Raw genomic sequence first — 275,825 nt, 5'->3', positions numbered from 1 at the left:
CGGAAATTCTACTTCCCATCACTCCCTGGATTCCTGTCTCACCAGCTTCTGCAGGCCATGTCCATGCTGTGCCGCTGCTGCCAGTGCAGAGCTTCCTGAGCTGGCTTTGAGCTAGCTTCAGAAATAGAAGCGGTACTGTCGAGTCAGCACAGCACTGCACCGCACCGAGCCAGGGCACAGCAACTCCTTCATGCACCTACCTGCTGCTCACAGGGGATGAGTGATTCCACCCAGTGCAACGCAATGACATATCAGCTTACTTGGCGCTAATTCTGGAGCCGCTGACGTATGCAGAAGGCACACAGCTCCTGCTGGTATGAAACGTTGTGGTTCTCTTGAAATCAGCGCTAAGGTCACTAAATGGCATGATGTTCACCTGCCCCAAACCCCTGCACGGGCCACAGTGCCTAGGAGCTTCACCTTGTGATTATGTTGTGGTTACATTCTAGCCTGCCTCCCAGCAAGGCTTCCCTTGAACCCTGCTCCAGATTGAGCAAAGACGACTGGGCTCACTTGGAGAAGTGAACTGCAAGCAGATGACTGAAAAGTAGGGAGGAAGTTACTCAGAGGACCGGATGATTTGAGGCGTATGTTTTGTGGAGGAAAGGAGCAGGAACCTCCAGATGAGTCCTAGATCCCCTCTGTGCTGGAGATCCAAAGCACTGGAGTCAGCTCGTCTTTTCTTTGGTCAGGAGGTTGCATAGAAATAAGTTGTTGTTAACGCTTGAACAATAGGAAGAAGATGCTTCACTTCTCTGATTCCTGAGCTTGAATCCTTCACTTGAGGAAAGAATAGGATATTTTCGCTTGACAGCCTAACCTGAGGCTATTTTTTTTCCAAAGGAGATGCTTCCCAGCAATCTCCCAGTTGAGAATGGGCAAGCTAAGGAGATGAAGGAGGAAGTTCTGCATTTGAATACCACTTGTAGCACTTCTAATGATGTGGCCTGGAAATCCACTAGCTCAGCTGGGTTGGGACTGATCTCTGCACTACCCTGCATGTCGTCCTGTTTCTATTATCCCCAGCATGGCTGCACAGAATACTGAGGCTGTATGTGATATGCCCTGTATTATCTGAAGCAGCTGGATCAAGAAAACATGAGAAATCTGTGGGAAATTCTTCCCCGACATAAATCAATCGAAGTTAGTGGAAAAAAGCTGGTGTATGGAGACATTTCCAGAGTGTAGAGGCATTTATGTAATTTTTTGCAACAGATGCTACACACATAACTAGAGGCAGATTCTTCTGCCTGATCTTGGATTTGGACAGTTATTTCTGTCTTGTTTTGCTTAGAAAATAGCAGTAAGACAGCAAGAAGATGATTCTAATAGAATGGACATTTCTAGCGAAGAAATTTAAGTCCAGCATTTGCAATTTGCTAATGTATGACCAGGTTTTTAAGGCCAGTATGAAATGACAGACTGCAGTTAAGGAGGGATTTCTGTGCAAAACATATTCCCCACTACACTTGGAGAAAGATGTGGAGCTGAAAGTGTTGCCAGGTCTGAATGTTTCCTGTAACTTTAAAAAGCTGCAGTCTTTCCAAAGGGTGGTCAAGACGTGCAGTGATGAGCCTTGTATGTATGGGTGGGTATATTGTTCTGGTTCCTGTCTACAGGTAACTTCAGTCAATCACAGACTGTTTATGTGCAGGAAGGTCACAATATTGATTAAAAATATATGCTAGGCTCAGTGTAGTTTTCTGCACCTGCATCAAAACAGTTTCCCAAAGACAGCTATACTTCCACCAAGGATTAGCAAAGCCTCAACTTGGCCACTTAAAATTATTATTTTCAGCATCTTACTTTTGGACACTTGAGACTAAACCTCTCTCAATACCTCCGGTTTATTATCTCTGTGAAGTTCAGCTTACCACAGAGACATCCACAGGAATCTCATAGCTCAGGATAAATGGTATAAATTACATTGAGATCCACCATGACATTCATTTGTCAGGAACACAGCAGTCACAGAGGGTTGGACTTAGTCTTTCTTTCATAAAAGAGAAAGCCAAAGATAGCCATGCTAAATCAGCAGTATATTAAAACTTTTGACAGTGGTAAGTGGAACTTCAGGGGACAAGAGATGGAAGCAGACCTCTTTCCTCCAGCCTCGCTAACCCTTTCCTCTTGTCCAAGTGATCTGATCTCACAAGCATGGGATTGCAGGACTCCGCTGGTTTGACTGGAAATGGGTTATTTTTCTTCATGCAGTTAGAAACCTTTCTTTTTTATGACTAGCACAGTTGTTGTTTGAATTTAGTTTGAGAACAAGAAAATAACACCCCAGGACAGAGTTAATGTTTTTAATTGCTCTGGTCTGAGAACGAAGGATGTTGTGAGCGCTGTGCCCACGGGTGTGAGGAGGGCATAGACAGGACAGACATTTACTGACATCCAGACTGATCAATAAGAGTATTCCATCCCATTAGCATCATGCTTTATATTTAAGGAGAGTCAGGATCTTCCAGTTTCTTCTTCACTTTCTTCGCTCTCTTTTTTGGAGCCAGGGGAGTTCTGTTCGGGAGTTTATTTAGTTCGGCTTTTTGCCATCCTGCCATTTTGCAGAGGCCTCTGGGCCTTTCTGCCTTTTTTCCTCTTTTCTCTCTCTGGGATCAGCTGTTGGGACCAGGTGCTGTTTCCTGGGACTGGCTGCTCGGTGTGGACAGAGTTCATAAGGAATTGCATTGAGTATCTTTTATTTTATATTCTATTTATATTTTATATATATATTTACCAGTAGTGTATCAGTATTTTGTTATTTTATTAAACCGTGTTTATCTCAATCCAAGTTTCTCCTTTTCAATTCTCTCCCCTATTTGGGGGGCGGGGTGGGATTGAGCAAGTGGCTGTTGTGGTTATATTGCTAGCTCGGGTTAAACTACAACAAGGACTTTTTCCTGGAGGACTTGTCTCCACAGCTAAACCAAGTAGTGCAGAAGTTGCTGTGGCTCCTTCCTTCTCTCTGACTCGCTTTCCTTGGCAAAACCCCATTCCTGCTCCCCTCTACTCCTGTGACCTACTGACATGACAGCTCCGTTCTCATACATTGCTTGGAAAGTACCACCAGCTGGGATATAGGACTCTCTACCTTCTTTTGCAGTGGTGGAGCAGAGAAGACATGAGAGAGAGAGAGAGATGGCATCCCGTTTCAGAAGATAGGATGTTGAGATGAAAGACAAGAGGGGCTGAGAAGAGCACGCAGTGAGGCACGGTGTACAGAGCAGGACACTGGGACTGTGTTGTCTGTACAACATGATGCCGCATTAATGTTAGCAGCTAATGGCTGCAAGCAGGACATGGTTGTTCTGTGCACCTGTTTCCCAGGAGCATGGAGTGCAGCCTTGTGGAATCTGGTTAAGCAGTGGGAATAGATATGGGAAAGAAAGCTTTTCCTTTTAGGTTCACCACCATCAAATTGGCCAAGAGCATTCAGTGATACATCTTGTTCTGAAAAGGCCAAACTTTTCAAGCTAAACTGGGAAAAATTCATTCGTTTCAATGCCATTTTGCCTCAAGGTTTGAAGCACCTTCTGTGAAATAAACTGACAGGTTATCTTGATTTGCACACATTCATTTCCTCAACCATATCAAGAAATCCCTTTTGGAAAGCTCTAATCCTTTGGTTAGATAGCTATAATAGCATATAAACAAACAAGCAAACGGAAATACGGGAGATTAAAAATGTGATCTGATCACCACATGCAAATATGTGTACGGGGAAAAGTGCAGGTGGTAAAGAACTTTTTTACTCAGTGGAAAAGGTGTAACACCCACCAAGCTCCAGCCAGTCAAATTCAAACTCTAAATCAGGCACATATTTTCAACAGTGAGCATGACTAAGTGCTGGAACAAACTACTGTAGGAAGTCATGATTCCCATGCCTTGTTTCCTTCAGCTAAAGACTAGCTGCCTTCTTAGAAAAAGTGCTCTACTGGAGCCTGGGTTGTCTCACCACAGAGAATGAGTACTGTACCACTACTGAAATGAAGAACAGGATACACATGAAATTTGAAACACCCTTTCTTCATACCTACTCTCTTCTCCCAGGATCGATCTCAAACACCTTAATGAATTGTACAGCAGTGATGAACCTAATCTGTAGGCGATTAAAGGAACTTACGGCCTGCCAGGTTTAGACTTTTACCCTGCACTACTCTTGATTTTTCCAGTGAAAGGCAGGTAGCTATATTGGGGAAAGGAGACAAAACTGAAAAATAATACAAAACTCAAAATTTCCTCAAGGCCACAAAACATCTGAATGAGGACATAATCTCTGGACGTTGTACCATGCTTTGCCTTATCTCATTTCTGTGTGTTTCCTTTCAAAGGGGGCTGAAAAAATCCTCAGCAACCTCTAAAATCTGAAATGGAGGACAGGATTTGTTGTCTCCATTACTGTGGCATGTATCTAGTTATCCAAATAAAATGTTTTTCCATGAAAGAGGGCTTTCCTAGCAAAGGATCTATGTTGTGACTCAGATCACACTGAAATTATTTTCTCTATATTGGGCTGGCAGCCAGAAATTTGGGAGGTCTGGAAATAACCCATATTATTCAGATAACATCTGTGCTGCATTTACCTCTAATACAATCAACTCCTGTGCCACTAACTTTCAGAAAAAAAGACATAATTTATATTCAATAGAAGAGAATCATGATCCAGATGAAAAATATTTAGCATTTGAGGAGTTTCCCACAATGGGATTTTTCCTTAGACTTATTGTACTGGGTGTATGCTGCAAGGTTTGGTAGAGGAGTAGCGGACCTGCCGTAGACACAGCTGAGCCCATCAGGAAAACTGGTGGTGCCTCTGTGAAAACACATTTAAGAAAAGGCTGAAAACACCACAGAGGGAACAAAAAGAGTGAGAAACAGCAGAGGAAACACCAAAGCCAGAAGAGGAGCGGGGAGGGGGTGTTGCATGGTGCCAGATCAGATATGTCACTGCAGCCCGTGAAGGACCCACGTGGAGCAGAGGAAAGGTGTGAGGAGGGAGAGCTGGCAGAGAGGAACTGCTTTGTATTGTAACCCCACATCCCACCCCCCCAGCCCACCCGCCCCAGGCTTCTGGGGAGCGTAGAGGAGCTGGGAATGAAGTTGAACATAGAAAAGAAGAGAGGAAATTGTTTTATTGTTCATCTTCTTGTTTCCCAATAGCCAAATCACTAATGAAATGCTTATTTTAATTGGCAATAAATTAATTTTTCCCCAAGTAATGTCTGTTTTGCCCATGAGGGTAATTAATAAGCAGTGTCCTTGTTTTTATCTTGACCCGTGAGTTTTCTCATTCCTATTCTTCCTATTTTCTCCCTCTCTGCTTCTGAGGGTGTGGGTGGGAAGTGAGCAGCTGGGTGGGCATTTGGTTGTTAGCCAAGTCAAGTCCATCCCAGTTGTGTTAGGCATAAAATATAATTGATTTAATTAAGATGTGCAGAATCCAAAAGAATCTCTAGGATAACTCCAGAAAAGTCAGCTTATTCATTAAGCCTTGATTTTTCCTTAGAGTCTCAGTGTTTTGGAATTTCCTGACTTCATGGTGCTGTTCTTGCCACATTCTGAGGAAGGCAGGAGACCTGACCTGGTGGGGCAGGATAGGCCAAAGGTAAATATCTCTCCTTCAGTTTTTCTATTGGCTCATTCTGTCACCTTCACTTTTTATAAACTAATTGTAAAAACTGCTTCTGTCACAGAGAAGCTTGACTCCCAAAGCTACATATATGCATACAGCACGTATGTTATTATAGAGATGCATGTATTGGAAAGCTTGTAAGCAGACTTGCTAACCTAAACAGTTCATTGTTTCTGATACTAAGATATGACTAGGAATCAGCCTGGCTTGCTGCACCAGAACAGGCAAGGCCTCTACAGCACAGGGAAATACCAGCCTACAGTTGTTAGCGATGAACGACTAAGAAGAGCATGGGGTGGGTATGGCATTTATATGATGTGGAAAACAGAGCCTTGCCAGCCCTGAAGATGGAAAAATCATTTCTCAACTTGCTGGCCACAAATCATATGACCACAAAAGAAATGCATTTGCTTGGGTGGTTTTGCCCTGTAACAACCATGGCTAAAGTATGAGATCTCAGAACCACGTGATTCCAGAAGCTGGGGAAGAAGAACTCTAAATTTCACTTAATTTTGGAATTCGGCAATACTGAGAACACTTCAGGTGAAGAAAATAACATCATGATAAAATTCCGGTAGTTACAATAAATTTGGCTTTTTGTGTTTTGATCGAGTCAGAATATCCTAACTAGATATTGGTGAATACAAGTGATGACATTTGAAATTCGCATCTCTCCAGTGCTTGGCAAGCTTTTCTGAACGGCGATAAGAAAGAGGCAGTGAGTCAGAAGCTCAGAAATTGTTATTTGGGGACTAGCGATGACATGTTGCCTCACACTGCTCTGTGCTTTCTTTAGAAACTGCTGTAGCTGCTCTTTGGGCTGAAAATGCTGAAAGTAGAATGAAACAGCACAAAAATCCAGGAAATACTGCAACTTGAATTTTGATGAGGCAAAAGGGTGTTATTGAGCATAGTGTTTCAAGCTCCCCACTTTGGGGTGGCTTGCTGAACCTAGTGCCCTTTGATTATGATGGTAACTTACAACTTGAGCTCTGTAAAGAGCAACTGTTTGCCCTGATATGCTATAAATATCACCAGCTGCTTACTAATGAGTTTGGCGCTGTTGTCAGTGAGTGTGCAGTGGGAGTACGACAGCTATTTTTCTCCCCAAATCACTTGGTCAATACATTGTTGTGATCCAAATAACCGTCTAAACTGAGTAGACCCTCAGATTAAGTCTTCTGTGATTAAATATTCTGCTTGCTTTCAAGGTAGGTTTGGATACATATATTGTTTATGTCATTATCTAGACCAGCTGAAGTTTCCCAGCTTTTCTTTGTCAAGACTTGGTTCAGTCAGGCCATCTAGAAGATAGCACGACTATATATGAAATGGCATACACAATTAATGTCTTGAAATCGCAGAGGCTTTTTGGCACATATTAATGTTTGATTTTTGTGAGAATCAGTGATCTGAATCTGAGTTCAGAAGGATCAGAACAAACAGAAAAGGCAATGGAGAATACTTTGTATCACGGAGTTCAGCCCAGGGTCTGCACCATACAGATACTTCAAATCTTTTCACTGGTACTGTCTTGGTGAGTAAAAATAATGATCTGAGAACTCGAATCATGTGACCATCTTAAAAATAACTGTCCCTCAGACAGCTGAAGTAACTAAGATTTCTTGCATTGCTATCCACATCCAGCATGAGCTTACTCAATAGGGTTGGCCATCTGTACCATCTGTGAGAATAATTCTTCTGCAAAGTTACCAGATGCCTTTCTCCCTGGTTGAGTTTCTCTGCTGATAAACATGTTCTGAGGTCCTGTTTCACCAGAAATACTGAAAGACCAGAAACTATTTTAGAAGGAGCATTTTGTCTATGTTGCATGGTTCTCCCTTTGTACTTATTTACATTCCACACTGTTTTTCAGCTATTCTAGCAGTAGGATCTAAGAGATGGGTGTCGCATTTCTCCTAGAGAAGAAAACTGTCCCTTTTTCTCCGTTCTGTTCCACGGGTTTGGCTGAAATGTGTTTCAATCTCTTTCCCAGCCGTTTCAAAATGTGGTGTCTGGTAGTCATTGTTTTTCTCATCGTCCAGTGCATAAGACTAGGCAGTTGGGATAATGTGCATTTGACTTGTGGGTGACTTCAATAGATTAAAAAAAGCCACTTTAGTTGCCCTTTCATCTCCACCTTGTGGTCAAACCAGACAACGCTGCCGTCTTTCAGAAACACATTTTTAGATGGAATGAAATACTTCATTCAACCAAAAGCAAAAGATTTTATTTTTTCGAAGGAGTGGGATTAGGGGGTGGGGAGAGATGTTAAAGTATTTTTGGATTTCTTCTTTCTATGAAACTTCAGGAGACAAAAAATCATACTGTATGACTTTTAACTAATGCAATTGCTTGAATAGGTATGGCATGATCGGTCATCATTATATGTAGGTTTGTTTTAAAATATTTAAATTGAAAAGTTTTATTAGAATTTTTTTATCCATCCTGACATTCATCTGCATTTAGACTTTTGTGAAGATTCATCTTTGTCTAAGAAAAGTAAGTTCATTCTTCTGTACATTTGAGAATAAGAAACATAAGAAAAAAACAATTTAATGAGATTTTCTCACTTAATCTAAATATTTAAGAATTTAAGTATCATAAGAATTGCTGCTTGAGCCCCATGGCGTAAAACCTGAAATAAGTAGAACTGAGTTTGCTATCGGGAACATTGCCCCAGATGTACCTGATAGCTGTGATTTAACTCATTGTTTTCAAACACGGGATTGAGTTTGTCGTTGCCTTTCAATGCAGTGAATAAGAACGGGCCAGTTCTACAGAATACAGACACGGTTTTTATTGTGATGTGGTACATCTAAGAAGGAGTTTCATAATTAAATGTTTTTCCTGGTGGAATGGCCTAACTGCCTGCAAAAGCTGAGACTCACTGGTTTAGAGGATTGTTTGTGCTTGTGCTGTCTCATAACATGTTGCGTTTTGATGACACTCTCAGGAAACACGTGAAATGAATTAACTCTATTTGATGTAATGCAAGATAACATCCTGATGTATAGATGTTAAGCAAAATACTTAATAGGAAACAGTTCATACGCGTGATTGGAAATATCACATGCAGTAAAAATAAACGAGGGCCAGCCAGCCTACTGATGGAAAGACAGATAACAATAAGTGAAGATTAGGCAGGCACCTCTTATTTTTGCACAGTTACACTAGCTGCATTGTGGACGTTTGCAATCTTATCCTGAGGATTTATCACTGGGCAGTCCCCCATCATTGAGATAGTCCCAGCTAGGAGATCCTTTTGCACTCTTGGTCGAACTAGAACTTGTAGATCTTGAATTCCTTTTGCATACGGATGAGTAGAGCTCTCTCCAGGCTGATCCTAGGAATGAACAAACCAAAGCAAGAAACAATTCTGGTTGTGAAGAAAAGCTTGGATGCTGACAAAGCCTATATGAAGCCTTAACATCATGTTCAGTTTAAGCTCAGCCCTCTGGACCAAGGCTGTTTTGCTCAATGGTAGCTATGAGTGACACACAGTCTACTTTGCAACCCTACAAGGAGCAACCCATTTCGTGGCTGCTGCACTGATGCAGGACTCACAATAGCAAGTCTCTCCCCTGTTTCTGTGGCTATATTTATAGTACAGTCCTCAAGAGTGACTGTGCTCTGTGTAACTCTAGATGCAGCAGCAAAGGCACCAGCAACTAAACCCCATTTCTGAGTAGACTTACAAAGCTCATCCCTGGGCAGCTAGTTTGCCCTTTGTAGGGGTTAGGTTCCTACTGTCAGGTGCTTTAAAAAGCCTTAATGGCCCTGACTGGCCTCACCTGGGGCTCCACTCAAACTCTATGCCCACAGGCCCAGGAACTCCAGGTGTGGATCCTTGCTTTCTACTTGAGCTGCCTTCTAGGAGTGCTGATCTCTGCCTCTTCCTCAGCCTTGCTCTGGACTGATTTCAAAGCTTGACTCCAGGCGTATCTTGTGGCTGCGAAGATGCCTGATGGTTGCTGGCCTGTGTCTGGCCCTGGTTACCTTCACCAGACCTGACCTTGACTTGTGGATTGACTTACCAGCATGATCTTGGACCAGCCTTGTCACCACGAGCTTGTCTAATGATCTGGATTGGGCTACTGTCCCCTGAACTGCCCCCCAGGAAGAGGAAGCCTTCTAACCCTGCTTTTCTCTGATGGAAAAATAGTGAGGTAGTAACTTCAGTCATACCCCTGACAGTCACTGCACCTGACACATGGATATTCTCTAGCCCCAGACTGCTGCCGTTCTGTCTGTGGCCAGTGTGGAGTTTCTACCTTGTACTAGATGAAAGATCAATAAGGTAGAGCCTTCGCTTTAGTTCAGCTTAAGTCCTAGACTGGCATAGGTGGGGGAGGATGATACTTTTTTACTTATTAGAATGTTATTAGCTATGTAAACGTCATCCTGAATTATGCTGGCAAGAATACTCAATTTATTACTAACTCCTTGTTATTGCATGTTCCTGTAGTAGAAGTTCTCCCCTTTTACTCTGTCATAAATAGGAACTAACTTTGACTCCAGTAGTTTTGTTAGGTTTTCAATCTCATTACTGAGAGAAATCTGGATGAAGGCATGTCTGCAGACCCTGATAGATGCCTCATAGCCTTATGTCTGTCTTGCTAAGATGGGCATTATAAGCATTTTTTTTTAATGGTGCTAAAATCTTTGCTGATGATGGGATAAGATACACTGATCTCAGCTGCTTTCTTATGTCACGATTTCCTTAGCGTATCTTCTTAATTCAGAATAAAAGAGTATCCAAATCACTGATAATAATAATAGGAGAAAAAAATTACATCAACTCCTAGAATCACATGTCTGAATGAGACATTAAAGCTCCCATACAATGGTTCTGTGAGCAAAAATCATCAATGAGTGGTGACACTATCTATTTTCCTTTAAATATCATGTTCAGAAAAACCTGTAATATTTTCAGCACTGAGCAGAAGACACATTAAAAAGGGGTGCAGTTCCTAGAAATAATTTTTAAGCACTTACAAAAAACCTGTGTGTACACTTCGGCTCCTCAGTGATATTTATTTGGTATTTAGTTTTCATAGGTTTGTTTAGTTCATAAAATAGGTTGTAAGATTTGTAAGTTTGCCACTTAGTCCTCAGAAGTGTTTTCTCCTCTGTAAAGTTTGTTGTCCTAATGCCAGCATGAGGATGGTTAAATTCCAGAGGACCTGTGTCTCTGGGCAGTTCTTTCTGTCATATTCAGTAATGCTGGAGCATGTTTATCTTTGGAAGAGATTGTGACTCTACTGAAACATTGGGTTAATGCAGCGCTGGCCAGTTGGGATAGACATCTAGCCCATATGCCATTTCAGGAAGCAATGTAACCCCTCCTCACCTGGACTTTCCCATACTTCATTTGAACTCCTGGAGTTCTGACCTGGTCTCTGCAATCTCTGTGTCTGGCTGAGACCATGACGAAGTTAGAAAGGAACAGCCTGGACACAGAGCCCTGGCTCTGGTGTGTAACAGTGCCGTATTCCAAAGAAGGATCTGAGCTACCCGTTGCACTTGTGGTCGCCTCACATGAGGCACAAGCAGTTTTTACCTTCAGTATTCAAGTCTGTTCTTATCTCTGTATCGGGTGGGTCTTCCATACAGTCCGGCTTGTGCCAGATTCCTGTTGTGCCAGTACCTCTTCAGCAGCCAGAGCCATTGTGCTCTCCTCACTTCTGTGCCATTACTCCCCATTATTCTGCTGCATTGGGTCCCTGAAGCTGGAGAGCTTCCACCCCCTGACTTTCTGCAGAGCTGGGCTTCCTGTACCTTTTTTGCCTTGCCTCTCCTCATGGGGCTGATTTGTGGCTGATAAACCCGACAGCAGAGCTCAAATGGAGTAGGAGTCTCTTCTTGTCTGTGTTTCATATCAAGAGTTTTCTTATTTTGAGCTAGTGGAAGAAACCTATTCTTCCTGTAGCACTGAAAATGCTAAAATTCTATGGTCCCTTCCCAACCCTTTCACAAAGTGATAACAATAAGTATCTTTTTACATCCATGTCGTTGATGCTCTTTCCAGTGAAGAGATGCTCAGGCATTAGCAGGAGTGGAGTTCTGAGTCCATGTCCAAAGAGGCCTCTCCCAGGTACTTGGAATGAGGCAGAGATGATGGATGCCTGACACATTCTTCTGAGGCTTGGGAACCGGTACTAATCCCATTCTAGTGCATACTGTCTAACTCTGGAAAATTTAGCATAATCGGAAGCAAAACCAGGGAGCCTGAGGGAGTTTTGAGCATGCATCAGGACTGTTGGTTCATTAGATCCTTGCCTAAGTGAGAAGTTGTGCTGGAAAGAACCCTGTATTTTTTAAGTTGCTAAAAGACCTGGCAATTGCTCCCAGACCTCACAGGATATCATATGCTTCTGTCCTTTGATCTCCATCTCTAAAATACTGATGAAACCACCTGCTTAACTTAGTGGTAGAGTGTGACTTGCTTAGATACAAGATTAAAAAGAACTTCTGACCTATAAAGGCCTCGATCAGCAGAAAGATTGTCTCTCTGAGGGCATCCTCCACATTAAGATGATGTGGATGGGCTTCTGTGTAACCCTCTGGGACAAATTGGCAAGTGATAATGAATTAGAGGAGTAATAATGCATTGGAGTCTGTAGCCAGACCTTTGCTATTTCCTAGGTAAAGCTGTGTTCACTCTTGAGGCTTCTTGACTGAACCTTTTTCGTAGGGGAAAACTGAAGGCAATTTCTGGACCTCTGGGGAAAAGTCTGCTATTTATTTCTCTCATGGTTTGTCTAGACAGCATCTAACCAATTTGGAGAAAACTGTAAATAGTGAACAGAACAAATATAAAACAAGGCTACTGGCAGAAATCAGATATAGCTGGTACTCAGAGAAAGTTGCTGAAGTGAAGTATTTCTCTGATAGGATCAGAAATCTTGAGGAGACCCACAGTCTCTTGAGTCAGGACACTGAAGAATGATATTCACAAAATCTACCGACATACCCTTTGCCCAGGATAATCTCGGCCAGTAACTTCTCAGAGAGGCCTAAGTAGGTCTTGAAGTATTAGCTTCTCTTGTGACCAGGGAATGGCTCCTCTTGTGCCCGGGCAATGCCAGGTGTGCATCCTCTGTGTGCCTGCATCTGGACTCACAGGCTTTCTGCTGCTGCTGTAAAAAAGGATTTATAATAACTAAGCACCTTTCTGCTGCAGCAGGACCACTTTCACTGTGTGAATTTCATCTTCATGTCACGTTAAAATAGTCAGGCCGGTGTAGCTTTCTGCTACTGAATTCTTTGTGGCTTTCAGTCATGCAGTTACATTACCACAAAGAACTAATAGCAACCCCGATTTAGTCCTGTGAAGTGCTTATCGTGCTGCTTCTCAGTGCAAAAGGAAAATGTTTTCTTTGCTCTGATGGCTGATTTACACACCACACTTCGTATGGTTTAGACTGCTTAGAAACTGTACTGCCTACACAGGCCCACACACAAACCTGTATGCAGGTGGTATCTCTTAGTAGGTTTAACTTTTCTCCAAAATCCTTCATAAAACATGGATGTGGCTGTGCAGAACCCTCTTTTAACAAAATATTGGCTGTATTGGGCGGAAGTTTGGCTCATGCCCGTATCCTCCAGCGATACTACTGACAAGAGAGTGGCTATGAGGGAAAAATCATGAGAAATGTTGGGGGACAGGGAATATCAAGACCTTCAAAATCAGACCATAACAGGTTTGCCTCTGCCTCTTGCTGTATCTGTTCATCTACGTGATCATTCTCCTGCTCATATAAGAAGAGCTTGGTATGTCAGGGCATGTGACTATGCTGAGCAAAAATAACAAAACGAAGAGGCTTTTATCCAACGTGGCCATATTGTGGCTTCTGTGGAAATTCCCAACACTGGTTGCAACTTCATGTGTCTCAGTAGATACAGGACAGAGTAAAAGTGGAATGAAACCTATGCCTAAGCATCTCCTCCTCCCCAAAGAATAGTTTGATTTCTCTGTGTCCCAGAAGAGGGGAGGGGCTCACTCACTGCCAGATTCAAGGCCTCCCAAGCAGCGAGGGACATACTAAATACTCAAAAAAATGGAGCCTGTTCTACTTTGGACACAGCTAATTCCAGTACTGAACCAGTGCAGTGTTCTTCCCCATCAATGGCAAGCTCTGTGCCAACAGGCTAGAGTCCAGGGCGGCTGGAAGCAATTGCCACTGGTAATAACGTTGACACAGCTAGAGCCAAAAACCAGAAAGGCTGGTGCATGACCTTCTGCTTCAGTCATTTGCTCTGCTGGTTTTGACCCATTTTCTGAGAAAAGTGTCTCTACGGGGACTACTCCTGTAAATGGAACCCAAGGATCCTGGTGCCACAGACCCCCAGGATAACTACTGACCCACACAGGGCAGCCGAAAGTTAGACTTTGTTTTCCCAGTGCTTCATCCTTGTGATCTTTCTGGTGCACAGTCGTATCTTTGCAGGTAACATGCCATACAAAGAAACAGAGTTTTCAGGCAAGTTTCTAAAGTAGAGCCCTTTCTACTACACAGCATGGGACATAGAGACTAAAGTGAGAATACTTGTTTGTCGCTCTTCCTCAGTTTCTTTGCTGATCTTCAGCAGCATTTGGGATTTGGATTGATGGTCATGGTTATAGGTTTCTTCTTTGGATCATTTCCCTTTGGCTGGAATTTTCCTCTGAACACTGAAGGCTCATTGTGTTTTTCTGTCATAGCAAACCTAGCAATCCTAAATCCTTCTGCCTTAGGAAACACAAGTGTTCTCTGTCCAGCTATACAAAGGGCTGTGTCATTCTCACTCCATTTCCCTTTTCTGAAACAGCAGGCTTAGCCCTTTGTTTTTATTTTGTTTCTACTTATAGGCTTAGAATTGGTTTGAACTTGAATTTATACAGATACCTTCCTGTCTTTAGAAGTCCTGTTTCAACATGATATATTTGCTCTTGCAAAGACTCTCAGGGTCTGGGTCTGCACTCACATTTCTGCTTATGAATTTTTATAGCAACACTGGACTATACCTGTGCTTTCATTCTCTGGAACTCTTGCATATTCCTTTGGGAAAAAAGACTCAGTGAACAGTGTGGTGCATGTATGAATTGTACATTTGCAAAGTCTTGTCCCTTGATTATTTTTGGCCAGGTCTTCACGGGACTTAGCATAGCACTAACAGAAAGGCAAACACTGCCAAACATTAACCACCTGATTGAAGATACGTCACTGCTACAGCTTTTCACATGGAAGATTGTCCACACTTCCTGGTATGAGTAAAATGTTCTGGAATTATTGATCTAAGCTAAAACTTAAAGGAAAAAAAAAATTCAATGTAAGTCTGAGGCAGACATCTACCACAGATCATTCCAGTTCAAATTCATAACATTTGGCAATATTATACATTCTAGAAACCAGACTCATAATGGGGACTGTCGCGCACTCTTAAGAGCTGACTGTATCATTCTCACCTACAAGCACCCACACACACTTCCGCACGGTACTTGCATAAAGCCTAATTGTGAAAAAACACAGTAGAGTTTGGTCAAAGTAAAAGGCTTTTCCTCCTACTCATGTTTCAGGGGATTCCTTTCTAGATTAAAGGATTTTGTCTCTCTTTTTTTATCTAATCTTTTTCCCAGGTGACAAGTTCCATTTAGCAGAAGGTCCTGAAGTCACTCGTATGGCTTCCATTAGTCCTACTGCATGAAGAAAAGGGTCTATGGATGAGGGTGCCACACTCTCTGTAGTATAACCTAAGATCAGCCTCGTTCCAGATTTCCCGTTTGTTGTTGAGCAGGCACCTGCATGTAGTTTTCTACCTGTAATCACATGCCTATTTAAAGTGCTATTGTGTGAGTAAACATACTGGAGATTAAGAGGTGCTTACCTAATAAGGTATTGCTAGCTTGAGATAGGTAGAATGACAGTCACTGGGGATCGCACATGCTGAGAAGGTGTGGGCGGATTTTTTCATAATCCTCTGATGGGCAGATACACTGAGTAAAAAATAAAGAACCTGCAGTCACAGATTTACTGTCTTGAAAGTAAGCATGTGTGGCAGAGGAAGACTTGAAACTTACTGATCTTGGTTTGTTTTGGTAATGGAAAGTTAGAACTAATGGCTGGTTTTCTCACAAGAAGATCCACCTACTTCTTGCTCTCTTTGTATCATTAGTATAAACGTATTACATCAAGATGATATAAAAAGGCCAAGAAAATCACCTGCTAAAGGCACATTATTAAAGGATTGAAAATGAAGAAGTCAGAAGAACTAAGGAAAGGCCCAAACATTGCATAGCATATGTGCATTATTTTACAGTCTGTAATTAGTCACAATGTGACAGTGTACACAGACCACAGGGAAAGACTATCCAGAAAGCATTAATGAGGGTCTTCATTATTTTGCCCCGCTGTGGCTGGGAGTTTGCTGGAATGGCCTGCAGCTGAGGCAAACTGGGTCTGTAGGAGAAAAGAAACTGCAGGGGAAACAGCTTTGCTAGAAGTATTGGTGATAGCTTAACAGGGTTGGTTTTCACCTGCTTGACACACAGTGTGCTGAAAGTCAGAGCAGTGTCTTCTGCTGGTCTGGGTTCTGCTCTCTTTCTTCCTCCAAGGGAGTTTAAGAACAGATAATCTGCAAATTGTGGTGAAGCTCCAGTTTGTCTGTGATGCCATGGTGTCCAGAGTGTGATGCTAAGCCTCATTGTCCCTGAGAGAAGTGAAACCTCTGGCCGGGTATGTAGAAAGGAGTTGTTAAAAAAAAAAAACAAAAAAAAAAAACCCAAACAAAAAACACAAAAAACCAAACAAAAACACAAAACAAACAAACAAACAAAACAAACACCAAAACAAACAAAAAACCCAAAACAAAACAAAACAAAACCAACAAAAACAAAACAAAAAACCACAACACTCTTTCTTTTTCTCTCATGTTCAGGCTGGATACCCACAACTGCACAGGAAGGTTACTGCTTCAATCTAAGCCTGACAGGCACGTGCATAGAATGACCAGTGCAACTTTTCTGTGGCACTTGTAAGATTTTGGCCCAGCCTAGCAGTGGCACCTGGCTGTGGCATGTTGCTTGGACTCAAAGTCGAAGGAAATGCAAGGACGCTTGTTGGGGAGGTGTGTCCTGGGAATGTGTGTGCAAACTCAGCTGATTCAAATCAGCTGGGTGCCTTCCCCTGTGATAGGTTTGTTTTACCGTGGAAACTCACTCACCAGTGTGAATGTGAGCTGGGTCCATGTGGTTTGCTGTGTCTAGACTTCTTGTGGCTTTCAATAATACAGCTTGCTTATCGTGAAGTAATAACAGCAACCATAAAAGAGCTATTTGAAACGAAGTCCTTTCTCATGCGCACGAGTTACTTGCATATCACCCCTGCTCTGTAGGATTAAAATGATATGACTCAATTGACTGTATAAAAATGTTCTTACACAGAAATCCACACTTTTAGTCTAAAGTTGTATGAGTTTAACAAGATATTTTCTGGTGATACGTACAGGAATCTTATGCGGAGACCAACAGATTTATGGGATACAGAACTTTTTTATCCCCTGATGACTGCTTTCAGCTCAACCTACCTCAGAAACTGAGCCACTTGTAGACAAACTTTCTGCTGGTGTGAATAAATATGTTCACCCCAATGGAAGGCTGACTTGTTAGAAAAACTTTGGTTCAGAAATCTTGAAGGTCCATTTACGAATAAAAAAGTGCCTTTCTTCTCCAGCCTTCCAGGGAACAAAAGTTTGCACCCCACTAGCTTCCGTCATAGCTGGGCACTAGTTTATTTCCTTAGATCTGTTGAAAAACTCTAATCTGAAAACTAGTTATTTTGACAAATAAATAACCTATAGAAACCACTCAAGAAGAAACACTAGATGTTAAAGGATCCTGTCCTCTGCATGAAAAGTATACTGCCCATTAATGGCTGGAAGGCATAGACAAACAAATTCAAACAAGAAAGCAGGTACACATCTATTTTTCTCTTTAATTCTACAGTAAGGCTAAAGCTAGTTCTAGCATTAGTGTTTTCCAACAGTCCTGCTAGTGAAGACTGAAGAGGATGGTTTTGGTCTCTTCTGTCATGAGGAATAATATCTACTATCCCTACTCCAGGAGGATCTGTGGCAAAATCCATAATATTCTTTCAGGAAAATGTTTTCTAAAAGACACACTAACAAAGAATTGTAGTTAAAATACATTTAATTAGGGGAAATTTACTGGCTTTCTAGAATATGAGCCATTGTTTCATTTATTTCTGCAAACAAAGGTGACGTAAAACCTGGTTCATGTTTGAAGAAAAAAAAAAATCTGTTTAAAATGAACTTCCAGATTCTAGATTTACATGGCAATGTCAGTTGCCTCAAGTCTCAGAGACTGTGCTGTTCTTCAGATCCGTATTGGGATTTACTATAAACATAGAGCACTAATTCACCCAGGACTTCTTTCACCAGCATAATGCCAAATGCTCCATTAATACGTTTTACTGCTACACCATGAGCAGATGTGCAGAAGACTTAAGCATCTAGGTGAATGTTGGAGGAGAACTGCTCTTCTCTTCACCTCCAGCCTTTGCTCTGATTCAAATGTGGACTGAAAATGCTATTTCTCGTACATTCCCATGGCGATACACTTATTGATATGCCTCCAGATATTTTTTATCTGGTTATTTATATCTTGGTGTGTGAGACTACATAGACTTGCTAATGTTCTTTCTGATGTGTTTGTTGTGTGTAAAACCCACGTAACAGTTCTGAAATGTACTATCTGCCCTTTAATCTCCATCCTATGTGTCAAGCAAGTAATAACACCCTTCAGGGTGGAATGAGAGTTTTAACTGAGCCAAAACAGCACTTGATTGATTGTGGGGATTTTGTGTGCATTTTTTATTGTCGTTAGACTAGGAAGCCTTAAAGGTTTCTAGATGTTGGATCTGAATGTTTAATTCTAAGGCTTTTTTGGCTGAAGGGAATTAAGGCATTCAGAAATTCAACATCCATCATAAATATATTCCCAGCTCTGCCTTTGGCACAGGATTCTTGTCTGGTCTCCTCTGCAGTGCATTTCCAGTGTGTCACTGTTTAAGGCTGGGCCGGCAACTGACAGGTAACAGATGCTCTCTATTAACCCCTACCCCGTCCTCCCCACCCCCCAGAAGAAACTTAACTGAAAGGAAAAATCACTAAAAGAGAGTTACTCCTGTTTTAACCAAAACGAGGACATAGCTATAATCCTGAATGGGTTCGAAGTAGGTGAATATCTGGTGCCCTGAGTTTTTGTGCAAGGATGGAGCATTGTAACAGGCATATAAGCATCACTGTGGAAACCACAGTGCATGCAGCTTCGTTTTAGCCAGTCTTCTCAAAACACAGGAGCAATCCAGCTCCTAAATATGTGTGGTTTGGTGGTGGATTCTTTTGTTTCATTGTTGTTTGGAAATCGTGGCGACAAGTAGCGTGTGAAGTGCTTCAAGGAAAAGGATGAGATATTTTTCTGGATCTTTGTGGTTAGCTGCCCCAGAAGGTGAAGGGGAATTACGGCAGAAGGCATACAACTAGTTGCCATGAGAAGCAGTGGTGATTGGCATCCTCAGCTAGTCAAAGGTAAAACATAGCTTGTTTGCAGTGAACCAGAAAAGTGCTATGGAGATAAGCCGTAAAGGCCATTCTTACATGTGTTCCTTTTCCTAAATACTCTGTTCAGTGTTTTTGGGGAGCTGTTCTCACTCTGAAAACATGGAATGCTACTGTGCATCCTGTTAGTTGCCCTCTTAATAAAATATCAGATGGAATTTCTTCTTCTCCTTTGCCAGTTAAGCATAATGTTTAGATTCAGACTTCTCTGCATGCACAATGTAAGGTGCTCATATCAGTAGTATCCAGAGCTCCTATGCTGTGTCAAACTTGACAAGAAAAAGAAACCTGTCTGTTTTCTTGGTCTGCTGTTGCTGGCTTTTCTGCTTCTTTTTTATAGCTCTGGCCTGGGTGGGCTTGCTAACCTTGTCCCCACTGAGCCTTTTGGAGGCTGAACAGCCACATCACTCTCAGCCTCTCATTATATGATAGATGCTCCGGTCGCTAAATGATCTATCTCCCTCCAGTAAGTCCAAATCTTGCTTGTACTGGGGAGCCCAACACTGGACACAGCACTGCAGATGTGGCCTCACCAGGGCTGAGTAAAGAGGAAGGATCACCTCCCTTGACCTTTTGGCAACGTTCTTCCTAATGCAGCCCAGGGTGCTGTTGGCCTTTTTTGTCCTGTGGGTGCATTGCTGGCTCATGGTCAGCTTGGTGTCCACCAGGATCCCAAGGTCCTCTGTAGAGCCGCTTTCCAGCTGGTGGGCTGCCAGGCTGTACTGATGTCTGCGGTTATTTCTTCCCAGATGCAGAACTCTGCACTTTCCCTTGTTGAACTTCATGAGATTCCCCTCACCCCAATTCTTCAGCCTGTCCAGGTCCCCCTGAATGACAGTACAATTCTTGAGTGTATCAGCCACTCCTCCCCGTTTTGTGTTGCCTGAACATTTGCTGAGGCTGTGCTCTGTCCCAGTGTTGAGGCCATTAATGAAGAGGCAACAACCATTGGGACACACAGCTAGGGACTTGTCTCTAACTGGCCTTTGACTACTGATCACTGCCCTCTGGGACCGGTTGTTCAGGCAGTTTTAAATCAATGTCACTGTGCATTCATGTAGCACATGCTTTTTCAGCTTGTCTATAAGAATGTTGTAGGAGATCAAGCCAGAAGTCTTGCAGTCAAGGTACACAACATCCACTGCTCTCCCTGCTGCATGGAGCAGGTCTAGTCATAGCCTTGATTATACGGTCACTGCTGAAGCCCGTGCTATTGCCAGTGGACGTGCTGCAGTGACAGCATGAAACACCAAAAAAAGCTCATGGAAATAAACTAAGCTAAACTTCTGGAGTTCACAGTTGCCCTCACTTAAAATATGTTCTTTGTCCTCACCAGAAAATGCTTTTGCTCTCTGGATGATGTCCATCCCTGGCATGCCTTGTTGAAGGCATTGCCTTGATGGCTGTGCCTTGGCCTGTGTCTCAAAGGACAGAGGTCCCAGGCAGCCACTTGGATCTGCAGTCTGCTCCAAAACAACCTCCTGTCCTCAGTCTTACATGTCAGTGAGAAGCACAGTTTGATGCACATTCCTCTGAGTAGGTTCAGTTATGAGCTTTTCATTAAAAGATTTTTCTTTAATATGTTTTGAATTAAAATCTTTTTTTGAGGAAAATCTTTCGATGAGTGCCTGGACATGGAAAATATCAAGTTACATCAAACACCAAAAAGCCCCACAAAAGCAACCGGCACTTGTTGATGTGTAGCTGGAAACCTCTAGTTTGGGGTTTGTCATTTTCCTAACAAGGGCTGAACATTTTTCTAAGCTGCTCCCTGCCACTTCTCTCCCACACACCTTCTCCCCGGAAAACAAGCCCCCACAACGTTCAGGTCTTTTTCCCTCTCTTTCCATCCAGGAGTGGACCAAGAAAGGTCATTCTGATGCTTTCTCTGCTGTAAGTTTGCTGTGCGACCTCATTATAAGGAAATTTGGCGAGCAACCACTCGCTTGGTGTGGTTTTTCTGAAAGATTTCCAGTTCTTGGGGAACATGGGCTAATGCAATTATATTGTAACTCCTGCAGCGAATTTTCTTCCTTCATTTTTCCATCCAACCGCTGATGAGCTCCCTGATCCTGATGAGAGCGTGCCTACCCAGCCACGGGTGTGACAAAGCTAAGCGGCAATTGGTGTGTTGCCCTGATCTGCAGCTGTGACAGCTACATGCTCCTCAAGGGCGGTCTGCCTTTGGCCATTGCTGCAACGGCAGGCAGCACGAAGGCTAGTGCAATCCTTCCAACAAAACTTTTGCCAACACCACTTGTTTTTACTGCTCAGGTGGCTGTCTTGCTCAGCTGAGGAGGAGTAGGACCTTGTTGCTGTGCTCTCAGGAGCCAGCACTGCTGTGTGCTGTGCCAGTTCACCCTGGCCTGCCTGTTCCTGAACGATTAGTGCCTGGGAGCTGGAGATTCCTCTCTGCAGCACCAAGCTTCCTGCGCTGTCAGTCTGGGAGAGAGTGTGGAAACAGATACAGTGACTATGCCTTCCTTTTGTCATTTCTCACACAGCTGGGTGAAGATAAGCTCTGCATTCAATGTTAGTGAACTGGAGGAAACATGTTCTACCTCCAGTATGGACTGGGTGTTAGCACTGTCCAGGCATGACCCCAGCTACTCCCCAAAAAGCCAAATAACCCAAGACCTTTTCTTTAAAGGCCAATGCCTGAGCACGTCCCAGGACAGAAAAATAAGAACATGGGCTCTAAACCTTCTTTTGCAGAAGGTTGCTGTGTCAGCATAGGGGAAACCGTGAACAGCAGGGTTAAGTAGAAATGGCTGCTACAAGAATACAAGAAGAACCCTTAAAATTGAGTATCTCTGTCCTTCCTTGTAGTCTACTCCCTGATTTCTCTCTCACTGTAAAGGAATATTGCCTGTAGCTGGAACACAACTCCATTCTCACACTGGACCACCACCAGCACTTAAGGGAAAACCAACCAGGCACTGCTGTTCGAGCGCATCCTCACCTCCCCTGTCCCTTTCCATCACTGTGGTTCCCCCTGACTTATGGCAGTCTTATGGTAAATAAGACCACAAAGTTGACTCATTCTTGCCTGCTGAGTTCCCTGTCTCCTGTGCCAATGTTAGTGACAGGGACGTTGCAGAGGTGGGAATAAGCTGCCAGAAGTGGGGTGGGTAGGGGTGAATTTGAGGCCAGTTTCTTATGGTGCAAAATGCCCAAGGAGCAACATGATTTTGTTACATATGAATCCTGCCAATATAACAAACTATAGATCAAAGAGAAGACTGGGATTTCTCTTGCTTTCCTCTCTAGCTCTGGCTGCCACAGTACCTTTTCCCTTTTGAACCACCCACTTGCCTTAAAGCGAGGATTTTTGTCAGCCACTCCAAAAACACCTGGAAGGGGAGGCTTATTTTTGCCACTGCTCTGCCAATCTGGGCACTTCAGTACACGTTACTTCTTCACAGATATTGGTGTACACAGAAGCATAAAAGATGCAAACTCTTCATAAGGGTTTCTGAAGTAATCCAGTCTTATTCTACCCAGAGCAGGTGGATTTAGGGAAACAAATATGTGACACTTTCTGCATCTTTGTCCATGTGTTTATACACATGAAATGGGAATTCATTGTGAGAAACACATTCTCCTGTATGTTTTCTCTTGCTGTTTCCACTTGTACGAATCATAGCACGTTGAAGAAAAATGGGGTATTCAACAGGTTGGTGTGATAGCTTGTCAGTGGGATGACATAGGCTTTTGTGTCCTTGTACCAAGCTTCTGAAATACTCTGTGAAGTGAGAGCATCTTTTGGTGGTCTCACAGTGTTCACATCCGCCATACTCCAACAGGGATATGAAGAGACTTGTGCTAGGGACTTGTAACGCTGAAACAGTGGTAACGTGGAAGAGGCAGAGCTGGTGATGCTGGAGCGGTCTCTCTGAGATCATTCTGCAAGTGAACAGGATGTGAGAGGGGTTTTATGTAATCCTTGGGGCCAGGCTCACCAAGTGACAAATAATAAGTCTGTGGTCAGCTTGTGGTCTCTCTGTTGTGCATGTATGCTGGGGAAGGACTGAAACTTAGAAGTGTCAGTTCTTATTTAGGGGTGAAGGTGGGGAGAAAAGTTAGTGCAGCGTCTGAATTTGTTAGAAATTTTCACCCTACCAGGAGCTGGTTATTTTCTTTCTTTGAGAAGGAGAACAATAAGTTTTAAACTGGCATATTAAAAAAAAAAAAAAAAAAAAATCCTGTAAAAACACAAGCAGTCTTTTCCTGCTGTGATGTTTAACCCTGGCCAGCAACTGAGCCCCCTCAGCCACACACTGGCTCCCCCCGGTGGGCTGGGGGAGACAATTGGAAGAGTAAAAGTGAGAAAACTCATGGGTTGAGATAAAGACAGTTTAATAGGCAAAGCAAAAGCTGTACACATAAGCTACTCTGAAGAAAATTAACTCTAACCCAGCCAAAACCAGCACATTCTCCACCACTTATTCCCTATCATATACACCATGCTAAGGTCACACACCATCCAAAACATCCTCATTAACCACCACCCCGCTTCCTATCCTTTGATACATGCACACAGATAGAATTCCCTTAGTTTGTTGACCACCCCCTGTAGAATGTCCATGAACACCCATAAAATGTTCAGAGTCCATTTAGTCCATGACTTTGGGCTCTATCTGGTGGTCACTCAGAACAGAGATGTGATGTGTTGCCTGGAGGTACTGGGCACTAAAGCCAGCTCAGGTTGGGTCACGGCTGTGTTTCCTTGGCTTCTTGTGAGGCTTGTCCTCCATTGGTTTGGGCACTTTCTGCTGTAGTAATTCCTACAACATGCAACTCAAATAATGGGTTAGACAATATTAAAGGTTTATGCATTACAGTCTCCACTGCTGATCTCTTTGGACCAGACCATGGCATTTAACAGTGTGATGAACTCCTTCCCATTACCTTGTTCCAGCTTGGACTTATCCATGGACTGCAGTCCCTTAGGGGAGTACCTGCTCCAAGTGGAGCCTTATCTATGAGCCCCAGTCTCTTCAGGGGTTTACCTGTTGCAGCATAGACTTATCCACCGTCACAGTCACTGCTCCAGCATAGACTTATCCTTGGGCCGCAATCCCTTAGAAGTATACCTGCTGTGGCATGGATATAACCATGGCCACAGATGCTTTGAGATGTACCTGCTCTGGCACAGACTTACGCACAGTCATAAACGCTTCAGAGTGTCCTGCTCCCATGTGGATTCATCCACAGGTCACAGTCCCTTCAACGCAAGTTCACACCGGAGTTCCAGCCTGTCCAGTACAGCAGCAAAGAAACAGCAGCGATGTCCTTGTCACCTGCCAGCCCAGGTGCATCACCATTGCTGTTAACAAACCGTTCCCAGGAACAGCAGAGTAAGATGATAAGCAGCACCGCAAGCAGCAAAAGCCACCACTGATGAGCACTAGACTAATATACAGTAAGGCTAGCAAGCACAGAAGCCTGCTGATTAGTACCTAAACAGCTCTAACAGCCATAAATTCCACCTGGTACATTCCAACCAAATCTGCCATGATCATATGGTGAGCACACCAGTAAGAGGAGGGGTGTCCAGTGAGAGAATGGAAGAAATGTTCTTAGTCGCTCAGGTAGTTGCCCAAGATACTGGGATGAAACTGTAACTGTAGAAATCTGGGGTTGCTTTATCCTCCCTCCTGCAGAAGGATTTGTGATGGCTTTGAGAGTAAATAGACCAAGAAGCAGGGGCAAGGCAGGTTACAGAACCCTATGGACTCCAGTATGTGAGTCTGGTCTCTTTTAGCCCTGATGGAGGATAGAGAGATTCTGAGCCATTTGATTGGAAACCACAACAAAGGACGTGAGATATTTTTCTTTCTGACTGGAGACCTGACCTGTCTGAAGAAAAAGAAAAGAAACATAGTAAGTAGAGCTCAAAAACAACACGTCCTGAATACATCTGACACGGATAGGCTGTTGGTAACCTAGGGCACGTCTTTGTTGATATCTCTGAAATTTAGACTTGGCCTGCAGTTTGTGAAAACAGGGAAGGAAGATGAGTCTTCTCTGTGTACTCGCTTTGTCTGTAATATACCTAGTAAGAGCCAAGCAGAGTTGCAGCTTTGTGGATGGTCTTAACATAAAATGAGACCGCTGGTGGAGAAGCTGTGTTGTTTGCATGTAGGTTTGCACGTGCAGGTGCTCAAGGCTTGCTTAGCTGCTACAGAGATAAGATTTAGCTGAGCACGACTTGCATGCATCACTCGACGTGCACCGTGGAACTCAGTTACCAGGATAGCTACAAATACCAACTAAAGTCAGTGTGGTTTTCTGCTTGCTGGCCTTTTGATAAAGCAGTTAGGTTAGCACAAAGAATGAGCAGTAATTTTGTTAACGTCTGAATTGTTTATTCCTCTAGCTCTTGTCTCCGAGTTCATTCGTGGTGTTCATCAGCTCTGTAGAGTTCAGACTCTGTTGTGACCAAACAGCCAGACGACAACAGATCAAGGGAATGGGGCTGTGTCTGTGAACACAAAAGGAGCAGTTTTGTGGCACTTTGCCAGCAGAATCGGTGTCTGCATCCTGCACATCTCATTCTGCAGAAATCGCCCAAGGCAGTGATTTTTCACGCATTTATCAGCCACACTAGGAAAGGGTGAGGGGCAACAAGGTCGTGGTAGAGAAGCCACACAAGGGAGGGAGTGTGGTGATATGGCATTTCCTTTTCTGTATAAAGCTAGATAACTATATGTTAATGTGCAGAGACTGAAAAGCCTGATTTTATTACTGAAGTTTAGGTGAGGTTTTGGCTCTGGCTCAGTAGCTGGTTCAGAAGTGAAATGAGGCTCACAAAGCTTGACATGTGGTCAGTCATGGGTAGAAGCACTGAATGAACAACAAGATCAGAATAATGTTCTGGCTTCATGGAAGCCATGGAGTTTCCTGTTCTCTACCCTCTCCTCCTCCCCACACTTGCAATGCTGGCAAAGTCAGCCTTAGGCAGGTGTTCTTTTGGCCTGGGGATCTGGGCAATTGCCCTATCCTGCAACAAAGCTAATAAATCTGGCTGAGATTCATTGATACCCTCCAAACAGCTAAGGTTTGTGCACACTTGCGCCCCCCGCCCCCCGCCCCCACCCAAGAGCCCCCAACGCTCAGAGGAGTTTAGTACTTTTGCTTCCGCGTTTTATCTTCTCTGTAACATACTGATGCCCCAATTCTAAGCCCAGCTTGTTGGCTGAGAGTTAGATACCTTTGTAACTGATACCTAAAAAATTAAATAAATGCTTGAATAGCTAATAGAAAGAAAAAGAAAATTAAAAAAAAATTTAAAAGGCTTAGTCTGGGATTGGATGGGTTGTGAAGAATATAGAAAGGCCTAACTGATAGCTCTTTAAGCTGGGCATGTGAAATGCACAAACACAGGGCAGCATGCCCAGCAAAGGTGCTCCTGCACTACCTTGCAGTACCTTCCCACTTCTGCCCTTATGCTAGCTGACAGCTCACATCTCATCATTAACATCCCCTTGCAGAGATTTAGCAGACTGAATGACTGTAGCAAGTGGAAAAGGTCTCCAGATGTGTTACAGTTTGAAATAGAGTCTTCTGTGCAGTAACAATGATGAGATGTGGATTCCTGCTGGTCATGGAGGAGTGAGGTGGGTCTGAAATTAGTGTGGTCTCTTGGAAATTTTGGGTGCATAGTATATTCAACTCTAGCCATGTCTATTCAGAATAGAAGGTAAGCAATGGCAAGGAGGCACAGCTATGTTTAGAGGCTTAGTGGTTGCAGTATGTCACTGGAAGATTAAACTCAAGGGTTTCTTTGTGATAGGACCAGTAAGATGTGTTTAAAGAAATTAATATTAGACAGCTGTGCTCTGTGGGCTGCAGCTGTCTTGATTATGCAAAGAGGTAAATGAGTGTGAGGCTTAGATCTCAGGACTGTAATAATTTCTATGCTTCATGTAGCAAGAACTGCCCAAGCTCAAACATTTTCTCTCTCCCTTTTTTGTAGCTGTTGGTGAAACACTTCAGAATTCTTCTAGTGAAAATTAGAGTTGCTCAGATTCCACCTCAGTCATGTGAGATCATCCTGGGAAGGCTGCTACTCATTAGTATGCAAGAAAATTTATTCCGATTTATTTTATCCTATAAGACGTTACTTAAACATTAGGATACAATGTATTTTAAATGCAGTGACCTCGTTTAATGCAACATTAATTATTTTCCTATTGTATGCATGTTAGATTTGGTTTTATAAAAAAATATTGACACTTGCATGAGTGATAATGGCATCTATAGTTGCACTAGAGAGATGATGGAAGGCAGAGCAGACAAGGATCAGGTGGGGTCTGCCCTGCAAGCCATGTTTCTGCACAGTTACACCGGCTGCATTGCAGATGTTTGCTTCTTTACCCTCAACGCTTTGGTAGTGGTGAGTCCCTGCTGCATGTCACATTGCTGACCAAGGCGAAGTAGGAGGTCGTCTTAGTTCCTCTACTCAGGTGCTGAGTTGGAAATAGGCCCAGAGAGCTTTGCAGGTGGAAGATGCTTTGGCTTGTACTGGTTTCTCATTGTCCTAGGAAACAAGACACCAATATTGTAAGTGTGAGGATGAGGCTGTTTTGGGAAGGCCATTTTGGGCTCTAGGAATGTAAGAACAGAATTCTTACCCTTTATTTTGTGGAGAGACAAAAGAACATAAGGCTTTGTGTCTGTAACTTGACATGAGCATGACCAGAGCTGGCCATGCTCCAGCCAGCACCAAACACAGAGCTGCCAAGAGCCCTGGCAAAGCGGTGGAGCTCAAGTGACTTGAACACAGTCGTCAGTTCTGCCTCTGTGGTGTTGGTACTTGAACTCTGGGCAGCAATTTCACCTTGTGACAGAGAGGCTAGCTCAGATAGAGTCATCAGCCAAGCTGTGAGACTGCTGCCAGAACTCCTGAGCAGTTACAACAGCAGACCTGCATGTCTACATTTGGTCCTGCCATCCCTGGCTTCCTTTGAGTAGCACAAAAAGGACCAAAAGTCTGGCTCCCAAGTCAGAAAGACACTTGGCTACCTCTTTAATCTTCATAGCCTAGCAATCTTTGTTCAGACCCCTCAATCAAGTGGAAAAACGGACCATTCCCTTTGTATTTTTGCTTGTGAAAAAGGTATGGCAGCAGGAAGAAGGTCCCTAACCCACATGTATGGACTCCCTCCCCCTCTGCCCCAGCTGTGGTCTTACAGATCTCAGACAAACCTCCATGAACGTGTGCTGAACTGGCGTATTTGTGATGGCCTGAGGTGACTGCCCATGGCATGAAACAGTACCAGAAGCACTTTTAACCTTCCCCAGGACTGGCCAAGGGGGTTTGTGTGTATCATGTCACATACATACCTGCTATCACAGAAGGCGTAGAGATGAAAAACAGCAAGCAGGAAGAGGAGGCTCAGGACACTGGCAAGGCTGATGACACAGTGAAGAACCCATGTACTATTTTCTAAAGAGAAACAGTTGCTCTTTTAAGTACATCGCACAGACTGCTTGTTTACCCTGAGCGTCTGTAAGGATGGCGTCTTCTAGACAATGTTCTCTTTGTGCTGTACTTCGGAGGATGAACTAAGGTATCTGGAATATAGCACCAGGCACAGAACTGGGAATAAACAATGACCCGCCTGCCCTGGATGGAAGAGCTGTGTCTTTTGCGGTATGGGCACTAATTAGATCCTCCTCCTCCCCAAGGAGGCATAACGGTACCAGTGGGTTACAATACATAGATCTGGGTGACAACACCATTGACATCTTTGTGTGCCATGAACTTCCATTTAGCCCTATCTGTGGAAGGGAAAACCACTACATCCACCTCCTTTCCTAGAACTTTACAGTTCTGACAACACTTTTGTTTATCCTTCCCCCTCCTGACAAACTTCTCACAGGAAACTTTAGCTCACCTGCATGGTTCCTCCTGCAATCCTGCCATTGCCACTGATGTTCTTCTTAGTGCATGAACAGAGGGCTAAGCAGGGTTTTGAAGGCCAAATGCACAAAGGGAAGCTTACTTGAGGGATGACAGGCTATGGACTTGCTCTGGTTCCCAGCCGGGTGGGACACAATGCAGATCGTATTAGTCACATTGGTTCCGTGTGCTGTGAACGTGCTGACAACAGTCACTGTCCCGTCGTCGTGGACTTCTTCCCTGGGGCTGGAGTTGCTCTCTAGGTCCCACGAGATCTGAGCAGGCGGCTTCCCTGCCTCTGCCTCGCACACGGGGTTCCCGTGGTCATCACAGTGCAGGGTCAGCCTGGGGGGGACTGCAAAGTGTCAGGAAGGGGAGATACATGGAGTTAGTTTGCCACAGATGGGATAGAAGGTTCTTGTTCTCCACTCAGAACGAACACAGGGAAAAGAGGAGGGCAAAGTGGGAGGTGCCATCCCATTACAGCGACATGGGCCAAAGTCACAAGAGACAAAGATCGTGCATCGTTTTTACTTTTGGACAATTCTGCCCTATTTGGGTATATGTCCAGGTCCAGACACGGTCCTTTGGAGAACTGTAAAATGAGGAAAGCGTCCCTTACCCAGCACGGTCAGGTGGTACGTCCTGTGGAAATTCCCTTCTGTTGCTACTACTTCGCAGGTGTAATTTCCCTCATGGACTATTCCCACTTGCCGTATCTCAAGGGCAGGATCCTGATCTGGTCTGAATTTCCAGTTCACGCTGTCGCTGCAGTTTGTTCTGTCTGTCTTGTTCTGATCAGCCCTGTATCCTAACGTGCAGGAGCCTCCAGTCTTGGGACTTATTTTCCATGTTACCAGGGTTGTATTTAATTTTAGAGAGCAGACGAGCACAGAGCTGTTACCTACTGTCGCTGACACTCTGTTGTTCCCTGAAGGCAAGAAAGAGAGAGAAGGACATGTGAGAAAGTGCCCAGGGATGTCACTCATAGCCTTGGAGTTGTGGTCTGTGCTTCACTGAGAGAAGTGACACACTGTGCACTGTGCACTGTGACACACCAGGGTAAAGCGCCATCTGTGTCAGCCCAAGAGCTGTGTCTCTTCTTAGGTGAGAATAAGTATCCAAATTCACGGCTATGTTCACATATACTGGTCCTTGTTTTCACTGCCTCCCTCTGTAAGGTCCTCTCCCTCAGGCAGTGGATAAATAACATGACTGGGAAGCAGAGTCTGAATGAGCTGCATAACCCATCTGTATGGGGAGATCCCTTGGGCTGCTTTTCCCTCAATGTCACCACCCAGTACAGCAGAAAAATGAATGTTTGAAGACATTCACCCCAATTTTGTGCTGGATATAAGGAGCCCTCCTAATCGGGTCAAGCACAGTTGGCAAATTATGCCCTGCCACTCCAAATCTCACAGGAACCAATTTCCATTATTATAGTGGTGACAAATTAAATAGTAGAGGACCATGACATTTAACTGGAAAGAAAACATGTTCCTGTTTGCTGTTAGATGCAGAGATCCCTGATAGTCTCAAGGTCACTGCCTTGTGACCTGCCTTACCTGTCCTAACAAAAACAAACAAGAAAAACAAAGAAGAATTTGCATCATTGATGTAGGGTAGGGAGGGGAAGGGCTATAGCTCCATTTTCAGATCCCACATTTTTCAAATTAGCTTTTCTAAGTATTTCACTGAGTTTGGAAATGGGAAAGAACCTTTCTGTTAAGTCTTATTAAAACTTTCATCTGAACCTGGTTTCGTAAAATCCCAGTATACTTCATTTGTCAGGACAACTCACTGATATCTAAGAGTAAAGCTTGATAGGGTGCTCAGACTGATCAGAAAACTCCAATCAAATGTTTTTAATAAATCTGTTAATTATAATGAAAAATATTATACTGCAAGAAAATCATTACCAGTTTTCATCAAATCATTGAAAAGCCAAGTTCGGCATCTTATTGGTTGACAACTGAGAAGATCTATCTGCAGCTAGAAATGTTTTGATTTGCAGGTTATTGATTTTTCTATCAAAAAAGTCCCTTCGGCAATTTGTGAAGACCCCTTCCCCTGGATTTTTTCTTTCCCAAAGAACTGAGTAAACATAACTCTGATACATTGCCATTTCCTCCTCTGCCCTGAGCAGAGAGTTGGTACCAAAGTACCATCAGAAGTACCTGTAACTCCTGAGACCATGGCGATGCTGAGCAGAACAATGGTGTGCATTGCCTTCCTAACAGCTTTCACAGCAGCTCTTGCATTTGTGGGTGACGTCAGTTTCTTGCACTATCCAGCTTGCTGTGTCATTCCCTGGCAGGGATCCTCAGCAGCCAGGCACTGCTCATCCCGTGCTCCTCAGGGCCCCGCAGTGCAGCTATGAAGAGATGGTTCTTCTTCCTAGCACAAAGCTTCCTGTACTGAGAATTGGTGAACAAAGAGGAAATGGTATTGGTATTTGTTTTCTGACCATTAGCCTTCTGTATAGTGTCACTGTGGGAAGACAAACTCTATAGGAGAACTTGCACAAAGTCTAGGCAGTGTGATCTTTCATGTCTGGTTCTGATCTTGCAGTGAGAATTTTATTACTGGGAACTGGGGGAAGGATATTCTTAGCTTACCACTTAAAGGACACTCAACATATTCAAAAAAAAAATCTCTTAAATTCCTCTTCTTCCCCACTGTATCCTTCCCCACAAACCTAACAGCCTGAGACCTTTTCTCTAAAAGGCACTGGCAATCACTTCTCCCCTGCAGGGAGGGAAGGTGAGTGGGTACATTGTACATCTATACCACAGCTCGTTTTCTCTGATAAAAGTACATCTACAGACAGGCCGAGATTGCCTATTTTTGCACCACTGTTTTGTTTGGTTTTGAACTGTTCTGGTACTGTACACATGCACAAGTGAACACTGAAGGTCGTTTCAGTGGTGAGCTGTGGGGTTTTGTTTAGAGCCAGAAGAGTCCCTTAGTTTTTACAAGTTCCTTAAAGGTGTTTCCCCAAGCTGCTACTGCCCATCTTCCAACATGATGAAGACTGCTGTCTTACATCAGCAAAGACAGCTTCCCTAGGTACAAGATGAACTTCCCTGGAAATTAACACGCTGAATTTAATTTTGTCAGAAAAATGTTAGCCTCTCCAAACTTTGAAGCCACCAAGCTGAAATGAGTTGGTGACTATTTGGCTGTCTGAAGAACAGAACTCTCCCCCCACAACTTCTGTCACAGTGGACTCGTGTATTTCCATGTTTGTGCTAAAATGTGCCTGGAAGGGCTTCAGTTCTGTGGTCAAATAGATGCAAGACATCCATGAACAGAGGGAATCACTGGCACGCAGGCAACCACGTCTCCCCTTCCACGCCCAAATAGTGGGTGCCATTTAACTGAGAAGGGGCATAGCACCCATTAGTGACTCAAAAGAAAAGCTGGGTAAGTTCAAAAAGAAAGTTGGGCAACCTGCGTTCATAGTTCTTGTATTCAGAAAAGCCAACGGCAACAATACAATGAAATCTTGATCTCTGCTGGCTGTTTTTGCTGCAGTTATACTTTCAGAAAGTCACTTTGTCAAACAGTTTCAGACAGCTACCTGCACCTTGATCAACGCAACTTCTGCCTGAATGCTGTGTGGTTTGGTGGTTAAGTGCAAAAACGATTTCTCATGTTTAGAGGCAGGTCCAAAATGCAAAGATCACATTTAGACCACTGCAGTGCAAGACATACCAGTTTCAGACGTAAAATCTGTGGGTGATGTGGCTCAGCACTAAATGGCAGAGGCAGCAAAAAAATAATGGTCCAAACCATGAAAATCAGAAGCTTCCAGGGTCCTAATCACTCGGGGTTTAATTGGGAGCAATGCGCCCAGGCAACTGGAAGGACCTAGGGTCATTTTGGAAACTAAGATGGGAAAACTCCTGACAAATGGGAAGGGAAAATTCCCTACAGCACGTGATGCAACCTAGTCCAGTTATCTTTGGGGTGAGGCCTAATGTTTTTGGGTTTGGGGGTTTTTTTGCTAAAGATTCTGCTTGCTATCTGACAGCGAGGATGACGTCTGAAAATCATGTTTGTATTTCTTTAGTTAGCCTTTTGGTTTTTGAGTGTTTGGATTACAGTCTGGCCACAGCACAGCAACTTACTGCATGACTGTGAAGGACGGAAAGGTTGTATACGGGCAATTTGGCAAGGGGAGGGTTGATGGGCATTTTTTATTTTTGGCAGCCCAAACTCTCAGTCTTGACACTAGAGGTGGAGCCAGACAGCACGGTAACACTGAGGCAAGAGCACAGCTGTTGTGCCCCCGGCAGCTGATGCAACGACCAAGCTGTTGGATGTGGTCACTCTCCATCCACCTCTGGCACAGCCCTGGGGCTTCTTTTAAGTGTCCCTCAGTGTGAGATTGTTTACTGCTCAGCTCAGAAGATTTCTGTGTTTTGCCACCCTGTTTTACTTGAAGCCATGGAGTACCACGAACAACTGCATGATGTCCTGTTTCCTCTGTGTCATTTCTCATTTGCTACCTTACTTTTTCTAGCCATTCTCCTGTCTCTGGCCATCTGTCCTGGGAGTAACGTGCTGGAGAACTTGTGCCTGGTAAAGGTAACTGCCGTAAGGTAATTTCAAGCAGGCAAGTCTGCTGCCAGCAGCAGTGAGCTGCGTGGGATGCTGAGGCAAAGACACCTAAGTGCACTTGTTCTGTTTTGCCTGTTGCTGGCATAGAAATGTGGAAATCTGCCTACTGGAGTGGTTATAAGCATCATCACTGGCTAGTGTGGATTTTCTGCTACTACATACACCACAGGTTTCAATTAAATTAGGTTGCTGCATTGCGCCCCCCCCCCCCCCCCCCAAAAAAAACCCAACAAACCCACAAAAAACAACCAACCAACCATGCAGTGTTCCTGAAGTAATTCTTGAAATGTTTTTTCCTGTTGTTTTGTTTTATTTTTCTCTCTGTATTTACCTATGCTTATTTGCACCACTCGGAGTGACAGGAGAGAGGCCTGCTCTGTAGGTTTCAAACTCCTTTGGAACCAAATAAACGTCATTTGTAAATGTATTCGGGAGAACTCTTCAAAGTATGCACCTAGCAGCCAGTGATTGTCATTTGTCTTGAGCTATGCACATTAGAGCTCTGTCTTGCTGTGAAACAAAACAGATTTTAAGAGAACTTAATTTAAAGGACTAAGGTAGAATACATGTTTTTTTCCCCAGGTTTAGCCTTTAGCCTGACTCTCACCAGTAGCTGCTTTCACTGATCATAAATTTGACAAGAAGCTTGTGCATTTCAGTAGAATCTTGTCTTATTACAAAATATTTGAAGGTATCTCTGAGAAACATGTAGGTTGCTGGCTGGCCTTTTCTTATCATAGAATCATAGAACAGTGAGCATCTTCAATTAGATCAGGTTGCTCAGGGCCCCGTCCAGCCTGGCCTGGAATGTCTCCAGGGATGGGGCATCTCCCACCTCTCTGGGCAACCTGGGCCAGTGTTTCACCACCCTCATTGTAAAAAATTTCTTCCTCATGTCTAGCCTGAATTTCCTCTCCTTTAGTTTAAAACCATTACCCCTTGTCCTATCGCAACAGGCTCTGCTAAAAAGTCTGTCCTCATCTTTCTCATAGGCTCTTTTTAAGTACCGAAAGGCCACAATAAGGTCTCCCTGGAGCCTTCTCCAGGCTGAACAACCCCAACTCTCTCAGCCTGTTCTCATAGGAGAGATGTTCCAGCCCTCTGATCATTTTTGTGACCTTCCTCTGGACTGAGGGGAGATATAAGTTCCCTCCCTATAGCTTTGTAACTGGGCTGAACACAAGGGAAGTATGGTATAACCTGTGCTATCTTCTAATGGTCCTTCTTGATCTTAAATATATTCCTTGTAATAATTAAACTGTCCAGACTTACTGAGTTTTAAACAGGGGACTGTGACTGCAGAAGATAAATGGGTCCTAGTCTCACAGGAATGGCAACTCTTCCCCAGGATGCTCAGGCCTGCCGGCATGTAAGGTCCAACATCAAGCAGCTCTTGGAAAACCGACTATTACAGCGGAGAGACCGAGTGTGCTGAAGGACGTTGTCGCTTTGCCCTGTTTTGTGGCCACACTTCAGCCTGCAGAGCTCTTCACAGCTCACCGATGTTCCAGGCTTTGGTTTGAGTCTGTAAAGAACACAAGATGAGCAAGAACAACAAATAAGACGAGGCTTGGTGTGAGAACGGCAGGATGCGCGGCTCCGGCTAAAGGGCCTTGGCACAGGTTATAAAGAAGTATGTTTTTCATCAGTGTAAGGAGTGATAGCCCAGGCCAGTGAGAATGATGTCTCGGGCCAAAAAACTGCCCTCCTATGTGTGATATGTGACTATCGGGCCTGGGCGTGTGAATGAGTGGGTCTGAACGCCGCGCACAAGACATGCATGGGAATGCGGCTGAAAACAGTCAGGAGCGTGGTGTGTTTGGAATAACATCTTTTGAAAAAAACATCCTGTCCGGGCCCATACCTGTAAACCTATAAATGGAGAGCTGTTAATGAAGAGGGCCTCAGCCTGGCTCTGCTCTCGCTGCTAACAAGAACTCCGTGCCCGTGTGTCTCTGCCTGCGTCCGTACGAATCGCTCCTCATCGCCGCAGCTCGCAGACACCCGCTGCCCTCCCGGGGTCCGACGGAGACGAACGGCTTCCACGCAGCAGCGGACCTTGACGGCACCCAGCTCCGCCCCGCGTCCGCCGCCTTCCGGGGCCGGGCCGGGGCTGCCGTGCCGCCGGGATGCTGCTGCCGCGGGCGGGGGGCGCGGCGGGACGGTCCCCGCCGCCGCTGGCCGCGCTGTCGCAGGTGCTGCGTCTGGAGCGGAACCGCCGCACCGGCATCGTGTTCCCGCTGCAGAAGCTGGAGCGCTACCTGGCTCCCGGCACCGACACGGCGCGGTTCCGCCTCTTCCAGCCGGGCTTGGGCGCCTTGCAGCGCGCCGAGGCGCTCTTCAGGTCCCGCCGCGGCCACGCCATCGACTACGTGAGCTCCGCCGTCCGCATGGACCATGCCCCGCCGCCCGCCCTGCCCGAGGTCAGGTCGGCCCGGCCCCCGCGCCTCCCCGCGCCCGCCCGCTCCGTGCCCTCCCGCGGGGGGCCGTGCGGGGACAGCGGCTTCCACCGGCCTGAGCCTCCGCAGATGAGCGGGGGTGCTTGTGCAGCTCGGGGGGCGGCGGTGCCTGAGCCGCTGCACACTGCGCGATGCATGTATTGTTGTTGGCGGTTTCTGTTTGGTTTGGTTTTTTTGAATCTTGTATTTGTTGTTGCTCCGCGCGTTGTACAGCTCGGCAATTTGGTGCGTCCGGGACAGCAGCACACGACTGTCGCCGTCGTTGGCGCCGAAGGCTGACAAATGGCCAGGACTGACTGCAGCAGGAGGGGGCACCCCCTGCCCAAACACGTTGGATGAGGGGAGGTGGACAGGTGTAGAAATGCTAAATACTCTGCCTGCCTCTCCTGTTGCAGGTGTGCTTCATCGGCCGAAGCAATGTGGGGAAATCGTCTTTAATCCGGGCCTTGTTTTCACTGTCCCCAGAAGTGGAGGTCAGAGTGTCAAAAACTCCAGTAAGTGACATTTTTAACTTCCCTCCCCCTTGGTCAGAAGCTGTTGCCAGCCCAGAGGACGGGACTGAGAAGGGCGGGAGGAAACAAGCTCTCGGGCAATTTGAAGCGCAGGAGAGCGTGCCAGCCATGGTGGCCACCAGCTCACAGTTCGCGCAGGCCTTGCTCTAGCGAAGGACAAGGTGGAAAGAGCCCAACTTAGCTCTTCAGCCAGGGCTGCCACATCTGCCGGATAGAAGAGCCATACGAGCTGAGCAGATGTTGCTCTAAAACCCTTTGGCAAGAACCAAGCACAGAGACCCAATTTTAGTCTGTTTTAAGGACAGAGCCATGTAGCATTTCTACAAGAGTAGGAAACTAGGCAACTTAAAGCAACAGTAGCATTGTTGCATCCTTCTCATGGTGGGGAAGGGTATGGTGCAGAAATGTTTTGTGGGGCATCTCCTAGTCCATGGCTTAAAGCAACTTTTTAAAACCACTTCCTTCATCTTATTTAAATCCTCTTCCCAGGGCCACACCAAGAAGATGAATTTCTTCAAAGTAGGGAAGTACTTTACTCTGGTGGATATGCCAGGCTACGGCTACCGCGCCCCGCGAGACTTTGTGGAGATGGTGGAGGCCTATCTGCAGGAACGGCGCAAGTAAGAGACTCAACTGTACCTCCACAGTCGTGAAAGCCAGATGCCTATAAACAGTGTCATGTAATGAGGTGAAACAGTGCAGGAGAGGTAGCTGCTTCCAGTGGTGGTATTGATTGGTTCTGACATCATTTCCCTGCGAACCTCTGTGGTGTTGCTCAAGTTGTGCCAGGGGAGGTTTAGATTGGATATTAGGAACAAATTCTTCCCGGAAGGGGTTGTCAGGCATTGGAACAGGCTGCCCAGGGAAGTGGTGGAGTCACCATCCCTGGAGGTGTTTAAACGGCATTTAGATGAGGTTCTTAGGGACATGGTTTAGTGCTAGAGTTAGGTTAGGTTATGGTTGGACTTGATGATCCTGAGGGTCTGTTCCAACTGAAATGATTCTATGATTCATTCATGGTTAGATCAAAATAGCAGAAAAGACTGAGGTGCTGCTCCATGCTGGCCCTCAGTTCCCCCGCATGGCTTTTCTTGGCTCTTCCTATCCCCAGATCCTGTGTTACTTTTTCTTAAGAATTTGGAAGTAGCAAAGCAGGCATGAAATAATGGTGGTGATTACTGTTGCTTGTGTTTCTGGCAGCTTGAAGAGGACTTTTCTATTAGTTGATGGTGTAGTAGGACTCCAGAAAACAGATCATATTGCCATAGAGATGCTGGAAGAGTTTGGGATTCCTTACGTGGTAGGTAATGCTTTGTTTTTGTGTTGGTTATAAGCTACAGATTATCTATAAAGGTGTATACACTCTACCTGAGCTTATGCAAGCTGTCCTAAGTAGTAACCCCTGCCTCAGCCTTTAATGTTAATAAAAGAGGCCTAAAGTGTGTTGAGGAGCGAGTGGGATTTAAGGGATTTTTTGCTTGATTAGTAACTGGACATTTTTTTTTTCAGTGCTCAGCTTGAGGAGCTCAAAAATCTCCACTCCTTATGCAGGCTATAGAAGTGTTTTGGTGAACCGTATTATACCATTTTTCCCCTGGATATGACCTAGAGCTTTCAGCATGCCTTGCAAGATGGTCCAGGACTCTTACAGGTGTTCCAGGCTAGCAGCAAAATAACCTTCTTATCCTCTTTTCATCCTCCCTTTCTGTATCCATGCAGATGGTGTTAACAAAAATTGACCGAACTTCCAGGAGACTGTTGTTAAAGAAGGTACTGGAGATCCAGGAGTTTATAAAGGAGAAAACTCAGGGATGCTTTCCTCAGCTATTCCTGGTCAGGTAAAGCTCTTCTCCATTGCTGCCTTTCCCTTTCAGGTGATGATTTCAATAGGGCAAACCATCTGAAATGGGTCTGTCTGCTCTAGAGGTGGCACCTCTCTGTGCCCCGAGCATGAAGGGTGGGCTTCCTTCTTCCCCCTCCTCTGCCAGTGAGTGGAGTTCAGTCTTCAAGGCTGCTCATCCTTTGGCCTTTCTCCGAGTGGGGCAGCAGTCCCTGTGCTGCATGCGAGCGGCTTTGCCATTCTCTTCGGAGCTGCGTTAAAAGTAGGAAGATACCATTGTTGGGTTACATAGCTGAAGTGCTTACTCCTACCAAGGTTGTACTGCACTGTGGGAAATGTAATTTAATACAGCCAGTGGCTGAGTTTGTTTGTATTACTCCAAGACAGAGCAGCATTTGGCACTGAACATCCATGCCTTTGTTTCCACAGTTCTCTGGAGTTTTCGGGGGTTCACTTGCTAAGGTGCTTTGTAGCCCATGTTACTGGAAACCTGCCTATGGTAGAGGCCAGCTGAAAAGACTGGCTCCTGATCTGCTTGGCTCATCCAGAATGAAAGGTACCAAAACCAGAGGTCTGGATTTTTCTTGTAAATAACCTGAGGTACTAGAATTTATTTTTGAATAAACTTGTATAAATTTTCTGATAAATAAATATTTGTAAGGCTAAGCTTTTTGTTCTTTCTGTTTAATTCATCAGTTCAGGAAGTTTGCACTAGAAGTGAAAAAAATTGTTCTATAAATCCTATATGATTGTGCTAAGGAGAAAAAGGCAAAGAGAACCTCCAAAGAGAAGCTAAGTTTTAATACAGCTTTTCCTCTCCCTTCAGCTAAATGTTCAAAAAGCTAGAGCCTAAGCTTTGCTGATACTACTCTAGTAATCTCATTAATAAAAAGGCGTTTAGTTTAGAAAAGAAAAACTATAGCCATAGCATTAGGCAAACTGTACTTGCCCAGTTGAATTGAATGACACCCAGAGGTTTACCTCTCTCAGCTTATGTAGTGGGGGCCAAAAAGTAGCACCTGTGCAACCTGCCTGCTCTAAGGGCATCTAGAGTGGAAATAGCCAAAACCTTGCCTGTGAAAGTGTGTTCAGGACTTCTTGTATCTTGTACTTTTCTTGTATCTTGTACTTTTTTGTACTTGTATCTTGTACTTTTCTAACTCCTCTGCATGGTGTGTTCAATGGGTGCAGTGTGACAGCACACCTCATTTGCCTACACTGAGTTGTCCCTGTTCCAGGTGGATGAACAAAAGAACACGTCTTTAATGGGGTCTACTTTTTCATCACTGTTGGCTTGAAACAGAGCGGAACGAAAGACTGACACACCTAGGGGAACTCTCTCCTGCACTTTATCATCAGTCAGTGCCACTTCTACCTTCTGCTTTAAATCCAATGTGGAGTTCTGCAGCTGCGCTCGGATGAATTGCCAGAGATGAGACACACTGTCCGTTACCTGCATCTGTTCTACCCTGGCAGCTGAAGCATAAGCTGATGTCCTGTACTTGTTTGAGACACTGCAGCAGCTGGCAGAACTGTGTCGCACAGCAGCTAAGAGCACCTGAAGTTGGCTTTGTTACAAGGCACAGAATTGGAAAAAATTCATTCACAAGATTTATGCAAGACAATAAATCTACCACTTGCACAGACCTACCTAATTAAACCAGTATTTTCCTTGAAAAACATTGAGAATGATGGAGAACATATGCTAATAAGTAGTAAGGGGGGTGAGGGGTAGGGAATAAATCTGAGTACTGCTCTTGCTAATGCTGTTCCCCAAGAAGTTATTCTCCGCTGATTCTTGTGTGATAAATGCAGTACTGCTGGACTGCTGTCCTCACCCCCAATGCAAGTGCAGAACGTGGTGACTTGGGATGGCACCAGCCCTGAGTTCCCTCAGGGAAGGCTGTTTAGACTCAGACACCGAAAAGTGCTGTACTCCTTTTGAATTCATTCCTGGGAATCCTTCAGTGCTTCATCAAGACTCTCTCTGACTCTGCTCTCCAGCATGTTATTGTTTCTCCAGTGTCTGGACCTCAGCTGTACCTCTTCTTCCTCTTCAGCTTCCTAGAGAAAAACCTTGGATGAAATTTAACTTGGCAAGGCAATTATTATGCTGGAAGAGTGAGCCTCCTACTGGAGACATAATGGATTTTTCTTTATAAAGAAAAAGTTTCTTTAAGACAAGATTTTTTCTTAAGGCAAAACCTGACAAAGGCACAAGAAACTTGTATTTCTCAAGCATCAGCAAAACTAGTTTAACCACTTACAACAATTTATGAAGGATGCAAGCTATTGTATAATTCAGAAATATTATTTAACAGGGCAAAACAAATGCACTCAGATCAAGGACCGCATAGATTCAGTAGGACTTCAGAACCACAGCTGCCTTTGTGCTCAAACATGATAAAAAACATTGTACTGATTAATTTAGAGATTCTTCTTCCAAAAAAATAGGAGTTGGAAACCTGGTGCTCAGGCCACAATTACAAGAGACATTTCACAAATTCTAGAAACTGATGATGGACCTTCTTTAAGGTCCCTGCCACACCAAACCATTCTATGAACAAATAAAATAAGGAACAATACTGTTCTCTTCCAAACCTTGGGAGAGAGTTGGCAGGTAGATCTGTAAATAAGCTAAACACAATGACAGTTTACACACTGTCGGAAGGTGCTGCTGACAGCTTTGGCCCATAGCAGCCAGGGTTCAGGTGGCCAAAGTATTTACAGCATTTGGGATAAAGGAATAGTTTTGGACAATTTTTAAAGACCATTCTAATAGAAAAACATTTATTTTATTCCCTCCTTAGTGGGTCCCCAATATGACTTCCAATGCGTAACTAAGATATTTGTTCTAAACCTAGTACTCTAAAGGCGTAGTTCTCAGAACTTCACCAACAATATTAAGAGTACAGTAAGCAACTTTAATGCAATAAAAATAAGCAGAAACTTGTTTTTACGGTATAAAACATTTTAATATTAAAGTTTAAGACATTAAGAAACAACAACAGGTGTCCAAGCTGATGAGGATAAATCTTGCCCCAGCCTTAGATGTTAAATTACAAAGGAGCACAGTTCTCCTTGCAGCTCCAGGTGGGAACCGATGCACAAATACAAGTTAAATGGCACAGTGCATAGGCCCTTCTTTTATAACCTAGCTGAAAAGAGCATTACTTAAGCAACTGTGTCCATTTCCTTAGTTTGCCCCTCCTCTGATTTTTTTTTTTTTTGACCTAGTTTAGCCTAACAGCATGAAAAGTACCTCACAAAAAGATGCCAAAAGAACAATCCGGAGAACTGTGGGTTCAGCGAGCTCTGCCTCTGTCCCCGGGAAGATCATGGGGTGAGTTATGCTGGAGCATATTTCTGGGCATGTGAAGGAGAAGAAAGGATGTTGAGACAGCATGAATTTGCAAAGGGTAAATCATACCTGACCAACTCGACTGCTTTCTGTGATAAAATGACCAGATATTTATATGAGGGGAGAAAAGGGGATGCCATATACACCAAATTTAGCTAGTCTTTTCACACTGTCTCCTGCAATATTCTTGTATCCAAATTAGGACATTACAGTCTGGATAGGTGTACAACTAGATTAGTAAAAACTGGTTGGACAATTGGGTTCAGAGAGTAGAAGTGCGAGGGTCATACTCTACCTCCACATAAGTTACAGGTGGAACACTGCAAGGGTCTATCCTGGGATGTGTCCAGTTTAACATCTTTACGAGTGAACTGGAGGAGGTGCATTCTTACCAAATGTGCATATGGCACCAAACTGGGGGGAAGAGTTGACACACTTGAGGGCTGGGCTGCCATTTAGAGGGACTTGGGAGAGCTGGTGGAAAGGGCTGACAGCAACCTTATGAAATTCAACAAGGGCAAGTGCAAGTCTCACTCAAGGGAAGGAAGGGCCCCTGGCAACCACACAGGCCAGGGACTGACTGGGAGAAGACCGCCTTTCTGACCTCATGGCTGAGCCTCTTTCAAGCAAAGGGATGGACCAGACACCTCCCAAGGTCCCTTCCTGAACTGAAAATGTAATAAGTGTCATATACAGATTTGGGGAGGGTCACCAAATCTATCTCAGATATTTTCGTGCCACAGCTTCAATCTGGAAGAATTACAACTTTTGTTTGTTTGTTTTTAATTAAAAGAGGAATTACAAGAAGGATGCTCATAGCATCCCTGCTTCCCCAGGAACCAGATTTTACAGGCTTAAGCATGCCCATCTTTGCATCACAGGCAAAGCTATTTGCTTTATGGTTAGTTATACAGTCACTATTGATAGTGATTGAATCAAGGAAAATAATCCATACTCCAGCTTCTCCTTGCAGTCCCCAGACAGCCCGTTTCTGGGCCAAGGCAAGTGCCTGTACAACCCAACATCAAGCTGGGTGGGCTGGGTCAACCTCCCCACCGCTCCAGTGAGGAGCAGCTGAGGGAACTGGGGCTGTTTAGCCTGGAGAAAAGGAGGCTGAGGTGAGACCTTATCGCTGTCTGCAACTACCTGGAAGGAGGTTGGAGCATGGAGGGTGTTGGTCTCTTCTCCCAAGTAGCAAGTGACAGGATGAGACGAAATGGCCTCAAGTTGCACCAGGGGAGGTTTATGTTGGATATTAGGAAAAAATTCTTCATGGAAAGGGTTGTCAGGCACTGGAACAGGCTGCCCAGGGAAGTGGTTGAGTCACCATCTCTGGAGGTGTTTAAAAGGCGTTTAGATGAGGTTCTTAGGGACATGGTTTAGTGCTAGAGTTAGGTATCTTCCAACCAAGTTGGTTCTATGATTCTATGATCCTGCACTGACATGGGCTGGGGGGCAGAAGCAGCAGCACCGCCAGGCACCTGAGAACTCTCCTGTCCTACCCCCATGTTTCTTTAAACACATCACAGAATCATGGAATGTCCTGAGTTGGAAGGGACCCACAAGGATCATAAAGTTCAATTCCTGCCTCTGCATAAGACAAACCCAAAATTCACACCATGTGTCTGAGGGTGTAGTCCAATCACTTGAATATTGTCAAGGTTGGGGCTGTGACTGCCTCCCTGGGGAGCCTGTTCCAGTGCTCCACCACCCTCTGGGTGAAGAACCTTTTCCTAACGTCCTACCTAAACCTCCCCACCATGTCTCAGGCCAGGAGAGCAAGGGCTTGACTACACTGGGAAGTGGTTACACAGCTAGTTACTGCAGGCAGAAAACTGAAACAAAAAACAAGGTCTACACCTATAGAGGAGAATTAGATTTCACAGTTTCTTCCCCCGAAGAAAACAACATCAGAGCAGCTGAAAAGGATGCCGGCCTTGTGACAACTGCAGCCAACTCTGTGCTCCAGCGGCCCCGCTCACACCAACGCCGGCCGCCCCCTGCCCAGATGAGCCCGCAGCACCTTCTCGCTGGTAGAGCAGCCGCTTCCTCAGAAGAAACCCACGCGCCCCGGGTTCCACTCCCTGGAAACAGGTCTCCAGAGCGCGAGCCTCAACCGTCCCTGGGGGTCCTGGTGGACAGCAGGATGACCATGAGCCAGCACTGTGCCCTTGTGGCCAGGAAGGCCAATGGCATCCTGGGGTGTATTAGAAGGGGGGTGGTTAGCAGGTCGAGAGAGGTTCTCCTTCCCCTCTACTCTGCCCTGGTGAGACCACATCTGGAATATTGTGTCCTGTTCTGGGCCCCTCAGTTCAAGAAGGACAGGGAACTGCTGGAGAGAGTCCAGCGCAGGGCCACAAAGATGATTAAGGGAGTGGAGCATCTCCCTTATGAGGAGAGGCTGAGGGAGCTGGGTCTCTTTGGCTTAGAGGAGACTGAGGGGTGACCTCATTAATGTTTATAAATATGTAAAGGGTGAGTGTCACAAGGATGGAGCCAGGCTCTTCTCGGTGACAACCAATGATAGGACAAGGGGCAATGGGTACAAACTGGAACACAGGACGTTCCATTTAAGTATGAGAAGAAACTTCTTCTCAGTGAGGGTGACAGAGCACTGGAACAGGCTGCCCAGGGAGGTTGTGGATTCTCCTTCTCTGCAGACATTTGAAACCCGCCTGGACGCCTTCCTGTGTAACCTCATCCGGGTGTTCCTGCTCCGGCAGGGGGATTGCACTGGATGATCTTTCGAGGTCCCTTCCAACCCCCACCATTCTGTGACTCTGCCCCAGCCGCCGCCGGGCGGGCCGCAGGACGCCGAAGGCCGCTGGGCCGCTGGCGGAGCGGAGGAGCGGGACTGGAACGCCCCGCCCCAGCGCCCGCGCCCCGCCCCGCAGCATGGCGGCCTTCCGCTGGGGAAGCGGAAGCCCTTCCGCCCCGCCCGGAAGCGCCCGGCGGTGCCTGGCAGCCATGGCTGACGAGGAGGAGGATGCGCCGGTGAGCGGCGGGAGCGGGTCGCGCTTCCCGCTGGCCGGGACCCTTCGGCCCACATCTCAGCCGCGGTGGGGGGAGTCGAGGGAGGGCAGCGGGAAGGGAAGGGACGGGACGGGACGGGGTCCCCGGGGGCTGACGGCGGCCTCTGCTCTGCTGTGCCCGTCTAGTTTGAAGAGGACGCGGAAGATGCCGGCGGGGGCCTGGACGGCGGGCAGGGCAAGAGGAAGAGGCTGTTCTCCAAAGAACGTGAGTCGAGCTGCGGCAGCGACCCCTGCCCAGCGCTGACGGGTCACTCGCTGCAGGGCTCACCGTGGCTTAAAGGACCATGTCCTTCCCCCAAACACAGCTGAAGCTCTGAGGAGGCAGCTATGGAGTTGCAAAACCTAATTTTTCTTAGCACGACAGCAGCTTTCATTCTGTGCCCTAGCTGAAAGTGCAGAAAGCTGCCCCGTAGACCCCCCCCCCAAAAAAAAAATATTGCCAATGCATGTTCTGAACCCAGCTGTGCCAAAAGTCAGTCACGCTGCCAGTGTTCAGTACTTGGTGGGCTAAATGCGTATGTAAAGAGTCTGTAATCAGACGTGCTTTCTGTATGTACAGCACTAGGCTTTTGTTGGCTTCTGTCCACCTGCCTGTTTCCTGTATGTTTGCTCAAGAATTGTCCTGCCCAACAGACAAGAGTGCCATCCTGGTGCACGAATGTGCAGGCTGGCAAGCTCTAATGAGATGTGTGGATGGAAGAAGCCTCACGCTGAGTGTTTCCTTCTGCAGTAAGATGCATGATGTATGGATTCGGGGATGACCAGAACCCTTACACAGAATCAGTGGACATTCTTGAGGACCTGGTAATAGAGTTTATCACAGAAATGGTAAGTCAGTTCTAGACAGCATGGTCAAAACATCCTCACTAAGACTTTAGTCTTCTGAAGGTTAATACCTCTGACTCAAATGCTGCATTGTCCCAGGCCCAAAACTCTGATGCTAGTAAGAAAAAGCTAAACTTAGACTTTGCTCTTCCAAGATTAAGGCAAAATTCACACATCTGGCTCCATATGGATTTAGAACTGTGTCCTAAGTAGCAGTTAGATTAGTATTGTAGGAGGGGAAACACACTTCCAACTTTGGGGCTCACTGTGGCATCCCTGTATGTGCAGCTGACAGCAGACAAGGCTCGGCTTTGAAAGTCTGTCAGGTTTTTTTGTACTCCCAGTACCTCTACATGGATGGGAACATAGCTCTGCACTACAAAACAAATCCAAGCTTCCAGGGCCTGGAGCCATACCTCTTCCAGATATCCAGATACTGTTTGAAAGTTTATTTTGGTTTTTGAAAAAAGTTACTCCTAGTGTTTGTGGATCCCCTTTCTTTTGAAAGGTTGGCCTTGCCTTCCCTCATCAAAATGCCCTAAACTGTCCTGTGATGTGGGTATCTCACATTGCTTCCAAGTTCTGCCTGATGCTGTTCAAGCACTCTGCAGGTTGGGTGCCCTACACATAATCTGGCTTTAGTTTTGATTCTATTGCTGTTATGCATATATAGTGGTATGTGCTGAGTTAAGTGACAGGCAGCTGGGGACAGCACAGCAACAGTAAGTCCACAGTTTACTGGGAAGTTCTGTTGGGACTAGGATGATGGTACCCAGATCCTGCTATTTTTTACTTTTTAAAATGACAGGAAATAAGTGGAACTGAGAGCTCAAAATAAATTAAGGGGCAAAGGAACCCTGCTGACTTTCCTCTTTTCCTCCAACAGACACACAAAGCGATGTCAATTGGTCGGCAGGGTCGTGTACAGGTTGAAGACATTGTCTTCCTAATACGCAAGGACCCCCGGAAGTTTGCCAGAGTTAAAGACCTCCTAACTATGAACGAAGAACTGAAACGAGCCAGAAAGGCCTTTGATGAAGCAAACTATGGATCTTGATTCTGTGCACAAGCTGCACTAAGGCATTACTTGGGCACCTGCTGCCCAAAAGGAACACTGTGTTGTTTGAAGGGGTTATTCAGGATGTCTGCCCACACTCCCAGCCCTTTCTGAGAAGCTTTCAAGCAGCTGAATATTATCCGATTGTATGTGGTACACCTTGGTATTTTTATGCCATTGCATGAAATGAGGAAAGAGCTCTAAAGATTCTTGTAATGGCAGGCAGTCTGAAGTAGGACTGTGTTGGATCAGATATCTGAAGGGCTAATGATCAGTGATTCTCTACAACTATTTCAGTTATTGTTGGGTATTCCTGTGACAGGAAACCTAGAAAATGGATCTTGGTTAACTGGACAAAGTCTTCAAACCCAAACTACTAGAGAACTTCTGCTCTTTGCTCTGTATGTGCTCTTTGAATAAAACAGTCAAGTTTGTGCCCACTACTCATGACTAAATTTACACTGATAAATTCACACAAGGTGCCTGATACAGGGGTTTTAGCACTTAATTGGCTGGCTCTTCTGTTTTCTAGCAATATTAAGCCTAGGAAATGGAAGTTAGGCTGTAAGTGCAAGTACATCTGGAATAGGCTTTCTTTACCTCTGTTAGGCAGATGCTGTTCTACAACAAAGCAGGTTACTGTTCTTCATTCTGAGACAATTTTTTTTCCAGTATTTCCTGGTGATCCTGATCTTGAGACTTAGTTACAAGCAAGAGCCTGGCAGAAAGCACTAACCACGTTGCTTGTTCTAACATTATTTCATTAATATGTATTGGAGTAGCTGTGCCTTACGTTGCCCAGCAAGCAGAAATTGCACTTATTTTAAAAAGGTTTCAGGACAGCGAACAGCATATTCTCCAGTCAGAAGTTCACTGTTGCAGGCCACAGCTGTGCTTTCCTCTAGTTCTGGAGCAGCTCAGAGGCAGAAGGTTCAATAAACTCCTCCTTTTAGTACAAGGATAACAAATACTGAACAGCGATAATACTGCAAGTCGAGGCTGCCTCCTATACAAGCAGCACAGAATGAAGAGTGTAAGACTGTTTCCTTGGAAAATAAGTGGCAAGTGTTTTGTCCTAAGCAGCAGTAAGCCATCACCTGCAGCATTTCACTGTGGATGGTAATGGTTTGCACTGTGAATTTGACAGCAGCACTTAGTATGTGGTGTGGCAAAAGAGAAGGGACACTGAGTAAGGGTAACTCAAAGTCACTGTTCCTGGACAACACTAGGTGGAAAGGATGAAAACCATTCAGCTGTTCAGAATACCCCTCCATAAAAAAGCTGTTTTATAAAAATACAATAAAATAATTGCTACATTCTTAGCAGAATTTAGGGTGTGAGTTACCAAGAGACAATTAGGGTTCTCAGGGTTTTACTTAGGAAAAAAGAAAATTTGGAATGACCTGACCCCTTTCCTCCGTACAGTCCAGGATCAAACCCCCATTGCTGCAAAAATTGAATCAATATCCATGTTCTCAGTATCTTCTTTCCACACAGAGCCAGGGTTTCCTTCCAGCAGCACCCGCTTAGGGGTTCCCACTGTGCTTAGTTTGACAGAGGCTGTATCAGCACTGGAGCGTCCTTTCCAACTCAGAGGCCCATCCTGGCAAGCTGCAAGGATCAGTGAAGCACTGTTCTCACAGACCCCAGAAAGCTCAGAAGGTTTTTGCCGAACAGTCTTCAGAGTTCTCTTCAAGCATGTGGATGATTTGATCCTCCTTTGACAGAACCGTGCACCGAAGTACTGCTTTGGCCAGCGTGCATTTTGTGACCCGTACAGGAGGTATTTACAGACAGATGTTTTGACACAGCACAATTTTTTCTTCAAGCTTAAGGGGAGGAAAGTGCGCAAAACATAACTTTATCAGCTGCTACAGTGTTATTCATTTGGGGTTCAGAAAGATTTGGTTATTAGCCTTCTCTACCATTTTCCTTGTCATACCAAGGAGATACAACAGCAACTTGCACATTATTAGCCAAGGCATTCTGAAGAAAGATAAACACCCCTTGCATCATATAATTGTTACCATTAAACATGTACATGATTTAAGTTGCATTTTCATCCTCCCTCTTAAGTATCTGTGCATTTGTTAGCCTTTTAAATCCTTTCACAAATGACTGAAGCTAAACAGAATGTTCATGTCAGAGCATCCAGTAACCCGAACTAATGATCCCGTTTGAATTTTAAAATAATGGGTTAGACAACTGCGTTTCTCTACACTAGCAAAATACATAATATTAAAATGTAAAGTGTCAGATCCAGAAACACCCCCAGCCATGCAAAATTACCTGCAACCTTGAGCCTCCACGTGGTGCAGCCGGTTGCTTTTCAGCAACTTGTTACGCAGGAAATAAGCTTCTGACTTGAATTTATTGCCTCTGCACCATAGAATTGCTTTTCTGAGTGCTTCTGACAGTTCCCCAAATGATGTAGCCGTCTGGACAATCTGCACAAGAGATCCAGTATGCTGCAATCTTGCCATACGAGAGGAAAGTGATGCTGATTTTGCTGTAAAAGGTGTTGATGCAATGCTTATACCCTGAAACAAAGAATAACAGAAGTAGTCTTTTAAAAACACGACATGTCTGATCCTCTCTGCTGAAAGGGAGCAGAATACTGAGTTTTTTGTGAGAATTTTCCTTATTTCCTAGGGAGAAAGTAGAAGACCAGTCTTGTTTTGTGAAATACAAAAAGAGGTAGTGGATAATTAGAATTTGTATTCATGTCTACTGCTGACTTGGTCTCTGGTCACGTCACCTGATATACCAACAAATGCTCAAATTTGTAACCAGAAATTAGCAGTGATTTTCAGTGCAAAGCCTCCACACTAACTTGGGTTGTTAGACAAGCAAAAACAAGGCAGGGAAATGGGACATTTTCAATTAGGGATATCATGGTTTCAGTGTTAGGGTCTTTAAAGTAAAAAAATAAAATAAAATTGTAAAAACGTGCCATACAAACCTCTTGTGTTAGAGGTCTGGATGGTCTAAGTAAGCTCTTCACATCAAAGTCCAGGTGCTTTCCTACAAAAAGAGAGAGGAGAGGTCCCATTATGAAGTAAAGACAGTTTTAAGTCTTTCCACAGAGACGCCACAGTGCTTTGCCCTGCTGAGCTCTCAGATCTCCTGCCGTCTCAGCAGGCTCATACCTGTACTCAGCATTTCCAGGCAGACTTAAGGGGACTTCACTCAACTCACATGGCAGCTGGCAAGGGATGAAGAGGGTGCAGAGATTTTACAGAGGGCTGCAAGGGAGAACTTAATGGACAAAAGCTTCACGCAAACACCTGGATGCTGGCAGTCACTGGCCATAGCGCTGACTGCAGAGGAAGTCTCAGACACAGCCCAGAACCAGCACGCACAGCATACTTGCATCCTGTACATACAACTTTATCTGCTCTTGTGCAGACTGCAGACAGTGCTCTTAGCTTCCTTCACTATCCTGGGGCCACATCTACGCAAAAGCAGGAAAATAGAAATAACTATTTACAGGACCTGTATACTGCATTCATTACTGGCTTCTCTCCAGGCTGTATCATGTTTAAAAAAAATTTAAAAATAAATAAAAAAACCCTCTTGATACTGACATTGTCTACAGCTTTATAAAGGCAAGGGTACATGCAGAATTCTCCTCCTCTTCGAAGGACAGGAGAGGGGAATTTGTACTAGAACTGCACTCTGTGGGTAGCAGAAGTGCTCGACTCTGTTGGACAGAGGTTACAGTCAGTCTCTAAGATGTCAGAAACCAGTAGCACTGTGGCACAAGGCTTTACCTCTGCTGGCTCTGGTCACCAGAACTGGCTCTCCGATATCTGCAGGGCACGGGATGGTACAGTTTTTCACAGCACTCGTGCAGGTTGCAAAATTTCTCTTTGTCCCAACCTCAGACACTGTCTCTGGCACTGTTGGGAAGAGCTTCTTCAGCCAGCCAGTAGGTTTTTTTGTTGTCAGCATTTTAGCCTTTTGCTTCTTCACCTCAGAAGAAATGTTAACTCCAAGGAAGTTACTGATATCAGAAGGGAAGGTAAACCCCTTGATATAAGGCATCTGTTGGGTCTCAGATACCAGATGAAGTGATGTGGACAACACACCATACAAGGACATGAGGCTCTGCAACACACATCTGTACTGAATCCTGAAGAAAGAAGACAGAAAGGTATAGAGTCTTCTTCTAGCAAAGCCTTGTGCTCACAGAACAAATACCTTCAGCTCAAGCTGAGGAGCTGATGGATAAGATTCCAAGCTGCCCCTTCCCTATTCCACCTCAAAACAAGCTTATCTTTTTACAGTCCATCACCATGTTGTCCTTAATATTAATCTGAGCTTCAAGGAACTGTTCAAGATCAGAGCACAGGAGCAATTCAGTGAGTGAATCCCTGACCAGGAGCACCTCGGCTTCCTTAGAGCTTTGTGGAGTGCCACGCCTGGTTGCCAGGTCACATCAAATCATTTGACAACAGGTGTTCACCCAAAAGCAACCTGTACCAACTCAGGACAGTAGTGCTAGCACCAATGTTGGACAGTCACCTGCTCTATGTTTACTGGGGAGACAGATTTCTTGTGCCCAAGCATGTTTTACTGAGTTATTCTACACAATCCTGCTACTCCTTCAGCTACAGACAGCAGTTACTTTCTCAGCATTGCTCCGCAGTACTGAGAGAGGCCAGAACAATGATTTCCCCGGAAAACTCAGCGATATTATAGAACAACTTTATCCCAGCCTTTCTATTTCAGCATGAGGCAAGACTTACTGCTTCCTGCAAAGAGTAACATGTTACTGTTTGTGGCAGGCTGGCATTAACTCTGTGATTTTACTAGTGCTACATAAAGTTTGCTATGAATAAAGCCTTCCAAAACAGCACGTAAGAAGTCTCTTTCCACTTATACAACCCTTCAGGTGCTAGAATCAAGTCCAAAAAGATGGAAGGACCCCCCTTCCTCCTTCTCCTCCTAAATGAATAAAGCTCACTCAGCAGCAAGGCCTCATGACAAGCCCTTTTTCCTGACAGGCACATCAAACAGACAACAAATGAGACAGACTTTTGAATACACAAACCAGAGCCGGCTCAACAACCCTGAAGCCACAGTGTTCAAAAGTATGAATTCTTCCGAGCAGAGATGTTGAACGGACAAGCTGAAGATTACACCAGTTAAGGATGAAAAATAAACAGCATGTAATGAGACTTAAACACACCAACTAGAGGCAATTCACAAGGGAATATTCTGGATAATTTGGGAAATGAGTATCCAAACTTTGGGCTGCTCAAGGCTGGAACAGCAGTCAGCCAACAGCCTGAGGTTCCTACATAATAACTTGAAAATAAGATGTTTGGCTATCAAAGGAACTCCAAGTTGCACATATCAATTGCACAGTTGAGCCCATCAACAATACAGGGCCTACAGCAGTCCTAGTTTTGGTCTCATGAGGTACTGCTGGTGAACTGTTAAGAATGCTTTCATGGTGAAAAAAGGATACAGAAAAGCTTTACAGCAACAGTCCAGTAGACGCAGTATGAGCTTGCAACCTCCCAACACCTTCAGAGCCACTGTTTCCAGCATAGGCTGGCTGGGAACTGAGCACTCTGCAGGGGCTTGGGGTGTATTTTTCCTGTGTTGATACAAGGAAGAGGAGATGGTTATGATCTAGCATTCCCACCCTTTAGCTACACAGACTGAGTTAATGGATAGTATAATGTATGGGATCACGACACTTACTTGGGAATCAATCCTGCCAGAGTTTCAATGCAGCCCACCAAGTTCATTTTCCATAGGCGCTTCAAGCACTGTTCTACCTAGAAAAAAGAAAACTCCTTTGACTGGTATCTTGAGAGACAGAAGTGCCTTGGTCTAAGAACTGTCACTATATTAAGTGACACTTTCCCCTTGTCAGTTTAACAGCACAAATTGCAAGTTTGCGTGATGGAATGTTCTGGTACGTTCCTATATCTGCACTACGGTGAAGAAGATCCATTTATCGCACTACTGTGAACATGGAATTAAGCGAAGGGCTGGAGTAGGCCATTGCTAATTGGTGCTGCCTGGTTTCTCCTGCAGTATACAATGGCTTTTGGTATTGGCTTTCAAGAATGAAAGTGCGTAAACAAATCAAGAAGGTAAGAATGATTCCTGGTCTATTTCAAAACAGTTATTTGAAGATATTGACAATCCCTTTACTGGAAAACTGGTAAGGAGTTCATTTTTCATCGTAAAGTAAAAAATGCCTAATAGAGCAGCATAGGCTTTTCCTTTCCCCTTCCCATTATAGCAATTAATTGAAAATCAAATCCCTGTATTACTCATATATTCACAGGTATGTAATTGTACCTGTTTCAGGTCTCAGTGTGAGTATAGGAGACCGAGCATTGGTTCCACAGGGCTGGAAGGCAGAAATTGCACTGACTGCACAGGGCCAGGAAACCCACTGCACTAAACTGCAAGGATGCTTAGAGACGACAAAACTTGCTCCTGCTCCAAAATACTTTTTGCATGATGCCCCGGGCATCAAGCGCTGCTCCCAAGGCCTCTCAGGGACCCGTGACTGGGGCCGGGGTGCAGCCCCCAGCTGCCGGGTACCTGCCGCCCCGCCGGGGCTGCTCCTCACCTGCTGCAGGGCCAGGTAGGGCCGGTGCCGGAGCAGCCTGCTGTGGTACACGTAGAGCACGGCCCGCAGGACGCGTCCCTCGGCGGCCAGGCCCCTCTCCGACAGCCGCTTGCCGGCGATCTCGCAGCGCCGCCGCAGCGCCGGCAGCCACCTCCCTGCGGGCGGGGGGACAGCACCGCCTCAGCGCCCGCCGCCGCCCCCCAAACCCGCGCCCCTCACAGCCCCGCCGCCCGCGGCCGGCCAGCACCGACGGACGCCGCGCACGGCGCCCGGGAGCGGCCTCAAACGCCTCCCAGCGCTCCCCGGGCCCGCGCCGCTCCCAGCCCGGCCCGGCGCCCGCGGCGGGGACCTGCAGGGTGTTGGGCCGCCAGGGCCACCGTCGCGCTGCTGGCGGGCCACGGCACGTCCAGCCGGTTCCACGCCGCCTCGGGCGCCGCCATCTTCCCCGCTGTGCGGGCGGGGCTGCGCAGGGCAGGAGCGGGGCTGAATGCAGGCGGGACCATGTTGGCGGGTGAAGGGGGGGTGGCGTGGACCGGACCAAATCACCCCGGCGGGGCGGGGGCTGGCCGCTGTCGGGCTGGCTGCCGGCGGCCTCAGTGCCTGGGGTACCTTCGCCGCTCCCCGCACAGCTGAGCCCGGGCGCTGCGGGGTGTCTGGCACCTCAGAGCCCCGGGAGGGAACCGCCCGGGCTCTCCCAGCCACCCGTGGCCGTGGGGAGCTTCGGGCCTCCCGCCTGGCGGGGCCGAGCCCCGGGCACAGCCCGGCCCCGCGGGCGTGGGGCGGCCTGGGGAGAGGCTGTTAAATTAATATATACTGTGATGAAGTTACAAAAGACGTACCCATCATTACCTAACTGACATGATAGATGCTTTCTAACCACCTGCAAGAGGAGGGGATATTTTTCAAGTTTTAGATCCTTCTGCATGACAAGAGGGAGGCAGAAGATTAAGTAATACATTGTTAAGAAGCAGAGTGTTTAGTGTATGTTTAACTAATATTTAATAGATGTCATGTAGGTAAGAAACTAATCAATTATAACTAACTTCATCAATTATTTCTTAGTATTGGTGTATGTTAAAAATATTAAAAAATTGTAATCAGTATGTAATAATTGTGTGAATATAAGCAACGCAAGAGCATCCAGTCGTAGGGGCACTTATGGAGGATGATCCCCAGAGCTGCCCAGCCCTGTCGATAAAGAATGCCACTTAACAGTATAATTGACTCTGCTGTTAAGTTTATTTCTCCGTTTCAGTCCAGGAACCACAGCCCAGCCATGAGCCCCAGCCATTCAGTTCCAAAATGTCACGAGTGAGCAGGGAAATAAATATTGATTATGAGTGTCTTTCACGCTTTTTAAACCTCGCGGTTCTTCTGCCTCGGGAGTCTGGGCTGTTCAGAGCCAGCGCAGCAGCAGCTGAAGTCCCCTGCGATGCACTGCAGAGGCACCGTGGCAGCAAAGAAGTTCTCCAGGGGATGATCCCCGTCACAAGCCAAGTGCCTGTCCCGTCCCTTCACACACACACACAGCCCAAAGTGCAAAAAAAGCTGGGTAACTTGCTTCACACCAGCAGATATTCATATCAGCATTTTGAGCATGGGGCTGCTGTCCTCGCCCTGGGGGCCTGCCTGGTCCCTGCAGTTGTTGCTCCTGGCCCTGGCTGTTGGGATTGGCTCTGTCAGAGCCAAAGGGTCAAGGCCGAGCAGGAGTGGGGCCTGTGGTGTGTGCAGGTGCCCTGTGGAGTTGATTGCTGTAACGTATTAGTGCTGCCAGAATGGTTCCGCATCAAACGGATTAGATTTTTGTGGTCTTCCGTGAGTTCTTCTCCCCCGAACATATGACATTATTTCCTAGCCCCTTCTCCGTCTGCCTGAAGCTGAATGTACTCTTTTCTTACCTGCCAACATTGGTATTCCCATTAATCTATTTGTTAGAAACAACAGAGTTAAATTGAGCATGAATTTTGTACAGCCTTATCTCTTTAGATTTGCTTTTGTTGTATACTTCATGCTTTCTTTCAAGGAGTCTCATACAAATCCAGGTTAAAGTGGTGGTGTCCCTTTAAAAAGATAGAACAAAATTGGCATTAAGATCGCACCTGTAAGGAAGAGAGGGGTGAGAGCAAAGCAGGAGGCAGAACTGATAAAAGGCTGCTGTGAGCCCTTGCCTCTCCTGGGAAGGGGGGTGTTAAGCTTCCTAGGCTAAGAGTGGAGATGAGAGATAAAGGTGAAAATGGAGTTTTCACAGTGTGAGCAGAGGATCACAAAGGTCTCTCTAGCCGAGATCCTGAGGTGTTTTGAACATCCTATAAGCGAGGAGCAAGCCTGGGCTATCTGCTTTCAGTGCTGCTGTAAAATGGAGCAGTTGGCTCAGGGGCTGTGCCCACCGCTCCATTCTGTATTCATAAAAGGTCCTGGAAGCATCTTTATCCATGCTGACGGTGCTGCTTCCTTCAAGGTGTACCACAAGTCTGGTAAGAGCATAGGTAGCTGTGGATACAAAGGACTGTTCTTATAACAGGCTGTAATGTGGGGAATTTTTTTTCCTGCCTTTCTTCCCCCTCCCCGTCCCCCCATAAGCTGTCACAAGGCTGTTCTGCTGCCTATACTTCAATTTAAAGGGCTATAGATGAGCAGTAATACGGAGGTGCAGCCTACTAATTTTTCTAATAGTGCTCTAGTGAGTCATTGGGTTCTAGAGAATAGCTGGAATGAAAGTTTGTTACCACTTGTGTTATTTGAACTAAATAGTCTGGGGTTTTGTTATGCGTTTTGCTCTGTTCATCTTCTAATGTATGGTTCCTTTGTTATGGTAACTCTTAGGACAGATCTATGATTGACGGTTTCCCTTTTTTGTGTAGCCAGCAAGTGGCAACAAGCTTTGTCTTATGCACCGCTTAGTTGCACTGCTGCAGAGGTCAATGGTAAACTAACTCTTCAGGGACAAGAGTGGGTAATAAAGAATGAAGACAAAGATCCAGTGCCTTCCTTGTGGTTAGACCTCTATTAGCAAGCAAAAAGTGCACCCACCAGCAGTTAGTTTGGGGCTAATGCTCATAATAAGTGTATCCTGTGTTGCTTTCCAGTAGCTGCTAAATATAGGCCTACTTTCCCCAGGTGAGACTGACCTTAGTTAGAGGGGTTTATTTATGTATTACCAAGAATTCTTCCTGTTTCTCTCTCTTGACAGGGGTTCTAAAAGTTGTTTATCAATGTCTGTGAGTTATCTTTCTGCTTCTCCCATCTTTTTTCCCTTCCAGATGTTGGCAGCATTCAGCAGTCAGAGGACAAGGTAAGCCTGTGTCTTCACCTTTGTATGTGTGCAGATATAGTTCTTCTGTCATAGAAGGCCAGCTCAGGAGATGCAGATGTCTTTAGAAACTATTAATAATCGTATCAAGGTGCTTAAATTTGCTCTTCGCTGTGAGAGTGACTCTGTCCCTTGCAATCTGGAAAATGAAGCAAAATGGTAGGACTGAACTCAAGTAAGACAATGGGACTGGGAAACAATGTGCACAGATGCTGATTACTGTGGAATAGCCCACAGTCTTTTTGTCTTAATAACAGCTATAACAACAGAGGTACTAGATAAGGCTGCTTAAAAAAAGAAGTCTTAGCTTATTTAGGGAGTATTTAAGGCTACCCCATGAGCATCTAGCTGCCTTTTAGACCCTTCTCATCCTGAGAGATGTGCTCAGCCCTGAAGGACAGTAGAGGGTACATGTATGGCTGGGAAGTGACAGCTGTGAAGTTCTCCACAGTGCTTTGTGCTGCACTGCTTCTGTGGTCTCTGTCTGCAGCTGCTGGAGTACTTGGGAGTGGTGATCTATGAAGCCCTGGACTGGGGACTCGACAGCCAAGCAGAGCGAGAGCTGAGTGATCCTTTGGAGAAACTGCTGTGCCTCATGTTGAAACTGGATGATGAAGCAATGAAACCAGCAGTCACCCTGCAGGATGTTATCAAGGTTTCCTTTTTCACACTTAATAAATATAGCAGCTTTAGAGGAGCTGGTGGAGTAATGCATTAATCAAGGGGCAAGACCATTTCTGGGAAAATGCTGGGTAGTTTGTTGGAGGACACAGAGGGAGCACATGGCTTTCCCATCAGAGGGAAAAGGCAAAACCATTGCAGGTGCACACAAGTGCCTATGGAAAAGAATTCAGAAGATTGAACATGGCTCTCACACAGCTGTGTCTATGAAGTCCTTCTGCACATAGTCTCTAAATTCAATACCTAGAAGACTATGGATATTGAAAAAACTAATTTGTGCATAGTATAGAGCTGGTATTTGAATGTCTCAACTCAAATATTTTCTTCTCAACCATAATTTAAAGATGTAAGAAACTTCCTATTCCTTGGTCTGATCAGGGCAGGGGAAAAAACAGGACAAGAGATTTGACCTACGGGGGGAGGGGGGGCAGGGAGGAGGGAGTTGTGCTTTGTCTGCACTGGAGGCTTCCACTTCCAGGTACTTATTTCAAAGCATATCTTATGGAGAACAAGATGTATGAATTATACATAAGATTGCTCCTGCTTCTCTGTTCCTCTGCATCTACAATAGGGGAAAAAAGAAAAAAAAATACAAAGGACCTGTGAGGAAGATGGTTTTTAACCATGAATTAAGAAAACTGAATCTTGCTTTATTCCATCCTATCGTGTGCTTTTCATTTTGAGATTTCTTTTAAATAGCTGCATTTCTTTCAGGCCTGTGAGGAGCACCTGTGCAGGCCTTCTGAGGCTACCAGCCATTATAAAAGAACCTGTAGCAGCCTGTTTACTGAATATATGGAACTTCAGAAGCTTATGACCATCATCCAGACCTCCAAAGAGGTACATTTGGGATTGCCTCTTACTTGCTATTCCCTCTAATTTCACATGCTCATATAGTTCTAAACTAACCTTCCCATTGCACTAGAAATGGAGTACCTAGCTGAGGATCTATTTTTCACTATGTGAAAGGCTGCTGTCTTTATTTACTGTAGCTTTTGAAAGTTTGGGTGATTGGGACTTCTGGGCTTTTCAGATTAACATTGGTAATTTATACTGGATATATAGGAAATCACTGAGCAGTGCACGGTAATAAACTCATGTGCTTGCTTCTCAGAGGCTAAGAAAAATGAGTGTGGAAGATTTGGTGGAAAATCCCCTTCAGAAGAAGGAAAAACACTGGGTAAGAGATTGCATTCCTTCATTATGGGAGGCGGGTTTGTCTACCTTGTCTCTTTGAGGCTTTCCATTGACTCTTCTATAAAAAGTAGAGTTTGAACACACACAAAAAATTCTTAGGTTGTTCATGAGCTTAAGTAGTTAAATATTTCTCTGCAAAGGAAGATGGGGAGTGAACTTGAAGTTAAACTATTTCATGTGTTAAGCTCATGTGGACTTTTATTCTACATGAAGGGTGTCTCTGCAGTCCAACTTAAACCACTTCTAAAAATGAAGTTGGAGGCAGTCTTTGGAACAAGTGTCCACAAGTAGTTACTCAGGCTGTTTCTTCCTGCAAATGAGCCCCAAACTCCAGCTCTTGGCAGGAATCAACACCTGCCAAAAGCAAATAATTTCTTTCTTGTAGCTGGACTGAAAACTCTTCTGTTGGTGGTAGTAATGGAGTGGCCTAGTTCACTCTTATTATGTGGGGTCTGTGCTGTTTCAGGGCTGAAGGGGACTGAAGGCCCATAGTTCTATCCATCTTTCTGGTTGTGCAGCTCCAGCAGCTCAAACAAAGGGATGAAGGAGGGTGAGGCTGGAGATGTAGCTCCTGCCTTTTGCTCGCTCCCTTACTTGTCCTTCCTTAGATCTTAGAATGTGTGTTTGGGGCAGAGAAAGCAACTTATTATGTTCTTTTCAAGGCCCTACACAGTCAGGGCTCAGTCAGAAACAAATAGCTCCTCTGGCTGGAGCTCTGCCCAGCATAAACAAAAGCACTGTAGTCTGGAGTCTGTGGAGACAAACAGCAAGCCCCAAGAGACTTGTGGACTCACTCCCTTTGTCTAAATAGCACTTGCTTTGAAGCGTGCTCAAACTATCCGTATGAAAATGTTTGTGAAATGTGTGTTTGGGCATATTCTCAATTTTGTGATCTATTAAAATAAACTGGCAAGCTATCTCAAACCACAAACTCATCAACTGCTATAGCTCTTTTCTGCAGGGAATACATGAATAAATACATGGGCTTTGCTATGTGGCCTGAGGGCCAGTGTATTTGGCCTCTGCTCCTTCAGCAGACATGAATTCCAAAAGCAAGATGTCTGTTGCAAACCCTCTGCCTCTAGTTTCCAAGTCTCTAAGCACCAGCTAATTGCATCGCTCTGACAAACTCTTGAGTTTAAAATAACCAGGATGCCAACTTTACTGGGATCCCACAGATTAGAGATGATGCCTTTAGTGGTGCCAAGCAGCTGATGCTCCCTATGGCCCACACTTTTTCATGTTGACTGCTACAAAACAGGCCTTCTGAAACATAGACCACAGCCTGATAGCTTCCAGGGTTGTACAGTTTCATCAGAGCTTATCCATACATGTCATGACACCATCTTCACCCTGAAATCTAAGGAGTGAGACCTCTTATGAGCACAGCTGTCTTACCACCCATCTGTTGAACTGAATGCAATGGGCTTGGAGTGTTGTGGCATCTTGTCATATTGCTCAGGTGTGGGAAGTCATTACATTACATGGGATGGCTCAGATAGAATCATTGCAGTGATCCAGTCAGTTGGGAAAGAAAAGCATGAGTAATAATGATGTCATCTACATCTGAAAAATGTTTTGGGTGTACAAGTTGCTCTGAAATGACCAACTGAAGGCAATTCTCATCCCAAAATTAATGTGGCAGTGTTACAGTACAGAAGTCTCTCTTCATCATACCTTTCAGTCAAGTTCTGTCACCATGTGAAATACAACTCTAGAAAGTGCAAATGGCTCATGATAAGCTATTTCAAAGGTCTCTATTACTGATCAGTTTTCCTGGAGACTTTTGTGTGTTCTCCTACACAATAATAAATATAACCTAGGAAATATGGCTAGTATGTGGTTGCTCTCTGACAGTTCTAGTTTTCTGGAGTTGAGGCGTGAATGTACCAAAGCCAGGCAAAAACAATCCAACAAAAAAAAAAATCCATATCCTTGAAGGTAGCAATCAGTCAGAGCTTGCATAAGACCCTTCTGATATTATACCAAGATATCTGAAAGGATAAGTTGAGGGGAGATGCTTCCTACTATAAGTGGAAAAGGAAGAGGAGTCTAAGTCAGAAGCTTTGTTCTGAGGCAGTTTTCTAAAATGTTTTGCTTCCCTTTTTCTGTTTATAATACAATCACTTGCTCTTACTCAGTTTGCCATTGGAATCCAGATAAGCTGTTGACTTAGCACTTCCATTACAATGTTGTCTAAACATGCTATTGAGTTGATTTTTTTTTTTTTGGCCTGTCTTTAACTTTTGTTGGGTTATACTGCATGCCTGAGGATCCTCAGATATTAATACAGGAAGAGGATGAGCAGATGTCAGAGTTATCAGCTTGTGTCTCCAGGCTGAAACTAACATATGCTGCTGTGAAGGTTAAAGTAAGAGATCCCTTTCCCTTTGTCTTCCTGTTTTGTTTGGGAGCCCTTCAACCCTTGGTTTCTGAAAGTTCAGAGGATTTTAATGGCAAGAGTTGGGATTTAATTCCCAGTGTTTCCTGAGGCCCAGTAATATGAAAAAAGTCTGGCACCTGGAGCAATTGCAGTAAGTAGGCGTTCAAGAAAATGGGTCTAGCTCCCTGGCAGCAGGAGCTGTGTTTTGCTGGAGTAAGTTCATAAAGTTAATGACAAAATCGAGGAATGAGCCTGGTGAGCCAGCACCCAGATCCCTCGTTATAAGTTAATGTCTGCATAGAGCAGCGGTTCTCTGCTCTGGTACTGTGCCCTAATCCAGAAGTGAGTTGAAGGGGGTGTCAAGGACACACTTCTGTGTTTCTGAATGACTTCAGTCGCTAAGTGTGCCATATTGCACAGAGGGAGGGAATGCCGTTCTGTGTATTCCAGCCAGCTGTTGACTTGGCCATCCCTGGTTTCTCTGAGGCATCCCTGTGGCCCAACATCATCCGTGAACTGCAGAACGGTGTGAGGCTGCGTAAGGCCACTGAGCGACCACAGTGTCACGTGCCTCCAAATGAACGTATACGCTCTCCCTATGAATTACTTTTGGATGACATTCAGCACAAGAGGTACACCCTTCGGAAGGTGAGTGACTAGAGTCAACAGACAGCTTTGAAACCAACTGTTCTACTTCATTTCTAAGCAGTATTTGTTGAGACCTACTCTCCAAAAGCCTGTCTTTCTCAAAGGTACGTCCAAGTCCAGAAGTGTCTGGGTCTCTCTCTCAGCTGCAGTTCAACATTAGATCACCCTGTTTGTCCACCCAAGTGCTTAATTTCCAGTAACTTTTTAATTCAGGAGTGACCACACTTTCATGAAGCTGGATGGCAAGTTTTTCCCCCTCAAGTGGTCAGCTACTACCTCCCCTGGAGCAATCATGCTGCCTTGCACACAACAGTTTAATGAAATAGACCCTGCTTATGCTTTGCACCTTGGACACTTGTGTCCTTTCATGCTCCTTGAGCTGAGCTGTGCCTGGCATATCTTACTAATTTCCTTGCCTTCCTGGATGTCGTGGGGTGTGTGCAAGTCCAAAAACACTTTAGAGTCCTTTGCTCAGCCTCTGTGCAGTGTACCTGAGCTACTGCAGGAGTTTAATCAAGGTTAAAAAAAAAAGCTGAGCCCCTTCCAGGGGCAGCTCCTGTGCTGACTCAGGTGGTAGGGGCTTCCAACAATGTGGATGGTCAGTAAAGATGACCAGATACAAAAATGTCTGGGGTGTCTCTAAAGGCTTGTGATGCTGTTCACTTGCTGCAGCTTGAGCTGGGAATGATGAGCAGAGCTAAAGCACTGGCATAAGGCTTTGTGGCATTGGTGTGTTTTGCAAACAGACATCTTGGCAGAAGATGAGAAAGAACTCTACTTGTAAGAAAGAGCAATATTTTTAAAAGTGAAAACTTTGCTTACCACCCTAGACATCAGGGTTTTGGTGTTTTGTTTTGTTTTTTCCTTGTTGGTGCTACTAGAGAGCAGGGAGTTGAAAAGCCCCAGCTAAGCTGTGCACCTCTATAAAACCCCAGCTCCTGGTTTTCTTCACTGGCTCCATCCTTCAGACAAGGCTATGACATTTCTCTGGAGATGATACCTTGATTGATTTCTAAATGAACAGTAGTGGAAAGGAGACAATACATCATAACTACTTGTGTTCCTTGCAACATAGTGTTATCAATGCACTGTGCAATACAGAACTGTAACTCAAGGTGGCAGGATGAACTGGATCTTGATTTTATTATTTTTATTTTTTTTTCCTGCGGTTGACAAGAAGCAAAAACGTGTTTGAAGAGTAGGAATCAGAAGAAAGCATGAAGTGCTGCTGCTCAGGTCTTCGTGAAGGCTCTTAAACGAGGATTTCCCCATCTGCAAAGCTATTTTAAAGCTTCTCTAGCAAACAGTGGTCTAATTTGCAAATGAATGAAAGCAGAGAGAGTGTGGCAAGCTGTAGTGTTGTTCTACCTGCAATCCCACATGTTCTGAAGTTGTACACACAGGGAAAGTAAAGGGCATAGTTGTAAGAAACGATCATCTTGCCAATATAATAGGTTCAGGCAGGATATCTCAGCAAAGCATATTTTATTAACGATTTTGCAAAAACAGGTGTTCTACCTAATGGTAGACACACGGAACAGGGCAAAAAGCCACTGCTTATATCCCCCCCGAAACCCAGCTGCAAATTTCCTTCCCTGTTCCCCATTGGTTGGGTACTGCAGGGTTTACAGACTACCCATTGCTTCCCAGATGCCCTGCCTCAGTTTACCTATCTCACTAATCCAATTCTAACAACTCCCTCCTCTTGTCTCTTTCTATTTAAGGTATGGTTTCCTGGTTCTCTGGCTAACCTTCCCCCTAGCTTAACTTCTAACCACAGGAATTGGTTTGCTTTCTGAGATTAGTGCAAAGAGATTTTACATTCAAGATCTGATAGCTGGATGTCTCTCAGTATTTATCAGGTTTCAGATTTACAGTTGCTTAAACAACATTCCTCCTTCAATGGCTCCTTACATAGCCTTGAAGTAAGAACAAGTGAACAAGACAGCTAAAGATGTGTGTACAATTTGTTTTTCTTTTTTTGGTCGGTTCTCTTCTATGCAGCAAGCGCAGGACTTGATGAGGGAGACAGTCTTCCTCACATGCATACCTGCCCTGCAATTCTTTCTTGCTACTGTTCCTGGTTTATGTAGGGCTGTAAACCAGTCTCTTGGACTCTAGCTTATGCATACAGCTGCCTGCTGCTACAGTTCTTCTTACAGTCTTGTTAACCCATTAAATTCCTCTCCTCCCTGGAGCTGCATTCTCACTGATGAAAGTGATGTGACCATGGTGCTTGTTAGGATCACTCCTCACATTAAAGTCTGGGTACAATGTTTTCCAGTGGCCTCTCAGAAGAGTTCAGGAGCTTCTGGGGCTAGAAGGCTGTACGCTTCTTGTGCAAGCCCCAAAGGGCTGTGCAGTGCTTCTGATTACCTCCAGTTTGCCACAGGCAAATTTATCTCTACCGAAAACTCACATAAGTAAACTTCATCATTGTATACCTCCCACATTAGTTTTGTTATGCCTTCCCCACCTCCCCCATTCACAAATCCTGATTTGAGTCAACTCACTGTGCCATTAAATGGGAGGGTGTACCAGTAGCAGGGATAGAACTATTGCTTAAGCGTCATTTCCGCTATTTCAGGTGGTCATCAAGCACAAACACAAGACCCCCAAAGCTGATGTAGCTGCTCCCAAGCCTCATCTAAAACCTGTAAGTGACCTGGTGCTGCATCTAATGGTAGCAAAACAAGATGATTCTGGAGTTAACAGGATGCTTTCTAGGAATATAGACCTAATGTCTTAGATACTGGTCTGGATTTGGGAGGGGGATTATATTAACTATACATAACTTTTCAGCAGACCCTCCTCCCAAAACATGGGGTTAGGAACATGGAAGTTGACATCTGCATAGGAGAAAGATGGTCAGTCTCCCTACTTCCTCCACTGTTTCTTCCATTTGGAACATTTTGTGGTCCTGAAAGTGCTCCTGGAGTTCTCAGTTTCAAAGTTGAGAGTTGCTGTAGTATTCTACTGTGTATTATCTAAAGGTTCTCTCATGTGCAAGGCACAGTGGCCTCTTGAGTGAGAGGCACTTGTAAAACAGTGCCATTGCTGAATGAGTCGTTCTGTCACCAGTGGTCTCCTTGCTCTGTCCACCAGCTCTTTCTGGTACTGTGCTTTGCCTGCAGGCGATGGGGAAGAAGCTGAAAGAGTGTGTGCTGTGGGATTCCCGCTGGTGTGAACATCTCATATCAGAAATAAAACAACCACAGAAGTTTCTGTCACCAGCAGCAAGGGAAGAGGGGGACAGGACCAAAGGTACCTGCTACAAAGCAACCTATCAAGCATGCAAGTGAAGTCAGCCTTGACTAAAAATAATACATGGCCTTTGAAATGAAGCATGCTTATCTTCTCCTTAGCATGTACGATGTAAAGGAGGTAGGAATGCAAATTTTGTATTGATAGAGGTGGTATGGCATAAGAATAGTTCTTTCTAGAAAATCTACCTGTGGCTTATTCACAGTCAAAAGATGTTTCAACCTACCCTTTTTTAAAGGATGTTCAAATTTATCTGTCCATTAAGTGAGAGAACAGAATTTTGACCATCACCTAAAATGAAAAGATTATGAAACTACCAGGATAAAGTCTAGCCAAATCTCAATATCTGATGTGTGGGTATCAAATGTGTCATTTTCTTGTCACAGCACAATATCTAATCTTGTCTGTGCGTATGGGGTTCTTGTTCTCCCTTTCCCCTGCAGAAATGCTTGTGACACCAAATATTACCTTGAAATCTTCAAGTGATAGTTTCTTAACTCTTCAAGATGCCAGTACCAAGTTTAAAATTATCAACACTACAACACAGCAGCTCAGACCAGGACTTCAGGTATGGCTTTAAATGAAAAGACTCTGGAGAGGCACAAGAATTGTAGGCATTGGATCTGCACACACACATCCTGGAACATCAGGTGCAAGTCCTAGTGTTGTCAATTTTGTCTGTCAGAAGTAAATGAATGTGGTACTGTTGGGTTCACAGTTCTTTCCTCTACAGAAGCTCACACCATATTTAAACACATATTTTGTGGCATGGCTGCAGTCTATAGAACCAAGGTCTGCTCTTGTCTCTTAACATATAGATCCTGCAGAAGTTTGAATATGCACAGAAGTTTGGCCAATATGGTCCAGAACTATTGCCATTCTTATCTCACAGTGAGGCATTTGATACTACATGTATTGATGTATTTGCATTTCACGTGGTATGTGAGCTTGTGGAAGGAAAACTTAATGTATTTTTTTCAGGAAGCAACTTTACTGGTGACTTCCCACTCTTCTGCCTGTGGAACAATTTTGGGAACACCATTCTTCAATAAGCCATGATACATGGTCTTTGGGTTCTTTAACTCCCAGCTTGATCATGAAAAGCTTGACTGCTTGGTGCTGGGATTCAGTCTGAGCATATTCAGACATTCTGTGGAACAGACCTTAAGCCCTAACACATTGTGTCTAGCGCAGATGCACTGGCATACAAACTGGAATCTGTTTACAGAAAACATTTCTCTCTGAAATGAAGTTGCTTAACTGAGGAAAATGGATAGGAATTAATAAAAGCAGAAAAATCTTAGCTATATTTACACAAATTTGTGCTACTTGTAGGAATGTTCAGCATTTGAGAACCCTGTGGCTGATGTATTACTGCTAAACTAGAAGGACCTTCGTATAGAGACTAATATGATCAAATTTGTTTTCTGCTTTTCTGGAGAAGCTAAAAAACAAGCTGTTGAGATATAGCATTGGGTTGGAGTTGGATTAGTGAGGCACAGTCTCTTGAACTGTTCTCCAGTGTTACTACGTGTGAGCTGGAGCCAGGAAAATGGTTCCAAGGTACTCAGAGCTGTATAGTGAAGATTTTGTGAAGTTGGTTCCTGAACAGATTAAACTTTGGGACTAGTATCTGCATTGAACTTAGGTGAGAGAGAGGACGGATGAATTTGAAATTTCACTAGCTTGGCTGGAGCTTTGTGCTCGTGGAGGGAATTAACTTGCTATTACCTTTTGGAATATAAAGTTGCTAAACATACCACATCGATTTCTCTCTCCACTCCACTTTTGGCTGAGCCTTGAACATTTCTCATCAGTCCTGGGTATCCTGGGGTCTGATTAGCAGCAGCACTTTTAAGGAAGTGGGTTTGGTGTCTCTTGTATGCAGTTTAAGAATATCCTGCCCTCTGGTCTATAGGAAACCACTCCCAAGCTGCCTTCCAGCACCTGGCTTGCCTCAACCAGGTCATCAGTAGTATCCTGCAACAGCACAGGTCAGTACTTCTACCTGTACATCTAAACCAGGGGGACAAAGTACAATCCGTCACCTGCTGGGTTCCTAAAGCATTAGGTTGGGTTCACTGTATGCTTTCTCTCTGATCACCTGAGGACACTTTACAGGAGAAGCTCCAACACTGAGTAATGAGTCTGGGGAGCTGCCCTTAGAAAACCATTCCTCTGCAGTTGACTGAAGCTCGTATAGCTCCTGCAGGTTCAAAACAATGATGGCATGTCCCCAGAGGCCAAACTGGAATTCACAGTAAAAGCTAAATGAGTGTTTTGAACGTTGAAGTACAAAGTGCACCACTTGATTTTATTAAACTAAATAGTGCTCATGAAGCCTCATCACTGCCTACTGACAAGCATAATTACTGTAACTTCTGCTTTTTTGTGATCTGAGCTGATGGGGGATGAAGGGGAGAGATGTAAGCCTTGCTACCTTCAGAAGACAGTGAAGTGCTCTTGAGCATTCAGCTTTTGGGGTGAATACTGGAGATCTGCCATTTGGTTTTCTGCACCCTAAAACTCTCTCTTCCTATCCAGGTCTTGCTGCAAATTGCATGTGTCCTCCCATGAGTGCACCCACACTAGGAGACATTAAACTGAATGGTTTCCTGAACGTTGGCCAACATCAACTGCCTCCTTACAGAGGAAGGTCCAAATCTTTAGAGAGAGGCCTTCAAAGCAAGGAACTTGTAAGTCTGGCATGTCACCTAGCAAGCTTAGTCTGATACTTCTGGTAATGACCAGAGCTTGCACCTTGGTCCTTGTGCAAGCAGAAAGCATGTTCTGTGGTTTTTAGTTAGGCCATATTGTGTACTGATCTGAAGTTGGGATATTATTGGCTCCTTGGAGACAGCTTAAGAGAAGACTGTATGCTGTAGTGTCCTTATGGAGGCTTTCCAGTTTGAATGATATGAAATAAAGTTGTTCTTCTTACAAGGAGGAAAGAATACCTCTGCATTAGTTGAAAGTGTCTGTCAAGGCCTCCTCAGGCAGATTGTAGTTGGTGGTGGGACTGTCCTGCTTTCTCCATTTCCCCTCACTCTTTCTAGATTTTGGTACATTCACAAATATGCTTTAAGCTGTGGTAGAGGAAACAACTGATTGACAAGACATAGTACAGCATCAGTGACTCTTAAATGTATACAGTACTGAAGTCATCAGACTCTGAATGACGGTTGTGGGAGCAATGCTGGGGTTTGTGCGCTTCTGTGCAACTTTCTGAATCGTAGCTTGCACTGTTCTACCCTGATAAGCTGTGCTGTGCCCATGCCTCCTCCTTTCCTTCTGCATCCCTCCCTGCCCCACACCCCTGGCAAGTCTCTGAACTGACCATGACTGTGTGACCTCCTTGTTCAGCAGTGTGGTGGGGAATGCAGGTGGGTTGGGCTCACCACCTGGGGATAAAAGCACTATTGTCTCTCCTGGTCAGCCACCAGACCACAGCTGCCATTTGTGTGGGGCCAGTGGGTCGTGGGAAAGAGAAGGGAAGAGAGCGTTGCGCTGTGGAAAGGGATTCTGTACCTAGGAGGGGCCAGGATGCCATCTGTGCTGTGGTATGTACCAAAGGGTAAAACTCTCCAGGGACTGGCTCTGGAGATGGTATTAACTACTGACCAAGGCACCTGCTTCCCTCAGTCACCACAGTGACCTGAGGTGTCAGGAAGGTGCTTGAAAACTATAGTAACCACTAAAAGCCCTGTAGTAGTTTCTTTGCTAGTATTGTCAAAGAGTCACCCGATATTCCCCATCACTGGCAGAACTGAGCTTTGGGGACAAATTATTCTAAGCCTTTTGCAACCCAGTTTTGAGGATGACCTCCCCAAATATCTGCTTCCTTCAGCTTTTTCTGATGCTTAGCTTCTGTCTTTGGATAGGACTGTCCCTTTCCTACCAAGTGTCCATCACCAACCATTGCTGAGCTGATTGGAACCAGGTATGCAATGATGATGCTGGAAGGGCAAGGCTTCTTCCAAGGAGGTAGTGATGGCACTATTCTGAGAGCAAAGGTATGTTTCCTCTCCTTGCCTTTGTGCTGTCCTTGCCTTTTCAAAAGCTGGCTGGCTTCATGGCCCTCAGTGCTGAACTGTGGAGGTGCTCTCTGCCTCAACTTATCCTGTTCACGCAGCTGATCTGAGTTTGGCCTTAGGCTGTAAAAATCTTTTAATACTTGTGTGGTGATGGTTTCTAGCCAAACTTAAGCTGTGTAAGTTGCCTAGAAAGTAACCCAGCCTTTGCATGATACTTCTTGTCTGTTATTTCCATGCTAGGAGAGCCGCCATTACTGTTGATCAGCTCTGAAATCACAAAGTAATTAATTGGGGTTTGGTGCTGCTAAACAGTGAAGCAAAGTCTCTTAACTTGGACTCCCACACCTGAGTTATGCTGACTTAAATCACCTTGCTGAGTGGATGCAAAGGTCAGGGAGACGAGGGGGACAGGGAATGACCTGTAGCACAGGACTGTTGGCTGTCCGCTCTGTTTGTCTGCTGGCTTATTTGCCGCATGTCCTTTAGAGGGGCTGTTGCAACAAGCCCCTCTAGAGCAGACATTGTGAGTACAAGCCCATTGCAGCACAGATGTGAGGAAGCCTGTGCTACTTGGCTTGGGAGGGTCAGATTCTTGCCCTCATTTATTTAGCAGAATAGACAAAGCAAAGGGTTCTACTGGCAGAGCTATGCTACTTCCACAATCTGTCTGATGTTCCTGAGACTAAAGCCTTGTCGTCTTCTCACCTTTCTTACCAACCCTGCTTTAACTTGCCTGCACTCTGCCTATTCTAAAATGGCTCTATTACCCTCTTTGTGTTCTCGCTGCTGAAGTTTTTTTAGCTTGCTCAAGCTCTACTTCTCAAGATAATATCACTTCTGACTGCCAGCTGTGCATGAATGTGTTCCTTTTTATAAAGTTCAAGCGACTCATCAGCTTCCATATGACTCATTTTTTGCTTCAGGATTGGATTCAAATTTGCCCTGACTTAATCTCTTTGGGATTGCTGCAGTCTACCTCAAAGAATGTCTCTCTCTCTCCCTTAACTAGCTACTGTTACACTCTTGCACAATACAGCTATTGTTTGCTCAAGAGCCTTTTTTTAAACTCCTGTTGTCTGGCAGCTGCCCCAAACCTCTGCATCATAAAAACACTGGCCTACAAGTAAGACTTTTTTTTGCCTTTTTAGCTTTTAATTCCTGTGTCTTTGCTATCCTTTATTGGACCTCTGTTATTGTATGTGGATCTAAAGCCTTTAGAAGCTTGGTTTATATGCTTACTCTTTAGCAGGCAGTGGATACTGTTGGTACAAAGATATTTCCCATTGGCATTCACAAGTAACTTTCTTTTCCGCAGATCTGTTTCAGCTGCCGTAGGCAGATGTTTCTTAAGTGGCCTTACAGCTGTTACCTCTGCAGCAGGTGAGCTGGTACAAAAAGGCTGAATAAGGAGGGAGAAAAGAATGAAAGAACAGTGCTGAAAATACTCAGTATTCAAACAGTTGTAGTACTGGGTAGAAACAGGTTGTTGAGACCTTCAGTTTTGCCTTACTGCAGAAGCCAGGCTGAAGTGTCTACAGCTGCAGAGGATATGGAAATCTTGCCTCTGAAGTGGTATCTCAATTTTAACTCTTAGCGTTAAGTTTGCAATAACCACGTTTACTGTGCAAGTATTAGATTCCATTTCTCTCAGAGACAGCTCTGCATTTTGCTCTAGAGGTTGGATTTAACTTCAGTCAAGGGCCTAAGCAGGTTCTGGGAGAGGTTTTTCACCAGAATCTTCTCTTAAGGACTGAAAAAGTGAACTCCAAACCCTGTGACCAGGAAAGGAGTTGGACCTACTTGTATCCACTTATTTGTCAGAGGGTTTCTGTTCATGGGAGTGGAAAAGAGGAACTTTAGACTCATTAAGGCTCACTTAAATCTATTTGAAGCAGTGGTGAAGCACTGAATTGATTACAAGCAACAAGTAAACAGCCACTGAGAATGGAGTAATTGTCTGGTGTTAGTGCTGGGTGAAAGGTAATGGACATTTGCACATAAAGCGTTCAAGCTATGGATGCTGACACATTTCGGATGATTTAAACTAGGATAAATAGGAGGACTGGCAAACTGAATAGGGGAGTTCTAAGCTTGCTCACTTGGGTATCAAGTGATTATGCCACGATCACAAATTAAGACTGACTTAGGAAAGTCATCGTGAACTGCAGCATTGGTATCTGCTGAGCTCTACTCAAATGGTAATCCTGGGAACTTTTTTCTCTTAGTGTTGTCTGCCGTGACTGCTGCATCAAGGCAAGTCTAATCTTTACAACAGCGTATCAGGTTTTATTTTCCCTGCACCTCACCTAGTCATAGGAAGCTTTCCTTCATCCCACTAATAAATCTACCCTCTAGCTTGTTTCTGAGAAAACAGAAGAGGGAATATTATAAGGTGCAAAAGCAGACAGAGTGCCACAAACATCTCTTGTCATGCTTGGCTAAAACAACTCTGGCTACTCTTTCCTTCATCCTGCGTAAAGTGGTTGGGATTACTCTGTGCTCTATTTATACAACGGTCAGGAGGTTCACTGCATTAATGTCCATCTTCTAAGTGCACCAATAAATCAGTTGCATGCCATGCAAATTTTCCAGCTAGGAAGGAGAATTTGTTTCCCTGAGAACTCAGGTGACTTGTGTTGTGATTCTAGATGTCCATGCCCTTCAGAATGTGTGTACATCTCCCACTTCATTTCTTAAAACTTTTGAGACTCTCCAGAGAGGAGGACCCAGCTACTCAGCAGCAGAAGAGCTCAGAGCTGCTGCATGAAATCGAGCACTGGGAGTGTTTGGGGTAAGCTGGGACAGGGATGTTCTGTTTTTTACCTTGAAAGATGTTACCAGTTACTTGTATATGCAAGTGTGCGAATATGCAGATAACAGTATGTAGTAGTATGCTGGTCAGCTGAATGTTATGCTGAATGAGTGGTTTAGCCACTGGTCTAACTGTTCTACAGTTCTCTGGAAGTATTGTGCATTTTAGATGAACAAAAGGGAGGACATGTAGGTGCTCTGAAATACATTTTGCCTTTTAGCTATAAGGTTTCCAACATATTTTCAGAAGTGTCCATATTAGTCCAGATAGAGAAGGTTCCTTATGACAGCTCCATTTATATGATAATTTCCAGACCCCATTATATTATGTCCCCCACAGCTGGGGGTCTGTCACTACAACCCTAATAGCCCCTTTATACCTAGAAATAAAATATGCTACTGGTTTGGGGTATAACTGACCGAAGAGTAATGCCACAAATGGTTTCTCAGTCCCTCCACACATGCACACAGACACCTTTTCCTTCTTGTGTCCAGAAAGGGAACTATTTCAAAAGGAGCTTTTGACAGTGCTAGGTGGAGAAGACAGACTTTGTGGGTATAAGTGCAATATTTAGGACTGGAAGCATATGTTATCTGTTCTTTCCAAATCAGTTACATATTCTACTGGGGGAACAGACGTATTTTCTTCCTGAAATCATTATTTAATGTAGCCAAAATGAAGTCACAGCAGTTTCTGGTTCAAAGACTTATACTTCAGCTGCCAAAATTCAGGGATGGTGTTCACTACTGAAGATAACTGTGTGGGACAGTGGTTTGGTCTGGCTCATAGTGCAAGTAATGCAGAAGAGGTTTGCATGCATTTTGGCTGTACTTCAGGACAGCAAAAATCCATCCTACAGCATATGCTATGAGGATGCAGCCATCACCTTGGGTCAGCCACAGATATCCATTAGCCCTTTAGCTGTCATACTATCAACAGAGAGAAGGTGTCAGTGAATTAAGCTGTTCGGCTGCTTAGTAGCCTTCCAAAGCAGAGCTAACTGCTCTGTTGAACTCATGCATTTAATTAAATCACTTAGCAGTGTTGGATCATGTGTGGGGGAAGTGTGGAAGACCACCATACTCTCTAACAGAAACCCGTGTCAGCTTTCCTGTTTTGTTTTGTTTTTCTTTCCTGTGCCACTCCAGTGTGCCTGTTATTTTGGAACCCCATTGCCTAGCACAGCCTCTGTGCTGTTACACAGGGACCATGGCAGACTGGCTGACTGCAGACGTCTGTACGCGATGTGAGCAGTACCTGTTGAACATGGCTTCCAGTCAACAGCAGAGCATCCCTCTCAGGAGAATTTCCTGGCCTTAAACAAAACTGGAATGACTACCATACATTTCTCCTGTCGCTTGTTTTGTACCTGAAGTAAATGAAACAGCTTTATGCACCGACTGACATAAAGGCCTGAATAAAAGACTTCCCTGCTGGTTAGTCTGAGCAGGAAGCACAGTTAGTATTTATGTATTGTGAAGTATTATAAAGCGTTGTGGTTTTTAGAACTGTTTTAATTCTTTTATGTGTCCTCAGGGAAATAAATGTTGACGCACTATCATGCCTCTAGCATTTCCTCCTTCGCACCTGCAGTTGTCATTGTTCTGTGGCACTGTTTGCATTCATTGCTGAGCAGACTTTGCCCTATGTAATCAGTACAGGGAAACTTTCAACCTAAAACCTCTATTCCTGAGAGGTTTAAAGACTGGAGCTCTCAGTTCTGTGATCACATTACCATGTGTTTTGCAAGCACTTACTCCTTCCTGATAACTCACCAAAAAGCACTTAAACTCAGGGCTCTGAATCATGTAGCACTGTAGTGACAGCTGTCAGGAAGCCTGCTCAGGCTGCTTGCTTAGGACTAGCGCTTGGTTTGGGTTTTGTCTGTGTATGATCTGTGCTTTACCACCAGAGTTCTCTGGTGCTTGTCACTGAAGTACCGGGTCTGTCTCAATGCCATTGTCACCTGAGGGGTGGATGGTTGTTCCAGAGAGATTATTGCTCTTTCTATTGGCCTTAAGCTTTGGCCTAAGCTAAAATGGACTATTACAACATATGGTGTTTTAGAAAAATAAAGAATGTTTTGACAAATGCTTTGTGTGGTTAAAACCAGAAATGGGATATTTGATAGCACGTCTGTTTCTCCCCAGAAACAGAATGGAATGACTGTATAGAAGTGGTGTGGGTGCTCTGATGGAGTTCTCCTTGCTGTGTTTTGCAGGGCCTGGATAGACAGTGGTGAAAGATACAATGGTCTTGTAGTTGGAATGAGGCATGATGAAGAAAATAAAGTCTGGGAAGGGCCAGTTCTTCTAGATAGTGGAGAAGGGAAGAAAGGCATGTTTAAGCTGAGCCCAAGGTCTGCATCCAAACTGCCAGGAGGGTCAATACCTCCAGGTGACTTGTGCTGGCCTAACTCTACTTCCTCTAAACTACGTATCTGCAAGCTGATGCCTACCTGCAGGTTTGGGCAAGCTCTGCAACTCAATGAATGTGGGGAAGCTGGAGCTTTTGCTTCCTTTTGGAGCAAGTTCAAGTGTTCCTCTTCCTTCAGTCAATTAGGAGGGGTGCAGCCTGCCTGCCTGGGTCCTCTCCTGCATGTGCTAATCACTGGTGCTGCTGGAAGGCACATCCATATCGGGCAGGTGGGATCCTTGCAGGCTGCAGGGAATAGCAGGCAAGCCACAGCTGCGCTTGCTGGAAAGATGGGTGCAGCATGGGGCCAGGAGCATGAGGTGCTCTTGGATGCTTGTTGAGTGAGGTAGTTTAGATAGAGCTAGAAATGAGCTGAGATCAGCCTGTTTTGATTAATGTGCAAGCCCAAAATTCTTCTCAGGGACTGGGTACGGTGGTACGGAGAGAAGACATCTATATGACACCCAAGTAGACTTCAGTTTAGCTAGAGAGCAAAGGCGGTTCTAGGTTCCATCTCTTGAACATCTGCTGTGGTGCCACATGGGCTCTTTTTACTGGCTTCCCCTTTTCCTACCCTGTGACCAGGAGCAGGGTGACTACAAGATAAACAGGAAAAGAGACGGGAGAGGGAGTGCTAAGGGACACCCTGACCTTCCCTGCCTGTCCCTTATTTAGTGAGCTGTCAGGAAGGCCCATGTTCCCATCACTCCTCTCTTCTATACTAGTTGCATTGGTCCCTGAGTGAGCTAGTAAAACCTCTGTCCCCTGTACAGGAGTGACATCTGATCTTTCTTCAACTCTCATGTGCAACCATTGCTCCTGACCATGGGAAGTCATGACAACTTGGGTGGGGGCAGGCTTACTAGAGATGTACATCTGTTTAAATACAGTCAAAACAGCCTGGTCATCTCCTTTCCCTGACTAAGGAGAGTGCTTCAGAGGAAGCAGAGACTAGGGCTTACCTGGGAGCTGTGGAGTGCAAGGTGGGTCAGGCACAGGCAGCCTGAAGCCAGGGTGCAGAGGAGACTCCCATATGGAAAAGATCTGGGGCCAAATCTTAAATGCACCAAGAACAGCACTTCCCAGGGATTTGGAAGTGACTGTGCAAAACCTGTTCAGTTTGGAGCCCCTGAAAGGTAATGGCTTGGAGGAAAGCCTTCCCTCTGCAAGCGCATGGCAGGATTTGATCTGTTTTCTAGTCCTTTGCTGGTCCCTCATATCATATGGACCAGAGCCTTTCCTGCTCAGAGTCAACTGATTCTAGTTATTAGTGCTGTGTTTGGGTGAAACTTGCCTTTGGATGTGGGGACCTTTTGGTATTCTCCCACCACTGCAGAAAGTGGTCTGTCTGGCTTTGGCATTGGGTCCCAGCACACAGCCCCTAGTAGCTTAAAGCAGCAGTCTTTAGGTCTATGACATTAGCGAATCATGCCTGAAAAATGGAATAATAATCTAATTATTACTATTGGTAATGGTAGGATACTTTTTTTTTTTTTTTTTTACTATAGTTGTGCATTGAATATAACCACCTAGTGGTGGTTCAGGCCAGGCTACCAAAGCGTGGCAGGTGTCATTTTGTCTCCATACGGACTCTATCTGGGTGCCTCTATACCCAAAGGGATGGCTCTAATGAGCAGGAGAGCCTGGATAAGGGCCCTGGGAGTGGAGAAGGGAGACCTGTCTACACAAGCTTACTTCCATTTTGTTTCCCATTCGGGTGAGTTCTGTGTCCACTTACGTATGAAGCCAGTGAGGGGGAGGGAGGGACTGCCTTAGGACACCTTTTATTTCACCACGGGCCCTCTGAGCCTCCAAGAACGGCTGGCTCACCCCAGCCAGGCGCCCGGGTACGGAGCCGACAGCACTGCCCCGGGGAGGCAGCCTGAGGCGGGAGCCCCGCCCGCCCTCTCGCCCGGGCCAACGGCTCTAACGGCTACCAACGGCTCCCGCACGCTCTGGGCGCGCCACCCCTATGGCAGCCAACCGCCGTCTCGCCCGCGGCGCTCCGGCAGGGGGCAGCCACGGGCCGCGCTGCCGGGGCCGACCCGCGGGGGCCAGGTGCCGGGCGGGCGCAGGTGGAGCTGCCCGGTTACCCGCCACGCACCCTCCGCCTGCCTGGCGGCGCTGAGTTACAGGCCTCGTTATTGCCCGGGCCCCATCCTTAGCTACGTCTAGGAAATAAAACATATTGTTACTGCCTTAATTTATTTTTATTTTTCGGCTGTTCTGTGGTGCTCCCCTGGCCCTGGGAAGGCCTCAGTGGGCATTTCTGACCCAGCCGGCTGGTGCTGGGCCAGGGCCACCACAGTGGGCAGGTGAGGGGCGGTCGGGGTGAAGGGAAAAGTGGGGGGTCCATGGGCCAAAAGCGGCTGGGACAGAGACACAGCGAAACAAAAAGGAGGTGTTAGGTGGAGGCGAGAAGCAGGAGAGGCCTGGCTGCAGAACTGTCATGTGGTTATTGAAGTTGTTTGGTGTTTGATGCTTGAAGCGCTGGCACAAGCTCCTGTCGAAAGCAGGTACGGGTACTGTGATAGGACAAGGGATAAAGGTCTTAAATTAAAAGAGAGGAGATTCAGGCTGGGCGTGAGGAAGGAATTTTTGACAATGAGGGTGGTGAAACCCTGGCACAGGTTGCACAGAGAGGTGGTGGATGCCCCGTCCCTGGAGACATTCCAGGCCAGGCTGGACGGGGCTCTGAGCAACCTGATCTAGTTGAAGATGTCCCTGCTCATTGCAGGGGGGTTGGACTAGATGATCTTTGAAGATCCCTTCCAACCTAAATTATTCTATGATTCTATGAATAATCTTACCCAGGGCACCACTCCCAGCAACTTCTTGTTCAAGTGAAAGGTGGTTTTGAGCGGAGTTTCACCCTACATCCGATTCAGTGCAGCTTTTTTTCTTCTTTTGTTACTAAAGATGATAATAAGGACGTCATATTTTACACATTAAATAAAACTGTAGATGTAGTGTTGGGCAGGATTAGATTTTGAAACTTTGTGGGCAAATTGGGGAAATGGTCTGGAAAGAATTGGAGGCAGTTGAATATGGATAAGTGGAAGGTCGGACACTGGAGCAGCAATATGAACTCACCAAGTACAGAGGAGGGAGGGATAGGTGAAGTAGCAGTTCTTCAGAAAAAGGATCAAAAGCTGAATGCAAGTCAGATATGTCATAGTGTTGAGGTGATGGAAAGTAAGTGAGAGGAGATGTGTGGTAATTGGATCCAGCCCAGCGGAGAGCAGGGCAAACCAGCGGAAGTTGAGAAACCATTACCTATCGGGGAAGCCTGAAAGAACTGAAATTCTCTAACCCAAAGGAGGAGAGAACTGAAGTCTTTAAGCACATAAAAGGACATAATCTTTGCTCCTTGTCGGTGATGGAGAAGAGGAAAAAAAGAAGGCTTAAGTCACAGCAGGAAAGACTCAATTTAGATGTTAGGAAAAACTTTCTAATGACAGGGATAATAAAGAATAGACTGCCTGGGGAGTGGAGAGCTTTAAGATCAAGTTAAGCAACATCTGTCAGAGATGTCCAAGGTTTAGGTGATCCTGCCTTGGGTTAGCAGGATGGACTGGTCTGACCTTTCAAGGTCCCTTTCAGCCCTAATTTTTCAGTGGTTCTGCAGGCCAACATTAATCTTCTTAATGGTATTTAAACAGTCAGCAGCTTCTCTTAAGTAACTGCTAGCAAGTCTCTTCTCTTGCCTGCGGTTTAAAATTAACTTAATTTCCTTGCATCACTTTCACCCTCCAGCTCCCAAGTCCTGCATAGCCAACCAGCAGCTGAATTCCTTGACTGTTTGTCAGTACCTTCCTTGCAGTTCTGTAGCTATCCACAATGGAAAAGAAAGGATAGACATGCTGAATATCAGTGGCTGTGTCGCCAGTGTGAGGGTTGCCTCCTTTTCTGCTCCCCTTCTTGTGACAGCCAGATCTCATCTGTGGTTATTTCATCCTGTGCTCTCCAGGGATCTGCCTTTCCACGTTGCCTGCAGCTTTCTGGGGGAGCTTATGCCCTGCCTCTGGCAAAGGCTGGCCACTTTCTGAAAGGAGTTGTGTTGGACCATGTACCATGTGTCTTTGCCATTGGTTTGTCACAGGTCAAGCCTTGACTGTCCATGCCCAGATGCTGCCCAGCCTGTGTGGCATTTGTGTGTAATGATGTTAGTGTGTATAAGAACAGGTGTTGTAATTAATGTATTGTCCGTAAGTGATCTCTGCTCAAACGGCGCAAATTCCAGAAATCAGGAGTCTGTGCTGTGAAGTTGACCCTTGGTCTGGGAGCGCATCCTTCCACCCCTTGAACTACTCATGAAGGTCAATTAAATTTTTTGTCTGCCAGCAACAGAATAAGAGGAGGAGAAAAAGCCAGGCTGTGATGAGCGCTGTCTGCAATCCTTGTCTAGTGTCCTCAGAAAACAAGAGAGCCGATGAGCATGTCCTGAGGGAAAGGTGTCCACAAACTTCTTGGTTATTTGCATAAAACAGAATATACAGCATTCCATTTGCTAGGGAAGACTGCCCCTAGTAAGAAAGTGAACAACTGCCTGTAAGTCCTCACCTTTGGAAAATAACTCCCTGCCAGGTGCTGAGCTGCATCTATGGCCAGTGAGTGCTGACACTGCTCAGCGTGGCTCTGAAAACTGGGTGGGTAATGGCACCAAGAGTATCACTGACCTAGTGTCACAGCTAGGAGATCAGTGATAGAGGATATATCCATAAATAAAAGCAAGTTACCCAAAGTCAGGAAAACCTGAGGGTTCCAAACTTACATTGCACCCTCCTTAGTTCTTTACCTAAAAAGGTATTTCTATAGCTGGGAAAAATCATCCCTAATGAGAAGAGGAACCAAAGTATCTTATCTGCCCACAGAGAAGCAGTTGTGATTTCTCACATTGATCTCCAGTGGTTTTAACTAGCCAAGATAATTGTAGGCCACATACACACGCCCTCACGTTCTCTTCTGTTAACAGAGCAAGGTCTGTCCTATCTCTGTGTGACTGGTGAGTACCGAGAACATTATTCTATACAGGAGAATAACGTACAAAGAAATGAAGCAGCCACTGCAGCAGCAGGTTGGAATGCAGGGTCTTTCGCTTTTGCCCTGAGCTGCTTCTTCCAGACTCTGCTGCCAGCTCTGAGACGAGGGGATTGTTATTTACATGCATAATAAAACAACACCTGAATCCAGTTGGGGTCCTACCTTTGAGCAACGTTAACACTCTTGTGACTTCATTTACAGCTATTTCACTTTGCCCCTCCTGATGCTGGGAATGAGAGTTTCAGGTGTGCTCCTCTTTAAAAAAAGCCACTATGAAATATGCATGTGTTACAGCTGTTTGTGGTTTTCTGGAGCCTATATCCCAAACTATATAATAGCCACTTTGTGCAGAAATTGTACAAAGGCACAGTTCCACTCCAGTGAAAATGTGTTCATCAGAACCATGACAGTATGAATCCAATTCGTTAAATAAGACCTCAGGTTTTTTAAGGGAATGTTATGAATAATACAAGTACAGCAAGTTTGTAAGGTAAGGGTGAAGCAAGCTTACTCTTTAATTGCTGTGACTTCAGAGAGGGTTTTTTTTGGGAGTGCTATGAAAATCATAAGCTTTCTTAAAAATTTTTTAACACAGTTCCATCTCACAGCATTTTGGGGGTAGGATGAGATTAGCCACCCAAATGTAAGATTATTTGAATGAAGCAATTTATATAAAATGCAGCAGGATATTTCAAGATAAGAGGAAATCAGGACCTTTTTTGGTTTTTGCCCAGATACCACCACCTGGGGAACTCAGGTCCAGCTACCCTTGAGCACCCTGCATTTTGGGCATTACAAACTCAAAGATTTCCCATCTGAGCAGTGTTGCCAGCTGCAGCGAGCTTGATCTCTGCTTAGCTGTGGAGCTGGAGCCAGGCTGTGTGCTAACACAGCATGGCTGCAGGCCTTTTTGGTGTTTTTACTCTGTGGAGTTTTTATGAGACCATATCTGTCAAACGTATGTGTGAAGATAAATCAAACAAGCACAGCCACAGCTATTAAATAAATGTGAAATCTGAGTGGCTTCCACCAGCCCCTCCGTCCCTGCCCCCCAGCTGCCGTGTCTGCTGAGTGTTTTACAGAAACAGGACGGTGAAGGATGGCTGGTTATGAGAAAGGGAATGCAGGGGGAGGCAGCTCCTAGGGAAGGGGTTGATTTCCTCACAGGGGGAAGCAAAGAACTACAAGTTGGGTTTGGGCCTGGGTATGCTGAAGTATTTGGCGTCTAGAAAGAGCCTGTTTTGGATATTGGTGGCTTTTGAAGAAGGAGAGACTCAACAAATTCCATCAGGGATACGGTCTGACTACTGTCACGGTATCCAAAAGGCAATGAAGGTGGGTACTCAGCAGAGGAGGCAAGAGGCATCCATGGAGAAATGTAATGAGCTGGTCAGTAAGAGACCATGTTTGGAGCTGATGCTGTGTGAGCACCATGAAGTTGCCGCACCGTGAATACCAAAGCATGAGAAGGGCATCAAGCTTTTATATTCCTCACAGTCCATCTTCTCCTGGGGACTAAAATAACCCTGACCCGATCTCTACTTAATTTTTTCCCCCATTCCCTAAAGTGTTCTTCCCCCAAGAGAAAGGTGGTCCTTCCAAGGTCAGGGCTGAGGTTACTGACAGGTCAGAGAGGGCAAGGTCAGGCTTGAAACCTTGTCTATACCAAAGCTGTCCCACATAGGCAGAGGGCCTTGCAGTTTCCAAAGCCATCAATCTCCTCCCCACTTTCACCAACTATTCACCTCTCCTAGTTTTAAGTGGAAGAAAATACAGCCAACCTCTCCAAGTCCTTGTGTCGCGCCTCTGGGAGCTGCATTCTTGCTCTTGAGTGGTTGGTCAGGCACCAAAACAGAATAGCCAACATATCACTCCCAGAGTCTTTATTTGGGGATTAAAGTTGGATCAATGTATCTGAAGGCTACTGTAACCAGGAAATGGTTCTTCTGATTTCTGGCAATGGGGACGCTGCTGCCACTGAGAAGACATTTGTCATTTCCCCCTGGCTGCACAAGGGTTTTTTTTACCCCGCACTTATTTACCCCAGCACATGAGGAGAGCATCCTTGCAGAGGAGACAAGGGCCCGACAGGAGCTGAGGCTAGCAAATTGCACGGTCACAAAGCATACAGTGCTGGTGCCAAAGGTGAAGCACAGGGGACAGTGCTATGCCATGCATCTGGACATAGGCTGCAAGGCGGGAATTGAGACAAGGATTATTTGACCCAGCTCCTATGTTCTGTGAAATCATAGCACCTCCATTGATTTTTAATGCCGGATTGACACCAGAAGAGGATTTGACCCACAGAGACACAGTGTGCTGCACATAGAGTGTCATGGTCCTTCTGTGTATATCACCAATGTTCAGCTGAATGAAAATAAATACTCAGAGATGGTTTTTGCCAGTAAAAATATACAAGGAAAGAGAAGGCTAATGTGCTAGCAAGTGCATTTCTCCTGAGTTGCTAATGAAATGCAAAATGATTATTACTAATAATTAGCAATGCACATGAGACTACCATTGAACAAATGATCTGTGAACACCCAAAAGGCCAGGAAAACACTTAGTATCAATCTTTTTTTTGAAAGTAAATAGATTAGATTAGATTCTGTGGGCTCATAGGGCCAGGTTACTTACTTGATGTGCTGGCACTGTTACTTTCAATCTAAATCAGCCAGTTTACACAAGCTGAAAATCTTATGGTAAGTTTTCTGTTGATTGTGAGAGTTAATATTAAATATTTAAGGGCCTGGCTTTACATTCAGTCTTGGACTTGGATTTTTTCTAGAGTGTGCTGTAGATCCTGGTGCATAGCATATATGTGCAGTTCCAAGTGATTCAGTTGCCACTTACCAGCTGAAATGCTGAGTCTATACCATCCTGTCAGTGGGGAATGATTTTATTCTCATCCAAATAACAGCATAATTCAGAGGTCCTGAAGCGCTTGGTTGTCAGGGCAGTGCATAGGGCACAATTTGAATTTAGGATGGGAACACGGAGGAAAAAGTGGTCATGACTGATGGAAGTGATGTGCCTGCAACTTAGTTGTGCATATAAACACCTAACAAGCCTTACTCTGCCATCCAGGGGTAATATGTAAGCTTATAACATGTTTTACTCCTAAAACTGTGCTTCTCCATAGTGCGATTCCATTTACAAATGCAGGTTTTCATGGAACAGAAGTAACACAATGGTAACTTCCAGTTCTCTAGTCTTCAGTTTATCATCCTACCTATCTCTCCTGTGGTCACCAGTGATCTTCTGTTTACATTGCTGCTCTGTAACCAGGGTAAGAACCTTGTTAAGATCAGGCAAGGGATGCAGATTGGCTTTGATATCTACTGTACTGCCTCTTACAAGAAAACCCCCGCGCACTGGGATCTGTAACATGTCCTAAGGCACAGGCAATGTGGGCAGCTGCCTTGAGTGCCAGACTTGTAGTCTTTTTGCTGAGGCCAGAGGAGACAGGTGCTGGTTGCTGCTGGGGAAGCCTGGAGGCAAACCACTGGTTTCTCACCTCCTGGAGGCATATCCCTTCAATCCTGTCATGACCAGCAGAGCTGGCTGCAGGGAGATTCCTTTAGCAGCAGCAATAGCTGTTTCCCCACCCCATCCCACTCATGGCACTGGGAGCAGCAAGCTCTGCCTCCAGGGTTTTCAGTGCTCTCCCGTCTGGCCCTACATCCTTTGCTTCACCTCCCCAGGACAAGGTTAGGCTGGACTGGCTCCTCCTGCTCTTCAGGTGTGCAGCAGCAGCTGGGGAATTGCCAAAAGATCAGTGACACCTACTGCAGATAAGGGACGACAAGGGAAGTAAGTGGAAACAGGCCCTGTGCAGAGGGGAAAGCGAGTTTCAAGGGTCAGATTGAGGAAGAGGGAGGGAGAAACATCCTAGAACTCCTCACTGGCTGTCCCACTGAATCCTCATAACAAGGTTCTCCACTTACAGTGGACCCTTCCCGGCCCTCTTCCTAAGTCAACCTGCCCCAGAAGAGGTGCTGACTACCACCAAATATCTGTTCCCCCATCAGATCCCTGGGACAGGATACCTCTATCATTCCTGACAGCTATCCAACCTGTTCTTGAAGCTCTCCACTTAGAGAAGCTTCATGCCAGGGCACTTTATGCATTGCTTCCATCTATTTGCCCTGATTTTTTTTGTAACATCAAGTTTGAATCTTTCTTACTGCAGTTTAAGCCTGTTATTGTTTCTTAACCTCTCCATTTTGGGCAAGTAGAGCTGGCCAGTGCCTTTCTTCCCTTGCTTCAGTCTTTCATGAACTTAAAAGCTTGTCGTGCTTATCCTTGGTCTTCTTTTCTTAAGGCTAATCGTTACCAAGTTGTACTGGTTTGGTGAAATGGAGGTAATTCTCCATGCCGTTAGAATCTTTTCTGCCTTGTAGCTAGCATGGTCTTTTGTTTTGGATTTACTATGAGAATAGTGAGATAATGCTGTGTCTTCTCTGGGATAGAGTTCATGTTTTTCTTTCAGTAGCGAGCTGGTTTGAGTTAGTATGAAGAGAAAGTAAGAACTTACTGATATTTTGGCTGTTGTCAAGGAAACCAAGGACTTCTTCAGCTGTCCAGCTGCAGGTGAAAATTGGTATGAGGGGGGCACAGACAGGACAGGACCTAGATTGACAGCCAGGTTGATCAATGAAATATTCCGTACCATTAGCGTCATGCTCGGTATAAAGCTGAAGCCTCCTTTTCTGGCTGGTTCATTCGGGTTTTCTGGCTATTTGTGTTAGTTCCGTTGTGGCTCAGTTTGGTGTTAGTTCAGCCTTTTGACATTCTGCCATTTTGCAGTTGGCCCTTGGGCCTTTCTGCCTTTTGCCTTTTTTTGCTCTCTTTCGCTGGGATCAGCTGTTCAGGACCAGGGTGCACTCATGTCTGGGAATGGCGGTTCGGCGTGACTGAAGTTTCATGTGGGATTGCACTGAGTATCATTTATTTTATTTTATATATATTATTATTAGTAGTATATTGTTATTATTTTGTTGCCTTATTAGACTGTTTTTATCTGAACCCATGAGTTTCTCCCTTCCCTTTTGGTTTCCTCCCCTATCCTACTCAGGGTGTGGGGGTAGTGCGCGAGTGGCTATCAGGATCTTAGTTGCCAGCTGGGGTTAAACCACAACTCAAGTCTTTCAGATTTTCCTCCCAGATCATGTTCTCTAGACCCCTGATTATTCTTCTTGTTTTCTTCTGGACTGTGTCTAATTAGCCCGCATCTTTTTTTGGCTTTTCCAAGAGTATGGCACTGATGACAAACAGTTCAGTTTTTAATCTGCGCTAAACCTCAGCTCCAGCAGTTCCATATCCATATTTGTGCAGTCAGTTATTCCTCAGTGTGGAGTCTTGCATGGATTCCTACTGTGTCCTTTCTTTTTTTTTCCCCTGTTTCTTTAATTTGTCAGGCTGTTGTTTTTTCAGTTGGGTTTTTTCTTTTGTTTTTTGTTTTTTGTTTTTTTTTTAATTCTAATCCTGTCTTCGATGTAATTGCAGATCCTTTCAGCTTTGGGCATCCTGCACATTTAATCATCTTCCTTCCAGTTCACAGTCCACGTCAGTAATGGACTGGAGTCAGAGACAGAAAGAAACCTGTACATCTCTGTTCAGTGGGTTTCTGTCTGTGGAGAGTCAAGTTCACAACCTTCTGGGTACCAACAAGGAATGTCTGCTCTGCAGTAGATAGACCACACATTCCTTGCTGGTTTATGAGAATTTCATGCAAGACAGTGTCAAAGGACTTACTCAAGTCAAGATACTGACATCTGCTTCTCCTTACTGGCCTGCAAGCTCTGTCTGCTTGTTTTAAAAGGAAATTAGATGGGTTTGTCAAGACTGGACTATGAAGCTAATATTGGTTGTCACTCATTCCATCATGTTCCTGTTCCTTACAAATAGCTTTTTTTCATTATTCATTCCAGAATTTTTACTGTGATTGAAATTAAATTCATTTGTCTTTAATCTCCCAGCTCCTTTTTTTCCAAAGACTTTCTGAATTTTACTTTCCTTGCTTTTGCTATACTTGTATACTAATTCTTAGTAATCCAGCCTAGATTTCACTCCCTATGCATAACCTCTTTATGCTCAAGGTCAACAGCAGCAGTCTAGTCAAGCTGTTCTTTTCTTGTACTCCTTTTGTTTCTCTGCAGTGGTGTAGAGCTTGCTAGGGCGAACTGTGTCCTGCTGCCTGCCTATTCCAGCACCTAGCTGGGAGCAAAAAAATTCCCCATTACCACCAAAGCCTGGGCTGTGGTTGAAACCTGGTAGTTGCTTCCTGGCTTGATGGTTTGCAGGAGCCTTGTCATGAAGATGAGGCCTACCTCTGGTGACCTGCAGGCCACCCTATGCTGTTGATGCTTGTGTTTTCTCCCTGAGCTATATTAGCTTTAGCATTCCACCTGGCAGATGTCCTGGGCCACCCACCTCAGCATTGGTGCTACATTCTTTCTCTTTTTTTGGCCTCGTCAGAAATGATTGGCGTGGATGAGACAGCCACATCTTCAGCAATGCCCAGTGACTATCCATTCCAGCTGCTCTGCAGGAGGGGGAAGGGATACTGTGCACCTCTGGCAAACTAGAGCCCCCCACCCCAATTACTTTTCTTAGCCTTTGAAGTCAAGGTTAGGTCTGCATTACCATACTGGCAGTGAAGTCCTAATTCAAGCCATCTTTAGATAGTGTTTGCTCAGGTGTAGTATCTTGGAAGTGAAATAATCGCTTCTCCTTCCCCAGAAAAAATAGTCATTGTTTGCCACATTTAATGAAGTTTTCTCCTGTATTCACACAGCCTACCACATCCAGATCTGAAGTTAGTTTTATAGTTTCCTCTCAGCCTTCTCCTTTGATCCTAAAGTAGCTGTCACCTCAGTACCTACAGCCCTTCCTTTCTCACCTTGGCCAGCATAAAATGTTTGTGTGTTAATGGCTTTCTCCCTGGGGGCTGCTGACTCTCTTTACTAGGCAGCTGGATGCTAGATGAAATCATTCTGTCACATATATATGTTTCCCCGCCCGTGTTTTATGTTCCATCCCGACTTCATTCATAGGAAGTGATTCTGTTTTAGCTCATTTTGTTTTGGAAAGTGAATCCGTTGCCAGGGGAAGGCGAGAGATTTCCAGAGAATGGGTCCAAATTCAGTGCAGGAAGGTGCTGCACAGATTTTGCCACACACAGCCTGCAGCTGCTGCTCCTCGTTCCTGCGCTGCAAGAGGCTGTTCCCTCCTTAGAGCCTCCTCAACACAGCATACTCAAACCAATGTGTCTTAAGTTGTGTGGAGTCTCTGCTTTCATCAGCCATGTCTGTGACTCGCTCTCTCCACCTTATCTGACTCCTGTCAGCCAATTTGCCCCGTACCTGAACTAGAACTGGGGCTTGGACCCTCAGGTCTGCGCACTGGGGTAAAACCTGCTTTAATAAACAGAGCTCTATTACAGCAACCAAAGCAGAGCAGGAACAAGCCTTCGGGTTACAGTGAAGAAAGCTTAAAATAGCCAAAAAAAAAAGGCAGCTTGACATAAATACACAACAAAATAACCCTGTGCTACAATGCTACAAGATGTAAGTACAATTATGAGTAGTACCATTTTTAGACTGTTTGTTGGGATAAGGTTCTGCAACGAAAGTTATTAATAAAATGCGTCACCATGAGTGTCACTTCAATAGCATGACTCAGAAACCTCAATCTAACAACAGCTTGTCTGCTGTAGAGCCTAGTTTAGATGCTGCATTCTGCCATGCCACAGCAGGCTAGATTCAAAATCCTCAATTAGTATAATTAATCCAAAGTATAAAGTAGACTGCATGTTTTCTCTGGTGTGCCGTCAGTCAATGCTCTTTAGCTCTGGTACAAGCACGAAACAACAGGATCCATCTCTTGGGCATGGTATATGAAGTGGGCTAATGCGGGAGAGTGCTATTTGAGGAGGCTCTGGAAAAGCAAATCTAGAGGAGTGGAGTGATGGTATGTGGAGTGAAGTCCCAGAGAAGAGATGTGTGCAGCTACATACTAGGACCCCAACACACTCCCCCTCTGCTCCTCAGAGGTAAAATCTTAAGCCGCTGTAATCAGCGACAGATGCCGGCTGCTAAACCAGAGCTCTGCTCCATCTCAAGAGAGGGAAGTCAAGAAGAAGGCACAAAAGATGTGTGTTAGAATGGAATGTGATGAACTAGTGCAGATTACACTCTCCAAAATGAACAAATGTTGTTCTTTCATGTTTGCTATAGACTAACTTTTAATAAAAATGTACCCACATATGTAAAGAAGGTGTAGAGAAAAGGTCTGTGATCTTTTTATTTTTTTCATTTTTTTTCTTCTTGGTGTATTACTATGTCAGTGAACTTATTAAATCTTACTTCTATAGATAATTTTCAAATTCATGCTTATGTTACAACACAAAAGAATGAAGGGAAAAATACCTCTATCTGAAACATGGCTGGCAGAGGATGAACAAAAAGTCTGCTTTGGAAATGAGCACTGTCTCTCCCTCTCTCATACATATGCACACATACCCTTGCTGGGCAGCTCACTGCTAATCAGGGTTATTAAGAAGAGTTAAGGCCAAATCTGGAACAAGGGAAAACTCTGTCAGTGGAAACAGCCCAGCAGATGCACATTTATTACATTCACTGCAGCAGCGAAGAAAAACAAAACCAAACCATTTCTTGGTGCCTGTGTCTGATTTGCCTGCGATGACCTCTCTTTCCTTCAAGCCAAGTCTTTTCTTTCTGCAGATCTCCATGTATGGTTGGCATTCCACAATTAGGGAGGCATCAATAAATCAGTGACAGGCAAGCAAGGACTTCAGCCTTCACTAGATCTTGCACTGTTAAAAGTTCAGCTCCAAGTGCTCCCTCTTCATTCCAAGCGGCAGTCAGGGTGCTTAGGGTTTGTGAACAGGAACAGCATGGGATCAATGCTGGCCAGACTCTGAAGCTGGAGTCAGAGGGGGTGGAGATGCAGATAATACTGGGTTGAACCGAGCACTGTTAGATATTGGACCATGCAGCGAGCCAAGAACTTGGGTGGTAGCTATTGTTGTGAATCACGATCAAGAAATGTTGTTATTACATAGTGCTTTACAATGGTTGAAGCCTGGTGCAAACAGTGGGGATCCAGCTTTGCAGAACATAAAGACCAAAGAAAGGCTCATGGGGCAAAGGGACAGAAATGCCTGTATGAAGAGGGTCCACAGTGGCAGAGAGGATACTGTATGAAGGATCAGTGGCAGGGTTCAGTTTGCATAGGGGGCTTCTGTGGTATTCACAGTATACCTGTCACAGAATACCTAAGGTGGGACAGAACCTTGTTAGGGCTCCAACCTTGGCCCCCACTCAGAGCACGGCTATTTTCAAACTTAGGTCATGCTGTCCAAGACTCTGTGCAGTTGAGTTTTGAAAATCTCCAAGGATGAGGATTTCATAATCTATCTGTGAAACCTGTTCTAATGCTGCAACATCCTCTCGGACAAGTTGGGTTTTTTATATTTTGCTCCAATGAGCATTTCTCTTGTTGCAACCTGTTCCCATTGTTTCTTGTCCTCTCACTGGCCTCCTTCAGGTGCAGTCTGGCTCTGTCTTCTCTTTAACCTCCTTTAGATAACTGAAGACTGCATGTAGATTCCCCCTTAGCTTTCTCTGCGCCAGGTTAAACAGGTCCCTTTCTCTCAACTTCTCCTGATACGCCCTCTGTAGCCCCCACATCTCTTAGTGGGAAGTAATTTTCCTCTACCCTGTCTATTTAGACAGTAAGGTCTTTAGGGTGGGTATTGTTATTTAGTACATGCATGGCAATTTGAAACCTCCTGGATCTCTCTGCTGGGGTCTCACAAGTCAACTGCACATAAATAAATAATAGAGCACAAATGAACTTTGGAAAACCACTGAGAATTTGGGGTTTGCAGAGGGGCCTTGGGGAGGCGACAACTGAGAGTGGGGAGGCAAGGGTGATGGATGATCACTTCATGGAAAACTTTCCCCTCAGGATAACTCCATTCCCTTGCCTTCCTGGAAGTCAGAGAGGGGCTGTAAGTAAAGCTGCAGGCTCACTCGGGGAGCAGGACAGGGAAGGAGTACACCATTGAGGGCTTGTTATGGTCTCATAAATGCCCTCATCTTCTGAAGCAAGATTCATTATACCTGAGCCATCCTTGACAGATGTTTCTCCAGCTTCCATTTAAATTGTGCCTGTGAAGGAGAGTCTGCAATATCCCTCATCAGCTCCAAACCCTCCCTATTACTGCTCTGTTGGCCTAAATCTTTGCTGCAAACCAATTCCAGTTTTTCTTGTGCTCCTCCCTTGGACCCTCTAGTCTTTAGGACAAGCCCTTATGTACTGGAAGGCTGTTATATTCCCTCTTGGTTTTTTATTCTCCAGACTAAACAAACCCAATTCTTTCAATCTGCCCTCATAGATTATGTTTTCTAAAGCTTTTATCGGGCTTGCTCTTGCACCTCGGAGCACTCTCCAGTTTGTTTACTCAGTTTGGAGAGTGCTGTGCCCAGCATCTCCAGCTGAGGCGTCCCCAGGGCCAACTGCAGCACAGTCATTTTCTCCCATGCCTGGCCTATGAATCTCTCATTAATGCATCCCATCAAGAGACTTGTCTGTTTTGAAACAGCATGACAGTGTTGACTAGGTTTTTGTCTGCAATCCCGGGAGCCTTTCCTGCAGCAGTGCTCTTTATCCAATTAGTCCCTATTTTGCATTTGAGTTCCAACACCTCGCTGTGGTATTTTGCAGTCATTCTTGTGTGATTTCCATCCTGCTGATTTCAGACCAATTCTCCAATTTATCTAGATTGTTTTGAAATCTGCTGCTGCCTTCCCTTCCACACAGACCCCATGGCTGCAACTCCTCCCAGCTCAGTGGTGCACATGAATGTTAGCCTGATTTCTCTGCAATATCCCTGATGCTGTGGCCCTTATTATCTCTACTCCTGCGGTCAAGCAAGCTGTTGAACTGAGTGGAACCTGCAGCAGAACCCTGTGGGCAGCAAATGCAGTTGCTAACCTTTTGGGACGGTGTTGCAGTGAGTTGCACACCTGCTTGCAGCATGTTTTCACCCACTGCAGGTTCCTGGTTGTTTATGAGGCAGTTTTCCAGCACACCGGAGGGCACTGGGCATTGCTGGGCTGCAGTCACTCCTGCTAGTCTTTCGGGAGCAGCACTGCTAAGTGCTAGGCAAAGGATTGGCCAAAAAAAAGGTGCCTTGTGGTCCATGGCTGTGAGGAACTGAACTGTGAAAAATACCCGGAGGGAACGTTTAGGCAGAAGTATGCACTGAAGGGTCAGGCGACTTCCCTTTCTATAGCTCCATAAATACCCTGGCCAGCTTGGCAGAAGGGGGTTTCTGGAGGTGCATCTTCAGGTCGTGGAGGCTCGTGCAAGCCCCGATTTGACCGCACGAGCCCTTTGCTGACCCCAGGGCCCCAGAAAGCACCAGCTCATGCCCTGGGTCGGGGGCTTGCCTGGGAGCTGAGCCCAGAGCGGGACCTGCCAGCGCCGTGGGGGCTCCCCCGTGCTTCCCTCGGTGTCTGGCTGTCTCCAGGCCCCGGCCGCCAGGCTGGGATGTGGGTTAGCAGATTTTTTCCACACTGTTTCTCCGGGATCCCTGACAGAGCCCATCAGAGTTGCCTTTTATCAGCGCTGCACGCCTTAGTGAGCCTGTCATGACTCACATACAATGTGCTCTGTGCCGGATTAATCCGGGCAGCTTTATTGCTCGGGACATGGGCAATGGGCAGGGTGGGGGGCATGTGGACAGATGCAGGGCTAGCGGGGGACTGGGAGATGGGCAGACATGAAGATCCTGAAGTACTGAGGAGGCAGACTTCATTTTGGGATGATCTGAAAGGACAAAGAGAGAATAAGCCTAAGGGCACAAAAAAGGAAGGAGACCAACAGGTGCGCACACTGCCTTCCAGCTGCAGATACTTGTTGCTCTGACTTTTTAATCGGACCCATGCCAGGGAGTGACATAGTGGTTTTCAGCCCCATCAGTGTTTTTGTTTGCACTGCTGCATCCCTCACTTCGCACCATCCCCCTTCCCAGGGGTGCCAGGGTTTGTGTCTGAAGGAGCCAGAGGCAGGAGGCAGCCCTTGCCACACGATCATCTCCTGCCACCTCCTGAGTGTCTGCAGCTCCTGGCACACCCTGTGTTATTTCTGCCACCAAATCATCTGCTCAGCCAACAGTAACCTACGCCCTGCTTGCAGGATCACATAGTAGTAAGCAAGTTTTGCAAGATTTCCTGCAGCTCTGCTGTTCCAGAGACCATCAGTCTCTGGGTCATCGGTCCAGCTGGGATCATGCCTATATGTTGCTGCAGGTACATGAGAGTGCAGTTTGATGTTCACTCCTGTTACATAGCTCCATCCAAACCAAAGAGAGAGAGAGACACACATATTTGCAAATTCAGGTGCAACAGCATTCTTCAGAGGTGCTAATACTTTTGATTTAGGTATGATGTTTCTTTGATACATAAATACACGAGTTGAAGGAGATCGCTCGAGGGGCTTGCGAGTCTGACACAGGTATATTTGAAGCCTTGGTCCATGAGGGAGGACAGTGTTTATAGCTCATCTTTTATCCTTTCTGGAATGCAATTTCAAAGTAATTGCAGTTCTTAAAAATGTATTGGTTATGAAATGGTTGTCTTAAGAAAGGGCTGCCATGACAGTCCTCCCTGAAATGTGGGGCAAGCTTGAGGAAAGCTGCTCATTTTCATCCCAGATTTACCTGCATGCCATGCAAATTTGGAATTTCTTTCTGCTTATTTGTGAAAATTATTTTTCCCTTAAATAAAGAACTGTGAAGCTGAGCTGAGAGAGTTATTTATACTAACTAAAGGTAGAAAATGTCCACTAACTTATGTTTCCTGCACAGGTTATTTCTATGAGTCCATCATCGTGGGCATTTAGCGTGTCTCCTAAATACCACGTCCAGACCTTGGCGATTCAAGAGGAGTGAAGTCATATTTGTGTCTTCCAAACTCTGTTTGGAGCAAGCATCTCCAAGACATGAGCTGCAACCTGACTAGTGCCTTTTGGTGATGGCCAGAACAGCTCGGCTGGGCAGGGAGAAGGGAGCCTGACCTACTTCCTCAGTGCTGATGCACCTTGTAGGGCAGCATTATGGGCACTGCTGCTGCCTTCACTGCTGGCATCTGCCTGGCGGGAACACCAAAAGGGGCCGGGCAGTTACACCTTGCAGTGCCAAACAGGGCACTCAGGCTGCTTTGGGAGTCTTCTTCAGGAGCATCATATGGAGCTATCAGTCCAGCTCCTGGTTAAATGGTCTGGTTACTTTTTATTTAAAGAGGTATGCATTTGTTCCAAGGGCCCAGATCTGCACTGACAGCTTGGTTTATGGTTCAGAAGTATGCAGAATGAACATCAAACATTACCATGCCTTTTTGAACAAAGACCTGTGTTCCACATCCTATTCAATATTTAAAACAAACAAACAAAACTCCCCACCAAAACAAACAAAAACCAACCAACCAACCAACCAAAAACCAACAACCAACCAAACAAAACACCAAGAAAATACAGGAAAGTTTATGTATTTCCTGCCAGATATTCAGTCATAGCTGAAACAGTAAGGTGTGTAATATATCACCACTTTGGTTGATTATTCCATCTTCAGACACCAAGTAATGAGGTTTTTCATTCATCTCCATTAAATGCAGAATGGAGAACCTGAACCGGTTCATTGCTCCAAAAGCCATTCTTCTGTTCTGCTTTGGCAACTTTTTCATTTCACTTTTCTCAGGTGCAAGGCCCCGATTTAGCAAGGTGTTTAAACACCTCTTTAAGCTTAAACATATGATTAAGCTTACTCCTACCCAGCAGCATCTCTAAGCATGCTCTTAATTGTGCACTCCAGTCGCAGTGAAGTAAAGCCAGCAATTAAGCAGGTGCTTTGCTGAAGCAGACCCTAAATGGCTACTTAAGTCCTTTGTAAGCAGGAGTATAAATCCTTCTCCTGAGAGGGATGGGAGTGGGGATGGATACGTGTTATTATCATCCTCCTCTTTAAAGCTTGACTTGGTCTTGCAGACTGCCCGCGTCCTTCCTCGTTCTGGTGGCCAGCTGGTAAGCGGCTGTCACCTCTCTGAGTGCTGTGACCATGTACGAAAAAATCAGATTTACAGCAACACTGATGAGATCATCATCCTTTTTACGGAAATGCAAGCTGGTGGCAGGGGAAGGGTCGTTGGGGGCTGGCTTGTGTTAACCCAGGCAGGGGGAGGACAGTTGGGCCACATCATTTTAAACCTGCTGGGGCTGGCAGGGAGCAGCGAGGGAGGGAAAGTTTTGCCCCGGTTTTGTTTCCCACTGCACCAGCATCTTCCTGCAGGGGCCGCGAAGCCCTTCTGCGGTTGCTGTGCCGCGTGGAAAACGAACACTGTCTCTGTTTAATTTTAATGCAGCCCATTAACTAAGCTGCCTCGCTGCACTTTGTCCATCTGGGTCGCCCCGTACGCACCAGAGTTTCCCTTTTATATTATTCCCCATCGATTCAGGAGGCCCTTTTGACTTGCCCGCCCCCCCTCTTCTCTCCCCAGCCCATCAATATTATGTTGCTCAGCCCTGGAGCACAAGCCATGGTCCTTCCCCACCTCCCGCTGCCCACACGGAGAGGCACCAACTTGTGCAAAGATAAGTTTCACGCATGTTCCACCCCCCAAAAAACAGCCCTTGCTGACATAACATAGGGAATAAGCACGATGGAGGGAGGGACCACAACTATAACAGTGCACACTTGTTAACCAGGAAAAGAAAAAAGGGGGGTAGGGAGGAGGAGGAGGAGATGAAGGAGGAGGATAGACATAGCAACAGCAGGGGCTTGAGCAGGAAGGGGGCTGGGGGTTAGGGAGACAGCCAGACAAGTAGGGTCCCTCCACTGAGGCCATCAATTATAGAGCCCAGGGCCTGGTTGTCGCTGTTGTTGACAGTGTGGATCGTTGGGGTTTTCTTTTTTTTCCTTCTTCCCTTTTTTTTTTTTTTTTTTTGTGGGATCTGGGCTGCAGCTCAGCCGAGGAGGGCTGGGGGTGGGGAAGGAGGGGTGAATACAGGATTTTGCCCAATCCACTGATTCTCAATGGAGGCTCCAGGCAACACTCGAGGAGCTGCAAGGCAGCACAAGCTCGAAGAAAGGGACCCTCAAGGGCTATGGTGGGGAGGTGGGCAGTGACAGACATCCCTCCCTGCCAGGTGAGCCAGCATCTGGCCACTCTCTCCCCTCATCCCAATCCCACTGCCAGGTCAAACATTGGGGATGCTGTGGAGATTTTGGCCCCTGAACTTAGGCCAGGCACTTGCATAGTGCTTTAAGACTGAAGTGGGTAAATAAATAGTGTGCAGAGCAGACCTTTGGCTGGGGGGATGCTGGTCTATACCAACTGGGGCTGTAAGTGTGAGGCTAAACATATACATACATATATATGTATATATAGATACACACACAAAGATATAAACACATTCCTGCATGGAAAATGGGCTGTAAGGCCAGTGGCAGCGGTGGCTGCGACTCTCCAGCCCGGCGCTGCGCAGTTCCTGCCCCAAGCCTGCTGTCCCTGGCTAGGTGGTATCATCTCTTCCAGGAAAACATCTGGTCCTGATTTCAGGCCTGCTGGTGTTCAAGCCACCTCTGTCCTTCTAAGTAATGTGCCCTATGGATTAATTACTTTCACAGTTGAAAATGTGCACCTTAATTTTCAGTCTGAATTTGTCCGGCCTCAGCTGCTCACAGCTGGTTCTCATAAATGCCCTTTTCTACCAGATTAAAGAGCCCTTTGATATCGGGAATCTCTCTCTCCCTTGAAGTGCTTGTAGATCAAATCACTCCTCAGAAGAAACCAGGGAAGGAGATCGTGCCTTTTTAAATTGCACACCATAGGGTAGGTTATCCAGATTTCAAACCCCCATCCCGCTGAAACCTTTCCAGATTAAGCTGTGTGGCATTAAATAACCTGTGGTATCCACACCAGTTCTCCCATCCCTCAGCTGCCTGTCAGCCCAGGATGCTTCACGCCTTCTAGATGGCAGACACGGCCACGCATGGACCACTGGAGGATCAGAGACTTTGGGGGAGACCTGACAGCAGTGTTTGGCCATGAAGGGGCTGTCCAAGCGTAAAAGGACCAATAAAATGAAAATTGCTGCTGGTTTTGCTGCTGGTTTTGCTGATGATGAAGTCATGGCACGCTGAGCGGGTCAGAGCAATTGAGGCCAATCACTAGTGTGAGGGTAGGAGGGAGATTTCAAACTGGCCAGGATGTTTAGTACCAGCAGTCATGAAGAAACAGATGAATGTCTTATGTCAAAGCCACAATAGTTTCTAAGAAAAATACGGGATTGTTCATTTGCAACATTTCTTCGTATTTTAACTTTTCATGGTAGTACAGCACAAAAGGGAGAAATGTTTTTAATGACGCCTTGAGTCCAGGAAATGTGAAAATACCTTCCTGCCCAATCTTGCGGTAAACAGACGTCTGTGTCAGAGAAAGGACCCTGCAGAAGTTCACCTTGTCTGAAGTGGAAAGGAGAGCCATGTTGTATGCCCATGCTATTACATTTTATAGCTCTTTTTTGTTTGTTTGTGAGTTCTGCAGCCCAGTATAGCTCTGTGTTTATTAAGCCAAATACTCATGGGCAATGACATGTGGGTCCCACCCAGATTTCAAACATTTCTTTACTTCTGGTGTTCACATATGTGGTCTGGGCTTGTCCTCCTGTTCCCCAGTCTGATTCTCTTTTCCATGATTTTGGTGTAAATACAGGCAACTCCATCTAGTTATAAGGAGTTTGGCTGGTGAAGCTGTTGAATTACAGCTGTCTGGCAGCTGGCTGGAGATATCAGGTGTGACCAACAGAAAGATGGTATTTAAGGGTTGATGGTATCTGCATTTTTGCTTTTGTTTCTCAGCTTCTGCCAGTACTAAGGTACTTTTATGTCTTTCTGCTGCCACAGGCATCTCTGCTTGCTTACTGGAGTACCACAGTCTGTAACATGCATAGCCTAAATGCTGAGGCATTGCTACTCTACCATGTTTACCACCAGCTGGGGCTATAAACAGCTGAGATTACAAGCAGTTGGGTATAACTAGGCCTGGTTACAGGAGCTGGGGAACGTGAAAACTGCAGTTGACTAACTAATTTGCAAAAGGTCACCCAGGGCATCGGTGGCAGGGCAGGACCTGAACCCTGCTCTGTTAACTCTCCCTCCTCATCACTGAACCATCTCCCAGGTAACACCACTCTTCAGGTGCTTCAGATCAGGGAAAAGAGCTGTCTGGACAGCCTTTCCCACTAAACTGCATTTCTGAATGTTTTAATGCGGAGTTACAAGTCTTAATGTGAGGGCAAGGCAGGCCTTTATTTCCCACCTCTGAGCCCGGGAAGTAAATCCACAGGGTGTCCCAGGAGGGAGCACCACAACAGCCTAGTCCAACCCCTTGTAAATGCAGACGATAAAACTTTTATCAAAAGCTGGATCAAAATTCACCTTTCAGAAAGACTTAATATCTTTACAGACTCAATGCAGCCTCCAATTCTGTGTCTACCCAATGCAAACTAAAGGAAGTTGTAAAAGCTTCTTTAACTGCTCCAAGCAGAACAAGTGAGGTGCTCCATCCCGCTGGCATGCCAACTGGTACAATATTTCCTCTAGGCCTGTATCTCCTTCAGCAAAACCAGGGAGAGCACCTGGCTCCTTGGACATCAAATGTCTTTCTTCCTGTGTGGTGCTCAGTGCTAATGGGAATGCAAAGGAGAAGAAAGATCTTCTTTCTTGCCTCAAATCTTCCTACCCGCCACCCCATTCCCAGGGGTCCCGGGTGATACGATACATGTGTTTTCCTTTCATCCCTGCCTGAGAAACTCAAGTTTCTGCATTAGCATGCAAGATGGAAGAAAGTCAGCAGTTCCGTGGGGCTACTTTGGGAGGATTTCATCCCGGAGATCACATTTACATTTTCTTGCCTGTTTCCCCAACATTGTCTGCAGCAGGAAACCCCTGTCAGTTTGTTACCCACTCCTTTCTCGAGGTGGTGAGCTGGACCTCTTGACCCTGTCAGTGATGCACTTAGACATGGTGACGAGCATCTCTCACCAGAGGCTGTTTTCAGCAGCTCAGGTACAAGGTGCTTTATGGGGCGGGCAGTGAAGGAAGTGTGGAGAGGGGAGGTGGCTTCTTGTCTCACCCGATGAAGAGATGTTAATTAAAGTGGCTATTTAGACTTTCTCACGTCCTGACATTCTTTGTCAACTTTTCTACAGCCCAATGAGAACGTACATGACCCAACTGGCCTCCCAGCAAGTGCTGTGTGAGATCTGTTCTCCTCGTTGGCCACTCTTCACCATCCCCCCTTCATCATCATCTCCTGCCCCCCTCCTGCCTTGGTGCTGCTAATGTATTTCCATTATTTATGAGACATCCCTTGGAGTTTCCAATTCAGCCTTTCTCATTCTCTCTTGCTTTTTGCCTGGCATGTAGAGGTCCATGGCCCAGAAGTCAATACAGTTCAACACTCAGGCACCAAACGCAGAAGATCCATTTCAATTTTCCCTTTCTGGCAAGGTTTGTTTTCAGAGAAGTTTTACAAGAGCAAAATGTGATCATCATACATGGTTGTATGAACAAAACAAAAGTGAAAATTTCTGGATTAATAGCCGTGGAAACAAGCAACTTCGCAGGTTAGCTGAGAAATGTGTGATGTACTGGCAGCAGTAACACGGACCAGAATCCTGTCTAAAAGGGGGAAAGGAGAGTTCATATTTTCAGGCATAATGTTATCTTTTCTTTTGATGGTCTACCAATGAGGCAGCCAGGTGGTGCTCATCATGATCTCAGCTTTTTTCTGCCTTGCTGTGCACAAGGAAATAATGAGAGACATGATCAATACATTTTGCATTTGCCATCATCTGAAAAATCCTTGATTGTCACCCATCCTGTGCTCAGGATCCAGAGCATTTTGTTCTTAAGGGTTCTCCTTATGTGAAGAACACTTTCTGCTGCAGGCCAAGTAGATTTGAATTCACTGCAGTGAGTTCACTCATTTCAATACTGCTCTATAGGGAAATGGTGAATATATTATTCCTTTTTACAAGGCTTGCATTTGCTCTCTGAGAGAGGAGGCCCAGAGGAATGCTTCCTCACCAGACATCAGCCAGACCTTAGCTGTATGACCTTACAGCTCGCAGACAGCAGTTTTTCTAGCACATCCAAAATAAACCTATCCTTTATCCAGATGCAGGAACTGCACGGAGGCTGTTTCATTTAGAAGCCATTCCTTGGACGGCCTATTCCTCTAGTGGCCTGGGAAGGCTGTCAGCCTCTCTTGTGAACTATTTACCACCACTCCCCCTTGTAATACTGAGTCTTTTTGCTGTCTTGCTTGCTTTCCAGCACACACAGTGTGAAAATAACAACAGAAATCCAATTTAAGGTGCACACAACTCCCCCAGCATCCTCCACCAGCGTTCACAAATGTCCATGGGTTTTTCCATTCTGAGTGAAGGTTTCTAATTCCCACTGCAACAGTCGAAAGCTTCTTGTCTATATCTGATTCTGAATTAGGCAGAGGCCCATGTTTCCATGTGGATGCCAAGCTGTGGGTGGGAGCGGAGGGGAGGATTTTTTTCCTAGGGACTTGAAATCTCTTCTTACACTGTTTCTGAAAGATTTCATCTCTCCAGGAAGCAGAGGTCTCTCGAGATGAGCTGTTTGTGCAAGACTCAGCCGTGTGGGCTTGAGCTAGAGGCTTCAGATGGAGGCAAACTGAAAGACTGCTCTTTTTCTGGGTTGGGTCCAGCCATGATCCAAACTTCAGCGGAGGATTTTGGTCCAAGAAATTTAATCTGAACTGCTCTTATCTTCAAGTATTTCAGATGAAAGGATCATTTGGGGCCAAGCAGGCATGCGAAAGGCAGTCACCCTGTCTTGGTTGTGCCTCCAGGCAGGAGATAAAGCAATGGGCCAGTAAGTGAAGCTGCCTGTGGCTCGGGTGGGCGCTTGGTGAAGTAGCTTGACAAGCGACACACAAACAGCCTATAGCAGAGACAAAATAAAAAATATCTAAATACAGTTTTGTTATCCCTCTTTAATACACAGAGACTAGTGTGGGTGGGCCAAATCCACAGCTGGCGTAAGAGCCTTCACATTATCCTAATGCCTAGGGAAGACACAAATATAGAGGTGGCATCAGGAGCAAGGGAGTCTCATTTCTAAATGGCATTTACGACAGGAGCCAAAGCTGGGGTTCACATGAAACACATCCCATTTCAGATCACCAAAGCCAACGTCTGGGGTGGATTTTCTTCTCTACCCAATATCAGAGCTGAAAGCGTGGGAATGCCTTCTCTTGAAATATATCTTATTTCCACGGTCTAGCTGAAGAGGTCCCTCACTCCCAAACCATTACAGCCTTTGTTTCTTTCCTAAATCTCACAGCACTGACGTTTGCCGTGAAATCACCGGGTCAGCGTCCCCCTTCCCACTTTACTCCCCCATTCTCTGTGAGCTTGCCGTGTTGCGCTCCAGGTCGCACACAGAGAGAAGGGCTGCGAACGGCCGGCAGTGGGGGCAGCGGATAAAACGGCGCCACATGAAACCCACACTTGTTGCAGAGCCACGTTTTAACCTTGCCCCATCCCTCCCCCTTCCAAAAAGCCAGCCTGGGTGGGAAAGGCGGGGAGAAATAAGATGTTACGCTTGTCCTGGTGAGCTGAGAGATGTGTGTGGGGGGGGTGGATTTGAAACCAGAGACCGGGAAGGAGGAGGGGGAGAAAGAAACATGCAGAGATATTGATGACCCTGTATCTCGGCGCGCCGGCTCTCCCCAGTGCCCCTTTCACAGCACGTTTGGCATCTCTCGGTGCCGCACATCCCTGTACGTGCATGTCCCTGCGTGCATGCATGGACGGCAGGATTGGGCGGGGGGGAGGGCCTTAAAAAGCCTTGCTGAGAAAGGTATTTCTTGTGGGGAGAAAGAGGTGGGGGGGGGAAGAAAGAGGGCAGGCCCCCTCGCTCCCCACTGAGCCCATTTCTCCTGCTTTGCCAGAGCTGTCAGCTTTGAATCCCGGTGGCGTCCCGTAACTAATTGACAGCAATGGGGGCCTTTGGGAGCCGAAGAATACGTGTCCTTGCCGAGCAAGCGCTGGAGCAGGGGCTGTGAGGGCAGCTGTGGGGGGACATAAAGGGCGGCTTTTAAAGCCTTTGTGCCTGCCCGCGAGTGCGTGTGTGTGGCGGTTTTGTGGTGGTTTTGTGGCAGAGGTGAGGGGATGCTAAGCGGGGCGGTGGGGGGAGAGATGCAGGGAGAAGCCACTGTGGAGAAGTAAGTTTCTCCCAGAGAAAAGACGGGAGGAAAGAAAAAGCCATAAATGGCACAAGGAGCGAGGTCCCCACGCGCTCGGAGGTCGTCGGTGCCACGAGGAGGGAGCGGGTTGGGATTTCGGTGTGACACCATCGAGAAACTAGCTCTCTGTTTTCCATCCTGCCCCAGCCCCAGTTGTAAAACACAACGTGCTGGCACCACGGCCGAGCTGCCGCTTCGAGAAACAAAACGCCCCGTTGCGTTTTTTCCTGGGCTTGGGAAATGGGCAAAGAAAATTTCCCCTCCCAGGTGTAACCTGGCAGCTTTGTCCCTGCGGTCACCTTCCTCCTTCCTGAGGATACTCAGATACTCACTGGAGGAAGGGCTGGATCTTTGTCATTGTCCCAAAGCCAGTTGCACAAATAAGTACCAGCATCACAGACAAAATATTGTCCAGGAGACATTTTTATGCTTTTGGCTTGACTTATGCAAAAACGCTTCATTGTCTGTGACATTTACAGAGACAATCAGTTGATAAAAGTATTCTCACATTTACAGCTGGAAAGAAATAAAAAAACTTCTTGCATTTCTCCAGGGTCTGCCACTGTGGAATTTAATAACAGAAGCAACCAAACGGGGGCAAGTGTAGAAAAAAACAGTTCCAGAGGCATCTGGGCAAGGGCGTGACTACCAAACATGTCCAGCACAATGGTACTGCCAATGCGAGACACTGGTATTTTAGACCTAGTCTGTACCCAGCTTTTGAGAGAGAAAATGAGTGTTTGAAAGATGGTTCATAGGCTTGAAGGCCAAAAGAGATCATTAGACCAGCTAGCCTGATCTTTTGTGTTATAAAGACCCTGGGATGACACCCAATTACCCTTGTATTGAGCTAAATGACTTGTATCTGACCAGTAGCCACTTTTTTTTTTGTCACAGTGTTTTGTCTCTTGCTTTCAAGTAGACCCTGTGCAAAAAAAAAAAAAAAGGATGGGCTCAGCCAGTCAAGGGCCCCTAGGCATTTACGGAAATGCATTTATTGTTCTGCATTTGCAATACTTAAGTAGATGCTCTATCTTTGCAACCTCCTATGTATGGCAATAAAGCACTGAAGTCCAGATCCTCACAGGTTTGCTTGCCGAGTAAGGCTAATTGCCCCAGCAGGCTAACAGAGAGAGGTGCCTAGCCATCTCATCTCCCAGCTCAAGTCCAGAGGCCCTTGGGATAAGCCCCATCCCCAATCTTGCTCATGCCGTGGGTGAAGTACCGAGTCCTCAGCCTTTCTGTTGCCTGAGAGGTTTGCATTACTGCAAAAAGGGAGCTGGCTTTCCCGGAGACAATAACCAGGCTTTTGCTTGGCAATAGGTCGTTGGGGCAATCCAGATGCTGTGCAGTGAGTATCTATTGAGGTTTCTCCATGAAGCCAGAATGGGCACATTAAATTCAGAGGGCAGGGCAAGCCCTGTGCAGGTGTTTGGACCCCTGGGCATAGCTCAGGGCAGCCAGCCTCTCCAGTACCCACCTGGTAACTGACTAGTGCCTCGGCTGGTGTGTGTTAATGCTATTAGAAGGCAGATGATCAATTTGTACTGTTAAAAAACGAGAATGTCTTATCTAACAGATCCTGCCACTTCAAAAAAGTCCCTCTTGTTCTGTTTGGTTTTTTGGGGTTTTTTTGGTTATTTGTTTTTTGGGGGGTTTTTTGTTTGTTTGTTTTTGTTTGGGGTTTTTTTAAGTAGAGAAAGGCATAAAAAAGCATACTTATTAATTGATATTTTTGAAACATTCTTTTCTGGTTTGTTTTCAGTTATGTGGATGGCGGTTTAGTTTTGTCCACGCCTCAGACACCTACGGGCTAATACAGCTCCATCCAAGCTTTGAAAGATGATGCTTGGTCCATCTAGCAGCCACCAGCTTTGGCCCGAGCTCCCAATGAACTCAGTAAAAAGATTGACTCAGCTTAAAAGGGAACATGACCTTCGTCTGTACCCTGAACAATAGTTCAGAAATGCCTGCCTGGCTGCAGGCTGCGGTGACCTGTTGCCGCGTGTGGTAGTTGCACTGCAAGCTCTGGGCAGCACCGGCCATCTTTAAGCTCCATGTTTGTAGTGCATCCTGTGTGGGATCAATATTAGTTTTCTGATGGGTGCTCCCACGTGTTTTCGCAGCAAATATTTAATAGCAGAGCCTGTCTGTGCAGGTGTGAGTGGGAATGGCACAGCTTTCACCCTGAGAGCTCTGTAATGTCAGGGAGCTGCATGGGCAGCCGTTTTGCTTGTGGAGGGGTTGCTGGTTTGTGTGGGAAGAAAGACGGGCTGTGATTGCTGGCAGAGCCATCAGTTCAAGCCTCCTGTTTGCTCTCTCTCCACTGACAGTAAAATATTTCAGTTTCAGATAATACGGTGCTGTTCTTTCCATGTGGAAAAAGCAGAAAGGCATGCAAAACTCTCCCTTCTTTTTTCCTGCTAATTGCCTTGATTTCTGCTTCCACACTCCCAGCTGCCTCTCCTCTTCAGGTTGCCCTTTTTGACTCCTCGATTAACTGCTTTGTCCACCCATTTACCACTCAGGACACAGCGACCTTTGGATGTAAATCTGCACTGACGTCCCTCCCGCTTGCATGCTTTTGTCAGGGCTGACATCTGCGAGACTCCTTGTGGTGGAGGCGGGAGGGAGCCATGCGGATGGGGTACGGGGAAGTGCCCTCGTCTGCCAGGGCTGCTGTCTCCCTCCACCCTGCAATACCGGATCGCAGAATCACAGAATGGTTGGGGTTGGAAGGGACGTCTGGAGATCACCTAGTCCAACCCACCTCCTAAGGCAGGTTCACCCAGAGCAGATCGCACAGGAATGTGTCCAGGTGAGTCTTGAATGTCTCCAGAGAAAAAGACTCCACAACCTCTCTGGGCAGCCTGTTCCAGTGCTCTGGCACCCTCAAAGTAAAGAAGTTTCTCTTCATATTCAGACAGAACCTCCTATGCTTTAGTCTGTGCCCATTGCCACTCATCCTATCTGCATCCCAAAGCTCAGTGCCTTAGCCTGGGACGAAAAAAATCATATTTTGGTCTCCAGCTACCAGTGACGCAGGAGTGTAGATGTAGCCTGCAGCTTCTGGTGTCTGCTGGCTCACCAGCTCCTGAGCTGTGAATGGACTGCTTGCTATCACCTCTTCAAGCCACAGATAGTCTTTATTCATTAGCTTAATTTGGACAGGCATTATTGGGGAGAAAGTAGAAGCTTGCTTATGGGCCCAGCCCACATACTGTGCCCTTTGTTGAGCGCTGGAGCCACTGCTGTTTGGAATGGAAGGCTTGTTCCTCTCAGCAGGAAGGTGGAAGGTTTGGAGGACACCAGGACAACCTATTTACTGCTCATGTCACCTCAGGGTGAAACAGGTCTTCCTCAAACAGCAAGTCTCTGCATCTGGGAGGGAGACAGAGACCATCACAGAGACTGACTGTGCACCTCAGACCAGACCTGACAGGTAGGGTGGCCACAGCATCATTTTCCAGGAGCAGGGCCCTGTCATCTTTTGAAGGACTTACACAGCTCTTTCCCAAATGATGTTCCAGGCTACAGTATGAAGGCATTATTTCCTCTGAAGCAAGCTTTATTCTGCACAGAGCCTGACTCCTGGCATGTGGAGCTCTGTCTCCTGGGTCACTGTGATTTTTGGTAGTATCTCTCAAATCCTGCTTCGAAGCCTTCTGCGTACCTCCAGGCTCAGCCCAGAGCCTCCACCAGGGATGTGAGCTGCCAGTTAACGTTCAGCTTCCTAGCACCACATAGGGCTTCTGGCTTTAACTGCACAGGTGGAAGCCCCCCTTCCCCCAGCCTTCCACTTATCCCCAGCACAATGAGTTCAGACACCTGCAAAACTGAACTTTTAGCGAAGTCACCCCAGTGCGGGGCAAAGGCGAGAGGTTGCGGGGGGAACATGTGGGGCAGGCAAGCAGCTGTGGCCAAGGGGCACAGCTGGATCCCTGCACAGCACTGCCTCCCTGCCTGCCCCTGCCACATCCTTCTGAGGCCTGTTAGCAGCAAGCACAGGAGTTTCTTCTCGAATCATAGAATCATTTTGGTTGGAAAAGACCTTCAAGATCATTTGAGTCCAACAGTTAACCTAGCACTGCCAAGTCCACCTCTAAACCTTGTCCCTAAGCACCTCATCTACACGGCTTTTAAACACCTCCAGGGATGGTGAATCAACCACTTTCCTGGGAGCCTCCTTTTCTCCAGGCTAAGCAGCCCCAGTTCCCTCAGCCGCTCCTCATCAGACTTGTGCTCCAGGCCCCTCACCAGCTTCATTGCCCTTCTCTGAACTCTTTCTAGTACCTCAATGTCTTTCATGTACTGAAGGACTCAAAACCAAACACAGGATTCGAAGTGTGGCCTAGTGGCAAGTAACTCCTCTTCCATTAAGCAGTAAGGACTGAGGGAATGTGCACATTCCGGCTGACTGCAAGGATCAACAGGGCCTTATTTGGTCTTATTTCAAGGAGAGGCAGGTATTCTTGACTCCCAGGTGATTCTGAGGGTGGAATTACATTCCTCATTCTTCAGCTGCTGACTGGCCTCAGGAATAACAGACCTTTGTTTCAAGACCTCTGTGGTGGAATCCATGGCTGGCACCACCACTGCCAATCAGAAGTCCCTGGACAAACTCTCTGCTGAAAACCTCTCTGAACAGTTCAGGGGAAGTGCTTTTGTTTGATCTTTATTCCTTGAGCTGTTTTCCTCTGCTCAGCATTGTCAAAATCAAGCAAGGTACCACTGTGGAGGTTGAAATAAATAAGCTCTCTCTATTGGGCCTGGAGACACTAGGAATGGGCAAGCTAAAACTCCCCCACCTTGGCTTAGATCACGGCCTTTCTTGCTTCTTTGGAGGTGGAACACATACGACATTGCCATCCTGTGCCAGCTGTCTGAAATTTTTGGTTTAAACACTTTTTTGTGCTATAGTTTCCCTTAACGTAAAAGGAATCATGAACATTGCAACTGTGCAAAGCAATATGAAGGTGGAACTACGTGCTCAAGAGGTCTGTGAGCCTTACAGAGCACTGTAGGCAAATGGCTTTTGGTGAAATCACATGTGAATTGAGCTTCATCCAGGTTTTTGTTTGCCTGTTCCCACTCAAGTGAAAGAAAATAAGAGGACATACTCTTTTCTAAAATAAATTAAAATAAAATAAAACAAAATAAAATAAGGGTTTAGAAAGAAGCAGAGAGAAAAGAGAGCAGGACTAATAGGTGACATATTCTGCCTAAGATTGTCCCATGGATTAGCTGTATGGTTTTGCTCAGTTACTGCCACTGGTCTGCTCCTCTATGTTCCCATATGTAAAATAGGAAGAAAAACAATGAGTAGATAAGAAAATGGGATCACAGATAGGGATGAGTAGGTGGATAATGAGGGGCAAAAAGATTAAAAGGGTCATCAAGTCTCATGCTTCAGGATTTAGCTCAATATTTTTATATTAAGTGCCAGGAAGAAATCTGGGGAGTTGTATCATTTAACTGCTTCCAGCAAGCTTTCTTGCACTTCCTATTGACACTGGGCAAGTAGATCTTGCCCAATAGTACCTGCTTTCACATAGCACTTCTCCTTAGGTAAGTAGAAAGCATTGTATGAACATTGTATGAGTATGATGAGAAAGCATTTCTTATTAGAGCTGACTGGTTGGAAGGGCCAAGTGAAATCTCCAACCCACAAAGGTCTACAATGGGGCAGCTACAAAGCTGCAAGTTCAGTGTGAGCTTCAGGCAATATTGGGTTGAGAACTTATGATTTAGGAGGAGTCTGTTCTGCCCTGAGAGGAAGGGCGTTAGGCTTGAAGTCCTCTTGCTGTCATGCTGTGGGAATGTTGCTGAGGGGGTGCTGTGCCTCCCATAGTTTCTCCCAAGGTACGACCCACTGTGCTGCCGCCTGGGCTGAGAGATGGCGGCGAGGGGTAGGGATGAAGGTGGGGGGGAAGTTGGTGGATAGGGGAAAGGAAGCAACTTTTTAAATAAAAAAAAAAAATTAGTGATGAATAGATCGGCTAATCCCAGGAAACCTTGAGAATATAGAGCAGTGTTTGTGGGGCCTCCCTTTTTTCTTTTCTTTTTTTAATTTTCTTTTCTTTAATTTCGCTGCAGCACGTATAATCAATTATGGCTTGAATTGGGGATAAGGGGAGGGAAAGTACTTCAATTCATAAATCAATTTTATACGGTCATCAGTCAGGTTGTGAATGCAAATACCTCTGTCGGTTTAGGTTATTCAGAATTAATTGACTCCCACCGGGCTGGGCTGCAGATGGAGAGAAGCTTTCTCACAAAGTCTGCTCAGGCTCAGCATGGGGGCAGGCAGGCGGGTCGGCTTCCTCCTCCTCCTCTTCCTCCACTTTCCTCTCCTGGAGCATTATACTATTGGCATCGGGGAGAGTTTTGTGTGTGCATGTGTGTATGTGTGTGTCCCCGCCTGTGAGAGGGAGAGATGCTTGAAGAAAGAAAGGGATATGCAAAGATTAAAGTCACAAGCCCCCTCTTCAGCCCTGGCCTGCGCAGACACTTTTATGTGATTAGGAATGCTTTGCTTTCAAGGGTTTGCTTTTAAGCCTTGAGCTTCTCTTGAACTTCTCCAATAAGAAAACAAACAGCAGTGTCAAAGCCTCCCCCTGTGCCTGGAATTTGAGCTCGAGTCGTGTCATTAAAAAGCCACTTCGCTACTGGGACTTTGGCATCTGAGCCACTGTTTCAAAGCCAGTCTGGGGCAGAAGAGATCGAAAGTCATTAAATATCTAGTGGTTGTTTTGGTGGCCTATTGAAAAATGAGGTTTGGAGGGTTTCAGGGCCACCAAGAGGACGCAGAACAAATGCTGCCACCTGAATCCCCCCGCCTCCTGCACCTTCTCTCTGTGGGCTGCATGGCTGAAATATGGGAGCGGGGGCGGGCTGTCTGGAGAAAACCAGAGGGATGAATTTTCTATGAGGGTGAAAAAGGGTGTAATCTGCAGCCCCTCTTTGCCTTCCCCATTGGCGCTGCCCAGCTCAGCACACGTCCTGGGCTAAACGGCAGGGCAGAGCTGGTGCTGGTCCACAGAGTGGGGCTCTATCAGCCCCCGCTCCCAATTCAGTCCGCTCATGGGGCTGCACCCGGCCTGGAGGCTGTCACCCCACTCCTTTCCTGGCCCTGTGACCCTTTCCCTCCTTCACGGCCACCTCCCTTTGTCTCACTGATTAGCTGATGCTCTGCTCCCAGCTGTGAGTGCCCCCACCCGAGCAATGGTCATCCCAGCTTTGTGCAGGGTCTCGCCAACCAGCCAAGGCTTCAGACTGGCTGGTGCGTCCCCTACACCAGCCACCCTGCGCTGAAGGTTTGTGTCTGATATTGCCCCTTCTCAGATGTCACACTGGCAGGCTTTATGGAAGGCAGCATGAAGTGAGTGGCAGACAACACTCAATGAAACCCTAGGGGAAAAAGGACATAACCCACCCCGCCACCCGCCAGCTTTGCTAAGCCACAGAGGACAGGAACTGGTGTTAACACCCAGGTACACGCCTTTCCCTCTTTGTCTTGGTTTGTCACACCTAGGACTTTTCAGACCTGGATATCTAAGCTTCAAACTGCAGGAGTTCATCTAGGGAAGCAGGCCATCAGATATACATCAGTAGATAGCTAACTACAACATCAGTTGCCAAAAGCAGTCAGAGTATGTAACCCTATTTTATGCCTGAAGAAACTGAGGCACGGATGAAGATGTGGCTCAATCCAAAACATCACCCAAGTGGCATAGCTGGGAATAAAGCTTAGGTTCTGTGATCTCCACTCCATTATTGTGCCCACCAGGACCCAGACAATGGGTTACCAGAGAGCTGAACACAGGGGTCACGTCTGTGCCCACTGCTGCACCACGGGCTGAGCACCTCAGGTTTTGGCAGGGCTGGAGGAACTGGCATTATCAATGGAGTGCCGGAGCTGACCTGATGGAGCTGATCTCCACCATCATGTAGAAACAATAGGTCAGAAACACCAAAAGCTCGGAAAAGACTGGAGGTAACAGTAACTGGAGAGGCAGCTTGGCTACGCTTAAAGAACCCTGGGAGGAGGAGGCTGCAAAGAAAGATGAAAGGATCTGTCAGGAAGTGCAGTTAATTGGGGAGGTGGGAAATGGCTTTGCAGTTCTTTGGTAGGAAGAGTGGTGAGCAGGTCTTGGCAAGGAGAAGCAGCAGAACAAAAGAGCCATGCAACTTCCACTCAATGCTTCCCTCCATTTGGGGCAAATCTGCTATTCGAATGATAACCAAAGAGCCAGGTGCTTTGGACGGCCTTCCACAAGGCTCTGCCAATTTCACAGGACTCCGTATCGACAAAATTCTCCGCTAGTTTTCACAGATGCGATTTTGTCAAAGCCTCTTCCCACAGCCCACATTCCCTCTGCCTCCACCACAGTTCCGGAGACCTCTACACACCCCATCCTGCCAGACCAACAGCACAGCCCCCCAGATTTCCCCTCAGTGCTTCCCGTTCACACTAAATAGTGGCAGCCTGGCACTATGGACAGTAATGGATGAGAATATGAATGCCCCAAATTCCTCGTCTGGTATCTTGCAAAATGAACTTGTGCCATAGTCTAGAGATGGCAAAGATGGGTTGTTAGCTCCAGTATTGTCTTGGAAGCCCCAGGGAATTTACCAGCCTTGTCACATGCCAAAATACAACCCATTAAGAAAGACAGGCCCAGTATTTGCAAGCCTGTCAAGTGTTTCACACGGAAAATGAGAATTACGCAGACACTTCAGGCTCCCTTCTGCTGGAGCTGTTGCACCTTGAGGGTTCTCCACCACCAGCGTGGAGTCTCTGCTGTTCCTGGTCGTTGCGGCAACCCCAGCGGGATGTCCTGCTCCGGGGCTGGTGGTGGCTGGGAGCGTGGGGTGGGAGCACATCGTGTGTTTTGTGCGTGGTGTGGGAGGCCCATCAGGTTTGTGGCGGTACCGAAAAGCTTTTGCCATATGGCTCGTCACGTGGGAGCCATGTACTCTTTCTTCCTGTGCCAAGCACCAGGAAATTTATGCATTAGATAAAAAAGTGTCATTGTGGCCTGTTCTCCTCTTTGTGCACATCCAAGTCATAGCTACCCACCAGCCTGACATTAACCAGGTCTGACGCACAGGTCTAAACACACGTCCCTGGGGCCAAAAGCTGAAATCTGTGCGGCCTCTGCAGAGCCTCCATTAAATTGCCTGCTGAATGCCCCTGAGAAGGTCTGCTTGGCATTCATTGAGTTGGAAACCAGTTAAAAAAGACCAAACCAAAACAAACAAAAAAACCCCCAACACACGCCACCCTTTGCGATCCTCAAGCAAATCCATAATATGTGAGAATTAACCTATTTTTAATGCATCGACTGCTTTCCCCACACTTCCTTGCTGGCCCGAGGCTGGTTCATCTTTCAGAGCCTAACAATGCTTCGTGTGTTTCTGTTTGCTCAACATTTAGAGGAGAGGCCTCCCTCTCTTCAGTGCTTTCTTAGCGTTTTTTAATCATGTTTATAAAGTCAAATACCTAAGTGACCAAAAGAGTGGCAAGAACTGCTTCTCTGCTCTGCAGGGTACTGAAATCTCCTCTTGAAGTCAATGGGGAGAGCCATGCTCCGCTGAAATCCTGATCAGAGCTGGGGCTTTAGCTTTTTAGGGGAGGAGTGAGCCCCTTGTTTTACTACATAGCCCCTTTCACAGAGGCCCGGGGAAGGAGGGGTGAGGTGGCGGGGGAGGAATCTTTACACCCGTGGTGGGACTTCTGAAGAATTTAGTCATCTTTCCTAGAGACACTAAAGATTTTATAGCCTGGGTACCAGTGGTTACAATGCCCTATGGAGTGCGAGAGCTGAGCGTATGCCAGGGACCCCTTCATCTCACCAGAGGCTGGAAGGCAGCCAGGGGCTTCACACGGGGAAGTTTATTTCAGAGAGAGAGAGAAGGGAGCGAGGAAGCAGGAGGGAGAGAAGAGGGGAGAGAGAGGCCGAGTGGAGGGGGGAGAGGGAAGGGAAAACAAAGGCATGTGAGATGGGGGAGTGAGGGAAAGAGGCAGAATGGAGAGCGAGGGTGGCGGAGAGGAGGGAGGCAGAGAAAGGAGAGGATGCCAGCGTGGGAGGAATGAGAGGAGAGAGCCAGGGAGGAGGAACAGAAGGGAGAAATGAAAGAGAGGGAGAAGAAAAAATTTAGAAGTGGCAGAGGAAGGAAACGTGAGAAGAAGGAACAACAGAAAAGGAGCCAGGAAGAGGGAAAGGAAGAAACAGCAAATATGAGGAAAGTTAGAAAGCAAAACAGGATCTGAGAGCAGGTACAAGAGGGAGGCTTAGAAACAGCTTGCAGCCAAGTCCCCTAGACAAACTCAGCACAGAAAATGAGGCTTTTCAGTGACTGTCCCCATTCTCCTGCCAAGTCTTTAAACTGACAGAGGAGCTGGGGAACACTTCTGCATACCCAATTCTGCACGGACCTGCACACCTAGGCTCCTCTTGGGCAGACACCCACCAAAATTAATATATAGCTATATTTGCATGTGTGTTTTCGCATGTGTGTATGAACTCCTACACACAGGTGCAAGCATGTTGTATATCCAACCATGTGATACCCATGCTTTCCCTCTCTTCACACTTCCGTGCACCTGCCACGCATGTGCAGACTCTCCACGTGCCTTCGCCTGCCTCCACAGCCACCCACACATCCAGCTTGAGCTCCACTCCCTCTTTGGCTGGCTGCAAAACAAGGCTTATACTTTGCGAAAAATGCTGAGGTTTGTCCATTTGGGTTCATTCCAAACTATGGAGAAAATGAGCCTTTAAGATGTTGTGCTTTTTAGTTTTTCTTGTTTGGTTGGGTTTCGGTTTTTGTTTGTTTTGGTTTGGTTCTGGGGGTTTTTTTGTTTGGTTTGGTTTTTCATGGAGGAAAATAATCCAACAGAAAAATGAAGCCAGCAAGTGCTCCACCCCAGAAAGTGAAACACGGACATACATTTGGAAAACGGTTTCTGTCACCTGGTGGTCTGTTAATGCAGGTCCCAGATTTAATGACTATTGTAGTGGTCAATTATAACTTGGTCATTTATAGCCCTATGGGGCTATGCATAGGGCCACTAGCCTAGGAGTTACAGCACTATAAAAGTATAAGACTCAGTTTTATATTCTTGCTCCTAAGCCTGGCAAAATCAGCATGGTGGTGTTTCTCTGGATGCAATGGGGTGATTTCTGAGTGCTGCATCTGCTTAGTTTGCAGATGGAGGGAATGTTTGCTGGGGGTTCCCACACAGTGGTGTGCCTCCTACTAGCAGAGCCACAGCAAACCTGGGGCTCTCAGGACAGAGCTACTGCCAACATCTACTGCCCATCACTGCATTTCTAAAGCACCATATGCCAACTTATTCTCAGCGAGGATCAGCCACAATCATAAAAATCCCTTGAAATGAACACGGCACTCAACATGCTTCTCTCTCATTATAACGGACAGAAAGTGGCTTGTAGCAGAGATTTTCTAGACTTTTATAGGTGTTGCCAGAGCCCCGAAAGGGTAAGAAGCCAAAGGGTGAGGGACCTGGCAACTGTATGTTGGGACAAAGGAGCAAGAGTGGTTTAATTTTTTATTAAAATCCCTCCCCGCAAGCTGTGCGAACATTCTCCTGTCAGACAAACACTGTACAAAGGCCCTGGGTAACACATTGTTAATGGGACTCTCCCGTACTGATGGCAACCACCGCTCTGTGCTGGAGGATTTGGCAAACCCCTAGAGGAGGTAGGTTTGTGCACACCACCACTGCAGGAGCGTGACCTGACATCCAAGTGCCGTGGCAGAGTGAAGAGGATGCCAGGGGAGCATCCCCTCTCTGTCAGTGTTAATGTCAGACCTCCTGTGGGACAGCTGAATACTTTTGGATGCCTAGGGGCACGCTGTCCCTTGCCACAATTTGGCAGCAGTAGAGTCTGTCTGACTTAAGACACATGAGATTTCGAGAGCCAGACCTCCAGTTAAACAGCTGTTGGGGAACAGCTCGAGGAAGGGATGCCTTTATTTCAAATCCTTCCACATACACATTTCCTCTGGCTTGTAACTCAGCCTTTCACCTGTCTGGGAGTGCTCACCTAATGCCACTGGCTCTTACAGCCTCACTGTGAAACACTACTGCTTCAGAAATGTCCCTGTCCCCTTTCTCCCACCATTTTCTTTGAATTTTTTTGCTTCCCTACAAAATAACCATGAAATGCATAGGATACAGCGCATGTGTCAAGGGGGAGAAAAACATGAATCAGGAGAACAACAGGAGTGCAAGTTCAGCACACCCTCTAGACCCAAAAATGGAAGTAACTTTACCTTATTTTTACTGTTCAGGCCCTGTTCTTGTTTGGTCACTCAAGGTGGCTGTGAAGTCAAGGCTGTCTGCTTTGGAGATGTGTGGTCATTTCTGCTAAGAGAGAGCACCAGGGAGTCTACATGTCAGGGCAGGAATAGAAAGGAACTGGCTCTTGTGCCAAGACTTTCTTGGTAATCCAAGAAATTCACCCACAAAAAATGCTAAATGAGTTCAAACTATAGTCCAGAGGGGCCCTGGCATCCTCAAGCCATAAACAGGGAAGAGAAATGGATCTGATAAAAAGTTACATTTCTGGTAGGCTTGGAGGAACACTATGTGCTTAGTACGTTGGAGCAGGAATTGGTGTGGCTGGGCACAGGTATTTACTGCGGGCCGATGCATTGCAGGCTGATGAATGCTTTTAATCCTGCTGGTGAATTGTGCTGCTGAGGCCCCACCTTGAATACTCTGTTCAGTTTTGGGCCCCTCATCATAAGAAAGACATTGAGGTGCTGGAGAGAGTTCAGAGAAGGGCAATGAAGCTGGTGAGGAGCCCGGAGCACAAGTCTGATGAGGAGCGGCTGAGGGAACTGGGGCTGTTTAGCCTGGAGAAAAGGAGGCTGAGGGGAGACCTGATCGCTGTCTACAGCTACCTGACAGGAGGTTGTAGCATGGAGGGTGCTGGTCTCTTCTCCCAAGTAGCAAGTGACAGGATGTGAGGAAATGGCCTCAAGTTGCACCAGGGGAGGTTTAGATTGGATATTAGGGGAAAATTCTTCCCGGGAAGGGTTGTCAGGCATTGGAACAGGCTGCCCAGGGAAGTGGTGGAGTCACCATTCCTGGAGGTATTTAAAAGGCGTTTAGACGAGGTTCTTAGGGACATGGTTTAATGCTAGAGTTAGGTTAGGTTATGGTTGGACTCGATGATCCTGAGGGTCTTTTCCAACCGAAATGATTCTGTGATTCTATGAATGATTATCCACCTGACCTGTTCCACTGCAGGCAGCAGGAATACCCCATTAGTGACTTCTCCCCAAAAAGAGTGGGGCACTTGTTCCTCAGCTGACTCTACCTGGCCTTCAGCAACGATGCTGGGGCCAAAGGTGTTGGTGCTGGGTGCTGGCAGGGAGGTCCCCAGGCTCGGGGATCCATGCGGATGACCTGGCTCTGGCAGGTAGGGAGAGCGAGGGACTCCAGCTGCCTCCCAAAGGAAAGAGCTTGGCACCTTGGGAGGTGTGGCCCAGGGCCTTCGTTCCTTCGTTCTGATGTTATATTGTTCCCTGATTTTGGAAGGAGCAGTGGAAACAATTATGTCTCTCAATTTCTCCGAAGCAAGATCCAAATACAGAAAAGAATACATCTCCCAGGCAGGGAGAAGAGGGGAATTAACTGCCTTTTTTTGGATGAGATCAGAGAAAGCTGATTTATGAAGCAAAGAGAAAGCAAAGTGCTTTTATGGGTAAAATGTTCCCTGCTTATTTCCTTTCTGTCAGACTACGTTCCTCCCACGCTTCTGGCTGCGAGTTCGCTCCTTGTAAGCCTGTTTAAGCATTTCAGCATGTGATGATTTAACTGGGCATGGATTCTGACAGATCTTTGCAAATAACATCACAGGAGTTGCTGGAGGTGACTGCCTAATGCCGGCCCGGGGCACGTTCAGGAGGACGGGGCTGGCAAACAGAAACTCAGCCAGTCCCGCGGACTCGTGGCCTCTCCCAGAGCACCCCTGAGCATTAGGTTCTCAGGAGATACACCTCACCATCCGCCGAGATGGGGCACGTCTCACGACCTGCACTTTCTGCTCTTCTCCCTTGAGGAGGCACAGGTGAGGCCCGTCTATGAGAGAGAGGGGTCAAGAGCTGAAGTTCCATGAACAGCAGGGGTGTTTGGTTACAGCTCAGGCAGAGCAAGGGAAAGCAGAACAGGAGAGAAATTCAAGAGGGTGGGTGGGGAATGAGAAAGTTTCTGCAATTGAATTTCCACACATGGGGCTTTCAGCTCTTGCCAATGTACATATAGAATGGGATTAACTCAGTGGAACTCCGAGAGGCTTGTATCTACTAAGGGAGACAGTAGCAAGCAACTAATGTAGAATTATAGGGTACCAGAACGACATCTGGGGCATCTTAAATGTTGATGATCAGGCCGTGCTGGTTCCTAGTGACAGAGGTGTCCAACTGTGGTAGGTCCAGGCCTTGACAAACTTAGCTGCAGAGATGCATCTGCTGAGCCCATACATCCCACCCATGCAAGTAGAGCCCAGTTTTCACTTACTTAGGTGAAGGCATCAACATTGTCTGCACTACCCAGCGGAGCCACAAATGCGGCCACATTGGTGATCTGTGGAGCACAAATGCGGCGCAGCTCAACGCATGGATGTAGCGTGTTTTGCACACCCACCAGATCATTCTGTGGGTGTGTTGAAAGGTTTTGGTACAACTGGCTGTCACTACCGCTTAGGCACCACCCTGTTGATGAGATGGCACCCAGAAAGGATGCCAGAGCACCCACAAGGACATCGTAAGGTCCAGGGACAGGAACAGTCTAACCCTTGACATACCCTCACATAATAAAATTAGCAAAGGAGGTGAAATGAAATTAACCCCCTGTGAAGTCAGGCAAAACAGGAGAATACAGTTTAATAATTGAAAATGATGTAGAGAAGCCCCTGTGCTCAGACCTCAAACTGCGGTAGGTTTACAGGGAGGAGAGGAGGGGTGGGAAGTGGGGGTAGGGAAGAGCAAGCTGTACAGATTGACCTCTCTCCCCCCTTGCCCCCTCCTTTTTCTTTAAATCCCCACCTAGTCAGGAGTGCTCATTAAGGATGGCTCTCGTTTCCCTAATTAGGCTGCCCCTTTCTCTTCACAGGGCTCCAGACCTCTGCCATTCAGCAATAACAAGAATAACAAGAAACTCGTTATTTTACAACCTGGGCTGGGGAGGAGGGGTGAGAGGGAGAAGATGGCTTTGTGATGTGCTGCCTGGAGGAAAACAAGCTCAGAAAAACCTGGGCCGAGGGAGGAGTCGCTCCTGTTAGCGAGACCTTGTCTGCTCTTAAACACTGTCTTGCCCTAGTACGTGCCTGCACTAGAAGTGCAGGAATGGGGATTTGGGTTTGTTCCCCTTTTCTGCAGGCTCGTTCTTGAAAGTTGTTTTTCTTCGTAGCAGTCATATGTATCTGCACATGTTTTTATGTGAAAAGTAAACTTTACAGACTCTGACAGGACATGAGCCATCCCAACTCTGAACTTGGGAGGAGGAAGAGGAGGTGGCAGTGGGATGCACGATGTCTTAATGTGGTCTGCACCAGGCATGCCTCTTCTCTGGGGAGGCTGCGATGGCTCAGCTTGGGGAGGGCAGCAGTGCTAAGCCTGGTCTCAGCCTGGGTTTCTGAATTCACTTTTCCTCTTGGATTCCAATGCTCTACACGCTCACCCAGCAGCTGAGCCCCAAATACGTGATATGCCCAGTTCCCACCATGGCAGCAGGTCCTGTACAACTTTGCCGTCTCTGTTCTGCATCCTGCATGGCCCTGGCTGATAATTCCTCTCTCACGGCATCCCAACAAACCTCACAGGCAGATGCTCGTTTCACAAAAGTGCTGTGAAAACAAAAAAGACAAAAAACCTATTCCTATTTTATAGCTATCAAGTGAAGGTGGAGGCGTGAGTGAAATGAGGGCTCCCTGATGGACTCCTCTGGTCCCGGTTACAGGATCAAGTGATGATCTTTCCTCTGGCTGGCATGCTTTCTCTAAATGCCATGTTGTGTAGCAAGCAAGCCAAGTCAGCACAACCCAGCATGTGTTAAAGTGTTGTTCTGGATGAGGGGGAAAAAAATAAATGCTCACCACCTTGCAAAATCAGACCCTCTCTGAGCATTTGGAATGAATTTTGTCAAAACCAGCTTATCATCTCCATAAGTTGTCACAGATCCACTCTGTTTTGCAGAGCTGAACATTTCAATATTTTATCCACATTACCAATTAAACCATCTTTGCTCAATTTTTGCCTCATTTAAATAACTTATTACATCAGATATAGGGTTGGCAGGGTTTTTTTATAGTTTGGTTTTAAGTTTCTTTCTCATACTCTCTTTAAGACTTGTCTAAGTCTTTCAAGATGTTCTTTCAAGCCCTCAGACCAAATTAAAACATCATTTGCTGGAGCTTCAGCACTTAGCAGTTTCTCACAGATCTGGCAAATACTCCTTGAAATACCTCGGTAGCAGAACAAATGCCAAATAGTGTTTGCCCTTAATTTATATATTGATGTTTGCAAGCACGAATGTCCAAAGGAATGCCTCAAAAGTAGGTGTAGGCACGTAAGCAAGTGACCCAGATTTTTTCTGAGATGACAAATGTTCTGCAACAATGTCCTGAAGGATTTATTGTATCGATTATTTGGGTTTTGCCTCGAGTCTTTCTTACAAATGATGTGTCACATTGTTTTCTAAATTTGTGTTCATGCCTTAACTCAGTTACATCTGCTAACAGGTTCAGATTGTTCTGATAGTAAATAAGCAAACAAATATGTATCTGCTGGGACTGAGATTCACTGTGCCAAACCCTTTTAAATGCTCTTCTCTTCCTCCCACAAAAAAAAAAAATCCAAAACCACCAAAAAACCTGCGGATTTAGAGCAGGGCAAATTGTTTCAGCTGAAACATTGTTTTGTCATGGTAGATTTTTTTTGTGCCAAACCCCAAAAATTTGAGTCACCTGAAACATTTGGCAAACTCGCATCAGTTTTGCTGGATTGACTGAAAGAAAAGAAGCCTTGCCTGCAGGGATGACAAACACCCAACCTCTTCCTTACACCTTGGTCATTTTTCTGCAAGGCATCCCAGCAGATCCATCAGACTTGGGAAAGATTGTTGTTTGGCCCTTGGTTGTGATCAGCTTTCTCCCACCAAGAACCACTTAGCAAGAGTGCAGGCTGGAGAGAAGGTGTGTTACAGCTTCATGGACATCCTGAGCTGGCAGTGAAGTCTCTTGCAGCCCCTGGAAACATTCAGCATGTTCAAGACTTTGCCTTTTCCTGCTGGTAAAATACGGCTTTGCTTTTCCAGATACTCTTGCCATTCTGCCAAGAGGAGAACTTGGATGTTTTGTCTGTGCTGACCCTTCATCTGGGTCTGGGAGATGTCTTGGCCACAGCAGGAAGGAAGAGGCTGCCTCAGATCACACATCTGGTTTTACATCTCCTCTCACTTCTCCTGTTTCAAGCAGAAACACATGGCAGGTATCTTTACAAGCACAGTATATCTGCATTATACCAAGTGCATCTGCTTGCACTTGGAGGAGAGCCCAGAAGTTGCTTTCGAAGTTTGACTCACTGTCTGTACCAAGAGTAGACATAGGAGTGTGGGAAGAACTTGGTGTGTCCCATGCTCATCTGGAGGCATCAGTGTGTTTGCCCAAGGGCTGGTGGATTAAAAGCAGAATGTATTTGCATCTGCCCCTGGGATGCTGTGTTGAAGCTGGGCAGCACACCTAGCAAGACACGTTCCTTCGTGGCCACAGTCGCTCCCGTGCAAGTCACACACTTTTCATTTTCTCCTTAGTCTGCTTAATAATTAAGTGTCGCAGTCTCGTCCGAGTGGGCTGGTCAGGATCGCAGCTGCTGGAGCAACAAGCAGTCCCAGCCCAGCAGAGCTCACACTTCATTGAGGTGGAGGTGGAAGTGGGGGAGATCTTGGCTTCAGGCAACTGCAGGACTGGGCCAGAATCACCCACACCATGACGCCTGCCACGCTCGCTTTCACAGACATGAGCACAACGGGGAGCAAGGCACTCCCAGCTGGGAAAAGGCAGTTTGCAGCTATTCTGAGCTGTACTAGTTGGATCCTGCTTGTGAAAACAAACAGAGAGAGACGTCCCTGGTCGCTATTGACTAGCACTGCTAGGACAACACAGGCAGCTTTATTTGTTGAAAGCAGGGATGGAGAAAAAGCCCCAAGTTTTTCCTCCCACCCCCTCCATCCCTGCTGCCCCGGGGTGTATTGTCCCCTTTTGTCCCCGAGAAGCACGCGTGTCCGGTAGCACCACAGTTATTTTTAGGAGGGCTTGGCCAGCGTCCACGGTGGTGGCTTTGGTGAGCTGGGAGAAGCAGACTTTTCTCTCCCTGCCTTTCAGTGTTTGGAAACAGTGAGGCTGCCAAGGCAGCCTGTCTCCTGCTCTGCACTTCCAGCCCCTGGAAAGCACAAGTGAGCCCTGAAAAGCCTGGCAGGCCGACCGGGAGAGCCTGCCAGGCAGCCGGCAGCAGCCTGCCAACATCAGCCGCCCCTCGCCACCACCAGCCAGGGAAAGCTGGGGCAGGGGAGATGGAGAGTGAGGAAGCGGCGGCGGGGGGAGAGGCTGGAAAATGGCACAGGTTCCGTTGGGGACAGCCTTTTCACTTTCTGCACCTCACTCTCTGCATTCAGAATGGGTGCAACCGGGGAGGGGGGCAGCACCCCATGGCTCCGACAGCATGGAGGCTGGAGCAGGGGGAGGTGGGGAAGGGAGAGGCACAGGCAGCAGCCCATAAGAGATTTCTCATACATGGGTTTGAGTTGGGTTGATCTTGCTCAGGGGAGGGAGACTGTCAGCTTTGGCCAGGCTCGGGGACCAGAGCGACTTGCAAGTGAAAATGAGAGTGGTCTAGGCTGGGACACTTGTAAGGTCCTCTTGGCTCCTGCTTTGTTTATCCTTAGTCAGAAGGGACCAAGATATCTCTTGGTAGTTCAGAAATGAAGAGGCAAAGAACTGCAATACCAAGGGGTGCTGCAGACTGAGAGCAAGGGCCACAGGCTGTGGGCAGCCCAGCACTGGGATAATGGCAGGGGGAGACTTTATCCCTGATGGAGCAAAGAGCAAGACTAGCACGGTCGGCAGCCTGCTCAGCTGGTTGACACTGGTATTGCTATTTTGCCTCAGCTACTTGAATCTCACCTCTGAATGAAAGCAATTGGTTTTTTTTAAAAAAGTAGAAGGAGGCATATCTTTCTACCAAAAGCATTGCAGATAACCCCTGCCACAGAAGGGAGCGCTTGGGCCACCAGCAAGACAGCAGTGGCAGGTGGGACCAAGGGACAAGTCTTTCCGAATCGTTGGCATCCCTTTTACCATGTGGACTCTTGTGGCAAGCCCGCACCATCAGACCAGCAGCCTCTCCCGGCTGCGTGCCAGGACAGCGGGTCCAGGGCAGCAGGTTGGAGCCCCCTTTTTCTCTCAGAGCCCCACCATTCCTGGCTCTGAGCCATGCCGCTGCAGAAAAGGCAAAGGGCTCCAGTGTATGAAGGGGAGGGAGGAGGAAAAGAGGAGGTGCAAGTGTGCGTGTGCGTGTGTGTTGGGGGAGATGGAGACGTCGGGTAAGAACAGACCAGCTTTCAGAGTTTGGCTAACACCCTCTCCAGCCTCTTACTCAGCATACGCGGGGTCCCATGATCTGAGTAGCAGCCCCTCTCATGCCATTGTGTGCCTGACCTGCTTAAATAAACGGTGTTATTTCAAGCAAGGGCAGTTGAGCATTTGCTGAAAGTCCTTCTCTTTCTTGCTCCCTTTCTCCAGTCCTCCTTCCCCCCCTTTCCTGCTGCTTCAGTTTCCCCTCCCAACCCACTTTCCTTTACACAGCGGGATTAATCCATCAAACCGAATGGGGGGGAGGAGGAGGGGCAATGAGCCCGCACTCCAGTGAGCACTGAAGAGGCCCCCATTCATGGGTCAACAAAACCAGGGAGGACTCTTGGACTTAATCAGCCAAGGAGCCCTCCAGCCCTGGAGACAATTAACATCAAAGCAATGCAGGAGAAAGAGGAGACGGGACAGCCAGGAAGCCTGGAAACTCACGTACAAATCCCGATCAAAAAGGGAAGGAAGTTATGAAGGAAGCGGCGAGAGTGAGGATGCAAGAAGAGCTGATTTGTGGCTGCCTTTGGGAGTGGGAAACTGAGGTGCGAGGAGGAGAAAGGACTCGCTCGCGGCCAACGTGTGGGGCAGCAGCACGGCCTCGCGGGGGGCAGAATCCTGATCTCTGTCCCAATCCTCTTTCTGAGGCTGCCCTGGGTTCGAACCCCACACCGTCAGCAGCTGGGGCACATACCCCTTACACCAGATGAAGTTTCATGAACATCAGTGGGAGTAGGAGTAAGAAGCAGCATGCAGCCAGGTGTTGCTAGCCTGCCACACTTCATTTTGAAGGCCGTTTCCAACAGCCTTGTCATGGTATTGTCGCAATCCACATAATTGAAAAAACTTAATAATACTTTATGGTTACCTTCGGGCACCACATCAAAGACTGCATCCACCTAAAGATAATAACCATATTTTGCCTTTCTAACAGGTGGTCACTTGACTGCTAATGTAAACCGGCAGCAGTCTCGCTCAGTTTTAGGGAGCAGCAGGGGCTCTGTTGCCAAAGCCCAGGGCTCAGGCTGGATTGCTCCCAGGGACAGCCAGACAAGCCTGAAAACCATCCTTGCACTGGAGCTTGGGGTTTATTTGCAGATTCCTTTGGAAATAAAAGCAGCAGATGAAGCGATAGGTGTACAGACAGCAGCTCGTGCCTCTGTGGCTGTGGGCCCCCACGCACATGTGCATGTTGAATTGAAAAGAAGGGGGTGACATGCTGCTAAGGGGAAGGGTAACGGCGAAGGAGGCTGCAGGGCAATTTTCCAAAACTTTTGCTGCACACTTCTCCCCCTTCGTGGGCCTCACTCTGCAGAGATCTTTCCACACCTCAGGAGCACCATGAGGAAATGTTAGGCTGCTAGTGAGCTGTTTCAATTGCAATTTACCATCTTCTTGAGTTACTGTGGGGGTATTGAATAGAAAATCAGATCCATGCCACAGCTTGCCAGCATATTCCCTCTTCTCAGCTTCAGACTATTCAGACGCCTGCTCCCCAGAGCTCTGCGACAGGTAGTACTGTCACCAGCCTGCAGCTACAGCTACTGCTGTGCTATCATGGTCCATATGCTGTGCTATCATGGTCCACCACCTACAATGAGGTTTGCGTTACACCCCCTACCATCGCATTAGCACTGAGGAAACATTGTGGGGGCGATGGAGCCCTCCTGGTAGGGAGGGAGGCATCTCTGGGCACTGCCCAGTTAAACCCTGGCATCCCAGGTGCTCAGTGGGCAGAAGACACAGTAATCACAGAGACTCCCAGCGTGACTTCCCTGCCAATGTTTTCCCTGCCTGTGCTTGCCTATTTGAACTAGTAAAATTGAGGACAGTGAACAGAAACCAGGGAAAACAGAGCACGAAGACCAGGAAAAGCTGGGTAAAGGCATTACACTACCGACAGGAGCTACCTTTTCTAGTTGAAAGATGAGTTTCATAAAGGAGAAAGGGAAGAATAAAAGCTCAGTGAATTGCTAACTAGCACATTGAAGTACTATGTTTCTGTACCAGTATCTGTCTTAGAGTACATCACCCACTTCACAGTAAATTCTGGAGCATTTTGAAAAGTTTTTATTATCTTTTTCAATGTGAAGATGGTAGCTCCAGCCTCCTGCTCACTCAAAGCACTGATTGACAGAAGCGTCACTGTTCAGGGGCAAGCAGCTGACAAGCTTTCTTTGGTGTTCATCTCCAGAGCTGTAAACTGGGAGTGGATAAGGGTACAGGGACAGGGCTTAGCACATCTCCCGAAGAGCAGGACCCTTGGTTTGGGTCAAGGTCGTGGCCATGGGCTGTGTAAAGCACAAGACCAAGCATTGCACTGGATCCTGCAGGAGTGAGGGCTCCGGCCAGAGGGGCTGGGGCTGCAGAGGCAGAAGGACACCAGCCAAGTCCCACCATCTCACGAACATGTAGATGGCAGCCTGGGCAAGTCCATGCAGCCAGTTATTACCCACAGGACAAAGTATGTCTTGAAAGCGCTCCCTCCTTTCACACCACTAAAACTGCGCATCCTGGGGGTTGCTCTGGCAGGGTTTGGCTGCTCTGGCCAGGCTTTGTATCCATGTAGTGACTCTGCATGGGTGGGTTCATGCCTAGGCAGTTGTCTCCACTGTGAGCACGCCAGTGGTGGGAAGACAAGTGAGGAGGAGGCGAGGGAGTGCTGGCCCGAAGGAGCAGATCTTGGTGTATCAGTTACATCTTAATTGCGGCTGTCTGGTCTCAAGGAAGAACAGGAAGGGGAGCACAGGGCCAGCTTTGGCTTTTGTTTCATGAGCTGAACTTTCAGGCTCCTCTTTCCTGTCTTCCACTCGCCTTCTTTTGCTCAGATAGAGCCACCCACCCACACACACCCCACGCTTGCTCTCACTTTCCTGTTTTGTCCCATCATGGCTCTTCTCCAAGAGCTTGGACAGTTTCTTGAAAGAGAAAAAGAGGGAGCTGGGGTTGCATGGAGGTAAACCATCATGCAATGCATTCCTCCACCTTCCTCCTCCTCCTCCTTCTTTTCCTTCATCTCCTCTGAGCTGTCTCCTGAGCATCCCTCCCTTTTCCTCAGCAGGTACCTGCAGAAAGTGACCCTGTCAACAAAACCCCAGCAGGAACAGCCTTTAGTCTTGCTCAGGCAGCTGGTTCCCATTAAATGTTCTCAATCACGGAGAATTCTTTCTCTCTCATCTGAAATATTTTATTATTGCTTTTCCTTTCTTTCAGTTTCCTAAGGAGAAGGGAGGGAGTTTATGCGTGTGTGTGCAGTGAACTAAAGAAAGGGAATTTAGAGCTCGATCTTATCATGCCTATGTGGAAAGCTGTGCATTAGCCAGCTGCTGTATCATTTATTCCCTCTTACGCACCCACCGAATTATTCCTCCTCCTTTCATTCTCCCACTGCCTCAGGTGGAGTCCCCGAGGATGAGAAAGGCCGCTGTTTCTCTGAGCATAAGCCACTCCATCTGCTTAGCTACAACTAAGTGATGCCAAGATTTAAACTGGGTTGGGCTAACCATGGTGAGAGGCTGAGACAACTCATAGGAGCAGCTGTGAGCTGTGGCATTCTGGTTTTCATAGAATCACAGAATAGTTTGGATTGGAAGGGACCTTCAAAGCTCATCTAGTCCAACCCCCCTGCAATGAGCAGGGACATCTTCAACTAGATCAGGTTGCTCAGAGCCCCGTCCAGCCTGGCCTGGAATGTTTCCAGTGACGGGGCATCTACCACCTCTCTGTTTCAGTATTTTACCACCCTCATTGTAAAAAATTTCTTCCTCACGTCTAGCCTTATGTTTTGCCAAGGTGCCACTGGTTTTGGAGGATGAGAGGAATTACTTGGCTGGACAGTTTGTCAGTATCCTCTCTCCTGGACTGACACATGTAAGACCACTGTCTGGTGACACACATAAGACCAGTGTCTGCGCTTTCCTTAAATCTGGTGAGGACAGGTCAGCCCATCTGGAAGGGACCGGTCCCACTGTATGCCCCTCCAGTGAGGCACACCTGGGGAAGCTGAGTGTGGGAGTCTCGCCGAGGCTCTCATGAGGGTCTCGCAGGGTTTAACATGTGTAAGCCCGGTGATGGTTCGGAGACACAGCCCTGGGGAAGCCTGGCAGGACTGAGAGGTAAAGCATCCCATGTGCAAGGGAAGATGCACACCTTGGTCTTTGCCTGGGGCACCCCAGTCTTCTCTTGTCTACCTTGCACAGGGATTCTTTTGCCCAGTAAGCTTTGTCCTTCACGTTGAGCGCAGATGAGTGATTTCAAGCCTGAGGAGGCTGCTTGCTAGCTGTATCCTCCTTGCTGCATTGCCTTCAGCTCCCAGGGCTGCCACTTCTCACTGTGCAGCTCCCTCACCCCGTGGACCTCTCCTGGGTCAGAACAGGGTCTCCTCACTTCACAGCTGAGCCCCTGGGCTGGGGTGGACCAGGTGAGATTGTCAAAGTTTGCCACAGGCTGCCAGCACTGTTTCCATTGGGAGATGCTGAAATGAGCAGTGGGCACTAATAAGGAGGCACATGGTTTTGGGTGGCTACTAACTAAGGTTGGAGTTCTCCTTGAGAAGAGAGTATAAAACTGCATCAAACAAGCATTTTGTTGAGACTGACTCCTGGCCTGAATGGCTTGGGTGATCCTAGGGCTTCTTGCAGAGCTGCTATGGCCCAAAAGGAACAAAGTTGTTTAAATTTTCCATGGTAATGGTTCAACCTCTATGGCCTTCAAAAAGACAAAGATGACATGAAGCCCACAGCTCTCTAATGAGCAGATGCCTGCACTTGGTTTTCTGCTTTGGAATTTCAACTCTTTGCCTCTGCTGTTTGTTTCTGCCCTGCTGCCTGGCTGTGGCCTGGTACGATGCCTGCAACATTCCTCCTGGGACAAGAGACACGTTTCTCCTCATAGCTCATTAGTAGGAACTATCATATCATATTCAGCCATCTGAGAAAGTATCCTCCTCATCTCCTTGCTTGCAACTGGCTTGCAAGCAGCTTCCCCACAGGGCTGGATGACAAAGGATCCTGCAGCTCTCCTGGTTTAACATGGACACATGAGAAAGAAATCAATCCCGAGTGCTTCACAGTAGGGATGTAGCGCTGGAAGGGATCTCCTATTTTACCATGTCTCATCTCTTGCAATTGTCAGCAATCACATAATGCGATCTTTTGCACAAATACGAAGCTCCAAACAATCCTAAGTTTTAAGATTCTCCCACTACCCCAATTAGTAGGCTCTTCCAGAACTTGACAGCTCTGAGGCTTAAACTATTCTTCTTATTTCCAGTCTCAATTTATTCCTGGCTAGAGCATGCCCACTTGTTCTTGCGCCAACATTGTTCCAGGGCTTAAATAGCTCTGCTCCCTCCCTGGTGCTTATCCCTCTGATGTGTTTACCAAGAACAATCATATCCATTCTCAGCCTGTACTTCGCTGGGCAAAATAAATCAACAGTCTCCTGCCCTGCGATAGGCACTCTCTTCCCCTGACCATTTGGTAGCCTTTGTCTGCATCCCCTCTCTTCTCAGTTCTTCTCTTTCCAGTGCAGATGGAGAGAACTGGAGAGCGTTCTCCATTGCCTGTGCCCTCAGTAGGGTCCTGAACAGGGCTTGGATTTTTGCTGGCGCCCCAGCGACCAGAGGAGGTCTGGGTGTAGGCATTTTTATAGGCACAAACTGCCTTTGCCAATGGATTCCGGTTTTGACCCTTGAGTGTTGTCCTGAGTGGTGCCTTGTCTTGGGGCAGTTTCTTGACACCACTAAGGAGCCCCACTCTGCTTGAAGCTATCATTGCTCAGCTGCCAGTGAAGCATGCACGACTTTCTTGCAGAACCATAGGTATAAAGTTACTCTTGAGGTTTTGACTCATTTGGTGGCACTGGCTGTTAAAGTTGGCTCTCCAATTTCCCAGCACAGCGAGGCACCCCAAACTGCATCACTGGATAGCTTTAGCAGAAGGTTTTGTTTATCTGGTGGTTTTCTTACAGAACAAGAGATCCACATAGGTTTTTCCTTTGATGCTTTCCTGGACACCCTGAATTCCTGTCAACAGGATATTGAGAGGCCCAAATAGAATTATAAGAAGCGTGGGTGTGCTTTTTACATAATTTAGTATGTATCTGATCCCCCATCTCATCTACAACACTTCATTTTTCTCTTATGAAAGGTGTGCAGAGTGCAGATGACAGATTTTAGGCTAGGATACACTGCAGCACAAAGAAGCAAACAGGTCAGCTTTTCAGTTAAGCCAAACCTGGGCTTCAGGAAAAAAAAAAAACAGTTTAGGCTCTTCAAACTGTAGGAACTCAGCCATCCTCCTGATTTTTTTTTTTAACTCTGTAACTCAACTCTTCTACACAGGATACTCTATTAGTACCATGCCCTTTTGATTTGGGAAGGGCAAGCAGCCGTGGAAGTACAGTGCAATATTACTTCAGGAACTGGCATTAGAAGTGACTAGCCGAAAGGGAGAGATACACAGGCTGCAGACCTTGGGGGCAGATGCTTCCTACCAGGTCTTACTTGCATTCCTGCATTATTCTCACTTTTAAAAGGGTGATATGAAGAAGTCCTTTTTCTTTTTTTTTTCTTTTTTTTTTTTTTCATTCCCCCTGAAATATCTTATTTTGGTCTGCAATGGACCTTTCCACCAGGTCTGCAGACTTATGCATATCTATCACTATGCTGTTTGGAAGGTTTGGAAATAATGGATTATGATACTGAGAGGTGTTGAAAGGCACCCTTCTTTCTGCAGTTGTTCTGCCACCTGAGAAGCTATGAGTTAGAGAAATTTTTCCTTGCTGGTAACTGTCCATCACTTTCATTCAATTCTGTTTTGTACATCTGTAACACCACTTCTTGTGTCTTGGTCAAAATCCTATCTTCTGACTTTGCTGTGTCCCAAGATCTCAGCAAACACTGTGTTACATAGAAGGAACAACACAGAGATCTGCCCCTTGATGGATTGACTCACTTGAGAAAATGGGACTCTCTGAGAGAGCACATGTGGCTCAAACTGATTTGGGTCTTCCCCAGTGCCAGGCAAATGCTAGTTTTGCACAATGGCGTGCTGTCTGTCCGCACAAGGAGGGAGAGGTACAACAGGAAACAAGACTCAAAAACCTAAAGAGCTTCATTTTTCCCCCTAAAGTCTTTTGTTCCTGAAACCAAAGCACAGTAAATCAAGGGGTTCTGCCTTAAATGAACTTGAAGTGCTCTTTATAATAGAAAAAAAAACAACCCCCAAAACAACCAAGTCCCCAAGTCCCCAAAAGGAAAAGGAGGAGGAAAAGATGGGACTTCAGAGAGGATTCATAAATCACATTGCAATGGACCTGGTACAGATGTTCCTGCATTCAGCCCACCAGGCAAGGCGCAGCACCATAATGGGAACGAGGGGCCACGTGTGAAAGCAGATAGAATGCAGCTGACTTGGAGGAGACGTGCTCTCTCTGGCACATATAACACATGCTCAGTCCCTGCCCCGGCCTCCCTTGGTCCCTCCTGCCAAAAAATAAACAAGCCAGATCAAACCTGCCATGGTCTGGAAGTCTTCAGCTATCCCTTAATTTTAACGCGGTGCAGCATGGTCTGGTTTCCCAGTGCTTAACGCTTTAGCGCAGCACCGAAAAGCTGTTAACTCTCCAGCACTTGGACTGTGGCTCCCATGGGGTTGTCCAGGGAATGCCCTGGCCCTGGGCAGCAAGAAATTGGAAGGAGGGCAAGGAAAGAGCCAGGTGTTTCTCCACACCCAGGACTCCCCCAGAATTTTTTTTTTGGGGGGGCGGGGGGGGACTCCTTACTGTGTTGCTCAGGAAGCCCCAGCACTGCAGCACCCAAAGTCAGAAGGCCCCCATGCCCTGAAGCAAGCATCCAAAGGCTGAGGTGAGCATTTGGGCTCACAGGACAGAACCAGCCAGGAGAGCCTGGTGGCTGTGGGGCTGTGGGCCAGGCAGACCCTGCCCCGCGTGAGTCCAGAGGCACGTCAGGCTGTGTGCCCACCTCCTGGGCTGGGGCTGCCCCCACGCTGCCGCCACTCTACCTGCACACCAGCCACACACACAAAGGCACAGTCAGTCCCAAAATCCTCAGTCCCAAAGAGTCCTCATCCACATCTAAGGCTTTTGCAGCTCCTTCCCTAGCTCTCCAAGCAACCAGAAGACCACAGATAACAGAAGAAAACAGCTCACATATCATCCAGCAGCCATGCCCTCCATCTGGGAACATGGGGAGTAGGTGGCAGATGAAGTTTAAAGCCAGATTTTTCTGTGATTTGCTTCAGAAAATGGCTTATCCTATTGCACTGCAGAAACCCGAATTGCTACTGTAGTCAGAAATGGCCTCAGGACATTCACTATGGTTTCCCTCAGTGTCCTCTGGTGGGTACTCACAGCAACCAGATTGGCAAGAAGCTAAACCCAGGTCTTACCTGTGCTGCAACAAGCTGCACAGCGATTATGATTTTGTTTCTTGTGCACCCGGGTACCCACCTGCCAGCACCCCAGGGCTCCCATGAGTGCAGAGACAGGCAGCCACCTTGCCTTTGGCCCTCGAGAGGCACAGAAGCAGACAAGCATCATGTGATTTGGGTATGCCACAGTGGGATATGCCATTTTCCTGTTTTCTTTTTTCTTTTCTTTTTTTTTTTTCCTTTGATTTGTTCTCATTTCAGGAAGAAGGACTCTCTCTCATTGGGACTGTTTTGTCCTTTGTGTAAGGCGAGGAAAAGACACATCAGGAATTCCAACAGGCTGGCTCTGGGGCAGCCAACACCTGGGTGGTGCATTGTGTTTAAAATGATCTCCAAAAATAACTAGGACCGCAAAAGGGGAAAACTTAATAAGGATAATTAACTGGTTTCCATCTCCAAGCGCTTTGGAGACATGAGCTAATCAGTCTGTAGACACATACAAGCACACACAATGTCTGTAATTAGTTTGCTCTTCTACTTCCTTACCTCTTCCCCAAGCAGATTGCCCACCAAGATGCCTATCAGGCAGAACAGGTTTATTTCTGCCCCTTCTGCAGAGGCCTGACAGTCTTGCCTCTGCTCAAAGTGCACCATCTCCCTGTCAGTCTGTCTGTCTACTTCTCTCCCCTGCTGGCCACGATCAGATTTCACTAAATGAATCACAGTCTAGTGGAAACTCCCTCCGATCTTTGCCAAGAATGGCAAAGTTGATGAAAATGGGACTCGCAGCCAAAGGAAGTTTAGCATGGTGCCTTACTGATTCCAACCAACTGAGTTCCCGGTGCAGTTGGTTGCTTGTCGTTGTCCTGTTTCTGCTTTCAGCCTGGCACCTTCAGCACCTGGTGACCTGACACGAAGTGCCCACCTACCTATCCAGATCACCAGTGTGGGTTTAAACATCTTCTCTGTTCCCAGTTAATCTGGTGCAGTTCTGCCGCAAAACCTTGCTTCCTTCTTTGAATGACTTCACAGCTCTGCTGGTTCTTCATGCTAGATCTGCACGGTCTAGCAGAGCAGGCACCCTCTGACCAACAACCACAGGTCCTCTTCTGGATAGGGCCTGGATTCTTTGTGGAACCCTAGGCACCTAGGCAATGTTACTTTGCTTTTCTGACTCTCATTTTCTCCACCAGTAAAATGAGTGTCATAAACTCCCTTTTCAAAGGGAAGACACTGGATTTCGTGCTGGAGGGGTCTCTCTGATGGAGAGGAAACTGTGTGGTCTCCTGGGACCCTCTAGGACAGATAGGAGGTAAGGACTCAGTAACAATCTTTTCCTCAGCCCCAGTCCGAGATGTTGAAGCAGAGGTCCTGCGGCTGTAGCGCTTCAGGTCTTCAAATTCTCAGTCCAGATCAAGCTGGAGTGGCAGATCATTTTGGAGAGTTACTGAGAGAGAAAAGCTCTGGTGCTGTGAGCCTTAGCATTTCCTCTCTGTGGTCACCAGGAACGTGCTATGGAGTGTCACCACGGCCCTGCAGGAGAAGCCCAATCGGACTCCTGGCTGCTTGTACACTTTACTCTAGTTTCTTTGTGGTGGTGTTGTCCACACATCCGGAAACAGACCTGCACCTCAGGCAGTTCCTGGGAAGTCATTTATCCTGGTTTCAGCTGAGACAGAGTTAATTTTCTTTCTAGTAGCTGTGTTTTGGATTTAGTATGACACAAATGTTGATAGTACACTGATGCTTTGGTTGTTGCCCGGTAGTCAAGGACTTTTCGGCTTCGGTGCTCCACCAGATGCACAAGAAGCTGGGAGGGAGCAAAGCCAGGACAGCTGACCCAAGCTGGCCAAAGGGGTACTCCTCACCATATGACATCAAGCTCAGTATATAAGCTGGAGTTGGCCAGGTGGGCAAATATCATTGCTCAGGAATAAACGGGCTATTCGTGTCACGAGCAGTGAGCAATTGCATTGTGAATCACTTGTTCTGTATATTCTATTATTATTATTATTATTATTATTCCTTTGCTGTCCTATTAAACTGTTCTTATCTCAACCCATGAAATTTTTTTCTATTTCCAATTCTCTCCTCCATTCCACTTGAGGGGTGGTGAGCAAGCGGCTGCATGGTCCTAATTGCCAACTGAAATTAAACCACAACACCATTGAAGAGGAGCCCCTGGAGGTTTGCATGTTTGTAGGAAGTTCTTCATCCCTGTGGCTCTGCAGTGGGGTCCCAGGGCTCCAGGGCAGGACAGCATGTATGGTCCCCTTGGGGCTCCTGGAGTCAGGGGATGTGAGGAGGCTACAGCCCAATCCAGCTGCTAGTGCAGCCTCTCTGGGCAGCAGTGTGGTTGTCGCAGGCTGCACAGGAGAAATACTGATGCACCATATCCCATCTCCTTCTTCTCCAGCCTTCACTTCTCCTCCTTGCTTTTCTTTCTCCTTCTGCCCTTGCTTTTCTCCTTTGGGATAACTCCTAGTCTCTCGTTTTCCTCTCTGAGCCTGTTTCTTTTCTTATCCTGCCTGCTCTTACCTTCCCATCCCCCTTTCCTTTTATTTTGTCTCTTTTGCTCTCCACCTCTGATCCATATTCAATCACCCCAGCTGGCTCTTCTTCTCCTGGAAGCCTCCAGGAACATGTGACAGATACTCCTGATCAACATGGAGCAGCAGCTCAGGCTTGTGCCCTGGCTCTCAGCTCTTGTCTCCCAGCTCTGCATCGGGAAAGCTCGAGCCTCGGCTAGTCCAGGAACTGGTAAAGCCCAGGTGTGCCGCAGCTCTGCCTTGTCACCCCGACCTGAGCATGAGCCTCCCCCTAGGAGTGGGGAGCAGCCCCTGAGGCAGGAGCGGGGTCTCCACCGGGAGAAGGCAACGTGCCTCTGCTGCCTGCCCTCCCACACACGACCACCTCACCCCGGGTGACAACCGCAAGCCCTTATCAGGATTCAGCCCCTTGCTGTGAGGAGGAGGGATCGTTTTCTTTTCTGGGTCTCCCTGCTCTCCCTCAAACCCTCTGCTCTCCCCTTCCCTCTCATCCATTTCCTTTGACACTGGTCCCAGGCCCACTGCCAAGTCTCAGATCCATTAGCGAGGTGCCTTGCTGACTGAAGCACAAATCAGGATGGATCCGGGTGCAATTAGCAGCTTCGACTACCTCATCTGGAAGGCATTAGCTTGGCTTTTAGGGGAGGGGGTTATGGGTTGGGAGGAGAAGAGAGAAGTAAGAGGGAATGGATATAGATGCCAAACAGAATAAATAAGTTATTTCTACCACTCTTAGGAACCACCATGCAGCATCTGACAACAACACACAAACACATGTGCAATAGCCATCTGCAGGGGACAGAGTTACTGTACCAAGTCGGTGTGATCCATAGACCTTCCCTCCCAGGAGGACATGGTTATCGGGTCCAAGAAGGTACCAAGATGGCAAGAAGGCATGCCGTTAGCCACAGCATGTGAGTGATGACCTTCCTGGTTTTCCCTCACAAACCAAGGCTTGTGGTTATGGTGCCTGTAACTGCGCTTTGGTCTACCTTATCCTCCTCTTCCTTTGGTGCTCTGCTCCATCTGGCTGCCAGTGCACTAAAATCCCTAATAACACAAAGATGTAGTGTCTGTCTTACACTTGAAGAGCCAAGATAGACTAGCATGTATTAGTTATGATGGCCCATATGTATGTTGTAGACACAAGGCCCAGATAATATAGCTCTCATGAAGCCAAGACTCTGTGCAAAATATACTGGTCTTAGTTTTCTTCACCCAGCCTTGTAGATACCTTTGATGAAAACCTTGATATTGCTCTCAGCAGAGACACAAGCCATCCCCTGCTCCCTTGCCAGCTTGCTCTGGTCTACAGCCAGGGTGCATGGATGCTCTTGGGCAACCTCAGTCCCGAACGAATAGGACAGAGCAAACACACTCATACAGTGTTGCCTTCAGGTTCCCAGAAAGGTCCTGCTCTTTCATGGGCATAACAATGCTGCCACAGAACATGTCTCTGAGGGATTAAGATATTGCTGACCATTAGAAAAGGTGACTGTCAGAGTGAGTTTGAAAGCATATTTTTGCTCCAGAACAAGGGCTGACAATCCATACACTTGTGCTCTGTCATCTCTGCAGAAAAATAGACGGTGCATTTTCCTTTACTTTGTCCTCTGTTCCCTACTGTATGAAAGGGGATGGAGCCAGTCTGTTCGTTCCCTCTGTGTTTGCATTCTGCTGGAACTCAGCTTTGGAGAGAAGGCAGGGTGGAACTGGGGGCACCAAGGCTGTCCTGGGCCCATCTGCAGTGACGGAGCAGTCTGCGGCGAAGCGGGACCCCGAGGGCTCTGGGGGGCTGCAGCAGCAGGTGGCTGGCATGCCTCTGAAATGGCGCATGTCGAGCTGGGAGCGTTCAGGGGAAAAACCAAACACCGATCGCAGTCTGCTTGTGCGGGAGAGCCCACTGGACAGCAAAGCAAGAGGGGCCGGCTTTTATTTATTCATCTGGGTATGATCCCAGTACCCAGACGCCAGATCCTCCTGACCATAGCACACACAAGCCATTCCACTTCCCAGGGCCACCTGCTGATGGCCAGGGGCTGAGGAAGCCAAGGCTTCCTCTGAGCCGGTGATCTCATATTATTGCTGCGCAGGCAGCAGCTGGAAGTAGCTGGAAACATCTTTAAGAGTAATTTTTCCTATACTGGCTGTTGCCAGGCAATGGTCTATGAAGCCCTGCTGGTTAGTGAGCTCATGGAAAGTGACCTGCACCTGGGCTCAGGGGCCAGCCACCTTCTGAAGGCTTCCAGCCCCAAAACCGTGATGCCATAGGTGTGGCAGTGCCTGGGAGAAATGCAGAGGGCTGTTACTATTTGTTGGTTCAAAGAGCTTGGGATATGTTGTTATATTCTGTGTTCTCTGATGTTTTCCCCCCAGTAAATATGTGTACACCAAGGCGAAGGTGGTCATGGTTTATCCTGCCAATAGAAACAGGACTGGCAATGGATCATGTTGGGGTAGCTTAGTAGGACAGTGAACTGGTTTGAGGGGCCCTGTGCAACTGTCCTCTCCGCTTTTGGTACAAGAAGGCAGAAATGCAAGGCAAGAGAAAAAGACTATACCTCTTGCCCCATCTATGCCTCTTGCTAGCAAGCTGTGGCAGTAGACGTTGGAAATTCCCCAAAGCCAGGGCCACCAAAACATTTTCTGTGAGGGCAGAAACTGTGACATGCATCTTTTCAGCATCCTTGTTCTTCTGCTCAATGTGACAAGAAGGTGCCCCTATGGTCCTCTGTGTGTTTCCAAGCATGTGAGCAGTTGGACACGCCTGGAGAAAAAGGGCGTAAGACAGCATCTGGGAGCCTCCTCCGGGTGAAGAACACTGGCTAGACAGGAGAAGGGCAGAAAGTGGGGAGTGGGTGTGCAGCGCAGGGCGCGAGTGCTGCAGTGGTGGGGAGCACACCCGCCCCAGGTGCTGCTGTGCAGGAGCAGGGCTGAGGGAGGCTGCGTGCCCCAGGGCTACCGGAGCGAGCTGCTGCCCTCCCTCTGGTTGCCACTTGCCCACAGGCTCGGAGGCAGAGGCCGACACCAGCACACGCTCCACCAGCAGCTGCCTGCACGTACTCCCTTGTTTTCCTGGCTGGGGTGGAGGGAGAAGGCCTGGTTTTGGTTAAGTGCTCAGTCACACAAAGATGCCTTTCCTATTACTCTTTTGTTTTTCCTTCTAAGCAGCGCTCACATTTAACTCTTTCCTCTTGGCATAGCCTGCCCTGCCTGAGGGCTGGCCCAGGTCAGAGGCAATTTGGGAACAAGAGAGGAGGTGTTGGACTCTGGGGCTGGAAACCCCACAGCCCTGCAGAAGGTCTTTGGGAAGCTTGGTGCATGGGACGGATGACACCGTTGAGAAGATATAGGAGACCAGGATGAAGATAGTCCAGTGGAGTACTGCTGAGCATGGTAGAAATACCTAAAGAGTCCTTTGTGGCATTATCATGACTGAATCTGGCTCCAAACTTCAAATCTGCAGCGGGGGAGTAGGGCAGGCGGAAAAGAAAACATGCAAAGGCCTTTTCAAAACCCAAGACCACAAGAAAAAACTTCATATAAACAAATCAAATGGAAATATTTTTTTAGTTCTATAAACATTTCCCCTTGAAGCGTTCAACCCAAATATTGCATCACTGTGCTAAGACATAAACAAATCTTGCAGTGAAAGAGATGCACACCAACAATAGACTAGCCTGTTTGCCTTGTCTGGGCTGTGAGAAGTGCAAAAAATAAACAAACAGGGCAAAGAGTGACAAGCAGAAGAGAGATGTCTGAGGAGTACTTGTTTGAATATTCAAGGAAGGGAGGACCACCTCCCCCCAAATCCCAGTGAGGTTCAGTAAGGAAATTCAACTCCTTCAGGCTGCTTAGAAAGTCACAGCTCTGGCAGCTGATAGGATACCAGCCAGATTGGTCTTTCAGAAAGCAAGGTAGCTTCTGTTTTTTCCCTAAATATATTATTAAAAAAACACATCTGGCACTAATATCTCTTGGTTAGAGATGTACTTATTTTTGCAGTGATTATAATGGTGGCAGGAAGAACATAACTGGCCAAGCTGTGCTATGTTTTATACCGATGTCGTGCTTCCCCTATGGGGAGCCCAGCCACTTGCCCATGGGAAGGCTGTTGTCCTCTGAGCCGCTGTTAGCAGCTTTCAGCAGGAGGCAGGGGGTTGAGGCCTGGCTTTTGGTTGGTGAAAGTCTTTAGAAGCACTCCAGAAGGAAGAATTTGGCACCAAGTTAGAAAATGTGAGGTAGCCTACAATAAACACACACCCAAGGAACAGTAGCATAAGGTGATGCTGTTGGGTTCAGGGCTGCTGTTTGCTCTGTCTTCCTGGGGTATAGGGACACCTAATCTGCCTCTGTCCCTCATTTCTCATATTTTGGAGATGTACTATGACTCTGCAGATGGAGTACCTCATTGATGGCACATGAAGAGACCTGCTTCCAGTCCCTCCTCGTGCTCCTGTGCAGGGAGAGCTCTGTCCCTGTGTGCGAAAGGGGAGCTGGGCAAGGACGGGCTGAGGCAGAGGCAGCGGCAGAGGCGTGACGGATGGGGCAGTATGCACCATAGCAACCCAAGTTGCACCAGGAGAGGTTCAGATTGGATATTAGGAAAAATTCATTCACAGAAAGGGTTGTCAGGCATTGGAACAGGGTGCCCGGGGAAGTGGTTGATTCACCATCCCTGCAGGTGTTTAAAAGATGCATAGGGACATGGTTTAGTGCCAGAGTTAGGTCAATGGTTGGACTCAACGACCTTGAGGGTCTATTCCAACCAAAATGATTCTATGATTCTACAGCACGCCTGCACTCGACAATTTAGGGACAGCTCAGTATCATGTGTTTAGAATCACAATACCATGCTGGGACCAATATATGGTTCATCCCTCATACAGACACTGTAAGAGCTGCCAGGGATCTCCTGGCTTTGTCTCTCCCACCAAGAGAGAGGCGAGAAGCTGCACAAGTGACTCTGGTGGGAGGGGATTTTAGTCTTGTTCCAGTTCATGCGAGAGATACTGTTAAAAAAAAAAAAAAAAAAAAAGCTGCTTAGCAGTTCAGTCTCACGGGAAAGTTTCACTACCAGAAAGCTAGTATAACTTGAAACCTCTTGGGCAGATAAACTGGCTCTGTATTCCACTGAGATGAAACAGAAATATGATTATGCTTGATCCCTCAGCGAGGGTCACGCTGCTCTGTCAGTGCAACAAGCAGAAGCAGCTACAATTTCTCTGGTGGCTTAACATCCTCCTTTCCCGAGTCCTCCGGGCGCCGAGCTGTGCTGCACATGGTCCTCCTGCTAAGCAACCCAGGCCGAGCTGCCTGCAGTGCCATAGGGAACAGCAAACCTTCTGAGATCATTTGATCTCCCTAGAGTCTCGACAAACCTTCTCCATGCGTGCTTTGGTCTTGAGAAAATGACTTCAGGTGCTGCTGCAGGAGCTGATTTACGAGGGGAGGCTGAAAGAATAAAGGGCCTCGCACACTTCTCATGTTACACTGCATCCACGCTGGTGTGAATTCAAGGGTGTTTACACGCGGCTAACTGAGATAGAATTGAGCCCAGACCCAGTATATCTGTCTGACCAACAGAGAGGTTCAAAGACCTGTAAATACTAAGCAGGGGTGGGCCAAAAATAGAATCAGAAGTAATGGGATGAACTGTATCAGAGTAAAACATAAGCTGTAGAGAAAAGATTTCAGCTAACATCCATTCCCTCAGCCATTGTTCTGCCTTCCACAAGAAGCTTCTAGGTACGGCTGACATCAGTCAGGAAAGGGGGTTAAATGGTTTTTGGGTTTAGCACAGTCTGGCATGCAGCAGGCAGACGAGATCGTGAGTATTTTGAGAACTGATGGCTTGCAAGTCTTCAGAAGGTGGTCTGTAAGTGGATTACAGCATCCTTTTCCAAATTCCCGCCCATACACTCATGCCTCATGCAATATCTAACATATGCAGTCAAATGAAATGGTGATAAATAAAAGCAGCTGGCAGAAATGAAAAATGCAGAATTTCAAAGCTTAGCCGGATTTTTATTTGACAATATCTGCAGGCTGCTGCGTGGTATCACTCCATGAAAGAATCTATGGATTTCTTTTTTCTTCCCTGAAAGGTTAGTTTCTTCATTGGATTTAAAAAGAATTGGAAACACTAAGCTGTATAACCTTTTTAAAGTCTATCTAGCCCTTATTCTCGGAGACTGTAAATTCCTGAGCACCGTGGCCCTGGTACCAGCTGTGATTCTTTTTTCTAAAAGGAGACCTCGTCCCTAAATTTTCAAAGAAATGGCTGGCAGGTACTTTGCTACCCTGCTCTTTAAAATGCAATAGAAGTGTATGTGTGCACAGCCTAAAGAGAAGACAAAACTGGGCATACATGTACGAAGACACAGGGCTGTGAGAGCAGCTCTTTCTGCCTTTTACACAGTTTCTAGGTTGCAGCAGGGTGACAGTATTCAGTGGAGACACCATGTAAATGTAGAGAGGAGATTATTAAAAGCATACTGCAGATTGGCAATGCATAGCCAGACTGACCCAAAGGAGAGCGACTAAAACCGGTTCAGAAGTCAGTGTCTGCAAGGGTTGCCACCAGAGAACCAGAGATATTGCTGAAGGTGACGTAAAAGAGTCATACTAGGAATAATGGACAAAAAAAGGGAAATTGAAGGTGGGTAACATGATGTTTGGGGAGATGTGTGTGTCTAACTCCAAGTTAGACAAAAGGCACAGCACGGAGCAGCCTGTCCTTGGGCAGTGTTTCCTGCAGGCTCCCCTGGTCGGGCCAGCTGTGGGGGCACAGCTGGAAAAGGTGGGTTTAGGGAAGGTGACACCTCTGACATGGCTTGGGAGGTCAGGAATGTCCTCTGGCCAGCTGGTCCCTCTGGGGATAGGGGGCTTATCCAGGGGTATATCCTCAGGACCTGAGGGCCCCTGCAAGCCCCAATTTGGCCCCACGAGCCCTTTGCTGACCCCAGGGCCCTGGGAAGCACCAGCTCGTGCCCAGGGCTGGGCACTTCCCTGGGGGCTGAGCCCAGAGCAGGACCTGCCAGCGCCGTGGGGGCTCCCCCGTGCTTCCCTCGGTGTCTGGCTGTCTCCAGGCCCCGGCCGCCAGGCTGGGATGTGGGTTAGCAGATTTTTTCCACGCTGTTTCTCCAGGATCCCTGACAGAGCCCATCAGAGCTGCCTTTTATCAGCGCTGCACGCCTTAGTGAGCCTGTCATGACTCACATACAATGTGCTCTGTGCCAGATTAATCCGGGTGGCTTTATTGCTCGGGATGTGGGCGATGGGGAGGGGGCGGGGGGGGCATGTGGACAGATGCAGGGCTAGCGGGGGCCCATGAGACTGGGGATCCCCAACCTTTTCATTTTCTGAAGTTAAGGACTTGTTTGAGGGCTGTTTCAGGATACTGGGGAAGAACAAGCCATAAGCAAGAGAAAAGAAAGAAGAAAAGGCAACAGGTATGTGGGAAAGTGGTGAAGGAAGAGAGATTATAGGTAAATAATAGCTGAATAAATAGACTACAACAAAGAGAAAATGTGATGTAAAGGGAGATCTGCTTGCTTTAAAATGTAAGCTCCCTTGCTGATTGACATGACAGGTAGCTATTTCACACAGGTGTAATTACTCAGAGACCGTACCCCAGCTAATGGGATCTTTTCAGCCTTCAGCATTAACTTGGAACACCTTTAAGATGCCTTCCTATCTTGACTGTTGATGTCTATAAAGCCCCAATAACTTACTTCAGATGAAGGGAATCAGTGAAAAGTGTGAAATCCTAAACCCATTGGAGTTTGTACTGATGGGAATAAGAATCCCATTGAGCCTTGTAGCACCAGGTTTCCATGCAGAGTCTCCACAGAGAAGCAGTTCATCTAACATGAGAAGAAATCAACTGCTTTTTCCAAAAATCTCTGCAAGCCTAAAAATGGATAGCAGGGGAAAATGATAGGTAAAAGCCACCTAACCCAACACTGCACAAACATCTCACATTCCTTGCCATGATTCCTAGCTGAAGGTGTGCACGCACACAAAAAACTCCCTGAGTTTCCATGAGCTGTGCATACACATAATGTGAAGGCATATGTTAAAGCATTATCTATATTGCATATATACATATATATTCCCCAATTTGAGATTCATAATGTTAATTTGAAATTATCCAATTGCATTTTACCCACGAAAACCCTATTTTTGACAACTACTGCCTAAATTTCCTATCTCCACTTGGAATGGTGAACTACTTTATGACATCCTATACTTTCATCCACTGCACATGCAACCTAAAGTTTCCAAATAATTGCCCACTGAAAGACCTGAATAAACTTGTCTGCTGCTGAAATGTCACCTTCTCTGGAGTAAAACACACCTATTTAATAGCATATAGCAACATTGTCACAGCAAAAGATGACATGCATGATCTTGGTTTTTTACTCTGTCTATGAGGGGAACATTTCTTATCATTACTCTGAGATGGATCTTGGTGAGGAACCCAAAGGCAGGAGGGCATGTCCTACTTCTTTCTGCACACAGCAGGTTCATGGTGCTCTTGTATCCAGTCCCAGGACTTCCCACATCCAGCACTGGCAGTGAGGTGTGTGGTCATGATCACAAATGTGGTTGCATTGGCTTTCACTGCATGAGAAGTTTTAAACTGTAGAAGAGTTGTTGCTAAGTTCTGAGGAAGGAAAGCAGGATCACAGCGGGAGTGGGGGGGAGGGCTATTTATTTAGAGCATTTGTCTGAGCTTCTGACTCAAGCAAAAGGTTTTACCCATTGCATTTGATAATTTCCAATTAACAAAACCTTTTCTTAAATACCCTATCCTCCACCCATGTTGAGTGACCTTGTAAAACACTCCCCAAACACAAGAGGATTTCTCTGACTGCTGATCCCTGAACATTTTAAGCCAAGGAAACAAATGGACCTGAACTGGGTCATCTCATAGCCCTGACTGTCCAAATATCTCCTGTCAATGAAGCAACTACAAACAGAACAGTAGTTCTTTACAACATCCCTTGTAGATACACAGTACAGAGCATAGGCACAGCTGTACCCATACATAACACATTTTATACCAACATACCTATCACTGTGCAAAAAGGGAACGATACCTTTGCAGGGATGTTTCTTTGATATTGTTTTTACTATATCTGAAATAGGAACTGTACCAGTAAAATCATCCTGTTGCCAACCCCTCTCTGACAGAAGGCAGAGCTAGCAAATATGAATGCACATGAGGAATAACTTTTATATCCTAAAATAAAAGAAATCTCAGTGAATGTACGACATTTCTGTCTGACATCAGAGTGAGCTCGTGACAACCAAGTCTAGGTCCCTGACTCGCAACCTAGTGGTAAAACTAAACTGACATTGACTTGGTTTAGTTTACACCAGCACAGATTTCCTAATATAGACAGGCCCTATCTCTTGTCCTCCCGTCCCACCCCCTCTTTAATTTGGCTCTCTGAGTTTTGATGACTGAATCACTTCCCCCTTTGTTTCTCTGATTTCTTTCCTAATCTTCTGCTCCTGAAAGATGCTTAGCTCCTGAATCCCTGTACAAATACACTTTCCTTTCTAAGCTTCTCACCAGCCAAACAAGGTTTTATTTGTTTATTTAATTTGACATGCCGAGAGAGAAATGATTGCATTTCCTATGGATTATGGAAGTAACAAATAGCTTTACAAGAGGGTAAACAAAACTCATGCTGAAACTCCTTTGAACCAGGGGCTTCCCGTTCACGTCCCTTCCCAATGTGTGTCTTTCTCCTCTCCTCCTCACCGCACATGGGATGACTTCCTGGTCGCTTTGGACCATGGCTGCTGCTCTCAGATCAGCCCGCTGCTGAGGCTGAGCTAGTCAACCCCTCCTCATCCTTCCTTTCACCAAACTCACCATGAATTTCCCACAATATGGCCAGACAGCTTCGAACTTGTTCTGTGAAGGAACATTTTATCCATCTTGTCTTTGACTCCATAGCCTGATTACCCCCATCAATTTTTTGTTTTTGCAAAGATTCATAGCTAGAAAAACCTGGAGGTGAGCCTGGGAGCCTCCATGGAGGGAGGGATGCCATTTGATTTTTCTTGGGACTTTTGCCTAACTCAGGCACCAGGCATAGACACCTGAAAGCATCACTCTGTGCACACACCTCCAGCAATGTGTATTTCTGGAGAAAACTAAATAAAACAACAAAAACCAGACCTTAGTTGGGGCTAATATTCAGAAGGACTTGGAGCAAGGGGTGCTGATGATCTCCCCCCAGGATGACACACACCAGCAGTGTGCAGTTCACATTTTTTCGGGGTGCGTATGTTTGTTGGCTGGGGGGCCTGGCCAGCTCCCCCCCGCCGCCCCCAACGCCCCTCTGTGCTTATTACTCCTGCTGTAATTGGGAGGCATGTGTGGATGAATTAAACATAGCAGGACGGATGAGAAAACTCTCCCTCTTAGCTGGCTGAATGAGCAAATTTAACTGAGCCTGTTACCCACTGAGTATCGTGCTGACATGCCAGGGTCCGCTTTCCTTTGAGCTCGCCCTTTCATGCGGAGTCCCTCCATGCCCCCTGCCTTGCTCCGCACAATATCAAACAGCTGGAGTTTCTGCGGCCCCGAGGAGGAGCCTTTGCATCCAACAGCAGCAGCGGTGGGAATTTCGCCAGAGATCACAGAGGGATGGGGCCGACCTGGGCAAGCTGGTAGCTGAGGATCGGGGGACTCTGGCCACGGGTACCCCACCCAAAAAGCAGCTTGTGCCTGGTCAATGCCCACGGTAAAAAGCTTCCTTATGCCTGAGGGAATGCGGCTAAAGAAAAGGTTTTCAGCTTTCATGCGACTTTGAGCTTCGGCCCAGCCAGTGGCACCCAGAAGTCAGTTCTGGTAGGTAGGTTGAAATAAAAGGGTGCCAGCCTAGAGCTGGTGTCCCCGACACAGTAACAGGGCCACTGCCAGCAAGCAGGACTCTGTTGGTGGCTCATCCGGTGATGCTGAGGGGACACCACCACACGAACCAGCATCCTGCTTCGTCCTCAAGGCATTTCTTCCAGCATTAACAACAGAGGCAGGTGGGAAAAGCAGGGTAAAAAGGGCACTGCTGTGCCTCGCATTTCCTCCTCCCTGGGGATAAAGGAGGAATGTAATCCTGCAAGGCTGCAATCTTTTTTTTCCCCTAGCGTTAAACAAGCTCCGGGGCACTTCTTTGCGTAAGGTAGTTCTAATTCTGGCCCCTCTCCTCTTTCTTCCCACCTCTGTAAGCCTAAAACTAGTCAGGGCTAATTCAATTCCTGCTTTAATTTAAGACAGTTTACGACTGCTCTAAATTAGGAGACCACTGTTTTTCAGATGAGGCAGGTGCTAGAGGTTTCAGCACTTGTAAAAATTAGGCCACTTAGTGAGGTGTCTACATATGGATTTAGCACCTGAGGACTGTGTTCCTGAGCAGCGTAAAGAAAAACTCACGAATCTGGGAAACAGTTCTTTAAAAGATAATTAGATGGCAACGTTAACATTGTGGAGGAAGGAAGTTTGTATTCAACCTGATAAGCCTACACATTCAAATGCAAGTTGAAGAGCCATCAATATGGCTTGGAACTCAAGAAACACTGCAGAAAAATCAGTGTTGACATTTTCAGTACTCTGTCATAAAACAAGGAAATAAGAAACCCAAATCCAAATATAGAAAGCCTCGAATCCTTCAAATCATCCTTACGCATGAGAAACGGGTAATCCAGGAGCACAGGCCCTTCCTACAGTGCTGCTAAGCAGGAATAACTCTGAAACCTAATGATGACATGAGGATAAACTTTAACTTTTTCACCACCTTCTCTAACTGAAGGACTTCAGATTTAGAAACTGCAGATCACATTTATCTTCTATGCTTCGGGCACGGCAAATATGTGAGAAACCTATCCCAGCCTTTCAGTGGCACCAGATTTGTTTCGAGCTAGTCCTAACTGAAGGGCTGAAGGATTTCCCTGTACCTCTGGGTAAATTTATGTTTTGGGGCGTGCATTAGACTTTTGATGTGGGAGGCTGCAGTGAGCAGGAGCTGGTTTGGTTTAATCCCAAGGAGTCGTGTCATTGCTTTTTATGAAAATTTGTGCTTGAGATGCTTTTCCTGAGAGCAAGCACCTGCCAGGAGGGATGGCTGGAAGAAAAGGTCTTTTAGTTCTTGTCTTGGTTTTCTCCACGTCACCTCCAGGGAAGCTGCACACCTTATGGGTTAACAGGAGCCAGTCACCTTCCTTGAAACCAGCTGGCTAAAATAACGTATACTATTTGACCTTCATGGGAAGGGTCCGCCTTTAGTTAGCAAAATATTAGCCCCAGAGCTTTGCGTGAAAACTGCAACCTGAAACGAACATTTGGGTGCGTCTTTTGGAACCTGGTTGCATGCAAAGCTTTGCCTTTTACATGGCCATTTATCTTCCTCCTCCTCCTCTCCTTCTCTGCCTTTGCGTTTGTTTCAAATGTCCTGATGTCCTGATCCAGATGGTCTGTCCTGGGTCCTGCAACAGCCCAGGGGGGATGTGAACCCTCTCCTGGAGGGAATGAGCTTATGAGTGATGCCAGGTAGGGAAAGCACCTCAGGTCCCCTCGCGAACACTCCTTACACCTTGTGAGGCAGCTAAGCAGGTGCTTGAACTTCGGCTGCGCAACCGGGGAAAGTGAGGCGCGTAGCGATGACAGGACTTGCCTGATCCCAGCCAGCAGCGTGCCACCAGCCGAGCCTGGAGGAGGGCAGGACCATGGGCTGGGCTGACATACGGTTGCTCCTACATCCTTCCAGCAGGTGCCTGGTGGTGTGGGGACTGATGTATAGAGAAGACATGGTTGCCCACGAAGCTCGATAGGCGATTGGCGCCATTTCTACACAACTTTCTTGGGTTCGGTCCCTCCTGGGAAGAGGGGAAGGTCTCCCGGGAGGTCTAACGCAAAGCCTCCGGCCGCATTCACCAGCGTTTCGTTACAGCTAATGACCACCCCGGCCGCCTCGCCGTGATCAGGGCCGCCCAGTTTCACAGCCGGGATGGGGCAGAGCAGCCACCGCCGCGGGGACACCCAGGGGACTCTGTCAGCCGCCGGGCCCAGCCGGGGCGGCCGCTACCCCGCTGTCTCCCCCGGGCCTGGGGGAGCCACGGCCCCGCCGCCCCCGTGCCCCACAGCCGGTCGGGGGGGGCTCCCTCAGCCCGGGCCGAACTTTGCGGCCCAACTTTCCCGCTTCCGCCAGCGGCGGGGAGCGGCCCTGCGGCTGCCGGCGGCCTCCTCTGGGGGTAGGCACCGGGCAGATGATGCCGGGTAGTGTCATTATGGCGGGGAGGGAGGACGAGCGGGGAACGGTCACCGCCTGGCTTTTGGGGAAGAGGGTATTATTTTGCGTTTTCTCCCTCCTCCTGGCTCCTCCTCCTCCTTCCCTCCTCCTCAGGGGGAGGGGAGGAAGGAGGCTCTGGGGCAGGAGTAGGCAGAGCAGGGAATTGTTTGGGAGTTCAGTCATCCAAAAGCCGTCTCCCGTATGGAGGGTCTGGCTTCCCGCATCCCGGCGCTTCTTCCCTCCTCTTACTCCTCCTCCTCCCGCCGCGCCTGAGCTCTGCGCGGCCCCCCATCCCCAGCGGCAACCCGCAGGAAACACACAACCACCACCCCCAAAACAAGGGATCCCCATCTTCCCCTTCCCCTCCAAAACAGGCTTCCCCCCCCGCCCCCCCTTTCTCTCTTTTATTTTTTTTTCTCTGTGTGTGTGTTGTGCTGAATTCCCCGCAGATCCGGCCTGGAAGTTCCCAGCTCCTGGAGTTAAAGCCTCATTGTTGCTTCCTTTCGTTTTGGGGGCATCTTTTGTGTTTCCCCCCCCCCCACCCCCGCCCGCGCCTGCTCCACCGGAGACCGCGGTGAGTGAAGCGACGGGGCCCGGGGCCGGGCGGAGGGGCTGCGGGGGGCGGCGGGGCGCAGGGCTTCCCCCTCTTCTTCAGCCGGCGGCGGCGGGCAGAGCTTTGTGTCAGAGTTTGGGAAGTTGGTGTGGGGATGAGGAGAAGGGGGGGGAAAGGCGGGAGATGCGACAAGGACAGGAGCGGAGACCCCGCCGGCCCCCGCCAGCACGGGGCTTGCTTTTGGCTGGGGCAGGTGAGATGTTTGGGGCTCGGCCGCCTCCCTCCAGCTCTTCCTCCCGGGTCAGGCGGCGGTAATGGAGGGCCCAGGGCTCTCACACACACACACACACGCCGCCGTGCTCCGGAGCTCGCCTGAAACTTCCCCAAAAGCTCAGTGCACGGCGTCGCCCCGTCCTCGCCGCCGGCGAGTCGTGGAGGGACGGTGAGAGGCGAAGAGAGAGGGGGAAGAGCTGTGCAAAATAAACCCCAGCTCCATCCTCTGGTGCTCCAGCTCTTGTCAAGAGCTGATGGGAGTTTGCAGGCGAGAGCTGGCGCCTGCAGGTGCGAAGGCATTTCGGTGTGCGCTCCGTGAAAGGGCTGGTGCTGCTGCTGCAAAGAAAAGCAGGGGTGGGTAATCTGCGAGTACTCTTTTCGCCTTTTTCTTGCGCGACCGTAGAGTTTTTAACCCAGGATTTGGCTCAGGAGAAGTAATTTTCTGCTCGGCGGTGGGATGCCGTAGGATTTGTGCACGTGTGCCTCGCTGCCGGGACTGCAACTTTGGCAGGTCTGCTGGATGGTGATTGTAAATAGAACTGACTCGTTGGGGAGAAAATGGGATGCTGAATTTGTAGCCGTGTCCAAGTGAGACTTTTTAAAGTGCTCTGAAGATATTAATACTTACTTCGAAAAATAGTAATAGACTTTAACCAATACCACTGGCTGGCAAACGTATTTAATACACACCTTCTATCTTTGGGCACTTCCCCAACTAACTTTGCTACCCCGAATGTTATTTCACTGGCATTGTGGGAAAGGCAGTTCAGGTTTATTAACTTTTTTTTTTTTTAATCCTTGTTTGTTTTAAATAAACTCTCTTGACCTCTCTGCAGCATTATGCGAGCGAGATAACAGGAATACACACACACACACGGTGCAGCTGCGCGTAATTCCAGGCATGTCTTAAGTTGATTGTTTTTCTTGGTGCCCATAACTTGGTGCTCTTAACTTCTTTATTGCTACCATGGTGTCCTTTTCATACGTTCGTTTGCAATCTGCCATCAAAGTTTCTTTTCCCATGAGCTAAACTACCGTGGAAAATATTAGAAGAATGTGGGCATTTTGTAAATAGGATTTTATCTTAGTTTTCTCTTCTTTTGCAACTAACTGCCTCAGTATGCATACATTTAGAGGAGAGGTCTTGCGTATTTATTCATATGTATATACATGTACACACTTTTTTTTTTGGTGGGTTGAATATTGAGGTTTATGGCTCCAGGAAGGGTTTTAGCAGACACACATCATGGGTTTGCAGTAAAGATTTGTTGTTTGTTTAAGTGACCTAAAGAAATGAAGGTGAAATAACTTCCCATGCTAATGGGAGTAATCTTGGGATCTTCTGAAGTAAATAGGACAATTAGGGAGAGCTGTGAGCTCCCTGCTGCCTTCGTTATATTCTCTGACAGAAAAGTGGAGTTTTGTTCCATGTACTTTTCTTAGCTCTCCTCTCTAGATACAATTATAGGGACTCATCCTGCATGTACAACACAGACAAGGTCCCATTAGGTGTTTGCTGTGAGGCAGCCCTCAAATAGAGAGCAATCCTCTCAGCTAGTGTAGTTCATGTTGGGGAAAATGAAGCAGGTTCCTCTGAAGGGTGCACAAGGGCCCTGTGCAGATGTGAAAAAACAAGTTCAGTTTTCTCTCTCTGTCTCATACACACCCACGGGACCTTTCTTTGCGAGATATCCCAGGACAAGTAGCTGAATCCACGCGCATTTCTGCTTGGCACAAAGGAGAAAAGTTACAGGTGAATGTATGTGCTCCTAACTGGCATGTAAGTCTTATGGGTGCTTATATCCCTATGGTCTGGAAAATACATCTTTTCCGTATCTTGTGTTGATGCGATATCGCCCGTCAGCACAGCGCAAGAGGCTCTTAGACATTGCGAAGCGAAAACCGGTGCCTGGTGGTTGCAGAGGTCTTCCCAGTCCTTGGGGTGTGAGGCTCCTGGCTTGGAGTTTTGCTTCGTTGAAGAACAGGGAAATCATTGCCCAGTGCCCCCTCACTCCTTGAAATTCTGCTCTGTCCTCAAAATTAACAGCAGACAGATCTCTCCAAGCTGTCAAGTCAAAACTGGCAGCCCTGCAGGGCTTTCAGGATGCTGGTACAGCTCCTGCCACCAGACTGGGGCTGGCAGAGGTGGCCCTTTGGGAGCCAACTGGAGCCTCCTGCTGAAGAAGAAGCATTGCAGGTGGGGCTGTGAAGTGAGCAGCCTGCTTCGTCCGCATCCTTCTCACTGATGCAGAGGGGAAATTTCCTTTCCCGAGTAAAGAAAAACTAACCCACTTAGGGCACACCCAAATTTTTGTAGTTTCTCATAATTGTTACAGAATGACCGCATTTGACTGAAACACCACCAAATCTACCTGCCAGTTCTTCCCGGCCTCTTCCTGCATCGCATGTCCTTGGGAGCACAGAAACCTCGCAGTCTGATACTATGCACAGCAAAACAAACAAAACCAGACCAAAACAACCCCCAAACCCTGTTACTTCTTCTGCCCAGGCTAAGGGAGAGAACATGGGTGACAAGGCAGGAAAGATACTCTTCAGGTGGAAGTAGGGGCTTGGATATCAAGCTGTTTGGGCTGTGTCCTCAGCCGATCCACATGCCCTGTGTGAGCTTAAAGAATTTTCTCCACGGCCTTGGTTTTCCTGTGCAGAAAACAGAGTTAAATCCTGTGCTGACGGGGTGAGCAATGTGTCAGGGCAGATACTGCCGTCCACGTTGACTCTTGGCAGCTGACCCCCCGCTTCGGTCTCTCGGAGCAGAGCTCAGGTGTGAGGGAGGACCCAGTCTGCTGTGCTGAGCATCCCCAGGGCTGCCACAGGGCTGGAGAGGCACCTCTATGCTTCCAAAATCACTCCTTTTCCCCACACAAAGACAGGCTGTCTCCCAAAGGCCCCCCCTTGGGTGCCCTATGAAGAGGGAGAGCAGTGACAGGGAAGAGTGCACTGGGGACCACTTTGGTTGTTTTAGCGCAGGTTGGCCTGCAGGTGGGTTTTCAGAGACCTCAGGCTCAGTTAGGCTCAGTTTAGTCACTCAGCCTACAAGAAGTTTCACAGACCAGTGTAACTCCAAATTAACAAAAGTTTCTTTGGCAGTAAATAATGCTGGACTGGTTGTTTCAATGCCTGATGCTGAGTGCCTCAGAGGTATGAGGCACATTTTCCTTGGACTTCTTTAATGTCTAAAGATGACTTGGTGTGTTCCTGCTGGCGTGTTACAGACCAGGGCTTGCAAATCTCTTGGTTTAAACCGTTACCTTCCAGGCTAAAAACATTGCGGTGCAAAGTCTACGGTTGGGATGGGATATTCCTCAAGGAAAAAGGTTTCTTGCAAAACCTTGAGACTCTTCCTGTTTCTGGTTAGACCGAAAACATCCTGAGGGAAAAGCCTGCTGCTGTGTATTTTGGTGCTTCTGTGGTCAATCTCGGTTTAGGAGGTTGTTACGTATGCCAGTTCCTAGGCCACGAGGACAATTTAAGGAAAATAACGACTAAATGAATTGCAGGTCCTTAGGTAAAATGGGGGTGAATATAATCTCCCAGTTTTCTATAATAAATGTTCTTTGGGTAATTGTTCAATGAAAGGTGTTGCAAGCATGTTTTTTATTTCCTGGCGTTTGGTTTAGTTCCTCTTGGCCCTGAATCACACGACGTTGTTTCTGGTGCTTTGTTGGCTGAACATAGTGCTTGAAGCCCATTCTCTAGAGGGAATGCTTGCAGGGTAGGAAGCTTTCAAAATTTGCTTCGTATGCGTATTTGCACGTAAGAGTTTTTTAAAATCTACTCTCCGTAGGAGTGTGTGCTCCAGCTGTATGAGCATCCATGGGAAGCTAAGACAAAAGGAGCGTGGATGCAGTGGAATCAAGTTGGCTGAAGAGCTCAGAAGGAAGGATATTTGTTGCAGGAAAAAAAACCCAAACAAACGCTTAATGCTTGCACAGTCCCAAAGCTGTTGCAGGCGGTGCAGGGCTTTCTGAACACAGAACAACAGATCCCTGCCCTGAGGATGTTGCATGCCCCTTTTATTAAAATGGCCTCTCTTCTTCCCTGCAAAAGGACAAATGGGATGGGAGGCTCAGCTGTGCCTGGTGGGGTTGCTAGCAGAGCACCTGGCTCGACGCAGACAGGGTGCCTGAGAGGGGCTCTCAGGGCTGCCATGGCGTGTTGTAGGAGCTCTTGAGCAAGAGGCAGTGCCAATTTATTTTGGCTCTGGTGGGATCGATGGAGGGAAATGTGCTTCAGGGAGCGTGTGGGACGTGCTCAAGCTGCTTTGCCCTCCTCATGGGCAGCGTGCCAGCACAGAGGTGAGAGCCGAACTTTACCCTTGCTTTCTGCTCAGCTGCTCTGGGGGAACTGCTGCCCTGTGGCCAGAACCCTTCCCTGAGGTCTCTTTAGGGTTGAGGATGGTGACTGCACCTTGTGCCCATGCAGCAGGTCGTAGGCTTTCTGGGCGAAGTCCAAACCACACCACAGCGTGTTGCCCCTGTGAAAACCCACTGTTGAGTTCACAGAGGTTTTGAGCTGTGATGCGTCTATATACGTCTGTGAAAGCCAGATGGTGTTTTGGAAACCAATCATTTCTCATTAACTTCTGTGCCCGGTTTAGGCAGTAAGTCTTTCACCCTGAGCCCTGTGGCAGTGATGCCGTTTTGGCTCTACAAGGTCCGCTCTGGTAATGAGATTAGCCAGCAGGTCGTACTCTTATGCAGAGCCGCAGCCCCGGGGCCCTGCCAAATGCAAGGATGTGTTCACTGGTTGCAGTGTCTGCGAGTCTGAACAAGCTTGTGCGTCTGAATACTCTGCATCAGGCCCTTCTGCTGTTCTTTGAATGATAAGAGTGGGGAGGAAAAGGGTGTAAAGATGTCTGGCAGAGCTGTGTTGTCAGCTTTCAAATACCAAAACATGGTTGCTTTTTATTTTTCTTCTAACAAAAGGACAGGCTAGGCAGAACCCTGTGAATCAATGTGTTGAGCTTAGTGTGGTTAAGAAAGCTTGTGGTGATATAAACCTGCTGAGGTAGTCTTTGAGAAATAAACCTCAAATGTGGATACACTGGCTTAGAATATAGCATTTGCATGCACAATGTGGCTTCCTCTGATAATGTCACTGTAATTTATCCTGGTACTTTTAGGCAGAGCAGCCACCTTTACTTAGTGATGCCAGTGTTTTAGGGCACAAGCCTGGGACGTGAGGAGAGCTGGGTTTCGTTCTCCTCTGCACCACAGATCTCCCCCCAGGTTGGGGCAAGTTGTTCTTTGCCTCTGCTCTCCACCTACAAAACCTGTAAGTGGCACTTCCCTGCCTCCTTGTGGTGCTGAGGGTAGGTCTGCTGGAGATCAAGAGAAGACCATAGGTTTGCTGGCCCTTGAAAAACCTCTCAGGTAAGGACCAGGGCTGGTTTCAGCAGAAAGCCTCCCGTGGCGTCACAGTTGCCTCTGGGGACATCCGTCCCTGCACGCTGAGTGGATGTGGGCTCTGTAAGGGCTGCGTAATGCTTTTGGTTTGGAGAGCTGGCTGGGTCTGTGGCTGTAGAGAAGCCCCTCTCTGAGCATGACCCTCGGGGAGTCTGGTGTAGGTAGCGGCATGGCAGCTGCAGCGAATTTATGGCTCCAGCCAGTGGTGGTACAGAGAGGCCATTGTAATCCTGCCTACTGTACAGTGTACATCTCAACAGGCAAAGTGGCTCCTGGATTGGTTTCTTTTTTTTTTTTTTCCTCTCCATCCCTTCACGTCTAGCTTTATGAAGTTCTTCCCCTTAAATTGCAAATTTGGCCTTATCTTCAAAGAAGGCCTTTGGTGCCAAGCTTTTAAAGGTAGGGAGGAGGTGAGAGCAAAAATGTCAAATCCATTAACAGCCCAGTTGCCAGAGAAAATGTTTTTAAAAATAAAATCTGAAACCTTAGTGTTTGAGATCCCAAGCTGAGATTGAATACAAGTATGGGCCTTGTCCCTGGAGAGTCACAGAGCTGGGAATATGTTGGCAGAGACCATGGAGCGAGGATTCTTGTGCATGCATGCACACAAATAGACAATTATTTGGAAGCCAATAGTGTTCTGGATGGTGAATAATAATTTACTTCATCTAATGCCTTCTGTCCCAAGTTGCTCCCTGAGCCATAGCTGACGTGGAAAGCATTCTCGTTGCTCCAGCCCTCTGCCGGATGGCAGTCCCCTCTCGGGTAGGAACGTTGCACATTCCTTGGCCGTGGGTGGTAAAAAGGACTAGCTGGCCCTGCTTCTTTAGAGCCTGCTCCTGTTGGTGAGAGATTCCTTTGGGCCCCCTGAATAGTGATGGGAATGTGATTTTTATTTTTTTCTCCCCCCAGAAGAAAGCTGCTTGTTTATCAAACCCAAGCAGTGTCAGATTGAAGGGGTAGGTTTGAGTCCCAGTGGCAAGAGATGTTTTCAAAAACTTGCTGGGTGGGATTTTTCAGAAACACCTGGGATAACTTCAATGATGTGATAGAGAGTCAATGAGACTTGGGAGTTGAGAGACCAGACAGCTCTCTCCCTTTACTTTTAAGTACAAGGTCATGCTTGGTGGCTTTGTGGGGCAGTTTCACTGTCACCAGTGTAGCAGCTGCCCAAATTAGTCCCGACCACCTACTCCTGCATAGAAGTGGACTCTCTACTTCAAAAGTGGCTGTCAGGCACATCTTGGCTTGCAAGCAGTTGAAGTGCAGCTTCTAAGCCAGAGTCATCTGGGCAGAAGAAGAGCAAGATGGCCCAGTTATCCAGCCACGATGGGGTCTGAATCCAATAAGGAGCACCCTATCACTGGCTCCTTCTGGGGCCCTGTGGCACAGCCAGCCAGACCACAGCAGAGGTGTGGGACTCTGGTAGGAGGCGGGCTTGATGTCTTCTAGCTTTTGAGTCCCTGTGGGGACTTTCCCACCCCTCAGCTGACCAAGCAGGGTATCTGGCTTGTAGCTGTCGGCCATCTCTGGAGGCTTGTAGGGTGAGACGGGGCCATGAGAAGCTGGAGCATGGAGGGCTCCTCAGAGAGGCATGCCAATTGCTCTGGATGTGTCCATCATCACTGTTTCGTCACTCTGATATTGCTCTTGGGGCATCTGTGGCTGGACTGAAGGGCTCAGGTGAGGAGCAGAGCTCCTGGTTGCATGCCAACTTGTGCCTGAACACTTCTTGTGATGGTATAGAGGAAGAGTCCAAGGCAGAACAAGGGCTAGCTGCTTTTCAGGACCTCGCTGCTCGGGGTGCCTGAGCTGCCATAAATGTTGCAAGAGTAGTTTTGCACACTGGCACTCCAGCGCCCAGCCTTGCCAGAGATGCCTGCCCAGCCAGAGGAGGGGGAGAAGGTCTTGGAATCATGGTCAACTGTGCCCAGTGACCATGCAGCCCGTTAGCTCGATGACAGACGCTGAGGAAGGGAGGTCAGTACCAACATATGGAGCTGGAGCTGCTGGAGCCTGGGTGTGTGTTTGCTGACCCTACTCCCCTCTTGGCAGGGAGGTGAGTAGCCAGGTTGGGGAAGCATTAGGGAAGAGCAGTATGGTTTACGTGGCTACAGCAAGACAAGCCAGCCCTGTATCTCTTAGTACAGGCACCAGTCTACGAGCAAGAGCTAGTTGTGCTTGCCTGGAATTCAAATATGCAATACAAGCTGTGGGATCCTGCTGATTGCGTCATGAAGCCTGTTGTCTTTTGTGGGAGCAGGGGCCAGCTATTTACATCATGTAGCATGTTAGGCAGAAACATACTTGCTAAATGTACAGTTGTCCAGTTTTCCTCACAATTGCCTGGACTGCAGGTTTGGGGGCAAGGGAAAAAGAGCACAAAGAGAACAACATCAAGAGCAAAGTAGCAAGCCATGTTTATCGTTGATGCCTGACTTGCACGCTACCCTGTAATCTGTATCCCGTGGGATAGCTTCGGACATCCCTAACCTCTGAGCCACTTCAAAGAACCACCTTTAAAAAAATTTCCCAAACCAGTGACCAAGCAAACAAGCAAAAATTTCAGCAGCCACAAAAATGTGAGCATAACCCGTTTTTTGCATAGCTCCAGCACTGAAGATAAGTAGAGGTTTCTTAACATTGACTCTCTGGACAAAGGCCTGAGAAAGGCCTCTCACGCCATCTTCCCCCATCAACATATTCCAAAACCTAAATTATTATTTGTGTTACAGTTGTGTCTACAAGTTTTAACCAAGGCTGGGACCTGGCTATGTTAGATACCATGCTAACTTGTAATGGGAGATGTTTCCTACATCCCTATTCAAAACAGCAAGACAAATGCAGAACAGGGAGTAAAACCAGGGCATGAAAAAGACACACGTGCCTTGGAGTAACTCAGCAGGTCAGGACTGGAGCTTAGTACAGGCCCCGTGTTGCCTGATACCCAGTCCTGTGCTCTGTCCTCCACCTTGCCCTGCTCTTTAGATGAGGAGGTCAAAGTTGAGCATCGCTGGGGCTTGACTGAGAGTTGTCTGCCTTGAAGCTGAGAGTTGTCCATAGCAGAGTCTCATCCCTTAGTCCTCAGCTCACATCAGTTGATGAACACTGATATGGCTTCACGTGCTCCAGTAAGTGGTTGCCCAAATGGGACACTTGGCACTGCAGGTGTTGTTGGTAGCATCTTGCTGCTGTGGTTCACCTTTTGCTGGGACGGGCAGCCTCTCTCGCAGAGATGCAACTCCTGCCTGTCTTCAGAAGGCAAACGATCAGGAGGTCTGCTGAGGTGTGGCTGAAGGGGAAGGAAAAGAGCCAGTTGTGATTTTAATTCTCTCCTGTCAGCTAGTTTTCAGTTGCGGCACCGTGCTTTGAAAGATATCTTTGAGAGCAGAAAGCCAGTGTAATAAAAGTGTTTTGCTTGCAGCATACAATCTCATTACGTAAACATGGTCTGCCTTCTTTCCTCGGAGGAGTCTGGGACTGTGCTCCTCCTGCTCTGGAGGCACTGGCTTTTGGTGCACAAGCCAAGGATAAACTAACAGATGCTGCTGAGGCCAAGTCTGTGGCTTGCACTGTGGCCCAGGTGCAAGAGGAGATGTTGCTGAGCTCTCCACCATCAGCACAGAGGTACCTTATGCTGTAGGGAGGTGCAGGAGGAGAAATGAGGAGCAGCAGGGGTACAAAGAGCTGCTCTTCCCGAGAGCTGCAGGCCATGTCATGTGAGTGTGTGGCTGGGGACACACAGGGGTACCCGAACGCTAACCTGATCCCTGTAGGCACAGATAGCCCAGGATGGAGCAGCTGTGTGACAATGGCAAGACACGAGCAAACTGGGAACTGTCTCTCAAGGGCATCAGGATTGCTTCAATGAAACCTGGGCAGGTTCTTTCACCACTCCTTTCTTGTCTGACTTAACAGCACTGTTTCGCGGAGCAGGTGGGAATGCACAGGCATCTTCTTCTGGTACCTGTTTCTTTGCGAAGAGCTATGGGCAAACTCTCCTGGGGGGGCTGCTCTTGGTCATGCCCTGCTGCTGTGTGAATAACAGCCTGGACTGCAGTTGGAGACTTGTTGCATAGAGGACTGATTTGAAACATATTGTTTTTAATGACAATGTGTAGCCAAGGGCTCTTGTGGTTGCATGAAGAGATGACTCTTCGCCCTGCTCTGCAGGGAGAGGAGCCTATCTGAAACAGCACCCCTCTGTTTTGCGAGTGGGTTTGATCTGCCATCTGCAAGCTAAATGATTTAATTACAGAAGAGATTTTAGATGAGGTGCTTGGGCTCTTACGATTTCTCCCTGGCTCAGTCAATGCCTTGGGAGTGGTGGGAGATGCCAGACAGCTGCACAGTTATGGCTTTTTTTTGTCTCTGTTAGTCCCAGGTCACTCCTTGTGATGAAAGGCTTCCAAGGAGGCACTAGTGCAGCTGTTGCCTTCATTTCTGTCCAGCTGAATTAGGCTGGGATGGAGAAGGTGTCAAAAAATTGGTTTGTGCTGCCCATCCCTCCTTGTGCGTTGGGAGAAAAATCTCTTCCTCTCTCCTGGCACACACATCCCTCTCAGTTTTGCCAGGGAGGCTTTTTTTCCTTCAGACCCTGCAATGGGGAGGGAAAACAGGATTGCAGCTGAGGATGGTAGCGTGCCGCTCTTCCCCGTGTGCATGCCGCTTCCCAAACGACGCAGGGGCTGCCACTGGGCCCTTGCACCCCCCCTCCCTCCCCATTTTCTGGCTTTAATTTCCTCTCTTCTGCCTGAGGTCCCTTGTGTGCCAACAACAGTTGCAGGGGCTGAGAAAGGCTTGTTGAGCCGTATCCTGGATGCCCCTGTCCCTACTTGTTTTGGGTAAGGCTGATAAGGAACAACTAGGGGTGCCTCCCCAGGCGCCAGCCCGCTGCCGGAGAGGTGCTCTCAGCCCTCACCGACCCGGGGTGAGCGCGGGGCGCTGGCATGTCAGAGCGGGTTTGGGGAGCCTTTGCCCAGGCAGGGCAGCTGCCTGCAGTTGCCTGCAGGGCTGCTGCCTCCCCAGAGGTTATTCTGGAGAAATACCGTCCTTGAAAGGAGAGCCACATCTCTCTTGCCCTTCTTTCCCCCTGGCTGGTGGATTGGGGCTTGGAGGTTGAAAGGAGATGCTTTCGGGTCCCTGCCAACATTTCTGTTCTCGCAACGTTTTGCAAACTGGGAGGGTTTTGTGTTGACCTGTCTCCTCACAGGCAGCCAGAGAAGCAGCTCAGCGGGGCCGGCGGACATGGCGTGCACTGAGGTGCCAGCATCTGCAAGGGGTATGTCGGTACTGGGCCAAAGAAGCCTTAGTGAGCTCTTAGTGAGTCACAAATCTACAGCTTTATCTGGGAGCCTGCCTCCTTAGGTTTCTAGAGCTTTCTGGTGAAGAGATATATGAGTAAAAGCTGGCGGTAGGTAAGGGACTGGAAGGAAGAACCTAAAATAAAGATCCTTAGAAAGGCACATCTGGGGTGGACCTCAAGAGATCACCTCCATCAGAGGCTCCTCATATGTTTTTTCTGAAGGTTTCCTTAACTGCTTGGAGGCTGCAAAAAAAGACTGATTTTCCACATAGCACTTTTGTAGTCGATAGGTAAGACCAGCAGAGGTTTCTCTGTGGCTTTTACAGCAGAGGCTGTCCAGAGGCTTTGCCTGGGGTACAAAGCCCTGGAGGCTGCGATGGATGTGTTCCCCTCTTGCATGGGGAAGGACGCTCCCGACAGATGTTTATTGGCAAAGCAAAGTGGGGGAACAGACAAACTTCAGCTGGCGAGAAATGCAGCGGGTAATTATCATTGTTTCCCTGTTGGGCTTGCAGAGTGAATTCTGGAAGCTGCTTTTTGTCCCATTGTTACAGTTTATGTTTATATAGCTTATCTTTTTCATGAGGAACTATTAAATCCTGCAGCATGTTGTGGCTGTGACTATATGGGAACAGCTTGTTTTACCCATCCCAGGGCAGAGTCTACCAGCTGCACAACTGGATTTAAAATCGTGGAGCACTGTGTCCTCAAAACTGAGCAGTGCTTTTAATCCTAAAAGAGTTTATGGTATTTTCCAAATTAAGAAATGGTCGATATTTTCCCTATAGGTAATTCTGAGATTGTATTTCCCCTATATAGCTTAGATTTGCCAGTTGCTACAGGGAGAGAGGAAGTTCTTATTCTTTTCCACATCTAATATTGCTTTTGTGGTCTGTAGCAAGTGACAGTATTTGACATAATTTGGAGGGTAGGTACTGGCTGAGCTGGTCTGCAGATGACTGCACTGAATAGTGAAAGTTTTTTCTAGGGGTATTTAGTGCTGTGGGACAGTCACAGACTTCCCTTCTCAAAGAAAGCGTTGACAGTCTCTGTAAGCAATTAGAGATGAATGTCTTTGAGGCAGAGGATGTCTTTTTTACTGTAGTTTTGTAGAGTACCTAATACTGAGGTCTTAAAGGAGTCTCTGTCAAATAAGAGAGTCAAATACTCCTTATGTTCCTTTACTGGACAGTAACATAATCTTTGGAAGATCCAAAGAGCTTAATTTTTTTTTCCTGGTAGGCAAGTGAGCAAATGTCAGAGGTTTGCTGTGTTTTCCCAGGCCACTGCTGTGTGAGCCTGTGGAGAGGATGATCTCATATTTTCTGTGAAATTCTTACTAACACCTCTCAATCAAAGGTGATTTGTGCATAAAAAGCCTTTCTAAATTGATAAAGCAATTCACAGCACAAATACATCTTAGACCTTTGCAACAGAGGAAGAAGTATACTTCTTGGCTTAGACCATTGCTGGGACTTTAAAGAATTTCTTGGGCTGAACAGTGTATGTTAATAGATGGGGAGTAGATTCACTTCTGTTCTGCTTCTCCTATTGTTGCCCCCCAAGGCCCAGGGGCTGGTGTTGCTGTGTCTTCCTGGTCTCTTTACTGCATATGGTTTTCACCAAAAATGACTGAACATATAAAACAAGGATTGGGTTTTGGGATTGTGGTGTTTTGTTGGGGTTTTTTTGTGTGTGGTTTTTTTTTTTCCCCTATTCTGGGACAGACACCAACCACAGTCATGTATTTGTTTTTTTCCCTTACTTCCAAATGCAGGCACATAACAATAGCCTGGAAAAAAATTACTGGAACCAATTTGGTCATGAATTTGTTTCCTTTTTTGGGCTATAAGGAGCGGGTTAGCATTTAGATGAGGAGGCTGGGAGCTCCAAGCCATTTCTTCCAAGGTCGAAGGGGGTTTAAATGGGTACCATCCTGGTAAGACAAGAAGTACTCTAGAAATGCAGCCTTTGGGGGGAAAGCACTTCCAGTGCTCCATGTGCAGAGCCTCATGCTTGGGGCCCCTTTTCTAAGCTGGCCCCAAGATGTTATTTTTTATTTACGTAATTGTGAAGTATCGTACAGATGCTGCTGAAGAGGCTTAGTCTGCCACTGGCAGGCACAGACAGGCTAGAAGAGAAATGCTGCCTCCCGCATCAGGCTTCTTCAGAAGTGGGTGACTGTTTGCTTTCCTTAACAGATTGCTAATAGAAGGTGGTGGGTGGTGTTGTCTTATTTATTTTATATAGGGTGTCAGGGCAGATGGTGATTTTGAACGTTGTCCACAGCTGTAGAAACTGATTGCTTTCTAAACCAAGCTGATGAGGGTGGAGGCATGGGAGCTGATGAGACACGGGGTGATCTGCAAAAGAGGAAAACCAATTAGAGGACCCGTTGACTGTGTTCTGTTTTCTTTCTCCTGAGGGGCAGGAAAAGAAGTATTTTGCAGCCAGGGTTGGGATATGGGTTTTCAGTGTCCATATCTCTGGGTCTTGCGAGATGGTATCACCATTTACAAGAAAAAGGAAAGGTCATGAGGTAGGACAAAAATGAGTATGTGATTGCTGCTGCACTGGTCAGGAAGGTGCTTGGTTGGTAAAAATATCAAACAGTGCAGGCAGTGAAATCTCAAAATTTTATCCATGGTTCAATGGATTTGCTCCTTACAGGAGAGAGAGTGAAAGCAAGAGGAGCTTATGCGTACCGGAGAGAGAATACCATCTGATAACGGCCAGACCAGTAGGTAAAGTTTTCAAATCACAGGAAACTTCCTTAAAGTATTTATTTATTTATGGCTTTGCTGAAAAATTTTCAACCAGCTGTGTTTAAAAACATAACAGTAATGATATACTTTAAAAAAGGAGTTAATCTCTCCCTCTCTTTGACATGCTGCAGAGCACCAGCTGTAGCACAAGCGAGCCCTGGGAAATCAAAATGGGAAAGCCCTGCAGCCTGCCAGCCAGAGTCACGCCTTGGGAAGCCAAACCCCGTCGGGAAGCACTGGCCTGCGGCAGGTCACGGGGTGCTGGGGGGCGACCCTCTGGCCATCCTCCAGGGACAACAGGTTCAGCCTGCCCAGCTCTTCAGGGCTCCCCAAATCTCCTCGATTTTTGTAGTGCCTCCCCCTACCTCCCAGCCACTCGTCCTCAGGGCAGCAAGACCCAATTTTGTCTGTGCTGCTGGGAGGCCTTGAACTGTCTCTGACACCCCCGATGGGGAAATGCTGGAAGGAGGAGGAGGGGAAACCAAGGGCTTTTGTACTGAGGGAACAAAAAACATCCTCTGCGTGTCCCTGGGTTCAGCTATTACAGACTCTCCAAACTGGACTGGTTTTTTTGTTTGCTTTTAAATGCTTCTTTAGCCAATGTGATTTTTATTTTTTTTTAATTTTTTTTTGACTGGAGGGTGTCTGTTTGGGAGACAGAGCCATTCCAGGGCTCTTCATTTGGCCCATCCAGCTTATCCACAGAGCGTGCACAAACTGCCTCCTCCAGGCTGCATTTCTTCCAGGATTCCCTATGGCTTTGCAATGGCCAGGCCTTTGTGTTTGGTAGCAAAGGCGGAAAGGCCAGCAAGGGCAGGCCAGCCGTGCCGCGTCCTCCAGCCCTCTGCCAACGGGGGATCAGTGCCGGGTGGGTGAACGCTGGAAAGGCTACAGCTATGAGAGTGGTGAAAAATGTTATGTGGTGATTGACAAGAAACTGTTTTGAGGAAGAAGGTGCCTCTTCTCTATGATGGTGGGGTGGCACATGGTGGACTGGAAAGGTAAAGCAAGCTAGGTTTGGTCTTAGATGAAGGATTCTGTGGAGAAGTCTTGTCTCCTCTGGGCCTACTGGTTTTAGCTTCAAGATGACTACCACAAGAGGAAAACTCCTCTCCCTGCTGTTTCCTTTTTCCGCCATTGGTTAATCAAGATTCAATTTTAATGACTTCCCTCCACTCTCTCAGCTTCCTTTCCCCCTGCCCCACACATGCCTTTTTTATTTTTATTTTTTTTTATGCATCTCTTTTTGGCAAGAGTTGAAACACAAGAAGCATTTGGACCAAGATGAAACCAGTGGAGGAGCATGTTGGGCAGTGCAGTGCTTTGTTCTGAGTTCAGGGGGAGAAGAGGGGGAAGTGAGGGGGGACGGGATGTCATTTCCCAGATGGGGACCCTGCCAAAGATGTTCTTGCTTCAGAAAGCAAAGAGCAATTTTTGAGGTTATACCAGGTTTAACCCTTCGTTGTCCCACTTCTGCCATGCAGGGAAACACCAAAGTCTGGGACCTAAACCGGGGCTCTGTTATGTTACATGGCCCAGGTGACCTAAATGGTCTCAAGCCAAAGTTTGCTGTCATGACTAAGCGCTAATGACAGTCAAAGGTTCTTGTTGGAAACCGTAATGGGTGGATGAGAAATCTGGGCTTGTTTATCAGTGAGGGTCCAGAACTAGTGCAGTTGCTGTTCGAACAACAATATCAGCATGCTCCCTGCAGGGGGTCAGGACTGCTGTGCTGTTTCCTGCCCTGCCAGGGGCACCTGGTGGGATCTGGGACGCTGCTGAACCCTGTTTCAGCTGTTTCCATTCGGGGAGCAGGGAGTACTTTTGCCTTGTGATGTGCAAGAAGCTTGGGAAACACCTTGTCCTTTGACCAAAGGAGTCCTGCACTGCTGGGACCCGGGCACCAGCAAGCCCCAACCCTGGGTAGCTTGTGGTTGTCCTGTGGACCGCTGGGAGATTCTTCTTCTCTGTTTTGAGCCAGTCTCCTGTACAAGGAGATTGTATTGTTGGAGGGCATGGGGGGGTGGGAAACCTCCACTGGCATATGCTGCTATATTTGTGACTGCCTGGGGCCATAAATATTGCAGTGTGTAGGCTGCTGATTTAGTTGCCCCAGGGCTGTTGAATGGTAGCAAACTGAGGGTGGGGAATACAGGAGGGGAGCAGAGAAGGGAAAGTTAAAGCAACTCTGTGGCTTCATTAAGATCTTTTCCAGGTCATAAATACTTGCAGCACTTGTTTCAGGACTCCAGAGGAGGTCATGTACCTTCTGATTCAAAAAAACCCAGGGTTTTGGTCTGTGGTGGTGGACTGTTTGTTGGTAAGGAGATCTAGCCTCTTCAATCTGGATGGGTTTCTCCTGTGAAGACCACAGTCTTCCCTCAGAGTGCGAGGGGACCAATGCCGTATGCATAAAATGCATAAAGTCCCTTTGTGTAAACCCAGGTGGAGTCACTATTCACAGCAACTAAACCTGCAGCCCCTTCTTCACGAGGACCAGCAGTCTCTCTGGCTCTCTCACAGTCCCTTTTGTCCAGCTAGGGAGATAACTTTCCTAACTCCCCCATGAACGTCCTGAAGGTAAACACCATCTTCAGCTCCAAAGAAGATGGTAGTAAATTTTGGGCTGGAGACCACAAACTTCCTCTTCCCAGCAGCTTTGGCTGCAGCATGTGAATTTTTGGTCACCTACACAGAGTGCAGCTGGGCCCAGACATGCCAAGGGGTGGTTATAGCAGCACTGCTGTAGGTGCATCAGTGGCCAGTGACTAACAGACAAGTGATACATCCAGTGCTGGCCTTGAAACGTGCCTTGTGTCTTGCACACTTCTTTCTAAAAAGCCAAGAGTGGCCTGATCTGTAGGAAATGAACATAACACCACTCTGGTGCCACCCATCAGGATGAGGTAGGTGAGAATAGGAGCATGCGGACAGAAGATCACCTGTGGTGGGTTTCAGCTTTTTTTTTTTTACATGCGCAATCTTGAATGATTTGCCATGGAGGTCAGTAGACCTAGTTGGAAATTTCACACGCACAGCTTAGGGCACAGCATGTCTGAACTTAGGTATTTTTCTTGAATTTTGTTGGCCCCCTTAAGTCATCTGCGGACCCTTTTCCACAGCCTTGCCAAACCATGGGTGGGAAGCACTGACCGATGGATAGGCACTTGGGTGGGAAGCAGAACATTGGTGTTTCCCTTCACTTGCTCAGTGCCACCAAGAGCCCCTGGTTTCAGGGCTGGGATCAGCTGACTTCCCCTCAGATCATTATCTTGGAGGACTCCCTTCAGCCTGGCATTTGGCTTCATTTCCCTTGCCCAGGTGGTTGCGCATGAGCTGCAGGAAAGTGTCCACTGAACCCACACAGGCTGCTGGTACCCGCACCTACTCAGGGCTGCAAATCCTGGGCTAGGTGAAAATATTTTGAAGGCATGAATTGGCTCCTTGTTCATCAAACTTGGTGGTCGGTCTTCCTGTAGTAGCTCAGCCCCTTGGCTGACTAGTGCCTGCTGATGGGCTCAGTTGGCCTGGGACAGCTGATCATGGGGCATTTTGCAAATGGTGCCACATGGACTCTGCTACTTCTCCTTCTCTGTTTACTTAGTTCTTGGCAGCTGCATGTTTGAATGTTTGCTTGACAAACACTTTCCCTGGAGTCTGTGATTACAGAAAGTTTAGTCTGACAAACCCCACCGAATTATCCTGTTCTCTGTTGTCAATAATCTCTTTGTTGATGTCTCCCTTAACCACAATATTTTGTGTGGTGCAAATTCGTATTTTTTTCCCCTTGTTGTAATCAACCTGCCCCTCCTTGCTTGGTTCAGTTACTGAGGCCTTATTCCCAGGATGCTGACATCTGCATTTTACTACTCCAGAAATCCTGGGGCTACCAGGAACCAGTACAGATAATAAGACTGCATACCTGTCTAGCACCTTTCATCTCAGAATCTGAAATCTTCTGATTCATGTTTATCTGGTTAGTGCTTGTACCAGCTGGGATTTGCTATTCCTGTTTTTGCAACCTGGGAAGCTGACACACGAGGCAGGGATATGATTTGTCCAACAGATTAATAAGCGATTCCAGAAATGTGGTGTCATAACCTCTGTGACTAAGAGTTTCTAACCCTCTTTGTCTTGTAATGCCTAATTTGCCCCCAAAAGGAAAGAAATCAGAGTGGTTGGTTGGTTTCGAGCAACGCTTTATTTACAGCAATCCACAGCTTTTTTTTTTTTTTTTTTTTTTTTTTTTTTTTGGCACCCCAGTAAATTCCACCCAAAAGCAAAAAGGCAATTGGAAGATTTCTCCAAGGTAAGTTACCTTCCTTGGCTGCAATCAGGTGTCCATAATGTCTTTTAGAGGAAAGGCGATATCCAGATATTTTCTCTTGTCCCTTTGGTAGTTTGGAGCGATGTTGTGGGACAGGTGTTAACAGCAGGCCCAGAGAAGGGAAAGATCTTGCGGTGTTTCAGGGGTGGCAATGAGACTGGTGAAAACATACCTGCAGATGGTTGGGTGGTAAACCTGGACTGTTAATCTGTCCAGCTGCTGGCCTGTTTTGAACGATGTCCAAGACCAGGCAGGACACTGCTGGTTTTCATATTGCCTCCAAACACAGCTGAGGACCTTCCAAGCTAACCTGGGATGGCTTATGGTTTTGGGTGGAAACCACAAGCAAACCACGTCAAATGGCTGGATTCAGCCTCAAACCAGGCAAAGTGCATGAGCTTCTTTCGTTTCACTTGGAGATGATGGGGAGAAGAGGGAGGTGGAAGCAAACCTGTGTGGATCCAACATTGATGTAAGGCCCAAGGTATCTGTTCCTAAAGAACACCAGTACCATTCCCAGGGCTAGATGGGCCCGGTGACGGCAGAATAATACCCGAGCTGATGTCCCTTGGGAACTTGGGTGTAAGAAGAGGGTCTTTTTGTCTGAAACCGTTCTAGAAAGAGACAGTTGAGAGGGGAGGGAAGAAATTTAAAAAAAAAAAAAAAGATGATGTTGAGGAGGAGGATTAGGGTGAATGCATGCCCTCGAAGTGTGTAATCTCACCACAGATGATGGGGAGGTTGGGTCACTGTTTGCTGCACTGTGGGCTCCTGGAGCATAGTGTGCACAGGGTATAAGAAACCTTCAGGAAGAGAGGGGTAGAATTTCAAGCCCCAGGAGGTAAAAATGTTGTACTTATTTTTCACGTGTTGCGTCAAAACACACAAATTTTGCCTGGGAGGGGGGGCAAGCGTGTGCAAAAACAATCTGGCTCGCTAGGAAAGGGGTGGGGGAGTGTGATGCCAAATAGCTCGAGAAATGTTGCTTTAAGCCTGTCTCTTCCCTCAACATCCACGCAGGACATGGGAGCAGCACCCCTACGTACAGACCCTCCGGTGGGTGCATGCCAGGGCTTTGTACAGGAGCCACGCTCTCCCCTTGAGGCCGGGACACCCCCAACTTCCCCCCCGCCCTTCTCCCCTTCCCCCTTCTCCCATGTACTTTTATTCCTTTCACAAACAGCGTATGCCAAACCCGGCTCCACAGCTGGCTCTGCTCCATGTGTTTGTTTTCTATGCCTGCACGGCGCTCGCCAGCTCCGCTTGCGCCGCGGCTCAGAGTTGGAGGCGGCAAGAGAGGGGGAGAGCAAGGGTGGTGGGGAGGGAAACAGGAGCAGGCTGCTGCTTTTCCAGGCCCTTATTTGTTTAAAGCTTAAGCCTGTTTGAGAGAGCCTTTTTGGAGTGAGGGGTAAGTAGCAGAGGCGGGATGCGGGGGGAATGGAGAAAGTAAACTGTGTGTCAAGGAAAGCAAACTTTGCAGCTGGAATTGCTGCTGGTGCTTGTTGTGTGAAGGGCCTGGGGAGATGCCTCTGGCTCCATGCTCGCTTTCTCAGTGCGGGTGCAAGTGTAAATGGGCCAGGGCAAAGAGGGGGGAGGCAACGATGGGTCTGTGCTGTGCCCCCTCGGTGGGTGCATGGGCACTGCTGTCTGGTGGGCATTGGCACAGTGGTCACATCGAACATGGGTGCAGGCGCTTGGCCACGGCTGTCAGCAGTGTGTCCTGACGGCGGGCTGGAGTGAGGGCAGGTGAGCCTCCCTTCCCAGGCTGTGGGGCAGCAGTGTGGTGCCTTTGCAGCGTGTTTCCCCATCCTTTGGTCCTGGAGCATCCCCCTTGCAGAGAGGGAGAACCCAGGGGCTAGTCTTGCCTGTGTCTGCAGGGTGATGCGAGGTCTTGCTGCATCTCCTGCTCACATTTGGGTCACTGTTTGGGCTGTCGTTTTCCACAAGGTGTATTTATTGCTGGGGTGATAAACAGGGCAAATGATGTGCAGACACAACATTGAAAAAAACCCCAAGAGATGCAACAGTCCCCTCTTCATCTCTGGGCAAGGGGAAGTCTGTCACCTATCCCAAGACCCTGCTGCATGTGTGTTTCCCATCGTTTTTCACCTCCAGGTGGGTCTCATGGGATTTTGGAGCAGCACAGCAGCTGCTGGTCACAGCATGAATGAGGACCGTGGCTCAGCCCATCTGGGTGTTGGCAGTCTGCACCGAGACCCTGCGCCCCACCTAGGCATTTGGCACCAGCCAGAGCATTTTTTATGGGCAGTCATTTCTGTCCCTTTGTTTTGCTGGCCTCGAGCTTCCTCTTGTGTTTTTTGGAGTAGTGACATGTCTTCCAGGAGAAATTTGTCCCAGCAGAGAGTCCTAGAGGCTTTTGACCTGCTCCCTTAACCAAAACGATTATTGTTAGTGAAAAGCATTTAAGTGACAGCTATGGAAAGTAAAAGCTCCCATTTATTCTCAAATTTATAAAAGAGAAAAAATAAACCCAACTTTTAAATGCCATCTTCAAAGGACAAGAAAAATGGGCTTGTGCTCTTTTGCATCCCAGCAACAAGGCATTGCTGAAAGGAGTGCAAACTAGAAGGCAGTTTCTCTTTATGGTGGTGATGGGGATGTCTCTAAAGCCAGCCATCTGGGGATTAAACTTTGTATTGACGTTACTGGCGAGTACTTTGTCCGGTCTCTTTTGTATGCTCTTCTGGATTTTGATGTCAACTGTGTTAAACTAGCCTCGTGCTTGTTAATTCAGTTTCTAGGCCTGCTCCCATTGAAGTCATGGCAAAGATCAGGCTGATTTTGGAGGCGGTAGAATCAAGGCCTCTGTTATGATCTTCTGGCTGCGTTGTTTTAGCAGGTATTCTGCTGTGCCACTGGCTTGTATTTAATATAAGCTTGGTTGGTTTTTTTTACTGCAACTGTTGTAGGTGCCCCTGCTTTTCAAATACATGCTGGAAGAAGGCTTAAGAGCTGGGAAAGCTACCCAAGTCTTTGCTCTTTCCCTGTTGCAACTGCTTCCAAGGAAGACTTAACAATGTCACTGGCAGTTTCTGTTGGCTTTCTGGGGTTTTGTTTGTTTGTTTGGGTGGTTTTTTGTTGTTGTTTAGTTATTTCTTTGTTTCAATCTATTATTGTTCCTAATTGGACACGGACAAGATTTTTCTGTTGTTCCTAGACAATTATTTATATTTTTAATTTGGTACTTAAAGGTGGGTTCATGTTTAAGCACATAAAGAAGGGGACCACTCTCAAAAAGCATCAGTCTGTCTGGCTTATGATCTGCTCTGAGAGTGACAAGTTCTGAGACCCTGTTTGGAGGTGGCCATAGCTGATGGACACACCGAAATGCCTCCTGCTTCTCGGGCACTCCTGTGGTGCTTCCTGCAGATGCTGACCTGTGGTGTTTGTCTGGCATACTGCTCCTCTGTGCTTTGGTTTGTATTATATGGATTCTGCATTCAGAGAGAAGCATGTTTCATCTGGTGGTTACCAGCATGAATGGACACTGTGATATTTATTGTCTGTCCTGTTGCAAGCTGGACCCCATCATGAGGCAGAGACAATAATACAGGGATGGGGCTCTTCAGGGCAGCTCAGTGTCACACCTTTGCCGTGATTTGTGGTCCTCCTTCCCTGGGGCCCGTTCCTGACCGCTGGTCTGGCTGCAGAGAGGTGGTAGGGTGATATTAGGTAGTGTAGGATGCGGGATTTATAGCATTGCTGCCACATCAATGGTAAAATGCTTGCTTTGGTGAGTGTGGTGGTGTCCTGTGGTTGGGGGCGGTGTAGGGGCTGGGTGTATGTGCTCCCCAAGAGCTGTGGGGGAAGCAACACGGGCAAAAACAGCTTTGGAGGAGAGCATCCTGCTCTTCCCGTGGAAAAATGCTTTTTCTCTGCGATCAGAGCAAACTACGGAAGTGCATGTATTGATTAAACTTGGAGCAGGATGGAGTTTCTGATGAGAGCGGGAGTGGTTTTCCTGCTATCATGAGTAACCCAGGTTTAAACAAAGTGGAAGAGTGGCAGGTGGGGAGAAGGAGATTTGCTGGTGACGTGTCAGTCCCAGGTGACAGCCCCTGCTCTGAGGAAAGTAGGGCAAGGGCTTGAGCCTGGGCTCACACCTGGCAGGTGAGCCATGGCATTGCCTGCTCCTCACCTGCCCAGCCCCTGGAGCAGTGGGGACAAATGCCTATGGAAATTGGCCAAAATCCCAACTCCCCCATCTCTCCTTCTTTCTTGACCGTCCCATCTCAATTTAATTTTCCTGCTTTTTCCTTTCTGCCACCTTCATTCCCCGCTTGCCTTTGGTACCTCACAGGGCTTTTGCCTGGCATCATTTTCCCAGCGTCAGCCAGGCATGCCTCCTCTCTGACCTCCCCATAACCCAAGAGGCAATTAGAGCCTAAACCTCAGGCTTCAAGTTGTCTGTTGGTTTTTTTTGTTTGGAAAGGATGAGAAGGGAAAAACAAAAGCAGTGCCCTGACTAGTGTAAACTAGCCACAGGCACATATGTGCCTGCGCGATGACGGCTCCTGGTGGGAACTGCCCATCCCTCCCGGCACTCTCCTCCGCTGCAGTTGCTGACAGACGGGGGAACAACCTGACACTCGGCTGGTGTTTGTGCAGGATTCAGTGCAGTAGAACCCAGACCGGAGCCAGAGGCATCGCCCAGCGCTCACTGCCCCTCCTGCGGGTCCCACAGTATCAGCCCCCTGCAGAGCCATCCCTCAGGCTTCCCTTGCCCAGGTGCATCCTCTCCCTCATTCCCAGATCCTTGCTGCATACTTTGCCTCTGTGTGCTAATAGGAAAAGGTGTAGATAGATAAATTCTGTTACTGCTTGTATCAAACATCCTAAAGTGAGTAACCCTTCTAGCCAGTGGTGTCAAGTCTCTCGGACATGGGATGGTTTTCACTCTGTGTTTGGTACGGCATCTGTAGCTGTGACACTGATCTCTGGCCTTGGTTGTGATGTGAATGATAAAGCAGGTATTGGTTTTGTATGGCAAGAGATAGGATGCTTCAGGCAAGTAATACAGTGCAGTAAATCCCCTGCTTTTAAGACTGAAGGTGTGTTTTCACATCACATGTGTGACCCCTTTTCTGCTGCCTCCTCTGCAGTGTTTCTCACCTCGAAGATGCAGTGTTGTCATGTTGCAAAGCCTCAGATAAGTCACAGTTTCTTGCTGCATCATGAGCTGAGTTTGTAGCAGGCATAAGGCGGACTGAAAACACTCCAGAGTAGGTAACTGATCTCCACAAATGCATGGCTACATTGATGTGGTTTTCTGAGGGCATCCTGACTCTTTCTCCCTGTGCCAACTTTGGCATGAGAGTAGGTTGAGCTGCAGCCCTGTGTACACTTGGTCAGGGTCTCACAGGACCTTGATACCAGCAATTCTGCTGATTGTCTGATATTTGATGCTTAACCCCCCTGCATGCACGACCTGTACCCCTCGGTAAGCACTGCAGATGTGCTCTCCCTTTGGGAGTCCTCGGCTCTTTAAATCAACTGGGAGGCTGGGGAGTCTACAGGTGGATCAAGGATGAGAAGAACGGGGAATGCAGTGGAAAAGTTGGTCTAAAGCTACAGCAGCTCTCACAGGTTGGGCCTGAAATTGGTCTGAAAGGTTTTGACCGGAGAGGCACCCTGTCCCTGCTGCAGGGGCAGCCCCAGCAACTGCTGCAGGGCCGCTTTCCCCCCTTCACGCGTTTGGGAGAAGGAGCCAGAGAGCAGCCAGCAGCTCTGGGCTTGTTGCAGCAACAACATCTGTTTCCTAGGTGCACTTTGTTTCTCAAGAGGCTGTGCAGCACGCTCCATCTGCGCCCTTCTCCTTTTTTTTTTTTTTTTTCTTTTTGTCGCTTGTGTCGCGTTCGGCAGACAAGGACGGGGGCACTTAGGGGAGACGAGTGCTTCCCCGGGGGGACCCTGCGCCAGCCTCCGTGCCAGCGCTGGCTGCCGGGCTCTTTGCACCCAAAGCAGCATTGTGAGCATCTTGACAGCTGGCCGGCTGCATGCTCATTACTTGCCACTTTCCTCTTGCCCTCCACCTCTCCTGCAGCTCCACAACCACCTCCACCCTCGCTCCCTTCCCCCGTCGTGCTCCTGCCCCACTGTCCGGCCCTTTGGGGAGCTCCCAGCCTCTCCAGATTAGAGCTCTCCAGGCACTTGGCCCTTTTGAAAGGAAGAAAAAGTAAAAAAAAAAAAAAAAAAAAAAGGGGAGGGGAGAGAAGGAGGGGAGGAAAAAAATTTATTAAAAAAAAAAAAAGAGAGAGAGAGAAAAGAAAGAGGGGGAACAGAAGAATGAAAACAGACCCAAGGGGCAATAGTCCCTCGAGCCATTTCACTGCATTACAATGAATATGGACTCTATTAAGCTCCGTTCTGCCTGTTAGTGTTTCCCAGGGCAACACAGCTCCCATATGGCAAGCATGCAGCAGATTAGGGTAGGCCTCCGGGCTTCATTGAGGGCCCGGGGCTTGACTGGCAGTTGAACCCCATCCTTCCCCCCCCCTCCTCACACTTGACACTGCCTGTGTTTATCTAAAGCAAAAAGGGCCAGGGTGGGAGAAGGGGGCATTTGGGGGGTTATTGTCCCGGGCAATGGGAGAGGGCAGGGAGAGGGATGGGGGGAGTGATGAGAGAGGGAGGTGGGATGGAGGAGAAAGGGGGTGGGGGGGTGCAGCCCCTCATACATATTCAGGAGGGGTCTTGAATGGGCAGAGGAGAAATAAAGCAGATGGAATTCATGTTAAAGAACAGCCACAATCGCCCTCCAAAAACAAGGAGAGAAAAGCGGGCAGCCTTAAAGGAGCGTAGGGAGCAGCGTTTATCCAATTAGCAGGGTTGTCAAATTGAATTTACTCAGAATGGAGGGGGAAGCCGGGGGGGAAGGAGGGAAATTAAGTGTCTAGGGCATGAGGGGAGCACGATATTGAAGAAAAGACGCGGGTTTTCTTTCTTTCTTTCTTACGCATTAGCCTTGTCTTTTCAAGGGCTGGAGCTGTTTTCAGGGCACGCCAAAGGGCAGCGAAAGCTGGCGTGCGTACTCTGTTTTAGCACAGGGCTCTTCTCGTGGTAGCTGCAGAAAAAGGGAGGTGTATCCTGCGGGGCAAGGCCATCCTCACATCCCTGGCCCGCCAGCAGCAGGGCTGTCTCAGGCTGGTGGGTCCAGCCACCCTGGGACCACCATGCTGCAGGCATCCCCCGAGGCTATGGTGCCACCACTGCCGTGACACTGGGGAGCCCATGCCTGGCACGAGGGCAGCATTTCGTTTTTTGAGCAGCCTCACTGGCTGACGAAATGCCGACGTGAAGGGGTTTGCTCAGTGAAGTCAGTCTGATCAGTGTCGGCTGGAAAGTGGTGCTCATTTCAGAGAAACTGTTGGATGGAGAGGTGCCAGAAACTGCAGGCATTTCGTCCTCGTGAGTGTGAGCAAAAGTCAGACGGGCAATGGGAAGGCTCTGCATCACATTGCTAATTTGAAGCCAGCACACCCTGTCACCTATGTGGTGATGCCACAGGCTGCTGTGGCAAGGAGCTGCCCAGAGCAGTAGCTTCATCTTGAGGAAGACAGGAAAAAAAAGGTGCAAAAATCACTGTGTGTTTTATTTGTTTCATTGCTGGTTTGATTTGCATGAGCAGTACTGTTCAAGGAAAAAGAACAATTTTACCTGTGAGCTTAGTTTATTTTTTAGAGAGGTGTCTTTTGCCACTGAGTTGCTCAGGACATGCTTGGAGAAAATCTGTGGTTCTTTTTTAGGGTTACCCAGTGCCCAAGCATGATTTGTAGTTTGCAGGTGACTCACTCATCTGCATGGTGGTGGTGCCATGCCAGGTTTTGCTCTGGACATTTTCCTTCTCCCAAATATGCGTGTGAATTTATCCCAGTCTTCCTCTGTTGTGGCTTCTTGATGGACTCACTGAGCTCACAAGTAGCCAGTAAAAGAGCCTTTTTTGCTTAATCACTTTAAAAAAGGGAAGAGGGGGTTGGGAAACTCCTCACACAGTTAATCAAGGGCTATGTTAACAGAGCTAATGCACTCTGAAGTCAGAAGCTTTCAGTGCTACAGACGGAAGCGGGCAGGCTTTTATGCTTGTTTTCACATACACTGTGCTACCTCCTTGACTTGAAACATGGTGGTATGACATTGGATGCTGCCTCTTTCTACCTCCTCCTGACACCACCTGCTTCCTATTTGGGGTCCTGTCTCTCCTTATGGCATTTGCACCCCCATCGCCCTGTGATGCTCGTGCTGTTAAGAGGGAGGGGGAATGTTTCTCCTGCTGCAAGCCTCTCCTTTTCCAAACCCTTTCAGAGAGAGTGAGTATACGTTAACAGTGTGAAATTAATACTTTGAAGTGGGGACGGGGATTGGTAGAGGTTAATTTTGCCCTCTGGGATGTTATTGTTTGGTGGTTTGGGGGGAAACAGTCAGGGGTGCCCAGGTTGCCCTCCACGCCCAGGAATCATGTGGGAACTTTGCAGCTGACCTGCTCAGACGTATCACCATGACAGTATTTTTTCAGCTGCAGGATTATACAGCTGTGTGGTGGCTTTTTTCAGACGGGATGCAAAAGATTTGAGATCCAAGGACAACTTGCCTGATGGGATGAGATCCCAGTCAAAGACCTTTGGATTTCCAGCGCTGCCATTGCTTTGCTATATAACCTTGGTGCAGGCTGGCTTCCTCTTCTAGACCTTAGGTTCCCCCTTCTGTGAAGCAAAGGGGTACTGTGGCTCTTTTCTCTTTTACGTTTTATTTTTCAGTATGTTAAGCTCTGTGGAACAACAACAACAAAAATACTGTCTTCCATTAAAAACTAAAGATTACAAGTAAAATTGGCACACTCTACTGTATAAGACGTTGCTTTTTCTGAAGTGCTTAAGTCTCGATGTATAAAACAGAGCACTGGGAGTATCATTGTCCCTATTTGACCCGTTGGAAACAGAGACCAGCTGCAGTGAATTCTCCAGAGTCACCCAGGGTGTCCCCAGCTGGTCGCTGGACCTGAGTTGCTGCAGCCTTTCCCTTAGTGCAAAGCAGCCCCTTCCCGCCGCTCCTCCCTGCACAAAGAGGAGGCTTGGGGGCTCACCGCCTGCCCCAACCCCGAATCACCCTCATGTGCACCAGCAAGTTTGCCCCGTCTCCCACTCTGCATCTGCATTTCCCCCTCTGCCTGCCCACGGAACTGGGGTGTGCGGTGCGGGGATGCTGCCCCGGAGCCGGGGCGCAGGCTGGTTCTTATTTGGGAGCCTTGTAAATCACAGACAGCGTGGCAGTAACAAGGGCTGCTTGGCCGGCCCTTGTTAAGCAGGAGGGGGGCTTGGGGCTGTGGGCAGCATTTCCTCAGTAAAACCTTCAGTTTCTAATCAGAAAACACCTCTCCTGCTGCCTGTGCTTAATTCATGCCCCTTTTTCCTTTCCAGCTTTATCACCCCACGCTGCACACGCACACACTTTTCTTTTTTATATCTTCACCTCTAGTTTTCCTTTTCTTTCTCCGCTCCCTGTGCAGTGCCCTCTGTCGCGGCAGCACAGCTGGGGCTGCGCTGGGCTTTGGTGTGTGGTGGGAAGCCGAGCCGACAGATTTTACACCCCCACCATCCCCCCAATATCTAATGAAGCTCTCATTAATTTTGTTCTTCTAATGGCCCCTCCTTTGATTTACTGGGCCGTCTGAAAGGGACTTGGAGCCTTTGCTTCACTGACAGGAAATTGTTATTTTAACCTGGCAGGAAAGAATTAAAAATAAATAAACAAATAATTTTTTTTGTTTTCCCTCCCCCATCGAAACTCTTGAAGTGACTTTTAACTCTTTCTTTTCCCAAATAGCAATTAAGCAGAAGCTTTTAAGTCTGGTTGTGTTGGTGGATGCAGAAGTGTCGGCAAGTAGGGGTATCTTGTAGCATACCTGCCCTGGGGAGAGGAGGCAGCAGAGCAGGACACCATCGTGCAGCAGCCCTGTGATTCCCAGTAAAACAGCCCCATGTCTCCCAGTACAGCAGCCCTGCAGCTCCGGGAACAACCCCCTGCCCGGGACTGCTGCCTCTGGGAAGGCAACCGGGGTGCCTGGTGTCTGCTCCGCTCCCAATCTCTATCACCTTTCCTGCTGCAGCCCGCTCTGGCAGGATTTGCAGGGACGCCGAGCAGATCGAAAGCTGCCTGATTAATAAAGTTCCTTGCTTTGCACGACTGCAGGCTGCTTAAGGGCAGCATTTTCAAAAGGGGTCAGCTCCCATTTAGGCTTCGGAATAAGTTGGTTGCCTATTCAGGAGAGCTCAGCATGTCAAGAACTGAATGCTTTTGAAAATCTGCCTTCAATTGTGGAATTTCAAAATCTGGCCCTGGATCCTAATAGTTCTTTTGGAACTGATGTTTTCATTCGTTTTCCTCATTATTTTTTGCCGGCCATTTACTTTTTGTACTTCACTCAGCTGTGAAAGAAATGGCCACATGTCCCTATTTAGAGCTCATATTCTGCCTGGAGGCTTGGGGAGGTACCATACACTTGTTGCAACACACCTTCTTTCCTCAGTCTCTGCTCAATACTCTTGAGTCTGCCCAGTGTCGTGGCCAAATTTTTTTATCTCCCCTTTTTTCTTGCCACCTATTGCCCTTCATCTTTTTACAGACCTGGGGGCAGCCAGTTTAGTCATTGCATCGATGTGCCTGGGTGGTCCCAGCTCACGAAGGGTCCCTTACATGCTTCTGCACCGTTGGCTTTGCCCTTCTGGCCAGAGGCTCCTCACGACACAGAGCTGCAGGGAGGTCTGGTTGAGAATGTCTTTGCCTACCCCCTCCCACAGCATGGGCTCCAGGGACCAACTCTTTCCCATCCAACATTTTTCCATCTCGCTGCCAAACCCATCCAGATAAGGGGGAATGAGTCAGCTTTGCTCTGTGGGCTTCCAGCACTGAGGAACAAGACGTTAAGTCCTTGCCCCAGAATGTTTCTTCTACATTGGTAGAAGGTTTTCTATCTCCAGAAACCCCAATGGTGTGAGGTACAAATTAAACCTGTTTTTTAAGTCCAAACTAACTCGAAGTCTTTCCAAATGAGTGTAATTAGCGGCATATCAGTGGTGTTCAACAGTGCGTGTTCTGGTGCAGACAGACCATGGGCACTTTTACGGCCGTGGTCAGCAGTGGTTTGCCCGAGATGTCTGTGGCATAACGAAGTGTGCTGTGGTGGCTGTCTTACATGGAGAAATGAACTTGAGTAACTCAGGTGGTCTCCAAGTCAATAGCTAAAGGATCTTGTACAATAGTATGTGCTGGTTGATTGGGGAAACTCTTCAAAAACATACTGTTGGGAGTCTCTTCTCTCCTTGGAGGAAGAGTGATACCAAGAAGGATGCAGTGCTTGGAAGGAAAGTTGCTGTCTTGTCACTTTGGCACTGGAGGTTGCCCACAGAGGATTTTTAGATGTAACGGGGCTGTGGGCTGCAGTAGCTAGAGTAGGAGTGTAGCTGATCTTTCTGGCTGCCTAGCCTGACGTCTGATGGCCAAGCTCTGTCCGTGCTCCTGGCCACCTGCAAGCCACATCAGGCCATGCTGAGCTTTTACTCAGCAGGGCTTGTTATCTTGGCCTCATGGCCACACCAACCGTGGCTGTGAGACTCCTGGGAAGGAGCTGCCGTGCCTTGAGCCCGCTGGGCAGGTTGCTGAGGGAGCTCATGTCGGCCTGCAAAGTGCCACCCAAAGATGCTCTTTGTGGTGTTTGCGAAGCTCCAGCCAGGTCACTTTACTTGGCGTTGCTTCCTTTTGAAATCGCCAGCTCAGGGGTGGCTATTCTTTGTCTTCTCTCTTCTCAACTTCATGTGAACGTCTCCTCCGTGACTTCTCCCCCAAGCAGTGCTCTGGGGCAGGGGGAAGGGCACAGCTTGTGAGGCTGTCCAAAGGGCAGTCCAATTTGCAGAGGTGCGTGCCATCTGGCTGGTTGGATTCTTGCTGTCACCATGTGGACCTCAGCACAGCCAACCAGGGATGTTGATGCTGCACTGCACTCTTGTACCTTTGCTGTCACCAGAGGACGAGCAAAGTCATTTGAGAGTATCTTGGTGAGATTTCCCCAAACGCTGTGGTTCCTTGCTAGCAGTAATCAGCCTTGCCATGAACAACTTGCCAAACATCTCATGGGGAGTCTGTGGAGTCATGGGGAGTCTACTTCAGGAGATAGAAGGTTTAGTTTTGGAGGTTATGTTTGAAGGGACTCGTCCCCTCTTTTTGACTGAGATGGTTGTGGAAAGGACATGCTCAAACAGGTGATGGCTCAATCACCGACCACTGTGGAAGTCGGAAATACGGCTCTGCAGAGTCTGGGTGTTCTTGAGGGTAATGGTTGCAGCTAATGAGCTTGTTGCATGTCTGCGGGGAGAGCAGGCAATATAACTGCTGTTTGGGCTGGCTGCCATGGCTGGTTTGGACTTCTCCTTTGCCAGTGCGGACATGCCACAGGAACAATTCTGAAATGCCTTCAAGACTGGCAGGTCATCTTCTTGGTGCTGCAGCTGAAGGAGGCTCAAATCCTGTAGCTGCGTTACAATGTCCGTAGAGGGAGTTCTGTCCTTGACTTCAGCCCTTTTCCCTTGGTTGAAGCTGAATTCAGTCTGACATCCAAGGTGTTTCTTGGTGCAGCCACTTAAATCTTTAATCCTCCTGACCTGCCTTGTCTGCTTTAGTGTTTGTTCACGACAGTCTCTCCAAAACAGCTGCTGCAGTGTGCAGCTCTTCACAGCAACCTGGGTTGTGATGGGTGGCTTCAGGTTTTTTTGAGATTTTTGATGCTTTCAAATATGAATGTAGTGGTTTGTCTGGACAGGGTAGTTCAACTCAAAATAGGCAGTGTGTTTCTGGCAGAACAGTTAATCTGAAATATTTCCATAGGTTGGCTCTCTTAGTTTAGAAGAAAGATGTAGTATGCCAAATTAGCGTAATCCACCCTCAGCTTGCTGCACTGAATTTAAATGAATTTAGAACTTGACATTTCTTTTCTCCTGGAATTGTCCCCTCTATTTCAGAATAACTCCTTGCAGAAATGCCCTGAGAAACTTTCACATCTCTTAAGGAGTCCCATCTGGATTGAAACATGGGCATGCCCAGTAGCAGCGTGGCCGGCGTCTCAGGAAGAGACTCTGAAACTGCGGGATCACCTCTGTTTTCATATAGCTCGGGACTTGTACCTACTCATTTACTTTTGTGTTCAAGCTAGAATATGTTCCAGACATGGCCAGGAAGTGGCAGCAACACTTGGTGAATATTGCCAGTGAAACTTTATTGGAAATGTTTGTGTTTTGCTCCTGAGAATTGCCTGGTGTGCATTGCTGGCACAGTAGAGGCGTTCACTGTGCTGAATCTGGAACAGGGAAGGGGAATATGTGCCTGTGCGCACACAGGTAGATCTGTACTGAGGGCTGAGGATGAGATATCTTGGGAGACTTGTGACCATGCTTAGGGGAGAGGCTGGAGAATTGCTCAGGCCACCAGCTTGGTGAATCCCTGGGAGTTTAGGGATGTTGGTAGAGAAGCCAGGTAGGGCTGGAAAGCAGAGGGAAGTCTGACAGTTTCATCCACTGTGTCTCTTGTTGTCTGCAGGAATCTGCTCCCGCGCTTCCACTACATCCCCTGAGGCAGCTTATGGGACCCTTCCCTGGGCGCCTCTGCCCCAGGACACGCCGCATGGGATGGCAATGACACGTGGAAAGAAGAGACACATGTTCCCCATCTCATGCCTCATCCTTGCAGCCGCTAGCTGCTTTGCCAGACTGAGTGAGTTTCTCTTACCCATTTTGTTTGTTTTGCCTTGATGCTGGTTAGCATAGCAGTGCCTCAAGCACAAAGTGGTTTTCTCTCTCTGCTGCTTCCTCAATAGCCTTGACCAATGGTCTAGGTTCAAACGCTTCTCCAGAGGAGAAGGGTTCACAGTTGGAGTTGGACATCTCTGTCTAGTGCTGCCCAGCAGAAATGGGGCTGGTGTGCATCTCAGAGCACTGGGGTGGGTGTGTGGGCAGCTAAGGGGAAGGTGCAGCACAGCAGAAGCTATGGGGAATGCAAAATGTACCAGCCCTACATTTTTTTCCTCTATCCTTTCTTTTAATGAGTCTCACAAAGCTTTCTTATTGCAATTTTTTCGCTTTGTGCAGGTGAATCTCTGCAGGTGACAGTGCAACCTGCCTCCATTGTCCAAAAGCTTGGGGGCCCAGTCAGCCTGGGGTGTGTGGTGGATCCCCCCAGAGTGAACCTCACATGGAGACTGAACGGGAAGGAGTTGGCTGGATCAGACGAGGTGCTGGGTATCCACATCGAGCGAGGGAAACTTGTCATCGCGGCTCTCAACAACCTCACAGTGGGGCGATACCAGTGCATCGCTCGAGTGCCTGAAGGAGCCATTGCCAGTGTCCCCGCAGTGGTCACATTAGCTAGTGAGTAACTATAGTCCTCTGCCTTCCACTGCATGGCAGCGGCCATCACTCTTGTCTTGGGAGGCTCATCTACACCCACTCTTTCATGCTCCTTTGGCTTAGGCCACTTCGGAGCATTTTTAATCATGGAGTGACTGTCATGTGGCCCAGCCATGACCCAAGCAGTTTTCCTGCATGGTAGGCTGCAGACCTGTCCTGCAGTGACAGTTTTTGCCAGACCACAAAAAGCAGGAAAGACTTGAGCGATGTGGTTTGTGTGCATGGCTGGTTCCCCAGCCCTCATGTTGCTCCATCTGGTTGCTGACGTCTTGATTGAGGTTACCAAAAACTACCTGCTGGTGCTGATGGCCAAACCGCAGCCTAGGCTGCTGCAGGGCTGTTGCCAGTGCTGGGTCAGTGTGTGCTAAGTTTTGCTGCCTTCCTGACCCACAGAAAGTGAAGTCCTTTGCCCTGGTCATGCTGTGGTGCATCCTGCATTTTTTTGTGTTGCCCCTGGGTTCATCATAACGAAAGTACCAGGTCATGAGCTCGCAGTAAGGAAAGGTTGGTGTGGTTTTGGCGAGGAGGTGCTCCTGAGCACCCCCATTAAGGGGCTGATGGTCCTCTGTGTGCCATTGGGAAGATCTCTTGCTGAAATGCAAGGTGAGGGAGAGGGATGTTGGTAGAATGGCTGCATGGAGATGTTGAAGGCAGTGGCTGCGCTGTCCTCCTTTGGTCAGGCAGGCACAGAAGGCACAGAAGTCGGCAGGAGGCAGATACAGGAGAGCAGAGTATCTAAAAGCGCTTGTAACAAGGTTTTTGTCTTTAAGGGACAGGAGGCTGTATTCATTACCACTGCTGTTGATGCCAGGAGGGTGTGCTCCCCCTTTCCAGAGCATTGTCCTCTTCCTACCTGGTTACAGTGGCACGACAGCAATGAGCCACCTTGTTTCTAAGCCGTGGCTCTGAGTGAGGGACTTTGCTCCTATCTTCGAGCTTACATGCTCCTCACTGCTGCCCTCTGGCATTAGCGAGGGACCAAGGAGATGTGTGTGCGTGAGAGGGGGTGTCTTGGAGTGGGGAACTTCTCTTATGGGCGTCTGGTTTTGGGCAGATGTTATGCTCAAATGTGAGAAAGTGCTGTGTTTGGATGCATCTGAGAAAGGGCAGCCCATGCCTGCTTAGAGTTGGGGGGGGGCTCTGCATAGACCACCCTTGTTTAGGCAATGAAGAGTCTGATCTCCTCAGAGACCCGTGCAGTTTTTGGTGGAGCAAGTGCGTGCAGAGGAGACCGCCATCCCCTGGCAGGGACAGGCCCCAGGCATGGAAAGGGCTTCATCTTCCCAGCAAGGGGGAGTTTGGGGCTAAGTCTTAAAAAAATGAAGAAGGGAAGATGTTTGTGCGAAGTGGGGGCTGGCTTTGCTCTAAAGCCAAGAGCTATTGGCTTGTCACTGATACATTAATCAGGAATGAAATGTTTAGGCCAGGCTGGGTGGGAGGAGGAGGTGAGGGAAAGTGAGGGGAGAGTTGCTGAGCTCTGAAGCAGGGTGGGAGGGGGTTGTCATGGGGCCGAATCTGTCGGGGGATTTGGCCTGAGCCCTGTGCCGAGATTAAGTTTCGGAGAACACATTCCAGAGCAGAAAGGGGGCTGTGTGCACTGGTGGCCTGACAGAGGAAAGGAGAGGAGGGGAGAGGTGGATGGGATTACCAAAGACATGGTTTGCATTTAGGAGAGCAGGATGTGCACATCTCCTCAGCCTGATCAGTGCCTTCTTGGGCCAATCCCCTTTTCTTTTTTTCCCCTCACCCCCAACGCACCACCGCCACCAGCTCTGTTTCCAGGGACACAGCACGGCTGTTTGACCTGTCTGCTTTGGTCTAGCATCAGTGGTGGATGGGAGACAGGTCCTAGAGGACCAGAAGGTCCCACCGTGTCCCTCAGGGCAAATCAGAGCCACAACTGAGTAGTCCATCAGCCCTGTCCAGGAGCCAAATCACCTCCTGGGGATGGGGGTGCAAAAGAGGGGGCTTGCCCATTGCTGCGGTCCCTGCCATGGCAAAGGCCCTACCACTGAGGGGAGGTCAGGAGCACCATTCTGTGGAGCGCATGAAGCTGGAGCCAGAAGTTAGGTGAACAAGCAACCAATCCATCATGGAGCACCCCTGGGCTGTGCTGCATGGGTCCCTTGTCCTTCAGGGGAGCTGGGGATGGCAAAGGCCGTGTTCCACGCACCCAGACAGCCTCAGGAAATAGAGAGCTCCCAGGTAGAGAAGTCTTGGCAGTCAGCAAGTGGAGAGAGACAGAAGGCAGCCCAGGAAAGATGTGGGGCTGAAGGCGTAGGAGGGAAGTCTTCTGGAGGGGTTCAAATGACAAGTTTGTGAGCTGGAGGCTACTTTCAACAGTGGCTTTGCAATGGTCTGAAATAACAGAGAGCACAGAGTTGTGGTGGGACTGAGTCTGAAAGCTGTGGTAGCAGATGTGCCATGGGCTCTCAGTCCAGCTCCAGACCTCCTCTACAGGGCCTTGTTCTGAGCTGGTTCAGTGGGGACCGTGCCCCTGGGAGTGGAGAGGGAAGCCCCTGGCAGGTCAGTGTTGCACTGGATACATCCCTTCCAGATCACTTGCTAGGCTGAAAGAAAACCCTCTGAAAGTCTTAGCCCCATCCAAAAATTATTTTGGGGAGCCAGGGGAACAGTGAAACTAGAAAGTGAATAAAAGCAGCAGGGTGGGGTATGGAAATATTTTCAAGGTTTAGGTTTGTTTTGGAAGAGGACCTGGAGTCATGGGAAAAAGTGTCTTGCTAGGTTTCAGGGGGTGTAGGTAACATCATCTGGCCGACTTTTAAGCTATTTCCACTCCTTTCTCTCTTCCTCCTTTGGAGGAAACACCCTCCCAGTGCCCCAGGCTGTGCACGCTTGGTCATTCGAGGCCTCCTTGTGCTTTGCTGACAGTCAGCAAACAGATAACCATCACTGCCATGCTGGCAGCCACAGGGTAGCCTTGGGACCGATACCTCCTCCCGTCTGTGGCACAGCAATGCAGAGTTCTCTGCTCTCCCTGGCTCAGAGGGCTGGTTGAAACTAGCATTAAATTCCTCCAGCCAAGATAAAATAGCTATTGTATAGCCGAGGACTGGAGGGAGGAGGGATTTGCACAAAGGGGAAGATTTCTTAAAGCAACAAAAGGAGTGGCAATTCAGGCAGTACTTGGGTACTTCTGAGTATGGTTAGAGCTGACCTGCTGCTCCATGATCCCACAGTCGACCTTTGCAGCCCATGGAGGGGAGATTCAAGCTAGACATGGGGAGGAAATTTTTGACAATGAGGGTGGTAAAACGCTGGCACAGGTTGCCCAGAGAGGTGGTGGATGCCCCATCCCTGGAGACATTCAAGGCCAGGCTGGACAGAGCTCTGAGCAACCTGATCTAGCTGAAGATGTCCCTGCTTATGGCAGAGGGGTTGAACTAGATGGCCTTTGAAGGTCCCTTCCAATCCAAACTATCCTATGATTCTGTGATACTTGCTGCTGCTGCTGTGCTGCGCAAGATCAGCCCCGCAAGGCCCTGGGTGCAGCCCTTCAGCCCGGCAGTAATGGGCTGGAGTTGAGGACAGCTTGACTGAATGGGGCAGAGGTATTCCTGGTTGTCTGAGCCAGGCCCTAAGCCTTCATATGGCTGAGAGCCACAAGGAAGAGAAGGGTCCTTTTTTTGCCCACTTGCAGGTAGCATATTTGCCATGACACCAGAAGCCCTGCTCTGGCCCCTCTCCTGGGTGAAGGTGCTATATAGAAAAGATATGGCTGCCCTGGGCTCATGTCCACCAGAGACATGAACAGGGCACTGTGGGCTGGTCCTACAACAGCAAAAGGCTCAGAAGGTCACGAGCCCTTGGTGGTGGGGCTGGAGCAAAGCAGGTGGGCAGAGGTGCTGAAAGCCACGCAGCTTCCGCCATTCAGCCGTGCACATGCAAAATCAGTGCAGGGAGCACAACAGCAAGCCTGACCTGGATAGATGTGGCATTTGAAAACAAAATAATAAATGAGGGGTGCAGCGAACAGACTCCACCTGTTCCAGTATATCCCCCACGGCCAGGGACAAGAGGAGTGTAGGCCTCTGGTGTCCTGGCGATGGTGTGGGAGGAGTGAGGCTCATGGGCCCCATGTCCCTCCATCAGCGCTGCGGGTCAGGGCAGCCCTCAGGTTTGGGGCGCACGTGGGGGAAGCCGGGCCTCAGCGTGTGGTGCTGGCAGGCAATGACCCTGCACCAGGTCGGGCTGGGCATCCCCCAGGAATCTGCAGCTGCTTTCTGAAGACAGCCTCATTCATTTTCCTCCGCCTGGGCCTCTCCTCTGACGGCTCCCCGGAGGGGATGGTGGGAGGATGGGAAGGGGGCTACTGCGCGTTGCAAAAGCATTTGCTGAGCAGGCATGGGGGGCTCTGGTGCCGGGGGCAGAGATGGTGTGAGGAGGGGAAAGAATGAAAACACAGGTGGTGTTGCTTGAGCTTGTGGGGCTGTGGTAAGAGGGCTGTGCAATGGGCCCAGGGCAGCATGGGGGAGTGGGGCAGGGCAGGGGGGATGCATTTGGGGGTGCGTGAGCAGGTGGGAGGCCAGAGGGCTGCGCCTGTCCCCTCAGGGTGGGAAGGGGTGATTGGAGACAGCGCAGGTGCCCAGGTTCCTGTGGCACTGACCAGGCAGGGAGCGACAGCCATAACCCAAGGCCGCTCTGACAGCCAAGGGGAGATCAGTGATGGGCACCTTCCCTCAGGCTTGGGGTCCGCCATCCCTGCCCATTCTCCTTCTCAGGGCCCCTGCCTTCCCTCCTTCACCCTTCCCTACAGGAAGGAGGACGTCCACCTTGAGGGCCGGCACTTTATTTACTACGGCTTCTCTGAAATCATTTATGGTCTCCCATTCATTTAAATCCGGTCTGTCTCGCCTGCCTCATTGCTTGGCCCCCAGCCCTGGGATTCAGCTGGTTTCCCTCCCCGATGACAGCGGCACAGCCAGCAGCAGGGCTGACCCTCCCTGCGCCCCGGCTCACCCCAACGTGCCTCAGAGAGGGGCGCAGATGGACACAACCACTGGCCTTTGGTTGCACTCCCTTCTAAAGAAAAAAACAACAAAAAAAAAAAGGAGGTGGGGAAAGAGGAAAAAAAAAAAGGAAAAAAATAGCCCTGTTATCCCAGCACGGCTGGGATTGGCAGCGCTCTGTCCGTCTGCAGCACCTCCCGGCCGGTGGCTGGTGGATGAGGATTTGCTGCTTGCCTGTGGTTAAGCATGTCTTTTAAGGACAAGGACATGGGCTGGCACACCAGGCACTGCCGTATGGAAAGGAAAACCCAGCCAGTGGAGAGGGGATGTGGTTTCTCCCAGCTGCGGTGGGAATCAGACCCGGGGTGCAAATTGCATGTTAGATGTGAGGCACGGCTGCTGCCAGCTGGGCAGCCAAAGGGGCGAGTGCTGCATCCCCCCGACGCTGACTCTCCCCTTCTCCTCCCCTGCCTGTGCTGCCTGCTGGGGGAAGGCACGTGTTGGCTCCCCACATCTCGGGGGGCGCTCATGTGAAGCCCCCAGGGCAAAACTGTATGTCCTAGCCCAGCATAGTTGCCTCCGTTTTGCTGCGCTGGGGCCAAGTGCAAAGTGCTGTGTGAAGGGGGCGGTTGTCCCACGTGCAGGGGGTGCCCCCTACACGGGGCCGGTGGTGCCCCCAACCACCCCTTGCCAGTTCCAGCCGACCCGTCGGTGTTAATGCAGGGCTGTGTGTGCCCGTACCAGCAGGGAGCGGGGTGGTTGAGACTGCCTGTGGCCGAAACCCACTGGCAAATAAAACAGTGTTCTTGTTCACTGTGGGGGAGCAGGAATTTAGGGAAGTAGCTTGGCAGGAAGCTCGTACACTTGCGTATTGGAAAATAGCTTGTCCTGGTGCTGACCTGATGTTTTTCCCTTCTCTGCTGATTTCACTCTACTTCTCCAGCGGCGCCCAGTTTCTGCTCCCCAGGCCACCCCAGGGTGCCTTTTCTCTGTCCTTTCCCCCTCCATCCACAGCTTTGCCCCTCATCCCCCATGGTTGCGCTGGGAGGGGAAGGCAGGAAGACTCAGGGGTCCCGCCACCGCCCTGGGGCTGCAGCACTTGCAGCTGTGAGAATCATGGGCTGAGCTGCCATCTCAGGGGATGCACGTGAGGGACCTCCATGTCTGCCCAGCCCAAGGTTGTCCTAAGGGGTCTCCTGGCACAGGGACATTATTTTCCATCTCTGCTGTGCCAGGACTGTGGGTCTGTTCTTCCTCTGGACTCCTGGACCCTTTCTCCTCTTTGGGGTCTATGCATGCATGCACGCGTGTGTGTGTGTGTGTATGTGTGCAGATCCCTGCCAGCATTGCTGGAGCCTGTGCCTTGGCTCTGAAATCTTAATTCGACTGTGATGAATCCAGACCACCAAGGCGCACATTAATTTTCCTGATGCTCGTTTATATTTTGTTGATGGGAGAAATATGCGTGATGTGGGCAGGCAGACATTGGGCTCTTGCCTCTTCTCCACCTCTTTCCATTTCTGTGGCTCTTACTATTTTATTCCTTCATCAAATACAAAAAGCAAAGAAGAGAAAATATCCCGCACCCTTCCCCTCCCCAGCAGTAACTTTCGTTGTTGGAGGAGCGTGAGGCGCTGCCAGCTTTTCACAAGTTAAGAGTTAACCTTCATCTGGCTTTAATACCCAGTGGAAACATGGCTCCCCTCCTCAGCTTGTCTTAAAGGATTAATCACATTTCTGAAGTTCACCCATATTCCTTCTTTTTATTATTATTTTTTTAACTGCACGGTGCCAAGAAATTCCAGAAGTATTAAGCATGTTCGCTGCAAATCATTTTTATGACATTGCAAAACCTCCCCTTTTTCTTTTCAACCTCCTCCCCTTCCCTCAGATCTGGGCCCGGGAACGCTGGCTCCCCCAGCAGCCGCCCAGCAGCCCCTCTGTGCTGCGCTCGGGGAGGCTTTCTTGCCGCCTTGCCAAGAGAGCTGTTTTTTATTTAAACTCCATAAAGGATCTTGCTTTAATCAGAAAGTCTGCTTGAGAAATTTCATGTCACTTTTCCATGACTGTGGGTGGGAGAAGCTTGGAGCCAGAGTTGTCTTTTGCTCCTGGAGCGCTGCTGCATTTCCCAGAGAACAAAACCACATTTTTCTGCTGGCCGGGGCTGCCAAGGGAGGCTGCCTGCCGTCCGCCCGCCAGCAGCCCTCCTGCCTCCCCCCAGCTCTCTGAACTGCCCAAGGTCACGGGCTCCATGTCCCGGGATGAGTTTTGAGGGGTGAGGGAGCTGTTGACAGCCCATGGCTGTGGCCGTGCCGGCCGACGCAAGGCACTGCCTTAGCGTGGGGTTTTTAAGAGGAAGTGTGGTCTTGTCCGGATTTAGCGGCGTGCCGCTCGGGAGACGTGTGTTAGCACTGGGTCCCGGGGAAGATGGGCCGGCTTGAGCCTTGATATGACAGTGGGATTTGTGACTGACAGCAGGATGTGCAGTTGTCACTAGTGGTCGCCTGGGCTGGTGCACGGCACTGTAAAAATTGCGTGCGGCACTTTTTTCCTGGCACAAAACTTTCTCCCTCCCAGCACAGGCTGACCCAGACAAACCCTGGGCTTGCAGTGCCCCAGCAAGATTTGCCGTCATGCCCAGGGAGAGCAGGAACCGGTTTCATCTTCGGGAGGCTCGGTGGGGCCAGGCTGGCATGTTCCCTGCCTCGCCAGATCTGCAGGGTTTCACCTCAGTCCTCTGCTCGTGCTTTGAAAAACAGGGTAAAGAATACAAAAAGTCAAGTGCTCTTTCCGCCCATCCCTGTGCTTGCAATGCTGCTGCCTGCATCGGCCCTGCGGGGGGAGCGACCCCCATCACAGCCTCAGAGAGGGACACGTGCCGGGATGGGGTGTTTTCACAGCTGCTTTAGGGAGGGGGCAGCTGTGCCCTGTAGAGGAGGAGCTGCTTTTCCTTGCAAGTCCCTGTTCTTTCAGCTGGGCATGAGCACTGCTTGGGCACGCACAAGGTCTCGTGCTTAACCAGCCCTCGGCCATGAGATATTTGTTGGGAGTGAGAATGCCTGGAGCAAAGATGCCAGCTGCTCAGGCGGCAGAGGAGCTCAGGGCAGTGCTGGGAGCATCCAGCTTTCACACACCTTCTCCCACCGTGTCACCTGGCTTCTGTACACCCTTGAAGCAGCCTAGGCTTCCTGAGCTATGACTACAGTTAGATTCTTGGTAGCAGGACGGCAGCCGCGTTTGAGATAGCAGGCGGCAGAAGGACCATTTTTGGCCACCCTTTGCTGCAGTAATTTGGCTCATTTTTTCCTCTCAGGCCAGGTTTTTTCACACCCAGTTTCTCAGCTGCGGAGCAGGCGGTTTCTCCAGAAGCTGTGTTTTAAGTTATCCATTTGTAGGAAGGAGCAGGAGAAAAAAGAAATAAAGCTCTGAAACCAGGCCAGTTTCCCTAGCTGCTGGGGACGTGGCGGTCCTCTGCCCGCACCACAATGAAACAGCCCCGGGTCCGCAGAGAGAGGATGAGCTGACACCAAGGTGGTGAGCCAGCCACTGAGATGCCCTGCCAATCACTCTTTCTGCAGATCTCAAAGATTTCAAGTTTGATGGCCAGCATGTGATCGAGGTGGATGAAGGGAACACCGCCGTGATTGCCTGCGACCTGCCCGAAAGTCACCCCAAGGCTCAGGTCCGCTACAGCGTGAAGCAGGAGTGGCTAGAGGCTTCCCGAGGTGAGTGCCACGAGGGCCCGTCCTTCTGGGTCCCCTCCCAGGACCCTCAGTTTTACCCTTCCCTACCAGCAGTAGCTTTCTCTGCCTGCTGCCTCCTCATTGTCCCTTTGCCGCTGGTCTGAGCACAGGTGAGCTTAGGGTCTCTGCCAGGTCTCCCTGATGTCCCCTATGCCTGGGACTGGGGAGCCATGTGTAACACCACCCTGCAGTAAGGCAAAAGGAAGCAGAATTTGGTGATGCACAGTGTCACTCTTCATTGGGTGTCTCCATATGTTTGTGAAGTGTTCTTCCAGCCCAGCCTGGATAAAGGCAACTTTGAATTTGAGGAAATTTTTAAATTTGGATCTGAGTTTTGCAGCTTCACTCCATCTACTGCATGTACCTCTGACAACCTAACTTCACCTGAAGCTCTGTTCCCTCCATCATTGCATCATTTCTCCCCTGATATGTGAACCAAAAGGGGTCATTTCAGTGCTGTTGGTGTTATCACATTGTTTCTTCCCTTCCTGCTTGTCCACCTTTTCTTCATGGCACTGCATGTCTTCCAGGAGTCTGCACAGGAGTATATCTTGTGACCACGTGCCACTTCCTCTTCTCTTTCTACAGACAATTACCTTATCATGCCATCCGGGAACCTTCAGATCGTCAATGCCAGCCAAGAGGATGAGGGGACTTACAAATGTGCTGCCTACAACCCCGTGACGCAGGAGGTGAAAACCTCCGTCTCCAGTGAGAGGCTCCGTGTGAGACGTAAGCTGCTCTACCTGCACTGCATGTCTTCTCCATAGTGCTTCCAGCCCTGGGAGCATGTACCAGTGCCTTCACAGCTGGTTTTCTGTGTGAACCAACATTATCAGTTGCTGAGAAAACTCCTTTCCAGCAGCAGAAGGCCCCAAGGTCCACTCGTGGGATTGCTGTTAGATTGGATATCAGGAAAAATTTATTCACGGAAGGGGTTGTCGGGCATTGGAACAGGCTGCCCAGGGAAGTGGTGGAGTCACCATCCTTGGAGACCTTCAAAAGACGCATACATGAGGTTCTTAGGGAGATGGTTTAGAGGTGGACTTGACAGTGCTACATTAACAGTTGGACTCAATGATCTTAAAGGTCTTTTCCAACCAAAATGATTCTGTGATTCCTCAGGATTTGTTCTTGGTGATGGGCAAAGGCCCTTTGCCAAGACCATTTGCTGTGTGCACACATCCCTTGAGGCCTCTTGACCCACGTTGCTGTTTATCTGCCCCAGCACAGGGGAGCAGCACTCCAGCCCTACCATTACCCCTCCCTGCACTCTGCACAGGGCGCTTTCCCATCGGCCACCTTCCTTCCCACTCACCTCCTTCCTCCTCCTCTCCTCACCAGGCTCCACAGCGGAGGCAGCCCGGATAATCTACCCCCCTGAAGCTCAGACCATCATTGTCACCAAGGGCCAAAGCCTCATCCTGGAGTGTGTGGCCAGCGGGATCCCCCCGCCCCGGGTCAGCTGGGCCAAAGATGGCTCCAGTGTCTCTGCATACAACAAGACACGCTTCCTGCTCAGCAACCTCCTGATTGACCCCACCAGTGAGGAAGACTCAGGCACCTACAGCTGCACAGCTGACAATGGGGTTGGGGAGGCTGGAGCTGCATTCATCTTCTACAACGTTCAGGTGTTTGGTGAGTGCTACCGTTGCCCTTGTTTCAGGAAGGGCTTGGACTTTCTCCACTGGTTTCAGGGGAGAATACTAGCGCTGCTGTACTCTTCCTCTCCCCGGACAAACCACAGTGTAATGCAAACCTCTTCTTGTGGTTCCAGTTTCTAGGAGATAGGACAAATTCTTCCTTGAGGGTGGTAGTTCCTCCCTCCTGGCTCCCACCATGGGCTGGAGATGGCGGATCCTCCTTTCCTCTGCAGAAGCTCTTCTCTTGTCATTTGTGGCACTGGGTTTGCTCTAACACTTTCTAGTGGAGGACTGGCTGCTTCTTGGACATATTTGTCATTGGCATAGGGAAGACATAAGAGCGTCTTGCTTTTTTGTTCTGTTCTGTCGGGAAGCTCTCTGTGGGGTGGGAAATGTAAGGGATAATCCACCTTTGATATTTCTACCATGCATCCTTCCCCTTCTCACAAGCATTAGGGAGGCTAAGCCTATGTTTTATTGGGTTGCATTTCATCCAGGTGCCAATGTGTTGTTTTGGCACAAGCGCAGTCTTTGCAGAATAGCTTTTCAGCTCAGAAAAAGGGGACTTGTAGGTGGCTGCTGTCATCTGAGAGGGGCAGATGGCCTTGGGCAACATCTCCTTGCAGTTCACGTGAATGCTGAAGGGGAGGTGCAATGAAGCAGATACCTGCAGACCCCCACAAGGGGAGTGGGACTTCGGGACGGGGTGAGGATCCATCACTCTGTCCTTGTCCCTTCCAGAGAGGAACGCACAAAGCCATGACCGTGCTGTCCTCCCTGCCAAGTGACACTCAGCAGCCCTGCTTTTTCCCCGCCCCCGTACAGAGCCCCCGGAGGTCACCATGGAGCTGTCCCAGCAGATCATTCCCTGGGGCCAGAGTGCCAAGTTCACCTGTGAGGTGCGAGGGAACCCCCAGCCCTCCATCGTGTGGCTGCGCAACGCCGTCCCCCTCTCCGCCAGCCATCGGCTGCGGCTGTCCCGCAAGGCGCTGCGGCTGGTCAGTGTGGGGCCTGAGGATGACGGCATATACCAGTGCATGGCGGAGAACGAGGTCGGCAGCGCACAAGCCATGGTGCAACTGAGGACAGCCAGGCCAGGTAGGTCCCTCTCTCCAAGCTTGTGACCATTCCATCCCAGAACCTAAACACACAGGGAAAGAGCAGGGGCAGCAGCAGAAGAAAGTTGGTGTGTAACCCTCCCGCTTGTGTTGGAGCTGCCTTGCTCTTCCCTCCCTTTTACTCTACACTTTGAGTACTTTTTTGAGTAGGGTCTCCATATCTCCTTGTAGGAACAGATGGTAGGGGTTTTGCTTCTAAGTGAAGTGCCACGTGTGCGTTCTTGATCTCCTTCTACATGAGAGGCTGTCTGGGTGTAGTGCCTTGCCCCATGGCTTACTCAGCTCTGCCTCTAAGCTTGCACTGAGCAAGAGCATAAACACTGATGCAGGTGGATTTACTTGGGGTAAGAGAGGTACCAGCCGATTCCTTGGACCCTGCTGAACTTACCCAGGGTAAGAGGGGCTTCAGAAGGGGAGGAAGCCCCATGTGGCCTAAAGGCTGTTGTCAGAGTGGCTCCGGTGAGATTTGTTAGGTTTATAGCAGGAAAAGGAGAGATTGTTGCCAACACCTTCTTGAGTGGCACAGCTGGCAGCACTGCCTGGGACCTGATACATCTAAGATACCTGTGCTGCATTGGGTGTGTAGTACCAGTCTTCTGAGATGTTCCAGGAGCTGGTAGTTCTGCTTTCACCGCAGGCTGGAATGGGCATTTACCTTGCCTCTACACCTTGTCTTTCAGGAGCTACACGCAACCCTGGGCGAGATGCCCAGCTGGGCTCAGCTCAGCCTCCAACACCACCTTCCAGGGACAGTGCCTTAAAGCTGCCCTTGGATAAAGCTGCACTGCCAAAGCCTGGGACGACCCCGCTGGCAGCATCTCCACAGTGTGCAGCCAACAGTGAGCTGGTGTCTCCAGCTGAGGCCCCCATCATCCTCAGTTCTCCTCGGACATCCAAGACGGACAGCTACGATCTGGTGTGGAGACCCCGGCCTGACAGCAGAGCCCCCATCCTCTATTATGTGGTGAAGCATCGCAAGGTATCGCTGTTTCACCCTGCTCCCATCTTTCCTCTGCGCCATTCCACAGACGGGCCGGTGGCCTCACTGCATGTTTTCACACCTCGTGAGCAGGTGTGTTGGGGCAGGGGCACCCATCGCTCACTGGTGGCACTGGTTGGTGGGACCTCTTCAGCTGGAGCCTCAGCCTGTTTTGCTGTGATGAGTACAGGCTGCAAGAGAAGGTTTGGTGAGCTGTCCAAGAAGAGCCCATAGTGGTCTCCATCTGCCTAAACACGCAGAGGGCCTATGCACACACAGGTATTTCCAGTCTGAAGAGCTCCCATTTCCCAGTTGTGTGCTTATATGAGTAGGAAGTCCCGAGAGCAGATTGTGGAGTGCCTTGCTCTGTAGTGCTCTTGTCTCAGCACAAGCCATGGGGATATCTCTGCCTTGAAAGGCTCAGGTTGCAGGACACAGACCGGCAGCCTCTCGCTGCTGCATGTACCTGACCAGCTCAGCAGCTTTGAAGCATCAGCGCTCGGTGACTGTGAGGAGCTGGCAGAGACCTGTCATGACCATGCCAAATCCTCTGGGAAGGTCCTCGACCACCGGTTTTATTCTGGAAACTGAAAGGCAGCGCTGTTGAGTGTGTCTCTGGGCTGGTGGCACGGCATGAGCACAGGGTGCACTGCTGAGCCCTGCTTGAGCCCAAGGGTGCACCCTCTGTGGTGCATCTCAGCACCACGGGCAAAGTGCAGGCAGAGCTGTAGCCCAGCAATTTCTCTAAACAAAGCAGCATTGTTGAGGTAAAAATTCCACTTTTAAGGTGTAGAGTATCTCTTCCCGTTTTGCTGGGGATAAGTGGGGAAAAAAGGAGCTTGAATTTATCTGTTTGCTGCTTGTATTTCCTTTGGGTAGGCAGGGAGTTGCAGTAGAGAGGCAGGTTTTGCTTTGGGGTTTGAGTATGTTCCAGATCTGGCATGGTTTGGATTCCCAGCCACTGCAAGGCACCGTTTTCAATTATATGTGAATATATATATCTACTTTCCTGGAATTGTTTAGTTTTGTGAAAATATGGTATAGTAGGAGTCTGTTATAATCCCTGCACATCCTTGATTTCTTTCTAAACAAAACTTAAGCTGAGGGTTTCAGCTAACCATCTCGTTAAAGAGCTCTTTAAAACAATGGCAGGAGATGGCCAACACAGGAACACAATAGGGCAAGCTTCAATAAAAACAAAAGATGCCAAAAGCATCACCAGACTATTGGCTCTGTTTGTCTGACAAGAAGAGATTTGTCCCCCAATGGCATATCATGTAACTACCAATTCTGCACACAATCTTAACTTGCAGGCTGGAGTTTGTCCATATTTTATTTGTTTTTCAGCGCTTCACCTGGAAGGGGCTGTAGGGCAGTGGAGGTCACCGTGGGTCACTGCAGTTTGCAGTAATATGTTTTCAGTGTAGTCCAAATTCTCAGCTGGAGACTCTTTCTTGGGATGCTTAAGGATTGTGTGGAAAGGAATTAGTCCAAATAACCCTTAAACTTGATTAGAGAGAGGCTCTTTCTATCAGAGAACCTTAGGATCAAGTTATATAATGATCTGGTTTTGACATCTCCAGCTGGAAAAGCTTGTGTGCTGAGAGGGAAGGAATCAATTCAGCAACAAATGAAAAAGCTCTTTGTGAAAGATGGCTATAAAGAAAGTACGATGTATTTGCACTGGGCAAGGGTCTGCTTCTCCTCTGGAAAATATCTACGGATGTCTCTTTTTCCCTGCTTTTACACTGCCTCTCAAATCTCAGCAGCCTGCAAGCAGACAGATGCCATGCAACCGTTATCTTTGTTTCTTAAGAATTTATCTTTTTCTTTCCTGGGTACTAGCACTCTTCAGGGCTCCCCTCCCTGGCCTCACAACTCTGCAGGCTGGAGAATAAAAATAAAACGAGGCAGGCATTAATCAGTCAGTGTCAAATGCTTGGAGAAGATGAATGATACAGCAGAGTCTTGGCATTTCCGTTTTGTCGCGTTGCCTGCATTGCTAATGCTCCTTTCGGCACCGGGTCACTTCAGTGTCCTGCCTGTTTGCCTGCAAAAATATTATCCTTGCAGCTGGGGAGAAAGAGGAAGGTCCCACCTTCCCTCCCCCTCTTCATAGGGCACCAACGAAAAATGAACCGTGTTTCCAAGCCTTTCTGGGGGCCATGGCCATACAGGGTCTCTTCCCTGCAGAAACCTGTGCTCAAACGTTATGGTTCATCGTTTCAGCCAGAATGTGCTGGCGGTGAGGCTGGATAAAACTGGATAAAAAGCTGTTAGTCAAATGATTTAGGTCCAGGTGACCGACATAATGTCCAGGGTACTTCATCCGATGGCAATGGCCAGTGACTAGATGAGCAGCTCAGCAGCTGGGCTGCAGGGGAGATTTGGCTCCTAAAGCAGCTTGAGCCTCAGGCTAATGCTGCCTTTTGTGGGCACACCTGCTCCAGAGCTTTACACCTGTTGAGGGACTGTGGTATCAGAGGGGACCTGCAGACAGGACAGGGCTGAGAAAACCTCTGGGGTCAAGAAAACATCTTGGTGCCTGGTGACTTGTCTTGCTTATTACTGAATCGCTCAGCTTTGCAAAATCAGGCTGGAGACACCTCCCTCCTTTGCAGGCAGGGAGGGCAGCCCTGGTTGATACACAACCTGTCACGAAAGCTTCTGAGCTTGGTGCAGGCGAGAAGCCCAGCCTGCCTCCAGCTCTGCAACGCCTGCCTTGGTCTCTCAGCAGGTCACCAACGCCTCGGACAGCTGGGCAGTGAGGGATGTCCCAGCCTCGCAGCACCGCCTGACCCTCACCAGGCTGGACCCTGGGAGCCTTTACGAGGTGGAGATGGCCGCTCACAACTGTGCCGGCGAGGGACAGACGGCCATGGTGACCTTCCGGACTGGTAAAGGTCAAACCTTTCCCTGGGTGTTTTGCTCTCAGTCAGGGGAGGGCCCCTCCGACATGTTCTGCCCCAGCCCTGAGGCACAGGCATCAGCCTCAGGACAAAGAGGCTGTTTCGGGTCTGGAAACCCATCTGCCCTCAGCTTAAAGTGACTTTGTCAGAAGGAAAAGTGGAGGGTGGGGTTGAAATGGGATGGGGGAAATCAGATCTTCCTCTGTGCCTGGGTTGGAGTAAGTCCCTTCCTCCCTCTGTGTCTCAGCTGGACACCTGCAGAACCAAAGAAAATAGGGATGGCAGGAGCTTGTTTAATCCATCCTCTGCCTGGAGGCAGGATCAGTCTGTGGGGGTTTTTCCCAACAGGTGTTTGTCTAATCTGTCCTTAAAAGCTTGTCCTTCACTAAAGGAAACTCTAAACCTTCCTATGCAGTCTGCTTGGTGCCAAGCTGTCTTTGACACTAAAAGGATGTCCCAAATGTCCGCGCTAAGTCCCTCTGTCCCTCAGCTGCTTTTCACGTCTCCAGCAGGTGTGGGGAATGGCTTTCGCTTTGTAGCAACCTTCCCCATGGTGGTGGGCTTGCTCACATCTCCCTTCAGGCCCTGGTCTTGTGCTAATTATCACCTTCTCAGGCAGAAATCTAGTAACATTTCAAGAAAACCAATTAGAAGTTTTAGAAAATTAAATATGAGGGGGACCTATTAACAGTTTAACAAACGTGCTGCTTTAGCTTTAGTTCCTGCCTGCAGGTTGAGTGCTTTGAACCTGTAAGGCCTTTTGAAGAGAGTACTTACCTCGGCATCATGGCTGGGAATATTGTCTTTGCTCATCACAGCAAAAATTAACTCCGGGCCATGTCTCCGTGTCATTGATGCCACCTCTCCCTTCTGCACAGGCCGGCGCCCAAAACCAGAGATTGTTGCCAGCAAAGAGCAGCAAATCCAGAGGGACGACCCAGGCACGAGCACTCAGAGCAGTAACCAGCTCGACAACAGCCGTCTGTCCCGTAAGGCCCACCCTGAACTGGACAAGGAGGGAGGGCGAGGGGTGCTGGATCTCTTGTTGGTGGCAATGGCCAGACCATGCTGGGGTTGAAGTCTCTGCTGGATAACACAAGACTGTGCGAAGCTGGGTGGGTGGTCTCTAGGTCCTGGTGAGGAGAGGTCCTTCTCAGACACCTCTGCCACTGCACTTGGCAGGCAGACTGTCTTAGGAGAGCAGGTTGATTCTGCTGCCTGTCCCCACCATTAATGCAAGGACTTGTCAGAAACTGTGTCTCTTGCTGAGTTTCACACGGAGGGTTCAGAAGGCCCTGCCCTGGAGTCTGCACATGTGCGGTGCACAGGAGCAACAAGCTGCCCATGCACCAGCAGGTGCTGGGGGAACGCGAGGGAGAAAGGGGAGACAAATCGCTGCAGGTCCTGGCCTCCTCCTCTCTCAGCCAAGCCCTGACAAGGGGCACTTAGTGCCCACTCTAGGGGTGCAGGGTGCTCCATTTGGGTATTTTGCTGTACTGGAGAAACATTGGTTCCTTACTGGTTAATCCGATCCATTGCTTTCCACCTTGCGTCTGCCACTACTATTATTCACCAGTGCCATTCCTCTTTCTGTGAAATTCTGCTTCGATCCTTATCCTTTCCCCCCTCCCTTCAATCCCCCACACTTACTCATGTGTTGCGTTTTCTTTCATCTCCACAGCTCCATTCATCTCTTTCCCTCCCATCTTTTGTTTTCCTATCAAATTACATTTCTACAGTTCAGAACTTTTCCCTGTTTCCCCCTCAGCTGGTTCTTCTCAATCTGTCCTGTTTTCATCTCTTACACTCATCTGGCCCTGTTGTCAGCCTCCCTGCTTCCACATCAGCCAGGACTTTTGCTATGTCTCCAGGCCTGCATCCACACCTCTCACTGCTCTCCCTCCCATGATGGGCATACACTCCTCAAACCTTATCTCATCCTGCTTGAGTTGGGAGTGGAAATGGAGCAAGAAGCAAGTAAAAGATGTTTACAGGGCACAAACTGAAAGGAGTGAGGAGGGTGCCAGCTCTAATGAAGAGACAGAAGGAAGAGGGTGAGAGGAGTGTGTTTCATTTCCTTATGTCCTTCTGTACCTGTGCAGCTCCAGAGGCACCAGACCGTCCAACCATCTCTGTGGCATCAGAGACATCTGTGTACGTGACTTGGATCCCCCGTGGGAATGGCGGGTTCCCCATCCAGTCTTTCCGTGTGGAATATAAGAAATTGAAGAAGTTGGGAGACTGGGTCCTGGCCACCAGTGACATTCCTCCCTCTCGCCTCTCTGTTGAAATCCCAGGCCTGGAGAAAGGTAGGCAGGTGTTCTCTTCCCTGCTTCCTGGAGGTCTGTAGGAAAGCTGTGCGGTCCCTGTAGGATGGTCAGCCATCTGTCACGTCATGCTCAGCCCCGGCATGTGCAAGCAAAACAAAGCATTCCCAGCTCCAGCCTTCGGTGCATGGGGAAAAGCTGCAGATGCTTCTCCAATTTCTCCAGCTGCAAAGACCAGCATAGATTTGACCTCTCTCAGGGAGGCTTGTGCATGCTGTATTTTCTGTCTTACAGGATAGAGTTACTAAAGGCATTTGTTTTTGCCATTTACTAGACAGGCCAGAACTTTCCTTAGCCACAGGCAAGACAGATGGGCACACAATTCCCATTGCACTTCACTGGAGAAAAGACAGCATCACTGAGCTGGACAGCTTAAAAAGGCAACATGTCTACCCCAACTTAAATACAAGTAAATGTTTTGGTAAAAATTATTTAGGCTTTGAGCTTTTAACTGATGTTTGTGTAGTTAATTTCCGTATAGTAGAGGAAGGATGCCTTCCCATACCTGCTTTTGGGTCAGAACATCCTTTCAGGCACCTCTGAATCTACCCACACACCTTCCAGAACTGCTGCCTGACCTCCAGGCCATCCAGACAAGAATTGGGGAAGGCAAAAAAAGCAGGGTGCATCTAGCACATGGCTGAAATCTGGCTATTCAGTGTTTGTACTTCGATCAAAACCTCTGTGTAGGCTCTCTGCCTTCTGGAGAAGATGTAGCCCCTCTCTACAGCCAGGTCTGTGCTGACAGTAGAAGTCTCGGAAGACTCCAGTCTCTGTAACTCTTTTATTTCCCATTTTTCCCCTAGGCATGTCCTACAAATTTCGTGTCCGGGCACTGAACATCCTGGGAGAGAGTGAGCCCAGTGCGGCGTCTCGGCCATATGTGGTGTCTGGGTACAGCAACCGAGTCTACGAGCGCCCTGTGGCCGGGCCATACATCACCTTCACAGATGCCATCAATGAGACCACCATCATGCTGAAGTGGATGGTAAGGTTTGTAGGGGCGGAGATCTCTTGAGTGTGCAGGAGGCAGGTGTGTGGGTGCTACTTGCCCAGCTCGCATGTCTTCCAGGTTACCACACTGGAACCTGTCACCAGCACAAATGGATCTGGGATCCAATAGCTCCCTCCAGCAAAGGAGGGCTGGGCTTGGGGGAAAGTCAAAGAGCCTAGGAAACCCTTTTTGTCTGAATCCAAGATTGTAGCCAGGAGGCATTTCAGTGGATAGCCTCAGGGTCTTGACTAGTTTGTTCAACAAGCACAGTTCAACAGCACACAGGGCAGCTGCTTGCTCTCCTGGCCAAATTCCTGGAATCCATTAGCACCTCTGTCTGTCCCAGTAGTTTCCAACCGATATGTCCTTCACTCTCACTTGCTGAGTAGCAGTCCTAGATGCTGATAATCATTTACAGCAGTCCCCTCCAGAGGATTTTTAGAAGTGGGCAGGATCTTTGGATCACAAGCCCAGATCCAAGTGTTTCCAACACTTATTCAGCTTATTCGGAGGGATGCATTGCCCTCTTCTCTCTTAGCTGCTTCTAGACAGAAATTGCTATAGAGCAGAATGGGCACTGGTGTTCATTTACATGCAGACAGTAGCTGATGAGATACTGGTGAAAAACAGCAAGTACACACGGAGCTGGAATGATACTGCCCTGGGTGGAGGTGGAACAGAAACACAAGACTTCTGCAGTCACTGGTTCATGGTAAGATGCAGTTTGTCTGGAAGCCATGAGCCTACAGGAGTCACAGTGAAGGTGTAGTGGTGTCATTTGAGGCATTTTTTCTCTGAAGCACTGGCTGTGGCTGCTGAGAGGGAGCAGAGTACTGGATGCGTGGGGGGACAGGACCAGGATCATGGCTTGTCTGTTACCTGAGAGCAGCAAGATGTGAGAGTATAAAATAGCACTGAGTTCTTGGAAGGAAGCTCTTACTGTGCAAACCAGTGGCAACACAAGGAAGATTCCCCTGCTGGATCTTCCTCCTGACCCATTCCGTTTATCCCCACTGCTCCTCCCCACCTTGTACAGTATGGAGCACAGACATTTCTGCTAATTGCTGCTCTCCCCCTCCACAGTATATCCCAGCCAGCAACAACAACACTCCCATCCATGGTTTTTACATCTACTACCGCCCCACTGACAGTGACAACGACAGCGACTACAAGAAGGATGTGGTGGAAGGTAGGAGATACTGGTCCCAGCTGCTGGTACCTCCTGGGAGAGTACACAGCCGGAAGGAACCCTATGCACAAAGGGCAGCTGCTGCTGCTGTCCAGGCCCGCTTTAACTAGCACTGCTGCAGGGCTGGGCCAGCTGCGTGTTCCCCAAGAAAGCTAATGGCACTGTGTGTTTGTTCCCTCCTCAGGAGATCGGTACTGGCATTCCATCAGCCACCTGCAGCCAGAAACCTCCTATGACATTAAGATGCAGTGCTTCAACGAGGGTGGCGAAAGCGAGTTCAGCAACGTGATGATCTGTGAAACCAAAGGTAACCGGCTTCACAGGGCACCTCTGGGAGTGCAGCCTGCTGCCTTCCCTGCCTGCAGCTGTCAGAGCACAGCAAGGCAGGCACCATCCCTGCCCAGCGGCGCGTCATCCAAGCTCAGGCAAGGTGATAGAGGCGGCACTGGGGAGGAGAGATGCATACATTTGTTGATGCCGCTGATCAGTATGTGTCGGTACACACACCAGTGTTCATAGACACCTTGTGCAGAGTCCGCCACGGTTTGCCTCAGAGAAGTAGTTACCTTTTGTTTTCCTAAGTATCACACAGATGGTCGCTGGAACCAGAAGGGCTAAGTTTCCCTTGCTGTGCCAAACTCCTGTGTTTGGTTATAAGCAGGTCCCGTGTTGTCTTCTAAGCAGCTGCACTGTCTTGGTAGGAACAGCATTAAGTCCAAGTGTGTGTTTTGGAGAAGCTAGTTTCCTTTTTCCTTTTGCTTTAGCAGCCAAAGACCCTGGCAGATATGTAAGCCAAGCACAGAGGACTCGTCTCTACTGCAATATGCATCAGCCTAGGAAATACTCTGTCATCTAGGAGCACTTCTTCAAAGCCACCATCGAAGTCTGTCTAGTCCACAGCAGCAAAGACACCCCTGGAGCAGGCTGCTATTCCACCGTCCGTGTCCGTGTCTAACCCTCTCTCTCTTCCCTTTGCAGCTCGGAAGTCTCTTGGTCTGCCTGGTCGTCTTCCACCCTCCACGGTGGCCCCTCAGCAGCGTCCCCCACTCAGTGGTGGGCACAGTGGCCTGGGGACAGGAGCCATGGTGGCCCGTTCCAGCGACCTGCCATACTTGATTGTAGGCGTTGTGCTGGGCTCTATCGTACTCCTTATCGTGGCTTTCATCCCCTTTTGCCTTTGGAGAGCCTGGTCCAAGCAGAGTAAGGGTTCTTTCTTGAGGGCTGATTTACAAGATGTGCTCTGCCCTGTGGGTTAGATCTGACCCTGGGTGTAGCTGGGTCAAAGACCCAAAATGTGAGGCCTGCACTTTGTGGGAAACAGGGAGAAGGTGGGCAGAGGGTGAGTCTCAAATGTCCTGGGGAACCCCATAAGGACAAAGGCCACTGTTTGTCCCTTGTTTAGAAGGAACCCTGGGACTAGACCAGAGGGAAAGGGGCACCCCCTTTGCTTTCATGTAGGGCACCTTTCCACCGTTTGTCTCCAAGGGTGCTTTGGGTACCAAAGTAGCTGCCTGATAGGACAGCCTAACACTATTCCTGCTGAGCTTCAAGAAGCTCAACTTTACCTCAGATTTTAGCCTCAGACTTGTTTTTTCTTCCCTCCGCAGAGCAAACCATTGACATGGGCTTCCCAGGAGCTGGGCTGCTGGTATCGTCCTGCCAGTACACCATGGTGCCTCTGAGGGGCATCTCTGCTCCTCGTGCCAATGGCCATCCCTACATTAACGGGCAGCCCTATGCTAACGGGGCACATCTGAATGGCATCTGCCCTTCTGCAGGAGTGGGGTATGCAAGCACCAAGCCCCGAGATTACAGTCCAGATGAAGTGCCACAGGTATGTCCTCACCTGTGGTGAAAAGTTGGTTTGACATGAACTAGAGGCCATGGTTGCAGGGAGAGGACTTCTCCAGACATAGCTGGCCCCCTTGGCAGCATGTAGAAGTGGCAAGACTGGCTTAAAAGAGATTTCCCATTTGCAGTTGAGTCTGAGACACAGGAGGAACAGGAAGGTCTGTGAGACACTGAAGAGGTGGTTTCTTGGGGCAATGGCTCTAAGTATGGAGGAGGCAGTGAGCAAAGGCTGCTCTTACGGGAATGGTTCTTGTTTCTCCTGAGCAAAGCTCACAGGGGCTGACAAGGCTGAGGACTCTGTATGTGCATAGTAACACAGGCAAAGGCAGTGTCACAGCTGAGACTATATATATTGGTTATCATCCCCTATGATTCAGCAGTAAGCATGACGTGTGCTTTTCAGTGCTCAGTTGCACTGTCCTCTGTAGCAAAAGAAACAGTTTCAGCTTTCTCTGTCTTCTGTCATAAGAGCTTCACTTGTCTGCCCAGTGGCTCTGGCTCCCAGATCAGCACCAGCCTCTTAATGCTGCCGTGTGGCATTGCTCTGCTGAGAATCCTTCTCTTTCCTTCCAGTCACACGAGGAGACCAACGCCTTGCTGCAGGCGAGAGTGCTGCACAACGGGAACGCCCAGCAAGACTACCAGCCCTCCAGGTTAGTCCTGGCTTGTGGAGGAGGAGAGTGGCACAGTCCAGAGGGTCCCACAAGACTGCATGTTCACAAAAGCTTTCCCTTGCCATGCTCTCATCTGTCCCGATTCACTTGGGAAACAAATCCGTGTGCCAGCACTAGGCCATCTTGGTCTAAATTATCTTTGTACAGCACATTCTTCTTATGATTTGAGGGAGGGATAACTTAATTGTAGAGATGGCCAAGACCTACTTCCCCCTGCCCCCTTTTCCTCCTGCTCTTAAGTGGGAGGCTGAAAAGTAGGATGAGAGAAGCTGATGTCTATGACTGGGTGCTGTTAAACAGCTGCACCCAGAATTGTGGGTGCTTTCTGTCTCGCTGTTCAGACATCATTACTCCCATGCTCGCCAGGAGGCACTACTCCTCCCAGCTCCTGTGGCACTCGCTAGATGTTGAATCATGGATACCAGGTCACATCACCTCATTCCCATCCCAAAAGGACATCCCATTTCTGCTCTTCCCCTCATTTTGGAATGCTCTGTGTAATTGCATTGATGCAGCTGGCTGACATGTTACATAGGCCATGTTTTTCGAGGAGGAAATATATGTTTAAAGTGCTAAACCTCTTTGTCTGCCTTCCCAGATTGCCTAACTCGAGAACAGAAGACAGCTCTTTCCTCTACAGTCTCCCAGATGACTCCACTCATCAGCTTCTTCAGCCACAAGATGACTGTCCTCACCTTCAAGAGCACTTTGTTGGTCTCCGTCATCCAGTGATAGGCAGCAAAGTGGGAGGCCCTAGCCTGGATGCTCGACGGGATGCTCTGTTCCACCAAGGTCAGTGGTCTGGAAAATTACCTGCTTGCATTATCTCATCATAGGCTGATCTTGAAGGGAGATCTCACTGTAGAGCCTTTCTGATGGCTCTGTTAGTGCTTCTGCGGTGCAAGGACAGTTTTAGCACTGTACAGAACAGCAGCACAGAAAGGCCATACTAGCAGCTGAAGACTGTAAATTGCCTTGGTTCTGGAGGACACATTTCTCATTTCTCCAGAAGCCTGAGCTGTATGCTGCTGGAAGGGCACATACCCACCTCCAGGTGCAGAGGTGCTTTCCTTTAGTCCTCTTTAATTTTGCATTTTCCAGACCGCCAGTAAAACAACAAGGTCCCTGAAAAATTATGTGAATCCCTCTCCCTAGGACCTGATCCATTTATCTACCCAGGTAGCATGGATCAAACTTGCTGTGCACAAGCACAGGATCAAAATCCCATGTCACCGGGGCTTTCAGAATGTAGGTCTTCCTCTTTGATCAGAGTACCTGCCCTCATAAAGTAGACTGTTGACTAGAAAGCTACTACAGCATCTGTCATGTCTGGATGCATTGTAATTGTTTCTTGCTCCTTTCCCTTTCAGGAAGCCCTTGCTGCCTAGGCCTAGTGCCAGTTGAAGAGGTAGAAAGACTAGATTGCTGCCAATCCAGAGGAGATCTCCATCCCCAGAATTCAGTGATTGCATCTTTGGGTCAGGACCTACCAAGACATCTGAACAGCAGCCCACCACCACTGAGGCCCTTAGAGACTCATTCTCCCACCAGCTAGTGACCAAGCTGCCTTTTGCAAAAGACTTATTTTAAAGAGAAATAGAGAATGGGTATTTATTTTTGTATAACACCCCTATTTATATATTTATGCACTTGTATATAGATGTATATGTGCCTTTTATAATGCTATGGAGACAGAAGGCATCCTCAGCAAGGTCACAGGAGGGCCCAAGAAACACGGCAGCAGCTATCCGTGGCACTGGACTGTTCTTCAGAGCACAGGAATGAAACAGCAGCACAAGAGATGTCACAGGACATGGGTCCACACAGAGCTGCCACCACCCTCTTGCAGTGAGGCCTTCACGAAAGACACCGCTGTCAAAAAGGTCTTTTCTTCTCCCCTACAGGAAGGTTTGGCCCAGGAACACACTCCTGTGCATGGACTGGAGTTATGCACTCTACCTAATCAACTTAAACAACCCTTCACATACACGCCATCTGCAGCCGCTTATCTGTAAAGACAAGCCCACGCTTTAACATCTAAAATAAAGGCTTTAGTCATTTCTGTGGTGGGCTGTATGCTAAATCCTCCCACAAAGGTACCTTCTCTTTTTTACTTGCAGACATACAGCAAGCAGGACACCTGGGGAAAGGTGGTATTTTCCTGCAGTCAAATAGCCACTGACATAATTCTTCTTTTCAGGAGAAGAGAGACAGCTGCTACCTGTGTCAGTTCAGTGACATAAAACTTCTAGTGAGGAGCACAGCGAGATGAAATTTTCATTCATCTCCAAGGACAGCTGCGAGAGTTTGGTGATGGGGGGAGAGGCAGACAGACACCCAAATCTCTGCAAATTTTGTTTCCTTATCTCCCACCCCCCATCCTGTGGTTTTCCAGCCTCAAAAGCTTTCAGCATCCATGCCTGTAGGTAAGGGTGGGTTTTTCCCCTTAAGGAAAAAGAGGATGCTCAGCAACTTCATAGGAACCCACTGTAAAAAAAGCTGCACAGGGACCTTTCATTCAATTGTGTTTGGCCCAGCAGGGGCAGTTCTTGTGCCTGGCTGGGATCTGGTTGAGTCCCGACTGAGCACTGGCAAAAGGCAGGGAGTTCCAGGGAGGAAGGGCAGCTGCAGGTTGTTCAATCGATTTAATTAAAAATTAGCAACAAACCCACAGCCTCCCCATGCACCCCCAGAAACTTTGCACTAGAAGAGCAATGCAACATGACCCCTCAGCTTCAGGTATGAAGGAAGTTTTCACAGTAAGGCAGGGTAAGTGCTGTAAATGGTCACACACTGCCACCATACCAAATGTCAGGGGCAAAAAATAATAAAACCTGAAAACATACAGAACCTGGCATGCTCTCACTTGGATCAGGCAGGTACAAGCCAGTAGAACTACAGGCTGACTTTGTACTTGCTACACTTTCTACTGCTACAGAGCAGAGGCAAAGTGGGAAAGTATTTGATTTCCCCCATGCCCACCTGAGCACTGTAGGCCCTGAGCAGAAATGTCCCTTTGCTTTCTGCAAACAAACACCACTTTTCCCTTGACTCTAACTAGCTCAGTCAGCAGAGAAGTGCTGTTGCTGCCAGGATGTTCAGCAAATCACAAAGCGCACCCTTCAAAGCAGACCTCTCTTACCATTTCTGAGAACACAGGTGTGAAAGCTACATTTGCCCATGTGAAACTCATATCCAGCTTTCAACAGCCACTCTCTGAAGAACAGACATACGCATCTGCACACACGCAGGGCTTCTGCCCAGTGCAAATCTCTGCAATGGACAGATAACAGCATTCACGGGTTGTATTTGCACTTTTTTATTCCATATCTGTCACTACAAGTCATATTTTGTTAGAGGAAACAATTATAACTCTTTAGAACTAAACCTCTGTATAGCCAAAATGATTTGTTTCACACTACCAGGTATGACTACCACCACAGTTAACCATGTCCATTTTTAAGGGAGACTTGGACTGCTGATTACTATTTCTGGTGTTTGACCAGGGAACGATGTCGTTGGTGTCTCCGAGTCCTGTGGTGCTGAAGTCTGTAGAAAGAGGCACTCATCTTTTCTGCTAAGGGGAGGGAGTTGTCCTCTAAAGCACCCATCTGTTCCGTTTAGGAGATGGATTTCTTCTCTTAGGAGGGCTGCATCATGAGCCATGCGCTTGACCCGTGACTCCAGCTTGGCCTTCCTTTTTATGTCAGTAGTTTGGGGGCCATGAAATTCTGCTCCCTGTAAGCAGAAGAAAAAAAATCTCTACTGTCAAACATTGGAGAATGAACGGTGGAAATTTATTTCAAGCAGGAAAGTGAAGCTTTCCAAAAGGCAGGACAGCTTCATGACTTTTCCACTCCTCAGTCAGAACTACTTGGAAGTCAGAGTGAGGGATCACTAACTTAGACTCGGATTGTCGCAGGTGGCTGCCTTATTCCCTAACACAGAGCAAAGAAAACATTTAATTCATTTGGCTGTTTCCATGTAATAAAGGAATAATTTTTACTTACTGCAAGATGTTTTTTAATTAGAAATGAGTTTGTTTCAATACTACAAAGCAGCTAAGCAAGAATTACGGAGAAGCTCAGGTATGGCCTGCTTCAGGATCAGCTCATTCATCTCCCTTTCTACAAGATCTGGAGCAGCCATTCAGCCTGTGCCACTCTGCAATATTAGCCTGAACTGCTGACTGGAGAGCAGGATGCGACACCCGAGAGCTGGTGAGGGCCAGATGATCCATTGCCCATTTCTGACCAGTCCCAAACCTGCAGGTAGTACAGTCACTAAGAGGCCTACCAGATCATTCTTTAGTGAAGTCAGCTCAGTTTCAAGTTGCTGCGTTTCAAAATAAAACTTTTCCAGCTGCTGCAGCTTGCTGGTGTTTTCCTGTGTGAGTTTCATTAGCTGCTGCTGCAGGTGTAAGATTCTTTCCTAGAAATATATAAAAGGTTGAGCTGGGATGAGAGAGGACAAAAAGTGTGAAGCGGGGAAGAAGTGCAAATCACAACATAAGTGTCACAGAAGAGAGGTAAACAACAGACTGATCCTGCATACACCACCTGATCCCACAGTAACTTTAGTGCAATCCATCATAGTCTGGTTTTTTAAATACTGCAAATGCCTAAGTAGGTAAAGCAGTTAGGCAAAAGTGTGGGAAAGAGAAAGCCATTAGGTACATAGTACTTCCATATGTGCCCTGTGTAAGAGCAGCGTAAGCGTGTTGCTTGTTTGCACCACAGTAGTTGAGCCTTAGGCCCCAACCCAGAGAGACACATGAACTTCAGACTGCACAGACCAGCACCCCAGGCATGAGTCAGGGCTGCTCTGTAAGCAAATAATTTGTCACCAAAGGCGGCGGGAGGAGGTAGTAAGTGCCAAATGTCAGCTGAAAACCAAAGGAAGGCAGTCTGGAAGAACTTAACATGGGGACCAAAGCAGAAAGATGTATTTGAGGAAAAATCATTAGTTAGCTCCATGAGAGAACAGGATGTGCATCAGTAACTGGAGCAGGGGTAGGAAATGGGAGTTGGACATTATTAATCACATATTTAAAAAAAAAGTTCACAAAATATTTTAGCGTAACTATTCAGCCCCAGGGAAACGAAGCCTTAACAGATCATCAGAACACATATGACTTCTTTCTTTTCCTGCTCCTTACCTCCCACTCTTTCAGCTCCTGGGACTGCATGTATTCTTTCTCCATTATTTCCACTTCCAACTCTTCCACACGTATGTTAACAGTGTGTGCCTGAACTGCTTCAAAGTCAACCATCCGGCCAAACTTCTTCATCATCAGATGATTGCACTTTTCTTCTAGTTCTAACAGAAGAGGCATGGCACAAAGGGCAGCACTGTCTTTCACTGGTTAATAAGAATTTCTGCCTTACCCTCAGCTTTTTGTCTGAGCTCTTTGGTATTTGCTCTGTAATAAATAATTCACACAAAACCACACAGAGCTCACAACTGCATATTGCCATTTGTCCTTGCCCATGCCCATGTCTGTGTGGTCACTAAGCCACACTCTAAGCCAGTCCTAGTATGCCACTCCCACACCAGGCTATATAGGGCCTCCACGGGTTTGGTGGTGCTAGACACATCTTTGGGTTTGGTCCTTGGGAAAGTGTTTCGAATAAAGCCTGTTTCATTCTTCTTATGTTACACAGAGAAGGAAATTGCCAAAAAAAGCTTATGTAGTTTTGGGAAAAGTACTTTTTCCCTAGCAGTTCTGGTTTACAGCCAGAAAAAGCGATTGTGTGTCCTGACTTCCAGTGTCTCATGTCCATCAACTCTCCTTATACTAAGTTCCCAAATTATTTCACACAGCCTAATGACTTTGCAGTGCTGGAAAACTACCAGTACTTCATCCAAACAGTCCACTCGATCTGCTATTTCTGTTTTATTTTCTACAGTACCCAGCTGTGACAGCTGGGTGAGTGTAAAGACAGCAAAGGAGACAGAATAAGCACTAGTATACTGTGTTGTTCAGAGCCTTTGTTACTCACGTCGAATTTTTATCTTCATCTCCTTTTTGTCCTGGATAAGCTGCTTATGTTGCTCCTGGGCCTTCTTATAGGTCTCTCTTTGCATTATCTTTTCCTTACGTAGTTCCACAATTCTCTTCTGCAGATATTCTAAGGACTGGTTGGTAAATACCAAAGCCTGGGAGAAGTCACTGGGCATCTCCCCGTTAACCAAATACTCCACCTGTGAGAAACAGCCAAAAGCAAGGCTCGCTTTACTTATTATGGGTGCTGGTCCTCTCTCTGGAAAACAAATGTGTGAGCCTTAGAGGACTAAGGAGCAAGGTAACGGTAAGCATAGGCACAACTATGGCATTTTGGGCCAGGGAGTCACTATCACTCAGCAAAGCTCAAAGACTACTTAAAGCTGTGAAGACTCCCTATGTGTGAAGCTGTCTACACTTCTATAGCACCCGGGCCAAAGGTGCTTTTGAATGATCGAGGAGCTGCAGGATCGCATAGTCTGACCTTAGACTCTTCTGTCTTTGTTACCAATCTTTACGTGAAGGGAGAGAGAACAAATGGAGAGAGCTAGGTGGGCCTCAGGGGTATGTTAGCCAGAGCAGGCAGAGGCCTATCTTCTCTCTCTGAGGACAAGATTCAGCCCAGAGGAAATAACAGTATTGTCTTGAGTTTTCATTTTCTACTTATCAACCCTGTGCTAGCAGCTGTGTAGATGGATGCAGTGCATCCAATCCAGCATTCTTGAATTGGGCAAAACTCACATCAGTTTCAATAGTTTATTGGCTTTTTTTTTGTCCCACTTTTTTTTGTTTGTTTTTTAGGTTTGGTTGATTGTTTTTCTTTCCATAAGAATATCAGTAGGTATGGGCCTGAAGATAATCCCATGCCAAACCTATAAAACAGCTGAAGACTATGCAGATTTGAGCAATGGACTGACCTGCCTGTCCTTACCTCTTTTCTGTCAGTATAAGAGAAGGAAAAAAAAAATCTAGAGGAAATAGCAGCATAGAGTTCAATTAATGGCACTTCACTCCCAGGAGACTATGTGAGTCAGGAACTAAGGGCCCCAGAGAACAGTAACACCATTGTTTAGATGTACATAGGCCATTCTGCACCTGCAGATGCACAACATCTTGAATTACCTGATGGAGTTTCAAAGGCACAACTACATATAGCTCATTCAGTCTCTGCTGTTTTTCCCACTGAAAGGTGTCCAGTTCCCTCTTTGCGGTGTCCAGACTGGTTTCGCCTGCTTTCATCTGCAGAAAGACAAATCGTGGACAAAAAAAAATCCTGTTGTATTCAAATACATAAAGCAGCAAGGTTCTGTGTTAAGAGTTCCTGATCCAAAGGGAAAGTAGTATAGAAAAAAATGCCTTTTTTGAAACATACTATGATAGATGAGATTCACAGGCAAACACAAGGGTCATCATATTCAAGCAAGATTCTGTCCTGAATACCTCTGTGCACATGTACACTCATAAATGTCTCCTTAGCAGAGAAACCCTGTACGTATCAAGAGACAGCTGCTTTGTTTAGTGTCTAAAACACTTCTAGATCTACAGAGCTTGCAAGATATTTTTTATTGTGTTATGCCTGGAAATGCTTATTGATTCTGCATGAGAAAGAAACAATTCAGACCCAAATGTCGGACCCCAGGGTGAATATGTGGCAGCTGGCACTTAGGAAAGCCTTTAAAAACTGAACAAAAAATGTTGTAAGTTAAGCATATTTGATGGAACATTTTTGAGACACAATAAAAGCAAGACTTGCATAATGTTATTTTGGCAGAACTCTCTATCCCGGATAACCCTTCAAATTAAGATATTTTTGAATTAATAAAAATCAAATGTCTTGATGAATGCAGGAGCTCAAAAAAGCTAAAAGGAAAACTTGCACCAAGAGAGTTTATTCAGTGATTAGGATGACAAAGAGCAAAAGAAAATAACTAAAAGCAAAAGAAATAGATGGAAGAGCAGCATTTTTATGCATTTGTTTTAGGATAAGTACTCTTTAATCTCTCTGTCCCTGTACACATGCACAGAGGATAGGCCAGGCTACACCAGGTGTTTCATCGGAACCAGAGAATCCAGTTTCTGCTGCTGTGTGATGGTTAGACAGCTGGGAAGGATCTCGACCTAAAGCCTGGATCCAGCTTCATAGCAGCTAAGGTCAACCCACCTTGATTTACCCTTTTCAGGAGGACAGGTGACCCTTGGTGAGCTGCCTCCTGCCTCTGGGCTACCACAGATCTCTCTACCCAAACTGAGGCCTCTCAAGGGGTTGGGATTTGTTTTTAAGTCTTAGCCAAAATCACTAGCACAGCATTTGCATTGTACTAGAGCCAGCTGATGCTTGCTGAGAAGAAAACACTACAATACCTTTTTGGCAAAGGCATTATATTTCTTTCTGAGGTTAGCAGCAACTTTCTTCTCCTCTGTTAAAGCTTTCTCAATGTGTAACCGCTTCTGCCGGAGCTTGAGCGTGTTTCGGAAGAGTGCTTCATTGCAGTCTGAGAAGGAAAGAGTCAAAGAACAGCTTAGTTTCACTATGGCTCTACTAGAGTTACAGGCTTGAGCTAGTAGCTTCTCCCACTGCCCACATTGCCCTGTGTTCCCCCTAAGACCGTGCTCTTGGCTCCCTAGAGCTTTCTCACACATAAACCATATGGGCCACGTTCCTCCATGAGGGGGTGAATGTCTCGGATGGATCTTTTTTCTTTACATTCAGTCAAGACAGTTTGTTTCCAGAAGACTAAATGCAGCAAAGCCAATATTAAAGCCAAGTGCTCAAAAGTTAGCTTTTGTAAGTAATGCAGTCCCAGTAATTAATACATGTTACAGTATAATCTTCACTTATGTGAACTTGTAGCTGTTTATCCGTAGCATCCTTCACTATAAATGATGAACTTGCTGTAGGGATCATTTACAGCTCTATTTTTCTTCCCAACATTTCACTGAAAAAGGAGATGAACGAGGAGGTAATAAAAAATTCAATTTGTGGAAACGATGTTAAAATCCAACTTTTAAAATACGATAAGGTAAATTTTTGGTGAGTTCTAGGTGAAAATAAAGCAGCGTTGCTGCATAGTCGTTGACATATCACTGCAAGATTTTTTTAAAAGCCAACACCCTAAACTAGTTGAACTCATAGAGAAGAAAAGGGAAATTGCTTGCCTTTGCTGAGTGAGTGAACCAAGATGATTTTGCAAAGTAAAGCTTCTAACTTTGCAGGTACCCTTAAGAGAGCAGCCCAGCAACAGGCAATGGCTGCATAAAACCACAAGGTGGTAATAAAGAGCTTGATTTAACAGCATGGTGGGGTCCCTGCAGAATGTCGCTGAACAGGGATCCAGGAGGCCCTGCAGCAGCTTTCCAGAGAGCAGCTACAGCCTCGCTCCAGCTCGCTCCTGAGGGGACCCTTTCTCTCCAGAAAGCAGCTGTGACATGGTGAATGGTTCTTTACACAAAATAATTAATTCTTAGTGCTTAGCTAAGTTTTCTTTTTCCAAACTTTTTAATTAGGGTACCCTATACTAGCAGCAATTTCATTATCTTCACTGAGATTTCCTGGGGAGAAATGCTGCACTCAAGAGGGGTACACACATGCTGGCCCTTAATGGCATTAATATGCAGTGAATAATGAAAAATGCAGTGTTTTCTTTTTAAATACACAATATTGCCCCTAAAGCTAAACAACTAGTCAACCCAAGGAAATGATGGCTTAGGTACTCTTTGGGCAAACAGAATCATCAATGACTTCATCTTCAGATCCTGAATTTTCTCCATCAGCTCCCAAGCTGGACTCTTTATCATTCCCCTCTTCATCGTCGTCTTCTTCATCTGGAAGAAAAGGACAGTACTGCTGGTTTGCAGAACACTCCGAGGCCCACTAGCCGTGCATTATGCCAATGTGCTGGCGAACTCCATCCCAATAATCCATGAAAGATGATCTTGGTAATATGTCAACCCAGGCACCTTGTACCTACTGCATTGATCTAATAATTTCACAGAAAGAAAAAAAAGAAAAAAAAAAATGAGGGAGCAAGATCACCTAGTAGTGCCAAAGGCACATTTTTGGGACTTCCTTCAAAAATGTTTCCTCTCTTTATATGTGCTAGGAATTCAAACCTTGTGGGTTTACCATTCTATTCTACTACAGAGATTAGCCAACCTAGGAAAATAGGAAGGCACAAAACTGTCACAAAAGCATCACTGTTGTTTGCACTTTTTGCTGATCCTGTCCCACTTGAAATCAAAACCCAAGTCAGAGAGAGCACAAGTATTTTAGCTCTGTAAGACTGCCTAGTCTTAACAGTTGAAAACTGAGTCACAAAGATAAATGAAATCCTTTCATAATATGTTTAGTCTTGTGACCATTAGACAATTGCTGATTAGGTCTGCGATCTCTCATTAGTCAATGGACAGATTAAAGGAGAATGTCATGAACGTGGCAGACTAATCACTTATCTATAGCTCCCATTGGTACAGCATAGGAAGTACCTATTTAAAGCTTTGCCTATTCTTCATACTAATTATCAGTCCTCAATATTGACTTACAGGAAGTAAATTGCAGGACCTGTCATCAGACCAAATGTAATCACTTTAGAGACTGAATTACATCATTGTTTTCATTCAAGATGGCTGCCACAGAACATGGGCTGGTATACAAGCAAATCTGGGTAGGGTTGATCTATTTTTTTTGACTGAGTTCAGTGTTGCATGTACCTAGGGCTCCAGCTAGATTGAGAGACATTTACTGGACCACATGCACATATGTGTAATAAATCCATAAACCAAAAATAACAGTATCTCCAACCTGCTTCTCTTTCCACTTCTTTTTTTTCCATGCGCTCCATTTTCTTCTTCAGAACCTTGGTCAGAAAACTGGCAAACTCATTGTTTTCTCCAAGGGATGCTTGGAAGTTGGCATAAAGAGCTTTCTCACATTCCTGAAGCTTCACAATCTCACACTTTCTTTCCTCCAGCTGTGCAAGGTAGCTGTTATATTTTGGCTAAACAAACAAAAAACCTACTTCAGTTAAAAGGTACAACCCACATCTGTGTACATATGATGTATCTGTGAAGATCTGGAAATGTAACGCTTGTCTTTCTCTCTTTAGATCTGTGCTTCAATCAAGCAAAACCTAGAAGCATGTTCTTAAATTTAAGTGTATGATTTGTCACTTATTCAACATCATGAAGTACCTATTAAAATACAACTGTTAAGATTACGAAAAGATTAACTACTGGAAGCTAAAAGTGGCCATCCTAGGTTAATCATCAAGACTTTCTTGTTTTTTAAAATTTAGCACTAGGCACTGGATCAGTGCTAAAATGAAGCAAAAAGATGCCATTATTTACTTTGTGGCTTGCTTTTGTTTCAGGCCATGCATTACTGGTACTGGTAAATCCAGAGACACATGGCTTACTTACTTTCATGGCCTCCACCTCACAGGTGAGGGTGTTAACACGCTCCTGGAGAAGGTACTCATGTTTCTCAAGGTCCCTCAGGATAAGCAGCTCTTCATACCATGTGATGTAGCGCAGGTCAGCACTTTTCATCTGCACATCCAGCTTCAGTTTCTTGTGCCGCAGAAAGCGAAGTTCAGCATCAAAGTTGATCACCAGTGCATTGACCTGGAGCATATGAGTGTCAAGCGAGAAACAGGGAAAATATTAGGAGTAGAGCTAAACTTGTGAAGTTAGAGAAAGGAGCAGAGGGGAAAAATTCCCTCTGCCAAATCAACAATCCGCTCATGCTGTTTACTATGATTTACTGAAGCACTTGGAAAGACAAAGTTAAGCCCAAGTGTGTCTCTGTTCTCAGCACAACAGTAGGAGAATTCACTGCATCCTGCTCCACCCCAGAAATATTTTACTCTTCAGAGAATGTAATACCTGCCAGCTCTTCACTTAGACATTTACAGTTAAATCAGTACTAGCAGCTGCCAACATTAACTTATATAGATACGTGATGGTCACAGCAGCATTTGGATATTCTCTCAAAAACTTCACAAACATGAACACAAGGGTGTCTGTGTTGGGGTAGACCAAAGAGTCAATGGCCAATAGCAGAAGTTAGACAAAAGGTGGTAAGAAACAGAGCACACAAGTGAACAGTGGTACACCTCGGGCATGCTCTTCTCTGTATCCTCCTAAACTCTGACTTAAAGACACTCTGAGCTTGAAGCAGTATGTTTTGTGTTCAACAGCTTTGAATGGATTTTTCTTTCAGACTTTATCAAATTGTAGCTTCCCTCACATCCTAACACTGAGTTCCAAAGCTTAGTTATTGTTAGATAGGAAAACTATTTCCATGTGCATGTTTCAAGCTTTCCACATGACCGTTTCATTTGATATCTTTCCTCCTTTTAAGAGATGATTCCTGCTCTCCTTTTTTTATACTATTCATAATTTTATCACCTCTGCTACACCTCTTTCAGTTGCCCCTCTTCCAGGCCAAAGATGTTTTATCCGTTTAGATGTCCCTTTTAAAGAAGTTTTTCTATGACTAAGCATTTTGGTTACTCTCTTTTGTACCTTTTCTAATTCTACAAAATCATTTTTGAAACCAAAGGGTCAGGACTACAGTTATCTAAGAGCTGAAAACATCATGAATCTACAGACTTGTAATGATGCTCCTTTTTTTCCTCTTCATCACTCTTGAAGTAATTTCTAAAATTTTACTTGCCTTTTTTGGCCACTACGATCATAGTTTCACAGAACAATCAATAAGAAATCTAAGATCTGTTTTCCAAGTGATAACAGTCAGCACACAGTTCACAGTTAGGGATTGATACTGATTTACACTGTAAATTTGCACCTGAACTTCGGAAAGCAAGAGTAGCTGCAATCCTGAGACAGGAGGGGTTTTGGTTTTATTTCTGATGCTGTGGGATTGTTCAATCTGACAAAGGTAACTTTTGACTTCCTACCTTTTTAATCAAGGTCTCCTGCAAGTATAGATTTTTTATCTTCTCCCTCTTTAAAATTTCCAGTTCCATTTCCGTTGGCTCTGCCTTCTCAGTCTCAAGAACCTTTCGCTCCTCTATGACCATAGATGATGCACTTTTCATTGGGTGTGCACCCTCAGCCTGTACCATGGTGTCACTCTCTTTAATGGAAGGAGATCGAAGAACCTCATGCTCCAACGCACCAGAAGAGGGAAACCCTTCCGATTTTTTCTGGAGCTTTGCCTTGGCCTCCTGCTCCTCTTTGAACCTCAGCAGGATGTCACTGTCATACTCAAATCTTTTTTCAGGAACCTCATCTGGGAGTAACTGAGGGATCAGGGGAAGAGGGAGACGTTCTGATAAATCCAAGGCTGCCTGTATGGATTTCAATTCTTGCACTAAACACTTGATTTCCTCAATAACAGAAACCTTGAGATCCCGCAAAGACATGATCTCTTTGTTCATATTCACTTTCTTCTTATGCATCTGCAAAGGAAAAACATCTTTAGTAGGATTCCCCAGGGTTGCTTACATAGTATGTAGTCTTTCCCAACACAAGTAATGGTTAAGGAGCTTGTCATACTGACTTTCCTTCTTTCCATACTAGCTTTCTTTTCCATACCATCACCACACATTAGCATTTTTAAACAGCTGTCTTTCAGTGTGTGGTTTTAAAATCTTTGGAACCACCTCTCTTCCTCTCCTTCACAGAAAATAGCAAAGGCGTAAGACAGGAAACAAAGCTTCCCCATTCTCTCAGTTCCTGATTTGACTGTGAGTTTCCTAACATGACATGTTGAAGCAGCACAGAAAGCAGACAGAGGCTGTGAAAATAACCTGTGGGTTTTGGAGGATTTGTCACTTGGGCTGTCTTTCATTAAACACAGAAAGTATCTCAGCTTTGATATATGTCTTTTTTTTTCAGGTATATAGTACAAAAAATACACAAACAAAAATAAAATGAGATTTCTTTTAGTATTTTTTAAAACAAGACTCCAACCCTAAGACAAAAGAAACATACCTGAGAGGACATTTACTGAACACTCTACCAAATGCACAGCTCTACAGAAATCTAGACTTTGACATAGTCATTGAAACAAAGCCATTATCTCACATAACCTCAAAGATACTGAAGCAGTCTCCATAAATGTAGGTTCTGGAAGGCAGATTAGATTCTTGTCTTTTGTATATGATGATGAAGCTGAAATCACAGCTACTGTAGGTCGTTAGAAGTTCTGAATTTTCAAAGTATAGCCAATAGCAATATTAAAAGCAAGAAAGTAACATTTTGCTAGATGCTTTTGGATTTCATAAAAGCCACTAGATGTCCAAGACAAATTCTCTCCAGGCCTTCCGGCAATCCAGAGTCCCGAAGTCAACTCAGAAAACTTTGGCATCAGCTGAAAATTTTTTCTCCAACTCAAGATGAATATCCACTAATCTGAAAAGTGACACTTAGATCAGATGTCAGAGATGGGAATTAAACAGCCAGGTGCAGCAAAACTGATCTGTAACAACTTGTTTGCATCTTGCTTGGCCTGTAGGCAGACCTCAGTAATAATCTATATTCAGAATTCAGTAATAATAATTCTGTTCAACATCATTAGTTATCTGGATGATGGAGCAAAATGCACCCTCAGCGAGTCTGCTGATAATGCAAAACTGGGAGGACTGGCAGATACACCAGAGGGTTGTACTGCTATCCAGAGGAGGAGGCTGGAGAGATGGGCTGACAGCAAACCTCATGAAGTTCAACAAGTGGAAGTGCAAAGTCCTGCATCTGGGGAAGTACAACCCCATGCACTGGTACATGCTGGGGGCTGACCAGCTGCAAAGCAATTTTGCAGAAAAGAACCTGGGGGTCTTAGCAGACACCAAGTGGGCCAGGAGCCAGCAACGTGCCGTTGCGGCAAAGAGGGCTAAGATCATCCTGGACTGCATTAGGGAGTGTTGCCACAGGTCGAGAGAGATGGTCGCTCCTCGGCAGTGGCAAGATCACATCTGGAGTGCTGTGTCCACTTCTGGGCTCTCCAGTAAAAGAGATGGCGCTACTGGAGACAGTCCAGTGAAGGGGAACTAAGATTATTAGGGGACTGGAGCATCTCTTATATGAATAAAGGCCTGTGACTGTTCAGCCTGGAGAAGAGCGGGCTCAGGTGAGGATCTCATCAATGTATATAAATACCTGAAGGGAAGGTGCAAAGAGGATGGACCCAGGCTCTTCTCAGTGGTGCCCAGTGACTAGAAAGAGGAGACAGGCACAAACTGAAACACAGGAGGTTCCCTATGAACATCAAGAAACTTTTCTGCTGCGAGGATGCTGAGCACTGGCATAGGTTGCCCAGTAAGGTTGTGCGGTCTCCATCCTTGGAGATATTAAAAAGCCATCCAGACATGGAACTGGGCAGCCTGATCTAGATGGCCCTCCTTGAGCAGAGGGTTTGGACTAGATTACCATCAGAAGTGTCTTCCAACTTCAATCATTCTGTGATAAAGAGGGGCGGTATTAATTTACTTACATGAAGTAATAATCGAATGTGATCTAACATTAATATGTTTGGCAGAAACTTCTCTGATCATTATAAAAGCAAACAAGCCTATACACCAGCCACCTGAAGTAACTGGAATTCTTCATCTGCATAAAGCTGTAATTTAAAACAAGAATTATTCCCTCTGTTTGTATTGGCTTGTCCTACAGAGTTAGGTTAATCACTGGGTATATGGTAACATCAGCACTAAAGCGAAGTACTGGGGTCCAAGCATGAGATTAAAATGATCCAACAAATCCCCTGAGACTGTAGCATTGCTTCTGTAATGCTTAGACGTTGCTATCAAAGCGACTCAGCCTAGAGGATGCCTAAGATTAGCCAACTGGTTAATGAGGATAAGACTAGAGAAGATTCAGGGACACTGAGAATATAATTTACACATTGCCAGACAAAGATAAACCATGCAGTGAAGAGGCTTCTCTGTCAGTAAGTGGAGCAAGAAATAAGCGTACCAAAAAGCAGCTGGACAGTACCTATTTCAAGAGATATTTCTTCTTTGTTCTTTCAGCTAAAAAAATGTGTCAATCTTTTGCAGTCCAGCCAAATAAAATGAAAACCAGTTTCTATTAGAAGAAGGATGGGGGGAAAGAAGTCACAAGGAAAGCAACAAAGATACTACACAACATTTGACCTTCTTGTGCCTTTGTGGTTCAAAGATGTGTAGTAGCTATAGGAGTCTTATCACAGAAAGGTGGCTCCAAAAAACCTGATTTCTCAGGAAGACTCCAAAGCTTAGTAACCAGAAGCAGTGATTGCCAAAGTGCAAATATGGAGAGGCCACACTAGAAACACCTGTCCTTGCTCACATCTCTATTTTTGTAGGGGTTTTTCGTGGCAGGGCTTATTTAGTTCAGTGTTTTAAGGAAAGAACACCAGTTACTAGATGGTAAGACTTTCTGATGAATTCAAAAAGACAGGTGTTCCTGCTGAAGTACTAGAAAAGGTAAGTTCTCTTTCTTGTTTAAAAAGAGGCAGGTCAGAGTAATCCTGGATTCATTCAGGTCTGAGTTTGGTGAAGCACTAACAGTTCACAAGAGAAAGGCTGATTTGTAACTAAAGCTGACTGAAGATGGTCTGTCCTTCAAGGCCTCTTCCCACATCTACTTTGATTTCCTTTCAAAAAAATTCTTCAGTGACTAATACGCTATCCTCTGTCTCCCAAAAGTGTGGAAATATACACATCTATAAATCAGTTTACATACCAGTTCTTCCAGAGATGCAAGCTGTGTCACTCTCTTCTCAGTGGTCATACGCTTGTGTTCAGGTTCTCTGTAGTTAGCGGCAGTCTTCAGATTATAATATCCCATATTTTCCCGTGCTTCTCTGATTTCCTCAACATCCTTGGGATTCTCATAGTCATCACTAGGTTTGCTCTTGTATCTGGTAGGTACAAAACAAAGCTGAACTTCAAGACAGAAGCATACAGATGAACAAACAGGGTCATTTCATTCCTTTCAATTTCTGCAGCAAGGCTCAGGAGGTAAGCTAGGCATCAAGAATCACACACCTCTTTCAGAAACCAATGACCACTTTGAGAAGAATATCCTTGCACATCTGAATGAAAACCTCAGATTAATTTTTTTCCCAAAACCTCTTACAACATAGCTCTGCCATGGGACAAGTTAAACCTCTGCACTTGAACTGAGTTCTGGGTTTAGTAAGTACATGCTGCTCTCATTCTTCAGGAGCTGTGTGTCAATGCTCCACCAGCCCACAGTACAGAATACCTGATCCTAGTCTATACTGTTAAACACTTAGTAACCTTAAAAAACCTTGTACTCTGACTTAACATTGGGCCCATTCCCCATCATTCATCTCTTCATGAAGAATTTCTGTATTTCCACGAGCATTCAAAGATGTCTTGTCCCTCTTTCTTGCCTCTGAAGATAAAGACCAGCATGGAGTGTGAAGGTACATCACAAACGCTCATGTAATGGCCGTGATGTTAGCACAACTGACCCAACCTAGCTGTTACAGCAGCTGCTCTATGTGGTGTTGGTAGGGTTAACTGAGAGATGACTGTAAGTGTCTAGGTGTCCCTCAGTCATGATTTGATTTAGACACGTTTTCACTCCCTATCTGAAGATGCAGCTACCTAGCCAAATCCAAGTTTAATATTTTAGAAGAACCATAGAAACCAACTGAAAGATTTTAATGCTTTCTTGAGACTCAGAGATACATGAAAACTCATCTATTTTAATTACAACCATTAAGAATATAAAAAACTAGGCAGAGAGATTGTAGTAACAAGTGACAGCTAAATAGCATTACGTGACCTTAGACAAGAAGCAGAACTAAAAGGACACAGAGTCCAAGACTCACAATTCATCCCACTCTGCCTTTCTCTTCATGATCTTAGCTTTCACCTTGTCAGATTTCTCAACAATTCTTCTGATTTGCTCACGTTTGCTTTCTACATAGCGTGTGGTCGGCTTTCGGATCTCTGTCTTCGGCTTTTCAGCCTCACCCTTGAAAACTGTAGCATCTGGATCAAAAAATAACCATGTGAAGATGTAAATACCATGCAGCACAGCTCAGTCCCAATTACTGGAAACAACCTGGGATGGCTCCTGTAGAGCCAGTATCAATCAACATAGTTCCACTGCAGTGGATGTTCTGAACGTATTCAGGTTCTTTGACTTGACTCTTGGACAAATTCTACCCACAGGGTTGACAGACAGTTGCTGACATTGATCTAAACATGGAAAACTATGCACGTGTGTTACTACATATGTAGGTACTAAAAAACCCCATACCACAGTTATATTTCTTTGCCTGTACCTAAAGAAATTATTATTTCTTTAAGAAATAATAATTTCTTTAGCTTGGACCCAGGAAAACAAACTGAGATGAAAGACAGGAACCATATTACTGAAAAGATTGAAATAATCATCATTAGCCCTATGCGTACACTTTGTCTCTCTAACGATCTTCTTTTCTTCTGCTTGTCTCCATCCCTTTTTAAGTACTGTCCTCTTCCATGATGGACGTTCCATATCTTGGTAGTATTTGTCAGACATTGCTAGAAGTCTGTAGGTGGAAATTTGATGACTGCTTTGAATAGCATGAACAACAACAGTGTCAAATTCCAATGAGTCCCGAAACCTAAAAAGCCAAAGAAAAAACTGTCGTGTCAGTAGGCATGACCTACCATTTTTCCTTGACCAAAAGGACATGAATAACATAGTTTACTTATTGCACATACAATCATTACATGCAAATTCACAAGTTAGTAAAGTAATAGCATGATGGCATCTGACACTATCTATTGACTGTTATCCAATCTAGGAATGGAGATGCTCAAGAATAAACATAATGACACCTCTCTCAGTATTGAAACTTACACCATATTCTTCATGAGAATATCTTCCATCTTCCATTAAGGACTGATTAAAATATGTTCATTAAAGTCTTTTTCCCAGTGACACACTGTATGCCTAAGGTGGTTTTGTTATTATGTATTATTTTGATTGTGTATTTATTTTTAGGAATTAATCTTTTGCTACATACTTAGTTTTTAGAAAACCAACCCAAAATGCACCTCGTGCTCAAACTCGTGTTGTTGAGAAAGTTCGTAAGTTCATTTCATACCTTTAAACTGTATAGGGAACATTGTGTTAGCAATGACACTAACATATCTGACGAACATGCAACAGAGGTTCATTTCATAAGTTGCTCTTCAAAGTTCCAATAAGAGCTCTCAGTTCTTACTGAACCTACTGGCAAAAAGCCAAGCATACTTAGTCTCAAAAAAACCCCAAGTTTCCTCCATATAGAAGTGAATCAGAATGACGTTACTTCTTTGATTTGCATATTTGAATTTTTACCAAAGATTCAAAAGAAGTACACCTAAACATCAATATATACTCTTGTGTATGTTCCCAGTAAAATAAGAACAGAATCATAACAGAAGAAATACTGATTATATGAGAGGAAAAAACAAAATAAAACAAACAAACAAAAACCACAAACAAACAAACAAAAAACCCACCCAACCACATTCTTCTTCTTTGTGGGATGTATAACTTCGTAAACAATAAGGCACATGCAAGGTCAGATGGAAAAGTAGCAGAAAAGTGGTACTTACTGATTCCGTAGTTTCTGCAGTCCAATCGAGTATTTTTCATGCTCCCAAGCCAGCTCTTTTTGCACTAACTGGATTTTCTGTGCTGTCTGCCTATCCAGCTCCTCAAAAAACCTATGGTCTATCTCATACTGCTGCAGAAAGACAGAAAACCCAGCATCACATTATCTTGGCTACTAGATTTTGATGATAATTATTTTTGCCTAGGTGCCAGAGTTCCATGCACATCTACACAATTCTTTATTTCAGCAGCTATTCAGATCTCCACAGAGAACCACATTTTTCTCACATGCTTCTTAAATTGCATAAATAATCAGCTGTGACTCAGAAGTCCCAGAACTACCTTGATCCACTGGGTTGGACATCTTTGGCCTCAACATGCCAAGTAGCAACATTTTAGAAAAAGGTGCCTCTAAAGGTAAATGATCCTTATAAAAAACAGATGTACCTCTCTGTGCAGCTGCATGTGCTTGGGCAACTCCTGATTCTTTTGAAGAAGAAGAAGAAACTTTTGCCTCAGTGAGATTAACTCCTCTCTTTTCTTTCTTTTTTTTTCTTCAGCTTCCTTCATTATCCGTTCACGCTCCTGTTTCTGTTTGACTTCCTCAATGCTGAAAATACACGAAAAAGGAAATGGTATTATCTCAATGGAAGAGAGGAAAGGTTACAGTTTACATAAACTTTTATTAATAGATTACCTTGACAGCCTCAAACTCTCAGTGAACTCAATGGCTCTGAACATAACTTAGAAATATTCTCTATTTGTACAATCCTATTATCGTGGGGTTTTGACCTTGACCTTATGTTGTCTCTGTAGTTGGATGTTAGCTAAGTCTCAGAGTACCATATTTGAGTTACTACCACAGAAAAGTAGATGAAATGGAGGGAAAGGCTGAAAAAAGTTTGTGTGTAACAAGGAAATCACCCAAATTCAGGGTGATCAACTTCTCCCTGCTCTTAGGAGGCAAAAAGAAATATGTGGTCTGAAGAAAAGAGCTACCAACACTTGAAAAATCTCTCTCATCTTTATCCAAGCATGTCTTACTTGTCGGCATTGGGATCCTCAATGTCCTCAGCAGCCTTTTCCTTCTCAAGACCACTCTGGAATAAAAATATTGTCTTGCCTTTAAACAAGCAATAGTAGTTTCAACCGACAATATAGCTTTTACGAACATTAGGACATAGCTCCCATTGCCTCTCACAAAACCAAAAGAAACCTTCATAATCAATATTGCTATACAGGCCCTAAATACCAGGCTTTAATGTTTCAAGAAAAAAAAAAAAAGGCAATTAAGTTGGTTTACAGAGAACACAAATCCTATATCCTCCCAATCAACATTAACCATTACATCACTGCTTGTCCTAATTTCATTCTGTCCCAAATCCAATTCTCTTGTCTCCTCTCACTGCCAGGTTGACAAGAGACAACATATCCTGGGCTAATTCCAAGTCACATGTGTAATTCATCTGGTTTGCTTCTGCTGACTGCATAATGGGTTCACAATTATTAGCTGTGAAATCACTGATGGATGGACACTGCAGTCACACAGGCCTCATTTCCCTAGGCGGTCATGCTCTAAAAAAAGAGGGGGGCCTATCACCTTACAGGGAATACAGTCGTACTAAATTGATCTGTAATTTAACTCAATTAGTTTCAGAGGATTTGTATTTGATTCTCTAAGAATCCCATTAAGTTTAATGAAGATGGAATTTTTAAAATCTTCCACATGACTTAAAACTAGAATAGATACTTAATGAAGATAGACTTTGATAAGGGAAAAACTCTATTAGGATGGTCATTAAGCAATGTTGCTAGCCTGAACAATAGAAATGAACCACAAAGATCTTTACATAGACCTACTTACATACTCAAAATTATAAAACTTTATATGTATACTTTATAATTGTACATTAATCACTACTTGTAATACTGGAGCTGGCAAGGCTCTGATATCACAGTTTCCAATCATTCACGTAGTTTAAGAAAATAATTTTGTGCCCGTTCTAAGTGGTATATATTCTTGTGATACTGGTAAAGAATTCCAACTAGTTGTGAACAATTTAACGAAATGACCAAAATCATAATTTCCTCCCCCTCTCCTGTCAAGCATCTTTCAAAATGTAGTTACCAACTAATATTAAAAATATTTAGAAGTTGAATTTGTTTTATATTAACACTTGCAAGATTTTTAAACTGTACTGAACATGTATCTACTCCAAAATTCATTGTGCATGATAGCACTTCTTTACTCAACAGGTCTCTCTGCTTCTTTGAAGTTACATTTGTTTCATTCAGGCACTCAAGAGATTTTTTAAATGTGTTTAATTTTGAACAATTCAATGAATTCTGAACATTTTTAGTGGGGGACTTGACACCTCTCTCTTCTTGTGTATTATCAGGAGAACTGTTATCCAGTTCCAGTGTCATCTGTTCAAACGTGCTAAAGGTGATGAGCTCTGCAGTGATTACAGGACACCTGTAAAATCTTTACTGCTAATGCTGTCCAAGAGTGAAAGAGCAACAGGATCAGCATCATTCTGTGCTCTTTTGCAATTTTTTTAAAAAGCCAACTTGTGAATTGTATATGAATGATACTAGATGCACTGAGAAACTACACATTTTACATTATCTAACATTATTTCTAGAATCCCCATCCAGAGCAGAATCATACTTTACTGGAATTAAATCCAAGATAGGTAATTAAGTATGACAAATCCTTGTGGTTCTTTCATTCTAGGAATGTGCATGATTACATCCTTGAGTGGGAAAAAAATAGTAGAATATTACATATGAACAATACATAATACGCTTATTTGGAGAAAGGCACAAAACATTCAGAAGGAAAAATGCAGTCACAGCACCTGTCTGTTAGGGAACATTTCACAAGAGCTCTTCTTCCAAATTGTTTGGGAAACCTCAGTTTTTGCTATGAAAGATCTATGATGCCCAATATTTGAACGGGATTTTGCCCACCTGCAGTAGTTTCATTGTAAATAGGCCTAATTCAGGGAAAGACGGTAGCGACTTACCCTAGGAGAGGGGATTTTGGCCTTTAGCTCCTTGTGAACGTCCTCTGGAGACAAGATGTTGAAAGCAAAAATGTTTCCATCTCCACCACAGGTAATCAGAAACCTATCATCGTAACTAGAACAGATCCCCTGGATCTGGCCATAATCATTATCATGTATATTGAAGGACCAGTATTCCTTCAGGGTATCCACTGAGAGCTCTTTTTCTTGGAGAGGATAAACACGCAGTGCCCCATTCTGCATCCCACAGAACATCAGTAGTCTGCTGGTGCTGTCAAATAAGCAACAAGAAACAGTAGTAACAAGCAACTTGTAACGAGTAAGGCCACAGCTCAAAATGTGATACTTCTTTAGAAGAGCTAATATCTGAATAAAGGTAGCCTTCGCAAGTTTATAAGATGGGAGTGAAGTATTTGAACCATTTAAAGTATGTGTGATACTACTACCAACTTTTTTCCAGCTAACTGGCTGTTCAGGAATGTTCCAGCACTTGCTGGGTATCATGGAACAAGTCTCAGCCCTGAGTTGTGCAGAGTAGCAAATACCAAGCTCAAACCCAGAAAAACAGCTTTTCCTCCCTGCTCTCCATCTGGTACACATGGCGGTGAATGCAGCCAGCTGTAGACTAAAGCCTGAACTAAATCTGCTTTTTTAGATGCAGATCATGCCTAGCCTTACGGGGAATCTGATTTGGGGAGTCTGAAAATAGTTTACCCTTTTCATTGTACAGTTCACAGAATGCCCTGTATTCTTTGCACAAGAGGGATGGACTGACCCCTTTATGTTCTCCTTGAGGGCTAACTGTGTCCTCTCTTTGCTAACTACCAAGAAGAACTGCTGTTCTGATGATCACAATTTGCAGAGACTTCTAATGGGTCTCCTGGAGATCTACTGTCTAGAATGTTTGAGTCCGAACCAGACTTAATTAGAAATCAGACATTTTCATATTTGAAGGGCTTTTAAAATTATTCTGTCAGACACAGTACCCAACTGCGTCCATTGGGAATTTTAAGTGAAACTCAGTGCCAGGAAAAACAGAGAGAGTTCCTGTATATCACAGCCAACCCACAACTAAAAGGGACAAAGCAGTGTACGCTCCTCCCTTCCAAGTTCAATTTCGTCATGCTTTATCATGAAAGCTAACTCTTACACTACAACATTTTACCAGAAGGAGATTCGGTGGATGGGATTGTTGTCTGTGCCCTCAATAGGAATCACTTCAAAGGGTTCATCTTGCCTGTTTTCAGGGTCTTCTTGGGGATCATTTGAGGAGAATTCACAATGATAGAGGAACCCTGAATCATATCCACCCTGAAGAGGAGAAGAACCGGAAAGAAATGGTAACAAAAGAACACTGAAGCAGCTGGCCAGGTAAATGCAATTTTCAGAATTATTCTTCCTTTATTAAGGATCTATTATAGGTTAGAAAATGTCACTTCCAAACATCTAGAGATCCTATTTACCCACAGAGAAAAATCTATTCTAATCACTGGCACTACAAGCCATTGTACCAATATGTTAAGATTCTATCTTCTGCTTGTGAGGGAACAGCTTATTCTTTGTGCCCATTCAGGCATCACCAAGAAGTGTACCTATTGGAAATTTACTGAACTATCTGAATTGGAGTGACACTACTGATTTATTTCACAATTATGAAGGGGATTCCATGTCCTAGAGATAACAGGTTTCAAATAATCAGTTTTCAAAGGCACCCAGATGTGAAGGGAAAGTTGCCACATCTTGCAATCTCATCAACATGAAATAAAAATTGATTTACCAAGGAAAGCCAAAATTTTCCTGGTGCTGAATAAAACCCACAGAGGATGGGACTGGGCTCCTCTGGTATGTAGAGAGGTGGTAATGGCTCTTCCTCAGGTTCCTCTTCAGGTTCTTCTATCTCCTTTCCCATTGCCTGCTGCTGCATTATCCATTCAAGCTTTGCTTTCTCCTTCTCCTGGTTTTTTTTCTCTCTCAGTGCAATCTCTTCTTCCAGCTATTACAACAAGAAGAGAAACATGGCGACATGAAACCACTCCATGCATTACTGACTAAAGGAGTCTCATAAATGAAATCCAAGGTGGTCCTGGCATTACATATACGGAGTATCCTTCAATTAAGCAGAGATCAAAGAGACTTCATGGGAGTCTCCAGTGGAAATGCCCTCATTTCCCTCCTCCAAAGTACTTTAACTCATGGTTCTTTGAAACAGAAACCATTCCGCATTAGAAGCAGACTTCAGCATTTCCTCAGAGATATTATTCCCAAAATTAACCACTATTAGCATACTAGTACTGCAGAATTCCTAAACCCTGTCCCCTGCCTGCCAAGGAAAAAGAAAGGCACTGGAAAACTGAACTCAGATTCCTGAGTTATAATGCAACATTGATGTAGAGTAAAAGAGAAGCTGTAATGGACTTTACTTCTTCTGAACAACGAAGGGAAGACATTTGTAGATTTAGAAAACCTTTAAAATCCCTTTTCCAATCAAGCCTATTTTATCATAAACGAGTATCAAAAATTCTCTAAACCAGGATCTTCCTAAGAAGATATTAGACAGCAAATCATAGAGAAAGGTCTGGAGAAGATCTCAAAAGGGCATTCTTTTGCCTGAAAGCAGAATCAACTAAACCTTACAAACTATTGGCTCAGGTTTGTCTGACCTACCCTTTAAAAATCTGCTATGGGGACTCTGCAGCCTATGCAAAATATTTCAGTGCTTCACCACCCTTACTGTTAGAAATCTTTCCTTACGTCTTACCTAAAACATCCTTGTTGCAAATTATTAATTATTGGTCTATTCCTAAAGGAAAAATATAGCAATTAATATTTTTGCTCTCTGTAGAATCTTTTTTTATTTTTAAAGATTTATAGTGTCTCCCAACAATATTCTTCTCTTTTGACAAAAAAAAAAAAAAAATCCACACACATTCTTTCAATCTTTCTTTACATATGTATGCTAGCTTTGTGATCATTCCTGTGGTTCTTCCTGTGAGAAAACCACCATGAAATCTTTCTCCTGAATGCTGACTTCCTCCTAATTTTAACAAGAAATGAGGCTTTGCCTGACATTCAGTAATGCACCACTCAGAAGACAGAAGCAGTTAATAGACAAAGCAGAGAAATCACAGGTTAAGAATAGAATCAGAGAGGCTGTCATATTGTGGCAGATGAACATGGGACTGAGAGTCTGCTCACTGGAGCTCTGCTCCTGAGCCTTGCTTTTTAATTTCACAAAATTAACAGTAGCCGAGAGCTGGCATAACTCATTTCCTTTGGCCCCAAATATCTTATAAAATGCTAGTTCTCATTCAAAAATAAATAATACGTCTTCTAAGTTGTTACAACATTTAAAAAAATCAGAAATACATAACTACTGAAAAAAAAGATCTTTCATGTTTTCCTCAAATTGGCCACATGGGTGTATTATGACTGTTCAAAGGGATTTCCTACAGGGCTAACATCAACCACAAGAAACATGCTTTTTCTGAAAATTACCAAAATGAAAATATTTGAAGAACTAACATGCTATACTACCTTTCCCTTTCACTAATGCTATCTTTTAAATCTAATCAAAACGCACATCATGCTTTCAGTGTGATGTAGGTTCTATTTGAATTTAAAAATCCCAATAACTTGTAATTTCAAATGCTGAAATTCAGACGCAAATGGATTCTACCTGGCCTTTCCCTTCAAGAAGCTTAGCAAAATTCCTATGATGCAATATAGGGACTAGAAACCTTTTTGGGTAGTTTTGTCCTCTGGCACGTGAAAAACATGAAGCTCCTCCACAGGAGAGTTGTTTACCTTGATTTGAGATTTAATACTATAGAAATGGAAGTACTGCACTGGCAGGTTTTTTATGTGATAGGTGGACGATGTATCGTGTTCCTCAGGGATAGGGGCAGGAACCTGGAGAACAAAGCCATTCTCACAAAGGATGAGCAACATGCTGTTCACCTGTACAAAAACAAAAAAATACAAGTACAGAGCAGATGTATACATGGAATTGAGAGAAGTGGGAAAAAGTTAGACAGAAGATCCGCAGGCACAAAGCCAAGCTCCAGCCAGGAAGCATTAACTCTAACTGTGCTCTTGTTTAAATGGACACTTTTAAATGGACGTCAGAAATCAGCAAGCTTATTTTATATTGTGTATCCAAAGCTAAGGAATTGAAGAAGTCCTTGCCATATTAAAAACAGATATTCTGACACTGTCTAGCTTGGAAGCAGCATGATGATATTTTGGGAGTTTGGTTAAATTAAAGGATCAATCTGACCCAAAAGTTAGGAGCTGAGGTTTTGTTTTGATAATTTCTTCAAAGTTTGTATGTTTTTATACTAATAAACCCCCTATATCCTCATGAGCGGGCTTGGAATCTTGCCAAATGCTGTTTAGCTTTGAGTTTGTTCTCTGCTGGTACCTGCCGACTCTTTAAAAATGCAAAGTTTGAAAGAATAGGCAAGGTAAAGGTAATAATTATTTAGTGGTTTGAGATTTTAAAAGGCAAATTTGTATTTAGTTTCAATTTTTCAAGTGATCTGGAGAATAGAGAGAGACTTATTTTATCTGACCCACCACTAAAAATGTGCAAAGGGACCATATTAGAGTTGCTATGGAAACCTTAATGAGAAATGGTATGGTCCTTACGTCTCTAAAACCTCAGCCTTACAAATATATTCATTAAATGGATAGTATTTATTGACCGAGGTATTTCTTTTAAAGAGAAAAAAAGTAGCATAACACTTGAATGTTTGTATTGTGTTTAGTAAGTGTTCGTATCTAGCAGTGGAGACCTGATACCAGTAGATAAAATTACTCAGAGGGAACTTAACATATCAAAGATGATGAGTGCTTTTTTAGTAAGTAGGAGTACCTTGTCCTCAAGGAAATAACTCAAAATGCAACTCTCAGATCAAGATCTGTCATTTCTGCAGTAAGATAAAGTTCATGCCAACAAGAGTTCTTTTGCCAACACAGTTTTTATCAGTTCACATGAATAAGCAATAATAGCTACACTGTGCCACTGTGCACTATCTTGCTGGCCACTTTGTCAGCATCTAAATATAACGAACAATCTCCCTTCTAAATGAGAATGCTGGACCAACCAAAATTTCAGATTTTACTCTAACCTTATAAAACTTCTGAAATATTAGCAAGAATCTATTTGAATATGCCACTGACACACTTCAAACACAGATTGTGAATTCCAAGAAGCACCCAAAAGCTTTCTTAATGTGGTCTGAAAGGTTTGCAAAAGCCTATTTTAATATGGGCAAGAGGCACAGGCAATCATAGTCAACTCGTTTCTTCAAGGCAAGAACTCAAAAAGCTGAGCAAAATTGTGTGGTTTGCATATGTTTCTGCTATTTATTACTCAAAGTCCAAAACATGTCAAAGTGACTGAACTGGAGATACAGCTACACAGAACCTGTCATTCTCTAGGGTCACAAATCTTCATCAATTTTCATTGGAATTTCTTTTCAAAATGACATTTTAACACTGTAGGGAAGGAAAGAAAACAAACACGAATTGCTCACATGAGAAGGTGGAGACCACTGTAATGCCTGCACAGGCCCAGGAACACAGATGAATCCAATTGGCTCATATTTATCTTCAACAGCAAAAAAGAAAACAGTCCTGTCTTTACTCTGAGAAGAAAAAAAAATCATGACTGAATCAAAGCAAAGCTGATGAAAACTTAGAAAGACTATAAGTACTTTGTGACATAAACACATACTTCAAATGTTTTGTGGCTCAACAGGGGGACTTACAAGTGCCTTGAAACTTAGAATTGGATTTCCATGATGATTACAGGGAGGAAATAAAAAACCTGCCCACCTTACTCCAGGGCCCTGAGGGCACCCACAGCCCTTAATTGTCCTAATGGGCCTCACCTGGTATCCCCAGCCACTGTGCTTTCTGCCCATTGCCCCAGGGGCTCCTTTAAAGCTCAGGCCTTTTTTTTCATATAAGATAGCACAGGCTCATTTCCCCAGATGACAAGAAAATCCAGAACTGGTGCACAACAGCTGAAATCCCGGATTAAATGAAATGCATGGTGATTCAGCTCAAGGAACACATAACTGCAAGTGCACTGACCATGGCTGAAGGCCAGCATTTAAAAAGAGAGACCACATTGACTGGAAATCATCTCAAAGACTAGCAGGAACACTGACAAACCAACTGGTTGATCCTGTTGTAAGGCAGTGCTGGGTAGCGGCCGGAGTGCTGCCCAAGTGGTGTATGAATGGACTCGCTTTTACTAATTCCAATATGCTACTAAACTAATTCCAAAATGAACCAAATCCATCTGCAAAGGGGATTACAGTATTCACACTAAACAGTCCAGTAGTTCACAAAATGAATTGTATGAATTGCACGGGTGCTTTCCTTCAGAAAACAAATGTGAGTGCAAACAAATCCTTCTCTTCCCTCAGCACTGTAAAGAACTACAAGAAGCAATCAACAGCAGTAACAGAAGTATAACTGTGTTGTCAATAAACAACCTTTACTTTATCTCTTTAAATAATCTCTGTATTTGTGGTTTAATAAACAAAACCAAAAGAAGTGATACGTACCCCTGTGGCAAGCACTTCTCCATTTTGTTCATATGCCAAGGCTGTAACTGCAGTAGAATGAGGTTTGAAAGCTTGTTTGAGATTTATATCTGCATTATCTCTATTGGACATTCCTGCATAAATAGGCAGTCCTTTGGGATCATAAACTTCAATTATCCGGACAACACCGTCTTCAAACCCCACAGCAATCAGACCTCCTTTAGGATTTACCTTTGAGTGGAAGAATGAGGAAAAAAAAAATCACAGCGTATATCTGAGAGCTCTGAATAAGAATTGGTATAGCACATGCTCTGGTGTTAACCTGTAACTTATCTTACATGGAAGTGCTGCTAAAGCACAAAGAATATTTCATACATGGGAAATGCTGTTTATTCTCTCTAATATGCTATCATAAAGGGAGTGGGAGGACTGGGGATTTTTTTTGTTGTTTGGATTGTTGGTTTTTTGTTGGTTTTTTTTTTTAATTGATAACATGCCATTGAGACTGGGAATGTTAATGAGGATGTGGTTGTAATGTCTGAGGAAGAGGTAGTTCACACAGATATACAAATATATCAATAGCTTCTTCTTAAGGAGGAGAGTTGGAACCTAAAAAAGGAATTATTATATTATCCTAAATACAATATTTGGCATCAAATGTGGGTATGATTTTTGAAGAGGCAAGAGCACAGACTTGGACCTGGCTGACTCCATGTGAAGTACAGTTGTCAACAGGGACAGCTACGCGAGATGGAAACAGGAGGCTATGGAGTCTTTACCACAGGTCCTGTAGGTACACCAGTTGCCAACAACGTAGACAGGTTTGAATTGTGAGAGCATTAGCAGAAACAGGCCCATGTTTTAGCTGGATCTAGCTGGACCTGCAGATTTAACTGGTATTAGCCACACATGGTAGTGTCTTGAAGTGATTTACAAGCTGAGCCAGCTCCAGACATGACACAGATCAATATTAATGCACAACAGAAATGAGACCAGAAGGAGAACTGCTGTGCAAAGAGACGTGAGTGAATATATGAGCTCTGTGAGCACAGATTTGCAAATACCTTTGATCACTTTAAGCTATGCGTAAGTATCCATTGGGGGTTTAAATGCAGCTAGACAGACTAAGTACCCTTGATTTTTCAGACTGTGTTTAGTGTCAACTTTTGTGAAAATGAACTGAATCAGTTTTGTAATGCTGTACCATTTGTTGTGGCAGTCAGCTTACCTCTTGAATGTACAGGTCATCACCTAACAGCATCCCCGAAAGTCTGCATGGCCAGAATTATAGCTATAAGAGCACTGTCCCAGTGTTACTCTCTCCTTGGAAATTCAAACACTTTCCTCCATAAATTTGCTTATAATTAACCCACCAGGCTTGCTATGTTTCCTCAAGAACATAACTAAACACTATTTTAATTAAAATTAGCAAATACGTGTAAAAGTGATAGACTCCATACTCCATAAATGATCAGTTCTGGCAACAGCTTTTTATGATTTGTCTCCAAATGTTTGTAGATTGTCTGGGTTGTCATTTCAAAATGTGTTAACTAACTCGTGTTAATTGTCAATTACTCTGTGTGGGTTAAATAGAAGCTGTTAGTCTATAAACTAAGACTACTTCCTGGGAGTGCACACAGATGTGATTTTAAAATCTCAGGAAGACACGAAGTAGGATACCTGATAATCCACACTAAAGTCAAACTGTAAACATACTATACACATACATACCACTCCACAAACTTCCACATATATACTACTACAGTAAATTCCACCATGGCTTAACAGTGACTTGTTTAAGGTCTAGTACTGTGAGCAACTTACTTGCTGCTGGCAGGCTCACAGGCCTCTTATGAATTTTTGGTAACACACTAACAAAAACTCACAATACGAGGTGCCCACATCAGTGATGTTCCTCCTTGTTTAAACTTCATTTCACTCAGCTGCCTGTTGCTGATGAAATCATAGATACGCACTGATCCTGTGTGGAGAGGAGACAGTAAGAATTTATTTCTTGCAATGTCACATTTTAAGATTTATGGAGAATTTATTTAAAGCTGGAGAGAAATCTATTAGTTTTTGAGTACCGAACACCCATTTGGAAAGACATGCCTGATGGTTACAAAGTACCACAGCTAGCACGGTAGCACGGTGCTCATGAACAAAACATAAGCTTTCTTCACTCTTTAACTGAAACGCTCCCAAGAGTTGTCAGGGCTGAGGGTTGTAATAAATAGCATGCTGACCACCATGTGTAATTTTCAAGTAATCACAGAACTTTGGCATACTGTAAGGAAAATCTGTACTGACAACACAGGAAAAGATGACATGCTACTAGCCTAGGGAGGAAAATTTTAAATCGATGAAAACGGGAGACTGTCCAAAGAAAAGCCAGTTTCACAGAGATGAAATTAACAGATTCATAGACATACGTATTGGTCTGCATAAAATTCCATTCCAGCTGGCAAATATCCTGTCATTTGCTCAACCGGTAGGAGTTTGTCTTCAGGCTAGAAGAGCATGTACATTGTATAACACAGACAAATGACAAGGTACTGCTGACAAGAATTGAGTTAAAAACCTTGTAGAATTTTCTGAGAAGTGTAAATGACATTGTTAGTGTTTTGGCCAGTGGTTCTTGGTTCAAAGCATGATACAGCTAACTGAGAGAGACCTAAATTGCAATATTTATATAAGTTACATAAATATGTTCGTTATTTCATGTTAACTGTTGTTGGGAGCGTGATAGCTATTGTATTTTCTAAGAAAGCCACAAATATTAATATTCACAATGACTTACACAATGCTAGAGATGTATGTGATTCCTTACAAAACAAAAATTCCAACACTTATCGATCTAGAGTCTGGAATACAAGTGCTGTTATTCAAAACAAATGCCTCATCTTTTCAGCCAGTTCCTTCAGAAAGAAGAGAATTTACAAAGCTTCCCTTTGAAGACTTATCTCATTTATTTTAAATCCCAGGCTTTTAAGATGAAGCAGCCATACTGCATTATTTCAAAACATTAACAATTTGTCTTAATTATTAAAGAACTGATCCCTGGAATAACAATTGTCTATAAAGTGACTTTTGACTTTTCCAGAGCAAACACACAACTTCAGTTCAAAATGGAGTAGTTCCAAACCAAGCATCATTACTCTTCAAAAATAATAGTCACAGTGGTATGAGAGGAAAGGAATAGTGTACTTACGGTCAAGAGCAGTGGTGGCCAGGAGGTACGTAATGGGAGAAACACTTATGGCTTCAATTCTTCCAGAGTGAAAGGTACACAGGCACTCTGGATCACGGGTCTGCAGTGCAAAACAGAATAACAGAAATTCTGCTACGTTCTGGAGCTGCACTTACGAGGTATTACCAGCCATACCTACAGTCAATCTCAAAAATATAGACGGGTACTGTTTGTGTGAACAAAATTTGGCATGTATAAGGTACCTATAAGCAATTCCTTCCCTTTTTTAAAGTTCAAATGTTCATAAGAAGATCTTGAGCAAAATTAGTGTAGAAAGATTAAGTTCATTTAAAATACCATCATTTTCTATGTGAAAATAAAGAGGAACGCCTTTCATTAAGTGGTTTCAGGGTTGGAATTAGTATTTTTAACAAAGAGCTGTTGCTCTGAAGGCAAAGAAAATGCTCTCAGGCCTAGGGCTTATGCTGCCTGGGAAATCATTTCATTATCCAGGGAATTCTAGGGCTTGCTATACATTTTTTACATTACTTTTTATAGTATGCTTTGTATGTCTTTTGTTCACCATAAAATTCTTGGAACATAATTTTATCTGTTGCCGCAGAACTTTATTCCTCTCAAAGGGATTATTCCCATTTACTGTAATATGTTAGTAAGCAAAAATTAAATGCCCCCATTTTAACTGTGTCACCTATTTCTCCATCAAAAACATCTCCAGCAGTAACATTAGTAACCAGTAGGAAAAAACATGTGAAGTGCATTTCATCTTCTCCTTGTTTTTCCTAGTTCTTCGTGTCATTTAGAGACAACAGTAAGGATTGTTTCACATATCTATCTAGAAAGGATATATCCATAACTCCTTGAACTAATTTCCTGCATCCATGCAACTTTTATTACCAGTTTATAAGAATAAAACTCCTTTAAGGTAACTTGGATTCAGCAGCCAAATTTTCAAGAATCCAAAATCAAATTACTTTTGATAATCCTGCACAGTCATTATATTCAATAACATCATGAAAATAAATTTTAAGAAAAATCTGTTTCAGTGCTAAAATTTTTAACTGTGCACCTTCATAAAACACAGACTTCATTGCAGATGCATCCAGTATAGCTAAAGGAAGTTATTGCAAAGGAATTGAAGAAATTAGAAGAAAGAAAAAGAAAACAAACTTACCATATTTGAAAAAGTCAAATCCAGCTTCCACATTGCTCCATTGGCATCCTGAAGAAGAAAAAACAAAACATGTCACTCGAATACTTTCAAACTCAATTTGGAAATCAAACTGCCCATGATGACTTTTAAAAATTTCCTTAATGATTATAATTGTGAAACTGAAATGACTAAATGTGGTGATGTTGGTCCTATCAGTCCTATCCATCAGTCCAGGATAACAGAACTTGGACATCACCTTTTGACATCCTCCTGTTCCTGTGCAGCTCTGGCTCTGAAAGCCAGAGTCTCATATGCTACTATACACTAAAAATTGGAATGGAATAATTCAATTCGAAGGGACCTACAGTGATCATCTAGTCCAACTGCCTGACCACTTTAGGGCTGCCTAAAAGTTAAAGCATCTTATTAAGGGCATTGTTCAAATGCCTCTTAAACACTGACAGGCTTGGGGCACCAAGCACCTCGCTAGGAAGCCTGTTCCAATGTTTGAAAGAAGAAGAAGATTTGTGTATATATATTTATATATAAGAAGATTATATATATCTCCAGAAGAAAATGGAATTCTACAAAAAAGAAACATATTGATTTGTAATTGACTCCTGCTGTTGCTTAACATCACCTCCCTCATTTTGTGTTTCTCCACAAAGATGTATGTACTTGAGTGTAACTTACCTGAGCATACCAAATAGGCTGTCCAGGCTGTCCACTGTCATTAATTTTTGACATGAAACTCAGGCTGACATTCTTGCCAACCTGAAGTTCATTCATAGGCTCCACCTCCAGTAAGCCTGTGTCATCCACAGAATCAGCACCATCTATTACCTCAAAGTTCCACACCTTCACAGCAATTGGAAGCATTTAAAAAAAAAAAAAAAAAAAGTGCTTTTATAAGGCTATGTTATGTTTTCATATGTGATTAATATGGAAATTCAAAATTATAAGATACAGGGGAGTGTAGATTCTACAGGCAGCATATGAAACCTGTCACATCTACCTCACTGTTTTGAACGTCACCTAGAACAGTGGTAATCAGCAACCACTATCTGATACACTTGAGTACAATGCAAAGTATATGTAAAAGTTCTTTGTCCAATTCTGAAACAGCTTAAATTCATCCCTGGCACTGGCAGAGCTATTCACAGCAACCTCAGAACTATAGAGAGTAAATGATATCTGCCTTGCTTGTACTGAGGCAGCACAGAAGAAAGACTGGGAGATCTAACATATTCATGTTCTGCTCTGTGGGATACGGATAAGACACCAGTTGGCACCTTTATAACCAAGTGAGTTTTTCTAATAGGATAATATCATTTTATAAAACACACCACCACCAACAACAACAACAAAAACATTGGGTGTTTGAAACCCTCCACTATCTGTTGATTATCTGGGTCTTTCACATGCCAGCAGAAGACACATCTTGTCTTCCCTTAAAAAGAAGGCAAACAAGATTACAAAATCATTTCTAATTGACAGGTGAGACCGAAACTAGTGGTATGGGTAAGGAAACTATTTTGACCTTAATTTACAGAATTATATGTTAATTTCAGGATGCTCAATGTCTTTTAATTGTTCCTCTATTTCAGCACATATATCTCCAAGGTACTAGTTAATTTCTATGTCATTTTAACATTAATAATCTGAGCATCCAAATAATCAGAAAACTAATTTCAAATATTGCGATAGTTTGAAATAACACCAAATGTATTAATAGGCCTGAAAATCATATCTGAAGATTAACCAAAACTACACACGGAAAAAAAATGTTAGATTGCGGGCAAGACCAAAGCTTTTAGAGAATCACTGAAAATTATTTTGATTTATGAAAGTAAAAGGTGATTTGGTTACTGCTATTAAACAGAGAACATTGCATGAACACTACCTGATTCAAGCATATACACTGTGGAGATGTACTCTTATTCTGTTTGTTCTAAAAATTCATTCTCAGAAAGCAACTGCACTATAGCTTGCCTCCATAAATAAACTCCAATAAAGAAAATATGTAACATTTACCTGCTGACCACAAATTTGCCCAACTAAAGGCAGAGCAGAAGAAAAACTCACCCGAACGAAGCCATCTTTTCCAACAGTGACAAGTTCTCCTTCCTCCAGAACTAACTGGCTGATAGGGCCACTGTGACAGGGCTTGTTTTCACCTCGACAGAGCTCTACTTTAATGAGGCCCCCTTCCCAAAGCAGCAAGTTGCCCCACTCAGTCCCAGAGATAACCTTCAATGCAAATGAAGAGATGTGCATAAGCACCTGCACCACGCAGAAATACTGGCAAGAATCTGGTTAACATTTGTGGCTTCCTTCAGTGCAAGCATTAAATTCATAGCAATGTATGGGTATTTGCAAGAGAAGGTGTAAAAGGTGAGAAGATTCAACTTTTTAGCAATGTGACCTCATTTACATGCACTGAAACGGTTAAAGATCAAGGCTAACAGTCTTTGTATTTCTTTACAATAACATTTTCACTATCCCATTTGAGGAGCCTCAGCTCTAAGCCAACAGAGATCTTTTGTCTGGGAATTACAATACTAACTGTACTTTTCAATTATTATAAAGCAAGCCAGGTTTCTGGCAAATTAATGTCAATATTAGCTTATCAGAGCAGTGCATTGAGGGTTTAATTCAAATCACTTTGAAGCAAATAGTAACTCTCCAACTTACTCAGTTGACTTTATATCTAAACCTGAGAGGAAACATGAAACCAATTAAAATTCCTCTTACTTACCTTCCCATCAGGCAGCTCCACATAACCTATAATGTCAGACACTGCTGTTTTTCCAAACCTCCCCAAAGCTCCTTGTAACTTCAGACCAGTGAATGTGAGAGCCATCTTCCAGAACCTGAGTATAGAAAAAACATCGCTGTCTGATACAGGATTTCCTCAACACATTCTTCAGTCTCTGTCAGACATAATAATCTTACCAGGGATGCCTCTGAGGTTAGCGCTGTTCCTCCTTTATTATTCTTTTTCATGGGAGACATTGAGTTTTTCTTTTTAAAATGAGATGAAGCTTTGTAACTACACAAACATTTCCCTATACTACCCCTACGAAAAAGCTAGGAAAAGGATTTAGAGTGGGCATTATGAAGACTACAGTAATTTTTTCCAGCTACAACCAATACACATAGTTAGGGATACCTATTTTACTCTTGCTGTCTACAGTGTATGATGCTCAACTTTGTAAATCCAAGGGACTAAGGTCTTCACTGAATTTCATACAAGTACCTACATGGGCTTGAGTTTGACTATAACATCTCACTGAGCCAAATGTTTTATCCTAGATCTTCATAGCTATTTCTATTTAATAATTATATTTTAGCAGTATAAAACATAACTTTAAATTACTGCATTACATAAAAATTAACATCTGCAATTAAGGATGGTTCACTGTCTGTGCAGAACACATTATACTTAAGACAGGTGTTGGAAATTGGAATTGGAGACCACATTTGGGCAAAAGATCTTGTTTATCATGTTACAAAAGCTATGTCAGTATTTATTCGTAGTATTTTAGCTCAAAAGAAAGATTCTAAGTGATTTTTGATTTGTCAGATTTCCATAAATAATATACTCTAAACCACATTTTTTCTGGGTCTAAATAAGCCGTTTTCTATTTCAGACCCACCCTGCAACCAAACTATAGAGCAGATCTCAGATTTTGATCTGATTCCCTTGTTAAAAATCAAAGAAACCTTAGATGTGTTATACTTTTAAAGGTATCATTTCTATTATGATAATACCTAGGTCATATCTTAAGTCACCGCTCTATTAACATTGAACACTGGATAAATACAGAACACAAAGCTAATCCCTGTCCCAAAGAGCTTAAAGTTGTGGTTTATTTTTTATTACAAAAGGATCCATGAATTTACCAGAGAAGTGAGTGTATGGAAGTATATATTTTGTAAGGATTCCTTGCAGGCTTGTGGAGGTATCAGAGGGTTTCTGATCCGTGACTTGACGAGTTGTAATGGCTGCCCAAATAGCAGATGAGTTCAAGAAATCAAAGGTAGAAAGCCCAGAAGGCGCAAGAGGCATATATGTTATGTTACCAGGTGGGACACACACACACACACACACATATATTTTATTAATTCTCCCCAGTGCTTGTTGAAATTACAAGAATGGAGCCAGTCGTTCTGACATTCAACATCAAGCATCCTTCTTTTTGCACAGCAAAGGTGTTAAAAGACTTGGCTGACTGGCTGAAGGACTTGAACTTTCTCCTTCTTGTAACTGTAATGGCCAGGTAAAACAGCATTCCTCATTGATCCATGTTTGTTAATGATACATTCCTGTTAGTCATCTTCTACATATTATGACTTTAGAAGTGATATGTATTAATCTAATCACTAAACCTACCTGATGTGTCCTGATCCAGATGTAGTTAGTTGCTCTTCATTATCAGCAGAAAATGAGACCTTGTAAACATCCTGTGAAAAAGCTTTTGATCTCAACACAATGTTTTCTTGTTTCCAGTCCCAGATAGTAAGCATGTAGTCAGGGCTGCTCCCAACACTGGCCAGTAAAGTGCCAGCATGGTTGAAATCACCAAAAACGTAGGCTTCCTCTGTTCCACCTGAAGAAACATGCAAGCCCAAATACACACATACATGGAAAAGCAGAAGAAACAATAGGAAAATCTACTTAGAAGGAGCTCAACTTTCACTGCAAATATTTTTTTCACTAGGTAATAGCTCTCAGTTGGCTATTTCTGCTAAATAAAAGTTTCCTCCCATGGGATAATGAAAAAGCTTGAAATCAGTGCTTTCTGTTTTGCTGTGAAGGACCAAAAGGCCATACTTCCTTCTAAACTTAGAATGAACCACTATTCTATTTGCTGTGATCTATAAATCCAGGCCCATTTGTGTAAAATGAAAATAGAACTTCTTACACTACCTTGCAGTATTCTGTAGGGCCTCAGTGAAGGGTAATCGTAGATGATGATATTTGGCTTCTTTCCTTTTTCTCCTACTGCAAAGTACTGCTTCGTAGCATGTGCCTTGAAAAAGCAAAAGTCCCATTGTATGTTGTAATGACACCTCTGTCTCTATCCTGCTAGTTATTGAGGTGGGTTTTTTTTAAATTTACTCACTCATTAGTAAAAAGATACTGCCATAGATACTAGGTTGCCTTTTTCTATGCATTTATTCTAAACAACTGCCCATCTTTTGCTCAATATCAGAAAGAAGTCACTATGCACACAAAATGATAAAACCATTATCCAAACAAAATGGTGTATCACACATATAATGCAGAACCATGACAAACTGTGAAATAATTTGCTTTATCATGCATTCTCTTACTATTCCTGCCTCATTCAGCCTACTAGCTGATCTTTCCATGAGCAGCATTTGTGTCAGCAGCCATCTCCTTCAGCAGACACCTGCAGAAAAGCCACCCTGAATGACGTTGTTCTGGAGACATAAAGATGTATCGTGATTACCCAGAAAAGGCTGCTCACAATGGAGCAGAACAGTCTGAGGCTGGTGTTCTGAAAGCCTTGCTCATGTGGAATACAACTGAGAGATAGCAGAGCCCTTCACAGAGTAAGATGCTTCAAATCCAGACAAAGCATTTGAGAGTCAAAGCTCTTGGTAGGAGTTTACCAGAGTGAAACCAGATACTTTTTCTCTTCATTTACCTAGGAACTTGATTTGATAAATTTTAATTGCAGGTAAAACACTATACTAATATTAGCTGTGACTAGGAGAGATGAGTGTTCAAAAAAAATTATATGAGCTGAAATATTTAAATAAAAATGTAATAGTTCTAAAAATTAATCCTGTGAGTCCTTTAAGGTACCTGAGCCTGGGACTTGGGTGTGCAGATATTTGTCCTCTGCCATTTATGTTGACGTGCTGAGTAGCCCATGCTGCATGGTCCACAAGTTCCCCTAATCAATACCATACTTTCTTACGCATATGTGTGTGCAGCTGTAGAAATCTCCCATCAAGCAACCAAGTGAACATTTCACTGCTAGAAAGTGACTAACATCCTAAAACACAAAACAAAAGCCATACCGTAATAAACCCAATTCCACCACCACCACTGCTCCGGAGATATCTTTGAGATTTAGGTTTCAGCTCCAGGACCACCACTTGGTTGCCTGCTATATACATCAGTGTTTGGCTATCCATCACCATCAGGTTTGCACTTCTGGTGCAGTCATATCCAAAAGAATGTCTGAGAACAGTTCAATAAGGAAAATATTTGACACTGGCTTTCTAGAAAAGTTTACTAAGTGGACAGAAACACTTAACCAAAACTGAAATGAGAATACTGAATCTGGTCACTAAAAGCCTGATGGTTCACCCGGACCCATAGCTCGTCAGGATACTTACTTGTGTCTCAACCAGAGGTAACCCCCTAATGCCACATAGGCTTCTCCAAATTAGACAAGGACAGTTTTCAGAAGATATATTAAATATTCCTAGCTTTAAATTTGCAGAACCTCAACAGAAAGGATATTTAAGAGTAAGAAGGTTAATTGGTATCCCAGAGTCTTCAGTGACAAATGGACGTGAACATATATCTTCATAGTTATAGAAGAAAGTTTCTGAGATTTTCTTTTCCACCTTCTCAGGCCTTTTTTGTGCTTCTGAGGATACTTCACTGTTATCTTGCTCTTCCAAATTGTCTTCAGCGTCTCAAAGTGGAAACATAAGTGAAATTTATATTCACCATAAATCTTAGGCTCCATGCTGATATTTGCACCTAAGTGCAAAAGGGAAGGATTCACACATTCCTTGCCTCCTCCAGCAAAGTAATTGGCACTCCATAGCTCAGAAAAGGGGCACCATGTCTTAGTAACAACTTATCCTGGAAAGAGTCTCTAACAAGTGCTACCCCAGGCTTTTAAAAACTTTACTATCAATATTCAAAACTGAAGAATTTGAAGAAGAAAAATTTTGAGAGTGTTTTAAAAACATTGATTTTAAAGCTCAAATCCTACCAAAATAGTTCAGTTCAGCTGTGCTTGGTGTTTAGATCTCAGCTTTAGAAACCAAATAAAGTTTAAAGTGCCTCTTTTCAGCAGCTATTGAATGCACATCATTATAGAAAACAATTAGTAAAACCAGATACAACAGACCACCATGAGACACCATTGTCCTCAAAAAGGCATACTGCTAATGTGTGACCCAGTGCAGTTCTTCGCTGGACTGCAAAGCAGAATACTGTTAACTTGACCTCCAGCTAGTCATAAGCACTTATTAAAAGTACTTTTCAGTTTGATACCTCAGGTCAAATCCCCATTACCTATTTTGTAAGCTTTTCAGCCTGTCTTGATTTTTTAATCTCCTAGGTGTTCTATGAAAAACAACAAAAGGGTTCAGAGACCAGGCATGGGAAAGAGCAAAATGAAGTACACAAGGTAAGCCAACTGAAAAAGAGTACAGAAACTCCGTCGCTGTGACTTGATGGCACTGGTCTGAGGTGCTGTTCATAACAATAACAGTGAAAAAACGAAAACTAGAAAGCAGTGGTATTTTTAAGGTCGTCCCAACATCTCATCAGTGGAAAATAGTACTCACCAGCTTTCTCGGTGTCTGATTCCAGTTGTTCCACTTCTTCTTCCTGCTCCTCTGCAGCTGATGATTCCTTTGGAAGACTAGTTTTTCTTTCTTCTGCAAAGGACAATTGGGATTACTGTGCTAGGTATTAATTCCTTTGACTAATTTGCTCATGCATGACATGTTAAATAAATACACAGTTCTGTAGTAGTAAAAAAAATCCCTTCTGCCCAACAATAGAGTTCCTGCTGTTTAGCATTAAGTGTAAGGAGAAGTTTGCTTCAAAAAAATCCACATATTTTAAAACCTAGGAGGAAAGAAACACATCCTATAACAGGAAAAAGATATAATAGTAAATATAATCAAACAAAAGCCAAATGTAATGCACCAATATAAGCACCACAGGAGACTCACTAGTGGATTCTGTTATCCATGCTACCTAGATCTAGTGTGTTAGATGACATGCAGAACATCTGAAATAGACACTGGACAGGCACTTCAAGATGAAAATGGTGTTAAACAGAGAAATACAGGTCTCTGAAAGACCCTGGCAGAGTTAATGAATTGGTTGCAGTTCTAGCTACAGAGAAAAGTCAAGTCTAAGCAGCAAAAATTTTCAGGAGAGAGACTGTGTGCTGAGGGACAGTGGGAATTGCAGACACAGTGGTCAGCCCAGAGCTTCACTGGCACGGGTCATCTTGGACCAGAGTCAAAATGAAATTGGGCAACACCAAGGGCAGCAACTGAAGATGAACACTTATTAGTAAGGAAGGGGTGAGTGGTGGGAGAAGCCAGAAGCTACTGTAGGTTCAGTATTGAAATCACTATACAACAGTGGGAAATACCCACGGACACCACTGTGATTTGCCTGTGCACCTTCTGCTGGTTTCTCATCAGCTCCCTCCTGTTCCCTTGGAAGAGATGGCATGTCCTCTTTACCTGGTGGTGGGAAGAGGAACTTTCAGTATTTTTGCCTTCATCTGCCATTTATGCCATTTTCATTTCCTCTCAAATGCTTTGAGATTCCCAAAGGGAATATTTATGTTCTGCCTGTACTCCACAAATATGGATAACTCAAAGATAAGTCCTCATTTGTAGGGTGAATTCACTGGTTCAGGTTTTAGGACTTCAAGCTCTGAGTATATTGCTATAGAAAGACTAAAAATTGCGTAACAGAAGAAGCTGAAGAGAGGTTTACATGTTTGGGGCTTCTCTTTGATATACTGGGTGGAAATTTGTTGGTGGACTTCAAAAAAATATCAGGCGGTAGACATTCTGAGACCATCTAATATCTTGCACAGAGAAGCAGGAGAGATGAATCTTTAAGAAAAAAGGACTTTCTTCAAAACACTCTATATTCATGGAAAATGAATTAATAAAACTAACACAATTTTAAAAGCTTTAAGCAGCTTAACTAACCCTCCAGCAATTTTTCAGCTTTCAGACTATCATTTTCAGTGGTACAATTTAACTAGTTACTATTGTCCTCTGGAGTGAGAAAGATCCAATCTTTTTTCATATAAAAAACAAACACATTGATCATTCATATAAATGTCCCTGAAAGAAGCAAAAAAAGCACAAGCATTGCTCTTCTGCTAAATTTGTTCTGCCTTTCGACTTCAAACATGGTCTCAAAACACCTTTAAATGAACATTGGAGCAATTTTGTACAACTACTACAGCTATAAAATACTATCGGAAATCAGAAAATTCAGAAGTTAAATGTAAAGAAACCTAAATATTCAGAATAACAAATATAGGCAAGATGCAAATGAATCTCTTTATGTGTAAGTGTGACTTTGATACCAAGAAAAAGTTGCTACAAATGCATTTCCTGTTTCTGGCTTCGGGTCAGAACCCATGTAGGAAAAGATCTTTCAAGGCATTTCAGACTTTTCAGGCATTTCAGGAAAGGCAAAGTGTCCAAACATAATGCTGTCCATCAGAACAGTGATGGCAGAGAAATATTGTAGACATATCATTCACGTCAGTATATAGTCAACCTGCCCTACTCAACTTTCATCCAAAGGTTCTGAGCCCCTGCCAGAGTCTGACTCTCCTGCATAATTTCCTTTAAGAATTAAAATGAGCTTTTACCCCTCAGGAGTGCTGAGAAAAACTTAAAAATAGACATGCAGAAAGTTTTTAATTCAGAAAACAAATCAAAAGAAAACAATTGCAATTTATCTCAATATATTTAAATGAAATTCATGAGTTTTTAATGGGGTAACAGAACTGATATCCCTGAAGTTGAAGAAATAGTTGCAGACTAGTTGCATAAATATATAGTGGAGTGTTCAGAGACCTGAATTCTAATTCCAGGCCTAGTAATGACGTGTACAATTTGTATCAGCCATTTCACCTCTGGCTGTGTCAGTTATCTCTTGTGAAAAATGAGATAATAATACTTACCCATCTTAGCAAAGTATTTTGATATCCATAGAGAAAAGTGCTATAAAATTTCAAATTATTGTAACTAATTAGCAATCATTTATCTTCTAAAAACTAAGACTATCGTAGTTTTCATTATAAATTAATTCCTATCTGGAAAATGCTTTAGGCTGAAAGAGGTTATGAACATTTCCGCCTGCGTTGATATCTGGGTTCTAGTTAAAGAAAGCTATTGCAATGTTCATTGTGCATGTTACTATGATGGAGTTCAAGCACTGTGCCAAAACAAATGTTGAATTTAAGCACTCGGAGGAGGCTCAATTGGGAAACATGGCTACTTTGGTTGCAGATTCTGGGTTTCATGGATTGACTTACCCAGAAAACTTTTGTGTAGGTTCACTGCGACAAAGGTATGCGTCTCTCTGAATGCTGGTTTTCTTTTCCTCTATATTTTCTCAGACAGTTTTCCTAAATAAGCTAGAATTAAGGCATTTGATACCAAAAACTGAGATAGTGGCAGTTAGAACTGGTGTAAAGTGACAAAAAAACCCCAAGTTGGCAATCAAATGTATTTTCCCAGCTGGAATTATACAGTATGCCTGACCAGGACGGCAATATTGTTTTTTCCCTACTCCTAGTTATTCAAGATACTGATCTGAAACACTATACAGATCCACATCAGTTCTGCCATTTAGCTTTCTAAGAACTCACTCAGGAATGAATTCAGGTTTTCTTTGTTCCAGTGGTCAGTGCTATAAGTCGTGAATTTCAGCAAACCTCCATTTTTTTTTCAGATTGCCTTTCTCTTAGCTATGTTCTCAAAATCCACAGCTCACCTCAGAACGGAGAAATGTGTTCATTCAGGTATATTCTTTCAGTTATTTCAAAACGAAAATGTTTCTTGGCAATTTTGCTGCCACACAGAATCCTTGTATATAGGAGCTTCTTAAAAATTCTCAGTAAACTTGGACATTGAGAGATTTCTCATCCCTCATCACATGAGGAAACTCAGTTTGTCCCAGAACTTTGTTTTGCTTTCTTGCTTCCAATCCTGACTCCTCTTAGCACCTTACAGCCTTACAGGCTACATTCTGCTGTCTTTCAGGCCTGGGGGTAACACTGGCCTAAAATAGAGACTGCAACATTTGGCTGTCATGAGAGGTGTCTGTTCCAGGCCGAGGTATCTTCTTCAGGTCTAGCTCTGCTTTAGGTGCGTTGGATTCCTTCCCATTTATCAAGTCCTGCTTGTTTAACTCATCTTCAGATACGGTCCCCTCAGCAGTTTTTTCTGAGTCTTCCATTTCTTTATGAAAACCAGCACGCCATTGAACAACTCCCTAAGCATTCCTTTTAGCCTTCAGACCACATCAGAGTACATCAGCAATTTACTGGGCTGCTGCTGAGTGCAACATGTGCAAGCAGCAGAGTTTTGCAAAACTTACTTTCATTCAAAAAAATCTAAAGTCTTTTAGTGCTTATAGACACAAAGAAAAATATCCATGTGTAAATCAGGCATAGCTGTATAGTGCTGTCTGTGTATCACTACCAGTCAGCATTACTACAAAATTAGTAATAAAAGTCAGTTTTAGGCAATCAATCCAAAATCCCAAGGCAGAAATTTTTTGTACTAGAGAATATTGCTGTCTCTCTTACAATAGCTAGAAGACTTGAGAGCAAGCAGAATAACAGAAGATATCAATTCTCACAGCAGTTAAGTATATAAAATATTTATTAGTCAGAGACTGAAACAGCAAGGATGAAGCTACAAAGCAGGATCTAGACACATCATCTTCATCACAGCCCCATTGTCTCTTTTGTTTCTCCCCATCAGAGAGATAAAAGAAGTGGACGGGAGACATCTGCTTAGAACCTTACTATTGCTATGTTGCACACATTCAAAGTATTTTCCTATAAAATTAGGAGAAATAAAACCTAACTCTAGTTTCCAACCTTACAACTAAAATAGTCCTCTATATGATCCAGATGTTCTAGCTCTGTCTTATGAAACCAAAAGTTTCAAATCTCTTAAAGTCTGCCTTGTGAATAAAGGTTACTAGGTTTTTATTACACAGAAACTGGTGACATCACCAGTTACTTATTAACTTACAGTATAAATGCAAATCATAAAAATGAACATGAGAATAGTGCTACAAATGCAACAGGTAATAAAATTAACTGATTCACACATGGTAAAGTGAAAACAACACATCCCACACTTCAAATGAAGTATGGGATGCTCTATCTCAGCTGCAGGATATTCACAGAATCATAGAATCATAGAATAGTTTGAGTTGGAAGGGACCTTTAGAGGACATCTAGTCCAAACCCCTGAGATGAGCAGGGACATCTTCAACTAGACCAGGTTGCTCAGAGCCCCATTCAGCCTGGCCTGGAATGTTTCCAGTGACAGGGGATCTACCACCTCTCTGGGCAACCTGTGCCAGTGTTTCACCACCCTCATTGTAAACATTTTTCTCCTCATGTCCAGCCTGAATCTCCCCTCCTTTAGTTTAAAACCATTACTCCTTGTCCTATCACAAAAGGCCCTGCTAAAAAGTCTGTCCCCATCTTTCTCATAGGCCCCTTTGAAGTACTGAAAGGCTGCAATAAGGTCTCTCTGAAGCCTTCTCTTCTCCAGGCTGAACAACTCCAACTGTCTCAGCCTATCCTCACAGTAGAGCTGCTCCAGCCCTCTGAACATCTTAGTGGCCTTTTCTGGACCCTCTCCAACAGGTCCATGTCTTTCCTGTACTGAGGGCTCCAGAGCTGGACGCAGGACCCCAGGTGGGGTCTCACCAGAGCAGAGGGGCAGAACCACCTCCCTCATGCTGCTGGCCATGCACCTTTGATGCAGCCCAAGAGACAATTGGCTTTCTGGGCTCCAAGTACACATTGCCGGCTCATGCCCAGCTTTTCATCCACCAGTACCTTCAAGTCCTTCTCTGCAGGGCTGCTCTCAATCCCTTCATCCCCCAGCCTGTATTGATTGGGTTGCCCCGACCCAGGTGCAGGACGAGGTTCACATGGGCCCAGTTCTCAAGGTTGTCCACGTCCCTCTGGATCCCTGTTTCACTTTTCCGAAGCTAAGCACCTACATGAGAGTAAAGCCTTTTCTTTTCCAGAAGCCTGTGCCTAAGAAAATTGGTCCCATGCAGACTTCAGCACACAAAGGTGATGGCACTGGCCTTGCACAGAGGTGCAGGCCCAGCACTGCCTCAGCCTGACACTCTTCCAAGGCTGTCTACCACCTGGACACCAGGAAAAGGTCATGGTGAGGCAGAAGCGCCCCATGACACGCTGTTTGGCAGGGGGTAGCAGAGGGGCAGGCAGGAAAGACCTGGTGCTCCTCAGGCAGAGCGGGAGAGGGAGCCTCTGAGGGGCCCTGGGGAGAGTGCCATAGAGGGGCACAGTGGGGGGATGCCCCGGCAGCGGGCAGCAGCGAGTGCATGAAGACCGAGGTGGTTACCGGGGACGTCCATAGGACGCGGGCACACACGGGGGCCTGCGGGCCCGTTGAGAGGCCCGCGTGGGGCCGCAGCGGACCCTGACCCTCCCCACCACCCCGTACCTGGGGCCTCCTCCATGGCGGCGTTACCGGTTTCCAGGCAACCGCTCCCGCGGCGCGCGGAGCACTCCGGGAGCTGTAGTTCGGTGTGGCTGCGCGCATGCGCGGACCCGTGGACGGTGGCTGTTGGGGGGGCCCGTTGGGGAGCGGCGGGAGCCGGCACGTGTCGACGGCCGTTGCCGGGTGTAACGGCCGGGGCTGAGGGGTGGACACCACAGCCTCGGTTCCGCCATAAATTAGAGGGGCTGGTGGGTGAGGAGTGTTTTTCTAGTTTGTTTGTTTTTTTTAAGCAACGTCTCTTTTGGCCACCTTTGCGGTCTTCTCAAAACCCAGCGGGAAAACGAAATCAATTCTCTGAACTTTCCGCCCACAAGACGAAGCCAGCGCTCCCACTCGCCGGCCAGTCACGGCGTGTTTTCCCCAGAAAGGCAGAGCTCAGGCGAAACTCCGTGTCCGTATCACAATCACAGAATGTCAGGGACTGGAAGGGACCTCGGAAGATCATCTGGTCCAATCCCCCTGCCAGAGCAGGAACACCTAGATGAGGTTACACAGGAATGTGTCCAAGCGGGTTTTGAATGTCTCCAGAGAAGGAGACTCCACAACCTCCCTGGGCAGCCTGTTCCAGTGTTCCGTCACCCTCACTGAGAAGAAGTTTCTTCTCAAATTTGAGTGGAACCTCTTGTAACCTCTTGTATCTTCACATACACCTGTGTGCGCATTCATATATATATATATTTTAAACAGTTTCTGCGGCTGGTGGCCGGTATTTTGTCTGGCTTTGCGGCGGAAGGCGCAAGTGCGGAGGAGGGAGGCAGGGAGGCGTACCTGCCGCCGGCGCCGGGGGGCCGCGGAGGGAGGGGACTGCAGCCGGCCTTGGGACAGGTGCCACGGGAAGGGGAGGGCCTGTGGGCGCGGCGGGGTGGCCCGGCGCGACGTCCCAGGGCGGGCGGAGGAGGCAGCGCCATGACCCTGCGCGGGAGCTGCCGGGGGGCTCTGCTGCTGGCCTGGCTGCCGGCCGGTGAGTGGGGCCGCGCCGGGGGGCGGCGGCGGGGTCCTGGCTCCGTCCCGGCCACCCGTGTGGCACAGGGGGCCGGGGCCCGGGAGGCGCTCCCGGGTTTCGACCTGGGTTAAGGTGGTGCGGCGGTGGGGAGCGATGGCGGCGGCCCTGCGGCGGAGGGTAAGGGTGACCTGGACCGGGCGGGTGTTGTTCATCCCTTGGTGACCCTCCCCGTCGGGCGGGAGAGCGGGGCTTTCCCGGGCTCGGCGCGAAAGCCATGCGGAGAGGAGTTTCGGTCCCCCAAAGGTGCGGCCACCTGCTCTCCTAAAAGGAAGTGGCCGCCTGCTTCCTGCCAGCCTCCAGTATCGGTCGTGTGCGGCCAGCTTGGTTTGGACCTGAGCACAGGATGCGAACATGGAGGGGTTCCCCCTTTGGCCTGGCACAAGAGCCCACCCCAGCCTTTGCTGCTAGCTCAGCAGCCCCAGCCCCTTTGGGGATCTGGCGTAGCTGCAGTGCTTCCATACCTGCTAGCTATATATGGAGAACAGGAACTCGCCTCCATGTCTGCAGGTGGCCTTCAGCAAGCAGAGCCCTTTAAGCCAAGCTTTGCAGGTTGCCTGACAGCTTCTGATCTCCTGTAGGAAATACAGTGAGCATTTTGCTTCTTGGACGCATCAGTCTTTGCTGGTGATTTAGCTTTAAATACCAAAGCTTGTTTTTTCAGAAAGAATTGGTAAAAGAAGGAAAAAAAAAGTAGGTATGCTTGTTGATTGTATTGCTTAGCAGCCATGCTCCTGCATGATGTTCTAGCTAAAACTTGGCTTTGCTGGCTCTGAAGGCTAGTGTCTTCAATGCAAAGCCATAGGCCTGAAGTAGTGCTAACTTACGAGGTTGAGAGTGTCCAGATTTATTCTTTCCAACCAGGATAAGAAGGACAGCAGCATGCAGTGGAGTAATGCAGTCCAAGTTTAGGAACCAGCCTTAATTTCACAACTTTTCTGTTTTCTTGGAGGAGATTAGTATGAAACATCAGATGTGCAGAGAAATACAACTGTCCTCCCATAGGAACAGTAGGCTTTTAACATCTTAACATATAAAGAACTTATATTTCAACTTGGACTCTTTTGCAGAACAGAGGTAATGAGAAGGGATCCCTTTGATAAAGAGCTTTGGTTTCTGTAAGTGGAAAGCACGTAGTGATTTTGAGTATTTTACTCTTGCTTGAGAGATGCTGCTGTAGGAAACTCATGGAAAATTTGTTCTGTTTCCATGAGCCTCAAGAGGTCAGAATTAACAGGGGAATTCATTTGATCGCCAATGAGATCAAGATTTTGCCAGTCTTGAGAGTCTGGATTTTGGATTGGTTTTGTGTGATTTCCTGCAGTAAGATTTTGTGGATCAGGTATTTCACAATGAAAGCTAAAACAAGATGTATTGTAATACAGTGTAGTTAAATAAGAGCCACTCTAACTACCCGTCACCATCTTGACTTTGCCTTACCTACAGTATCGTAAAAATTAGAGATCCTTGGTTTTGCTAGCAGTTTGCACAGCTGCTAGTATTTCTGTGTTTCAGTGCATGTGTGTATATTTTATTTTTCAGAAAAGCCTTGGACTCAGAGTGTTCCCTGGTCCTCTGTGTTTGTGTGGTATTTTTAAGGCAAATGAATTTGCTTTGCCTGTACTTCGAGTTGGCTGAGCAGGAGTCTGTTTCAAACAAGAAGCTGAGCAAGTACTGCATTGACGATATCGTACTGCAGAATTACTTGTTGAGGCAGTGTTGCACCTCTGCACCATGTTTTCCACCTGGTTGAAACTGGGTGAACTTATATTTGCCTGGAATGTACTGTGGAGGTGCAGCCTAAGGGGACGCTGAAAGAATGATGCTTGCAGCTGTGATCCGAATGTTACTACATAGTGCCTTGTTCCCTTGCTCTCATCCTGGAACTGGAGTAGAGGGAAAGTCTTTGAATATGAGATAAAGATCAAGTGCTGGTTCATGGTGACCCTTTCACTTAGTACCTTCCAAGCCTTCCCCTTTCCTTCCTTTCTTTTCTGTGGTTGTGTTCCCCAGTTAAGGAGCAACTAGCATAGCACTGCAGCCCCTGCCCTGTTCTCCTGGGTATATTCCAGATAGGGCATCTTACACTCACTCTGTACTATTTGTATTGCCTTATCGAAGGCAACTGGTGATAACTTCTCTATTGTTAATGACAAGCACAACTTGCTGTATTATCAAAGTTTAAATAAGATAGAGATGTCTCTGGAGTGTAGTTAAAATAAAGCATAGCTTAGAAGAAACTTTGTAAAACCTTCCTCAGTGGGTGCAGCTGCTTGGATAGAAAATGCTGTGGAGTTTGATATGGATGAGTTCTAAACATACTTAACAATAGCTTCACGAAAAAGAAAAGGGTAATTGATGTGTGCTGTTCTGAAGTGGCAATAAACAGATTAAGTTTAGTTATGATGCTACAGCCCAAAAGTTGTATCGTCTTAATCCTGGTCTCCACTAGGTAACTTTCTGATTACTGTCTTAGTGAGACCTTGATAAAATGATGCTGCAGAACTTTTCTGGTTAGAATGACAAGCTAAGGCAATCCCATCCTGTGTGCTTCTGGGCCAAAGGAATTATGTCCTGTGGGACAATTTTCCCATGCAGAAGGAAAGCAGTGTGTGATGTGCTACATAATGGCTACTAATAGTTGCCTTGGAGAAAATAATTCGGTCCATAAAATGGTCCAGTGCAGCTTGTTCAAGCTGCCTTCTGTCAGGGAAAGATGGGACCTGCGTTCTAACCAGGATTTGTAACTCTGGATGGTGTCACCAGAGGGGCTTGTGAGGTCCATATGTGCAGATCCTGGATGAGGCCAAGGGAGCTGTACTTTGGATGCTGGTCTGGTGCAGAGTGAAAGTTGTGACATGAGGTCTGTTCCTGCTGGCTGACTGCCTTCTGTGTTCTCGTTTGCAGGTTGCTTCTCCCTCCTGGTGACAGTGCAGGATGTTGAGCGTTATACCACCTTATTTGCCACAGTTGTCCTCAAGTGTGACTATAGCACCTCAGCACAGCTGCAGGACGTGGTGGTGACCTGGCGCTTCAAATCCTTCTGCAAGGACCCCATCTTTGACTACTACTCGTACTGTAAGTGTCAGGCTTCTCCTCCGAGGAATCCTTCTTCAAATGGAAAGGAAAGGGAAGGTAGACTTACTGGGGAATACAGGCTTTTGAACTCTTCCTGCTCACAAACCAGGCTGGGTGGTGGTATTTCCCTGCACTCCAAGCAAAAAGAGGTCATGTCTGTGATTTCTATTGGAATGTCAAGGCTTTATGATATGATTTTGTAGAAATCCCAGCCAATGCAGCTCATTTGTCTTCCTTGTCATCAACTCAGAAGGCAGAGAAGCTCAACCATGTTTGAAACATGTCAATCTTGACAGCCCCATCTTATCCTTCAGCATATTTGAAAGCAAGGGCCGTGCAACAAATGGATTTTATGATTCCATGGGGGACTCCATGGTTGGAGCTAGGTACCTGTGACCAGGTGTTACTGAATTTGGGAAGTAGAAGAAACACATGCATCTTGGAGGGCAGAGTGACTTCTAAGTAATAACATTTAGTACTGGTGGCAGAACTCCATGTGCAGATATTCTGGTGTGTGCAGCCTTAATTCAGGAGTGTGTAAAATGGTTCTTAAGATGTTATGCAAACTGTGTCCTGGGGTGCATCAAACACAATTTAACCAGCTGGTCAAAAGAGGTGATGATCTTGCTATATTAAGCACTGGTGTGGCCTCACCTTGAGTACTGTGTGCAGTTCTGTGCCCCACAATTTAAGACGGATTGAAGGTCTTTGAATGCCTCCAGAGGAGGGCAACAACGCTGGTGACAGGGCTGGAAGAAATGTCCTGTGAGGAGTGGCTGAAGACTTTGGGGTTGTCTAGTTTAGAGCAAAGGAGGCTGAGAGGCGACCTCATAGCTCTCTACAGCTTCCTGAGGAGGTGCTGAGCTCTTCTCCCTGGGATCCAGCAATAGGACATGTGGGAATCATTCAAAGCTGCACCAGGGGACGTTTAGGCTGGGCATTAGGAAGCATTTATTTACTGAGAGGGTGATCAAACACTGGAACAGCCTTCCTAGATAGGTGGTCTTGTTTGATGTCTCAGTGCCCAGACTCTCCTTTATGCAGTCTGGATGGGTTGAGTAGGCATGTTACCAAGTAATCTACACCATAGTCCGCAAGCAGGTGGGTCACTGGCTCTGTTAATCCCAGTATAATGTGAGTGCTTTGAGCCCAGGCTCAAGCTAATAGCCACCAATAGGGACAGAAAGCATGAAGGTCATGACGTTTGCTTAGTTGGATCTGCTGTTCTTGAGCCATTGTAGATACAGCAATGGAGGAGCCTTTGACAAGCTTTGTCCTCTCCTCTCTTCATTGCAAGCCCTTTACAGGCAATGCTGACTGTCTGTATCAGTTGTCTCCCCAAATCTCAGCTCCCAAATACCTGGAAAATAGTTTATATTGTGAGTCCATCATAAATGTATTGGACAGAAATTGCCTCTAGCCTTCCATTAATTCTGGTGGGCCTCATTACACATAATCCTTAGCTGGAATCGGACGATGGATTCTTTTCTGTCTTTATGAGCTACACAACATCTAATGGGATAAGGACAGACAGGGAGACAATCCCTACAGCAGTTCATGTATGTCTGCAGATTTTTTTTGGTAAATAAACACACTTTTGTTTTAGTTCCAGTACTCTTGGGAGTTCTATGACTTTTTTTTCCTTGCAGTTTATCTTTGTGCTGGGAGCTGCCCTCCAGCCTACCACCAAGTAGCTTCTTTCTACTGTTGTTCTTTCAGTTCTGAGTACAGGACACATCTCCTCTGCAGCTCCTGCATTCTCAAAATCTCTGCCATTCTTGTGGCTCTACCTCTGTTTGCTTTTGAGTACTCCAAAGTAACTTGTCCTTGCTGGTTTGAAGCCATGCTTTGTATTACCAAACCAAAGCAAATGCTCACATCCATTCAAGAGTTTCTCTGCTGCTCACAAGGAGATAGAAATTGGTCCTTTGAAATAACTTTTGGCATCTTATTTTATGATGTGTGTTTGTAGCATACCAGGCTGGTTTAGCTCTTGGCCAGGACCCATCTGTCGACTGCAATGACAGCCAGCGACAGGTGCGCATTGTCATCCAGAAATATGGACTGAAGGACCCTGTGCTGGGTGTTGACTACCAGCAACGAAAGATCACCATTCAGAACCGTAAGTGACTTGGCCTCCCAGGCAGGGAGTGAACTCAGTGAGTATCTGGTATCTGGGCCTGCCAAGTGAAGAGAAGCATAAACATGGCTAGTGTCATCTGTAGCTTACATATTCTTTGACGTGGCAATGAAATAAGAGTTGTGAAGGGCCCTGTGCCCAGCTGCCTTGAGGGTGTTGGAGACACTACAAGCTAAGGCTGAGCTAAGGATGCCTGAGCATTTTGCTGAAGAGTACAAAAGTAAGCTGAGGAGCCCAGAGGCTAGGAAACAGTTCTTTCTTCTAAGAAGTACTGTGTTGTTCTCCGGGTGCATTATATGTGCTCCCTGCTGTCCCTCGAGCAGTAGCTGCTGCTACTTTCAGCCAGAAGAGTTATCGGGATGGCTGGCCTAACAGGGACAGTGATCTGTGTTCCAAAACCATTAGGGATGGCAGCAGTGGGTATCTGTTAACATCCAGCACCCAGCAGCATGCTGGTTATTTCACTTCACACAGAACTAGTCCCACTTCTAAGTAGCGTTGCTCCAGCAATACAGAATAAAGGGCACTGGCAGCTGAAGCTGTTTACAGTTCTCAGTGGACTCAAATTGGATTGTTTGAAAATGATGGTCACGCTTGGGAAGAGGGGAGATGTAGTACTATGTGTTACCTCTAGGCAGAGTTTGTCTGTCACTCCCAAAGAGCCCACTGACTTCTTAATCCCTCTCTCACAGGTGCAGATCTTGTCATCAGTGAGGTCATGTGGTGGGACCACGGTGTGTACTACTGCACTGTGGAAGCACCAGGAGATACCTCAGGTGATGCAGACAAAGAAGTTAAGCTGATTGTTCTCCGTAAGTCCTTGTGGTTTGTTGCCTGGGTGGCAGACATCTCCTCCTGTTCTCTTCCTCCCCACCCCAAGATGTCTCCAGCAGTGGAGAGAGGTGCTCAGTACCTTACTATGCCCAGATTCCTCAGGATCCTCTTTGTCTCTCTGTTTTTCCTATAGACTGGCTCACAGTACTTCTTATTGTTCTCGGCGGCCTCCTCCTCCTTCTGCTGATTGGAGTATGCTGGTGCCAGTGCTGCCCCCAGTATTGCTGCTGCCACATCCCGTGTGTCTGCTGCCCAACCCGGTGCTGCTGTAATGAGGAAGGTGAGATTCAAGCAAAAGTGTATCCATTCATGGCTTCTGTCAAGACAAAGGCTTGACTGGAAGCTTGCTGAACTCGACTTTCTCCCTCCAGTTCAGCATCCATATAGACTGAGACATTTCTTTGGCCAATGTGACCTTCGTGACCAGCTTATTTGAGTTTAGAGGAGGGTGGCTAGGTTACATGGAGCCCATCTTGCTCCTCTGTCTCCTGCTTTCAGAAGTTCCTTCTCACACCTTGCTACAAACTTCTCTCATGTCATGCAGGGCATGATCAGTTCCCTTGTGTGAGTAGCTCAGGACTGCTCTGTCTTGTTGTTCATATGCCTGCGCATGTGAGGAAGACTAGAAAATGCCTTGGTACTACTCTCTAATCTGACCTAAGCTTCAAATGTGTTGCTCTGAGAAGTAATAATATAAAAATTAGAATTTTCTATCTTCATGTTCTTTTCACAGCTGCTCCTTCTACAAGAAAACGGTTTTGTTTGGTTTTCTTTGAGAAAGAAAGTGAGGAGAAAGAAAAGAGAAAGATGGTCTGTTTTGATGGTCAACCCAGCAAATGCATTCTGAGGTTTTAAGGGTCAAGAGAAACTTTGTGTGTAGTTTTTAGCAGTAATAAAGACCCTGTTCTCTTAATAAGGCCAGCATTTGATTTTGGCTACTAAGGTTATATAACCTCTGTGTTCCTGTAACTGAAAAACTCAGCAGTGACACAACATGGAATAGCCCCCCCTGCAATTTACACAATCTGAAAGGAACAAAATGCAACAGATACATTTATTTATCACTAAAATCACCAGATTCTTCCCCAGATGCTACAAGAAGGGGATTTACAAACAAGGAGCTGTGTTTCTGGTTTCCTTTTACTTGCCAAAGAGCTATTTGGTAGACCTTTGGTGTTCATAAACCGAGAGCTTTAGAATCATGGAATCATAGAACAATTTGGGTTGGAAGGGACCTTTAAAGATCATCTAGTCCAAATCCCTGCAACGAGCAGGGACATCTTCAACTAGATCAGGTTGCTCAGAGCCCCGTCCAGCCTGGCCTGGAATGTCTCCAGGGATGGGGCATCTGCCACCTCTCTGGGCAACCCGTGCCAGTGTTTCACCACCCTCATTGTAAAAAATTTCTTTCTCATGTCCAGCCTGAATCTCCCCTCCTTTAGTTTACAACCATTATGCCTTGTCCTATCACAACAGGCCCTGCTAAAAAGTCTGTCCCCATTTTTCTTATAGGCTCCTTTGAAGTACTGAGAGGCCACAATATGGTCTCCCTGAAGCCTTCTCTTCTGCAGGCTGAACAACTCCAACTCTCTCACCTAGGAGAGGTGTTCCAGCCCTCTGATCATTTTTGTGGCCTCCTCTGGCCCCTCTCCAACAGGTCCATGTCTTTCGTGTGCTGAGGGCTCCAGAGCTGGATGCAGAACTCCAGGTGGGATCTCACCAGCGCAGAGTAGAGGGGCAGAATCACCTCCCTTGACCTACATGCTCCTTTTGATGCAGCCCAGGATCTGTTTGGATTTCTGGGCTGCAAGCACACATTGCCGGCTCATGTTCAGTTTTTCGTCCACCAGTATCCCCAAGTCTTCCACAGGGCTGCTCTCAATCTTTTCATTCCCCAGCCTGTATTGATGCTGGGGGTTGCCTCGACCCAGGTGCAGGCCTTTGCACTTGGCCTTGTTGAACCTCATGAGGTTCACATGCGCCCAGTTCTTGAGCTTGTCCAGGTCCCTCTGGATGGCATCCTGTCCCTCAGGCATGTCAACCACGCCATTTAGTTTGGTGTTTTCTATAACCTTGCTGAGGGCGCACGCAATCACGCTGTGTCGTTGACGAAGATATTAAACAGTACTGGTCCCGATATGGACCCCTGAGGGATGCCACTCGTCACCAGTCTCCATCTGGACATTGACCTGTTAACCCTCTGGATATGACCATCCAACCAATTCCTCATCCACCGAATAGTCCACCCATCAAATCCATATCTCTCCAATTTAGAAAGAAGGATGTTGTGAGGGACCATGTCAAACGCTTTACAGAAGTCCAGATAGATGACATCTGTAGCTCTTCCCTTGTCCACTGATGTAGTCAGTCCATCATAGAAGGCCACTAGGTTGATCAGGCAGAACTTACCCTTGGTGTAGCGATGCTGGCTGTCTCAGATCACCTCCCTGTCCTCCATGTGCCTTAGCACAGCTTCTAGTGAGGTCTGTTCCATGATCTTCCCAGGCACAGAGATGAGCCTGACAGAACAGTAGTTGCCAGTGTCCTCCTTTCTGCTCTTTTTAAAAATGTGCACAGTGTTTCCCTTTTTCCAGTCACCATGGAGTTCACCTGACTGCCAGGACTTCTCAGATATCATGGAGAGTGGCTTGTCAACAACATCAACCAATTCCCTCAGGACTCTGGGTTGCATATCCTCAGGTCCCATATACTTAATGTATATTCAGGTTCCTCAGGTTGTCACGAACCCGATCTTCTCTTACAGTGGGAGGGACTTTGCTCCCTCAGTTCCTGCTTTGCCATCTATCCACTCGAGAGGTGTGGGAAGAGAGCTTGCTGGTGAAGACTGAGGCAAAAATGTTGTTGAGTACCTCAGCCTTCTCCTCATCTGTTGTTACCAGTTTGCCAGTCTTGCTCATCATAGATTTAAGCTTAGTTTGCTTAGCCCTTGCAGAGAGCAAACAGAGCATCCCTCTCATTTGCTAAAAGCAAAACAAAACAAAACACTTTCTGGAGGCTTTACAAGCTGTCAAGTAAAATGTGTGGTGTTGAGGAGGCTATGGAACCTTGGCAGAAAAATTAATTTCCATGAAGCAAGGGAGAGGTGATAGAGATGAAAGACTCACACCTCCACACTTCCTAGTTCTCATCAAAAAAGGGATTCAGAACATGTGTGAGTTCTTTTTTTTGTTTTCTGTGCTGTAGGAGATAATAGCACACTCCAGACTGCTGCTGTTGTCTTTCCTGCCTCCTGTTGAGGATAGATAGAAGGGATTCTTGCAGTGTTCCCAAAACCTCTCCCTGCTCATGACAGAAGGTACAGACGAGTCCAGCCTCCTCAACTGGGTGCTGGATTCTGTGGCTGCAATTTCCATCCCAGCTGCCTGCCCTCTGTATCTGCTTTGCAAGGCCTCCTTGTGCTTGCTCCCTTCTAATGCACCTTCACTTCATTCTGCCTCTGATTTACTTTTTTGGACTCCAAGAAATGAACTGGAGTAGTTAAAAACCACAAGAAGATAGATCCAGGTGGAATCTTAAAAAACAGTCCTAAGGAATAACAGTTCCACACAGCTGAAGAGAAGTCAGAAATCCTTAAGTAAGTCTTAGCAGTTACAGAGAGAGTCGGGTATGGGCGATTTCTTCCCAATCATTGGCCACTAGAGGGTAGCCTAGATCTGCTGAACGGGAATCGATGCCACTGAGGCAAGGTGATTCTGGATGGTTTAAGTCGGGTCATTAACTAACATGGCTTTGAACCTAATAATTAAAGATGTGCATTGTTTGAGTAATTCAGAATTGGTATACAGAAATATTACACGTGCCCCAGGAACAAGCCAATTAGATTCCCCAGGGAAAGCTCTGCGAAAAGCCCACCAGGGTAAATAGACACATGACTTCCTTCTGTTCCTATTAGTTCCTTTTCTACTGTGGGCTTCTTCCACTAATGAATTGGTGCAAAAAGGGATATGCTTGCACCTGGGTCTGACTAGATTGGATTTTTTTTTTTTCAAATAATTGGATAATTGGCCTAGCAGCAGTAAAGTCTGTCAAAGGTGAAGAACAACCTTTCTCAGCAGGGAGTAAGTGGAGGGAACAACATGACTTCCTGCTAAAGTTTTATAGCAGGTATGAATTTTGGAACTAGGGTGAATCTGACCTTCCTCAGATAAATATGTTCTCTTTAAAAAGAGATGTATAACCTTACTTCCATTTTGCAGGTGGGGAAGCAGAGTACTGAGTTTAGTGTTCTATATATATTGTGTTCAAACTGGAAGGCAAATTACCTGGGGAAGGAAGAGAGGATGAGCATATTGAAGGAAATCGAAGGGTAATTCTGCATTCAGCTGTAGGGGGAGACCACAAAATTACAGGGACAGGATGACTTTGGTCCTAGCAACTGCCTTCATACCCTAAGAAGGACAATCCTAAGCAGGTATACCCACAGCTGCTGGGACTTTCACTCCTGAGGCAAAGACTGTGGTCATAACCCAGGGACATGCAGTCAGCAGGTTCTAGGACATTCTCAGGGTGATAACTGGAGGAATGGGAGAGGAACAGATAAGCCCTTTCCCTTCTTTTTATCCTTTCTTCTTTCTCTCTTCCTCCAAGTTTAAAACCTGAACTGGAGGAAAATCCCTTGGGGGAAAAAAAAATAATGAAGCAAGTTTGACATAATATGTTTGAAAGCTGCTACCTTAAGCCACACAGCTTTGAAGACAAATCAGACTATTAGGATTAAAAACCCTGAAGTTTCCAGCTTTGTAGTTCACTCTAGTTGGAGCCAGGCTAGGGAGTGGGAAGGACTTTGGAGTGGAGAATGAAGTGGAGCTGTATGAACTGTAGGGAAAGAGAAGGATGTGTTGAGAGGCATGGTCAGTCCCTGTTTTGCTGCAAGTGGTGCTCTGTCCAAATTCCATAGAACAGCTAAAGGAAGACATGTTTAATAACTGCAGTGATACCTGAAATTGAGAGCTCAGTCCCACAGAGCATGCAGTGTAAATGCTGCCTGCTGCAGGTCAACCCAGGGGACAGAATTAATTTGAGCTTAGCTGCAGCCTGGTTTCTTGAAGAATCAAGGCTTATGCAGTCAACTTGTCTGTCTGTCCCCTATCTGTTTCCCTCCAATAGCTTTTAATTTCATCAGCCAACTTCAACCAGATTTGTCAGAGGAGTAAAAGTCTCAAAGGCAATTACATTCCTATGTCTCCTGAACTGTATAGCCAGGAGCATTCTGTTATGTCTGACCAGAGCAGAGGCTGCAGTAAAAGCCTGCCACTTCTTAAACTCCATAGAAGCCATATAAGAGAAATTTTGCAAAGGCCCCATTGCAGAAAAGCTTCACCCAGTAATGACAGACAGACCATGCAGAGTCAGGCTTCGTAAGGTCTGGGGCTTGCAGAATTTTATTGCTTGTAATCCTGAGTTTTGATTGTCTGTGGTGGAAGAAGTAAGTTTCTGTGAGATGCTTTTAAGTATTCCCAAAAAAGAAGCTGCAGTGAGTGATGATTCTGAAGATGGGGATGATGAGGTTGTCTGTGTAGAGGAGGTGAGATGGAAGTGCTGAAAAAAGTGAAGTGGAATTGGAGCCTATCCCCACAAGTAGGGATCTGAAGTTAGCAGTGGTAGAAAAGCAGTGAGGGAGAGAGATTTCCATTGAGTTTGCTCTTTTGGCACAATGGACATTGCTGTTGAGAACAGGAAATTTTGTTTGGTCATCAGTTTGACCACGGTGTCCTTGGGGATTTAATTTTAGTAGTCATGCTGAGGTAAATTACAGAGAGAGACAACAAAAGTGGTTGAAAGAGTAGAAAGAGAGAAGCTGGACAATGCATCTCTGAGTGCCCTATTTGTGGAAAAGAGAGGAAATTATGGAGTATGGTGTGGAAAATATGATCTGGGCAGAGCCTACATGAAAGTGGCAAAAAAGTCTTGCTTAGCCGTAAATCAAAGCCTAAAGGGGAAAGGACCAATGATGAGATGAAAGAGTTGAAAGAGAGAGAAAACACTGTGCTATGTCTTGCTATATGAAACATTTTTTCCCACCTTTTTGCAGCTGAACTCATAATGACAGGGCAGGTATAAATCTTGCATTTGATTACGTGCTGTGTACTTAATCACAGTGCCATTTGTTCCCAGCTGCTGGAACTGTACTCTGAATGTCAGGCAGCAACCCTTTTCTTCTGTTTTAGGTATCTTTCTGAAGCTGTACAACTTGTATTGGAATTTCCTGTGTTCTGTTTACCTTTGTCATAGGGTGGAGAGAGCTTTTTATTCTGTGAATTTCCTATATCTGATCACAGTCTATCAAGCAAAACGGTATGTGGTCTGCAAGCTGTGCTCTCTGGATAGCTGCTGTAAGCTTTCTTCTTCTTCTGCTTTTACAGCACTGAAACGGTATCGGTTCATGAAGCAGGCTCGGGCGCTTGCACCTTGGATGTCACCCAACGTGCTCTATGGAGGTGATGACAGGAACCCGCAACTTTCCTCTTACCAGCTGAACCCTCTACTGCAACGAGGTGAGACCATGGGCCACATTTCAGAGGGAAGTCAGGGTGAGAAACAGGTAACTTCTCAGGAAGGTTCAGCAGTGAGGCTTTAGCCTCTCTACTGTGAAAGAGAAAAGGATGTTCCTAACCTGACTGCATGTCCTAGCATGAGAGCTCTGGTACGTCTGCAGCATCCTATGGACTTGCCTGGGTGGATAAATCCAGCCCGTCTTAAGTGTCTTGCTAGGTGCGGTGCTGGGTGAAGTAGTTTAATGCTAACCAAGGTATATCTGTGCTACACCCCAGCAACTGCAGGGTAAATATACCCAGCTTATCTCGGTTCATGTGGTGGAGGAGGGTACTGTCTCTTTGTTCTGCTGTGCTGGTCACGGTCAACTCCTTATAGCCAGAATTGACGTGACAAGTGAGGTGCACTTTGTTTGAGCTCTTAGCAAATGTCTAGTCTTCAAGTGATTAAGGGCAAATTGCCTTCTGTGCAATAGATCTAGCCTGCATGTAGCATGAAGGACTCTTTAATGAACCAGGAAGAATTTTCCAGTTGTTCTGCCCCAAAATCACTTGTATTAGTGGTATTTATTTGTATATTTAAAGGAGGAGGGAAGATGGAGTCTCTGAAGTCCTAGAGAAAGAAATAAGTAATAAAATAACTTGTTACCAGTAATATTATTTAAAAGCCCAAAGAAAACAGGGGAATTCAACATAATGACTTCTCGAATAAATATAACATATTTTTCTTCTGAAATTAGCTTTTCATCATTATACAGCAGTCACAGATTTACTCTGAGTCTGATAAGTCTTAACTGTTGTTTGAAGAAATAGTCTGCAAACATCTTAAATGCTAGATTCAAGATGTTTGAGTATTTCCTTTTTTAGCCTGCTAGTTAGTTCTACAGTTACCATGTTTCCTAGCCAGGGCACCAGTTTTCTTTAGGAAGATCTGGTGACTGAGCCACCATGATTTAACACAGAGTACACTGAGGCTCCTCAAGGAAATCTATGTGCATGCTGGCAGAAAGTGGGCAAGTAAGTTCCTTAGACAGTTTCTTAGCCTGTGTATTCACAGTCCTTGAATCTCCTGTGCTTATGTTCCACTGAAATTTGTTTCGGGTCAGCTTTTTAGAGATGCTGGGTAGAAGAGACCTCTAAGGTCATGCAGTCCTACCTCTTGCTCAAAGCGGGACTGTCACCAGCCTCAGTCATATTAGCTGTGATTTTGTCCAGCCAAGTCTTGGACACCTGCAAGGATGGAGATTCCATGACTTCTTCGGGTAACTGTTCCAGAGCTGGACCAGTCTCCTAGTGAAGAAACTTCTCCATTTGCTACTTATATCTATACATATATGTGTGTATGTGTGTATATGTGCATATGTAAAGTTCTTTTTCTATTGTAGTATTGGTTCATATTTCTTCCAGTTCAATGAGATATAAGAGGAAACACTATGAACTTTCTCTTATTTTTTTAAAATAAAATTTGGTATCAATGCTGTAGGAAAAAAATGTTCCTCTCTCTAAATCCATCAACTGTGTTTCCAGGTGTGCTGGATGACTTTCTTACTTCTGTGCTGCCCAAAACACAGATCATGCTACCACTTACTAGTTACTACTCTTTGCACCATACCTTGTGTGGTGCAGATGTGCTGGTTGTGGTGCTTGAGATTCGTGCAGCTCTTGCAGTGAGAAGGAGCAGAAGGAGAGAGGCTCAAAAGGGACTCAGCCAGGATCATTAGTGCAGAAGGGCCCTATCTTTGTTGCTTCCTCTTAACTTGCTGCATTCTCCTGTGCTTTTATCCTTAGATGTATCTCTGCAGAACAGTCTTCCACTGGTGCAGCCACAAGCTCAGCTTGTGCCTAACAAGGGTGTTTTGGACTATCTGGAGTCTGAAATCCAAAACCTTAACATGTCACAGCTCCGGCCACCCTCCCACCAGCAGCAGGCTGTGCAGCCCAGCTTGCTGTCCTCCCTGGGCTCCGACATCATGCCAGCTCCTCTCGCTGATCATGTCTCCTCCATCCACGGGAGCAGCAACTCCTCACGGCCACAGAGAGCTACCCGTACTCCCAGACCTGGGGACTCTGCAGCAGAGGACAGGAGGGAAAACCGGAGGTGGCCTGTGCCTTCCAGTGGGGATTCTCATTCCAGCTACAGTCAGGAACCCTGGGACAGGCAGCGAGAGGACTATCCTCAGAGGCAGAGGACAGGTGGCTACAATGGCAGGCCCCAGCACTACAGGCGGGATGTGTCTCCTCCACGCCAGGATGAGAGGGGCAAGAGCAGCAGCAGCAGCTCCAGTTTCTATCCAGAGGAGGCCAAGGAGCGCTCCAGCCACCATCGTGGCTGGAGAGAGGACCCCGCAGGGAGGCGAGACTACCAGCACTACGCTGGGAGGAGCAACAACTCAGGTCAGAGGCGGCACAGCTACTCTCCCCCTTCTCGCCGGGGATCATGGAGCTCCTCAGAAGAGCAAGTCCGTGTCCCAGCGACAAACCGCAGGCGACGGCACCGGTCTCGGGAATGGCCAGAAGATAAACCCCCCAGTTACCGCTCGTTAGACATCATCCCAGGTCAGGACAAGAAGGACAAGGATGACAAGAAGGACAAGAAGCACAAAGGCAGGGCAGGGCCACGCTCGGTGAGTCAGCTACCTTTTTGCTTTCCCGTCTAAGGGAAGAGGTGGGTTTTGAGGAGTGAGAATGATTGTTACTTTCTGCAACCTGTTGTCTTTTAAACAGAGGGCAAGGAGTACTGGGTGCCCTGCACAGCTTGGTTATGAAGAGGCTACTGAGTTCCCTGCCTTCAGACATGTGTTGCATGGTGCATAGTGTGTTCAGGGACAAAGTGGGCAGTCAAATAAAGTAGGTCCCCTATCACATCCCGCATCAGGTGACATGTCACACGCTCTCACTCCTGTCCCCACCAAGAGGCATTTGGGGCTGTATGTATGTGTTGGTGTTAGAATAGCTGTTCTCCTGGTACTGTGTGGGGAGAGAGCACTTCCAGAGTAGGCAGGAGTACTCAGTATCCCTTTGCAATCCTCTCTAGTGTTGGTTTACTTCTGATTTCTTTCAACATGTGCATGATTCTCCTATTATTGATCTCCAGCATTTAATTTTTGTAGTATCTTGGTGATATTTTAAAAATGGTTCGTATGAGAAAGCACCCAGGTAAGATGCCTAAAGCTACATGAAATAGGCTTTAAGATCATGGGTGGGGAGAAGTGTGTGATCCTTCAGGCTAGGTGAAAGAGGATGACTCACTTGTTGAGACTTCTGAGAACTGAACATGCATTATTTGGGCAGTGAACAGCTATTGTTCACAGCTCATCTTGTCAGTTTACACTGGGATTTGACTATAGGTGGCAATTTAAGTGTAAAAACTTCATATCCAATTGCTAGTCTCCAAGTTAGACAGTGTATTTCCCCCTTAAAAAATTAAGGTTTTTTTAAAAACAAAAACCGCCTACGTGCCCCTTATCACACATATGCAGAATTTTACCAGATGGGAGTCTTCTCAAAGGGCTGCATTTTGGTCATTACCATTTTCCCTTCTGAGTTTTGGAAGGAATTGCAGTTCTAGTCCCAACTGGGATATGTGTATGTATGAATGGTTTTGTTATGGTGCTCAGAGCAGGTAGGAAGACATGTTTTCCATTTGTCCTTCCTTGTTCTTGAATCTCTTATTTTCTCTTACAGGACAGAGGAAGTTCCCACAGTGGAAGAAGCATAGTCATTTAATGCCAGTACTGAAAGAACTAAGATTCCCACTAGACTCCTCTTAGCTTTTCTACTATGTAGGTTGGGATGGCTGCTTTTGATTGAACTGACAACCAGCAAAAAAACAGATGAAGCAGCTTCCTCTTAGACTTGTAACTCTGAAGAATCTATGTCTACTGCCCATGAAAGTAATACATAGCCCCTTTTTATTCTTGTCGTCCACTGAAGACATTCTATTGGAAACAGCATATATTTTTAGTAAACGGTGTATTCCCAATCTTTAAAGAGAGATACCAATTGTCTTCGTTAGGTGCCCTGGCACTGCAAGGAGCCCAGTCCATATAATGCCAATCCTTTGCACACCAGTTACTGGAGAATGGCTCCGACGATCACAGAGTTATAAAGTCACAGGGCAGTAGAATAATTTAGGTTGGAAGAGGTCTCTGGAGGTCATCTGATCTGGTTCCATGGGAGTTTGGTGTAGGGGAGCACAGCATCTCCTTTCTAAGGCCCTCTGTAGTACTTCACAAAGTATGATGTTTGCTGCTTCTGCCTGTCTGCTCAGCATAGTTGGGGCAGTTACTTCCTTTTTTCCTGCTAAGCCTCTCTGAAACAGAAGGATGACAGTGTTGGAAGGATGTTTGACTGCCTTAATAAGGGCTCACCAGCCCGTCTGCAAATTGCCAGCTTATCCACCCTATGCTGACTGAAACAACCTGCCCTACTTTAAGCTTGGACCTTAGTGCCTTAAAAGATACTTGTTCTAGCCTTTAACCCAGACTTGAATTTATTTGTAACCTTTAAAGGCTAAATTTACCAAGGTTTGGCCATCCTTACAGACTGAGCAAGGTATGACTACTGTCCCTCACACCATGCACCAGAATTTGTTTCAACTCTAGGAAGCATGATTTTGGTGGATATATCTTTCCTAAGCCATGTAATCTTTTCCATGCATTTTATAGTCTCCCTTTTCTCTCTGTGCCCTGTCACCATTTTTACTATTGTCCTTGATATTTACCCTGACATTTATACCAACTCTGCATATGTGGTGCATCTGATCTGTCACTAGATTGCAGGCTTTTCTCATCTCTTACCTTGCAGCTAGAACGCAGAATTTCTGTACGCTCTGAGACAAGTTGCAAAGGAGGAAAACATGCCATTTCTCCTTGATGCAATTCATCCACTGTTTTCATTTAAGATGTGCTGGAAAAAGAGAAGTTGTCTGGATGCTGGCTGCTTGCACAGGAAACTGGCTTGCCAAAGTCACTTCTTGGATTCAAGAGACTCTACTGTTGGCAAGGAGCTTTTGGAGGATCTTGTGAATTATTTTGTTACTCAGAGGCACTAGAGATTGGCCAGTACCAATGACAGTATTGCCTGGCTTATTTCCCAACCAGTGCCACTTGGGATACTTGCTACTGTTTGTTCTTTAATGTTCCAGTTACTGATATGCTTGTGCTTTCTCTTGGAAGACTGACTTGCAGAGTCTTTCACTTTGCCCACTTCCTTTTTTCTTTTTTATTTGGACAACGATGGGAAACATCACACTTGGAGCAAATACTCCCAGCTGGATATCCAATGCAGTTGCTGGTCAACCAAATGCTACTACAGAGAGTGCTCATTTTCCTACAGCTTCTTGTTTGACAGTGCTTATTTCTAATTCCTGTGTATGGACACAAAGGAAGAGGACCCACTAGCTTCTCTGGTTGACTTTGTTTCAGAACCAGAGGCCTGCTTTTTGAAGACAAAGGGGCTGTTCACCAGCAGTTGATGGCTAGCACAAAACAGAGCTAGAAGAGCTAAAAGACCAATTCCAAAGTTTGAATTCAAGAAAGGCAGGCTGTATTAAGCGTAATCCTTGTCTGCATTAGACCCAAACTGCGAATAATGTGAACTGACCCATGAGTTACATCTGGAATAGCGGGAATTAAATGTGTTTGTAGAACTTGCAAAGCCAGTATCACTCTTGAATCTGGTTCTCAGTCACTGGATGTGAATAATTTTTACTTTTAGTGACATGCTGAGGGTTTTATGCATCCCCTCTTCCATTATGGGCTAGTATTTATTTTTCCTTAAGATGACTTTATGGTGACTGCAATGACAAAATAATATGGGGCTTCTTCCAAAACTAGCATCCTGTTTTGACTTTAGCGTTGCCCTCTGGTGACTAGTGGCAGATACCCAGGGCTCTGCAGGTTCTCCCCTTGGAAGCTGAATTGGAATTTCACTCTTTCTTTGTGCTTCCAGTAGGTCCATACATCATGTAGGACAACTTCTTACTGTCATTTCAACACAGCCCAAATGGGTTTCAGCGAAGGGTTACCCCTTTCTCCATCAAGCGTAGAAGCTGTTGAGACATCACTTGGGATCCCAAGATGGTAGCATGGGTGAAAGTTCACTTTCCTTCACATTCAGTGTCTGTAAACCAACATGTGTCCAGCAAGTTTTCTGAAGAGCAAGAACCCCCTCACACAGCAAGAAAACCCAGATGACTTTGTGTAACAGTAGCAGCTGTTGAAGCTTGCTGCTGTAGTATGAGCACACTAACTGCAGAGGTTGTGCTTTTTTGTCTAAATCCTGTGAAGGAGCCCTCCATCTTTATTTGTTCCTCTAGTCCCCATAATTGAGCTAGGGTGACTAATTGTAGATTGTGTGAATTTGTACAATTTGTGCTGTGTGAAGCCTGAAGAGTTTTATCTTTGTCGTACTTGAGCTCTTCTTCCGTCACTTTGTTCATATTTATGGAAACATTAAACAAAACTCTTCTGGGAAGACTGTATCTCAGTCTTAATTCTGTAACTTCTTAAATTGTGACAGAAGTAGATTAGGTTATCCAGCAGGGAAGCAGAAATGGTACCAAGTTTACTGGTCCATAGACCATTGCGGTTCATAAAACACCAGCTGGTGGGCTGTGAAATAATTACGAAGGAAATCTATATATGCATGCTTTACCACTGCAAGCAGATAGAAAAGTGGGAAGGAAATAGGCTCTGCTTTGAATGCTTATTTCTATTTTTAATTGGTTATAAATTAAAGCCGTTGTGACAGCACGGCACAATACTATGTGGACTCTTTTTTCCAGTAAGATTACAGGGTGTTTGACTTTTAAAAAAAGAGAGAGAATTGAGCAGCTCAGATACTGCACACTGAAAGAAATAACAGTAGGAAATAGCCTAGCCTCACTCTTTCTAGGCTGTAATTTATCCATGCTTAATTTTTCAGCCATTCCAGAGAGCTGATGTTCGTACATCAGCCCATTTGTGATGAAAAAAGTTGAATATGTTTCACATTTGTGAATTATTGCCATTCTAGACTTTTGTTCTCCCTGTCATGCAGTTGAAGGAACATACCTTATCCCCAAGAATGTATTTTTCTGTCTCAGATAAAGTGCCTTGATAGCCACTGGAGTTACCCTCATTTAGAATAATAATGATGTAATGGGTAAGTAACCATGCCACATGGGGCAGATAAGGACGCCCATGCTGCTCCTGTAAGTTGCTTTCCACCTCAGACCAGATATTCATAAGAGAGATAAAAAAACATGTAATTTTTCTTTGATTAAGGAAGGACTTGCAATTTCTTGCTTATTTGCAGAGCGCCCTGCCATTCTGGAATGCCGTTCCAGGAATGGAGGGCAAGGGCTGCTTCTTGTGCAACCATTGATCTGGTCTTGGCAAGTGCCTGTTTGGCAGTAGAAAGTGCTGAAATGCCCGGTTGCTATCTCTGGGATTGTATTCGTGATAGCACGAGCTAAAGTTAGGCTGACTTTGGTGCGGTGAGAAGTTACCTTGTGTGATAACAACCACAACGCAAAGCTCTTCAGCAGTATGTATTACTGCATAGGCAGTTAAGTCCCCTCTGTGTTACTAGCTCCAGCAGCACATCAGTTTAAAATACTCACTTAATATAGAGACTTCCATTTGTCGACCTGATGTAGGAGAGAAATGACACTTGAGGGTATATTAAATTAACCCCCACAAGTAATGACTGTTCATGGCTCTTTCTGCTAAGTTTAATGCCTATAATGTGCCTTTTACTGGTCTTCTGAATATTATTCCAGCTGTAAAAGCAGATGGTAAATGTGTAGATGCTCTTCAATGACTGTCAAATGTATGATTAAAATATAAGATAACTTTCAACCAGTTGCTCTTGTGTGTTTTTCCTAGATCGTTAATTGCTGTTATGATTTTGCACCAGAAGTGGAACTGAAAATTCTCTTCTTACTTCTTGACATGAACCTTTTTATACATTAGTAAGAACGTATAGTTATTTTTTGGACAAAAATGCAAAATGGTTTGCTTGTATGAGGGATAGTTTGAATAATTAATTCACCAAGAGAGTGGAAAAATGTCTGGGAAACCATTGGCAGTCCTCTTTAATGATGTGATCCACTGCAGCTATCTCTGACTTGGCTGCCATGTCTGTAAAAGAAGAACAGTTACTGTTTGGGTCTAAAGTATTTTGAGTTCTATGAGAAGAAGAGTCCTCTAGAAAATTTTGTTTGGTTGATAAATGAAGATACTGGTTGAGCTTTTCACACTTTCCACATATGACAGTCACCTAATGAAGGAGTGACTGACATAAGAATGGAGGTGTGTTGGGTCTTACACAGTAAGCTTAATTTATGCCTCATGTCCTTCCCATTTCCCTTAGCTAATGCCCTGTGGAGCTCAGTGTTGCAGCCTGTCTCTTTCCCCCCCTGCTCAGTGGTTGCACGTGCCAAATACAGATGATTGGCCTGACTTAAATACCCAGTGGGCACTTGGAACTTGAGTTGTGGGAAAACATATCCTACCGCAGCAATGTGGTGACTTTCTGACTGGGACCAGGTCCTCAGGGAGCCTGGGGAGAAGTTATGGTAGAATGGTTTGGGTTGGAAGGGACCTTTAAATTCCAGCTGTCAGAGCGGTGAGGTTACTGCACCGGCCTTCCCACAGAACAGTGGGAACAAAATTCAGCCCAGCTCTTGCTCTTGTTAATGTGGAATTTGGTCAACTTATGAAAAGGGTCTCTATGACATGGTTGCCTGCAAAACTAGGGGACTCAGTGACCCAGAAGCTGCCTTCCACATCTCTTAGGCTCAGGTCAGACTGACCCTCCATTACCAAATCTCAATAACAGGTCCAGAGTCCTCCACAACTTCTTCCCTGTCCCAGTGAGCTGGATCTTCTTGCAAAAGAGCAAATGAGGAAACAAAGCAGGACCTTTGACCCCTTGCTATCACTATATTAGCTCTGCGTAAATGCTGGTGTCTCAGATGAGCACCTACCTCAGCTTTGGCGTGAGAAAGAAAGGGAAAGCAGGACAGGTAAGAGCTGAACTCCCTGGTTTGGATGTTATAGACTTTGTGACTGGTGTATCTAGGACATACAGAGGTGAGTGGAGGTGGTCTTCTATTCTGCCCCCTTTCTTACGGCAAGCAAAAGTATGAGCCCTTCTCATGCTCCATCACCAGGAATATTGCTGAAACAGAGGAGGAGGGTGGGAGTGCTTGAGGTGACCTAGACTGAAGCTGAGCGATAGATGCTCTAGAAGACACTCATAGGAGGGTCAAGCCCATAGTAGGGGTTGCAGACAGTGCTAGAAGATATCTACCCTCTTCCTAGCTGCCTTAACCACAGGGACTACAGGCTCTAAAGCTGGTAAGATCCTCTCTTTATGCTGTTTGGGAGCAAATGTATACCTTTTGTCTACAAAGGAAGAAACTGGCTCTAGGATTAAAAATCAAGGGAAGGTGGTAAGGGAGTAACTGCTGCTGGTCAGCAAATGTCTAGTGAAGATGAAGTGGTAGCTTTTGGAGGTAATCTGTACACAGAAGAAGACAAAAATGGATGGACATTCCCTTACTGTGCAATAAGAAGGAGCACTGGCTTGTAGCTACCTGGAACAGTATTTAGAAAAGCAGATACATGTAATAGACTTGCAGCTTTTTTGCCATTACAATTCCCAGCATGGCAATGTTTTCTTCATGTTACTCTGAGTGATGCAGCCCTCTAATTCAGGTCATAAATCAAGTCTAACTCCTAAACATATTTTTTTAAGTGTGGTGTGTTTGAAAGGCTTATTTAGATGTGATGTTATGCTTTCAACATACCAAGTACCAACATCTCAAGAGTTCCTCTAATTCTGGCTTTTTAAATAGACAGAATAAAGGAGGTTGGATGAGGTTAAGTTTGCAATTATTCCCTTTTGAGAACTTGTTCTGCCTGGGCTACTATCTGCTTTGTTAATCCCAGTACAGAAAAGACAAGACAACCTAGCTGGGTGTTTCCTCAACTACAGCAAGACAAAATATTCAGATCACTGGATCACTGAGATGATCATTGTATGTGATGCACTCTTAGAGCAATTTACAAAAAAAACCCAACCAAACAAAAAAATACACATTATGTATTTTTTGGTTGTAACTCTTTGTGGAGGAAACCTGACCTCTGCTAGTTTTAGTGATTTGCTCTTACGCTGTAAAAAAGGAATTTTAGGTCTCGTACAAAAGAAGTAACTTTAACTGTCATATATTTCCTGAAGATCTAAAAGCTATCATTCATTGTGGATATTTGTGAATATATACATAAAAGTACACTTTCATTTTTATACTATTTTTTCCTTCTTCAGAGGAAAAGCACCATGATCTTTCCTGTTCTTTTCTTCATTTATTGGTTAGGTTTGTTGCAAAAGTCTGGTGTTTAACTGATATGTTTTATTTCTCTGAAAACAAACACAATATTGTATGCTGACTCCAACAGGTCTCTTGGCGTAGAGAGCGGAACCCGTACTGCAAACCATGCTGCAATCCAGGGCACTGCTGATAGCTCTGATTCTGCTCTTTAGCACCACTGTCCCTGGTAAGTCTGAAAAGCTTTTCTGTCTGCCTGAAACAAGGCTCAGCTCTACAGGTCCTTACTTGCCTTAAAGAAGTCTGAACCATCCATAAAGTAGGACTGAATCCAAATAACACAGTTCAAGACTATGAATATGTGGTACTTGGCAGCATGAAATAAGTCAGCAGGGGCCCGGCATGAAAATTTGCGGTACCTGGTGAAAATACTCTGCCATGTAAGGGCTATGACCTAGATGCCCAAAAATGAGTGATGAGGTGCTGCTGGATGCTGCTAGGGTGAATTCTGAGGGAGGCTTTGAATTGCAGAATTTCAAGTGTCTTCCCGCTGTGCTTGGGGGAAGGTGTCAGAGACACAAGTGACTGAGAAGCCTGATGGTTTTTTGCCTCCTCTTTCTCAGAAGTGCACTCAAAGGCCATCTTTGAGAAAGACCGTCGTGACTGGTTGGTCCTTCCCGATGCAATCGCAGCTTACATCTATGAAGCTGTGAACAAGGTGTCCCCTAGAGTCGCTCAGCTCTTGGTGGATGCTGCCCAGACTCAACCAGTTGTTGTGACCAGGTATGGAAAGATCTTCTGCACTAGTGCTGCAATAGCCATAGGTGGAAAAGGAGAGGGAGGAGTGGGAGAAAGAACAGATTAGTAAAGTATCCGTGTGGGGAGACCCAATGGGAAATGAATCAGCAACCAAAGCCTGATGTGACTGCGATGGGAGCGGGGTTCTGGCAGGTGGGACGGGGGGACAGGGTTTCATATGAAAGTGCAATCTCTTTCCAGGAATGCACACTGAACACAACGATGCTTGTGGGGACAGCAGTCACTACTCTTTATATACAGGTAGTAAGGGAGGGGGCCACTGGCTAGTCGAGGATCAGCTGCCCTGGAAAGGGCTGGGCAGGTGCTGTGGTGCTGTCTGTGAGGGGCTGAGTGGTGAAGGTGTCAGGAAACACTGCTGTCATTCAACACAAATCACAGAATTTGCTCCAGCTGTAAATACAGATTCCTCAAAGAATGGGAAAGGGTTTCCTCCCAAAAGGAAAAGCATTATGACCCAAGAGAGACAGTTTCATGTAACTCATGGCAATCCCTGTCTGCTGAAGAAAGCCTCTCCAGGACTGCTGAGGAATTTTGCATTCTCAGTGACAGGCAGTGTGATAACTACAGGAGACAGAAATTGCCCTCGCGTATTGTGTATCTTACCACACACACTCATCTCCTGCAGGAACTTCCTCATCAAAGAAACAACTAAACTCAGTATACTGGCTGAACAGCTGATGGAAAAAATAAAGAACCTGTGGTATACAAAAGTCCTAGGCTACTAGCCAGATGAAGACAAATCACTGTTTCCTGACGGGAGCTGGTAGCACCTTGAAATGTCCTCTTTCCCCCTGCCCCTACTATGGACCAAGATCAGTCAGTAAGACAGAATCGATGCTCCTCTTAATGCCACTAGAGGGAACCCAGCTTCAAAGACCAAAGGATGGAAAGAATCTGCTGAAGTCTCCCCCCAAAAGAAACATCTGCTGGGCGTGGGGAAGACAATGAGATTGTCGAGCTCTTCTGTAGCCAAATCCTGAAAATTAATTCCTCCTGAATGGCTTGGCCATTGCCCCTCTAATAAAAGAAATGTTGGTTGTTACACTTCCTTAAGTTTCCTATTTGCGTTAACCATTACAAAATTACATCCACCTTGGCATCCATTCTGCCGAGAATGTAGCTGTGATTCACAAGTTCTTGCAGGCAATACTAACAAATCCTGATCATTCAGGCACATTTAACAAAGCTCAGGTTCTTCTCGGGTGGGTGGAGGGCACTACCTGAGCATCTTTTGGGGTAGCCACAACATGGCAACTGTAACCTCACACCAGGAAAGGCCACAAAATGTTGAGGTCCTACTGACTGTGCTCCTTGGTTAGATAAGAAGCAAGTAGGTGCACCTGTACCAAGTGTTTGAAGATTTCAGATCATTTTGGAAACCAAGTGCTAGTAAACTGAACTGTCCATCAATCTGAGCAGGACTTTGGAAGTATGTTTCATCAGCCAATGAGTGAGGCTACTGAAAGGCTGTTTAGTAGGAGGAAAAATTTCTCACTGTCTTCAAGATAGATAGTGATCAGTTTATGAGAGGGGTACCTATGCCCAGGACTGGCGGTGAAGACCTGGCAGGTCCTTGTCAGCCCTGTGTAACTGCCTCATCTCAGATACCCACACTGGATAAAGAAATTCATCTACCTCCATGCGAGCAGAAACAAGCAGGAGGCTGAAACAAAACCCTGCTAGCCCGAGATCTAGGAGTCACATGTGCATGGGCAGAGCTACTGCTTAAGAGGGAGAGCATTGCTACAACTGGAAAAAGGAGATTTGCCTAATAACTGCAAAGCAACGCTACTGTCTTTTAAGGTACACCTCTGTTTACTTTCCCCTCATTGGGGTCTTAAACCTAAAACTTTGCTCTGCTTCAGCATTACATTTTAACTATCTGTCAGGGCTTGAGAACAGCAATAATGGCCCCCACCTGGGACCCTCATCCATGCACCCTTCCTTTGGACCCAGGAGCCATATCTAAGCTCGAGCTCTGGGCACTCAGACTTGTGTCTGGTCCCTGCTGTTCTGGCCTACTGGTGGGTTTTCTTGCATGGATGCTGGACCTGTGTTGTAGGTAGCCTCGTCCCATCCCTGGTTGTGCTTCCTGGGTGGACCTTGGAGCTATGCTGTAGCCTTGCCTCCAGCTCTGCCTGCCGCCATCCTGAGCGAGCTCCCTGTCACAGTTTACTACCTTACCTTGCCTGGGGCTGCTGAAGGATCCTGTCACAGTTACTGCCTCACCTCTGCTTGGGTACAGTGGGACCACATCCTGGCTGTGGTCTCTAATGGTCACTACCTGTGCTGTGGTCTCTGCTGGCTCCTGGCTTGTCCTCCTTCTTGGAACATCCCAGCTCTTGCTCCTCCCTGACACTGTTCCTAGATTACCAGGTAATCAACAATTGAGTAGGCAGAGCAGGAAAAGCAGAGAAGCCCATGGAGGAATTAGGAGGTGTCAGTGTCTGGCCTTTCCCATGGGAGCATGCAAGAGTGCATGGGGAGAGATGAGGGGTCACAAGGAGGAGACAGAAGCAGCAGAGATTGAAGGAAGAAAAAGAATCAGAAGCGATTGCTCTAGAATCTGAATGTATTCCCTCAAGGCTAACCCTTCCCTCTGCTGGGTTTGACTAGGGAAATTAACTCAAATAGCTGACAAAAAGCTAATTAATAGAAGAAAGCTGTATTCCGTCTGGTTTCTTCGTGTCAGCCTCTCCCTGGCATTGATAGAAGACCTGCCCTGATCGAACATACACAGTTCCAGGCCTTTATTTTAACCTGTTCTCCACATTTTACAACAGTATTAGACCACCTCAGGAGACCAGGCTTTCCCATTGTCAAGCTTCAATATTTCTATTGCTTGGGCAGCACTAGGGGGAGAATGTCCTAAGCTAACAGTAAGCCTCTTTCTCCAATCCGAGGTGCTGAATACTGAAAATGTGCATGTCCACTTTCTTTTTCAGTGATCAGAAAGACTGCCAGCAGTATCTGATTCTCCAAAGCTTCCACTGCCCTGTTCTGAATTTTCTCTCCCAAGATCTTGCTTCTGAGAAGAGTTTGCTTCAGCACAAACTTGAACGTGTTGTAGCTGTTGTCCTGTTGGAGCAATGTGGTAGGCTATCAATACTACAGGAGAAACGAGTCCCCTATGTTTGGGAGTTGGGTTTTTTTATTGTTTTGGTTTTGTTATTATCAGTGGAACGGCTATCAATATAAACTTGCACTTAACTGTTTGTCCGGAATAAGGAAATCTCATTTCACATTTTCTGTGTCTCAGCATTTGCTTGGTACCACATGCAGTTGGAATGAAATCAGTGTCCCCAGGCAGAGCAGCAAGTTCTTCCATCTCCGGCTGCTTCACCACCTCTGCAAAGCTCTTTTGCAGATTTCTTTTTTGCTGTCTGTTTTGCTTAGACTGTCTGTGCTTCCCTGGTCATGCAGGAATGTGCACCTGCATATGTATTACATAAATGCACCAATATTTAGAAGAAGGTTTAGAAAAGCAGAGTTTGGGCTGATAAGAGTGTTTACCACATGAAAAAGCCAGAAACTTCAGCTCTTTCTGCTACAGAAATTATTTCCTACCTGCTTGTTTTTCATGTGTCTGCTCAGTCTTCCTCTCTCTCTTTTTTTTTTTTCAGAAATATAGCCCTTGTAGGAAAAGCCCTACAGCTTAAATTCCCTCTGCCTCAGGGAAGCATTCCACATTGTGAGCTTTCTCAGGATAGAACTTGTCTTTTGGCACTTCAAAAGTATTTCTTTCTTGAAGAGTGAAAGTCATGAGTCATATGAAAGAGCCTTAATGTGCCCTTGGAGCTTGGTGTCCTGGAAATCATTGCTTCAGACTTTTCAACCTACTTTCATGCACTGCCAAAAAGGATTAGAAAAAGTTTGGAAAGTATAAGTGGTTCATGTTGCGTTTCAAGCCCATTGAGTGACTTCATCAATGCAACCCGGTAGCATTTCTGTATTGCATCACTG

General features: G+C 46.2%; 9 protein-coding genes across 12 annotated transcripts; 6 read left to right on the top strand and 3 right to left on the bottom strand.

Moving 5' to 3' along the window:
- Positions 1 to 27,517: 27,517 nt before the first annotated feature.
- On the bottom strand, positions 27,518 to 31,403 carry LOC135994995 (cell surface glycoprotein CD200 receptor 1-B-like). Its single transcript, XM_065645960.1, has 5 exons — positions 31,340 to 31,403; positions 29,785 to 30,093; positions 29,266 to 29,517; positions 28,604 to 28,706; positions 27,518 to 27,797 (listed from the first exon to the last, which is right to left on the bottom strand). Exons 1-5 carry the CDS (start codon positions 31,386 to 31,388, stop codon positions 27,716 to 27,718), a joined length of 795 nt encoding a protein of 264 aa, XP_065502032.1. The 5' UTR covers positions 31,389 to 31,403; the 3' UTR covers positions 27,518 to 27,715.
- Positions 31,404 to 35,900: 4,497 nt separating this feature from the next.
- GTPBP8 (GTP binding protein 8 (putative)) lies at positions 35,901 to 41,535 on the top strand. Its single transcript, XM_065644980.1, has 7 exons — positions 35,901 to 36,211; positions 36,643 to 36,741; positions 37,249 to 37,379; positions 37,960 to 38,059; positions 38,479 to 38,597; positions 39,029 to 39,155; positions 39,838 to 41,535. The coding sequence occupies exons 1-6, from the start codon at positions 35,918 to 35,920 to the stop codon at positions 39,111 to 39,113; spliced, it is 828 nt and encodes a 275-aa protein (XP_065501052.1). The 5' UTR covers positions 35,901 to 35,917; the 3' UTR covers positions 39,114 to 39,155; positions 39,838 to 41,535.
- A 3,320-nt stretch (positions 41,536 to 44,855) lies between these two features.
- On the top strand, positions 44,856 to 47,317 carry TAF13 (TATA-box binding protein associated factor 13). The gene is made up of 4 exons (XM_065651406.1): positions 44,856 to 44,954; positions 45,119 to 45,197; positions 45,723 to 45,820; positions 46,704 to 47,317. The coding sequence occupies exons 1-4, from the start codon at positions 44,856 to 44,858 to the stop codon at positions 46,872 to 46,874; spliced, it is 447 nt and encodes a 148-aa protein (XP_065507478.1). The 3' UTR covers positions 46,875 to 47,317.
- A 747-nt stretch (positions 47,318 to 48,064) lies between these two features.
- On the bottom strand, positions 48,065 to 53,934 carry NEPRO (nucleolus and neural progenitor protein). The gene is made up of 9 exons (XM_065651394.1): positions 53,825 to 53,934; positions 53,476 to 53,630; positions 52,590 to 52,666; positions 52,351 to 52,482; positions 51,931 to 52,008; positions 50,648 to 51,009; positions 49,837 to 49,898; positions 49,164 to 49,414; positions 48,065 to 48,703 (listed from the first exon to the last, which is right to left on the bottom strand). Exons 1-9 carry the CDS (start codon positions 53,913 to 53,915, stop codon positions 48,307 to 48,309), a joined length of 1,605 nt encoding a protein of 534 aa, XP_065507466.1. The 5' UTR covers positions 53,916 to 53,934; the 3' UTR covers positions 48,065 to 48,306.
- Positions 53,935 to 55,708: 1,774 nt separating this feature from the next.
- On the top strand, positions 55,709 to 73,124 carry LOC136003234 (protein spire homolog 1-like). Its single transcript, XM_065658648.1, has 16 exons — positions 55,709 to 55,949; positions 56,736 to 56,767; positions 57,276 to 57,440; positions 58,181 to 58,306; positions 58,581 to 58,646; positions 61,497 to 61,694; positions 64,282 to 64,350; positions 64,829 to 64,958; positions 65,402 to 65,526; positions 66,877 to 66,952; positions 67,503 to 67,654; positions 68,840 to 68,971; positions 70,308 to 70,372; positions 71,218 to 71,245; positions 71,641 to 71,783; positions 72,953 to 73,124. Exons 1-16 carry the CDS (start codon positions 55,709 to 55,711, stop codon positions 73,122 to 73,124), a joined length of 1,920 nt encoding a protein of 639 aa, XP_065514720.1.
- Positions 73,125 to 145,067: 71,943 nt separating this feature from the next.
- BOC (BOC cell adhesion associated, oncogene regulated) lies at positions 145,068 to 202,121 on the top strand. 4 transcript variants are annotated; one of them, XM_065630350.1, is made up of 19 exons: positions 145,068 to 145,138; positions 176,816 to 176,989; positions 177,364 to 177,642; positions 186,230 to 186,376; positions 186,983 to 187,126; positions 187,739 to 188,032; positions 188,863 to 189,135; positions 189,836 to 190,134; positions 192,869 to 193,031; positions 193,922 to 194,032; positions 195,146 to 195,352; positions 196,177 to 196,358; positions 197,448 to 197,553; positions 197,738 to 197,860; positions 198,532 to 198,753; positions 199,161 to 199,387; positions 199,978 to 200,057; positions 200,677 to 200,870; positions 201,449 to 202,121. In XM_065630350.1, exons 2-19 carry the CDS (start codon positions 176,905 to 176,907, stop codon positions 201,631 to 201,633), a joined length of 3,321 nt encoding a protein of 1,106 aa, XP_065486422.1. In that variant the 5' UTR covers positions 145,068 to 145,138; positions 176,816 to 176,904; the 3' UTR covers positions 201,634 to 202,121. The 4 variants fall into 4 exon arrangements, with proteins under 4 accessions (XP_065486422.1, XP_065486421.1, XP_065486419.1 ...); XM_065630349.1 differs by lacking the exon at positions 145,068 to 145,138 and having other exon boundaries at positions 176,829 to 176,989; positions 192,872 to 193,031; XM_065630347.1 differs by lacking the exon at positions 145,068 to 145,138 and having other exon boundaries at positions 176,829 to 176,989; positions 192,872 to 193,037.
- Positions 202,122 to 203,537: 1,416 nt separating this feature from the next.
- On the bottom strand, positions 203,538 to 247,120 carry CFAP44 (cilia and flagella associated protein 44). Its single transcript, XM_065652092.1, has 34 exons — positions 247,105 to 247,120; positions 241,168 to 241,260; positions 240,102 to 240,281; positions 239,656 to 239,816; positions 238,532 to 238,634; positions 237,995 to 238,211; positions 236,357 to 236,471; positions 235,684 to 235,848; positions 234,292 to 234,456; positions 233,620 to 233,667; positions 232,449 to 232,548; positions 231,124 to 231,218; positions 229,259 to 229,468; positions 228,218 to 228,328; positions 226,485 to 226,637; positions 224,458 to 224,673; positions 223,846 to 223,991; positions 222,681 to 222,951; positions 220,696 to 220,751; positions 220,099 to 220,261; positions 219,654 to 219,784; positions 218,478 to 218,671; positions 217,889 to 218,051; positions 216,769 to 216,946; positions 213,000 to 213,503; positions 211,498 to 211,701; positions 210,881 to 211,076; positions 209,794 to 209,904; positions 208,444 to 208,574; positions 207,205 to 207,321; positions 206,081 to 206,282; positions 205,237 to 205,397; positions 204,375 to 204,509; positions 203,538 to 203,816 (listed from the first exon to the last, which is right to left on the bottom strand). The coding sequence occupies exons 1-34, from the start codon at positions 247,118 to 247,120 to the stop codon at positions 203,538 to 203,540; spliced, it is 5,490 nt and encodes a 1,829-aa protein (XP_065508164.1).
- A 947-nt stretch (positions 247,121 to 248,067) lies between these two features.
- ILDR1 (immunoglobulin like domain containing receptor 1) lies at positions 248,068 to 264,564 on the top strand. The gene is made up of 8 exons (XM_065656566.1): positions 248,068 to 248,122; positions 251,069 to 251,239; positions 253,212 to 253,361; positions 254,072 to 254,191; positions 254,347 to 254,493; positions 260,597 to 260,728; positions 262,514 to 263,349; positions 264,410 to 264,564. The coding sequence occupies exons 1-8, from the start codon at positions 248,068 to 248,070 to the stop codon at positions 264,449 to 264,451; spliced, it is 1,653 nt and encodes a 550-aa protein (XP_065512638.1). The 3' UTR covers positions 264,452 to 264,564.
- A 6,593-nt stretch (positions 264,565 to 271,157) lies between these two features.
- LOC136003230 (apovitellenin-1-like) lies at positions 271,158 to 272,587 on the top strand. The gene is made up of 3 exons (XM_065658633.1): positions 271,158 to 271,272; positions 271,667 to 271,826; positions 272,488 to 272,587. Exons 1-3 carry the CDS (start codon positions 271,212 to 271,214, stop codon positions 272,585 to 272,587), a joined length of 321 nt encoding a protein of 106 aa, XP_065514705.1. The 5' UTR covers positions 271,158 to 271,211.
- Positions 272,588 to 275,825: the final 3,238 nt, after the last annotated feature.

This window comes from Caloenas nicobarica, chromosome 1, assembly GCF_036013445.1.
Source record: "Caloenas nicobarica isolate bCalNic1 chromosome 1, bCalNic1.hap1, whole genome shotgun sequence".
Classification (NCBI taxonomy): Eukaryota; Metazoa; Chordata; class Aves; order Columbiformes; family Columbidae; genus Caloenas; species Caloenas nicobarica.
This window is presented reverse-complemented; position numbering and strand designations above follow the sequence as displayed.

Excerpts from the sequence above, each read along its gene's own strand:
- LOC135994995 (XM_065645960.1), bottom strand. The coding sequence starts at position 31,388 with ATGCACACCATTGTTCTGCTCAGCATCGCCATGGTCTCAGGAGTTACA. Across the intron at positions 29,518-29,784 it reads GTACCACCTGACCGTGCTGG|TCCCCCCCAGGCTGACCCTG; the intron begins GTAAGGGACGCT and ends GACACTTTGCAG. Across the intron at positions 27,798-28,603 it reads TACGCCTTCTGTGATAGCAG|GACAATGAGAAACCAGTACA; the intron begins GTATGTATGTGA and ends CTTGTTTCCTAG.
- GTPBP8 (XM_065644980.1), top strand. The coding sequence starts at position 35,918 with ATGCTGCTGCCGCGGGCGGGGGGCGCGGCGGGACGGTCCCCGCCGCCG. Across the intron at positions 37,380-37,959 it reads TATCTGCAGGAACGGCGCAA|CTTGAAGAGGACTTTTCTAT; the intron begins GTAAGAGACTCA and ends TGTTTCTGGCAG. Across the intron at positions 38,598-39,028 it reads CCTCAGCTATTCCTGGTCAG|TTCTCTGGAGTTTTCGGGGG; the intron begins GTAAAGCTCTTC and ends TTGTTTCCACAG.
- TAF13 (XM_065651406.1), top strand. The coding sequence starts at position 44,856 with ATGGCGGCCTTCCGCTGGGGAAGCGGAAGCCCTTCCGCCCCGCCCGGA. Across the intron at positions 44,955-45,118 it reads ACGAGGAGGAGGATGCGCCG|TTTGAAGAGGACGCGGAAGA; the intron begins GTGAGCGGCGGG and ends GTGCCCGTCTAG. Across the intron at positions 45,198-45,722 it reads GAGGCTGTTCTCCAAAGAAC|TAAGATGCATGATGTATGGA; the intron begins GTGAGTCGAGCT and ends TTCCTTCTGCAG.
- NEPRO (XM_065651394.1), bottom strand. The coding sequence starts at position 53,915 with ATGGCGGCGCCCGAGGCGGCGTGGAACCGGCTGGACGTGCCGTGGCCC. Across the intron at positions 51,010-51,930 it reads GGGTTGTTGAGCCGGCTCTG|GATTCAGTACAGATGTGTGT; the intron begins GTTTGTGTATTC and ends TTCTTTCTTCAG. Across the intron at positions 49,899-50,647 it reads GGTGACCAGAGCCAGCAGAG|GAAAGCACCTGGACTTTGAT; the intron begins GTAAAGCCTTGT and ends CTCTTTTTGTAG.
- LOC136003234 (XM_065658648.1), top strand. The coding sequence starts at position 55,709 with ATGGAGTTTTCACAGTGTGAGCAGAGGATCACAAAGGTCTCTCTAGCC. Across the intron at positions 55,950-56,735 it reads CAAGGTGTACCACAAGTCTG|ATGTTGGCAGCATTCAGCAG; the intron begins GTAAGAGCATAG and ends TTTCCCTTCCAG. Across the intron at positions 65,527-66,876 it reads AGCTCAGACCAGGACTTCAG|GAAACCACTCCCAAGCTGCC; the intron begins GTATGGCTTTAA and ends TCTGGTCTATAG.
- BOC (XM_065630346.1), top strand. The coding sequence starts at position 176,905 with ATGGCAATGACACGTGGAAAGAAGAGACACATGTTCCCCATCTCATGC. Across the intron at positions 187,127-187,738 it reads TGAGAGGCTCCGTGTGAGAC|GCTCCACAGCGGAGGCAGCC; the intron begins GTAAGCTGCTCT and ends TCTCCTCACCAG. Across the intron at positions 190,135-192,868 it reads ATGTGGTGAAGCATCGCAAG|CAGGTCACCAACGCCTCGGA; the intron begins GTATCGCTGTTT and ends TTGGTCTCTCAG.
- CFAP44 (XM_065652092.1), bottom strand. Across the intron at positions 238,635-239,655 it reads GTGGAATTGGGTTTATTACG|GCACATGCTACGAAGCAGTA; the intron begins GTATGGCTTTTG and ends TGCTTTTTCAAG. Across the intron at positions 231,219-232,448 it reads GGCCACCACTGCTCTTGACC|GATCAGTGCGTATCTATGAT; the intron begins GTAAGTACACTA and ends CTCTCCACACAG.
- ILDR1 (XM_065656566.1), top strand. The coding sequence starts at position 248,068 with ATGACCCTGCGCGGGAGCTGCCGGGGGGCTCTGCTGCTGGCCTGGCTG. Across the intron at positions 253,362-254,071 it reads AAAGATCACCATTCAGAACC|GTGCAGATCTTGTCATCAGT; the intron begins GTAAGTGACTTG and ends CCTCTCTCACAG. Across the intron at positions 263,350-264,409 it reads GCAGGGCAGGGCCACGCTCG|GACAGAGGAAGTTCCCACAG; the intron begins GTGAGTCAGCTA and ends TTTCTCTTACAG.
- LOC136003230 (XM_065658633.1), top strand. The coding sequence starts at position 271,212 with ATGCTGCAATCCAGGGCACTGCTGATAGCTCTGATTCTGCTCTTTAGC. Across the intron at positions 271,273-271,666 it reads CTTTAGCACCACTGTCCCTG|AAGTGCACTCAAAGGCCATC; the intron begins GTAAGTCTGAAA and ends CCTCTTTCTCAG. Across the intron at positions 271,827-272,487 it reads CAACCAGTTGTTGTGACCAG|GAACTTCCTCATCAAAGAAA; the intron begins GTATGGAAAGAT and ends CATCTCCTGCAG.